We start from the raw sequence: 288358 nt of genomic DNA, 5'->3' as shown, positions 1-288358 counted from the left end.
CTATGCGATTTGAGATTTTGAATATTTTTGGTTTGTAAACCTCATGTTGATTGGTGCTAGCAGTCAACTTCTTTTCTAACTTGCCCAATTAGACACCATCTCTCAGGTGAGCTGAGCACGTGACAAAGTTCGTCAAAAGGTTAAGCCATGGAAACTCTTCTTCCTTTCCATTTCTCTGTGCTGCTGGCAACACACTCCCTTCTGGGGTGCAACAGAATCCGCCTGGGCCTTTAATTCTGTGTCGATGAGGAGACAAAGAATCCATCATGGCTTCTGCCAGAGCCTCACTCCAACACACATGAACACTTTTCTCCTCCCACAGGACCATCTAACTTTTCATCTCTGTCTATACACAATAACATCAAACAGAAATGTGACCGTGTTCTATGACAAAGACATACAGGCAGGCAGATACATAAAAGACCAGGCCATCAAACCAGATATTGTTATATGGAACAAGCCTGAAAGAACTGCACTCATTGTCGATGTCACAGTCCCAAATGATTTCGGCCTTAACAGAGCTGAATGGGAAAAGATAACAAAATATCAGGACCTAAAAAATGATCTAAAAACGACATGGTCTCTGAAAGAAATAAACATTATACCGATTGTAATAGGAGCAACTGGCTTAATAAAAAAGAATCTTCATAAATATTTAGATGGGTGGATGGATGGGTTATTTAATCAGCATATCAACCTTTGTGGGTCATTTAATGCTGTTTTTTTTTTGGGGGGGGGGGTTATCAACCCCTTCTGGTCCATTCAATGCTGAATCTAGTCATTTTGGGTATAGTATTTGATGTTGTATCCAGTTATTTTATAGGAGACTTTTATTCTTGAAGCTCTTTGTATTTTCAATCGTTAGCATTTGGTTTGGTTGTTTTATAGTGGATTTTATCATTTTTGTTCTGTCTTGCAGGATGCTTTTGCAGAATATAAGGGTTTTGCGGGTTATATTTTTTGGAAGAGTCCCATTTCTTTAATGGGAGATAAGATTTTTCTGGTGTTGTTCTCTTTGAAGATTATTTGAAGATCTATTTCTTTATAGTGTTTTTTCCTAATTTGTGAAAGATCTGTGCATTCAGTTAGTAAATGTTTTACAGTAAGTGGTACTTGACAGGGAATGCATTGGGGTTGAGTTTCTCCTTTTAGGAGGTAGGAATGGGTTAAATGTGTGTGACCTATTCTAAGTCTTGTTAAAATGACATTTTGTTTTCTGTTTGTTTTTTGATAATCCTGCCTCCTCTCTCTAAGTGTGGGTTTTATATTGTATAATTTGTTATTTGTATTTTTATTCCATTGACTTTGCTATTTCCCAAGTATATGGCTGTTGATCAGGGGTCTAATATCCGTGTATGGGATCCTGTACCCATCAAGGTTCAACTTCATTGCCTCCTTAGCCATAGCATCGGCTCTTTCATTGCCCCTGATTCCCATGTGGCTAGGGATCCAGGTGAATATTATTTTCTTTTGGTCGGGAATGAGATTTATTTTGTTGAGGAGTTTGATAATTGTGGGGTTCTCTTGTTTTCTATTTTTTATAGCTGTTAAAACGAATAAGGAGTCAGAGAATATAATGAATTTTTCTGAGTTTCCTTCAGCAATGATATCCAGTGCTAAATCTATGGTTCTGGTTTCAGCACTAAATATAGAGGTTTCATTCGGAAGTCGTTTGCTAATTTTTGTATTGTTGTAGGTAGCTGCACACCCAACTCTATCGTTATCCTTCGAGCCATCTGTGTATATGTATGTATAGTCAGAGTAGCATAGCTTGATATTTTCAAGTTCTTCTTGAAATATGGCAGGATTTGTTTTTGATTTTTTATTTTCATTTAAGTTCAGCATTACATCTGGTTGTCTCATAGTCCATGGTGGGTTTTCGGATATTACAGAATGGTGGATATTTGTTATTGGAATTTGAGATTCTTCTATACTGGTTTCCATTCGAAGTCCGAAGGTTTTTATGGCTTTTTCTTTTCTGTTAAATAGGTTTCTATATTTGGGGTCAAAGGTACATTGATAAGCGGGGTTTGTTGGGCAAGACTTTAGTTTCAGGTAGTATTGTAAGCCAAGTTTTTCCTGTCTGAGCTTTAGGGGTGCTTCGTGGGCTTCTGCATATAGGCTTTCTTTGGGGGATGTTCTATATGCTCCCAAGATTAGTCTTAGTCCTTCATGGTGAATGGGGTCAAGGATATTTATGTAGGAAGGCCTTGCTGACCCATAAATGAAACAGCCATAGTCCAGTTTCAAACGAATTAGAGTCCTGTATAGTTTTAGGAGCGTTTGTTGGCCTGCTCCCCAGTCTGTGTTAGCGACAACTCTTAATAATTGTAGTGCGTTGTGGCATTTCTGCTTTAAATATCTCAGATGGGGAATAAAATTCAATTTTTTGTCAAAAATGATCCCTAGGTATTTATATTGATCAGTAATATCAATTTTTTTGCCATCGAGTTTGAGGGTTGGATCGTTGTGCATTTTTTTAATATTACAGAAGTGCATGCACTTCGTTTTAGACTCGGAAAATTTAAGAACATTTTCTGTGGCCCACCAGTTTATTTTGTTTAGGTTCAGCTGCAACTGTCGCTCTATTGTTTGGACATTTTTTGATCTATAACAGATCAAAAAGTCATCGACATATAGGGAGCAGTCGGTTCCAGGACTTAGGCATTTGGTAATATTGTTAATCTTTATATTAAATAAAGTGACTGATAGTATGCTTCCTTGTGGGACCCCTTCCTCCTGGTTTTCGAGGTCAGAAAGGGTGGATCCCACACGAACCCTAAAGTCCCTGTCAGATAAAAATCTTCTATTTGGGTAGTCTTTCCTTTAGACCTAGATTGTGCAGGTCTTTCATAATGCCATATCTCCATGTTGTCTCGTACGCTTTTTCCAAATCAAAGAAGATGGTCGTTATGTGTTCTTTTTTTATGTACCCCTCTCTAATGAAAGTTTCCAGGCGTACCAGGTTGTCAATGGTGCTTCTTTTATTTCTAAATCCACTTTGGAGGTCTGTTATCAGGCCATTTGCTTCGAGGTACCAAGTTAATCTTTTGTTTAGCATTCTTTCGAATGTTTTGCATATGCAACTTGTCAATGCTATGGGTCGGTAGCTTGTGGGATCAGACTTAACTTTATCAGGTTTGGGATGGGGATCACTGTTGCTTGTTTCCATATGTCAGGGAGTTTACCCCTGATCCAAATGTCATTGAAGATGTTTTGGAGGTAGATTAAGGATTTTTTAGGTAGTTATTTCAAGAACTCGTAGTGGATTTCATCTGGCCCTGTTACAGTGTTGTGTGAACTGTTTTTGGCAATCTTCATTAAACCAAGGTCTTTTATATTTTTTTGGAGCCTTTGGGTATACATTCCCCAGCTATTGACATAAACGTATCAGTGAAGTGTTCCATAGAGTTCTCCGGTTCATCTTTGTCTATTAGTTTTGCATCGCATTGGGTTTTATATTCCTCCCAATTAGCTTTGTTTAGCTTCCATATGGGGAGGTTATCTTCAATCGGGATTGAGTTTTCAAATATGATGGGAAAGTGATCGCTACCACATGAGTTATCATACACTTGCCAGCTGTAGTCCATTAATGTGGCTGGGTCGCATAGCGACAAATCAATGGCTGAGTATGTACCTGAGACAGGGTAGAGATATGTATTGGAGATTTGGTTCATGAGGGACAGATTGTTATTGTTGATAATATTTTCTAGTTTTTTACCTTTTATGTCTGTTTTATTGCTTCCCCATATGATGTTGTGGCTGTTGAAGTCTCCTAGTAGGATGTATGGTCTAGGAAGTTCTATTATTTTGTTGACTTCGGCTTCATTTATGGGGTCATGTGGTGGGATATACATGGAGCAAATGTTGATAGTTTTATGTAAAGTGGTTTTCACAGCAATTGCTTGTAATGTGGTGTCTAGAGTTATTTCACTCTGAGGGATATCGTTTCTAACTAGAATCGATACACCTCCGGAGGCCCTCTGTCCAGTATTGTGTATAAAGTTGTATTGGGTGTAGTTTTTTATAGTGATGTTATCGTGTGTCTTTAGGAATGTTTCCTGGAGGCAGATGATAGCAGGTCGTAGTTTAGATATTAACAGTAACAAGTCGTTTATGTTTGCCTTAAGTCCTCGGCAGTTCCATTGAATGATAGTTTGAGTTTTTTTTTTATTGTGGTCTGTCATTTTATTTGTCTGGGGGTGTTTTGTCTTCTACTTCCATCTCCTCCAGTGTTTCTATTTTGTTTCCTCCTCTTGAGGTTGATTGGGATCTAGATCTTGGTTTGTTTGTTTTTTTCTTTAGTTTTTGTTTTATTGGGTGATGGTGTTGTTTCATTTGATTTGTTTATAAGGGTTGTTTTCATTTGGTGAGTTTTTTCTTTGTTTGATTTAATTTGAGTTTTTTGATTTGTTGGTTCTGTTTTTTTTTTTGTTGTACTCTCTTTTGTAGACTGATTATTTCCAGAGTTCAGGATTAGTGTTTTAATTTCTTTCATTAGGTCTTTCATCTCTTTTATCAATTGAGATAGTTCTTCAGTTTTTATTTCTGGAGGATTTTTTTGTATAACTTTGAGAACTTTGATTTGTATTTTAGCATTCTTGGTTACTTCTGAGTATCTTGTGTTCATAATTTTCCTGGCTTCCGGGAAGGTTATATTTTTTATGTACTTTATTGTTGTTATTTCTTTTAGCCATGTTTTGCATCCTTTGAAGTCAGCTGAATGGTTTTCCTTATAGTTTGAGCATTTGGGGTCTTTTTTGCAGTCACTATGTTTTGAGTTTTCACCACATCTTATACATATTGGTGATTTGGTGCATTTGGATTGGTGATGTCCAAATTGTTGACAATTGTAGCACCTTAGAGGGTTTGGGATGTATTTTTCAACGTTCACTTTTAGGTATCCGATTTTAATCTCACTTAGGGGGTTTGTGGAGTCAAAGGAGAGTATATATGTATTTGTCAATATAGTTTCTCCATTTCGTTTTATTCTTATTCTTTTTACATCTGTAACACTTTGGGATGATAGATTAGATAAAATTTCCTCAGTCGAGCAATTTGATAGTTCGCTGCATCTAATGACTCCTTTTGAGGAGTTTAGGTATGGATGGGGATAAGTTTTAATTTTGATATTGTTAAAGGTTTGCCATTTGAGAATTTCTTTAGCTTGTGTTTTTTGTTTCAATTCGATAAGTATGGTGTTATTTTGCAGTCTTTTTATCATTTTGGGTTTTATTTTTGGAGAGAAAATTTTTTCCATTGTAAAAGGTGAAATTTTATTTATTTCATTTTTTTCAAGTGTTTCCATTGCTAAAAATATCGTGTTTTCATTGATTAAGCAATTCTGTTTGTCCTCTGAACTTGAGATGTCGGAAACATCAGAGAAGTTTCTTTTTTGGGGAATAATAAAAGCCATAATCAAAAAGGTTGTTTTTTTTCATCATCTTTGCTCCCCACCCACCTCGGAGCCCTATATGGGAAGTGCCTGGGGGGAAACCCATTCGCCCAGGCTCAACAAGGATACAAAGATGATATACTCGATTTATGTGATATCATTTATGAGCAACTGTTTTCCTTTGATGTTACTTTGGGATACAAAGTAATTTAAAGGGTTTGCAGCCATGTCATAGATATTTCACTTCGTCGATTGACCCTCAGCCACCGCTTTCCACCATTAGGGAGTAGATGTTATTTGTGAGGAAAGGATAGGTATATTGTGTTGATAATAGGTTTATGGGGTGGGCGATATATGGTGGGGCTTGACGTGACCAGCCGATTGGTACGATCGGGCCCCTCCGACCACCCGTCTAGCCCAGTAAGGGCCAAAGTTGTGTGTTGGGAAGTGGGGGTACTAAATCCTGACCTCCAAATCTCTCAACCACCAGGATCCCGTCCTAAGGGTATTACGGGTCGCTACCTACGGTCAACAGGTAGCCCCATTGAGGGACTTCTACTCTCTGCAGGGGGGTAGCCGGCATATTCTGATGCCCTGCCAACAGGTTGCAGTAGAATCTGATCAAATTTTGAAGAATAATTTTTTAATAGAATGTATTTATTATTATTTATTTATTTTTTTTATTTTTGGTTTGTTTTTTATTTATTTTGGGACCCTACCACTCCGGGTCAGAGTGAACCTGAGAGCAATGGCAATTAAAGGGTGGCTCCATGCTCCCCAAAGCCCGCAAACTGGGGCCTCACCATCAGATATAGTTTAAGGTCATATCTAGGACCGGGAAGTAGGGAAGGAAGGGAGAAGGGAGAGGGGCCGTTGATTTTGTTTTTATTTTTGTAGAACATAATTAAGTTTTACAAAAGAGAATAGAAAACAAAAACAGAAATTGATGTAGGTGCATTTCGTCTCAGAAAGCCAATAGGCAGCCTGATCTGGTAGCACCAGCATAAATACTTAGAAGCAATCCCTGGAAGACCAAGCTGTAATGAAATATAGATAGCAGCCATAAAGGGAACAGTATCTATTCTTAAAAGAGCCCTCGGATATAAATTTAAATCATAACGGAATCAAGTGTTAGCTCCAGGAGGGAGCCCCTTGATCTCTTAAAACTTACTGAAGTAAAATACAAAAAAAAGTCAATTCATTCCATTACTGCCCATCTTCTCCTTTTTAACATTCTTACTAACAAAGATAAAGTTATGTTAGGATAGACGTTCGTCGTCACTTATTTTATATGTCCTTGCGAACTGTGTGTTGGGTGAATTCCAAACTGAAACATGACAACCTCCTCCCCCAAGAAAAGAAAAATCTTTCAGAGATAAAAGGACACATATTTAAAAATTTTTAATTATTCAATTAATTCTAATCCTTTTAATTATCTCTACCTCAAGCTGTGATAAGTTCTTATAAAATAAGCAAGTGTTTAAAAATAAATTTATGCAATTCATAGGAATTTCAAGAATTTGAAATATGCTTGGTATTTTAAATCAGAAAGAAAAGTAAAAAAGACATCTCTTAAGTAAATAAAATAAATTTTTAAAAACACATTTTCATTCACCTTTCATTTAAGTTTGAAACATCTATGTTGAAAATGGGGTCGTTTCTGAACATTTCTTTAAAAACACTCATAAACGTCTTGGACGGCAATGTTGGCTTACGAGACTGAAACAAAAGAAAAAATCTATAAGATTATTCAACAAAAAGAATTACTATGCTTCATAATAATCAGAGATTGTAAGATGTAAAAAAAATCAAATTTTTCGAATAAACACAAGAATATTATAAGATCATAGAAGAAAACAAAAAATAAATTTTTTTTTTAATTTTCTTTTGCAATTATACAATATATGAAAGTGTTTGTTTTTTTTCATTAAAAATGTGTTTTTAATGAAGATTTTCTATTTTCAAAATGGCAAACAAAAAAAAAATCCTTGGCTTCAAATTTATTTAACTTGGTTAAGTTCATGCTATGAAAAACTAGAGCCATGATAAAAAGAGATAAAAATACTTGAAATAATGATTCATGAAAAAGTAATAGGCAAAACATTTAAGATGCTCTTTCTCATGGCCACCTGGAAAATGAAACGATAAACGTTCCTCAGAATGTATGATGCGACCAGCAGTGATTGACAAATATTGAAAACATACTGGATTCACACAATTGCTAATGCTTTGTAATTTAATTCCTATTTTATTACTTAAAATCAATGAATCAAGATTTTTTTTTCAATGAAAAAAAAAAAAGGAAATGAAGGTGGACAAAAGAAAACATTTGCGGATTGTTATCCTTATCGTCATAGTTGTTGCTTCACCACGTTTCAGCCAACTCATCCTTTGGCTTTCTTCAGTAGATAGAGCTGTTGAATCTCTACAGTTCCAGATGAGCATTGTCTGAAGATAGTGGTTTCAATCCTACTCAAAGCAGGCCAGAGGATTAGTTGGCCAAAACGTGGTGAGACAACTATGGGAGGCAGTAATTACTGAGGATACAATTAAGAGACTCAGCATTCCTATCCAGTCGTGGTTAATCACCTGAAGAAGGCCAGATGAATATTTAGCCGAAACATGATGAAACAAAAACTATGAAGATGAGGATAACATTTCGCAAATAAATAAATATACAAATTATTCATCTCAAAAGATTCCAATAATAAAAAAACATAAAAAGAAAACATAATTTAAATTTTCTCTCATTCACTACTAAACAAATTTTTAAGCATTGAAAAAAAAACATTTTAAAATCTAAATAAAATTTTAATTAAACTTTTAAAAAATAGAATATTAATTTGTTTAAAAAAATGCCATAGTTATTTCCAAGTACTGCCCTCCTCTCACATCTAATAAGATAAAAAGAAATGACATTTTTTAGGATTTCAATGATTTTTAATTGTGGATTGACTGCACAGTTCCATTATTTAAAAATTAAGCACACCTATTTCTCTTACATACATAACTTTCAATAATAAACTGTTATGACAAAACTAGAAATGTTGTATAAATTTATATTTCGTGCAAATTTTACTTTTTGTTTTAATTACTGATTGAAAAGTGTGCTTGCGTTTTTCAGCATTCCATTTTCTTTCTTCAGCTACAAAAACTTGTAACCTTTGTTGACAAAAATGCAATTAAAGTTGCATGATTGCACACAAGTGTACAACACATTCCATCAAAAATGAAAAAGAAACGTTTCACTTTTCAAACAAATTAATGAAGCATTAATTTGTTTTTTAAGTAACATTAAATATTCTAAAAAGTAGAAGCTAGAAAAGAAGCAGCAGCAGCCATCTCTACCTGACAGGTAGCTTAAAAAGGTTTGCTATTATAAATTGGTTAGTAACAAACTTTGAGAAACAGTAAAACTTACACTTGTCTATTATATAATCAAATGATTGCAGAAATTCCCCTCTGGACCAAAGTAGCGTAAGTTTTCAACACATGCCACATACAAATTCAATATATCTACCTTGATAGCCATTGTCTTATGTAGCTTACGACCATTTCTGTCACATTCACTCATGCTAATAAAATGTTACATTATATCCAAGATCGCCATGGGCATGGAATATGCCTACATTAAAGATGGCTTCCCATGTGGCAGGGATATCTCTAGAGAAGATCCTAATTTACCCTATATGTGCTTCTGGGTTGCACTTGCTAATACCACTGCATTTATATTTGCCCTCTATCGGCCCCACAACAGCGGAGTTACTATCTTTAAGAGCATATCTGAGAAAATAGGCCACATCCTGTCTGCACATCCTTCGGCTAACATCCACATCTGTGGTGACTTCAACGTCCATAACGTGGAATGGTTGACCCATTCAAATAAGACAGACAATGAGGGAAGGTTTTGTCATGATTTTGCCATTGCTTATGACCTCACTCAGATTGTTCGCGAACCCACCCGTGTGCCGGATACACCCGATCAATATGCAAGCCTCCTAGACCTTTTTCTCTCAACTTCCCCTGAGCTATGTTCATGTTCCATTCATTCTCCTCTAGGATCCTCCGACCACTCCGTCGTATCAGTTAAGATAAAAACGAAATGTAATAAGTCCCCAGACGTACCCCTCCACCGTACTGTATACCGATACTCTATGGCTGACTGGGATAGCTTCTGTACATTCATATCTGATTTACCTCTGCACTCCATGTTTAAAAAGGAAGTATCCTCTATAGTATCAGATCCGACCGAATGGTTAATTGTAGGCATAGACCAAGTCATACCATCTAAAAAATTCCAACAAAAACCTAACAGCCAGCCATGGTTCTCCCCAGAATGTGCTGCTGCTATCGCGCACAGAAATCACTTTTTCCATAGCTACCAATGTAATAGATGCACTGAGACTAAAGCTGCTTTCAGGACTGCCAGCAACCACTGTAAAAGAGTAATAAAAAATGCAAGAGAGCTATATGCCCAGTCTGTTAAATCCAAGGTAGCTGATCAGCGGCTTGGTTCCCACCAGTAACAGAAGTGTGCGTTCTATCCCAACCATTATCAACAGACCAGAGGTCATCTCGTCAGCATCAGACAAGGCCAAACTATTTGCAAAGAACTTTTCAGCTAATTCTACCCTATGTGACAAAGGCCATCAACTCCCCATATTTCCTCCTATAACACAGAACACGCTAGGTAACATACAAATATCCGTGCATGAGGTCGCCAAGCTAATCAAGAACCTTGATTCCAGTAAAGCAACTGGCCCTGATGGCATCCCAATTATAGTGTTAAAAAAGCTTCAACCAGAACTTGCTCCCATACTTACGAAACTGTTTAAGCGCTGCCTTAAGGAGAAGTGCTTTCCAACTCCCTGGAAGACCTCATCAGTTTGCCCTGTATTTAAGAACTCAGGTGATAAGTCATCTCCCTCTCAGTACAGACCAATAAGTCTCCTGTGTGTTATGAGTAAGTTGCTGGAATCCATATTAAATAGAGAAATAGTCAACCACCTCAGCAGAAACAACCTTCTTAGTGACACACAATATGGTTTCCGCTCTACAAGATCTACCGCAAATGTGCTGACGGTTATATCTTACAGGATTAGTGAATCTCTTGACAAAGGCATCCTTTCTAGGGCAATTGATCTTGACATATTGCAAAGGCCTTCGACAAGGTATGGCATAAGGGTCTACTTCACAAGATTTCTAGCTACGGTATTACTGGAAATGTTTTCTCAATCATTAAATCATTTCTCTCCGATAGGCTCATAAGTGTAGTGGTTGATGGACAAAAATCGGAGGCCTGCAGTATTAATGCTGGAGTCCCTCAGGGGTCAATCCTGGGCCCAACTCTCTTCCTGATCTACATCAACGACCTCCCTAAACACATACTTAAATCATTCATTGACATCTATGCTGATAACACGACCATCTACGGCAACACATCAAAGGCTGTTAATGACAAAGTTCTCTGATTCTCTCTCCTCTGATCTCGAGCGCGTGGTTCAGTGGGGGAAGACGTGACTGGTTACCTTTAATGCATCTAAGACCAAACTCCTATCCTTACATCATCAACACTCTGATCCTCATCTGGCATCAATTGGGATGGATGGCTCTCGTCTGGGAGAGGCCCCGTGTTTTGACAAGCTTCTGGTTTTGACCTTTACTCCTGATCTGAAATGGAACACGTACATCAAGTCTGTTGCCAAGGTCGCTGGAAAGATGGTGGGATCCTTCTACCGCTCCAGAAGATATCTCACTACTGATGCAATTCTCTATCTATATAAAAGCCAAGTACGTCCAAGGATGGAATACTGCTGCCATATCTGGGCAGGAGCTGCTAAAAACAGCCTATCCTGCCTTGACAGAGTACAAAATAGACTTCGTGGCTTAGTGGGGGATGCCCTTTTCTCTACCCTGCAACCTCTCTCCCACAGAAGAGACGTTGCGAGCATATCCTTGTCTTATAGTTATTTCCATGGCAAGTGCTCATCTGAACTCCAATCTCTGGTCCCCCCTCGCCAATCTTTCACGAAAAACACCCGTCTAGCTGAATCCACTGTGAAAAATTTCCCCCATTCTTTATCTGTGCCTAAATCAAAACGTGGATTCCATGAACAAAGTTTCTTTCTTAGAACTGCACGCCTGTGGAACTGTTCCGTCTGCCTGCTTCCCACCTGACCACAACTTGGATGTCTTCAAGTCCAACGTTAACAAATTCCTAATGAACCGCTCCCTTAAGTAAACATTTCATCAAATCTCCACACTAACGTAATGTACTTGCAATAACCCTTATCCCTGAGTGGCTTCCGGGCCTTGATAAGTGGTGACCACTGTGTAAAAAAAAAAAAATCCGTGGAGAAACACCATCACAATCGCCACATCTGCAAAGGAAGAAGTTCTTATTTTTCTCTCTCATTAGTTAGTGCTCTCACTGCTACCAGTTGACACCAGGAAAACTTCTACACTTTCTTACCCTACTGTGCTTGGACTGCCATTAATTGGTTATTACGTACATATAAATAACAATCTTTCCATTTTACACTACCTAATTAATGAATTCTCCCCAACATAATTTTGATTACTTCAATTGGCTGAGCACTGACTATTCCCATATCCTGGAATAACAATTCTCCCTTTTTATAAATGAACATTTAGTATAGCATTACTTACAAACATATTTTATGACCCTTCAGGACGTCCTTCACAGAAAATACAACTTCTGCTCGCCTGTGACACATTTTTTGGGGTTCGTTACCTTACATTAGGCAACTTTACCTACACATGTGTACATCACTATGACTGCGATGAAATAAACAAACCTAGCTTACTGGGATTAATACTTATTTGCCAGTCAATACAAAAAAAGGGCTTCTGTTCTTAGTCTATTTGCCAACAACAATGTTGCATGCAATTAGAACTTACTGCATTACTTTTTTTTGTTGTTTTTTTTTTTCTTTTTACACTCCTATCCAATACGTAAGTCTATTTACACATTTGTTCAGCTCTAAGACTGCCAGGCCGTGTTCTTCCTATTACACATAAACTTTGTTTCTCAGGAAGTCACATATTTAGCATCAATTATTGTCTTACAGTTCGATACTTTACGAACGAACTAAGTGGTTACAGTGCATTACGGAAGGGTTTCATGCCTCCATTATAAAAACACATTAATGATTATTGCTGTTCGATCCTAATAAAAGCATTAAAATACATTGCACTGCAAAACTAATCCTAGACGGTTACTTGTACGTTTTTGGGGATGCACTCCTTTTTTTATTAGAACATTCTCCAACTTATTTTTGTTGGCTTACTATACCAGCAAATATTACCTAAGTACTTGGTCGTTATTTTCATAGAAAGTGTTCGACTGAGCTTCAGTCTATGGTCCCCCCCTCGCCAAACTTTCACAAGAAACACTAATCTAGCTGAAAACACTATCAATAATTGCCCCACTCTTTAGCTGTGCCTAAACCTAAATGTAGATTCCATGAACAAAGCATCTTTCTTAGAACTGCATGCCTGTGGAATTGTCTTCTGTTTTTCTGCTTTCCAGCTGACTACAATATGGTTGTCTTCAAGTCCAACGTAAACAAGTTCTTGATGAGCCGTTCCACTTAAGTTAAGAAATTTACCGAATCTCCATTACTAACGATTACTATATAGTCCAATTGACTACTGTACACTCTTAACCCTTATACTTGAGTGGTCTCTGGGCCTTGATAAGTGGTTATGTCTTTGTAAAAAAAAAAACAATTTGCAACATGACAACTTCAACGCATAAATCAAACTTACACTTTAACACATGACTAAATTGAAAAGGTGCGTTGCATTCTGGAAGGGCACAAAAAATACAAATTGACTCAGTCTAGAAGAATTTCTCAACTGATCGAAGTCAGAGAAGGTGAAATGCTGTATCAGAACAGATACTACACTGTGATCTCGGCTTTCCCTACATATTTCTTTTCTTAGAATTCGTGGGGGTGGGGGCAAAAAACATATTACAAAATTTGGTAATTCAAAAATAAACAAATTTGTTACATTTCCATAGAGAACGGTTCCATGTTTCCATTAAAAAATACAATAATGGTTATTATTTTTCGAACATAAAAGCATTAGAATACATTGCGATGAAAAACTAATCCAGAAGGTAACTTGCTACTTTTAATGTTTTTTATCGATGCACTATTTCTTTTTTCACATAAAACATTTTTACACTTTTTTTTTTTTGCTTATTATACAAGTATTAAATTAGGATTTATCATCACAAAAAAGAAAAAAGAAAACAAAAAAAATATGTACAATTCACAAACTACGAAAGAGTATTATTTTTAATATTTTAATACAATGACTTCAAAACAATCAAACTTACACTTTAACACACGACTCAAATGAAAAGGTTAACTCCCGATTAGTTGCATTTTCTTATGCCAAAATAGAAATATATGCTTAATATATTAAACAATTAACAAAATGCAAAATTGTATTTTGTCATTATTTTATCATGCCACCACCTGCCACAACCACAGCAAAACATTACAAATTACAATTTGACATGTGACTAATATACAAATGTTAGCTCCCATTTAGTTGTGTTGTATGCTGGACAGGAACAAAAGCATAAATTGTCCCAGTCTAGGATTTCTCCTACACTGATCGAGGTCAGAAAAGGTCAGAACAGATACAACATTGTGATCTCGGCCTCCTCAACAGATCTCTTTTCTGAAAATTCTGGGGGTTTTTATGGACCAAAATCATGTTAACAAATACGCTATTACTTCGATATATAAATATGCATGAAATGCATCCATACATTTCCACGGTATATTCATTTTGGCCACGGGTGCCTGACATTATAATAGGCGGGCAGTGGATCCAACTAACAACAGTACTGGAGGAGGGGAGATTTCCATTGGGCAACGCTGGTACACAGGTTCTGCTAGAACAACAATATTAAAAGCGAATTAAATTAAAAATAGAAATCATTAATTCAATTTTCTGTAAAATGAAAAATCAGTTAAGTAATCAAGATATTAGGTTGGTGCAAAAATGTTTTTGATATGAAGTTGAACATCAAAAAAACATTATTTTTGCACCAAACTAATATTATTTCATTCTCTTTCCAACCAAGAAAATATCTTTAATTTTCTTTTCTTTTTTTTTTTTTTTTTACATAGGCGTCACCACTTATTAAGGCCAAGAGGCCACTCAAGGATAAGGGTTAAAGAGTGTACAGTAGAAATTGGACAATATAGTAATCATTAGTAATGGAGATTCGGTAAATTTGTTAACTTATATGGAATGGCTCATCAAAAACTTATTTACGTTAGACTTGAAGACAACCATATTGTAGTCAGCTGGAAAGCAGAAAAACGGAAGACAATTCTATAGGCGTGCAGTTCTAAGAAAGAAGCTTTGCTCATGGAATCTACGCTTAGGTTTAGGCACAGATAAAGAGTGGGAGAAACTAGTGACAGTGTTTTCTGCTAGACGGGTGTTTCTTGTGAATGTTTGGCGAGGGGGGGACCATAGAATGGAGCTCAGCCGAACACCTGCCATGAAAATAACGATAAAGCAGAGACAAACTCGCAACATCTCTTCTGTGAGAAAGAGGTTGCAGGGAAGAGAAAAGGACATCCCCCTATGAGGCTACGAAGTCTATTTTGAACTATCAAGGCAGGATAAGTCCTTTCTTGCAGTTCCTGCCCAGATGTGGCAACAGTACTCCATCCGTGGATGTACCTAGCTCATATATAGATAGAGAATTGCATCAGCAGTGAGATATCTACTGGATTGATAGAAGGATCCCACCATTTTTCCAGCGGCCTTGGCAACAGATTTAATGTATGTGTTCCAATTAAGATCAGGAGTAAAAAGTCAAGCCCAGAAGCTTGTCAAAACATGAGGCCTCCTCAAGACGAGAGCCAAATGAAACTTGCCAGATAGATTCGGCACATCTTTCACGAGAAAACCATTTACACAATTAATAAAACAATGAAATGAAAATAAAGATTAAAAACTGAAATAAATATAATATTAGCACTTGCATCTAGAAAAGAAATTACAAAATTCATAACTTAACTCCTATAGAAAAACGACCTTTGCAGCTGCAAATAGGAATTGATTTTCTTAAAAACGTTTTAACAAAGAAAATTTTGCTTTTAAAATGGATGGTTTACAACTGTTAACTGCAATATATATTCCTTAGTCATTTCAAAATTACATTTAAATTGCCAACTTTCAAAAGGGTAAATTAATTTAGTTCTAAAATAAAATGCTCTCTCTTTCCTCTCCCCAAACATACATAACTAAATTCAGATGGTGTTTGTTGGAAATAGGATGGTCTGCAGTGTGATAGACGATCCCGTCCCCATGTATATAATGGTGGATGTATTTAATGGTAGAGGAATTGAAAAGACAAAAGGCCGCATAATGAAGACGAAAAAATACCGTAATATATCAACGAAACAAATGCAATTTATTTGCATAAATATACAGGAAAGAGTGATAGAAAGAATAAGAGTTCATTGAAAGATGAGTAACGTTACTTGCGGTTGACTGGCTAGTCAGGATGCAGCGGTGGCTCATGGCCCCACCGGAGCGGTGTTTGTTACATCTTGACTGCTTGAAAGTCCAGCGCAAAAGAGGAAGAAATATGGGGAACAGGAAATGACGTAGCTAGGTCGCTCTTCTGAGTTAAAGGGCGACAATCGAGTTAGGCTGAGAGTTTTCAACTCCCACATGTTCCACATTAATTTATAAATTTTAACAAAGAATTTTTTTTTATTATGATTTGAGTTCACATTTCCAGTATTTTATCTCTCTTCTTCCTATTCCTTTGTTCTTTCCATCTTTTCATTTATTCTGTCCCTTCCTACCCCCTTTTCATAATACGTGCACATTATACCAACAAGTGGTTTGACTCTAATCCACAAAGTTTCACATATCAAGAAGATTAAGTTCCCTCAAACTATGATGGCCACATCTTTCACTCCACATCTATGAAAAGGGACCCAGACTCAATTCAGATGGCTCTATTGAGTTCATTGTTGTTGGCAAGTGCTGGGTGGTGATGTGACTGCCACACATGTGGCAATAAGAATCAACTCAGTGTTCTACCTTCACAAAAATCCAGAAGTGTCTGTCTGAGAACATCTAAAACTTTTCCAATCCCAACATCTGACCCCCACCAACTTGGCTAATTGCAACCTTAAACTATTTTTATGTGGGGCATAGTTTTTTTTTTATGAAAATCACTCCAGACAAGGCGTGAAATCACTTAATGTAACAAGAATGAAAGCTGATAATTGCAAAAACAGGTGATGACTATTGACCTTAATCTTGAAAGGACCAAGGTTAAAAGTAGGGGGAAAACAGTCAGCAGGGAAAGAGTTCCACAAACCTGTGATTCTTGGGAAAAAAACTACTGGAACAGGAAGCTGTATTAAACTGAGGTATAAAAACAGCAAATTGATAGAGACCACTAGATCAACGAGTCAAATAAGCCAGAACAAAAGAAGCGACGATTAGATCAGATAATTCTGAAGAACACATTCCATAATAGTATTTATAGAAACGAGATAAGCAACATCATGTCGGTTGCAGAGAAGAAAATCGGGTGAGATCGATTAAATTGCAGAGAAATTTTAACATATTATCAAGAAACCTTAAATGGGACAGAGATTAAGCAGTCAAAATATAACCACAATACTTAATACATGGTTTGATAGTTGATTTGTTGAGATAAAGAATATTTTCAGGTGTGAGAAAGTGTTTACAATGATATAGAGAAATTACTTTAACGAGAAACAGAAAAGCAATGGATCTAATATAGGTATTCCAAGAAAAATTTGATAACAAATGCCAAGAAGCTTCAGAGTCGATTTTTCCTCAAAAGCAAAGTCATCCATAAGAATCTCAGGAAGAAATGGAGCACGCTTACGATTCAAAGACAAGCTGAACCTTAACAAGATTAAATGAAATAAACCATTTGTACCTCAATCTACAATTAAAACCAAAATCAACTTTTAGATGCACTGTATATTTTAACTGATCTAATGTAGGTGGGTGAGAAACAACACGAGAATAGCGAGTGCTATCATCAGTGTAGGTATTAATTTTTTTAATAATATTCTCTGGAAAATCATTGATACTTCTATCTCTACTATTACATAAAACTACTGTTATATAAAAAGAACTTTCTGTGTGCGAGTTCGTTTCCTATGGACTCGAAAACGGCCAAGTAAATTTTTATGAAATTTCACACGAAGGTACTTTATGTGCCTGGTAGTATTTTTAGATAGGTTTTATATCAGAATGTCTTTAATAAGTATTGATAATCGAAATAACCCAATGAAAGAAAGAATGGACGCTTTTGACCAAAAATTAACACCTTACACAGCCTAACATCACAAGTGCATTTGAGAAGTTTTATTATCATACAAGTCGAAAGGCCAGACATATAAAATCAACAGTAGGTTCTTTGATATGGCAGGGGCATGTTCAAAATTAATTTTTCTGTATAGAGCACAACTGAAGCATGATACTTGACTTTTGCAGTTTTAACTTTAATTCAAGCCATTATATATAAAATAATTTTATACAATCAATAGTAGGTTCTCTACAGTGCAATGTAGACTACAATGTACTGTGAACTAAGTCACTGTGAGGACATACGTGAAGCTTCCTTCCAATCCACTTCCATGGGTCCTCAACTAGAGCATGCAATTTGATTGAAAAATGGATGACTTCATCAATTTTGATGACAATAAAATGTGAGTGAATTCTGAGGGATGTCGAGAATCCCTGCTAGTAGAGGATAAACAGAATAGAGCTCCGAGGAACGCTAGCATTCATAGGAAAAGAGAATGAAGAGTCACCATCCAGTTACTCGCAAACTATGATGAAAAAATCTAATAACGTCATGAACTTCACCACAAATATCATAACCTTGAAGTTTATATAGAAAACCAGAAGGTCACATTGAACGTCTTCGAAATATCAAGCTCAATGGCCCTACCTCTCCTAAATTATCCATAAACTGACTGATCTACTCAGTTACAATAATTAACAGATTATGTGTTGAACAAAATCCATGAAAACCATACTGAACATCACTAAAGACCATTAAATAGAGGAGAAATAGAAGACTTGCCACTATTATACCATAAAAATCATGTGAACCAAAATTTTGAAATGAGACAGTCATAAACTTGATGGGTGAAGTTGTAATGCATTATCAATACTGTTTGATATAAAATCAACAACTGAACAATCATTGTTAGAAGGTGAACGATACAAAATAAATAAATAGAAAGTAGAACGTAGCAAAGACAATCTAAGACTAGCATTACAAACGTATGCTGTATTTCCGTGGGCATCGGCAATATTACATACCTAATGTGCTTCAACAAGTCGTATCTTATTTGTGGGTCAATTTTTAAAACAATTACATTGATGGAAAGTCTAAACACTTGAAATTTTAGATGTAGGTAACTTGGACATTTTCTTTGTTTTCTAAACCATAAAATAAAATCTCATATATACTACAACTAACAGTCCATCCCGGCTTTGCTCGGGCCCTATGTGTTGTTCATAACTTGCCCTATGTGTAAATTTCAAATGTTTAGACCATAAATTGTCTGAGTAATTTTGTAGAGACCGCACAGGTAAAATTTTTTTAACTTTGACCCCAATTTTAACCCTTTAACATTTATTGTTTTGGTTTCAAATAAAAATAAAAAGTTTTACTCGTGTCCAAGTTACCTACATCTAAAATTTCAAGTGTTTAGACTCAAAATTGGCGGAGAAATTTGGTAGAATCTGCAAAGGTCAACTCTTTCAACTTTGATCTTTTGGCAGCCAAATTTTTTACCCAAAATTGATTAAAATGCTTGTCGCATGTCTGAATACCCGTTATGTATAAATTTTAAATGTTTAGACCCAAAATTGGCTGAGTAGTTTGCTAGACACCGCAAAGGTCAACTCTTTTGAACATTGACCCCTTGGCAGCTCAAATTTTTGACCCAAACTGATTAAAAAGCTTGCCCTATCTCTGAATACCCTTTATGTAAAATTTCAAATGTTTAGACCAGAAGTTGGCCGAGTTATTTGGTAGAAACTGCAGGAATCAATTTTTAAAAAACTTTGACCCCAATTTTAACCCTTTAACATTTCTTTTTTGGGGCTCAAATCAAGTTATAAAGTTTGATCCACGTCCAAGTAACCTACATTTAAAATTTCAAGTGTTCAGACCAAAAATTGATGAAGGAGTTTGGTAGGTTTCAAAAGGTCAAATCATTGAACTTTGACAGTCAAATTTCTGTTTGAAAACTGATCAAGAAAACTTTCCCAAATCTCAATACCCTTTATGTCAAATCTTGAGTCTCTAAACTGAAAATTGAGTTATTTGGTAGGGAAATTTACAGACACAGGCATTTTCACTTTTATAGATAAATAGATAATAATTAAAAGAACTAATAATAATCCCCCACTGCAGCTCCACTAGTAAATCCTATTGACACTAGTGTATTTTAATCATAACTAATCATCGTGTACTAATAAAAAAAAAATCCTTTAGAGTTATTCCAATCAGAAATTAATGTCATTAAAATTTCAATAAATTAAAAGAAATACTTTTCCATTGAATTGTTGCTCCTTTTACTAAAAAACATACCCTAACCATACTGTCTGCAACAACAAGGATGAGCTAGATTTCAAGATCAAATGGGTATTTAGGCATCTAAAAAGACACTGTAAAGGCTGTATGCTCCAGGTGTGCCACCATGTGACCCCACTGACAGATTGCTGATCCCAAAGTTGCGTGCCGTGGCTTTCTCCTTCATCTAGTTCTGACAGTGTCATCGCCAGTCTGAACAAGATAACCATCGATGGAGAGCTCACTGATCCACAAGTATAAAAATAAAATAAGAAATAGAAAAAAAAACACAGATGCCGATGCTTCACATAGGTCGGTTGTATGTCCTCATCAATCCTCTACATACTAAGGCCAACATCTACATCCTGTCAAGGCTGGGTGCATCTATTGCTGTCAGTTTATCTTCCTATTTCTCTCGGGAACCGCCAAGCGATCAACTGCCCTCGAAGTTCGGGCCTCAACTAAGCGTAAAACTGACCCCCTCCGTCAAGTATCGTTCTTTAGTCCATTTCTCAGTCCTTTTGCTAGCACTATTCGTCACACTAATTTAAAATTACCCTTATTTCTCTTTGTCTGCATTAAGAACAAATTCCTATTCTTTGTCTATTGATACGTCCTTTTATTACTTGCTAAACCTACTTCCTTTTCTTTCCTATCTGTTCTATCCTTTGTTCTTTTCCTACTCCCACCTTAACCCCTCCAGCACTCAACAACCTCAGTCGAACCTAGTGTCACAGGGGTCCTATCTGGAGGCTACGATGACAGTTCAGAGTTAGTTTGTGCTAAGAAAAACAAAAAATATTCTCTCCTGATACACTTTGAATTTTTATAATTATTATAATTATTGCAAAAGAAATTTTTTTTTTATTATTCAAAAATGCTGAGAATTTTTGCTGTTTGTTAAAACTATTGTATAAATGAACTAATTGGAATAAATAAAAATAATTCTTAATAAATACATTTGGGAGCAGCTTATGTTATCCTCAATCCAAAAAGGCGTCCTTCCCCCCCCCCCCCATCATCATAACTATTATTTATTCATTTAAATGTATTTGTGGTTTGCAATAGGTTCCTAAGAGGTAGGTATCGCAAAGATTGGATTTATATTTATTTATATTTAACATATTAAGTCCTTTTTTTTATAAGCAAAAAGAAAATCTTTTAGGACTTAATATGGTTTCCATTTGATTCTTTCTCCACTTAAGTCCTCCTCCCTTTTTTTCTTTTTAAATCATAATTATACCTCAATTTAGCTCTGTTGAACAAGGTACAAAACTGGTCAGATGGCTCTTTTACTTTTTATTTTTCTTAAATTCATTGTTAAAATTTGGTCTATAATTAGCTATTAGAAAACTCTGTATCCCATAAAAAATATTCAAATACATTTTCAGATTTGGACACAAAAAAGATAATAACTTGAGTTCCCATTGTTAGCATCATAGCCAAAGTTCGGTAAGGAGGAAAGTCATTTTTTTTTTTCAACTTTTGTTCTTATATTATGAGAACATGAGAATTCTTGCAAACTGCAGCCTATGTTAACTTTGATTACAGTTGTAATTTAAAATATTTGTTAAAATTAAAAATTATTTTTTACTTTATTATGTACAAATTACTTACATCCATTTCTATCTTTGCTTTTTGTTTTCCAAGTTGATGTAAAACCCGTTCAGAGAATTTCACCGTTTCTTCATTTGCAAAATTTTCCAACATACATAAAAAGGTTAAATCTGAAAAGGGATGAGAAAAAAAAGTTGATTTAATACCAAAAATGTTGATATTTGCAATTTGAGATTTGGATTCCTTTTATTAAATGCTGAAATAAAAGATTGTAAAAGATTCATTGGATACAATTAATTGAACACAAGTCATTTTAGATTCTTTACCTCTCATGTTAATTTAAAATCTCATCGATTCTCTGCAGAAAAATGGCTCTTCAATTTAAAGATTTTGCATATTTTAGGAGGAAAACAAATTTTTGCAAGAGAAAAACTCACAATCTTATGTACAAGACGATGTGAAAATCTTGTTCACCCAAGAAAAAAGAAACAACAAGAGTAGAATAACAAGTAATGAATCCAATTTATTCACTTTCATCGATACTCCTGCACATTAAGAAGGTCTGCATGAACAGCAACATTTTCATGGCACAAAATGATCCAATATCATAATCTGCATGAAGTTGTCCTTTATTGATTACAAGGCTTTATGTTGTGAGTGAAACAGTCACATTTGCAGGTGATTTTTCCAAGTGGCAACTAAAATAAAATACTTATCTTTTGGCGATTGTGTTTTTTTTTTTTCACTGACAATCTTCCAAAGCACATTACTGTATTTTCAATCTTTACTTTTTTCTTAACAAAGTCAAATTATGTAGATAATAAAAGGTTTAATAGAACAATATACCCTTTTTTAACACAACGCCTGTAGCTGGCTAGTAAATGAAAACTAGTACTTCTTATATCTCCAACCTATACCAGAGTGTCATCAGAGAAATATAAATTTCTTACTTGCATTAGCTTCATTTGATTTATAAAATATATGCGGCATCACTCTAATATGGCTGAAATTCTGCTATCTACAGAAAAATTACAAAAGTAGGTCTCCACTACAAAAAGCAGACAAGTAACATCAGTAAAAAAGCAGACAAGTAACATCAGTAAAACTTTACTAATCTTAAAACGCAGCTCATCAGTGAAATTACTTTTAATGAGAATGAGGTGCCAAATCACTGCTTGTTAGATTTTTGATTTTGTTGTTTTATGGCATTAAATAACCCTTTTCGGGTTATTTAATGCCAAATCAAGTCATTTTGAAAAAAAGTTTTTATGCTTCAAGTTATTTTTAGCCTCAAATATTTATTTATGGTGTTTGGTTTGATTATTTTGTAAAGCAAAATAATTCTTTTTGTTTTTGACTTTGCAAAACATGATTGATTTTTACAAAAGAAAAGGAAAGAAACAATAACATCAATGCTTGGTGCATTTTAGATCCGGAAGCCAACATATTTTGACAGCTTGATAACATGGGGCTGATCAAGTAGGACTTTTCATATTTTCATGTAAGTATATTTAACAGTGGCAATGAACTTTAAAAATCAATATGTTTTTAAACCTAAAAAGCTGATTTTAGACAAGTTATGTACAAGATTTGTATGAAAGATCAAATTGGAAGAATAAATGGTGACACTAAACTAAAAAATATGGCCATCTTCTGCAACTTAAAATAATCTGCAAAAGGTTATATTTTTGTATTTAATAAAACAAATTTCTTTTAAAAAACAAAATTTCATAATCATTTTAAACTAGCAGGACCCATTAACTGGCGTTACCTGGTGGAAACCCCTCTTCCCGCCCCTCGCAAAAAAGTAAACTACAGTTGTTGATAACCTACAGGTACTGTTTGAATCTAATAAAAGCAAATAAGGGAATGCGTAAATCCGTATGCAATAATAAAATTAGGAAAAATGGTTCATTAAAATAATCAAAAGTATAAACAGATTTTTAGAATTTAGGGATTCTCACTGTATCTGAACTGTTTAGATTGATAAGAAACTCCCTATGTTAAGAATGACTTTCGGAATAGACACCAGCAACCTCCCCTTGGAATAGACATCCCCAACATCTGCATGTAAAGAACATATATCAGAGCAGCCACCCCTTTTTAGTAAGGGTGGTACATAAATCCCCCAAATTTATCCGTATAAATCATAGGCAGCATACCCATTGCAATTGATATGGTTGGTGACAGTGTCGATAGGAGAGAAGTGGTTTTTGTATTGCACACGAGTACAAATCTGGCAGGCATTGACTTACAGTGTAGAATACATGTGTTTATATCTCTATAAGTACTTGTTTGCACGAAATTTGAATGAGATTTTTGTAATCAGTATAGACAAAAACATATAAAAGTGGTCATTGTAACAAAATATGTGGAGGTGGACGTAATGTAAAAATTTACCCCCCCCCCAAAAAAAAAGAAAATGTTAACGTGTGCACGTGTAAAGAAATGAGAAATGCAATCGTTAATCTTACTAGTAAATGGCAAAAGAAAAAATAAGCAAAAGTGAACACGTTTTGATTGATTGTGCATCTTTGCCACCTCGTTATTTTTAAATAGTTTATTCAGGTTAAGTTCAAACTTCATGATATTAAATTGTTAGGTGGAAGCACAAAAAATAGTTACTAAACAGCCTCCTCTCCCCATGTTAAGAATGGCTTTCAAAATAATAACATTATTTCAGTACATGGGCAGAAGAGCACAAGTACCCATGTATTTATTTCATGGCAGGTTTTTATTTGACGGAGTGGGGGTGATACTGGTAAATGTCAATCTCCAAATACCTGGACAAATCACTATGAAAAAATTGTATGTGTCCATCATCGAATTGGAAACTTGAAAACAAAATGAAACAAACTTTACTTTCATTATTACTATTAGATGGGTGACTACTTGGGATTACCAAATGCTTTATGTATATTACCAAAATTAAGCAACATTGTTTTGGTCATTATCAGATTGGTGACTACTTGGGAATACCAAATGCTTTATGTAGATCACCAAAGTTATTATTGGTCATTATTTGATGGGACTACTTGGAAATACGAAATGCTATATGTAGATCAAAGTTAAGCAACATTTAGCTTGGTATTGAATTACATTGGAGATATATACTAGCAGAATACCCAGTGTAACCCTGGATTGAATAGGATAGGTTAGAAAATATACCAGCAAAGTACCCGGTGTCGCCCGGGATTGAATGAGTGAGGTGGAAATATATACTAGCAGAATACTCAACATTGCCCAGGATTGATGAATATATATACTAGCAGAATACCCAGCGTAGCCTGGGATTTAATGAGATTGATGGAAATATATACTAGCAGAATACCCGGCATTCTCCGGGATTGAAAGACATGGGTGAGAAAATATACTAGCAGAATATCCTGCATCGCCCAGGATTAAACGAGATAGGTGGAAATATATACTAGCAGAGTACCCGGCATCAGCTGGGATTGAAGGAGGTGCAATTATACACTAGCAGGATACTCGGCACCACCTGAGATTGAACGAGATATGTTCAAATATATACTAGCAGAGTCACCCGCGATTGAATGAGAGACATGCAAATGTATGCTCGCAGAATATATGATATTGCCTGCGTTCAAATGAGATAGATGCAAATATATACTCGATAAAAGGTAACAATTTTTCATATATATGGTATAAATTACTTATCCTAGGTAAGGTACAATTATTTGATATGTGTAATACCCGTCCTAAGGTAGGAAAAATATTCTTTTGTTCAAAAAAGCAAATGACACATAGACATTAAAAATTCCTCTATCTGTAGAATAACAAATATATTCAAAATCTACTTTAATTTTCTCATTGTTTATATGGTCCCAAGCAACGCCGGATAGGCACGTTAGTTCTATCACAAAGTTACAAGTTTACTTCACATAAAGAATTGATCTCATTCGATTATGCTGATGCATCATATAAAAATCAAAAACATTAGCTAAACATTTCTTATTGTCGACCAATAGAATTTTGCTTCAATAAAAAAAAAAAAAAAAATTGAAGACAAAAGCAATGTCCTTTTTCTCTAATAACGAGGATAAAAAACTGGCAAACCTTCTAATGCTAATTTCAAATCTCCAAGATGTTCAGCTGATTTGGCTCTTCTGCTCAAAGCTTTTGCATATTTCGGATTTAAATCCAGAGCTCGAGTACAATCCGACAATACTTGCTTATGGTGACTCTGGAAAATAAAAAGAGAAAATTTAGTTAAAAATTTAAGGGTTTTTTTTTTGTTTTTTGTTTTTTTTTTGGGGGGGGGGCTTTCAATATTTCATCTCCATTATTGTTTAAGCCTTTTTTCTTTTTTTTTTTTCACTGACATGTAACACTGCTGCATAGAAAATATTTGTTATAAATATAATATTAATATCCAGATGGAGTGTTTGGTTAGGAAGAACAGTGGAAGAAATTGAAGGATAAACTGCTGAAGATAACAAACAAGACTTGTAGGCATGCTTGGAAATGCCATTAGAAGAAATTGCTATTAACAAGTTTACATGGAATCAAGAAAATCTAGAAGTTGCAGAAACAGTATCTGGTCCAGCTATAAGAATTGAAAAAGAAATTGCATGTAAATCTGTAAGCAAGATGTAGAAAGGCAAGACTAAAAGACCCTCAGTGAAACAGGTTTTGAGAGATAATCATAGATTTGATTGAATCAGATCATACAAGAAAGGGTTAGTCTGGAAGACAAATCTTAGTACAACTGGGAATTGTCACAAGAGTAAAGAGGAAGCACGAGACAGAAGTAATCAGAAATTGAGGAGTTAGATTCTGGAAATGATTAAAGAGAATAATTTAGCAACAAACAAATAAGTATAGATGTGAATCTGGTAAAAGTTTTAGAGTGTCAAGAGATGTTGTTTGGTTGGCTTTGAGTAAACTAGAGATAAACAAATGGTTAGTGAAGATTGTTCGATGTGGTGATTCCATTCCAAATTTTTATTTTAACACTATTTCATCTTCATTTAAAAACCAAAAGAAATGAGCAAGATCAGAACCATTAAACTACCAGTGCTCTATTTTCTAGGCCAATAAAAATTAGACCAAAACTCATTTCTGGAGACAGATGACATCCAAAATCAGACTACAGTAGTTTATAAAAATTTGTTTTAATTGTTTAATTGATTGGATAATTATTCACATCTTGGGTGTTATTGGCACAATGAACAATCAAAATGATACAAACATTCATACCTCATTTCAAAAATTCAGAACATCTCAAATTGCTTCGAAAACTTCATGAAAATTATTTTTAGTATAAAAACTCTAAAAATTAAAAAGGTTAAAGAAAGAAAATATAATTAGGCTAAAAAGGAAAGAAATAGCAAAGATGTTTTTTTGCAAGATTGAGAAGTTTTACAGAATTAATTTAAAAAAAAAAAAAAAAAAACAATTGTGATAGTCTGAAGAAATACTTTTATTTTCAGAATATGAGTAAACCATTAAAGCATCTAAAAATGATCTTGGAAAATTTGGCATATCTAAAAAATTTTCAATAAAAAAAAAGAATATTTTTAGTGAAAATCTGAAAAGGTTGCATGTCAAATCAACACAGTTTATGCACAAAAAGTTTTATGTATTTTTCTTCTACCTTGAGAATATCAAGTCATTGCACTTAATGTTTTTTTGTTTCTGTATTAGTAGTTTACCTCAAAAAAAGCACAGAGCCACTTAGTCATGAGGGGCTACTATTTGGGGCCTTGGGACCAGATTTGCAGAGATACTATTTAGGGAGTTGGGCAGTGAGGTGTCTGTTTACATTACACTTGAATATCTGTATGTCAAGGCAGTCAGGGAATCAGAAGCCCAAGAGAGAATTCCAAAGTGCAGCAGTCTGAGGAAAAAAGCTATTCGCATAGAAGACTTTACAGCATCTAGGGATTTTTACAGTGTCGGGGTGGGATTTTGCTGCTTGTTGAGTTTGTTGAGGATATTTTCATCGAGGGGATACTAGTGCTTTGAATTCCTCAGAGCACTTGTCATTGTAATACTTGTAAAACAGGTACAAGGATGTTACATTTCGGCGATGGGACAGAGGTTGGAGTTTAGTTGATAGTTCAGAATTGTTAGGTTGGTGACTCTTTTGAACCCTGTCAAGGAGTGAGAGACTAGTGGCAGATGCACCAGCCGAGATGTGGCAACAATACTCCATGCATGGGTGAACTTTTAGAGATACAGGATACTTTCAGATGAGAGTAGCCTTTTAGAACGGTAGAGAGAGCCCACCTGCCTTACAACAGTCTTGGCAATTACCTTAATTTATTTGTTCCAATTCATGTTGTCTGAATAGGAGATTGAGGGAAGTACATTCAGGCAGTTTATTATTAGCCATGGCAATCAGTGATTAAGAAGGTCTTTTGTAATTATTAAAGGAAATAAGCTTAGTCTTGGCAGCATTGAACGTAACCAACAAGTTATGGCCCCATTTCAACAGACTGAAAATTTTATCAGAGGTCATTTATGAATATTAGGAATGAGAAAGGTCCAAGGATTTACCCTGTTGCACACCTGAATTTATATCATATTGTTTCGATGTATAACCATCAAGGATAACCTGGATTTTTTTCTTATCTAAGAAGGATTTGATAATGTTAAGTCCAGCAATACTATAGGATTTGATTTTCATGAGAAAACTATCATGCCAAACCCTGTCAAATGCCTTAGATATGTCTAGAGCTACTGACCTAGCTTCGCCTGCTTTATCCAATCCTTGGTATATGCGTTCAAAGATTACAGTTAGGATATCTGTAGTAGAATGAGCTTGTCTAAATCTATACTGTCAGTCAGATAAAAGTTTGTGAGGTGGCGGACTAGTGCTTGGTTGATTAAGGACTCAAAGATTTTGGCAAAGGTTTAATTTATTTGAAACAAAATTGGAAGCCGCAGTTATCAACCAAAAAATCTATTTTTCTTGCTTTTCATGTCAAATTCTTCATATTGTTGGACAATAAAAAATGAATTTTCTTTTCATTTTTAGGTGAACACTTAATTCTCCCTTTGATGAGTAACCCACAAAGTTTATCACATATTTTAGATGTGGTCCACAATTCTGGAATTATAAGACACAAGTTGTCATAAATATTGGCTTCTTAAACTACACATTTTCTCACAAAAAAGGTGAATTATAACTCAGATGCACCTTTGCAGTTTCAAACTTGAAAATGTAAATGATTTTCCAAAAATTCTTATAATTTGAATCTTTGATTTTCACTCTTATCTCAAGAATTAACTTTTTAATTTTTTTCAAAAGGATAATTTCATGGTTAAAATTTCAGAAGAGTTACTCTGCATTTTTTTAAATATGGTGCCATATGGTAACAGTCTTCATTTTGTGAGTTACTGAGGATTAAGGGTAGATTGTAACACCCTTTTAGAAATTGTAAAGGTCTATCCATGTCAATGAAACTATGGTACGTCTCTGGAATATATAGCCTACAGTTTTTAAATAAATAGTCACTGTCAACATAGAAATATCTGGTAACCCTTCAGATTTGAGAACTGATGAGGTCAAGAAATGTCATGACTAAAGTTAAGTACTAATCACAACCTTTACCTCAGACGGATTCACAACATATGGAAACAAAGCTTCTTTCTTAGAAGCTTTGTTCATGGAATCCGCGTTTTGATTTAGGCACAGATATAGAGTGGGGGAAATTTTTCATAGTGGATTCAGCTAGACGGGTGTTTTTCGTGAAAGATTGGCGAGGGGGGACCAGAGATTGGAGTTCGATCAGTGTATATGTGTTTCTCCCTGACATAACAAAATAATTAAAAACTACTACTCGCCAGGATTCGGTAATACACACACACACCAGTTTTGTTTGTTGTTTACTTGCAAAAAACACAAAAAAGTTTGTTTCGTCTTTTCTAAACTATAAAAAAAAATACTTTAACAAGAAAGTTGCTGGTTAATTTTTATGACTTGCCCCAGCGTATTATAAACACCCTAACCTCTCCATGTTAAAAACGGCTTTCAGATTAAACACCTCCCCCCAACATCGAAAGCCATTTTTAAACATGGGCAGGTGGGGGGGGGGGGTATTCCGAAAGCTGTTTTTAACATGGGGAGGTTGGGGGGTGTTTATAATACACTGGGGCAAGTCGTGAAAATTAACGAAGTTGCTATAATTTATTGCAAAAATTGCTTAAAATTTATTCGACAAAAAGACATTTTCTACAAACATTTAATAAAAAATACAAATCAACAGTAGGTTTTTTTCTGTTGATGTTTCTACATTTACAATTTTGCTTTAATTTTTCTTTCACACAGCGTTGTTATTTCATCGGCAACGCTCAGCTTTATCCAGCTATTGACGTCATGTGCCGGCGAAAGCAGAGCCAAATGCTGAGAAAATAATTACACGACACTTAAAATTTAATTCATTGTGGATTTATTCAAACAGTCCTTTGGAAAATAAATATTTAAAATAAAGTGGCACTTATGCACTTATGTTACCGTGCTATTTTTAAATTTATTTTCACGTTAAATTCAAGTTTTACAATATCTTTTTGTTTATTAAATTGTACAGATAACCCGCTTCCGAAAAAAAAAAAAAAAAGGGTACTCTGGATAGTAACAAAAATAAAAATTGCCTCAGTCTCAAAGGATTTCTCCTCCACTGATCAAGGAACAAAACAGTGAAGTGTAGTTCACCCTGTTTCTCTCTCCCTCTTAATATCTCTCCATCCATCTCTCCCTATCTTTCTCTCTATATCACCCTCTCCATCTCTCTTATGACCCTTTCTCTCTCTAACTCCCTCTATCTCTCTCCCCTTCTCTCCTTTCCTCTGTGTCGCCCCTGTTTCTAACTCTCCCCCTTCTCTGTCTATCTGTCTCTTCTCTATCCCTCTCTATCTCCTCTTTCTCTATTTTCCTCTCACTTTCTCTTTTCTATCCATATATCTTCCTCTCTATCCATCCATCTCTAATCCCTCATCCTATTTTAGTCTCCTAAATTAATTACAGTGAATAAGGCATTGTCAAAACATGGATAAATCCTATTTTAGTCTCCTAATTTACTTACTGTGAGAATAGAAGTTATTTGGAAATTACTGCTACCTTGAACAGCACCAGGAGTAACTGGTAAAATCTTTCTAATTAAATTGATTTTGGCCACCAGTCGATAACAAAATGACATAGCCTTAGCTGCATGTAGAATACCTGTGACCTTGCTACCAAGTAGAACTACTTATTCTACTTTGAAACTACTATTAAACATTCAATTTTTCAAAAATCTCAAGTTCGATATCTCCAAAACATCCAGTATGGGGAAAAATTGTTTGGGATGAATGCACAATGGTACGCAAAAAATTACTTGAGGTTCTTAGTCAATCCTTGCAAGATTTGCATGGCAATGTCAGACAATTTAGGAATGCAGTAATATTGCTTGCAGGAGATTTCAGACAAATGTTACCTGTAATTCCTCAATCAACACCGGCAGATGAAATAAATGCTTGCCTTAAATACTCTACCGTTTGGTGCCATTAAACTTAACTCAAAACATGTGTGTCCAGTTGCAGACTGCTCGATCCGCACAGAAATTTTTGCATCACTTGTGGGAAATTGGGTACAGAAAAGTGCCGGCTGATCCGAGTTAAGGGGGAAATTCTTTGACTCTTGACTTCTGTAATTTTATTACATCAAAAGAAGAATTGGTTAAAAAGGTTTTTCCAGATATTCAAATTAATTATACAAATTTCACTTGACCAAGTGAATGAGCTATTCTTGCAGCTCAATACAAAGACGTCCATGAACTTAATGCTATTATTCAACGTAAAATTCCAAGTGAGGTAGTCAAATATAAATCCATCGACACTTGTGGAAGCAGATAAAGTGGTTAATTATCCAACAGCTAGATTTGCCAGGGGTGCCACCGCATGTACTGCAACTGAAAATTGGCATACTAATTATGTTGTGAAATATAAACCAATCCAAGCTTTGCAGTGGCACATGGCTTGCAGTAAAAAACTTAAACAATATAAAAACAACACTCTTAACAGGACCTTTCACAGGTGAATATATCTTCATTCTACGCATTCCTGTGATTCCACCAGATACACCATTACACTTTAGGAAATTGCACTTTCCAATTTTATTGTTGTTTGCAATAAACAATCTTTACAATTACAGCTACACATTGACTGTTTTTTCACATGGACAATTTATGTTACATGTTCAAGAGTCACCAAACCAGAAAATCTCTATATCAGCTAAGAAAATGGAACAACAAAAACTGTACCCATACAAAATGGGAAATTAAACCTATAAGAAACATGCATTTTCTCATTTTTGAACTTTTCCATTGCACCAATTTGAGCCACAGCAACACTAGTATATATATATATATATATATATATATATATATATATATATATATATATATATATATATATAAAATTGACAATAAAGATGGTATGAGTTCCAAATCTCAGCAATTATTGATCAGAATTTAACAAATGAAGGTTCGTTGGAAAGGTAATGACCTGAATTGTGTAGTGAGCTAAGCAACATTAGCCCTAAAGGTCACACATCCAGGGGATCATCTACAGCCTATTTTTGACACTTTTTTACAGTCATAAAATGTTCAAAGTGTAGTATCTGTTCTTCAGATGCTGCACTTCTATTTCTTGTTCTCTTTCGGTGGAGGAGAAATCTTTCACGACTGAGACAATTTTTATTTTTGTACCTTTTCTACACGTTAAAAAAACGACCCTGGTGTCTAACTGTCCCGTGGGGAGGCATAGTAAATAGGTACAGCCATAAAATGTTTCAGCAAAGGTGTAGTACCTTTCCACCCTCAAAAAATCCTATTATAGGTTTTCAAGGGTGTTGAAAACAGAAATAACATTTAAAATTCCAGGAGCAAGTAGTTTTCAAGAGAAAAAAGTGTGGGATCACTTTTCTATATAAATGTTATGCAGAATGAGCACCCACTTTATGGCCACCTTTGTGTGGTGGTCTTATTTTTCTTTTTTAGAATTGGTGTTTATACCAAAATTTGTATGTATTTTTTGGGGTATTAAGCAAAAATATGCGCGCTTGCACATACAACACTGGCACAACTTATAAAGAATTACATTGTCTATTACCCCAAAAAATATTTTTTTGTGGAAAATTTAAATGCAATATTCATTTTCAGCACACCAAAAACCTATAGAAAACAAGTTTTATAAGGTAGGTTTTATGTTAGTCTACCAGGCCACAATTACTAAATAAAAACCATCCCTAAAAAAAAAAAAAAAAAAAAAAAAAATGCCCCCCCCCTTCAAAAGGTGGATACAAACTGGGTGTTCATTTTACGTTAAATGAAAATAAAAAAGTGATCCCCCACTTTTTGAAACTATAATTTCTTCATATCTAGGAAACTACTTATTTCCTGGAATGAAAACGTTATTTTCATTTTCAGCACCCTACTGGCAATTTTAAAGGATTTTTTGAGGGTGGAAAGATACACCTTTACAATCATAGTCATTTGTTTTCTATGGTGCAGTATCTTTCTGGCGAAAAGATACTTCACCGTTTCAATCAGTCATTTGTTTTCTACAGTGCAGTATCTTTCTGGTGAAAAGATACTGCACTGTTTCAATCATAGTCATTTGTTTTCCTAGTTTTGCATATCAATTACAAAATATCATATATTTCCCCAAAACCTCTGGCCTTGATGGAGGGGAGACTAAAACTTGCTGCTATGGTTTCAAATGATCTGAAATAACAGCAACTTGATTCCAAATATTTCATATGTTATATCTGCCCTCTTTTGGAAATAGGGTTAGGGTTATGAATATCTCCAGTATTAAATAATCCTTATACACTGTGAAATTTACTTTATGTATGAAAACCAAAGCAAACACACAAGCACATATTGTAATAATATGCAGTAATAAATAGTGATATTTATTTTATATCCAGAAACAAAAACCGGTTTAAGTCTTCTAAAATTTGTACTAGAATTCTCCGGAAGTACTTATGGCACAGTGGATAGAATACTTCTAAAATTCAGCTGTAAAATGATCAATTCTCAGTGCAAATGACCTAAAAATACCACTGCGAATTACTTAGGACTACTATGATGAAATGAGAGCATGCTACCCACGTGGATTAAATAAAAGTTTTCTATTCAAAATTCCATGCAATCGATGACAAGGTCTCTTTTCCCAAATTATATAATCGCACAATAAAAAAAAGCACTAGATTATTATTATTTTTAATAAAAAGACCCAGAATATGATTCTAAAAACTTGTTGACCCAGACTCATGCCAAAACTGCCGACTCCCAACTTTCACCTACCTCTGAAATGAGGAGTCGGCTCTGTAAAAAAAGTAAAAAATAAAAACTAATGTCTGAAAATGTCCGTTTTAAAAAATGAGTTCATTCCAACCATACCTACTCCTTTGACTTTAACAGATAAAGATGGAATTAGAACCCAACACGTACGTCTTTCCAGTCAAAAGTTAGAATATCTCAAAGTTGACACATTGCAGTACAAAGATAAGTAAAGATAGAAACTGTGTTCAAACGTTATTTGATAGTAAATATATTCATTTCGTTTGTCTTAAAATTTGAAAGGACTTGAATAAAATCTTTGTAAGTATGGATAGATAAAAGTAGTGACAACCGCATCAACATGAGAATTTCTGTGTGTCGTGACACGCACAAGAAAATCTGTAAACAAATCATTTGTCAACTTACGAAAATAAAGTATTTATTTTATTTTTGTTATTTAGAAAACACAAATTTTTAAAGATACTACTACAGTTTATCACCAAAAATGGAGACCTCATTTTTTTCGGGCACCTGTCGTCAAAATCAGAGGGAGAAATCAGTATTTTAAACTATGACTGAAGCATGAAATAAATAACAAAATAATGAAACTAGATAATGATTTTTTCCGGAAAGAACTAATTACTACATGCCCCAGCATAGTTTAAACACCCCTAACCTCTCCATGTTAAGAACAGCTTTTGAGGTGGGGGAGGAGTGTTTATTCGGAAAGCCGTTCTTAACATGGGGAGGTTGGAAGTATTTATACTGGGGCACACCGTAATTAGCTTATTTTTTTTTGTTATGTATTTCATGCCACGGTCATAGTTTAAAATACTGATTGCTCCCTCTTATTTTGATGACAGGTGCTCGAAAAAAAAAAAAAAAAAAAAAAATGGCATCTCAATTTTAGGCGATAAACTGTAGTAGTACCATTTTTACCTATGGACAGGAAAAGAATATTTTTTTGAAAAAAAGAATAACTGACAATGAACATTTTTTTTTGTTCTTGGCTTTTAAGTCGCAAAGAAAACATCTCAATGTTAGTGCTTTGTAATACAAAGATAAGTAAAGATAGAAACTGTGTTCAAACGCTATTTAATAGCAAATATATTAATTTATTTTGTCCTAAAATTTGAAAAGAATTGGATAAAAACTTTATGCACGAGTTGATAAACGTAACAACCACATGTAAACATGAGAAGTTTTGTATGCCAAGACATGCACAGAAAATCTGTAAACAAATTGTCAACTAACTTAATGACAAAGTATTCATTTGAAAAAGAATGACTAACAATTATCATGCTTTTAAAGGAGTTAAAATGCATAAATCACTTATCCAGTTAAGTAAAAGAATAACTTTTATTGGGTTTGTTTTACAATCCACAGAGGTATGAAAAAGTGGTCAAAAAGCAAATATATAACAAATAAATATTACCAAAGGAAAATTACTCTTTTATCTACCTCGATAAATTTTTGGTGTTGTAAATGTTTATTCTGTGTAGAGCGTTACATTAGAACACGAAAAAATGGCCGCAATGTCTCTTGAAGTCTTGACAATGACTTAAAAATAAAAGAATTATACAAAATAGTGGTAGAAATTCACCCAATAATTGTCATGGTAACTTGAAGCCATTAAAAAGAAATTTAATTATACTAATTAGTTTAATTTACTTGAAAACAGTTGTAATCTGTACAAAATTTCCTTTCATTTCATATGCTACAAGCCATATTTTGTTAATAATTTCTTTGAATCGTGTCATGGTAGCCATCTTGGATTTCCTAGTTGCCATCTTGAATTTTTCACAGTGTAATGATGCTAAATGATAATATCCATCAGAATAACATTTCGCATGATAAAACCTTACCTCCCATTTTGTGAACGGTTTTTATGATGTTTCTACTAAAAACCATTAAGATGAAACTTAATTATGCTAATTAGTATGCTAATTAGTCAAACATTTTTTAAAACAATTATGATCTGTACAAAATTTCCTTTAATTTGATATGCAACAAGCCATATTTTGCTAATAATTTCTTGAATTGCATCATGGTGGCCATTTTGGATTTCCCAGTCGCCATCTTAGATTTTTCATGATGTTATAATGGCAAATGATAATGTCCATCAGAATAATACTTCCTATGATGATAAAGCCTTACCATTTTTCTTAGCTGTTTTTATTATGTTTCTACTTAAAGCTGCTAAAATGAAACGGAAATATGCTAATTATTCCATAAGAAACAAAGTAAGATGGTCATAAATAACGCCAACTGAACCATCATGGTATTATGATAATATGTTCAAAATTTCATCATAATATCTTAAAAAGATCTGAAAATACAACTTTTTAAAAATGGGTTAGTCTGTAAATTGTGCAAATTTCCTACCATTTTAAGTCACAAGCTTATATGCATTTGAATAGGACTGACTTAAGGCAAAATGTCCAGTGAACCACACATTTTTTAATACTTTGAATGGTCATAACTCCAGTTCTAATGGTTCAATTTTAAAACCTAAAAATGTTATGTTTTTGTTTGTTATGCTCTTTTCAATTATGTTTGATTTGAGTTTATTCAATCTAAAGATAAAAATGGTGTGGTATTGCTACATGTGCTTGCACTAGTTTGAAATATTGTGAAAGATTTCAAAAAATCTCTTATGGTAAACTTGAGCAGAGAAAGCTGCCCATTGGCAGATCTCATCTGTGTTTCAGAGATGTTTACAAAAGAAATCTATGACTTTAGCAAATGGGAAACTTTAACCTCAGTCCATCCTGCTTAGAAGTAGGCTGTGGAAGTCAGAGAAGGAAAACACAAATCCAGGGAAAATAAGAATTCAAACATGTCATCTTTTTCTTGAGAGAAGTTTGCTGTTGCAATTTTCGTGCTTAAACAAATTTTTCATATCTATTTTTGAATAGTATTTATGAGTAAAACCAAAATATAGGTAGGAAATAAATATTTTGTACATACCAATTGGTCATGAGCTGCTGCTCTGTTTTGGTAAAACGTAGCCAATTCATCCGGTCTATCGAGTGGGCAGAGAGCAATGGCCCCTGTGTAGCAATCAATAGCTTCTGCATATTTTCCAGCTTTAAACAAAGTATTCCCATGCTTTTTCGCTTCTATCGCTTGATCAACAAGTGGTGGCTAGAAGAAAAAAATGGAGTAGAAGAGAAATTTTTATACTAAAAGTGAATAAATATGAAAATAAAGAAATTTGTGTGAAAACGAAAAAGTAAAAAACAATTTTGACATTAAAAATATTTTAATCGATAATTGTACTGATTTTCCCTCAGCTTACATAACTGTAATGTTGCCAATAAACATGTGATAAATCAAAGGGCGATAAGCAGTAATAACTCATCAGCCTAGAGTTACTTCCCCTTGAACTGCAGTGCTAAACATATTATAGCGTGAATATAGTGATTAAACCAGTTTGTGTTCCTATTTACTTACCTTCTCACAAAGGCAAAGTTAAACATAAGGTCGGTTTTTAATATGGGGAAAATTCAGATCACAAAAATTTGATTTGGATTATTTTGACTACGGGTCTCATCTTGAGTGTCATTTTCATAATAGAATATTGAATAGTACCTTTTCTTTTATGGAGGTAGCTTCATCTTGTCCGGGTAGAAGTCTAAGTGATTTGCAATCTTATTCTGTGTATCATACATGCTGACAATTGAACCTTTATGCTTCAGAAGAGTGTCACTAACAATTGAATTTTACAAAGTACCTTCGTCACAATTCCTTACAAACAATTTTAGTATGAATTTTCTCCTTCATTAACTAAGGACAGAATAAACTAAATGTAGCATTAGAACAGATACTATAGTTCCTAGCCAAAAAGACCAATGAATTGTGTTTGTGTTATTCTCAATCTGATCAAGTACTAATCATTTCACGATTTAATTTATATTTATTTAATATAAAAATATAAATAAATAATAGTTTTCTTTGTATATGTAAACAAGAAGCTGATGACAAATAAATTTGGAAAAAAAATCAGTTAAGTACAAAAATTTTAGCTAAGAAAATTTTTAATCAAAATTTGTGGAAAAAAACGTAAAAATTATTTTTTTTTTAAATCAGTATTTCACTATAAAATTAAATTACCAACTAAAATTCCTATGTTTTATTGGAGTTGAACTTTTCAAAAAAATTCAACTTCAATGAAAAAAAAAATTGTAAAACTCCATACAGTTTCATGGCTAATTAAGAATAAATAGTAAAGTGGTTGGACTGTTTTTTTTTTATGGCATATCAACCCTTTTGTGGTTATTTAATGCCAAATTCAGTTATTTTGGAGACATTTTTTTTGCTTCAAGTACTTTATACCTTCAAATATTTATTCATGGCGTTTGGTTTAGTTCCAAACATTTTTTTTTTCAAAGTTTGGATTGCATCTTGTTTTAAAAGTTCCTCTCGCGCAGACTCATGCTTCAAAGTCCTCTGGTCGTCTACGTGGTTCCTTGCTGTTACTCCACACATGCTTTTACGCTGCTTTTCTTTCCCTTATCTTCATCCACTGTGACGTCAGCTCGCACGCCGGCAAGGTCATTTGCATATACATCATACAGCTGCTGCTGATGATAAATATGCGTCATCGGATCTGTTACACAGCCAGAAGAAACTATAACAATTATAAAAAAAACTAATACATAGAGAAAGCAAAATTTCAATGTAAAATTAGATAAATCTAATATTAAACTAATGACGAGTTAATAAATGTTTGTTTACATAATGTTTTCAGAGAGATATTTTAATAAAATAAACCCCAAAATATTAATTATATTTTTTCAGAGAGATATTTTAATAAAATAAACCCCAAAATATTAATTATATTAAACAGCACAATTTTATAAATTATGAGTACTAATTTATCTCATAGAATTAGTAAAAATTGCATTTTGGGGGGTTGGTATATAAATAAAATGTTAGAATGCTGTGTGCTTCAGACTGAGGCTTTGTGTTTATTGCACAATGAACCACAAAAGAATAAAATGACCGCTTTGTGTAGCAATAAAGCGATATGCATTATGGTAGAATTCATTTTCATTGAGCTTCTAAAAGGCTAATTTTTTATCCATGATCTAGGACATATTCAACATTCGAACTTTGTAAAAAATAAAAAAAAAAAAGGAAAGAAAGGTAGAATCACTTCAAAACAAACCATACTTGAAAGAGACCTCATCACCATCCAATCTCCTGGACTTCAATAAGGCTGAATAAAAAGCTTTTCAAAAGTCCAATATGGAGAGAATAGGTTACTAGGCTGCCAAAAAATCTACCCATAAACTGGTTATGTGGTTGACCTCATTTTATCGTGACATCATCACTCTTCAATAAAGGCAAAGATGGCTTTGTTGAAAAGACATTTGCCCGACATTTTAAGAATCTCAAAGTCAAGAGTGAACAGAAACTATGCAATATAGGAGGATAGGATCAGTACCTGGTAATATCTATATTCTCACATATGTTGAAATAGAGTAGGTGTCTTTTTTATTAAAATAATAAATTATTATTTTATTATTATTAAAATAATAAATTAGCATATATACAACAATAATGGTAGTTAAAAGAACTAATAACAATCCCCCACTGCAGTTTCACTAATAAATTCTATCAACATTAGTATATTTTTATCTAAACTGATCAATCTGTACTTAAAAAAAAATCCTTTAGAGTTGTTCCAATCAGAAAGACAGGATCAATGATATCAATTTCATATGCTGTTAAAATTCAAATAAATTAAAGACAAACACAAATTTTCCATTATAGAAAAAAAAAAGAAAAAAAAAAGCCCTTTGGAAATGTGTGCGTGTGTGGGTTTTTTTTTTTTTTTCACATATTATTCTTTTACATATACATAAATATATGGGAAAATAAATGAAATGTGTGCGTGTATGGGTTTTTTTTTTTTTTTTTTCACATTATTCTTTTACATATACATAAATATATGGGAAAATAAATGAATGCTGAATGCATCTCAGTTTTTTTCCAACCTGAAAGGAAATTTTTTTATATAAAGGCCTTTTCAAGAGCGATTAAAGTTTTGTACATTTTAAAGATTCTATATATCAAAGTTGAGGTTGGGCGAAACAATTACATAAAAATATAAACTTTTTATGAGCACTGATGAACGCCTTCAAGAAAGATTAAAGTTTTGTATATTTTAAAGATTCTATATATCATGAAGATATATCATTGAGGAATTGCATGGAAATTTCTCCTCCTCCCCTTTTCTCTCATCTTTCTAGATGGACGACCCCTATTGCCACCAAATCTTGTCATCACTCATTCACTGACAACATTTATTAGAGAGGAAACTGCCAGAATGTTGAGAGAAGACATAATAGAGCCCTCTATATCTCCTTGGTGAGCGCAAGTTTTAGTGACCTCTAAAAAATTAAAAAAGTGAAATGAAAAATAAAATTAAATGAAAAATAAAATTAAATGAAAAATAAAAAGTGAAATGAAAAATAAAAAGTGAAATGAAAAATAAAAAGTGAAATGAAAAATAAAAAGTGAAATGAAAAATAAAAAGTGAAATGAAAAATAAAAAGTGAAATGAAAAATAAAATGTGAAATAAAAATAAAATGTGAAATAAAAATAAAATGTGAAATAAAAAATAAAATGTGAAATAAAAAATAAAATGTGAAATAAAAAATAAAATGTGAAATAAAAAATAAAATGTGAAATAAAAAATAAAATGTGAAATAAAAAATAAAATGAAAAGCTTGTTAAAGAATGAAGGCTGAAAGAAAAAGTTAATTAAAAAGAAGAAATTACAATTATTTTTGGACAGAAAATACTGAATGAGGAAGTATTGACTGCAATAACTGCATACTGTTTAGAAATGTAATCCACAATTCAGAGAATGAAAAACCTTGTGAAATGCTTATTTTCACATACGTTTTTATAACATGAAAGTAAAAAAAAAAAAAAAAAAAATTATAAGAAGTGACCTGATGTGAAACATGTTTTTTTATGCAATATATTCATATTATTCCGACGTTTCAAAATGTATTATATTAAAGACAAATTTGGTTTTTGTTAATGAATTTGTATTTTTGTTTCTTTAATTAGAAAAACATTAATCAATGGAGGACAAGAGTTTTAGGTAAAGAAAGGGAAACTATTGACAGTGATTGTAGTTAGATGAGTTTTCGTTGTGAATGTTTTACATGGAAGAGGAAATAGAATGAAGCCAGGTTAAGCTCCTGGCATGAAAATAATGACAGAGTAGAGAAAGACTAGCAGAATCTCTTTTGTGAGAAAGACGTAGTAGGGAGGAGAAAAGGGCATCACTCACTAGATTTCAAAGTTGGTTTTGTATTTAATCTTTCAAGGTAGGAAAAGATGCTTTGTTGAGTAACGCCTCCCCAAATATTCTATCTTAAGTTTACAATTGCACAAAAATTTCACTCTCTAAAAACAACTTTTTATTATCTAATTTCTCAAGTGCATGATCATATCAATAGCTGTTTCACTAAACTTACAACATTTCTACAGCAGCAGGAATGTGACGATATCTAAGTTCTTAACGACATTGACTGACAACTTGGGTGTGTCAAGTTCACATTGAGTTTTTTTCCACAAAAACACTTTCACTTAAGAATGTTGGCAACCGTCACGTAGTCCCTCACCTGATGTTTTCCTAGAAAGATATCAGGGAAACAAATGCCAAGAATAATCATCTAATTCATATGAAATGAAAATGCTCAACAAAAATCTGCAGCATTATCCATACATCTTCCCATACTTTTTCAGATTTCTTATGTCGACTTCAGATACTGTTTTTATTTCAATATTTTTTTCGATCAGATTGTTCCGTATTCGTGCCACTGTCATTTCAAACATTCTCCAACAATATCCATATTTGTCTTCTGTTTATTCCAACTCTTGCTTCACAAGTACATGTGCAGCTACCCTTATAGAAAATATCCACCGACTCTAAAACCAGAACAGAGGCAATAACGATAAAAAGCCATCCCAAATATTTTGTTCTTCTAGTCATCCCTTTATATCTGGAAATGTAGTTTGTTCAGCCTTCAGGTTTTGTGTATTATTGTTCTTTTTTCTTGTCACCAGATATGTACGTAATATGCTTATTCACCAAAGCTTTTCTTCAATCAAACAATCCTTTTTAATTTTTCTTTCAGACATTTCTCCACTACTTCATTCCATCACAATCTTGGCCAACATGTCTTAGATGCCCTTTTATCCACCCACGAGTCTGATCAACTTTCAACAGTTTATCCTCCAACTTCTTCCACACTTCTTGAAATAACAAACACTCAGTCACTTCTAAACCATTCTTCATTCAACCTCATGGCAAGAAAATTTTGGTTTAAAAAGTGAAACAAAAAAGTCAAATCTTCTTAGAGTAGGTATAGCAGCACATCATGAAACACTTTCAGTTCATCGCATCATGAAATATCACTAAAGAGATTTTATTTGAGAGTTCAGTTTTTCATTCTTAGTGATACCAGTTAATATTTTTTTTTATTGTTGGCACACCACCATAGTTAAGCAACATTAAGTCTAGTAAATAGTTTGATGAGTAACTATTTGGGAATAGTAGTTGTCATAAGTAAACACTCCATACAAGTGAATAAATAACTTGCGACAGACGAGTGTCCGGTCATAGAAATTGTTTATCACATTCATCAGATGTTACTGCTTCAATAAAACTTGTTCCATAAGATAAGTAAAAATTAGGAAAAAGGCAGTTGGAAAGAAGGTGGAAAGGGGTTCACTTAAACCACCAGAATATGCAGAGCGCTGATCACATTTTTAAAATACTAGTTAAAAAAACAAACAATTATCATATAGTAATCACAATGTTGAAAATTAGAAATACAATCAAAAATATAACATCAACCTACCATGAGTTTTATAATTTTTTGAAATAACATTTTTTTTTCTAAGAAAAGTTTTTGAAAATATTGTTTTTTGTTTGTTGCAAGTTTTTTAAAAAGAATTTTTGATGACTTTTTTTTTTTTTTTTTTGTGGAGTGTCTTTTTTTTTTACTTCTTTTTTTGTTTTAGGTTTGAGGTATCTTTCCTAAAGAATATTTTCAGTTGACTGAAGGGAAACCGCTGACAGCAAAGAGGGATATCCTCTCCATATGACTGGTCGTAGCCTTTTTTTCTAGGATCTACGAAATTAAGACTACTTCACCATTCGGTGTTGGAACCCTTCTGATCCCAATTTGCTTTAAGCTTTTCAATAGTCAAATACAACCAGGGTGCCTGGCAGCACAATGTATTTATGTTATTATGGGAAGAGTTATGATTTTGGCATTAGAGTTTGATACTGTCACCTTCTTAGTGGGGTCATATTCTCAGAGTGGTTAAAGGAGTTTCCCAACATTGCATTTCCTCAAGTTGAATAGGGATTTGACTGTAAAATATTAGCTCACTAGATTTATGGTGACGTCTACAATGTTTTTAATAATTTAAATTTTTTTTTTTTTTTTTTTTTTTTTACACATAAATTAATCTTCTCTTCCGATTTATTAACTGTCATCTGCTGAGATTTTCATTGGCTAAACACGGTACATTTGTAATGTTATATGATCAATAGATTGAGTGTTTATTTAGAGTTACACTTATTAAAAAGTACAAACAAAATGCAGAAAAATCTTTATGGTGTACGTACTCGTGATGTAACGAAGACATCATATTCCAAAAATCACGTAAACTGATCAAGTTTGTTTTTTAACTAAAATAATAAAATTTTTATGACAAAGATTTTTGGTCGGCCATGTTGAATAAATAAGAGGGAGGGAGACAACTCAATTCGAACTATCAAAATCAGACTTATAAAGGATACATAAAAACCGTAATTTTTTATTTTCATAGTAAAAAAAATACTTGATCAATTTACATGATTATTCTTTGTTCCATGACGATATCAAAGATTATTTTTGATAAGTGTTTTTCTTTTTTTTTACATAGGCATCACCACTTAAGGCCAAGAGGCCACTCGAGGATAAGGGTTAAAGAGTGTACAGTAGAAATTGGACAATATAGTAATCGTTAGTCATGGAAATTCGGTAAATGTGTTAATTTAAGTGGAACAGCTCATCAAAAACTTGTTTACATTAGACTTGAAGACAACCATTTGTAGTCAGCTAGAAAGCAGGAAAACATAAGACAATTCTATAGGCATGCAGTTCTAAGAAGCTTTGTTCATGGAATCTATGTTTAGGTTTAGGCACAGATAAAGAGTGGGGAAATTATTGATAGTGTTTTCTGCTAGACGAGTGCTCCTTGTGAAAGTTTGACGAGGGGGGGGGGAGACCACAGATTGGAGCTTAGTCAAGCAATTGCCATGAAAATAACGATAAAGCAGAGACAAACTCGCAACATTTCTTCTGTGAGAAAGAGGTTGCAAGGAAGAGAAAAGGACATTCCCCTATGACGCTACGAAGTCTATTTTGAACTATCAAGGCAGGATAAGTCCTTTCTAGCAGCTCCCGCCCAGATGTGGCAACAGTACTCCATCCTTGGATGTACCTGGCTCTTATATAGATAGAGAATTGCATCAGCAGTGAGATATCTACTGGATCAATAGAAGGACCCCACCATTTTTCCAGTGGCCTTGGCAACAGATTTAATGTATGTGTTCCATTTAAGATCAGGAGTAAAGGTCAAGCCCAGAAGCTTGTCAAAACATGAGGCCTCCCCAAGACGAGGGCCATTCATTTCAATTGATGCCAGCTGGGGATCAGAACGTTGATGTAAAGATAAAAGCTTGGTTTTAGATGCATTAAAAGTAACCAGCCACTGCTTTCCCCATTGTACCACGTGCTCAAGATCAAAGGAAAGAGAATCAGAGGGAACTTGGTCATTTACGGTCTTAGATGTGCAACCATAGATAGTAGTGTTATCAGCATGAATGATGTAAGGATGTGATTTGAAAGATCAGTAATGTAGATCAGGAAAAGAGTTGGGCCCAGGATGGACCCCTGAGGGACACCAGCATTTATACTGTGAGCTTCTGATTTTTGCCTCTCAACTACTACTCTTATGAACCTATCAGAGAGAAATGATTTAATAATTGAGAAGACATTTCCAGCTATACCATAGCTAGAGATCTTGTGAAGTAAACCTTTATGCCACACCCTATCAAAGGCCTTTGATATGTCAAGAGCAATTGCCCTAGAAATGTAGTCTCCGTCAAGAAATTCGCTAATCCTATGAGATATAACTGTAAGCACATCTGCTGTAGATCTAGCAGAACAGAAACCATATTGCACGTCACTAAGAAGGTTATTTTTGCTGAGATGGTTGATTACTTCTTGATTTAACAGATTCCAGCAACTTACTCATGACGCACAGGACACTTATTGGCCTGTACCGAAAGGGAGATGACCAATCACCAGAATTCTTAAATACAGGGCATACTGATGAGATTTTCCAGAGTGAGGGGAAGCAATTCACCTTAAGACAATGTTTAAACAGTTTAATAAGTATGGGAGCTGGTTCTGGTTGAAGTTTTCTGAGTACTATGATTGGAATATCATTAGGGCCGGTTGCTTTACTGGAATCAAGGTTTTTGATTAGCTTGGCAACATCACATACAGATATTTGTATATTACATAGCGTGTTTTCTGATACAGGAGGAAATATTGGGGGTTGGTGGCCTTGGGCACAAAGGGTAAAATTAGTTACAAAGTTCTTGGGAAAGAGTTTGGCTTTGTCTGATGCTGACAAGATAATCTCAGGTCCATTGATGATAGCTGGGATAGAGCACATGCTTCTGTTCAGGATTCTGTTTGTTATTTGCCAAAACTGGTTGGAACCAAGCCGCTGCTCAGCTACTTTGGATTTGACAGACTGAGCATAGAGCTCTCTTGTGTTCTTTATTACTTTTTTACAGTAGTTGCTGGCAGTCCTGAAAGCGGCTTTAGTCTCAGTACATCTATTATGTTGGAAGCAATAGAAAAAGTGATTTCTGTGCGCAATGGCAGCAGCACATTCCGGAGAGAACCACGGCTGGCTGTTAGGTTTTGCTGGAACTTTTTCAAGGGTATGAAACGACCTATACCTACAATTAACCATTTCGTCAGGTCTGATACTATAGAGGATACATTCTTTTTAAACATGGAACACAGAGGTAGATCTGATATAAATGTACGGAAGCTATCCCAGTCAGCCATAGAGTATCGATATACTGTACAATGGAGAGGTACATCTGAGGACTTATTACATTTCATTTTTATCTTAACTGATACAACAGAGTGGTCGGAAGATCCAAGTGGAGACAGAATGGAAGCTGAACATAGTTCAGGGCAAGTTGTGAGAAAAAGGTCTAGCAGACTTGCATACTGGCCGTCAGTATCGGGCACACAGGTGGGTTCGTGAACAATTTAAGTGAGGTCATAAGCAATGGAGAAATCATGACAGAACCTCCCCTCATCATCGGTCTTCTTTGAGTGAGTTAACCATTCCACATTGTAAACATTGAAGTCTCCACAGACATGAATATTAGCTGAAGAATAAGCAGATAGAATATGATCAATTTTCTCAGATATGCTTTTAAAGATAGTAACTCCACTTGTGTGGGGGTGATAGAGAGTAAATATAAATGCAGTAGTTTGAGATAGTGCAACCTGGAAGCACATATAAGGTAAGTTAGGATCTTCTCTGGAGATGTACCTACCACATGAAAAGCCATCTTTAATATAGCCACATATTCCATGCCTATGGCGATCTTGGGGGTCAGATTTGGATGTTAAATTAGAGTTTCCTTTAATTACGAACTCCTCTAGGGAAATAGTTGGTCCAATGCCAGTTTGGCTTAGAAATAATAGGTCTGGTTTAGTCTCCTGTAATTGGGTTTCAACCTCTGGAAGGTTAGAACATAGACCCATGATGTTCAAGAAGGAGACATGGTAGTGCGGATCTACGTTAGAAGTTGGAGATCCGGATTTAATTGTATTTTTTCTTGAAACTTTTCATGGAGTTTTGGGATTTGTGGGCAAAGTCAACAGACTTGCATGGAGGAAGGGCAGAGAGGGAAAGTAAGAGAGAAATAGAAATGAAGAAATATTTTTTTTTTTGTAGCACATGAAAAGGCAAAGCTATAACAATTACCCACTAATATGGCATCAAGAGGCCCCAGTAGAAGCTACTGCATGGTTCAGAATCCATTCACCAAATTGGAATACAGCAGCCCCAGTACTTTGCACCTGCTGATAGGACAGCCTCCTTAGTGGTTAATCCAAGGTTCAGGTCCCTGACTATCAGGCGGATAACGTCATCCCAGAGAAAACGTTTACCTCCAACACCCTTACTAGTGACATGGCTACAAGGATAGACATAGAAACAGAAAATTTCCGATATCTCTGGCAGCAGTTCACGCAAAATACTACCAACCTAGAATACAGCTTTTTCTTCTCCCTTTGTCAGAAAAATCACTCATTAAAAAATGAGGAATGAGTGATAAATAAAAAGAAGCGAGAGTAACGGGAGCTGCCGATAACACATCCACAATGCATTGTCTTACACTGCAATTTCAAATAAGCACCATGAAATGTAACAATGCATTGTCTTACACTGCAATTTTAAATAAGCATCATGAAATGTAACAATACATTGTCTTACACTGCAATTTCAAATAAGCATCATGAAATGTAACAATGCATTGTCTTACACTGCAATTTCAAATAAGCATCATGAAATGTAACAATGCATTGTCTTACACTGCAATTTCAAATAAGCACCATGAAATGTAACAATGCATTGTCTTACACTGCAATTTCAAATAAGCACCATGAAATGTAACAATGCATTGTCTTACACTGCAATTTCAAATAAGCACCATGAAATGTAACAATACATTGTCTTACACTGCAATTTTAAATAAGCATCATGAAATGTAACAATACATTGTCTTACACTGCAATTTCAAATAAGCATCATGAAATGTAACAATACATTGTCTTACACTGCAATTTCAAATAAGCATCATGAAATGTAACAATGCATTGTCTTACACTGCAATTTCAAATAAGCACCATGAAATGTAACAATGCATTGTCTTACACTGCAATTTTAAATAAGCACCATGAAATGTAACAATGCATTGTCTTACACTGCAATTTCAAATAAGCACCATGAAATGTAACAATGCATTGTCTTACACTGCAATTTCAAATAAGCACCATGAAATGTAACAATGCATTGTCTTACACTGCAATTTCAAATAAGCATCATGAAATGTAACAATGCATTGTCTTACACTGCAATTTCAAATAAGCACCATGAAATGTAACAATGCATTGTCTTACACTGCAATTTCAAATAAGCATCATGAAATGTAACAATGCATTGTCTTACACTGCAATTTTAAATAAGCATCATGAAATGTAACAATGCATTGTCTTACACTGCAATTTCAAATAAGCATCATGAAATGTAACAATGCATTGTCTTACACTGCAATTTTAAATAAGCATCATGAAATGTAACAATACATTGTCTTACACTGCAATTTCAAATAAGCATCATGAAATGTAACAATGCATTGTCTTACACTGCAATTTCAAATAAGCATCATGAAATGTAACAATGCATTGTCTTACACTGCAATTTCAAATAAGCACAATGAAATGTAACAATACATTGTCTTACACTGCAATTTCAAATAAGCACCATGAAATGTAACAATGCATTGTCTTACACTGCAATTTCAAATAAGCATCATGAAATGTAACAATGCATTGTCTTACACTGCAATTTTAAATAAGCATCATGAAATGTAACAATACATTGTCTTACACTGCAATTTCAAATAAGCACCATGAAATGTAACAATGCATTGTCTTACACTGCAATTTTAAATAAGCATCATGAAATGTAACAATGCATTGTCTTACACTGCAATTTCAAATAAGCATCATGAAATGTAACAATGCATTGTCTTACACTGCAATTTCAAATAAGCACCATGAAATGTAACAATGCATTGTCTTACACTGCAATTTCAAATAAGCATCATGAAATGTAACAATGCATTGTCTTACACTGCAATTTCAAATAAGCACCATGAAATGTAACAATGCATTGTCTTACACTGCAATTTCAAATAAGCATCATGAAATGTAACAATGCATTGTCTTACACTGCAATTTTAAATAAGCACCATGAAATGTAACAATGCATTGTCTTACACTGCAATTTCAAATAAGCATCATGAAATGTAACAATGCATTGTCTTACACTGCAATTTCAAATAAGCACCATGAAATGTAACAATGCATTGTCTTACACTGCAATTTCAAATAAGCATCATGAAATGTAACAATGCATTGTCTTACACTGCAATTTCAAATAAGCACCATGAAATGTAACAATGCATTGTCTTACACTGCAATTTCAAATAAGCATCATGAAATGTAACAATGCATTGTCTTACACTGCAATTTCAAATAAGCATCATGAAATGTAACAATGCATTGTCTTACACTGCAATTTTAAATAAGCACCATGAAATGTAACAATGCATTGTCTTACACTGCAATTTCAAATAAGCACCATGAAATGTAACAATGCATTGTCTTACACTGCAATTTCAAATAAGCACCATGAAATGTAACAATGCATTGTCTTACACTGCAATTTCAAATAAGCACCATGAAATGTAACAATGCATTGTCTTACACTGCAATTTCAAATAAGCATCATGAAATGTAACAATGCATTGTCTTACACTGCAATTTCAAATAAGCATCATGAAATGTAACAATGCATTGTCTTACACTGCAATTTCAAATAAGCATCATGAAATGTAACAATGCATTGTCTTACACTGCAATTTCAAATAAGCATCATGAAATGTAACAATGCATTGTCTTACACTGCAATTTTAAATAAGCATCATGAAATGTAACAATGCATTGTCTTACACTGCAATTTTAAATAAGCATCATGAAATGTAACAATGCATTGTCTTACACTGCAATTTTAAATAAGCACCATGAAATGTAACAATGCATTGTCTTACACTGCAATTTCAAATAAGCACCATGAAATGTAACAACGCATTGTCTTACACTGCAATTTTAAATAAGCACCATGAAATGTAACAATGCATTGTCTTACACTGCAATTTCAAATAAGCACCATGAAATGTAACAATGCATTGTCTTACACTGCAATTTTAAATAAGCACCATGAAATGTAACAATGCATTGTCTTACACTGCAATTTTAAATTAATCTTTGTTATAATTTTGTTAGGTTTTAAGATTTACACAGTTTAATGATTAATAATATTATAAACATTTGTATATTAAATATGAAATACGGTTTTACTGAATGTGTTAAATAGAGAAGTAATCAACCATCTCAGCAAAAATAACCTTCTTAGTGACACACAGTATATTAAATATGAAATATGGTTTTACTGAATGTTCATTTGGTTACCTACGGGGTTCTATATTTTTTCGGTAAAAAGAGACAAACAAAATATGAGGGAGGGGGGGCTACAAAATGCTTAATATTTTTGCAATAATATTTTCAAATTGGTTTTAATCTGGTGATAAAATAGCTGACAAGAGTCATGTTTATATTAAAACTTAATATTTAAAAAAAATTTAAACACAATTGATTAAAAATCTATGTTGTAACGGAACATTTTGAAATAATGGAATTTCAATCGTTTTAATCTTTTAAAAATTAATTAATGTTTACGAAATTTCTTTTTCTTGGCAATTCAACTGATTATAGTATATATTAATTCGAAAAAACGCTATTAAAAAAAAAAACAATATTAAGTTTATATCAATTTTTTAATTGCAACTTCAAGGTAAATTTTTATTCAATGTGTACTTTTAAAAAATAAATATTTTTTACTTATTTGACTTATGTTTCATAATAAATAGAAATTTCGATAGATTTAAATATATTTTGTTTGAATTTAACACGCACTAAAAAACAAAAAAAAAAAAAAATATTTCCCCTCGTATATTTTACGAAAACTGCATTTTATATTGTGAGAAAATCCATAACCAATGCCATTTTGTTAGCCCGCTTAACATGATTTGCTAGACGGTCTTTGATTGGATCAATTTGAATGCGCCACTTTGGTGCCATTTTGTATTACATGTGCATTATTTTTCAGTCTGACAAATGAACACGGAACAGTAAAGGACTCACACAGCGGTGCTCCGTTATAGAGTGCCAGGATTTTACCTTCATTGGACACCATGCAGTGGGTAGACGAAGGACATTTCTCTAAAAACAGAGACAACATAATTGCTGAAATTATTTTACCCAATGAGGATATTCTACAGTGTTCAGCTTGATATATTTGATTATAGGAAATTGTTCCTATTTCTTCCAGATACCACAAGGTCTTAAAATATTCCATATTGGACGACAACATTCACGTCGTGTTCAACCATGTACAACATGGATCCTTCTAAAATGAAACCTGAACTAACATTCCCACAGAGGAATCATAACTATCGGCTCCATTGTAATGGATATCAAATTAAGCAACTGTTTTTGCAAGGGATTTACCGTGACCAAAGAACTTTCATTTCTGATACATCTTGAATAAAATTTGAGTTACAGGTATGGCTTTGTTTGTAGAGTTTCATTTGCTATTTGCAGGGAGGAAATTGGGTGTGTAGGGAAGAAATTTCTTACATCCCATTTTTTTTGCAAAAACAAGCTAGGTTAAATTCTCGTTTTTTTTTTTTTTTGCAAAAACAAGCTAGGTTAGATTCTCGTTTTTATTGCAAATATCTAGAATCATTTTAAGCGCTAGTAAAATAAATAAATAAATTTATTTATAAATTCTTGATTTAAGACAAGCAGAAATTTTTTTTTCCTCTTAATTGGAAGACATTAATGAGAAATATTTTTCCGTTTCGTTAAATCAAATGTAATTATTTTGTTGAAGTAACTTATGTCTCAAAATCTATAAGACAGTGAAATTTGTTGCAGTAACTTAAAAATTGAATAAGTAAAAAATTTTGAAATTCTTCTCACGTTTTAAGTAACGTTTGATAATTTAATTCGACCTTATATTTGGTCGTAGATTGCTAGCATATCTTAATTGCATTTTTTTTCCGAATTTAAGATCCCACGAGGATTGTATACGTCTTATAAAAAAAAACAAAAAATAAAACTTTGGTTCAAATTCTGTAGACATCAAAAAAATAACTCACAGTATTTAGCCGTTAATGATTCTTTTGCAATTTAAATGTTGTGTTATATTGACTGATTAAATTAATTAATTTGAAATTGAGATTGCTAATATTTGATTTGTATTTTTGATGCCATGTTTTAATGTATTAATGGTGTGTACATTGTTGTCATTTTTCAAATGAATGTGAATTGGAAATTTATGAAAAAAAACCTTAAGGGAAGGTAAGGGATTATCCCCCCCCCCTATATGTTAGGCATCATTTAGTGGATCGAGAATTTCGAATTTGGTTATAATTATATAACCCAACTATTTGTAGAGCTTAGCCCAAAGTGGGCTTTTTAATCACTGGCGGCCATGCTCGTCAGCATGTTATTTATGATTAAATAATTCCGTTTGGAATATTGGCGATCTTGCCAGTGGCTTTAGAATATTATCTGTTATTTTGATAATAAATTTAACGGGAGTAAAGGGCATTGTCCCCCCCCCTCCCCGTTTTATACATAATTCTGTTCGGAATAATATTGGCACTTTCACCACATTAATTTTGCAGATAATTACATCTGTTATTTTATTAATTTTGCTTGAGACATAAAAGATGGTCCAAAAGGAGCTAATGTCTAAGTGTGAGGCCAGAAGGTTTCGCACTAATAGTGCAGTAAAGTGGTTGGAAAGTAACGACCTTTCTCTAGACTTTTTCAAATTCCGAGAAGTGGTAATTAGAGGATGGTTGAGTGACCTCGATGTATTAATTGACCAAAACCCCCGAAGAGAAACTTCAGAAAGATTTTCTTCAGAAATAGAAGAAAAATTGCTTTCACGCCTCAAGTTATGTATGCTTCGAGGGCTATGCCAGTCAAGACGGAATTGGATTGCTCGAAATTTGTCGGCATGTCCACAGATGATAAATTTTCGTTCAGAACATTTCTGAACAAATTCGAATTTTGCACGGAAAGTTTAAATAAAACAGACAAATTACTAGTGTTGAAATCAAAACTAGAGGGTGATGCGTTTGACGTAATCAAAACTAGAGGGTGATGCGTTTGACGTAATCTCCAGTCTAGATATAACCGCAGATAATTATGATATAGCCCTAAAATTGTTAAGGGAAAAATATTTGAACCCTGATTTGATTAAAAATCAGATATTTGAGGAAATTATTCCTGCTCTGTCTGTTATAACGGATTTTAAAATTTTGAAGTTGTTTCTCGAAAAAGTTAAGAGAAATTTGACTGAGCTCGACAAGTCCGATGGCACTGATTTTTTTACTGAGAGTAGCACCTCAGGAGCAGTGTTAGCTCACATAATATTTGCTAAGTGTCCTAATGCCATTAGAAGAGAGTTCAAGAATAGAAGTGGAGAAAGATACCCTTCACTAAATAATATTATGTCGCATGTATTTGAAGTAATGGAATACCTATTAGCTGCCCGGCTTGATGTTCGGCGGAAAATTTGCGCGCTAAAAATGGTGCCTTTATCACCCAAGATGAAAGCCAAGATGGCGTTTTCTTCCCTACGTGAAGGAGGGGCAACTTTATCTTGTAAACTGTGCCAAGCTACAGATCATTCAATCAAGAACTGTAGTAAGTTTTGCACCTTCGAAGCAAAGTGTCGAAGGGCTAAACAGTTAAATTTATGTACTTACTGTTTGGGTGAGCACGCAGAGGCATCTTGTCATGGTAGTAAGGGTTTTCCTTACCCGTGTGCAATATGTGGGTTGAGGACCCATTTTACCGTCATGTGTCCCAAAGGAAATAAATCCTTTATGGGCCAAACAATATATTCTGAATCACTGAATAGTATTTTTCCCGTCATCAGAGTATCTATGAAAGCACACGGATGACCGGTATATTTCTTCTGTTTAATAGATACTGGGTCACAACATTTGTTTTTCGCCCAGGAAATTATCAGTAAATTGTGTTCTGAAAAACCCATAAACCACAAGAAGGTTAATATGGGGGTGAACACGCTTATCGGGAGTGACTTCTTAAGATTAAAGGACTGCTACAATCAAATTAGGGAATCAAAATCCCTTTAAATTTGCGGCTTTATTTGCCCAAAAATTAAATTTAAAATTCAAAGTAGATAACTTCAATAAAGTTGTCCATAACTTATTTCAGGAAGGTTTTCGGCTATATCCTGGATATAAGAATTTGAATGCAACCCACCTTATGGGGATTATTGGATTGAATGTTCTGAGCAAGTTAAATGATCTCAAGCTAGTTGAACGTTTTAATGGAAATGCATGGCGACATGGAAAATTCATAATTCCGTTTGGCGAGAGCCGACATTTTTAAAAAAAAAGATTTGAATGAGGTAGAATCGCCTCCCTTTAATCAAAGTAAAATCACTTCCTCAATCCAACAGTTATTTGATCGATTTGGTGCTAAATCCGACATTCTCTTATGAGGACGGTTTAAAACCTTTCTTTTCCGAGTTCGCGGTTGAGCATGGGGTTGAGAGACTGCTCAGTCTCGATTCATTAGGTATTGAAGAAGATGCTAAGTTATCGGCTGTGGACAAGAAAAAATAGAAGAGTTCAAAAACTTTATTGTATGGGAGGGGGAAAAATATCACGTAGACTTACCATGGTATCATGACAGGATCACACTGGTAAACAGTAACTTTGTGACTTCCTTGAAGGTAATGGACAGAGTGGCAGAGTCCTTAGAAAGAAAGGGAATGTATAATGAGTTCCTCCAAGTGTTTGAGGATTATGAGGAATGTGGAATAGTGGAGCAGTTTTTCGTCCTGCCTGGGAATTATGAAGATTATATTTGGGTTCCACATAGACCTGTTATTAAGGAGAGAACTGGAGTGACGACAAAAATTTGTCCCGTATTCAACGGCTCTCTGAAGCGTCGAGAGGGGATGTCAATTAATGACACTGACTACATGGGCGTGAACTTATCTGCTAATTTATTGGATCTATTGCTGGGATTCAGGAAAAATAAATATGTGCTTCTTGGTGATATAAGAAAGGCCTTTTTACAAATTCACCTTAAGTCGGAAGAGGATAAAAACAGATTTTGTTTTTTCCTTAAAAAAGGTGACAAATTATGTACTTACAGGTACAAAACAATTATATTTGGGTTCAATGCTAGCCCCTTCATTCTGAACTTCATTTTGAAATTCCATGCAGAAAAATACACAAAGGATGCAGCATTGCATGTTATTTCCAACAATTTTTATGTGGATAATCTTGTCACCACCAGTTGTGACAGAGAGTCCCTACTTGCTATTTATAATAATGTTCGTAGCAGACTGGCAGAGGCAGGCTTCGATTTACGATCCTGCAATTCCAACTGTTCTGAGATACAAGAAAAAATGTTGGAGGATGAAACTATTTCTTCTCGCTTCCCAGCCTTTGAGAAGGTATTGGGTTACTTATATTATCCTGTTCGGGACACGTTCAAACTTTCTCCCACTTCAGTGACCCCGAGGTCAATACCAAACGTGGAATTCTTTCACAAATATCAGGAGTGTATGACCCTTTGTCTATGCTACTCCCTGTCACGATACAGGGGAAGATCATTGTCAGTTCGATCTGGAAAAGCAAGTTATCGTGGGATGAGCGAATACCCAAAGAACTCATTAAGCTGTAGCAAACCCATGCCAAGGACTTAAACGACTTGGGGAAGTTTGAATTTCCTAGGCGTGTATTGTCAGAAAATCAGTCTATCAAATTCATCTGTTTCTGTGACACGTCGAAAAACACGTACGGATTCACCTTGTATGCGAAACAGGGAGCGAATTGTTCTCTGTTGTTTGCAAAGGCCAGAGTAGCCCCAATTAAGGGGAAGTCACTTCCCACATTGGAACTATTGGCCAAGTATTTGGCTCTTAAGGTAGCCCCTCAGGTTATGGGTGCTCTGAGGCCCCATTAATATTCATAATTTTTTTCCTGATATCTGATTCCCAAGTTGCCCTCTCGTGGATCCTCAACGGTAAAGGATCCAAGAAAAATATATTCATCAAAAACAGGATCGCAGAGATCAAAAACTTTTCAGAAGATATTAATATTAAATTTGGGGTTTCTACCAAAATTAAAATATGTTTCTTTGTCGGAAAATCCGCAGATCTTCTAACTAGAGGTATCAATACTTCTAAATTTTCCCAGTTATTAAATTTCTGGATGTATGGCCCGGAATGGCTAAATAGAGATGGCATTGATTGGCCAATCTCACCCTTACCTTGTCTAAACGAAACTAATAAAAAAATTGTATCATGTTTGTACTCTCAGGAGACACGTCTTTCTGAAAATACCTTCTCGAATATTACAAGGTATTCCAGCTTATCTAAGGCAATCAGTGTCTTGGAAAAAGTGTTGAAATTTTATGATTTTTGCATCACCGTAGTGCTGACAATTTTAATAGGGCCAAATTATTGCTATTTGCTAATATGCAAATAGAGGCTTTCCCTCTGGAATTAGGTTACTTGAAAGAACCATCCGGGAAAGTGCCTCCCCCTAGGGTTACTGACTTAGGGTTATTCTTTGATAAAGATGGGTTAATTAAAACCAGAGGTAGGATACAGAATTCTGATATTCTGACCTTTGAGGTCAAGTTTCCCCTTTTGTTGGGAAAATATCAGTATTTATAAAAACTGGCAATTAAGGAAGCTCATCTTAACTGTTGCCACATGGGGGTTAATTCAACCCTCAGTAAGTTAAGGCTGTCTGGAGTTTGGATCCCTCAGGGGAGACAAGCTGTAAAAGCCTTTGTGCGTACTTGCACCGTATGTAAAAAAATAAATGCTCTGCCTTGTAAGGCACCTGCAGGGTCGATATTACCTGCTCATAGGGTGAACTTTGTTCGCCCATTCAAACAAATCGGTGTGGATTTCACCAGTCAATTTTCTATTAAGGTTGGAGGGTAGAAGTTAAAATGTACATAATACTCATTACATGCATGAGCTTACATGCAATTCACTTAGAATTATTGCCAGATATGAGCACCCGCTTGTTTATGCTGGCTTTTGTAAGGTTTACCAACTTATCCCTACGCATGTATATTCCAATAACATAAAATCTTTTGTTGCATCTGGAATATTGCTATCGAACGTGCTCAAATCGGATGAGTTGAAGGAACAATTTAAATCCATACACATTGTCCATCGAACAATTCCCCTTTACACTGCCTAGCAGGGGGGAGCCTAGGAGAGACTAATTAAAACTGTCAAACAATGTTTGAGGAAATGGTTGGACAGAAGAAAGTTGGATTATTTTGAATTTCTGACTGCACTTTCCGATATGCAAAAGGCAATAAATGACAGACCCCCTCACTTATATTGTTTCTGCCAACAAAGACTTTAGTATTTTAACTCCGAATCATTTTCTTCAAACGGGATATCAACCTCGTTTGCTTGTTAGTAATTGTGATGCTGAATTATGTTCTGACCCCCCCCCCCAAATAGGACTGCCTTATTACATTCCCTCGAAATGAGGAATAAATTTGTTGAAAAATTCAATCGTATCTGGCATAATGATTACCTCTTGTCATTAAGAGGAGTTGATGCCAAAATCGGGAGCAATTGTGCCCCCAAGTTATCTGTTGGAGAGATAGTACTTATTAAGACTCAACAAAACCAGACAATTCTGGAGTCTTGGTAAAATAATCAAATTAATTACTGGAAACGACAATAATGTTCGTTCCGCGGTTGTTCTTAAGGATGGGTGCGAACAGGTGCATTCCTTAAAAAACCTTGTACCCTTGGAAATTAAGGGTAATGATAATATTGCATCAACTGAGTTCATAGAAGGAGGTCCCTTTTTCTGTCCAACCTGTTCTGTTTCAAATGATGGAACATCACCAATGGTATGCTGCGATCCTTGTGACAGCTGGTACCATTTTAGCTGTGTAGGAGTTGATCATCAAGATACCTTAGGGGAGTGGTTTTGTTCTAATTGTAAGGATGAGGATGCTCAGGTCGGTCCATATAATGGAAATTAGCTAAGGTCTAGATGCATGAAAAGTTGGAAGTTTATACTGAAGATTGACAACAGACTATGGCACACATATTAATATTGAAAAATTTATTGAATTAAAGTTATAATTAACTTGTATTGTGAAAAAGTAATGATTATCCATTACTTTTTTCTCTCCTCCTTGGCAGCGTGTGAGAAATTCCATAACCAACGCCATTTTGTTTGCCCGCTTAATATGATTTGTTAGACGGTCTTTGATTGGTTCAATTTAAATGTGCCACACTAACGTAATGTACTTGCAATAACCCTTATCCCTAAGTGGCTTCTGAGCCTTGATAAGTGGTGATCACTGTGTGTAAAAAAAAAAAAAAAAAAAAACATTCCCACAGAGGACTCTTTACTAACAGTCCCATTGCAATGGATAGCAAATTCAGTCACTGTTTTTGCAAGGGACTTACCGTGAACAGAACTGTCATTTACTGATACATCTTGAATAAAATTTGAGTTAACTTCACATGAAAAAGGCTTTTCACTTTTCTTAAACTTTTTCTTCTAGGGGATGGGACATCCAACCAGATGTCTGACATTTACCCCTATTTTAGTGAGTCCAACCAAGAGATCTTTTCAGGATTCTAGCCGTCCCTTTCAGTGCAATCGTTTGTATTTCACTTGCACTTGGTTCACCGGGTATGCTTGCTATGTACTTTTTAAAGTTTTTTTTCATAAGCCCAGTTGCTCCTATGATGACTGGTATAATTGAAAGAAATTTCTTACAATATGTAATTTCATTCTAAAATGGATAAGTATCGAAAATTTCACGAAAATCTGACCATTAGTTGATTTTTGCTACATTTATTAAATACGGGTATGTTTTCACGTTCAGAATGTCTACTACATGGGAACGTTATTTTAAACCGCTAATTATGTAAACACGATTTTCGTCTCGCTATTTCATTATTTTCGTTCGATGAAAAAAATTTTTTTTAATTATTACTGGTTTATTTTGCCCTTCTTTTAAATGGTACAAAAGTTATACTGATAATATTAATTTATAATAAAGTTACATCGTGTTACATATAGGGTGGGGGTAAGTAGTCTGTGGTGAATTTTGGCAGTTCCTATCGTTCTTATTCTGAAGAAGCACCAGTTTTCGTTTAATTTTATACTAACCCATTTGGTTAATTTTTACGACGTATCCCAGCGTATTATAAACACCCCAAACCACCTCATGTTTAGAACGGCTTTCGGAATAAACACCTCCCCATGTTAAGAACGGCTTTCGAGGTTGGGGGATGTTTATAATACGTTGGGACATGTCGTAAAAATTAATCATACATTTTTATTTTAATAAATATATAATAGAACTTCTGTACTTTACGAACCATGGAATTTTTTTTTAGGTAGGATTTTAAAGTTAAATTTTACGGTATTTTTGTTTTTTAAATTGTTAGGTAAATTACAGAATAATTATATTAAAAGTGATAATAAAATAATGTCTACATTAATAAGATCAAAGTGTAGTATCTGTTCTTCAGATGCGGCACTTCCATTTCTTGTTTTCTTTCAGTAGAGGAGAAATCCTTCACGACTGAGACAATTTGTTTTTGTACCTTTTCTCCACGCTAAAACACGACCCTGGTGTCTAACTCTGTCCCGTGGGGAGGCATTGTAAATAGATACATTAATAATGTTATTTCAGTACGGTCTGTAAACTGCAGACGTATTAAAAAAAAATATGTAAGTCATAATAGTGAGGAAGTAGGAACATACACACCTACAAAAATACGAGAAATGGTCACATTATTTTATCCATATAATAATAACTTATATAATAATGAAAAATATTTTGGTAAAAGAAAAATCGGCGCCGAAAAATCACAATTGTAAAACGTCATTTTATAATTGTGATATATATATATACGTTTTGTTTATGTTTAATGAATGAATGAAATTGTCATAATTTACGATGTGTTAGGAAAGAAAAGTCTTGTTATTAAATAAATATATTTTAATTGCTTTGATACTACAGTCTCAGTCTTATATGTTTGTTGCTTTTTCATTATTATAATTTACTTAAATTTAAGAACTACGACTCTATTTTATCAAAATTAACTTTCTTTAAATTCTCAAACGTTTCACTGTTTCTATAAATAAGAATAACTATGGATGCTCAAAAGGGAAATAATATTTTTCATTTAACTTAAGAGTTATTGCTTTGGCAATTTAAAACATAGCAAAACTTCAACATATAATTTCACCCTTAATAAGATTTTAAATTCAAATGCAATTCAAACAAAATTTGAGTTTTTACATAAATGTAATTAGGACCAATTTATCAAAATTATATCAAAAATAGCCATCCATATTTTTACATCTTAGGTGACTGTACATTGTTTTGTTTGTTTATGTATGATTTAAAATGGGAAATACTCTAAATCACAAATTAGCAAGATCTTAATAAACGAGACCTTTAAAACAATTGTAATGCAGAGGAGACCGAAATAAAATTTAAAAGGAACAAGGAAATACTCGGACCTCGGGAATCTTCTCTCGTGCACTTGCTGCTGTATTGTCCTTCCTGTGTTTCCGGCTCTTGTAATAAATGAATCCAACAACCCCAATGGTGACCGGAGTACCGAACAGTAATGCCAACTGCCATCTAGAAAATCCTCCTAACTGTCCCTTGACCATTTCACGAAGTCGCTGGACTTGGAGGGTTAACTTGTCCATCGTCATGTTCACTAGAGACACGTGCACGACTCGTAATCTCGTTTAACCCAATGAACCTACACGAGATTCTCGTGCCAATGAAAATGCCCTCCCCGTCTCCTCAATTTAAGTAGTGGAGGAAAAAAATCCCCTAAAGTAATTTTAATTTGTATTATTTATTTTACAATGTGATAAATTAGACACAAGTTCGTCAAAAGTATGGGGAGTTGGGGGAGTCGTTAGTCCTCTTTCGTCAAAAGTGATAAAAAAAATGTTTAATCTAATTGACATCATCTCAATCACCACACTACCACATTTACTCTAGGAGGCCATCCTACTTTAGTACAACTAATTAACATATTACTAGTATAATTATCATATTACTAGTATAATTAACATATTTTAATGTTCTAGACGCTAATTATTTTTTATTATTATTATTTTTAGGGTTGGATAGAGGCTAAATTTAAATTAGTTCGAGGGCATAAGTAAATAAAAGCGTTAGAAATAAAATAAATAAAACTCCCTCAGTCACATTATTTTTGAACACACATTTTTCTTTAACTACCCCCCCCTCTCTTGTGCTGTTTCTTATTTTATTTTTCTAAGACACACACACATTAAAATTTATAAATTCATTTGCAGGAATTACAACATTCATCCACACCAAACCTCTTGAGTCAAAAAGCAGGATGCTTGAGAAATGGCCGACGTAGTTGAAACCACATTTTTTCGTCAAAAATATGAATTTTTGACCAATCAGAGCTTGATTTAAAAAACTTATTTTTTGTAAGCCTCTGGGAGCCTCTAAAGAAATATTCTTTAATGACATTGCTTGACTCTCTCTTTCTCTCACTTTGCCACAACACATAGTCAGACTCTGTCTCTCATGCTCTCAAGTCTTCACTTTCTTCCCCACTTCCTTCTTTCATACAGACTGCCACTTTTGCGCACACAAGAAATTACTTTTTTGTGTGCGCAAAAGTAATTTCTTTTCTTTTAATGAAAATAAGCAAAATTTTATTTTACATTATTTGGTAGTCTATTTCTTTGTATTTATTTGTTTCAGGGGATTTATGCAACTCCCCAACACTCTCTCTCCCTTTCTATCTCCTTATGCTCGAACTTTTGCAACTGCTTTAATATAATAGAAAGAAAGCAAAATTAATTAAAATCTGATTGTTGACCACGTTTTCTTGTAATATTTGTTTATTGGTTGTTATAACTGACAAAGTGGATACAAATATTAGCTTGAGAGGAATATTATATTTTCTTAGTTTTTACATACTTTTAGGATTCTGTGTCTGCTCTTCGCAGGACACGTTTGACAACGTAGAAGCCTGGAGACTGACTGTCCAATCTTTTTTAGGTCAATCATCAGTCCGAGAGAGAGAGAGAGAGGGGGGGTGAGCGAGCAGCAACAGCAGAAGAGAAAAGGGAATAGATTTTTGGGTATCTTGGTTAGTTGAGCTCTTTTAGAGAAAGAGAGGATTAAAGAAACAATGTCTTTTCTTCATGGTAGTAGTATGTGGGCTGAGGTCACTTAAGTTCACTCCTACAATACTCTCCTACCAGATAACGGAGTGTTTTGGTTTTTGGTTTTTTTTAATAATAAAAATATTCATTATCTTTTTTCCATTTGACTCTCCTACCAGAGTTTGTTGTTTTTTTTATGTTCTTGTACTTTTTCAGGCGGTAAAATATCGGGCTCTTTATTTTTGTTGGTAGTTGTATTTTGTGTACATTTTTGCTTGTTTTCAATGTAAGGTTTTAAACGATCTATTGAAACTTGTGTATGCGTGTTTGGGTTAGTTTCTATAAGGAAATATTTAGGTGTTCATTTGAGTACAGTGTAAGGATCTGAATAGGGGGCTTCTAGCGGTTTTCGAATGCCGTCAATCCTTATCCAAACTTTTTTACAGGTTTGCAGTTGATTTGGTATGTAAGATTTTTGTGTTGATTTTTCTCTGTTTGAAAAGTCAGTCAAGTCAAATTTTGCCATGGTTTTATGTAGTTCTTTAGTAAAATTTTGTGTGAGTGTTTCTGGATTTTCCGAATCTATCATTAGGTGTGGCAATAACATTTTTACACCTGTGACTGCATAGAAAGGGGAAAAATTAGAGCAGTTGGGCATACTTCGAATTCCCAAAAGAACAATTGGTAGGGCTGAAATCCAAGATTCTTTTCGGGCCATTATAGCTGCTTTGATAGTTCTGTGAGCTCTTTCTATAAGTCCGTTGCATTGTGGGTTATAGGATGTTGTTCTTAGCCTATAGAATCCGATAATTTTTGATAATTCCATGAATAATTCACTTTCAAATTGTGTGCCTCTGTTATGACATGAAGTGGGACACCAAAGCGAGTAATCCACGTATTTACAAAAGCTTCTGCAACAGTTTGTGTTGTAATATCTGCTATGGATTGCGCTTCTATCCATCGACTGATTCGATCTATGCATGTTAAAATATATCGACATGGATTGATGTAAGGATTGTTTGAACATTTTGCTGGTGGTAGAGGTCCAATTATGTCAATGTGTACAGTGTGGAATCTTGACGATGGTATTTCCAACGTTTGTATTGGCGATTTTGTGTGTCTATATATTTTCGCCTGTTGGCAAGCTGTGTATGATGCACATAATTCTTTGATGGTTTTATCCATGTTAGGCCAGTAAAACCTAGCCTTAATCATTTTTATAGACGATTTTATACCTGGGTGGGACACTGAATGCAAACTATCGAAGATGGATTTCCGTAGTGTGAATGGTACAAAAGGTCTAGGGTATGACGTTGATATATCACACAACACGAATTGATCTTTTCCTGATATTGTATATTTTTTTAATTCTGGCAATGACTGTATTTCAGTATCTGCTGTTTGGGCGTCTGCAAGTGCTGGGAGGTCGTACATGTCGATCTGTACAGCAAGCGTTGGGCATGATAGACAATCTGCTGCAACATTTTGATCACCCTTCACATGGGCAATATCTGAGATTAATTCTGTGATTATTGCTAGTTGCCTTTGTTGCCTATCCGATTTTGCTGGTTTTAAACTGTGAAATGTGCCGCATATTGGCTTGTGGTCTGTTAGAAGTAGTACTTCGCGACTTTCAATGAGGTGGCGAAAATGTAATACAGCCAAATAAGCTGCTAAAAGTTCACAGTCGAAAGTAGAATATGTTGAAAATCGATTTGGAGAGTGATATTTTGAGATTGTTTTCTTGAAGGATTTGGAAAACTCTGTCAATATCTTTTTATGGGATTGTTCGTCATTGCTGAAAATGAGTATATCATCGATATATAACGAAGACGCAGTCGATATCTCGAAAGATTCTGTCCATGTATCAGCGAGTTTAGTAGTAAAGGAATTAATATTAAGATTCTGTCCATATATTTCTTTAATACAAACGGCATAAATTCATATTGATATCGTACCATTGACGAAATAACTGCAGTTTTTGGAATATCATCTGGGTGCATTTTAATTTGATGATAGGCTGAAATTAAATCAATTTTTGAAAATCGTATCAGCGAGTTTAGTAGTAAAGGAATTAATATTAGGGATGGGGTATATATCACTTTTAGTGATACTTTTTAAGGCACGGTAGTCTCCACAGCAGCGATATCCTCCACTCTGTTTAGGTACTAGATGTAGTGGGCTTGACCATTCGCTATCTGAAGGGGTTATTACTCCTTCATTTATTAGTCTTAAATTCTTCTTTTGTAGCAGTCAGCTTTTCAGCAGACAGTTGTCTGGATTTAGCAAAAACTGGTGAGTGACTACCTGTGTCGATTCTGTGATAAATACCGCAGTAGTTATTGTTTTTGTTGGTGTGAGGAGAGATAATTTCTGGGTATTTATCTAAGCTTGTTTTAATAAATGTGTGTATATTTGCTTCGTTTATGACCACATTTACAGGAGCAGTAGTGTTTAATAACGACTTCTTTTTAGTGGCTGTTGTTGGGTCATAAATTGTCCTGTTTTTGCAGTCGATAGTGAGGCCAAAGTTATTTAGAAAGTCAATTCCGAGGAGGGGATTGGTGATATCAGCGACCACGAATGTCCATGAAAAGATCCTTCTTAAGCTTGGTATTGCAATCTCCAGGTTAACTTGGCCATGGCATTTTATTTTCTCTCTGTTGGCGGTGGAGAGTGATACTGGTGTTGGATATAACGTCACGCCTTTTAACGCGGACGTCGGTATTATTGAGTGTCTACTATAAATTGTAAAATTGTTGTCCCTAATCTTGCTTTGATTTGTAGTAGCAGCGAACTCAAAGGGACTGACACGGTTCGCGCTACTAGTTTTCCGAGGCTGTTGGTGGTGGTGTGGGTGGACGCGAGCTTGATAACATTTTGATGTTCTGTTTCTTTGGCCATTTACACCACGGTTTGCAGGTTCTTGCCTGCTCAGCAAAGTAGAGGTACGCTCTGCATATTTTAGTTTTTTGTTAGTGGAAATAGGGTTTATTCCTATCGGTATACGGACGTTTTTATTCCTTTCTGTGTGCTGCTGCTGAGTGGTGAATGCTGTTGCTGTTCCGCACATGTTATTTAATAAGGGCATTAATTTGTCCGCTAATTTTCCAAGTTGGGATGAATTTAGTTCTTTTTGAGAGGCAATGACGGGGGAAATTGTTGCAGGTAAGGCCTGAAGAAATTTATGAAGAACAATTTCTTCGCCGACGCCTATCCTTTTTGCTATAGAGAGCATCTCCTGTAAATATGCTGATGGACGGCCTGTTATTGTGTTTGTAGACATTAACTTGTCTAGCAACTCAGGCTTCGTTCTTTCATTCACTTCAATTAAGGAGCATTTCAGTTCCTCATAGTCCTTTTCGTTTAAAATATGAAGCGGTATTTTTGTTACCACTTCTGTAGGCAGAGCTGATATGACCGTATAAAATTTTGTTGTCGAATTTATAATGTTCCGCAGATGGAATTGCACTTCCAGAATGGAAAACCAGCGATTCACTGCTGTTTCCATGAATTCCGGCAGTTTTATTGTAATTTGTTGTAAGGAGGCTTCTTCCATTTTAAATTTTTTTTTTTTTGTGTATGTAAAAATATATTCTAGTATTTTTCTTTTAACCGAAGAAAGGTGGAAAAAAAACATATAGTTTGTTTTACTTACGTTGAAGGTTCTCTTTGAAAACGTTTGTGATGTGAAATAACAGTTACTTGTAATTTTCCTGAAAACTCCAACAAGTGTTTCTTTCCTTTCAGTCCTGGGTAAAATTAGTTTGTTTTTTGAGGTTGTAATGTCCTTTTTGCCGGGTCACCATTGTAATATTTGTTTATTGGTTGTTATAACTGACAAAGTGGATACAAATATTAGCTTGAGAGGAATATTTTATTTTCTTAGTTTTTACATACTTTTAAGATTCTGTGTCTGCTCTTCGCGCAGGACACGTGTGACAACGTAGAAGCCTGGAGACTGACTGTCAATCCATTTTAGGTCAATCATCGGTCAAAGAGATAGATAGAGAGAGAGAGAGAGAGAGAGAGAGAGAGAGAGAGAGAGAGAGAGAGAAAGAAAGAGAGAGTGTGTGTGTGTGTGTGTGTGTGTGTGGGAATAGATTTTTGGGTATCTTGGTTAGTTGAGTTCTTTTAGAGAAAGAGAGGATTAAAGAAACAATGTCTTTTCTTCATGGTAGTAGTATGTGGGCTGAGGTCACTTAAGTTCACTCCTACACACTGTTGTTTTTTGCACAAACTATCAATCAAAATGAAAGAAAGAAAATTTTTTTCTTCCACTGCGCTGATTTGGTCCCTGGTAATCCACAGTCAATGCTTTTTTTGTTTTTTTTTGTGTTTGTTTTTGTTTTGTTTTTTTTACCGTTGTGCTGTTTCTTATTTTATATTTCCAAATCACACACACACATTAAAATCTATTCACACATGGGTGTTTCTAAAAATTAATTTGTGTGGGCATTATCGTATTCACCCACACCAAATCTCTTGGGGTCAAAAAGCAGGACTCTTGAAAAATGGCCGACGTTGTAGAAAACACTCGCCTTGCTAAAATTATGAATTTGTGACCAATCAGGGCTCAAGAAAAAAGCTTATTTCTGCTAGTTTCTAGAGCCTCTTAAAAATATAAAAAGACCAAAAAGAACTTCTTGAGGCAGACAGAGAGAGAGAGAGAGAGAGAGAGGACACGGATAGCACGCATGCAGAGCAAATACAGTAGCACACACAATAGGCATCAAGGAACATTGCTTGACTCTCTCTTTCTCTTATCTCGCCTGCAACACGTCGTCTATTTCTTTTTCTCTCACATTCTCAATTCGTTACTTTCTTCCTTTTTGTACAAACTGCCACATTTATACACGAAAAAAATGTAATTTCTTTTCTTTCAACAAAAAATAAACAAAAGTTTATTTTACATCATTTCGTAGTGTATTTCTTTTTCATTTATTGTTTGAGGGAATTATGCAAAACCCCCAACACTGTAGAGTCATCCCTGATCTAGTCCCGGGGGTCATTCAAGGATAAGGGTTAATACGTTAGTGATGGAGGAAATTGTATGTTAATTTATTTTAGATGACAGCTTATCAAGAACGCGTTTAAATTGGACTTGAAAACGACGATGTTATAGTCAGCTGAGAAGCTGTTCCACAGAGAAGCAGTTGTAGGAAAAAACTGTGCATGTAATTTCCATTTACTTTAACGCACAGATATAAAGAGTAAAAGAAATTGCCGATAGTTTTGTAGTTAATTGGGTGTTTGTTGCAAATGACTTACGAACACCTGCCATTAAAATAACGGTAGAACAGAGAGAGGCTTGCAATATCTCTCCTATGAGCAAGAAGTAGCAGAGAAGAGAAAAGGTCATCGCCCACCAAATTTCAAAGTCGTTTTTGTGTCAAGACAAAAAAGAGTGCTCTGAGCAGTTCCTCCCCAAAAATGTCAACAATATTCAATTTTAGGGCGTACTTGCTTCTTATTCAGGTAGAGAATTGCATCAAGATTGAGGTACCTACTGGAGCGGTAGAATGATCCAACCATTTTTCTAGTGACCTTGGCAACGGATTTGATGTATGCGTTCCATTTCAGATCAGGAGTGAAGGGCAACCACAGAAGCTTCTCAACACAAACATGTTAGTTTAAACAGAGGTTAGAGGGGGGAGATAACTCAGTACCAATATCTTATGTACAACATGAAAAGAAACTGGAATCTTAGAAAGATCTCCATCATTCCTGTAATCATAGGAGTAATTAGGTTAATGAAAAAAAATTCCCAAATCTACATGGTGAATCTACATGGTGAATCTACATGGTGAATCTACATGGTGAAGGTACATGATGAATATACATGGTGAATCTACATGGTGAATCTACATGGTGAATCTAAATGGTGAATATACATGGTGAATCTACATGGTGAATCTAAATGGTGAATATACATGGTGAATCTACATGGTGAATATACATGGTGAATATACATGGTGAATATACATGGTGAATCTACAGGGTGAATATACATGGTGAATATACATGGTGAATATACATGGTGAATATACATGGTGAATCTACATGGTGAATATACAGGGTGAATCTACATGGTGAATATACATGGTGAATATACATGGTGAATCTACATGGTGAATCTACATGGTGAATCTACATAGTGAATATACATGGTGAATATACATGGTGAATCTACATGGTGAATATACATGGTGAATCTACAGGGTGAATATAAATGGTGAATATAAATGGTGAATATACATGGTAAATTGCATCAAGATTGAGGTACCTACTGGTGCGGTAGAATGATCCAACCATTTTTCTAGTGACCTTGGAAAGAGATTTGATGTATGTGTTCCATTTCAGATCAGGAGTGAAGGGCAACAACAGAAGCTTCTCAACACAAACATGTTAGTTTAAACAGAGGTCAGAGACGGGAGATAACTCAGTACCAATATCTTATGTACAACATGAAAAGAAACTGGAATCTTAGAAAGATCTCCATCATTCCTGTAATCATAGGAGTAATTAGGTTAATGAAAAAAAATTCCCAAATCTACATGGTGAATCTACATGGTGAATCTACATGGTGAATCTACATGGTGAATCTACATGGTGAATCTAAATGGTGAATATACATGGTGAATCTACATGGTGAATCTACATGGTGAATATACATGGTGAATATACATGGTGAATCTACATGGTGAATATACATGGTGAATATACAGGGTGAATATAGATGGTGAATATACATGGTGAATATACATGGTGAATCTACAGGGTGAATATACATGGTGAATCTACATGGTGAATATACATGGTGAATCTACATGGTGAATCTAAATGGTGAATATACATGGTGAATCTACATGGTGAATATACATGGTGAATATACAGGGTGAATATACATGGTGAATATACATGGTGAATCTACATGGTGAATATAAATGGTGAATATACATGATGAATATACATGGTGAATATACATGGTGAATATACAGGGTGAATATACATGGTGAATCTACATGGTGAATCTAAATGGTGAATATACATGGTGAATCTACATGGTGAATATACATGGTGAATATACATGGTGAATCTACAGGGTGAATATACATGGTGAATATACATGGTGAATATACATGGTGAATATACATGGTGAATATACAGGGTGAATCTACATGGTGAATCTACATGGTGAATATAAATGGTGAATCTACATGGTGAATCTACATGGTGAATCTACATAGTGAATATACATGGTGAATATACATGGTGAATCTACATGGTGAATATACATGGTGAATCTACAGGGTGAATATAAATGGTGAATATAAATGGTGAATATACATGGTGAATTGCATCAAGATTGAGGTACCTGCTGGTGCGGTAGAATGATCCAACCATTTTTCTAGTGACCTTGGCAAGAGATTTGATGTATGTGTTCCATTTCAGATCAGGAGTGAAGGGCAACCACAGAAGCTTCTCAACACAAACATGTTAGTTTAAACAGAGGTGAGAGACGGGAGATAACTCAGTACCAATATCTTATGTACAACATGAAAAGAAACTGGAATCTTAGAAAGATCTCCATCATTCCTGTAATCATAGGAGTAATTCGGTTAATGAAAAAGAATTCCCAAATCTACATGGTGAATCTACATGGTGAATCTACAGGGTGAATATAAATGGTGAATATACAGGGTGAATATACATGGTGAATATAAATAGTGAACATACATGGTGAATCTACAGGGTGAATATAAATGATGAATATACATGGTGAATCTACAGGGTGAATATACATGGTGCATATAAATGGTGAATATAAATGGTGAATATAAATGGTGAATATACATGGTGAATATAAATGGTGAATATACATGGTGAATATAAATGGTGGATATAAATGATGAATATACATGGTGAATATAAATGGTGACTATACATGGTGAATATAAATGGTGAATATACATGGTGAATATAAATGGTGAATATACATGGTGAATCTACATGGTGAATATACATGGTGAATCTACATGGTGAATATAAATGGTGAATATACATGGTGAATATAAATGGTGAATATACATGGTGAATATACATGGTGAATATACATGGTGAATCTACATAGTGAATATACATGGTGAATATACATGGTGAATCTACATGGTGAATATACATGGTGAATCTACAGGGTGAATATAAATGGTGAATATAAATGGTGAATATACATGGTAAATTGCATCAAGATTGAGGTACCTACTGGTGCGGTAGAATGATCCAACCATTTTTCTAGTGACCTTGGCAAGAGATTTGATGTATGTGTTCCATTTCAGATCAGGAGTGAAGGGCAACTACAGAAGCTTCTCAACACAAACATGTTAGTTTAAACAGAGGTCAGAGACGGGAGATAACTCAGTACCAATATCTTATGTACAACATGAAAAGAAACTGGAATCTTAGAAAGATCTCCATCATTCCTGTAATCATAGGAGTAATTAGGTTAATGAAAAAAAATTCCCAAATCTACATGATGAATCTACATGGTGAATCTACATGGTGAATCTACATGGTGAATGTACATGATGAAAATACATGGTGAATCTACATGGTGAATCTACATGGTGAATCTAAATGGTGAATCTACATGGTGAATATACATGGTGAATATACATGGTGAATCTACATGGTGAATATACATGGTGAATATACAGGGCGAATATAGATGGTGAATATACATGGTGAATATACATGGTGAATCTACAGGGTGAATATACATGGTGAATCTACATGGTGAATATACATGGTGAATCTACATGGTGAATCTAAATGGTGAATATACATGGTGAATCTACATGGTGAATATACATGGTGAATATACAGGGTGAATATACATGGTGAATATACATGGTGAATCTACATGGTGAATATAAATGGTGAATATACATTGTGAATATACATGGTGAATATACATGGTGAATATACAGGGTGAATATACATGGTGAATCTACATGGTGAATCTAAATGGTGAATATACATGGTGAATCTACATGGTGAATATACATGGTGAATCTACATGGTGAATATACATGGTGAATCTACAGGGTGAATATACATGGTGAATATACATGGTGAATATACATGGTGAATATACAGGGTGAATCTACATGGTGAATATACATGGTGAATATACATGGTGAATCTACATGGTGAATCTACATGGTGAATCTACATAGTGAATATACATGGTGAATATACATGGTGAATCTACATGGTGAATATACATGGTGAATCTACAGGGTGAATATAAATGGTGAATATAAATGGTGAATATACATGGTGAATTGCATCAAGATTGAGGTACCTACTGGTGCGGTAGAATGATCCAACCATTTTCCTAGTGACCTTGGCAAGAGATTTGATGTATGTGTTCCATTTCAGATCAGGAGTGAAGGGCAACCACAGAAGCTTCTCAACACAAACATGTTAGTTTAAACAGAGGTGAGAGACGGGAGATAACTCAGTACCAATATCTTATGTACAACATGAAAAGAAACTGGAATCTTAGAAAGATCTCCATCATTCCTGTAATCATAGGAGTAATTCGGTTAATGAAAAAGAATTCCCAAATCTACATGGTGAATCTACATGGTGAATCTACAGGGTGAATATAAATGGTGAATATACAGGGTGAATATACATGGTGAATATAAATGGTGAACATACATGGTGAATCTACAGGGTGAATATAAATGATGAATATACATGGTGAATATACATGGTGAATCTACAGGGTGAATATACATGGTGCATATAAATGGTGAATATAAATGGTTAATATAAATGGTGAATATACATGGTGAATATAAATGGTGAATATACATGGTGGATATAAATGGTGGATATAAATGATGAATATACATGGTGAATATAAATGGTGACTATACATGGTGAATATAAATGGTGAATATACATGGTGAATATAAATGGTGAATATACATGGTGAATCTACATGGTGAATATACATGGTGAATCTACATGGTGAATATAAATGGTGAATATACATGGTGAATATAAATGGTGAATATACATGATGAATATAAATGGTGAATATAGATGATGAATATAAATGGTGAATATAAATGGTGAATATACATGGTGAATATAAATCGTGAATATACATGATGAATATAAATGGTGAATATAAATGCTGAATATACATGATGAATATACATGGTGAATATACATGGTGAATATACATGGTGAATCTTCATGGTGAATATACATGGTGAATATACATGGTGAATATATATGGTGAATCTTCATGGTGAATATAAATGGTGAATATACATGGTGAATATAAATGGTGAATATACATGGTGAATCTACATGGTGAATATACATGATGAATATACATGGTGAATATACATGGTGAATCTACATGGTGAATAAAAATAGTGAATATACATGATGAATATACATGGTGAATATACATGGTGAATCTACATGGTGAATATACATGGTGAATATACATGGTGAATATAAATGGTGAATATACATGGTGAATCTACATGGTGAATATACATGATGAATATACATGGTGAATATACATGGTGAATCTACAGGGTGAATATACATGGTGCATATAAATGGTGAATATACATGGTGAATATAAATGGTGAATATACATGATGAATATAAATGGTGAATATACATGATGAATATACATGATGAATATACATGGTGAATATACATGATGAATATACATGGTTAATTTAAATGGTGAATATACATGGTGAATCTACATGGTTAATTTAAATGGTGAATATACATGATGAATATACATGGTTAATTTAAATGGTGAATATACATGGTGAATATAAATGGTGAATATACATGGTGAATCTACATGGTGAATATACATGATGAATATACATGGTGAATATACATGGTGAATCTACAGGGTGAATATACATGGTGAATATAAATGGTGAATATACATGGTGAATATAAATGGTGAATATAGATGATGAATATAAATGGTGAATATAAATGGTGAATATACATGGTGAATATAAATCGTGAATATACATGATGAATATAAATGGTGAATATAAATGCTGAATATACATGATGAATATACATGGTGAATATACATGGTGAATATACATGGTGAATCTTCATGGTGAATATACATGGTGAATATACATGGTGAATATATATGGTCAATCTTCATGGTGAATATAAATGGTGAATATACATGGTGAATATAAATGGTGAATATACATGGTGAATCTACATGGTGAATATACATGATGAATATACATGGTGAATATACATGGTGAATCTACATGGTGAATAAAAATAGTGAATATACATGATGAATATACATGGTGAATATACATGGTGAATCTACATGGTGAATATACATGGTGAATATACATGGTGAATATAAATGGTGAATATACATGGTGAATCTACATGGTGAATGTACATGATTAATATACATGGTGAATATACATGGTGAATCTACAGGGTGAATATACATGGTGCATATAAATGGTGAATATACATGGTGAATATAAATGGTGAATATACATGATGAATATAAATGGTGAATATACATGATGAATATACATGATGAATATACATGGTGAATATACATGATGAATATACATGGTTAATTTAAATGGTGAATATACATGGTGAATCTACATGGTTAATTTAAATGGTGAATATACATGATGAATATACATGGTTAATTTAAATGGTGAATATACATGGTGAATATAAATGGTGAATATACATGGTGAATCTACATGGTGAATATACATGATGAATATACATGGTGAATATACATGGTGAATCTACAGGGTGAATATACATGGTGAATATAAATGGTGAATATACATGGTGAATATACATGATGAATATAAATGGTGAATATACATGGTGAATATAAATGGTGAATATAAATGGTGAATATACATGGTGAATCTACATGGTGAATATACATGATGAATATACATGGTGAATATAAATGATGAATATACATGGTGAATATAAATGGTGAATATACATGATGAATATACATGGTGAATATACATGTTGAATATACATGGTGAATATACATGGTGAATATAAATGGTGAATATACATGGTGAATCTACATGGTGAATATACATGATGAATATACATGGTGAATATACATTGTGAATCTACAGGGTGAATATACATGGTGAATATAAATGGTGAATATACATGGTGAATCTACATGGTGAATATACATGATGAATATACATGGTGAATATACATGGTGAATCTACAGGGTGAATATACAGGGTGAATATAAATGGTGAATATACATGGTGAATATAAATGGTGAATATACATGGTGAATATAAATGGTGAATACACATGGTGAATATACATGGTGAATCTACAGGGTGAATATAAATGGTGAATATACATGGTGAATATAAATGGTGAATATACATGGTGAATATAAATGGTGAATATAAATGGTGAATATACATGGTGAATATAAATGGTGAATATAAATGGTGAATATACATGGTGAATATACATGGTGAATCTACATGGTGAATATACATGGTGAATATAAATGGTGAATATACATGGTGAATCTACATGGTGAATATACATGGTGAATCTACAGGGTGAATCTACATGGTGAATATACATGGTGAATCTACATGGTGAATCTACATGGTGAATATACATGGTGAATCTACATGGTGAATATACATGGTGAATATACATGGTGAATATAAATGGTGAATATACATGGTGAATATAAATGGTGAATATACATGGTGAATCTACATGGTGAATATACATGATGAATACACATGGTGAATATACATGGTGAATCTACAGGGTGAATATACATGGTGAATATACATGGTGAATATAAATGGTGAATATACATGGTGAATATAAATCGTGAATATACATGGTGAATATAAATGGTGAATATACATGGTGAATCTACATGGTGAATATACATGGTGAATCTACATGGTGAATATACATGGTGAATATACATGGTGAATATAAATGGTGAATATACATGGTGAATATAAATGGTGAATATACATGGTGAATCTACATGGTGAATATACATGATGAATACACATGGTGAATATACATGGTGAATCTACAGGGTGAATATACATGGTGAATATAAATGGTGAATATACATGGTGAATATAAATCGTGAATATACATGGTGAATATAAATGGTGAATATAAATGGTGAATATACATGGTGAATCTACATGGTGAATATACATGATGGATATACATGGTGAATATACATGGTGAATCTACAGGGTGAATATAAATGGTTAATATAAATGGTGAATATACATGGTGAATATAAATGGTGAATATACATGGTGAATATAAATGGTGAATATACATGGTGAATATAAATGGTGAATATAAATGGTGAATATAAATGGTGAATATAAATAGTGAATATAAATGGTGATTATAAATGGATAATATACATGGTGAATATAAATGGTGAATCTACATGGTGAATATACATGAGGGATATACATGGTGAATATACATGGTGAATCTACATGGTGAATATACATGGTGAATATAAATGGTGAATATAAATTGTGAATATACATGGTGAATATAAATAGTGAATACACATGATGAATATACATGGTGAATATACATGATGAATATAAATGGTGAATCTACATGGTGAATATACATGGTGAATATAAATGGTGAATATAAATGGTGAATCTACATGGTGAATATATATGGTGAATCTACAGGGTGAATATACATGGTGAATATACATGGTGAATCTACATGGTGAATCTACATGGTGAATATAAATGGTGAATATAAATGGTGAATATAAATGGTGAATATACATGGTGAATATAAATGGTGAATATACATGGTGAATATACATGGTGAATCTACATGGTGAATATACATAATGAATATACATGGTGAATATACATAGTGAATCTACATGGTGAATATACATGGTGAATATAAATGGTGAATATACATGGTGAATATACATGGTGAATATAAATGGTGAATATACATGGTGAATATACATGGTGAATATAAATGGTGAATATAAATGGTGAATATAAATGGTGAATATACATGGTGAATATAAATGGTGAATACACATGATGAATATACATGGTGAATATACGTGATGAATATAAATGGTGAATCTACATGGTGAATATACATGATGAATCTACATGGTGAATATACATGGTGAATATACATGGTGAATATAAATGGTGAATATTCATGGTGAATATAAATGGTGAATCTACATGGTGAATATACATGATGAATCTACATGGTGAATCTACATGGTGAATATACATGGTGAATATAAATGGTGAATATAAATGGTGAATATAAATGGTGAATCTACATGGTGAATATACATGGAGAATATACATGGTGAATATTCATGGTGAATATAAATGGTGAATCTACATGGTGAATATACATGATGAATCTACATGGTGAATATACATGGTAAATCTACCGGGTTAATATACATGATTAATCTACATGGTGAATATACATTATGAATCTACATTGTGAATATACATGGTGAATCTACAGGGTGAATATAAATGGTGAATCTACATGGTGAATCTACATGGTGAATCTACATGGTGAATATAAATGGTGAATATGCAGGCTGAATATACAGGGTGAATCTACATGGTGAATATACATGGTGAATCTACATGGTGAATATACATGGTGAATATACAGGGGGAATCTACATGATGAATGTACATGGTGAATCTACATGGTGAATATACATGGTGAATCTACATGGTGAATCTACATGGTGAATATACATGGTGAATCTACAGGGTTAATATACATGATTAATCTACATGGTGAATATACATGGTTTAATCTACATGGTGAATATAAATGGTGAATCTGCAGGGTGAATATACAGGGTGAATCTACATGGTGAATCTACATGGTGAATCTACATGGTGAATATAAATGGTGAATCTGCAGGGTGAATAAACATGGTGAATATACATGGTGAATCTACATGGTGAATATACATGGTGAATCTACAGGGTGAATTTACATGGTCAATATACATGGTGAATCTACATGGTGAATCTACATGGTGAATATACATGGTGACTCTACAAGGTGAAGATACATGGTGAATCTACATGGTGAATATACATGGTGAATCTACATGGTGAATATACCGGGTGAATCTACAGGGTGAATATAAATGGTGAATCTACATGGTGAATATAAATGGTGAATCTACAGGGTGAATATACAGGGTGAATATACAGGGTGAATCTACAGGGTGAATATAAATGGTGAATCTACATGGTGAATATACATTGTGAATCTACATGGTGAATATACAGAGTCAATCTACATGGTGAATATACATGGTGAATCTACATGGTGAATATACAGGGTGAATCTACATGCTGAATATAAATGGTGAATCTACAGGGTGAATATAAATGGTGAATATAAATGGTGAATATACAGGGTGAATCTACATGGTGAATATACAGGGTGAATCTACATGGTGAATATAAATGGTGAATATAAATGGTGAATATAAATGGTGAATATACATGGTGAATATAAATGGTGAATATACATGGTGAATATACATGGTGAATCTACAGGGTGAATATAAATGGTGAATATACATGGTGAATATACAGGGTGAATCTACATGGTGAATATACAGGGTGAATCTACATGGTGAATATAAATGGTGAATATAAATGGTGAATATACATGGTGAATATACATGGTGAATCTACATGGTGAATATACAGGGTGAATCTACATGGTGAATATAAATGGTGAATATACATGGTGAATATAAATGGTGAATATAAATGGTGAATATAAATGGTGAATATACATGGTGAATATAAATGGTGAATATACATGGTGAATATACATGGTGAATCTACAGGGTGAATATAAATGGTGAATATACATGGTGAATATAAATGGTGAATATACATGGTGAATATAAATGGTGAATATACATGGTGAATATAAATAGTGAATATACATGATGAATATACATGGTGAATATACATGGTGAATCTACATGGTGAATATACATGGTGAATATAAATGGTGAATATACATGGTGAATATATATGGTAAATATAAATGGTGAATATACATGGTGAATCTACATGGTGAATATACATGATGAATATACATGGTGAATATAAATGATGAATATACATGGGGAATATAAATGGTGAATATACATGATGAATATACATGGTGAATATACATGGTGAATCTACATGGTGAATATACATGGTGAATATAAATGGTGAATATACATGGTGAATATAAATGGTGAATATACATGGTGAATATAAATAGTGAATATACATGGTGACTCTACATGGTGAATATACATGATGAATATACATGGTGATTATACATGGTGAATCTACAGGGTCAATATACATGGTGAATATAAATGGTGAATATACATGGTGAATCTACATGGTGAATATACATGATGAATATACATGGTGAATATACATGGTGAATATAAATGGTGAATATACATGGTGAATATAAAAGGTGAATATACATGGTGAATATAAATGGTGAATATACATGGTGAATATACATGGTGAATCTACAGGGTGAATATAAATGGTGAATATACATGGTGAATATAAATAGTGAATATACATGGTGAATATAAATCGTGAATATACATGGTGAATCTACAGGGTGAATATAAATGGTGAATATAAATGGTGAATATAAATGGTGAATATACATGGTGAATCTACAGGGTGAATATAAATGGTGAATATACATGGTGAATATAAATGGTGAATATACATGGTGAATATAAATGGTGAATATAAATGATGAATATACATGGTGAATATAAATGGTGAATGGACATGATGAATATACATGGTGAATATACATGGTGAATCTACATGGTGAATATACATGGTGAATATAAATGGTGAATATACATGGTGAATATAAATGGTGAATATACATGGTGAATAGAAATGGTTAATATACATTGTGAATCTACATGGTGAATATAAATGGTGAATCTACAGGGTGAATATACATGGTGAATATAAATGGTGAATATAAATGGTGAATATACATGGTGAAAATACATCGTGAATATACATGATGAATATACATGGTGAATATAAATGGTGAATATACATGATGAATCTACATGGTGAATATACATGGTGAATATACATGGTGAATCTTCATGGTGAATATAAATGGTGAATATACATGGTGAATATACATGGTGAATATACATGGTGAATATAAATGGTGAATATAAATGGTGAATATACATGGTGAATATACATGGTGAATATAAATGGTGAATCTACATGGTGAATATAAATGGTGAATCTACATGGTGAATATAAATGGTGAATATAAATGGTGAATCTTCATGGTGAATATACATGGTGAATATAAATGGTGAATCTACATGGTGAATATAAATGGTGAATATAAATGGTGAATCTTCATGGTGAATATAAATGGTGAATCTACATGGTGAATATACATGGTGAATATACATGGTGAATCTTCATGGTGAATATAAATGGTGAATCTACATGGTGAATCTACATGGTGAATTTTCATGGTGAATATACATGGTGAATATAAATGGTGAATATAAATGGTGAATCTACATGGTGAATATAAATGGTGAATATAAATGGTGAATCTTCATGGTGAATATAAATGGTGAATCTACATGGTGAATATACATGGTGAATATACATGGTGAATCTTCATGGTGAATATAAATGGTGAATATACATGGTGAATCTACATGGTGAATTTTCATGGTGAATATACATGGTGAATATAAATGGTGAATCTACATGGTTAATATACATGGTGAATATAAATGGTGAATCTTCATGGTGAATATGCATGGTGAATATACATGGTGAATATAAATGGTGAATCTTCATGGTGAATATACATGGTGAATCTACATGGTGAATATACATGGTGAATATAAATGGTGAATCTACATGGTGAATATACACGGTGAATATACATGGTGAATATACATGGTGAATCTACATGGTGAATCTTCATGGTGAATATACATGGTGAATATAAATGGTGAATCTACATGGTAAATATAAATGGTGAATATACATGGTGAATCTACATGGTGAATCTTCATGGTGAATATACATGGTGAATATAAATGGTGAATCTTCATGGTGAATATACATGGTGAATCTACATGGTGAATCTACAGGGTGAATATACATGGTGAATATATATGGTGAATCTACATGGTGAATATAAATGGTTAATCTACATGGTGAATCTACATGGTGAATCTACAGGGTTAATATACATGGTGAATATATATGGTGAATATACATGGTGAATATAAATGGTGAAAATAAATGGTGAATCTACATGGTGAATAAACATGGTGAATCTGTAGGGTGAATATACATGGTGAATCTACATGGTAAATATACATGGTGAATATAAATGGTGAATCTACATGGTGAATATACATGGTGAATATAAATGGTGAATATATATGTTTAATCTACAGGGTGAATCTACATGGTGAATATACATGGTGAATCTACATGGTGAATATACATGGTGAATATAAATGGTGAATCTACATGGTGAATATACATGGTGAATATAAATGGTGAATATACATGGTGAATATAAATGGTGAATATACATGGTGAATATACATTGTTAATCTACATGGTGAATATATATGGTGAATATACTTGGTGAATATACCTGGTGAACCAAGTGCAAGAGAAAGACAAACAACTGTGTTTAAAGAAATGGTTAGAATACTAAAATGATCTCTCGACTGGAGTCTCTAAAATAATGAGGGTATGTTTGGTATCCAGTAGAATGTCCTACCCCAGAAAAAAAAGTTTTATATAATAGTTTTATATATGTTTTATATATGTTTTATAATAGTTTTATATATGTTTTATATATGTTTTATACGAGGTGCCTTCAATAAGTTTCCACTTTTTTCCTATGAGCACTTCTATTGATATTACACACATGAAACTCTAATCCCCTTCGAAGTAATCTCCCCTGGCTGCAATGCACTTTTTGTACTGTCACAGCTACTAGAAGGCCCCGTGGAAGTCCTTTTTGTGAGTATATCAATGACCCTGCTCACAGCCTCTTTCATCTCCTCAATTGTCTCATAACGACATGTGAGAATCCGTCTTGATTCTCATCTTGGTCAAATAGTCTGATCTTCTCTGAGCACCCTTGGGACAAACTTTTCACAAATCTTCCACATCTTCAGTTCCTCATGTGTAATTGGGGTACAGTTCCCACACTGACATCAAACTGTACACTTATTGTCTCTACAGACACACAACGGTCCTTATCTATGAAATTATTTATTTGTCCAATCAGCTCTGCTGTTCTGATTTCCTTACTCCTTCCACACCTCTCATCATCCCTCATAAACTCCCTGCCTTTCATGAATCTCTTATACCACTCAAAAACTGATGCTTGATTCATGCAAGATGGTCCAAAAGCAGTCTGAATCGTTCCATACATTTCTGTGGCATTTTTTCCAAGTTTAAAACAGAATTATATTGCATATCGTTTGTTAGTTTTCATCAAAGTTGGTTTTCCAATTCTCTTCGATTTATAATCGACAAATTTTTATTCAATATTTTTACTACTTTTAGCAATTCTTAGAAAGCTTTTTTCAATTTTATTTTTTGCTCTACAATGTGGTCAGACTTATAACACTTTTTTTAATTTCATATGGATGATCTTTTTACCAGTGCAATTGTCCACAATTAAAACACAGTTTCAGAGGTAAATTATTTTTCTTTCGTTTATCAAATTTAGTTGCCTAATATGTTTTTGTTTTCGTTAATGGATTTTTTGAATGTATAACCACTCCAATTTCTTCAATGTTTTTTTAATCTTGGCCAATGCTAATAAAAATATTGGCAGTCTTTTGCAATATGCTGGAGTGTTGAACCAGGTTAATTCTGTAGTTTATTAAGAACCCTTCTCCTGATTTGTATCTATATATTAATACGATAGCGTGAGTGTTATTTTCTGTGTCACGCTTACATCCAGGTCGTTTAATTGTTATGTATTTCTATTTCTTGTAATAAATAATTTTACCAAGAATTCTTCATAAGTTTTGGTTTCGGTTTCGATTATAGCTGATGGCACTCAAGTCATTTAATTTTTTTATAAATAATTTTACTAAGAATTCTTCATAATTTTGGTTTCGGTTTCGATTATACCTGATGGCACTTAAGTCATCTATTTTTTTTTTAATAAATAATTTTACCAAGAATTCCTCATAAGTTTTGGTTTCGGTTTCAATTATAGCTAATGGCACTCCAATAATCTATTTTTTAAAAATAATTTTATCAAGAATTCTTCATAAGTTTTGATTTCGGTTTCGATTATAGCTGAAGGAACTAAAGTTATATATATATATATATATATGATTGTTGAGCTGGATTAAATCCGACGATATGAAATAAAGTCAATGACCATCCCTCTTGAAGAAGTCCGCATAAATCGGGCGAAACGTTGAGTATCCAGGTCCTTCCACCTCCATTTTATTTCATATATATATATATATATATATATATATATATATATATATATATATATATACACAAGGGGCATGCGATAAGTAATGCCCCTGACCCATTTCCAGTTGTCTGATCTAGCTGAAATTTTGCATGTTCAATGATTTATATCTCTATGGGTTATGTGGCAAATTACAGCTCTGAACTAATTGTTTCTGTTTTACAGGTGTTTGAACTGAGTCAGGTGTGAAATGGAGCCTGTTGAATGTCGAGCAGTGATCTGGTTTTTGTATTTGAAAGGACGCACACCACAGGAGACTTTTGATGAAATGAAAGAAACTTATGGTAATAATGCCCCATCATATGACCTTGTAAAACGCTGGCATCGTGAATTCAAACATAGCCGGAAGTCTGTGGAAACAGCTCCCAGACCTTTTTGCCATTGATGAGGCATCTGTCCATCAAGTTGAGGCTGCCATTTTGGAAGATTGGCGTATTACTATTCGCCAAATAGCCCAAGATGTCAAGATTAGTACAGAGTCTGTGGAAACTATCATTCATGACCATTTGCATATGCATAAGGTGTCTGCCAGATGGATTCCCAGGTTGCTCACACCATTCCAGAAGCGAGAATGCATCAAGTGCTCGAGGATGAATTTGGAGATGTGCCAAGAAGATGAGTCAAAGTTTTTCAAAAGACTGATTGCACAGGATGAAACCTGGGTCCATCACTATGATCCAGACACCAAAGCCCAGTCAATGAAGTGGAAGCACTTGGACTCACCATCTCCAAAGAAGGAAAGGATGCAGCCCTCCACTGGCAAAGTCATGCTCACAGTCTTCTGGGACCAGGACGGAGTAGTGATGACAGATTTCCTGGCAAATGGTACCACAATTACAGGAACCTATTATGCTTCACTTTTGAGGAAATTAAGGGAAGGTATCAAAATCAAGAGGCGGGGCAAGATCAGCAAATGTACCCTCCTCCTGCAGGACAACGCTCCGATCCACAACTCACATGTCGCCAGATCAGAAGCACGGACGTGTGGTTATGAAATCCTCCTGACCTTGCACCCTCTGACTTTCACCTCTTCCCAGCCATGAAGTTGTTTTTGAAAAGAAAGCGTTTTCCAGATAATGTAGCCTTGATTTCTGAAGTCACATTGTGGTTGGAGGATCAACCTGGGGTGTTCTACAAAAACGGTCTCTAGACCTGCATCAAACGATGGGAGAAATGCATAACTCTGGGTGGTTCCTATGCAGAGAAAGACTAATAACTGTGCCAAGTTTCGTTGCTCTACTGCTATGGGAAGTGGGTCAGGGGCATTACTTATTGCACACCCCTCGTGTGTATATATATATATATATATATATATATATATATATATATATATATATAAGTTTGGGATTCGGGTTCGATTCAAGCTGATGAACCCAAGTCTTTTTATTTTTGAAATCGCAACTTTATAATATATAAAAATGGATAAAACATTAACTCTATAATAATATATACGAAATCTGCAAGAATTAAAATATCATATTTAAGCATACTTTATGACATGGCTACGCCGGGCATCCTTTCTAGCTTAGATAAATACTTTTGCAATTTTAACAAAAGAGCTACAATAATATCATTTACGCCGAACATCTACAGAATGTCAACATCAATATATTACATATGAATGAGTTCCCTGCGGAATTTCCACAGGTCCTGCTAGTTTAATATTAATCCTTGTAAAAAGATAAGGCATTTAAATTTGTTAGCACTCAACGTCAACAACTTGAAATCATTGCAGCATTTGTTAACTATGTTAGCAAAAGTCATGTAGTCTTTTTCGGGGTCTTTTTTTTATGAAATTCATAAATTTTCACCTTTTCTGAAAAAGAGACATTTTAGAGCTCAACAATTCATTCAATAATTGTATCGCTTCGACAAATCTAAGGTTGCTGATTTTTTGTGGCAAAAAATAATTGATGGATTTGGTATGTTCACTCATACCTAATTTTCTTAACAGCAAACGAACCTATTAAAAATAGGTTCAATTTAAGTCTGTATTATAAATGCCCTCATTTAAAATACATAGCAAAGATGATCTCATTTCAGAATCATATTTATAATGTCTGAAACGGTATCCATAAAAATAATTTTTCATTTGTTCCAACTTTTCTTTTTCCACTTGTATTCTGATATTCCACTTGTATTCTGATATTCCACTTGTATTCTGATATTCCACTTGTATTCTGATATTCCTATGCCTGTTTTGCAAGTACTTTATACTAAGTGTTTGGATGAACTCAAAGCACTAGTACCTCTTCCACATAGATACCTCTGACAAACCCGACAAGCAGCAAAATCTCACCCCTACCTGTAGAGATCCCTAGATGACATAGAGCCTTCTACTCCTCAATACCTTCTTTCCTCAAACAGCTACACTTTGGAATTCCCTTCCAGGCCCTTGCTTCCCTGACTGTACGAACATGCAGAAGTTCAAGTGTAATATGAACAAACATCTTGCTGCCCAACTCCCTACATAGTATCCCTGCAAATCTGCTCCCAAATTATAGCCCCTTGCAACTTGGTCGTATGTGCGTTGTTTGGGTGAAAAAAAGTTTTTAAAAAATAAATAATAAATAAATAAACTTCTCGTACTATTGTTACAATTATCCATTATCCAGAGCATAAAATTAAAGTCATATTTTGAAAATCCAACATTTCAGTTGTAGCAATGGTTATAAACATTTCAGTTTTATTTGCTAGTATTGTGTGCAACATAACTCCTGGCTACTTTTGTGTTTAAATAAGTATGAGTCTCTCATTGTCAGCGTTGTGACTTTAAAGGGCTGATAATAATTAAGACAACATAAAGAAGCACCCTACTTTGATAAGCTCATGGGGCTAACCTTCAACTCTGACCTGAAGTGGAAGGCTTACATCAAATGTGTTGCCAAAGTCGCTAGAAAAATGATTGGATCATTCTACTCCTCCAGATGATATCTCACTCCCAACGTAATCCTCTACTTGTATAAAAACCAAATATGTCCTAAAATGGAGTGCTGTTGCTGCATCTGGGAAGGAGCTGCTCAGAGTTCCCTATCCAACCTTGTCAAAGTTCAAAAGCGGCTTCAAAACTAAGTAAATGATGTCCTTTTCTTCTCCCTGCAACCTCTTTCCCACAGAATGAGATGTTGTGATGCTCTACCATCATTTTCATGACAAATGCTATGGTCCTCCCCACCAAACTTTCACAAAACACTCATCTAGCTACAACCACTAACAACAATTTCCCTTACTCTCTTTCTATGCCTAAATCTAAATGTAAATTCCATGAACAAAGCTTCTTTCCAAGAACTGTCAGTCACTGGAATTCTGTTCCACTGATCTCCTTTCCAGCTGACTACAACATGGTCATCTACAAGTTCAATGTAAACAAGTTTTTGCTGTCCCATTCCCTTAAATAATCAAATTCCACCCAATTTCCACCAAAAACGATCACTAAACTGTTTTGTCAGTGATCACCTTGCACTCATTAACCCTTATACTTAAATGGCCTTCAGGCCTTGATAAGTGGTTGCTCCCTTGTATAAAGAAAAAGAAAAGATGTCGAACAGCTAAGTAGCAAGTCCAGTTCACAGGTGAAGTTCAAGGAAAACACCAGAGGAAGTGATAAAAATGGACTTTAGAAAAAGAGGGATCAGTAAAGATCTTGCCAGAGATAGGTTAGTTTGTAAGTTAGTTTCTTAAATCCATCCAATGCATGTAAAATAGACATTACACGGAATATGATGGTGATGATAATGATGATGATGATTGCTATTATTGTAAAATATTGCTGATTACATCAAGTAGTAAACATTATGTTGAATTATGTTTTAGATTCAAACAAACAGGGTGTCTCATAGACAAAGGAGGACAACAGAGTTCAGACAATTAATACTCTGAAGCAATCAGCTAGTATGAGAATTAAAGGAAATGACATCAGATGTAATCAATCTGGATGAATCAAACAGAGCAACCAGGTATGTTTGTCCTCCTCTTTGCACAAAAAACGAACTTGGGTTAATGTCTGGCTTGATTTTAGTGTGAAATGATAAACTGTCTTTTGTTTAAGTGATGAACTGTAATTGTGAGAGGTCAGCAATGAAAGTATAGGAGTCCACTTGGCTATTTGAATACATAACAATGTTATTTTATGGTCAATACATAACAATGTTATTTTATAGTCAATACATAACAATGTTATTTTATAGTCAATACATAACAATGTTATTTTATAGTCAACTAGCAAACATATCAATTGTAGGGCTCATAATAAACAAAGATAGCCTTGGGGACTTTAATAGGATCAAATAAGTTTGACAACAAAGCAATCATACAGCTAAAACAAGGTAAAAATAGTTTAGTTATGAGCTAAGAAAGTGTTAAGTCAGTCATTAAGTATTCTTAACCCTTCATCAACAAGGATGACTTAATCATTTCCAGAATGAAACAAACTTGTTCAAAAACAGCCACAAATGAGTTTCTACGTGTCAATCTTTCATGTCTCTTTGCTGTGTTTCTATCACCTCAAGCGTTGCTTTTTGATACAATCATTCGTTGTTGGTTTTCTTCTAAATCGTTGTCTACAACTCCTCGCTCACAAACGTGATGTTGCTAGTATCACTCTTTTCTATAAGTATCATTATGACATGTGTTCTTCTTTTGCGTCTTTTGTTTTGGCTCATTGGTCCGATGTTTTGATACGGCATTGTAATAGTTTCCTATTCCAGTAGCTTCTTTCTAATAACTGCAGAATTGTGGAACTTTCTTCCTGCTGACTGTTTTCCTCCTACCAATAATCTTGGTCTTTTCAAGACTAAATGCCAATAAGCATCTCCCGTTTTTGCAATAATCATCTTTCATTCTTCATAGCTGCTTACGTAAAGTGGCTTTACACCTTGTCTGGAGTAATTCCCATTAAAAAATAAATAAAAATAAAAGAAATCACATGGGACAGATTAAAGTGGTTAAAATTACAATAAAATTCTGTACATTTTGATTTGATTGTAATTTCAAATTACAAGTAAATTTTTAAGTTGAGGGTTTATGATGTCCTGTGGACCTCATATCCCAAAAGGCTATCTCAATGTAGATTCCTTAACTCTGAAACGATCTCTAAACACCATGTTGCATGTTTCGCGATGGTACATGATGAAGAGTAATTGCTCAAAACGACAAAGTATTATAAGAAGGCTGACTGGGAAGCCATCAAAGATGCCCCATGGGGTAATATCTTTTCTCTTCCTACTGAACAGTGCGCAAATGAGACCACTGAATGGTTCAAAATGGCAACTGAAACACGTTCCCGCGTGGAAATTCTATAGCAAACCCCACTCTCCCCAATGGTTTTCCATTTGCACAGCTGCCATTGCTCAAAGGCAGCATGCATACTGCAGATTTAACTGACATAATTCCAGTACAAATAGATAAAAGTTTAAAGAAGCTAGAAGTAATTGTAAGAAAGAAATAGCGACAGCTAAGAGAGAATACACCGAAACCACCAGAAAACGCATTGAAGCACAGAAACTAAGAACTTGTGATTTCTGCAAAATCTACAACAGTCTGATAAATAATGGGCAATCAACAATTTCCCTACTAACAATCAAGAGGCTGTTTGCACGGCAACCAAGAAGGCCAACATGCTTGCCAGTCGGTTTGCCTCTAACTCCACATTGGATCCAGCAAACCACTTCCTCCCTGACTTTCCTTTGTGGACAGATGCCACACTAGATGATCTGAAAATTATCCCTTCTCAGGTGCATGATATCATAAAAAACCTAGACACCTCAAAAGTATGTGGATCTGATCTCATCCCGGCTGTGCTATTAAAAAAATGCTCTGCCGAGGTTGCTCCAGTTCTCTCCAAACTTTACAACAAATGCCTTAACGAATCTTGCTTTCTTGACTGCTGGTAAACTAATTCTGTGGTATCAGTTTACAAGAATTCTGGCAAAAGAACTGACCGATTAAATTATTATCCTCCTCTCGCCAAAATATTTGAATCATTTCTCTCTGATAGGTTCATAACAGTAGTAGTTGATGGGCAAAAATCAGAAGCTCACAGAATAAATGCTGGAGTCCCTCAGGGGTCGATCCTGGGCCCAACTCTTTTCCTGATCTACATTAATGATCTTCCAAATCACATCCTTACATCATTCGTAGACATTTTTGCTGACGACACTACCATCTATGGTAGCACATCTAAGACAGTAAACGACCAAGTTCTCTCCGATTCTCTCTCCTCTGATCTTGAGCACGTTGTACAATGGGGAAAGGAGTGGCTGGTTACTTTTAATGCATCTAAAACCAAGCTTCTATCTTTACATCATCAACGTTCTGATCCCCATCTGGCATCAATTAAAATGAATGGCTCTCGTCTTGGGGAGGCCCCAAGTTTTGACAGGCTTCTGGGCTTGACCTTTACTCCTGATCTTAAATGAAATATGTACATCAAATCTGTTGCCAAGGCCGCTGGAAAAATGGCCGGATCCAGTAGATATCTCACTGCTGATGCAATTCTCTATCTATATAAGAGCCAGATACGTCCAAGGATGGAATACTGTTGCCACATATGGGCAGGAGCTGCTAGAAAAGACTTGTCCTGCCTTGATAGGGTTCAAAATAGACTTCATGGCCTGGTGGGAGATGTCCTTTTCTCTTCGCTGCAACCTCTATCTCACAGAAGAGATGTTGCGAGTTTGTCTCTGCTTTATCGTTATTTTCATGGAAAGTGTTCGACTGAGCTTCAATCTATGGTTCCCTCCTCGCCAAACTTTCACAAGAAACACTAAACTAGCTGAAAACATTATCAATAATTTCCCCCACTCTTTATCTGTGCCTAAACCTAAACATAGATTCCATGATCAAAGCTTCTTTCTTAGAACTGCACGCCTGTGGAATTGTCTTCCGTTTTCCTGCTTTCCAGCTGTCTATAATATGATTGTCTTCAGGTCCAACGTGAAGAAGTTTCTGATGAGCCGTTCCACTTAAGTTAACAAATTTACCAAACTTCCATTACTATTGATTACTATATTGTCCCTTTGACTACTCTACACTCTTTAACCCTTATCCTTGAGTGGCTGATCGGCCTTGATAAGTGGTGACGCTTATGTAAAAAAAAAAAAAAAAAAAAAAAAAGTCCATAATTAACCAAGCTCTAATCCATCAATTTACAGTTGCTAAACTTCTGACCAACCAACAATATAGATTTAGGCAAGCCCGTTCTACAGCAGATATCCTAACAGTAATTTCTGAACGTATATATCATACACTGGATAAAACAGGAGACAGTAACCCTAGATATATCTAAGGCTTTTGACAGGGTCTGGCACGATGGTCTTCTCACGAAAATCAGATCATACGGTATCACTGGATGAATACTTAACATAATTAAATCCTTCTGAAATAAGAGAAGAATCCAGGTTGTCCTCGACGATCGTACATCCAAACAATATGATATAAATGCGGGTGTACTTCAGGGGTCTACCCTTAGACCTTTATTATTCCTAATATTCATAAATTACTTCCTTCATTAAGGCATTTGTTGAAAAATTTAGAGAGAACTGGAGCATTCTCAGCAGAGCATTTTTTTTTTAATAGCACAGCTGGGATGAGATCAGGTCCACATGCAAAATTGCCTCTGAGATAGGTATATTTGCTGATGACACCATGTTGCATAACAGACACGACAGGAAAACAAATGAACACATATCTAAGGAAATGGCAGAAACACTAGAGAAAGACCTCCAATCTGTGGTGGAATGGGGACAAAAATGGATAGTCACATTCAATACTGCCAAGACTAAGCTTGTTTCCTTCAATAATTACAAGAAACCTTCACAACCACCAATAGCAAATGCTAAAGATATATTACCTAAAAGTACTTCTTTCAAACTTCTCGGTTTCAGGTTCACAGGGAACATGAGTTGGAACAGATACATTGAGAGCATTGCCAGGGTCGCTGCGAGGAAGGTGGGCTCTCTCTTCCATGCTAGAAATTGACTTATGTCTGCAAGTATGCTGTACCTCTACAAAGCCACCATTCGCCCATGTATGGAGTATTGTTGTCAGATCTGGGCTGGTTCATATGCTAATAGTCTCTCGCTCCTGGATAGGGTTCAAAAGAGAGTTGCCAACTTGATAGGTCCTGAACTGTCATCTAGCTGCAGCCTCTGTCCCATCGACAAAATTTGCAGATCCCTCTGTCTGTCCTACAAGTATTTTAATGGTGGATGATCTGATGAACTACAAGCCCTTGTACCCCTTCGATGTAAATGCCCCTGACAAGAAGCAAAATCTTACCCCTACACAGTAGAGATCCCTAGATGTAAGAAAGCTTTCTGCTTTAATAGTTTCTTCCCCAGAACTGCTAGACTTTGGCACTCTCTTCCTGGTTCCTGCTTTCCCAACTGTAGTGGCATGCAGAAGTTCAAATGTAATATGAACAGGCATATGGCTACTCAATTCCCTTCATAGTATCCCTACAACTTATGTCCCCGATAGTAGGCCCTAAACCAAAGTGGCACAGTGCCCTGTTTGGGGTGAAAATGGAAAAAAAAAGAAAAATAAATAACTAAAAAAAGCAGTGGTTGATTTTCAAGTGAACTTGCTGTGTGCTCCATCCAGAATGATAGTGAGATATATATATATATATATATATATATATATATATTTGTAGTGAAACAAAGAGAAAGAGATTTGGTATTTTAGCCTAGCTTGCAAGCAGACTGTAGACTGCTTCTTATAAAGCACTTCTGTTGGTCTCATAAAAGAGTCTGGATTTTAAGTTTGAGCTGAAAAATGAGTTGTTCTTTTGTGAGTTTGATTTCAAGTCTGTTGTTTGGTATCATTTTAATTGCTCAAAATAAAACATTGTTACTTGTTTTAAACTAAACGTCTGATTTTATGTGGAAAGAAAATACTTTTGTTACAGCACTAACCAAAACCACATAACACTCCAACTAGTGCCAAAACTGCAGTGTGCAAATTTGAACAAGACAACAATCAGATGATTACAACCTTTTAGCTCATGTACAAGTTCAAATCTCTTTTGCTGTTTATATTGAGACTGATAACGTCAAATCTAACTACAACCATTGTAAATAATTTTTGTTCCTCAGTATACCTGGAACTAAACAAACTTTCCATGAACATAATCCCTTTCGAAAACTACCTATATATGGAATACAATAGTACATGGCTGCTTTTACAATATGGTTGTTTTCAAGTTCAATGTTAATAAATTCTTGTTGAGCCGTCCTCTTAAATGGTTCTGACCAGTTTTAATTGTCTTCAATCAAGATGTTTGCCTTAGCATCCACTTGATAAACTCATTAATCTTATTTATTAGTGGCTTTTAGACCTTGATAAGCAGTGATTAATTATTTAGAAAATGTAAAGAGGTTTAATTAATTCTCTAGTCTCATCATGAGTTTTAATCTAAATCTTATTAATCTTTTGCAATTCAGTAATTCTGTTGGGAAAAATTGTTTCAACACCTTTCAGCATCCAACCTTTTCACTCCAACTATAATCTGTATCTCTTATTTACACTCAGCAAGAGTAGATTGCGCCCTTGTCCTTTTTTTGACTCCGTCTTCTCAGGCAGAAATAAAATACCATTGTGTTCATGCCCTGAGACTTTTTTATTGTTCTGGATGAATAACCTCAGCATTAATTAATGTGGCATCTCCATACCTTTTGGCTGTTCTTGGGGACATCAAGTTAATAAAGAAGAGGCTATAAAGGTTGGGTTGAAAAGTTTTTGTCTCTCATATAGTATTGACTGCTGTGATGTGTTTTTGTCTAATCAAGAAACATGTACGAATATTGCCTAGTGGAAGACAGGCACATGAAGAAAAATAAGTCTAAAAAATTAAGAAACACAACAATGCTAGTGATTTCTGTCTAAGATAATTATATGTATTCTCCTTTAAACTGGTGTCTTTTCATTGATACAGGAGTGTACTGTCTTTCTGTTTTTGGGAGTTTAGTAAATTTGCAACTTTTCTCTCTTCAGAAAAAAGAAGGCACAGTGAGTTTGCAACTCAACACTAATCTCTGACTAAAAACTTATAAACATGATAACATGTCTCATGTTTAACAGATTTAAATTAACATGTAAATAAAAGTAAAAGGAAATTTTAAAATTAAGAATCAAATTGTTTTGGAAAAGCTTCAATTTGAAATGTGCAACTCTAACCAGGCACGGTTATTAACATTTGTTTTCCCCCCTTTAAGATGACTAATGCAAATAATGATTTCTCATCTGAAACAAAAACAACAAAAACTTGCAATAAATTTGGGTTAGTCAAAAATCAAAATCAAAAAGACAGTGAATTCAGAAAATGGCAGTTGCAGTGTCACCACGCATAAAAGCAACTAAACATTTTAAACCTTTATTCAGCTCATCAAAGAATCTGACAATAATCTCATTCAGACAACAAATAAAAGAAACTATAAATAAATCATCCGGCTTTGACCGTAGTTCCAATTTGAAAAAAATCCATTACATTATATATTTCATGCATACAAATATAATAAACATTTGGGAATTGTTAATGTATTCAGTGGATGGTGGTGGTGGTGGTGGTAGAAATCAATTTAGTCAATCACAATCTAAAGGTTCCCATCTGTAAGGTTTCTACTCATAGGAAGGGAAAGGTGCCATTCCTTTCACATAATAGAAAATAAATAGCAGGGTTGGGGAGAAGAGTTCAAATAAGAACCATGTAAATAATGGGAAATACATTTTTAATTCTACGATAACAACATTGCATCACTTTGTACCAACCGGCCCATTTAGATAAAGGTTTATTTTAGAACATTAAATAAGTGAACAGAGTTAGCTCTACCTTTTCAATGCTAATTACATTTTACATTTTTTTTTTTCATCTGATATAAATTTTTATAAAATTTTTCTAATCTGAAAATAAGTTGTTTTGGAAAAGCTTCATATGTTGTCTCAGCTGCATCAGCCAGACATTATTTTATATTTGTAACACCCATAATTATTTTTTTTTTTTCTAATTTATATTTGTAGATGCTTTACCTGCCTCTTCCACATGTGACAAATCAGATAATAAAAAAATTAATTTATAGCAATTAATGGATCAGTGAAATCAGTTAATTAATGGGTCAGTGAAAAATTAATAATATATTTTTGCATTCTTAAATAAAAAATTTTAAAAAATCAATCAATGTAAAGGGAAGATTTGGGAAACACAAACACTTCTAAAATTAGAAATGTTAACAAACAAAAGAGCAAATTGGGTCGTCATTGTAAATCAACCTTTTAAAAGTTAAGATTTAGAAAGAACAAAAAAATTTTCAGAGTAGACTTTTTGCATTTTCTAAAAAACAAAAAAAAAACATTTTGATTTCACTTATATCAAAATTATACAATATTTTGTACAAAAAGATTTTTTTTTTTAGTTTTATCTGCAAGATCATATAAAAAAAAATATATCAAATGATTCCAGTTAGTTTATGTTTTTTATGCTTTTATTATCTAGAAAAAAAATCTTTTAAAAATATTAAAAATTTTTAGACTTATACCAGAGATTATAAGCAATGTCATGGAGGTATTTCTGTAATGTCAGAATACGTTGCACTAAAATTGAAAGAAAAATGGGTGCCAAATTAAAATAATTATAAAAAAAATTACATTCTCCTTCTGTGTGTTTTCACACCTGTGTTATCAACCATTTATGAAAATGAAGTTATAAAGCACAAGTTCTTTGTTCCTCAAAGGGAGATGTGATCTAAATAAGAGTAACATAATAAACTTGCATAGAAAAAGACGTAACTCTGGATTATGCAAATATTAAAGCTGAACACATGTGAAGAGATTTGTAATTTGGATGCAAGAAGAGCTTTTTAAGGGTATAAAAAAATAAAATGGAGAAGTGATTTCTTGAGCTCTACTTTTTTTATCTGTAGATGTACACGTGAAAAACTTAAAATGATTTTGTATAAATGATACTTTACTGCAATAAATGGAATAAATACTTAAGCCATGCAAATGTTAATGTACATTTTTTTCATCAAATTGGTTGACTAGAGTTAGTTTTTCTGGGTATATCAAATGTATGCTTCTGTGAACACGTTACAATAAATTTGGGTTAGTGACCAATATGCACTTTTTGTATTTGTGAAGGTTAGAATATTCAAACACAAGTTCCGATATGTGTAAATTTATACATCGATTAGGATAACAAAATGCATATAGAAACATAAGAAAAAAAGACAATGAAAAATAACAGTAAAATGAGTTTAAAGCAAGATATCTATAAAAGGCCTGGCAAGCATGTAACTAGCATAAACAACTGGGCATGGTTATCATATCATATGATAGTGAAATAAGTATTTTTTATGAAAGACAAAAATGTAGGTACAGTCGATAAAAATTATACTAAAATCTACAAATATTACCTAAATTTTTATTATTTTCCTGAGATTTAGTTTTTTTTTTTCCCTGAAAGTATTATTCAACCATTTTGTAAAATGTTGAACTTGTTTTGTATTACATGAGGCAGGAGGCTAAATATGTGATTCATGGCCGCATACTGATCTTTGCAAGCACACTTACAGCTCACATAAGATATTCTAATTGAATCATTTAACAGACAAAATTGTGGTTAAACTGGATTAACTGAAAAATAACATTATTTTCTTTATTCAGAACTGTTTTTTTTTTCCCTTCATATTTAAAAATAACATTTTATCAATTTCAAAACTAGAAAAGACATTAATTCATCTGTGAGAGTTGATGTGACCAACATTTCACACTTGTTAATATCAAAATTTCAGAAAACTTCATAAATTTAAATGAAATTGAGTTTTATTTTTAGTCTATGATCGGCGAAATTATTGAAAAGAGTCATTTGTATAGATTGTGTTTCTAAATAATAAAAATATTCTGCGATAATTTTATTAAACAACTTCAATTAGTCTGCTCTCATAACCACACAAATTTATTTTCATGGCCATCAGGAGATCCAGAATTGATTATGTCTCTTTTATAAATACTATATTGTGCTTTCTGTGCTTTTCATTTATATAAAGAAATTAATTCAATATTTTTTTAAATATTCTATAAAAATGTTTCTGAATTTGTTGTCAATTAGGAGTTTCTTACCATTGAATCATTTCACAGAAGAGGACATAATTATTTTATTTTTTTATACTTGCATTCACGGTCATAAGTGAACAATTGTCATCCCTCTAAGGTGTTTCTTAATAATATGTTTAATTATGTTAATTAATGAATTGATTGCTATTACTTACAAGTTACTTGCTAAAAATATTCTTAGTAATTGTAATCCTTACATGGTTCCTCGAATCGTGGGTTTTACTAGCATGGTTGCCAGGCCTGTTATAGATTGCTTTTTTTGTTTTGTTTTTTAGTTTAACACAATTTTCAAGGAGAGAAACAAAGCATTAAAACTTAAAAAAAAAAAAGAAAGACACAAACTTATTACATATAATTATCTCAGTCAACAAAATATGATTAAAACAACAAATACTGCCTACACAGTATATATGCAAAATAATCGCAAACAAAAGTATATTTAGGAAGCAAACTTGTTTAATTTTATAATACTGATAAGAAACTCTTTGATTTTTTGTCATTAGTTTTTCATGTTTTCATAAGTACTTTGTTTTTTTTTTCTTGACAAATATTCCTCGACTATTTCATACAATAAAACATGTCTAGAACCAAAACTTATCAAGTTACAAGACAGATTTATGATTGTGTCTCTTTCATGTAATTTAGAATAATTAAACTTTAAATCATTTTTTATTTATTCTTAATTGAATAGTTATTTTAAATAAAAAAATGCAGTAGTGTAAAATAAAACAAAATGTAAAATATTCGATTAAAAAATTCTTTTGTAAAAAAAAAAAAATCCACTATAATCCATTTTTGTTTATCTTTTTTATCTATACTTATGACATGGAGACAAATGGCTTGTGTGGTCTTCTCGCAATTACGTAACGTCAATAATTACACACTGAATTATTATTTCTCTTATTTTGGCCGAGATGATTTTGTTGAATGAGAGATAAATTTTAATAACAATACAATAACATGGGGTTCAGTACTGAGTTGAGAAAGGAGTACACAAAAGCTCCTTATTTATTCCTGGGTAATTCCAGGTATCACTGCTGGTAACATATAAATAAATAAATAAACTTATAAAAAGAGAATGAATAAAATAGGAGAAATGAGAAGTAAAGAAAAAGGAAATGAGAAATAGAGCAAAGAGAAGTAGAAATACAAATGTATATTCTATAGATGTTGTTTGATTCTTTTGTCATTGAAAATCAAAAATTTAAAAATGAAGAGGAAAAATGAAATCAGATTCACTACTGACCATCAGTAAAAGGTTAACTTTATATATAGAAATATAATAAATATAGAAAGGAAGAAAATTAAATTGATGGTGTGGGGCAACTATTTCCCTAAGTGGCAGATAGGAGAACAGCCTTCAGATATGGAGGTCAGCTGCGAATACCATCTGGTAGTTTATTCAGTAGATGGTGTACATGGAATATGCCCTGGCTACGTATATCTCCATGAAACACATGCAGATGCCCGGCATAAAGTTTAAACTTGGCAGGTGTGTCAGCTGCCATAAAAGGTAAATGACTGATTGCATTGGACAAAGAAGAGCACCCTTCATAACAGTTTTGCTTCAAATGCACCTGCATGGATATTTTCATGTATGTAGCTAGCCAGCTATGTGGACGGGGGGCCCACTCGTGTGGATTAAGGAGAGAAAAACAGTAAAAAGTTTATTTAATGCATACATGTGGGTGTGCATATAGATGCATATATTATTCAGAGTCAGATTTTAATGATTTAAGCTCAATGAATGTTAAGGTTTTAAACTGAGAGGATGTATAACTAAATGTACATTTCTAGACAAAAAAAAATTATTATTACTTCAACTGCTGATGAAATGGTGGTCTCCAAGCACTTATTGTCCTAGAAACCGTTTGTATGGATGGCTAGTCAACATTTTGTATAATAATCTTAAAAGAGATAGACAATTCATGAGTCCAATTTTTAACTCAACTTTTACAAGAATCTATTTTTCTCAGTTATTTTAGGTCCAAGGATACCTGAAACATTCAAAATTTTAAATTGCATTGATTCTTGTCCAAATCCTTGGATCATCTACATCACCAACAGAGGAAAAATATACTAAGAACCATTTCATTATTTAAAATTTTTTATTTTATTTAATTTGATGCAGGTCACAGTGACATTTACTGCAGTATAGCTATAAAAATAACACTACCGGACAATATGAGTTTCCGATTTGAAACACATCATTTGATGAAGAGATTTTACTTTGAAATATATCATGGAACATAATCACCTACATTAGATTACTGAGAAATTGTGACTAAGCAAGTAAATGACATTTCCATTTCTTGCATTGTGACAACCTTCAAATGATCTGCTATAAAAGAGATCTTGCAAATGGACTTGTACAAGTTTTCCTTTTATGATGATTTAAGTTTAAATATGAATTAAGAATTGACAGAAATAGTTTGATCTCTGGAAAAGTTGACACAAAATGCAATCGATATGATTTGTTGATTTCATTTAACACTGCTGTTTCAATTAATATTTACTGCATATATATATATATATATATATATATATATATATATATATATATATATATATATATATGCAGAAAAATGAAAATGAACTTTTCAAAATCAGACGCAGGCCAAATCAAGAGAGCAGATCATAAACCAAAGAGTCAAATAACAATAATAAATGTTTATCTTAACAAATTACTACAATTTCACATACTATCTAATCACTATCTAATCACTATCTAATCACTATCTAATCACTATCTGATCACTATCTAATCATTTATCTAATCACTATCTAATCATTTATTAACACATTTGAATACAAATTAAGTTGAAATTTTTAGTATGAAAGTGTTCCAATGATTGGATGATCTATGAAACTGCAGTAGAGTGTTAAGATAAGCCGCATTTATTATTGAATATATAAGTTAAAATTTTTAAAGAAAAGAGGGACATATAGGTTAAAAGAATAAGAGAGAGGAAGTAAAATAGAGTGAGGAGGGAAGTAGAAAGTAGGAATTTATATTTTAAAGACAATATGATTCTCGATAAGCCTGAGATATTTCTTTTGTTGTTCAAAATGAAGGTTTCTGCCAATAAACGTGCAAGAATCCACAATAAATTACATTGTCATAAAGGTGAACAAACAATAATTCAGACAAGCTTAGACTTGGTGAAATGCTGATGGCATTCGTAAAAACATAAAAAAAAAAAAAAAAAATAGATATTCAAATAAACATTGATGTTTCTTTATCATCACCCAGCTATGAAAAAAGACTTGCATTACGTTTTTTTAAGATGGTTCATGGAGTGAACATTTCAATAATCATAACATTTTAGCATTTTGAGCATTTCAATAAACTACAATTTTTTTTTTTAACATACAAATGACACAAACATTATTTGCAACCAAAAATCCAACAATCATGTCTAACAGTGTTTGATTATTAGACGATTCACTGACCATTAAAAAAAAAAATGACTTTTTTCATTCCAGTATGACTCTAAAGAACCAGATAAAAATCAATAATACAAAGTTTTTCATCTTAACTCATTTAACAGACTTTAACACATCATATTGTTAGTCAACACACACGCTAGCATGCAAATAGATGTTCATATAAATGGGATGAGAATTGAGCAGTGTGAGGAAAGGGATGATGGGAGAGAGAGGAAGGGAGTGAGGAAGTCAGAAATGAGTTACATTTTCATTTCAAATCAACGAAAGTTAAAGTTAGTCCATGTCCGTGCAAGAGTGATGGTATTTCCAGAGAGTGTAACAGGGACAGTTGCGGCCTGAGTATTAATTGTTTGTTGTGATGGACTCAGTGATTGGGAGGGTTCTGGGTTAGCGGTTGCAACTATTGCTTCTCCTTGGGATTGGACTGCAGCAAACTGAGCATGGACAAGGTTCTGACCGAGATGACTAAGTTCAATTGTAGTGGTGTGTTGCCCAGGCACTGCAGCTAAAGGCGTGGCCTGAATCTGGACCATAGTTGGCTGCCCATTAGGAGTTGGGGTGTTTGTGACCCGAGTGACAGTATAGTCACCAGTTGGACGGTATTCCAGTGACTGAGTCAGTTCTGACATAGCCTGTGTGAGCAGATCTGCTTGTTGATAAGAATCAGCTACAGCCTGGGGTTGGTCATCGTAGTCCTCATCACCAACACCACCCTGGGAATCATCAGAAATACCCACAGCTAGTCTCTCTTCTTTCACTCTTCGTGCTATTGAGGGTATCGACAACATTTCTGAATGCTTTTTGCGCTGGTGCTGCATAAGTTTTGCTTTGCTAGCATACTGTTTATGACAGAAGCCACACGAGTGCGGCATAGTTGTAATGCTGCCAACCATTTGTGAGTAAGTTGGGTTGGGAATTCCAGGCATCTCTTGAACATTTGATCGCCGTCGACTACTCATGGGGAGTGCAGATCCAGGATGATTTTTCAAAATATGAGCCTTTCGCTTAGAACTTGATTTGTACACCTTTTCACAGTATTGACAATAATAATCCCGTTGGGTTTTCAAGATTGGAAGATTAAGTTCTGGTACAGTTTCTGGCTTAATATCTGGATGTCTTTTGGCCAGATGGTTGACAAGCATGCCTCGTCTTTTAAAACCAAGAAGGCATGTGTGACACTTATAAATAAACCGATGATAATCATTAGGGGACACTTTAGGCAGACTTTTATAATTAACTGGTTTCTCATCTTTGGAAGCCAATCGGGCTTCACGTTCAGCTGAGTGCATCCGCTTTATGTGTTCCTTTAGCTTGTCTTTCCGTTTGAACTGGCGGCCACAGTTTTCGCACATAAATTCACGGTGTGAGGAATGACGTAACATGTGTAGCTTCAGTTTGTCCGGACGAGGAAATATCTTCTCACACTGTGAGCAGGGGTATTTTTTATCAGAGTGGAAAGCGCGCATATGCTTCCGAATTGTTGCAAAGTCCTCAAATTCTCGTTTACAGATTGGACACCGGTATTTCCCATCAGGCTGCTCATGCTGGGTGACATGACTCTTTAGCAATGTGACCTGATCAAAATCACTGCGGCACAGAGGACACTCATAATACTTTCTGTCACTGTGCGTCTTCATGTGACATGAGAGGGCAGAGTTGTTCATGAAACGCTTGCAACAAACCTGACACTGTAGCGGTTTTGTATTCTCATCCCCATGACACAAAAGATGCTTCTGAAGCCGTTCGTGGCTGCCGAATGCTTTCCAGCACTTTTCACATTTGTGTGGCCGGTCAGGGTTGAGGACGAGTTTCCGCCTTGTCTTGCCATGTACACTAGCATGTTCAATCAAATCATGTTGGTTTGGGAATGATTCACAGCAGACAGGACATGCCAAAAGGTTGTCGTTGTCTAAAGTAAGAATTGTACCCACGTCCTCTAGTTTCATGATTCCATTAGCATCTAAACTGACCATCTTTTGCAGTTGGAGAGCTGAGGTCACTGTGAGTTTATTTTCATTCGGATCACATGCCAACCGTTTCACTTCATCCAGTCCAACATCTTCAGCAGCATGGGTAAGCGTGTGCAGGTTTAGCAGATTTGAGTTATCAAACGTCAGATCACAGTGGGTGCACACCCATTCATTGCCTCCAGTTTCTTTGCCTTTTTTACGATACAAGGATTTTAGCGTTCTTCGACGAAGGGCTTCATGGTCATGCCTGCGATGGTACTTCTTGAGGGTTCTGAAACACATAACAATTACAAGTAAACACAAAAACAAAAAAAAGCAAACAGATTGTCAAAATTGTAAAAAAAACAGGGAGAGGTTATGCTATCAATGCTGAACTTTACTGTATGCAACTGAAGTGGGTCTACGGAAAGTTGAAGCAATAGTACCTGGCTCTGATCAACCGAAAGTGCACTTTGATGCAGCAGTACAAAGCCAAGTCACACGCTGCTAGGAAGACCAAAGACAAGTTTGAAGAGCTGGACTGCGTTGAGGTTCTGCCATATCCAGCCTACGGTCCTGACTATGCTCCATCAGATTACGGCCTTTTCTGCTTAATGCAACACTTTCTGAAGGGCTGCTGATTCAATTGATTTAATGAAGTTGAGGAAACGTGTCAAGAATTCTTTGATTTAAGGCTAGCTGAATGGTACTTTGATCAGATCCAAAAGCTTGCAGATCGATGGCAAAAAGTCTTGGAAAATGAAGGTCTTTACTTTGAAGATTCATTTTTTTTTTTGTTATTATTGTTTATATTGTTTACAAGAGCATTATGCCTGAGTTTTTAAGAATAGTTTTTGTTATTTAAAGATTAACAGATTTTATATGTCAAGTTTCTGCTTTAGAAATAAGAATGATTAGATCAAAATGAAGGATTCAAACGACTAAATAAGGTAATTGTCTGCTTTCTTGATGTTTTTGAGTCATATCAAAATATGGTGATAAAGCAAATCTCAAACTATATAAAATGCTCAGTATAAAATTTATATACGTATATAAATAATACATATAATATAATAGCAAAAATATATACATAATGATACTATAATAAATATAAAAATATTACAAAGTAAATAATATAAATACATAAAAATATAAATAATCAAAGAGGGGTGATAAGTAATATAGCAGATTCATCCAAACACTTTAAAAATAAAGTAGCTTTGTAAAGAACAATCACTTTTCTTGAACAATGGCAAACAACGCGTTAAAAGAACATTTTTAATAAGTTTAGGTTACAAAAAATTAGAGCTGATATCTGGAATGTTTTTGGTTGGTTTGTTTAACAAACATATCGACCTTCTTTGGATCATTTAGTGTGTATATAAGGTTGTTTTTTAGTTATTGATTTTTGTTGTATTTTAAGTTGATTGCTTTCAAATTTCATTTGTTTTCTATATTTGCTGTTTTCAAATGTTTGGTTGTATTTACAGTTGTCACTAAGAATATTTGAGTGATGTTTCAATGTTATTAGTTGTTTGCTTACTATTTTGTAGTAAAGAGTCACTCTTTTTAAGATATTTTGGGATATTATCAGGGTTTTCTTTTCAAAAGAGGTCTTTTAGATTTTTGGCCTTGTAAATGTGTTTATGAATGTATGAGAGGTCATAAGAGTCTAGTGTAAAATTGCTTATGAATGTATGTGAGGTCATAACCAGTAAGAAATGTTTCATTGTATATGGCTTGTGACATGTTGTACACCCAGAGAACTTTTTCATTTTTAATATGTAGGAGTGACTTATGTGTGCCTTATCTGAATATGTGATAGGACTACTTCTTTTCGTGATTTTTTTGGGTCCAATGATTGATTTTATATATATATATATATATATATATTCCATTCCCCATTTTCCCCTGTGTATGCTCATACTTCCACTACACCCATGAAGACTGAAGGATCAGTCAAAAATTATGTATCTGTAAAAAAGTTTTTAAATTTTTCATAATATCATTTTGTATTCCTGCACGTCACCAATTGAAAACGAATAAAGAAAAGTTATAAGCTTTTATATTTTTCGTATTCCTTTTTATACATTTCCGAGAGACAGCATGATTAAAAAAGAAAAAAAGAGACGGATGAGCTGCTTTACATACTAAATATACCAAAATTCTTAAATTCTTCACTTACATTTTTTATATATATATATATATATATATATATATATATATATATATATATAAAATAATAAAATGTAAACAAAATTATATATATATATATATATATATATATATATATATATATATATATATATATATATATATATATTATTTCATATAATTTTTTTTTTTTTTTAAAATTGGGAGGAGGGAGAATCACAGTGACACACTTTAAGTTTTCAGTCTTATAATTTCCCAACAAAACAATTCAGATATTTGTTAAGTTGACTTTTAAAAGAATGCCTATGGATGTGATATACATATTTGGAGCTTGAAGTGGTTCTATTCCCATAAGTCACTTAAAGGTGGGAACACATAAGATATTCATCGTAATGAGATTTATGCAGATTCATGAGTACTTACATTGTTTTCACGAGAGAATTTTATACATATGATAAATTTCATTTTATTTTCTTTGGAAATTTTACATGATACACTCTTAGATTTTATGAAGATTCTCTTTCTTTTTATAGGGAACACACACATACACACAGATATTGAGTTTATATATATGTGTGTGTTTGTGTGCATATTTGTGCAAATTTTAAAAACATGGTTATAAACATTTAAAACCTTTCTCTATTTTGCTTTACAAGATCAGGAAGAAAAACACACAAAGCAACTCTTTCTAATGAATTAGAGAATTGTTTCCTAAAAACAATTGAAACAAAGTGTTCAATTGTTCAAGTCTCACTCTGCAGATAATTCAAAATAAATCTCTTTAATGCATAATATTGTATTAGAAGAGGCTCTTCGCATCAGACTCAAGTTTGAAATTGCATTTTCATTATCAAAGAGTGCGGATTAAAAAAAATCTTTCCAGAAAAAGTAAAGCTAAGTAGATTTTGTGTACATTTAAATTGCCCCTATGAAAAAATATAAAGAAAATAAAATAAAAATCTGTATAATGTATATAGTCATGATGGAATGAAAATATTGTACACAAAAAATTATATAAATTGATCAAGTAGTTTTAATTTTAAACAAGAAAATCAAATTTTATGGCTAAGCTATGAGTGACGATCTCTGATGCCATCTTAAAAACATGTTGAAGGAACTCTAAATAATTCAAACTTGTGAGATTTTAAAAAGCCATTCTTAATATGAGGAGAGGAAAAGCATTAGAAAAATTTAAATTCGCTTAAAATTGGTTTTCTTTATAAAAATAAAACTACTTAATTTATGTGATTTTTGGTGTATAATATTTTCTTTCCATAACGGATATGTACATCATACAGATTTTTCTTCATTGTTGTTTTTTTTTATAGGAGAATAATTATGGACAAATGGCGTAGATTTTTAGAGGAGCGAGTGTCAGGAGATCAGATAAAGTTATTTGGGTCATTTTTCATCATTTAAAGAAAATTTTTTTCATAAAAAAAATGAAAAAACTTTAATCTATAGAGCTTTGAAAACTACTCCAATCATTTGAAAAATGAAAATAGCATAAATAATATATTCTCTAATACAAGTCATGACTAGTGGAAGAAGATTTCTATGGTGAAAGCCGGACCTTTTAAAATCTCTGCAGTCAAATCCATTAGATGAGTTTGAAATTACATTTTCATTGCAATGTACATAGACTGAAAAAAAGAATGGATCCATTCTTGTTTGCTAAAAAGATCACAAAAGTCTAATCTATATGATTTTGCAATGAAGGATTTTAGTCAGACATTACTTACTTGTTTAAATAAAAAGTTGAAGACTTTTTTTTCCACTGATAGCCAGATATCTCCCCATTAGCCTGAAAAGATAAAAATAAACTGAAGTGTAATATGTTTCTTCATTTTTACATACATCATCCTCTTCCATACTCATAAAAAAAAAAAATCTAAGATGAAATTAAAATAAATAATTGCAGATTATCTGGTATAGTTGAATATTAAAAATTTAAAATTGTTCAAAAATCAAATAAGAACTCCAAAATTGATATAATTCTTGTAAAAAATTATTTAATTGAAAAACACTTTTTAGTAAAAAATGTTATTTAAAAAAAATTAAATTCTTACAATAAATAAAAGTTTTAGTTTTATTTATCTATATAACTAAAACAGCAGATGTATGTATGTGTGTGTGAAAATATTTAACTGATAATCTCTTAAAGTACTGGTCACAGAACACTGAAATTAACAGGATATAATAATCATACACCAAGAATGGTTTAAAAAAAGTAAAATCTTTGTTTGGATGATTCATAACACCTATAGAAATATGTCGGCAAGTTTAAATGTAGAATGTTCATTTCAACTTACTGACATATTTCTATTAGTTTTGCACATGTGCAAATTCATTCATAACTTGAAGTAATTTAATTTTAAATCTTTCTCATCTATCCAGCGATAGCTCAAACAGTGGGGAACGCAGCTGGAGTGCTAAATGTTTTGGTTTCAATTCTAGTTGATGGCACCTAAGAATTATTTTTCAAGCTTGAAATCACTACTATATCTTAGGTACAATATAATATTCAATAGAGAATCGATTCTGTAATTATATGAAATTTGCAAGTTAAATTATATTTAAGCATATTTTACAACTAGACAAGCCGGGACTTCATGCTAGTTTTAAAAAATGCTTGACAAGTATTTTTTAAGGTAAGAAAAAGAAAGTATGTAAAGAATATTGGAATTTCAATGGGATCGTGCTAGTTAATCCATATTAATCTAGTGCAGAAAATATTAAGTAAGGATCAATATTGCTTTTTGTTAGTTTTTTTTTGTGCCTAGATGGCATAAACTTTATTTATAAAACTTGTTTTTGCAAATGTTAAAGTTATCAACTTAAATACGAAATATCTGCATTTAGACATAATACAGGACTCTATGGATCTATCTTTAGTTGACCTTGGGCAAGTAAATATTTTCATTAACTAGTCAAATAGAAAAATTACTAGCCAAACCCACATGATTTTTAGAATATGACATCATCATTCCATGACAAGTACATCATAAAGATGTTTCTGCATTTTTTTTTAATAGGTGTAATTCTAAATGTACACCTAATTTTATGTTAAGATTTGAAAAGTATAAACCTCCAAATTTCTTCAGAGGACTTTAAACAGCTTTCATTAAAAAAAAAAAAAAAGAAGAGTATATTGTTCTATTGAACCCTTTATTATTTAAATAATTTGACTTTGATCGTTTTGTTAAAATAAAAATAAAGGCTGAAAAGATATTTCAGTAATGAGCTTTTGAAGATTGTCAGTAAATAAACACAATCACCAATAAGTGTTTTATCATTTCCTTGGAAAAATCACTTGTAAATGCAACTGTTTCACTCGCAACGTAAATTCCTTATAATTATTATCATTCGTTATATAATGAATTGTGATTATTCTGGCCAAGATACAGAATTAAAATGAAGAAAAAGTTACATACTTTACAAGTTTATTAAATCATCAAGTGTTTAAAGAAAGAATATAATAAAATCAAATATGATTTCTGCAGATTAACGGTCATTTTCTTATATTCGTTGTTCATTTATAAATTGTATTCACGTTTTCTTCATTCCAATATTTCTTATAATAATGCTCTACCCTCAGTATCAAGCATCTCTTTATATGATAAGCTTTAATATAAATTAAAGAAATTAAATCAAATCACATTTTATTGTTCCTAATAACAGGCTCTAATGATCTGTAAGAAAAACCGAGAAACCAGAATATTAAATATTGATTTTGTAGGAAAAAGAAGCTGTTGACCATGGAAGCCTCTATTCAGTCTTGAAAGATGATAAAAACTTCTTATAAGGTTAATTGCATGTGTAAATTTTGAGGCAAGGGTTGCGCAATCCCCAGTCCGGGATTTTTCACCACTGGTAAATAAATATATATAGTAAGTTTATTAAATTAGGTGACCTTTCTTTCGACGATACCCTTAAAATGGAGGTTAAGCTCCAGAAAGCGTAATTTTATTTCAAACGAGGTATACCGCAGAATTAGACCAGTGGGATCACAAAAACCATGCATGTACAGATTACCGAAAATTCATAAGGTAGACGCCCCCCTTCATCCTATTTTGTTGATGGTCGGTTCGGCGCAGCATGAATTAGCCAAATGGCTTGTAGAGATCTTACAGCCAGTTTCAAAACATTATTCGAGCCATTGTGTTTTGGATTCTTTTGAATTTTCTTCCCGTATCCGAGACATTGAACTGAATAGTTCTAATAATTATCTTGTGTCTTTTGATATTTGTAGTTTGTTCACAAATGTCCCCTTGGACGAAACTATTGACATTTGTTGTGACTACCTATATCGTGGCCCTAAATCGTGCCCCCCCCTTCCCAGAACCGGTGTTTGTTGAGCTGATGGAATTAACCACGAAGGCGGTTTCCTTTAGCTTTGACAACCTGATTTACCGACAAGTAGATGGCATTTCGATGGGTAGCCCCTTAGGTCCCATTTTGGCTAACATTTTCGTAGGTTTTTGGGAAGATCGTCTTTTTACTAAGATCTCCCCGCCGTCTTTTTACACGTGTTACATCGATGATACTTTTGCCTGTTTCTCTTCACATGACGACTTTGTAATATTTTTTTATGTCTTAAATAGCTTACATCCAGCTCTCCAATTCACTATGGAATGCGAAGTCGATCATTCCTTACCCTTTTTAGATGTCATGGTATCCAAAGATTATACGAAGTGTTGCTTTGAGAATTATATCTACAGAAAACCCACCTTTACAGGCCTTTACATTAAGTGGAACTCTTTTACTCCACTTAAGAGAAAGATCAATCTCATTAAAGCCCTTACCCACCGTGCACTTATGATTTGCTCGACTTCTAAGTTAGATGCCGAATTAGAAAAACTACTTAATGTCTTTTTTGATAATGGCTACCCCCGACATATTGTTAGTAAGATAATTTCTAACAAGGTCGGAGACTTTAATACTAATAGATTCATAGGCCCTTCCTGGTGTCCGATTTACCTAAAGTTGCCATGGTTTGGTTCAGCAGGTAATAACATCATCAAAAAGATTGTTCACCAGACCCATAATTGTTTCCCCGCCACTTTAGTCTGCCCTGTTTTTACCACTTGGAAATTCTTTTCTTCCTTTCAGAAAGATGTTTTGCCCACCATTCAAAGTAGTCTTGTCGTCTATAAATTTAAGTGTCAGTGTGGAGCTGACTACGTGGGCAGAACGTCACAGATTGGAGGTCAGAATTTCCCAACATGTCCCTTTATATATACGACAGGGTAGGTTAGACTCCTCTGCACGATCACGTGTTTCTGCTACCGCGATCGGTGATCACCTGACCAGTTCAAATAAATGTGTGAGTGAGTACACACCGGAGTGGTTCTCTATTTTGCACAGGGCTAGGTCTGTTCAACATCTCAGATTCTTGGAGGCCCTTACAATAAACTGTTGTAGACCTGTCCTTTGCAAACAGATGGACCACATACGTTCGTTGAACGTTTTTAAACAGGTGCGACCAGGTTAATTTCTACGCAGTGTTTTTTTTTTTTTCCCCTCATAGAAATTACTTCATGCCAACATTACTTCATTCCGACATTTACTTCTGAAGACAGTCGGCGAAAAGTACTTCAAGTTTCTTCACCGTTCCCCCTTTTCTTTTCTCTTTCTCCCCCTTTTAGTCGATCTTCTTCCTTTTCAATTTATTTTTCTTACTTTTAGTCGATCCTGTTTCTTTTTACATTGCAGTCGATCTTTTTTTTATAAGGTTTAAAAAAAAAAAAAATGCCCCACTTCGCTTTTAAATATATATATATATATATATATATATATATATATATATATATATATATATATATATTTTCAATCATTTGTTCAGTACAATAGGAAGTAAACCATGCTTCATAACCTTACTATTCTTATTTAAGAACATTATGTTTTATAATGGTACAAGTAATTATATTCACACGAGAAATTGTTGACTAAACAGAAAAAAATTATTTTCAAAACAACTTATACATAAGTAAACATTAAAACATGACTAAGTTATCTTGTAATAATTTTAAAGTCAGACCCAAATAACATTTAAGATAATTTTCATGTGCTATTGTTGTATTATTAACAATATAATAATGTACTTAGCTACAATGTATTTTTAAAAATTAGTCTGGCACAGTCTGCTAATATGAAACAACTTTAAATAATTACCTTAAAATAGTGAATCAGTAAGGGGAGATAACTAATTTAAAATTTAAGAATATAATAGAATTTATCTACTTGAAGTTTTCAAAAGTGCAAACAAAAAACTAAAATTACTTCATTGCATCCTGGGTAACACCAGGTAAGTACAAATTGTATACCAATAAAACTACCCCCCCATCTAACATTTGATATCAGACACCCAAACAATAAGAACAAGTGATAAGAATTCGTCAACTTTAACAGAAAAATATAAATGTTCCACTTCATTTTGACAGAAATTTAGATTGTATCTTTTTCCCTTCTACTTACATTGACAATTTTGTGTCTCTTTGTTTTTCTTATGGGCGATGAACCAGGTTGTGAAGAGAGAGTCGTTCTCTTGTTTCGTCGATTACTCAACTCATCGTGAGTATCAAAACCATCCTCTTGTTGCGAGTTTTCCTCGTGCACAAGCAAATGCTTCTGAAGAGCAGCCGACGTCTTGAAACGTTTGTTGCATTCATAACATGGCCAGTCACATTCTTGTTCGTTCAATACTGACAAAAGAAAAAAAAAAAGAAAGAAATTATCGATATTTCAACTTTAAAAATAAGTTATAAAAAATAATTTACATGCACACATATTAAATGAGTAGGAAAATCACAGATGAACAGTTTTACTAATAAAACGTTTCTTTTTCATTTCATTTATACACTGAAAATTGTACTAAAATAAAAAATTGAAATGGTCATATCGAAGGAAACGTACTGAAAACAAGGGAAGCATGCATGGTCCCCTGTGAGTGCACAGTGAATGAGGCATAAAAAAATTATTAAGTTCAATGTTTGCCTCCCCCTTTAGCACCAAAATTCTCCAGGGGATGCCAAACCCTGGTGAAAATGAACAAACGGTGCAGTTTTAGGTCTTAACATATGTAAATTTAAGTTTTGCACCATGCAAAAAAGAAATGACTAAGTTCATCATATGCTCCTCACCATTTAGCTCCCAAAATCCCCCAAGGCCTTAACATATTTAAATTTAAGTTCAGCACCATGCAAAACTGCTAAATAGATATACACAGAAAATTTTGGACAAATATGGTGAAATAGTCCCAAAAATGGAGTGTTTTTATTAGTCCTAAAAGAGCCCATTGGGCACACCCAAGAGTTATCGCAAAGTATAGACAAACAAAATTATATAGAAATCAGTTAGTTACAACATTTCAGAAATTTTTATAAAAATTCAAGGCACCAATTTTAGCCATTTTAATCTGAAAGCCACCCCTAGAGGGGCAACCGGAGTTTCCCAGAAAATCCATTCTGTTACTTTTTTACTCATATCATGTTTAATGATTGTGCAAAATTTTAAAAAATTCCAAGGCGTAGTTATTGAGAAAAGTGCGCACAGATGATCGGACAAGGGTGAATCTACAGGTCAACCCTCCTTTTGTCAGGGGACCAGAAAAAAATTATCCACATTTTGATAAAATCAAATGGTACTTGTACAGTTTGATCAAAAATGAAAATATCAAAAAAAAAAAAGGTTATATTGTACATATCCGTTATGGAACAAAGTCCTCCGGAAAAAAAAAATGTTTTCTTTTATAATATTTTTCTACCTTAGTGTTTTCATAATTTTGGATATATTTATTACTGTAACATCACAATTAAGTAGAGACCATTTGTTTGCCTTAAAATTCAATACTAAAAATCTGGAATTTCATTATTATAGCGTAGTTGTACTCAAAAATATATAATGGGTTTGACAAATTACACTGAAATTTTTTAAAAATAAAAAATTATTCCTTGTATTGTCTCATGTGATTGGGTTCCTTTATCGATCAGTGGATGAAGGGCTGAAAGATTTTCTAAAATTTCAGAAACATCGAAAGTGATTGCAAATGTTTGGTAATAAGCATGGAGGATTAAACTACAAAATCTTAACCATCACCAAGAAATACTATCAACAAATTGAAAAGATTTACCAGAAACTATGTTGTAAGACATTGGTCAACAGAAAAGATGCAATCTTTGCGTGTGACAATGCTCCACATAACACATATCAGTTTACAGAAGCTTAAAAATAAAATTAAATTCTACTTGAACCAGACTTCCTATCCAGCAACTATCATCTCGATACTTCTTTGCTGAAGAAAATGTTCAGAAAAATATGAGCTAATTTTGAGCATTTAATAAGATCTAGACATGAGAACTTTATGCAACCGGAATGCATAAAGAAAGTTTCTGTAAAAATAGCAATGATAGTATGACTAAAGTTATGAATTGAAACATTAGAATCAGATTAATTTTTTTTGTATTTAAAACATTTTTATTTTTAAGTAATAATTCTAAGTTTTACCTTCAATGTCTTCATCTGTAATATCCAGAACTTGTGCACCAATGCGCTCAGCATAATTGCATGCATACCACACCTGTAATTGAAAACAGCTTTAGAAATAAAAAAATAAAAAACAAAAGGAATGGTTTCTTATTTATATTAAAAACTTAACACTTGATATTTATTAATCCTCAAAAAAAAAAAAAAAAAGAAAAAAAACCATGTTATCTTTCCCTCTATCTCTACTCACATAAAGTTAGGTATATAAAAAAATAAAAAAAAAAAAATAAAAAACATGTTATCTTTCCCTCTATCTCTACTCACATAAAGTTATATGAATATGTTTATACAATTGTATGTACAGGATTTAATAATTTGCTAATTAACCAATCTTTAAGAATTTTGGAATATGGTTGCTAGGTTTAAGGCTGTGAGCTATAATTTAGTTTTATGTCAAAGAAGAGTTGGAAGTTTTTTGTGAAATTTTATTAGGTGTAAGTTTTCAATTAATAAATATTCCTCAAGTGTTAGTTTCTTTAAGTATTTTACAGGGTTTTATGGAGCTTAATATAGACACAATAAAATTAAAGTTTTTCAAATTTGCATTAAATTTGATCGATAGTCATTATATATATATATATATATATATATATATATATATATATATAAAAGACAAAAACATACAATCATGTTGACGCACCGGTTTTAATTAGATCACTAAAGTGAAGTGATGTTAAGTTTGGATGATCATTTAAGAATACCAGGCACTATGTTGGATATTGGCAGGTGACTCCAGTTGGATGGGTTGCACACATGCAGATGGATTCCATGTGAGGAATGCGGGACTTTCACTATTGTCTATTAGAATGCATAATTTGACCCAGAAACATGATAGGGTATCCAAAGGATTGAAACAATAGATGAAAGAAATATTAAACATTCTGACAGGAAAAGAATGCTTATGTAAATGAATTGTCACAAAGAAAAGAGGGGCAGTCGGTTAAAGAAAAGCGAAGCTATCACATTTCTTCACCGTCAACATCCGACCCAATCATGCACCCACCTCACATGCCTTCAGAAATGTCGAAACATCAGTAATAACTTCTCAAAAGCTGATTTGTTGGGTGTGTGAAATAAAAATAATATATATTTTTTATAGATCAACTGTGTTGTGTTTTATTCACAGGTGCGGCCATCCATATACACATACAGCTATTAATAAAAAAAAAACATAATAAAATCATACCAATACCTTTGGAGTTTGGAATTTGCCAACACTCCATCCACACCTACTGGTATAGACTTAAATAATTAAACATCAATGAAGTAGGATTCCTTAAATTTCAATTTCTTCTAGAGACCCCTTAAGCCTTAAATTTTAGACATTTCTAGAATCAAAATCATATAATGGATTTTGATCAAAATTAGAACAAGCATTTTAAACATAAGGTTTAATATCATTATATCTTTATTTTGATCTTTGTAAAGAGACAAAAGAGTGTTTGAAGAATTAAAGTAAAGGGACAAAAGGTTGTTTGAAGAATTAATTTTACAAGCATATATATATATATATATATATATATATATATATATATATATATATATATATATATATATATACTAGCATTTCAGCCCGACGTTGCCTTGGTATTTGGCGGTGTATGCTGAGCAAAAAAAAAAAAAAAAAAAAAAAGCGTTCAATTTTTTTTAACTTTGACCCCTATTATGAATGATCCCTTAAAATTTATTTTTTGGGGCTCAAATCAAGTTATTAAGGTAGATCCATGTCCAAGGAACCTATATCTAAAATTTCAAGTGTGCAGACCCAAAATTGTCGGAGGAGTTTGGTAGAGTTCTCAAAAGTCAAATCGTTGAACTTTAACCCCTTAATTGCCAAATTTCTGTCCGAAAACTGATCACATCGATTTCCCAAATCTCAGTACCCAGTATATCAAATTTCGAGTCTGTAGACTAAAAATTGACAGAGTTATTACGTAGGGAAATGTACACAGACAGACATTTGACTTTTATATATATATATATATATATATATATATATATATATATATATATATATATATATATAAAAGAACAAGTAGTTAATAAAACATGTTAAAAAACACTTTAAAAAAACTTTTAAAAGGAAGCACGGATAGTCCTAAATCCGCAGAGTTTCAAAGAAATACTTTCCTTCTCATCAGAGTGTAGGAATTAGCAAAATGCGGGACGGATTTTGCTTGCAAAAGTATTTAATGAAACTACAAGTAAGTCATAGATCTTACTTGATAACAAAAAGTGAATCAGAGGGAATAGGGTGAAGAAAAAGGTAATTTCACTTTTTTGTTTTATCTTACTTCAGTCAAAGTTCTCAGAAGTCAATGGGCCTACAACCTGGGGCTAACACTTGAAATCTATACGAGATACATAGATATTCGAATGTTCCATTAAAGTTCTTTATCTCTCAAACACTGAGTTAGTAAAGAAATTGAGAACATAATTTTTCTCTCCCCAATTAACCATTTCCATACGTTGTAGTATATCTTTTATTTTGGTCTCTTGGTCTTACTGGATTCCAGGACAAGAATTTATCTAGTCTGGTGGAGTATCCAACTTCGTGCTATTACTTGAGGTAACATCACTTGGAGAAAGTGCACCATTCCTCGGAAAAGCTAATGTGGGTTATGTGAGAAGATCTTATTTGGGCAGCAAATACTATTTGATTTTGAATATTTGGTCAGGGTTTACCTCTAAGGAAAAAGTATCCTCATGCCAGGTTGTTCTGACAAACCCCTGTACGTGAATGGATAGTCTGGTGAAGGGTAAAATATCCAATAACGGTAAAAATCCAAAAAAGTTGGTTAAATTTCCATTTCCACAAGTAAAATCCAAGGGAATCGCGTAATTGGAAGATGGTCCAAAGTAATCCAAAAGGCAGAAATCCGCGGCATAATTCACAAATGGGTACAAGGAATGAGTTCAAATAATATTATTAAAAAAAAGATAAGAAATTAAAAATGACTGTCAAGGCTGGGCTATTTTAGAAGAATGAGTGAAGAAGAAAAAAAATTGAATCGTGATTAAGTTAATTTTTTTTTATTTTTTTTATTTTTCTTCCTTTGAAGATTGTAATGCCGGGTATGGGGCAGCCAAACCAGCTGCCAACATTGCCCCGCTTTTTTATTGAAACCAACCGAGAGCTCTTTTTAGTATCCTCGCTGTTCCCTTAAGTGCAATTGTCTGAATCTCTTTTGCACTTGGTTCACCAGGAATATTAGTTAGGTAGGACTTCAGGTTCTTCTTCATAAGTCCTGTGGCACCTATGATAACTGGTATAATCGATATCCCCTTTAGGTTCCAGTTTTTTTTTTTAGAATAGAAAAGCCAATGTCTAGGTTCCAGTTTTTTTTTTTTAGAATAGAAAAGCCAATGTCAAAATAACTCAGACAAGATGACGTTAAAAAGGCGCCAATATATATATATATATATATATATATATATATATATATATACAGGGTGCGTCTGGTGTTTGAGAACATTACTTATTTTATCAATTCTTTCAAGTATATTAACTTTTCCTTTTTTTTTTTTGTACAGACAATCATTCATGGGAGATAATAAATGAACACAGGAAATGAAAAGACATGATGTAATAGTTGCAACAATAGCATAACACAGCAATTTGCAAATTGCACAATTTCTTAAAGTAACATGATCCTTTGTTTTTAAAGTTGTGCAAAGAGTTAGAAGATAATGATGGACAAATTTCTCCTGTTGCTAAACGTAAAAAGCACCAGCAACACTCTGGCAGCATTAGAATACACAAGTTTATTTAACAAGTTCAGAGTATTATTGATGAGAATCCCAGAAGTCAATGAAGGCCAATTGCAAAATATCTTGGTATCTCCAAAGCCACAATTCGAAGGACTGTCCATGAGAATCTTTAATACAAGTCCTATGTGATGAAGAAAGACCAGTTCATGTCAAAAACCAAAGAAAATTGTTTAGTGAGATCCAAGAAACTTTTAAATAACTGAAACATCCTGCTGATCAAGACATGCTTTGTTTTTTTTTTTCAGACGAAAAAAACTTTTACCAACTTGTCGCCTCAAAGCTCCCCAAACCTTAATCCATTGGATTATTATGTGTGAATCATTGTTAAAGAGATGTTAACAGACATCCTCACAATACCAAAGACTCCCTAAAAGCATCTACAGTTAGAGCAAAAGACAACATCGATGTAGACCATCTTATACATGCCTGCCAACGGTTTAGGTCTCTAATAGAAGCTGTCGTTGAAGTAGAGGGAGAATTCATTGAATAAAATTATTAAATAAGAGTGTCACTTATGTACCAATGTCATTTTATTTAATTACAAATGTCTCATTGTTTGTATTTTTATCATCCTTAAAAATGTAATAAATATTTTCAAACACCGGACGCAGCCTGTATATATATGCATATAAAAAATACACATAAAATGAAAAGTTGGGGAGACAATAACAATTTAACACAGGAAGAAATTTTTAAAAAAATGAACGCAAGATTTGACTGGTTTTGTTTAGATTAACAAACATTTTCTGACAAAGTGAAGATTTTAGATTTATTGAGAAAACATAGCAAAACATAGGAAAGGTGCAGAAAGAGGTATTTTTGCATGTCCGTAATTATTTTAAAATATGCAGTATATGTGACAAAAAGTGACATTAATTGGAAAAGGGGTAGAAAAGTGGTGTATACGGCACAATCACGCTGACACACTGGTTCTCGCCAGATCACCGAAGTTAAACAATGTTGAGCCTAGCCAGTACCAGATGGGTGACCATTTGGGAAGGCTGGGCGCTGTATGTACCTTCTGGGAAGGTTGGGCGTGAGGCCAGCACCCTCACCCTGTAAAAAGAACTCCTTACTACAAAAGCATCTACAAAAAGTTGTAGATGGCCTATGCCCCTCCAGGGGCTTAAGGCTATGGATGGAGAAAAGTGGTGGAGAAAAAAGTGGGAACATGACTAAATAGCAATAAAAAGATGAGTAGGACTCAACTAGTGCCAAGGTATATCATATTGAGTGCGATTTTTTCAAATGTTTGATTAAGGAGTAAAAGCTAAGGTTTATATTGGATGGAAATGAGAGAAGGATGAGTGCTTTTAACATAGAGAAAGGATTTAGTCTTGAGGCAAGTGTAGTTTGTAAGCTTAAAATTGTGGGTAAAAATGTTCCAGTGGATGACTAGTGTATATAAATAATACATACACACTGTTCCAAAAATTAGAGGAATACTTTTTAATCAGAGTATAGCAAATTATCAAACTTGAGATATTGATCTGATCAGTTAAGTAACAGATGGGGTTGGTAATCATTTTTAGCTTGTTGTTAATGAAATCAATAATATGTGCTTCAGAAGGTAATAAAAAAAACAAGGAATGGTTGAGGCCACTGATATTTATCTTCCCGTCTCATTTCTTTTGGCTAATTTTTTTAACTGATTGACTTTCTACTGCTATAATTTTTTATTTAGCTTGGATCAACATCTGTTAACAGCATGGTATGATACTTGGACACTGCAGAAGTTGCACAAATAGTGCAACTCCCCAGGATGGCACATCAATACGTGCCATGACAGAAGGTTTGCTGTGTCTCCTATTACAGTCTCAAGAGCTTGGCGGAGATTCCAAGAGACAATTACTTTAGGAAAACAAGACAAACTCGTAGAAGATCCTTAAACCTGCAACAGAATCAGGCATATTCCTGGACGAACGCACAGACCTCAACAGATTAGATGATGGACAGTATGTTTAAGTCTGTTCGGTACCGTCATGTTGTCCCTCAAACTATCCAGGAGCTCAGTGAATCCCTGGCCCAGATCTGAGAGGAGATCCTCCAAAACACTCTTCGTCGTCTCATTAGGAGCATGCCCTAAATGTTGTCAGGCATGCATGTAAACACAACTACTGAGAATCATTTTGAGTCTCTACAATGACATTTTGGAAGTGTTCCTCTAATTTTTTGAAGTAGTGTGTGTGTGTGTGTGCATATATATATATATATATATATATATATATATATATATATATATATATATTAGTAATTTATAAAATATAAATTACTAACTAGCTCTACCTACGTATTGAGCACTTTTGAAGTAAATACTTAAAGTTTACGCATAAATCTATACTTTCGTATATTAATTTTATGTAAGTAAATGAAGTAGTTATATATATATATATATATATATATATATATATTAGGAAATTTTAAAAGTTATCGGGCAATTGGGAAAACATTTGCACACTAATAATAAGTTTTTGTTTTGTTTTTTAAAGATGAGCACACATAGATAAAAAGATATTCTTGGTTTTTAAATAATTTTTGTTTCCAAGTCTCAAATAACTAAACTGAACAGTATTTGTAATACAAAAGAATATAAATAATTTGAGGGTAAAACTTGCATGCCATCCTGTTGCTAGAGAAAGGTGGGATATCAAGTTTTAAAAAAAATAATCTAAATAAAAAATGCCAGCATTCCTTTTCACTGATGCCATAATTTGTACCACCTCTTTATTTTTAGGTGTTCTCTCCACTGCAAAACACTTGACTTATTGTCCTCCACACTTTGAACTTCTTAACTTTTTTTTTTTTTTTTTTTTTTTTTTTACTTAGGAGTCACTGTTTATCAAGGCCCGAAGGCCACTCGAGGATAAGAATTAATGAATGTAAGGTGGTAATGTAGTAATTGCTAATGGTGTAACTTGGGTAGAACATCTCTCATGCAAATTAATGCTTTTGCATTTTTCAGCCACAAAAACAAAACTAGTTTTGGTTTGAATATAAAAAGACCATAAAAAGATTATAAAAAGATTATAAAAAGAATATACTAAGAATAACCTTATTGAACATCACACTTTTTCCTTTTCTTAAAAAATGTGGCTATGTTTTAAAACAAAATATACTGTAAACTATGACTGACCTTGAGTTCTTGTTTTGGTTCAATGTTTTTGGAAACTGTAAAGAAAATATCTTGTCCGTGTTGATAGGCAACCAAATTCTGCTCAGCAAACTTCTCAGCAGGACGAACAAACATCATCCAATTACATTTGTTCTCATCGGAAGTTTTAAAATAGTAACGCTCATTATTTTCTCTCTCCATCTGAAAACAAGCAGAAAAAAATGAACACTTTTGTCAACAATGAAATAATTTGAAAGATTAGTCTTCATTTATTTGCATTAAACTAGTTTGCCTTTTGCACCATCAATTCGATTCTTCCATTGCTGAGATTCAAGTAAAGATAGTTTCATCAATAATTTATGGAAGGCTGTAGTTCAGGTAGCTGTCAGGAATAGGCAAAGGAAAACATGAGAGGAAGTGATGAGGATAGACTTGAAAGAAAGAGGGATAAATAAAATAAAAACCTGGTCAAAGCTAAGTTAGTTTGGAAGTCAATTTTTCAAAGCTGTCCAATACATGCCAGCATATAAAATAAGTATTAAACTAATGACGACAATTATTATTACTAGTAGTATTATATTGCTAAAATATTGCAGTTGTAAGAAGGAAAATTAAATAACAAGGTGATCTTACTTGCTTTCAAATTATTTTAAAAAAAGCATTATTCAGTTTTCTTTTTTACAAGCCAATAAATTTCAACATTTTTATAGTGTTCTACGAATTATCAATTCAGGATGTGAGTTGTCAACAACAAAACAATCTGAACTCAGGATGAATTTCCCAATCTAGCTGAAAGTATCAACTGATATGTTTAAAAGGACTGTAAGAGTTGTTAATTCTAAACTTTTTTTCACAACTTTTCTTTTTACAGCACCCAAACTAATGGACAGGGTGTCCAAATAGTCACTGAAGGATTTTGAACTTAAATAGATTCTTTATTTTTGAGGATAACTTTCTGTAATTTTAACACAATCTAACTAAGACAATTGGAAATTTAAAAAAAAAAAAAAATGCCAAATTCAAATAATCTTAAATAATTTATGAAAAATAATGTCTTTTAAATATGGCCCATTTTCAGCATATTTGTGCTCTTTCCAAAACATTATTCATGAGATTTTAGAATCTCTGGATAGCGATTTAACTCCCTTATTTCCTTACTGATGTTTTTCTTCAATTCTTGCAGGGTTTGGGGTTTGTTAACCTACTCTTTATTTAAGATATCCCACCAAGAAAAAGTTGAGGCTAGGCAAGTCTGGGGAATGTGGTGGCCATTTGACATTGTCATAGTGAGAGATAATGTTGTCGCCAGAGCATTGCCTGAGGTGCTCCATGGTGTCTCTCACCGTATGTGCTGTTACCCCATCTTGTTGGAACCACAATCTGGGCCTATTTTGAATTTGTGGGTGCAGGAAGTCTGTAATCATAGTCCGGTATCTCTCCAGTAACTTTGACTGCATTTTTGTCTTGATTTTCAAAAAAATAAGGTCCAATAATATTCTTCTCCGTTACTACACACCATACAGTGCACTTTCTGGGAAGCAACTACTTTTGATGAATTGCCCTTGAATTTTCAGAACCCCAAAATCTGTAATTTTGTTTGTTAATGAATCCATTCAAATGAAAATGGGCTTTATTGGGGTCATTTCAGACAAGTTCTTGCATTTGAACGGCATATTTGACCTACCAAACTGATCATGCTGAATGATGTTGCAGACAGCATAACACTTTCCATGGTATCTCCAGACCCTTTCACGTCTGTCGTATATGCTCAGATTGAGCTTTTTTGAAAATCTTCAGGCTTCAAGTGTTGAACAAGCTGCTCTTTATAAGGAAAGAGTTTTAAACTGTGCAGAATATTGTGTAGTGAGCTTTGACAAATCCCAAATTGTGTGGAACGTTGTCGAATCGATGTTTCAGGATGCTGCTCCACACTCTCTCGCACTCTTTCTCTATTTTCATTTGTGATGACGTTTCGAAGTCTGCCAACTCTCCTTGGTCCTTGGTCTTCAAATTGGTGCATAATTTTTCGAATTGTGTTGCGACTTGGGCTATCTCTTACATGAAAATGCCATCGATAAGCTCTTTGAGTCAAAACAATTGATGCCTGATTTTGATAAAACAATTTTACAACTTGCATACGTTGTTCAATGCTATACCTTATCCATAATTAATTTCTAAAAAAAAAATTATCTGTAAAATATCCGAAATAGAGAAAAAAATAATCATTAATGGTAAAATGACAAAGACTTTCAACCCTTCAGTGACTTTTCGGATATCCTGTAGTAGCAAGTCAATATCAATGTACATTCATGTGACTTAGGTTTTAATGTTAAAATCATCACGCCTCAGAACTAAACACTGTACTCCGAATTCACAACTCCACATATCACACCACTTCTCTGAAAACATGCTTTTAATCCAAGCCAACACCATTTTCTTTGCATAGGAGTAATGAGATTTCACATTGCTCTGCTAGAATATAATTAGGCGCAGTCACTAGTTTGGTTTTCTTTTTTGCCTGTAACCGCTACACAAACTTATCCAGAAATTTGAAATAAGTCCCTTCCATACTCTTATTACATACTATGAGTGACAACTTGTCTATCTCATTTGCATAAAATATTTTAAAAGCTTGTTTGAATAAGTGTTATTTTATTGTCTCATATATATGATATTCAAATCTAAAATAATATATCAAAATATTGTGAGTAAAAGGGATTCAGTTCAGTTCAATGCAAATCATAAAAATTTCATTGACTATTTTTTAAATATTACCTTTATATAAATGAAAAAAAAAAAACCCTTAAAATATTGTTTAATTTAAGTGAAGATGGGCCAAATAAAAAAAAAACGTTTTTTAAAACAAAATGGTTGGCTATAAAAATAAAAATAAAACAGAAATAGTAAAAAAAGTGAACAAACCATTAGAATGAATTTGCTGTCAGCCAATAAACTCTGACTGGCTACTGGCTCTCCAATTAAAGGTCCAAACTGAGTTGATTTGGGAATGTATCGCTTGGCAAATACTCCAAGTTCTACAAATAAACAAGAACATATCTCACGAATGGATAACTGTAGGCATTACAATTACAAATGTAGAATTAGTTAACAATGATTCACTTTCATCTTTTAAAGGATATCAGAAGAGCAAGATAAACACCAAAAAATCTTAATTTTAAAATAGATGATAATCTAATATATATAATTTAATAAATGTTACAAATTTGTTTAAAAATGAACATCTTTATACAATTGTTTCTGCCATTTACAAAACACTGTTTTGAGGATGAATTCAGATATTTTAAAAAAAGAAGATATCTTCAGTGAACTCTTTCTTCCATTAATCTATTTCTCTTGAAGAAAGAAACAGAACCATCATCAACCATCAATTTCAACTTGCAATATCTTGTTTATTTTGTCGCAACATGCGTTATTAATTTACAAATATTGCAGCATTCAAACATGTCTTTTGCAGAAGCATGGGCATTAAGACACGTCCTCTAACACCTGAAAGACATATGATGAAAATGATTGGCAACAATGATATAAATTTTACAATGGTTTCAAATCACCAATGCACTTTGGCGTGGTATGTCCTTTTTCTCACACTGGACCAAAACAATTCACTTTAATGATTGACCAAGATTTACATATATACGGTCAACCAACATCCCAGATACTTTGGACTGAAACAAATTCAGTCATTAATTATAATTAATTATGACCTAATCATGTCGGCTGTAGTAACTTTTTGTCGCAATAAATAAACCAAAGCCCGATCAGAAAAAGGAACTCAGCTGGGAGCATAAGGAGCCCCCCCCCTCTCCAACTTCATAGGCAGTCAACAAGCTCCCAGAGGAGGAGAAGACACCACCATCAAATCAAACTACCCTTTGAAAAACAACATGCAAACTATTTTATGCAATTCAATGTTTCACACCTGGCTGTCTGCTCCATCCATTTGACTTCAACTTTCCTATCCAGTTCTGACTGCTGCAGTTCAAGCTCCTGCAACTCCAACAGCTCAAGCAATTTCTGGCTATTCCGACTCCAGCGCCTTATTCTCCAACAATTTTAGGCGCTCCTTTCAGCAATCCCTGCTCCAACCCCTTCCAGCTGTTCCAGTTTCAGCTTCTTCCAGCAGCACCTGCAATTTCTGCCTGTAGCCTCCGGCTTTCTGTTCCAGTGTCTGTTGACGCCTGAATCTCTGATCAGTACCCATCAACGTTCAACACCCTGATCCAGTGTCCGTCAATGTCAGATTCTCTGTTCTAGTGACCATTGCTGTTTGACTCCAGCTTCCTTTCCAGCAACTCTGTTCCTGTCGATCCAACCCATGACCATATTTACACACACTGGATCTACCTAAAACATCTCATTACACCTCAGGGATGTCTACATCAATTTCCATGTGACATCACTTCATGTTGTCCAAGATCCAGTTTCCACATCTACAGTTTCCTGTCTATCCAATCTTCGCTACTACTAAGTTCTTCCAGTTCTTCAACCTTCCAGAATTGATTTTCTCCAATGTTTCTAAATTTTCCTTATATATTTATGATGAAGTAAATACACATCTCTTTTATAACTCTTCATTTACGCTTGTCCGCTCTTCTTTGCCATTTATTGATTTTTACCCGTTGTATGGTCGAGTGGCAATCATCTCTCTCATTCTCTGAAGAAATTCTCAGAAAATGGAGACGAAATGTTGAAAATTTCCTAAAAGTGTTTTTTCCATAACGTCATAATATCATACCTATTTTTATCAATTCTTTGTCTTATGTCTCATCAACAGTTTTTCCAAGCTCCTTTTTTTTGTTGAGGAGTGATATTGATGTTTATCAAATTTGATCTTCACAATATTGTGTATCATGTATATAAAGATAATTCCATCTTTAAAAAAAAAAAATTAATCAATACAATAAATTTAATATAAGGTTTTAAGTTGTCTTTCACAAACCAAAAAAATCCAAGTTGAAAATTTTAGTGAATAAAACTTGTAGCCTGTTATTAAATTGTTTCCATCTGTTTTTTTTTTTAGTTTTTTTTATTGATTCACATTTAAAAGAAAAATCTTGCTTCATCTCTAATATGCTATGAATAATTATGATTCAATTTGTTAGCTGTTGAAAAAGGAATCTAATATGAACAGTCGAATTAGCATTTCCATTTTGCAGGTTCTTTTCAAGGTGTAATTGGATTTTATGTTTAGGCTGGTTTGATCCAATAATTATTGCTTCCATTATTAATCAATTTTTTTATCACAAGCTGATATTACGTTTGCAAATATTTTTAAGATAATAATTCAATGGCTTATTGAGTTACAAAAATAAATTTGCTACCATTGTTTATTCATATTATTCATATTACTGTTCTCATCTTGAGTATTATTTTCATGTTTCGGCCAATGTAACCTTCTACCTTCTTTGGGTGTATCCTGTCAAATTTGGGAATCTGCACAGAATTTCAACGAAACCCTTTATTTAATCCATGCATGCTCTCGTTTCATCATCACAACTGGTTAGAAGTCCTAAATAATTCGCAATTGTATTTGGAGTAGTGCCTGCACTGAGGATTGAACCTTCAACCTCCAGCAGAGTGTCACTTATAATGGAATTTTACTTTATCCGTTACACTATGGCAAACAATCTCATTTGCATAGAGATCATAGCTAAGATATTTAATCAAGCTCTGTGTTCAATGATTCAAATGCCATTTCAAACTTATACATGACAGATATTTTCAACTGAAACATTACAGATCAACGTATTGACTCAAAGTCCACGCATCCAAATATTATTATTTTGATTAAAATTGGAAATTTCCTTAATTTTATCAAGTTGTATTATGTGTAACTTTCCAGTATTTCCTTTAGCCCTCTGGCTAGGAGCAAAGTGTAGTATCTATTCAGATACTATAGTTTATCTTTTTTGTACCTCTATTGTAACGTGATCGACCTGAGAGAGCAAATTACCCCTCATTGGGGAGCCGGGTGTGTTAAGATAGCCTTAATAGATCCCGAGCAATGGAAGATATCCCAAAGACTTAAAGTAAGGGATATAGACATATATTTTATTTCATTGTCAGAAGAATATATATATTGCTTATTATTTGGAGGTCAGAGATATATTTTGTTATTCGAAATTGATGACAGGAAATATTAGACGAGTCAGTGCCAGGTGTTCTGACTGACGAGTTTTGACCCTTGAGGTCATGGGAATTAAATGTTGATTTTGATCTCAGATTGCAAACTAGCGACGTGACCGAGTTGCACACCCGCAATCTGGGGTTTTCCGCAAATGCGTGGCGTGATCTTATTGGCTTAGGAAATCATCCCCCCCCCCACGCCTGACCTTACTATATAGTGCTGATGCCGCGCAAAATTAGTCAGTTACCGCTCCCTGAGACATGACCACCACACCCCTCCTCCGACCTGTCTGAGGCTATCTCCAAAGAGAAGACAGATTTGAGACTTTTAAAAACTTACTAAGAACTGAACCATATATTTGTAAAAAAAGTCTGTAATATATTTTGTGAAATTAGAATAGAATTCAAACGTCTGTTGTCCTTCTTGCCTACATGAGTTTTGTTATTCATTTTCAGCATATCAGGATTCAATGTGACGCCTCTCGAAGTACCAGATGATATGAGCCGAGTTTTCCGAAGTTTTCGAAGATTAGGGGTCCTTACACAACTTCATAAGAGAGGGTGTTACACTGTCAGTGAAGGATAAATCCTTCTAAACTGAGGCAATTAAAAAAATGTTTGCTCCAATCAAGAGTACCCCCTCCCTCCTCGCTATTTTTTGGAAGGATTTTCCCAACATTAAAAACTGCCCTTGTGAGAAGGCAAGTAAAAAAGAACTCACCAGTGCTTTCTCCAAGACGAAATATTTGCAAGATGGAAGGTAAACTGGACCAAGCTCGAGACAGAACAATTTTATCTGGAACAATTTGGAGACGATGTTCAGGACACTCACCCGTATAAGTTGTCATGCATTCTTCACACCCTGTAGTAAAAGAATTAAAAAAAAAAAACTATTTGCAGTTGTGTTTTATGAATTTACTAGTCAGAAGTCTTGGTGTTGCTTAGGATTGAATAAGAATAACCTTTTGCACTCAACTAATAATGCGATATTACTTTATTCTATTCTTAAATACTATTTAAGTTGATTTTATTTAATTGGACTTCATTATTGAGATGAGTATTATTTATCGATTTATCAATTTCACGACATTTTGGCCAACTATTCCTCTGGCCTTCATCAAGTGGTAACCGCAATGGAATAGGAACTCCTAATATCTTAACTGCATTCTCAGCAATTAATGCCATCCGTAGTTGTTGTCTCACTATGTTTTGGACAAATAAGCCTCTGGCCGGCTTTGAGTAGGATTGAAACCGCTATCTTTAGACAATTTTCACCTGGAACAGTGAAACTGTCTGAAGATAGCGGTTTCAATCCTACTCAAAGTTGGTCAGAGGTTTACTTGGCTAAAACATGGTGAGACGACAACAACTATGGATGGCAGTAATTGCTGAGAATGCAGTTAGGAGATTAGGAGTTCCTACTCTGTTACAGTTAGCACCTGACGAAGGCCAAAGGAATATTTGATCGAAATATTGTGAAACAGCAACTAAGACAGATGAGGATAATAATCCACAATAAATAAATTAATAAAGTTCATTTTAGTTTTCCTAATATCTTTATGCTTTGAATTAGATACTGAGAGAAATCAACTTAACCATCATGTATCCATTTGTAACGAAAATACATTGGCACCAGAAATAATACGTTAAAACGAATTAAATAAAATAGTGATGAAAAAGAAGGAAACGTAATCATAATATTAACAAACGTCAATAATAAATGGACATAAAATTTAAAAGTTACAATAACTGAATATTTTGGTAGAGATTATTTTATCGTTAATCTGTGAATTTGTTCTTCCGTCTATAATTTTTACTTTGTCCCATAAGGGTAAATGATTTCCTTTTTCTCACCATATATGGTCAGTTATATCCGTTTCAATATTTCCACATAGCTTTCTGGTGTTTTTCTAACTTTACTTTTAGTCGATGACATAATGCATAATTTTCCATATTTACAGCATTATGCTATGAGAGTGTTATTAAACCCCACCGCAGTTTAGAACAGTAAAATTTACTTGGCTTGAAATTTAAAACAAATTAGAGCATGGTAGAAAGGTTGGCTTAGCCTAAAACAAAAAAACAAAAAAAACATTCTTACTCATAGTTGTATCTAAGAATTTTATGTTAGACAATGGATAGGAATATTAAGGATCTTTTTTTTAAGCAATGGCAGATCAAACTAAACATACACAATTCATTTGGATTGTATTCTTTGCGTTGGTAATGCCGTTTGTGACGATTTGACCAGATAGATTCAATTTCAAGGTTGGCAATTCGATTTGACTTTCGAAGCTGGAAAAAAAGAAAAAATGAAATCAAATAGCATTTTATTTCAATGCAAATCAATCAAAGTGTTTGCATTTTTTGACAAGATTTTTGTAATGAGATATTGTTGTTTGAGAAGTGGTATTAGAATAAGACATGGTTAACATGTATACAGAAAACAGAAGTCACTAATCTCCTGTTGACTGATATTAATATAACAAAGAAACATGAAGAACTAAAAGAATAAGCACTCATGCAAGGCTACAATGACCTAAGGCTAAAAAAATAATCATTATGAAGCTAGACATGAGGGTAGGTAATATGGGCTTCATTTAGTTCAAATTAGGTTTATTCAAAAGGAACAACAGATGGAAGACTTTTTGTGAAAATTAAAATATCGCCAACTCCTGTGAAATTATAATAGGTATTAGATATTAATCTATATCTATATATATAAAAGCGAAAATGTGTGTATGTATGTATGTGTGTTTGTATGTCTCGCAAAATCTTTCGACATGGGTCAAGGATTTTCATGAGATTGGTATTATTTTAAAGTTTGATCCTTCGCCCGACAAATATCGAAAAATTGGCCAAAAACATTAATCTCTTCACCCTAAAATCAGTAGTTTTCTACAGGGAGGGGTCATCAAAAACCGTCCTCTCATGACAAGTTCACTTCTACGCATGCGCAAATGACGTCGGAACATGATTTAGTTTAAATATTAAAAAAAAAACAACCTAATTTTGTCAACATTAGCTCGTTCCTTCATTTTCTCTCCTCTTGCTACAGTGACAATGATGTCATGTTTGACCTAGAAAACATTTGCGTTAGTTTCAACCACCTGCAAGTGTTTTTAAAGGTTTAATTTTATCCGTTATTAAGTGTATGTCTCTTTGGCGTTGGGGTAACGTGTTGGGCATTTTTTTTCCGCCTTAGCCTCAATGTTTCGGGTTCGAGCCTATCTTTCTACCTAAACTTTTTTTCTCTTTTACACCTTTTTTTTTTTTCCTTTTTTTTAACGTTTGTTCGCTGTTTTACTTTGTATTGGTTTTTATATTAAAACAGGGTCACCCTCTCCTACATACCCCCCCCTCCAAACACCCGGACAACGCCGGGTACCCCCGCTAATTAATAAATATTTCCCAAATTTCAGTTCCTTTGAAGTATTTTAAATTGTTTTTAAGGGTCATGAGATGGGCACAATCTCTCACTTGAAAATTTCAAATTTTCATTAAATTTTAACCATAGTCATTCGACATCAAATGAAAGATTTCCTGAATTTCAATTTCTTAAAATCCCTTGAAACTTGCTGTGGAAAAAATATTTAATCAAGAGAAGATGGACCACCCAAAAAGTGTGGAAATACATCTGGTTTTGAGATTTGACTACTCAGAATTTCTTTTCTCTATTTAAAAAAGATAGTGTCTCTTTAAACAGAGGTTCATATTTAGAGTAAAGCAACTGAAAAAAGTAATGACCACCCAGTACAAGACCCCCTTGGCAATAGTTTTTTATGCCAATAGACTGGTAGTAAATCAGCCTTTTCAAGTAACAACAAGTAAGTATGGTTTAATAGTATTATTATGGTCTGACAGGGGTCATAAGTCATGGATCATGCCACCAATGACCTGAGAGGGTCATGTGACCAATTATGACCTGATAGGGTCATAATTGGTCACATACTAATGGGTCACATCTTGGTTGCGGTATCAAATATGACCTTACAGAAGTCACTCTCTCAAGTTCTGCCTCAGCCAGTCGCAAAGTCTATCAGATATAGAACCCGAGCTTAGGTACGCATTGTAACTGCAATGACCTCTTGGGATCACCGGTCACTGAGTTTAAGAAAATAAAAAGTTCTCTCAACCAGACAACTACAGTTGTCCATCATTTCTATGGCCAAAATGATCATCACCTACATTGATTTATGCTGCGTCTCTATTGTTGTAAAAAGGATCACAGTTTGTGTTGCGTCTCTGTTGTATTTAAGATCGCTGTAAAAGACATTTGCCAAACGAACATTCCAAAACAAAAGGAAAGCAAAAGAAAAAAAAGTCCTTTGTTCCGAAAGTTAACAATGAATCTTTGTACAAGGTTTTTCTTTTGTCTGTTCACGAACAGAGAAAAATAATTAAAAACAAAAAATATTGTGGCTGTTTCTTTCTCTCTTTTTCCTTCACTTTAGTATTTTTAGATATTTTCTTTCTTTTTGCTTAATCAATCACACACAGCTAATACACAGCAGCCATTGTATATGCTTTTAGTGAGAAGGGAGAGTTTCATCTCCATAGCATCCTTAGTCTCATTTCAAGCAATATTGATACAAAGTGCAAATTTTGGGCTATTGTATTGATCCTTTTATAAGAATAAATTATCTGGTCGATTTATCATCTTAATAATTTTCTTCAGCTATTTTTCTGTTTCTTGCAGATTTTAGTTATGGCTATGGTGAAATATCTGGTCGGCCAGACTGCCTGCAGCTTTGTTCTGATTCTTTTCAGCTCATCTCAAAACCTTGCTGGACTCTCAAAATTGCTTTTTAAATCGAGGGTAAGTGGATGGGACAGTGGCCCCAATCCTCTTCGATAACTAATCGAAGCTAACCCCTCAATTTCTCCACTAAAAGTGATTGATGAAATGCCAATTATCTAATTCTTTTTTCAGATTTTAGTCCCAGCAATTTATTTTGATTCCTACGGTTAATGCTTATATCAGGGTCACTAAATGTTAACCTGTTTTGTAGCCAAACCGGATGACATGATGTCAACAATACAATTTTTATATACAATCATCATCTGCATAGGTGCTCAACTGAAGACAAAACAATTATCTTAATATCCCATGGGAACCAACTGACCACAATTATTCAATTCATAAAAAGTAAAGAAAAATAAAGAAAAAGTGATAACCCGTTGACTAAAGATAAGCTTTTTACATCTACTTCATGACCGAATAAGGTTAAAATTGCGCTAAATTCTATTTTATCTACAATACCTCCTAGTGAAATAGTAACACGATTATGTTTATGTTTTGTTATTGACGGAGTAGTATTTTCTACTGGTATGCCATGACTTTAACAGCTGTCCTATTTTTAAATCTCTGAAACAGCTACATATTAAACGACTGCTGATCCTCATTTTCTATTTAACAATTTAAGTTTAAGCTTCATGTTTTTTTCCGCCACTGTTATATAGTTAAATTCCTTTTTGTAATTGTGAATTTTCTAGAAGTCAGCTTATGTAAGTTCTGAGTCTGCGATATGTTCAACTTAGTATCCTTAGGAATTTAAACAGCATCTTATTTAATTTTTTATTTTTACATAAAATACTAAGTTTCTTTAGCCATATATATATATATATATATATATATATTACAATAGAAAAATGCGAGCATGAAAAGTAATATGGTTAAGCTTAAACATGGAAAAATAAAGGACTAGTTGTTAAAACTGGAAAAGAAAAGGACAAGATATTCTAGTAAAAAATATAATAAATTTATAACTTAACATATTACAGCATTAAGAATTGATTATATAATGCAATAAATTGAATTAAAAAAAATCTTAATGTTGCAATATTTTAAGTTATAAATTTATTATATTTTTTACTTGAATATCTTGACCTTTTCTTTTCCAGTTTTAATAACTAGTCCTTTATTTTCCATGTTTAAGCTTAACCAAATTACTTTTCAACCTCGCATTTTTCCATAGTAATCCATGATTTTTCCAGGCTTCCAATAAATTCACTTGTTCTTTGTTTAATTTCAGTCTTATTTTTTTGCCCCCATAAACATAACCTACACATATATAATAATAATGTACGGCACTCGTTTGCTTTCAATAAAATCCCCCAATTATCTCCCTTTCATTCTTTCATTCTCTCTGTTTCACTTGTTCTTTTTGCGAGAGCGGTGAATTGGTAGGAACAGTAGTCGTTAAAGCGACATGGTTGCCATAGAAACCAGTTATAAAAAACACTGCTAACGTTCTTATGTTTTTTTACGATTTTGAACACCAGTAAATTCATCACAATTTTTGTTGTAATTAACAAAAACTGCAACTTTTTTTTCACAATATAGCTGAGAAGCTGATCTATAAACCGTAATAATTGTTTGAAAAATGAGTGAGCAATAAAGCATTAAGGCAGTTCTAAATGTCTAAAACTGCCACTTAACCATATATTCAAACACTACCATGTTTGAATGAGATATATACGTATTAGGGTAGGTCAATTTTGGAATGGTATAAAATGGCATTTGAAGAAAGTTGCAAAATAATGTCAAAACTTACAAGAAATATTTTTCTTTAAAATTTCATATTTTGTTGAGCATTTAAACTTAAATACCAAATAAATTTGGATTTTTATCACGGTATCAGTATCACTCCGGGAATATATCGCTTAAGTAAAATCAAAGTGTTAACAAATAAAAACAATACGATACATTATAATAATAAATATTTTAAAGTTTATTATTCCGTATTTTTAGAGATTAAATGAAAATATCAAAAATAAAAAGGAATTAAAACGTTATATTTTATTTAATATAGAAATATCTCTATATATGGAAGTTTTATTTGTTGAGCAATTATACGAAATCACCGGTTGAAGTTACGACCGCATGCGTGTTTATGTTTACTGTTTAATTTTTTAATAAACTCTTGAATTATCTCTGCACCTTACTTTCTCTTTAAATATTGCTCAAATTTTTCATTAAAATAGACTTAAATATAAAAAATATGTGTATAATTATTCTGAATTGGTTCTATCTTAAAAAGATTGTGTTTATTCATTAAAAAAAAAAACTTTACTGTATGCGTATCCGTGTTTGCATTTTTAATAAACTGTTGAATTATCTTGACACCTGATTTTCTCTTTAAATATCACTCAATTTTTCTAGACTTAAACTAGACTTAAATATAAAATATTAAATATAAAAAATACAACATAAATAACTTATTCTGATTTGTTTCTGTTTTAAAAAAAATAGTGTTTATTCATAAAAAAAAACTTTATGAGCCAAACTCATTTTTCTCTTTAAGTAAACAGCACTTCAATTTATTTTATTTATTTCAAATTTTATCAAATTTATTAAAAATTTTTGGTACTTATGCACTTATGTTACCGTGCTGAAATAATAACATTATTATTTAGAAAACTATTTTAATATCGAATTTAACTTGAAAATAAGATTTTTAAAAATAGCACAGTAACATAAGTGCATAGGCACCAAATTTTTAAATCAAATTTATTTAAAAATTATTTGTACAATTTAATTCCTGGGTGTAATTTTTTTCAGATATTTTAATCAAAATGTACCGAAAATCTATAATTACAACTCGCAGTAAAAATGTAAGGAAATTTTCCGGTTTGCCAACACCATTAAATAAAACGGAGCCTCCAATTTACCAACAAATTATTCAGTATAGTTACTATTTAGTAAATACTTATTCTCACCTTTCGAATTCTGTTTCCAAATTAATAACAAAGGAAGTCATGTGTATTTGGAAAGCGGTTAATCCATGTTTACCTCTTTTAAGTGAAATGACTATTTAAAAAAAGGTGGCTATACTATGTTTCAAGAAGGCCAAACAAATGAATAGAAAATCCCTCCCCACTTCCCAAAAGAAATTCTAGCTAGAAAAACTGAATTCACTATTTGATATTTCGTCCTGTTCTTGCAATCGGCCAGTTTTAAGTTGTGACAACCTTCATGTAAAATGCAATAAAGAAAATTGCCAGATTGAGCACATTATTTGCACCTGTCCTCTTCAACAAAAGGTAAGTTATTTTCTATTTTTTCCAATGTCTTTGTGAGATAACCTTATATCCAAACCAATTTTCATATTTTAATGTAAACTAATTCTTATATTAATCTGTTTAGATGTATTTTAATATGAGTAAAATCTGATTTTTCAAGTTCCAGTTGAGGACCGTAAATACCTAAAGGATCAGTGGAGCAAAATAGGGCTGAAAGGTACTTTTCAGTTTTGTCCAATTGATATAGGTGCTATAAAAAATGTAAAAAAGGAATGGGGGTTAATAAAAACTGTATATTCATCACCAACACCTTCAACTCTCCAGAGTAATATTTCCTCCCTATCTTACTCATCTTCTCAAAGTGAAGAACTGAAGAACCAGAAGAATATTTGTCATCTAAAAGGGCCTTATAGCCTTATTAAATTTCCCAGATATGCTCCTGAGTTAGTCGGGGAGGAGGGCATATCTTCTAATATTGGAATCAGCTTGCCAATGCCTTGCTCTTGGATTTGCAGGATATGGGCCTTCTTATACCGAATATTAATATAAGCAATATTCTTATTAATAAATGTAAAGTGGACATGGCAAAAGCTAAAGTGAAAACAACTACCCAAAAAACCATAATGAAAGTGTGGACAATCTGATATGCATTGGAGTTGATGGGAGAATAGATAAGGATACATTGTTTTATAAAGAAATTGTGGAGGAAAATGGACAAAAAACTATGAAAAAAAACTAAGGGACCAGAACACCATTTAACTTTTACAATAGAGACACCATATGAAAGTAAATATCTGACACACAGAGTTCTTCCTAACAGTGGTGCAACAGGTGTTGTTCATGCAGAGCATGTGATGAATGTTTTGCATGAATTCAACAGTGAAAACACTATCAAGGCTATCCTTGTTGACAACACTAATGCCAACACAGGTTGTGAAGGTGGAATGGTGGCAATTTTAGAAAAAAAAATTTTTTTTTAAATCTTCATACAATTGGTTGCTCTTTGCACCATAACAAACTATCTTTCAAGGCTCTTTTTTTAAAAAACATGGATGGTCGCACAAAAGGCCTTACAACATTCAGCGGGCCCCTGGGGGAAATTATGCTCAAATGATTATCATGATTTACCCCAAATATCATTTTCCACTATTAGCAGTCTTCTGGATTCAATTTTGAAAATTGATGAAATAAATGACCTCAGTTGTGACCAAAGATTACTGTATGAATACACAGTAGGTATTTCTAGAGATAAGGTTGACTCTATATATGCTTTGTGGAAAATTAGTCCTTTAAACCAGGCAAGATGGCTAACTTTAGCCATCAGACTCATGTGTTTATGGGCTCGTGGTGCATACCCACAAAGGCTCACAACAAAACTCCAGTAAATTATTGTAAATGTGTATGCCATTTGTTGGTTTGAAATTAAAAAAATAATAGATAATAACAATCAGCAATTGCATATTTTTAATATGATCCAGGGGATTAAGGAGCAGCCTCATGAAATCCAGCAGATCACATTAAAAAAATATACAAGGTAATGCATTTTTTTACTGCCTGAAAACCCTCTATATTCAATGGTCAAATCTGAGGAAGTTGAAGAGAAGAAGATTTAAAAAGAATTTTGGCCATTAGGTAAGTAAACATTTATTCATATATCAATGACTCAATTATTTATTCCAATTTATACAAACATTTTTAAGATTTTATCTAATTTCACCATAATTATTAAAGCAGTACACATTGAATTTTTTTTAATATTCAATTAATTTTTATATTCTTACAGGAGCAAGGAGTCAACTAAGAAACGATTAAAAAAAATACCAAATATTAATTTCTATGCGACTCATTGGAGACAATAGATTTGACATTATGTGGTATTTTTGAACCACCAATGACGGAAGATTTTTCCAATTCTGAACTTCGAGAATCATTATTTAATGGGAACAAGCTTGACTTGCCAGATTTGCCATCACATTCTCAGGGCGTGGAATGGGCAGTCAAGTTAACAACGGAAGTATCACAAACTGTATATGATTTGGAATCAAGACATCGATACATCACAGCCAAAGTTTTGAGTCAGAAATTGAGACCGTCATTTTTGTCTAAGGACTATTATATGGAGCAATTTGACTCTATATATTAAGCTCTATCAAAATAATGTTTTGTCTTTTCCTTATTTGTTTGTTTGTTATATTTTCACTTATAACAGAAAAAAAATCAATTTTAAAATATTGAAATATTACTGCTTAATTCATAACATGAAAAGAGAGTTTGCTAATGCAACTCTGTGATAAATGGAGAACTTGTCAATCATCTCAACAAAAATAACTGTTTCAGTGACATGCAATATGGTTTCCGCTCTGTGAGATCAACATCAAGTTGATGTGCTAATTGTGATATCACACAGAATCAGTGAATTTATTGACAAAGGTTTCATTTTTAGAGTGGTAGCTCTTAACATATCTAAGGCATTTGATAGGGTCTGACACAAAGGTTCATTTCATAAAATCTCTAGCTATGGAATAGCTGGAAACGTCCTCTCAAGCATAAAATCCTTTCACTCTCATAGGTCTATTAAAGTGGTCGTTAATGGGCAGAAATATGTAGGCCACAGTATTAATTGGGCCCAACTGTCTCCCTTATCTTTGTCAAGGACCTTACAAACCATATTCTTCAATCATTTGTCGACAAATATGCAGACATTACTACCATCTATAGCAACACTACAAAAGCCAACAAAGATCAGAAGTTTTCTGATTCTCTCTCCTGACCTTAAATGTGTGCTGCAATGGGATAAGGAATGGTTGGTCAGCTTTAATACATCCAAAACCAAACTGCTATCTGTTCACCACTAACGCTTATATCCTCAGTTTACCCCAATTGAAATGAACATCTCTTGCCTTAGTGAACCACCCTGTTTTGACAAACACTTTTACCCTGAATCTGAATGAAATACCTACATCAGATCCCTAACAGGAAGTATCTCACTCTTGCCGCGATCCTCTACCTGTACAAAAAACAAGTATGTTCTAAGAGGGAGTACTGATGCCACATCTGGGTTGGAGCTCCAAAGAATACCTTTTCCTGTCTTGACAGAATGCAGAACATCTATTTAATAGTTAACCCTTATCCTAGATTTGCCACAGAGCCTTGATAAGTAAAATTTAAAAAAAAAATGAAAAGGGGGTGGTGGTGGTGCAGATTTTCAATTTGAAGATTATTTATGATTTGTTATATTAATATTATTTTTATAAAATAAAAAGATATCACCTGATTTGAAATACTGAAATATTTTGGCATTCACACGAATATTCAAGATAAATCTTATAAAAACGAAGAATTTCCAGAATATTTTTGTCTATGACTTTGAGACAGAATGCTCAAAAAAACGCTCAAGCATTTGATCTAATTTTTTGCATGAGTACTTAATAAGTCCAGATGCAACTTTCAGTAAGTGCCGTTATTCTGAGAAAAGTGAAAAATTGACCTACCCTAATATAATATATATATATATATATATATATACAGGGGAGGCCATCTCGAAAATATGCTGTAGAACGGAGAAAAAAAGGCCAAAGACCCTAGTGTTTTGAATATAATAAACCAGCTATGAACAAAGTTTCATTTCATTCTGACAAAATGCTAAGAAATGGGGCCTAATTAGAGTTGGGGCCCGTTTTTTTGGGTCACCCTATATATATATATATATATATATATATATATAGTAATTTATAAAATATATATGGCAATTAAGCTACACTGAATATTCCGCGTTTCATCCACTCTTTTTTTTCAAATTTTGTGGTTGTCTGTCGTTTTTATATACACACCTTCTATTGAGATTTTAGTTAGTTAATCAGCTTTCTAGTATCCACAAAATTTGCGCATAAGCCTGAAGAATCCTAGAGTGGATGAAACATGGAATATTCAGTGTAGCTTAATCGCCATATCTATATTTTTATAAAGTAATAGGGTTCGTGTGTTTCTGTCTGTGTGTACAGCTCTCCATCATCAACGAAATATAAAGGAGGTAAGAGGGTAGATCTCTCCTGGTAGAGAAACATTAGAACCCATTTTAGGATGTTTCTGTTATAGGAGACATAAGAATCTATGCCTAATTTCTTTATATACTAGTCTACAAACCACCCCCATATCGAATGACTTATGCTCATTTGCATATCACATTATATTAAATCTCTTTAACTAATTACCTCGACCTTATTACATATTGGAAATATTCTAATCATTTCAACTGTACTATTTACAAAATCTATTTAACATTTAATTATTTAATATATTTTCATTTAATTTTATATTCGATTTATTTCACTTTACGTATATTATCAAAACAATTCATTGGCGAGCAAAGCTTTATGTTTTGGGATTGTATTGAAAATGTAATGGAAATTTCAATTTCGTTCCGTTTTAATCTTTTATATTTTACTTGCCAATATTATTGAAAGAATACAATTCAACTATCGTAATTTTATATAAATAAACAAAAACAAATATTTTAAAATAAAACTTTATTAAAAAAGAAATAATTTTATTTTTAAATGAAAAAAATCAATTTAGTAAAATAATTGTATTAAACACCCCCAGCCTTGTCAGCAAACCTGTAAACCTATAAAAGTTAACATTTCGAATGTAAACAGTGATTTTTCGATTTTCTTAGCGCTTGCCGCAATTAAAGACAATTAAAACGGAACTAACTTTATTTCCATTCTATTTTTTAAACAACCCCCAAAACATAACGCTCGCTTCCAGTTATAGCCAATTTTTTTTTAATTAAATAAAACAGGTCAAAATAAACAGATAAGCGCATTTTCTTTTACATTTTTCTTACAACCAACGTTGTCATTTTAACCAACTGCAGGATACCGTTACTTTTGTGGGGTTGTTTTGAAAATGGCACGGAGATTATAATTTCGTTCCAATTTAATCTTTCTGGTCGAGCCTATTTCGAAAGCCTGTCTTATCATAGCTTTGAACTACAAATAATTTATTACATTTTGATTATTACTATCTTAAGACTTAAAGCTTATATTTATTTCATTTTTCTATTTATATATTGAATTAGTTATTTCCAGTCTTATTTAAACTTAGTGCTTTCTTTAAACCGGATGAACCTTTTATAAAAATATGAGTTTAACGTAAAGAACACGAACAAGGTTTTATTCAACTGAATTTCTTCCAGTTTACTAACAAAATATATAAATTTAAAAGAGATATAAATAATAAAATAAAAAGGTTATGTAATTTAAAAGAAATACACGTACTCACAAAAGCAGAACTTTTTTTTACACATTTTTTTCTTTAAAACCATAACAATGAGACTAACAATTACCTAGATCTTAGTAATTATTTGTTTTAATAGAACTGTTTTAATTGTACTGTTTACTTAGTTAACCTAAGTTGGTATTACATTTATTTTACATTTACTTTTTTTTTTTAATTATTACTTTTAGACTGTGACGTTTACACCCGGAAGTAATGAGTCACACGTAGGTCGCTTTTATTCATTCCTTTTGGTCAAGATCAAAGTGTAGTATCTGTTCTTCAGATGCTGCACTTCATTTTCTTGTTCTCTTTCGGTGGAGGAGAAATCCTTCACGACTGAGACAATTTTTATTTTTGTACCTTTTCTCCACGTTAAAAAACGACCCTGGTGTCTAACTCTGTCCCGTGGGGAGGCATAGTAAATAGGTACAATATAATTGTTTATAATTGTACTATTCAGAAATATTATTTATAGTTCGCCCATTTCAGTTAGTATACATTTCCTTTACGCTTAATTAATTTACAATCATTAATATCGTTAAACAATTCCGTTTAAAACCGAAATTATGCCACCCAAACGAAGTAGAAACGAAAGTGAGGAAGAAAGAATGGAAAGATTGGAAGCTAATAGACTAAGAGTTGCTGCAGTTCGCTCCAATGAAAACAATTCAGATAGAGAAAGACGTCTAGAACTTAACAGGATACGTCAAAGAGAAAGGAGAGCAAGACTGTCAGATTTGGAAAGAGAAACCCAACGTGAAGCTGACAGAACTAGACATGCTGTAAGGCGGTTAAATTCATCACAAGATGAAATTCAAGAAAGGCAAAGATATGCACTGGAAAGAGAAGCAATATTACGATCGAATGAATTATATGAGGTAAGTAGACGTACACAAGGTCAGTTGAGAGTGGCTCAACGACATCAGAATGAATCGGAAACCCAACGAAGCTTTCGCCTATACCAAGGGCAACAACGAGAGGCTGCATGGAGAGAGAGTATGACTTTGCCCCAGCAATTGACAGAAAACGAGGCAGCTAGACAACGAATGACTGCTTTGAGACACCATGAAATAGAACACTGCAATAGAAAAGGATTGCTCTACAACAAAAATGACTCTCTCACTACAGCTGATATAGGAAAAATGGACAAAGTATGTCAACATTGCTCAGCTGTAAAATTTAAAGGAGAAACCCCTGGTTGTTGTTGTTCTTCTGGCAAAGTTGTGCTTGATAGCTTTCCACCACTGCCTCAGTTGCTTCAAGATTTGCTCTCCGGCAATGGTCCCATCTCTAAAGATTTTCTGCAAAATCTACGCTGTTATAACAATTGTTTTGCAATGACATCATTTGGTCACAAAATTGTGGCAGTACATGGGTGGAATCCTTCTTTTAGAATTCGAGGCCAGGTTTGCCACCAGATTGGGAGTCTTTTACCACCTGAAGATGAAACAGCAAAGTTTATTCAAGTCTACTTCTTGGATAGTCTGGAAGAGGAACTACATAATCGGGGACGTGACAGTAGACTCAATAGAGACATTCTCCAAAGTCTGACTGAATTTTTACATGAGAACAACAGCTTCATTTGTCAGCTGAAAACAACAAAGGAGAGGATTGAAGAAGAACACTTGGTAGAACATAAAGTTGTCATAAGGGAAGACCGAAGGCCGCAAGAAGAGCATCCACGGCGATTCAATGCTTCAACAACAACGTATGAGATTGGAATATTAATGGAGAATGAACCAACAGCTAAACGGGATATTGTCTTGCGTTTTAGAAATGATACATTAAAATGGATCTCCGAACTACATCCCCTCTACGATACTTTAATGTACCCGTTAATGTACCCCTATGGTTCTCCATCTTACAACATCTACATGAAGGCATCCAATGGGCGAAAAGTTACCCAACAGCAATTTTATTCGTACCATTTAATGACTCGGCCTGGAAACTATTTTCTCTGGTACCGAAGGCTATTTCAACAATGGCTGGTGGATGTGTACTGCAAGATTGAAACAGAACGTTTACAGTTCCTGAGGCGTGAGCAACAGACCCTGAGAGCTGACAATTATAGCAACTTGAGAGATTCAATTCTTAGGGAGGATGGGAATCCAGAACAGTTTGGTCAACGAGTTGTTCTTCCGGCAACTTATACAGGAGGCCCTCGATACATGTTTGAGCGTCAAAGTGATGCCATGGCATATGTTCGGCGAATGGGCCGAGCCGACCTCTTCATCACGTTCACAACAAATCCAAAGTGGACAGAAATTACAGAAAATTGTCTTCAAGGGCAAGACCCTCAGGATCGTCCAGATATTGTTGCCAGGGTTTTCAGGCAGAAGCTAAAAAAGTTACTTGAATTTATTAAAAAGGGAGGATTTGGCAGGTTGAGGGCTTTCCTGTACAGTATTGAATATCAAAAAAGAGGACTGCCGCATGCACACATCCTCACCTGGCAGGCCCCAGAGGACAAACTTCTACCAGAAAAAATGGATCTCTGCATATCTGCAGAGATCCCTGACAAAGAGGAAGATCCTGATCTTCATGCTAAAGTGATGGCACATATGGTGCATGGACCTTGTGGACCATTTAATCCAAATTGTCCATGTACGATTGACAACAAATGTTCCAAAAAATACCCAAAAGAATTTCTTCAGTGTACCGAGCAAGGCCAAGACTCTTACCCCAAGTACAGGCGAAGAAAACCAGAAGATGGAAGCCAGACTGGTACAATAAGGATGAAGAGAAATGGTCGGTATGTTAATCAAGAAATAACAAACCAGTGGATTGTTCCGTACAACAAGGTCCTCCTTCAGCAGTTCAACGCTCACATTAACGTAGAAATTTGCAGCTCGATCCAAAGCATCAAATATGTCCTCAAATACGTGAATAAAGGATGTGATCAAGCAGTGTTTGAACTACAAAGAACTGATGGAGCAGCTAACCAACAAGGCCAAGTACAAAGTCACATTGTGGATGAGATCCAGCAGTTCCAGAATGCAAGGTATGTCGGCAGTTCAGAGGCGGCCTGGAGGATATTGGAACATCCCATCCATGAACATTTCCCCCCAATTGTACAACTTTCTGTTGATCTTGAAAATGGGCAGAATGTCATGTTCTCAGCTGATACTGCCCTGGAACGAGCCCAAGGTCCACCGCCTGCCACAACTTTGACACCATTTTTTCAACTCTGCCATGAGGATGATTTTGCAAGGGGTCTCAAATACGTAGAAGTCCCTGAGTTTTACACTTGTTACAAATCGACAAAGAAATGGATGAGAAGAATGCGTGGGGTACAAGTTGAAGGTGCTGAAAATGATGATGTATGGAAGGCACCATGCATTGGGAGAATCTACACGATTAGTCCAAAAGCAGGGGAGTGTTATTTCTTACGCCTGTTGCTCAATGAGGTTGCTGGTCCAACTTCATTTCAAAATTTGCGAGCATACAATGGTCAGGTGTTTGAAACATACAGAGCAGCGTGCCTTGCTCGAGGCCTTCTAGAAAATGACCATCACTTGCATCAAGCAGTAGGAGAGGCAAGTGCCACTCAATCACCTTCAAATTTGCGAAGCCTATTTGTGATAATTTTAACAGCCTGTGAGCCAAGAAATCCTCTTGAGATCTGGATGGCTTTTCGTGATGTAATATCTGAAGACATTCTTCACAGATACAGGCAAGAAGTTAACAATCCAGAAGCAGATTTTAATGAGGACATCTACAATAAAACTCTTTGTCTAATTGAAGAAAAAGTTCTCCTTATGTGCGGTCAACCATTGGCAAGCTATGGATTACCTGCACCAACGCAAGGGAGAGATGAAAGACTCGCGAGAGAGTATCAACGTGAAGTTACTTATAATCTTGAAGAACTTTCCCTACAAGCAAAAAATATGCAAGAAAAACTGACCGATTCTCAAAGAGAAGTTTACAATTCATTCATGGCAATGTTGGAAGCACAAGGTGAAATGAACAAAAACATGATGTTTCTTGATGCTCCAGGTGGTACGGGCAAGACTTTTGTAATCAATTTGATCCTTGCAAAGATTAGATCCATGAGAAAGATTGTGCTTGCAACAGCATCCAGTGGCATTGCTGCTACTCTACTACAAGGTGGCCGCACTCTTCACAGCACTTTTAAAGTACCCTTGGATACTCATCGAATGGATCAGCCAGTTTGCAAAATTACTGGTAACTCAGCCTTGGCAAATGTAATTAGAGACACCTCTGCAATCATTGTAGACGAAGCTCCAATGACGCACAAGAGTGCTTATGAAGCAATTGACCGAACACTGCAAGACATCACAGGAAACAAGAATCCCATGGGTGGCATTCCAACCTTATTTTGCGGTGATTTCCGTCAAATCCTCCCAGTGGTTAAAAATCGCACAAGGGCTAACATTGTCAATGCAAGTTTGAAACAATCCTATCTCTGGAGGCACGTTATAGTGAAGAGACTGACTACTAATATGAGAGCCTATATCTCTGATAACACAGCTACAGCAGACTTCTCAAAATTGCTTCTCCAAATCGGTAATGGTCAGTTTCCTATCACTTCTTCACCTGACACAATTAAGATTCCAACTGCGCTTGGTAAATGTGTCGGTAATCAGAAGCAACTGAAAGACAAAGTGTACCCAGACCTGCAAAACAATGGAAAATCACCGGATTGGCTTGCTGAGAGGGCTATTATTTCGCCATTAAGCAGCAATGTGAATCATTTGAACAATTCAATAATGAATGAATTTCCAGGAGACACAAAGCAATACAAGTCAGTTGATTCGGCTACTAATGAATATGAAGCTGTTCACTACCCTGTGGAGTTTTTAAACTCTTTGGAGATATCTGGAATGCCTCCACACATTTTAAATCTCAAAATTGGATCGCCAATCATGATTCTTCGATCCTTGGAACCGCCAAAAACAACAAACGGAACCAGATGTGTTATCACCAGATTGCACACCAATGTACTTGAGGCCACCATTTCCTGTGGTCCCTACAAAGGCGAAACTGTTCTACTGCCAAGGATCCCCTTAGTTCCATCGGACTCAGAACTTCCATTTAAATTCCGGAGACTCCAATTTCCTGTGAAGGTGTGTTTTGCAATGAGCATAAACAAAAGTCAAGGTCAGACATTTAACACCATTGGCGTAGACTTGACATCAGACTGCTTCAGTCACGGTATGTTCTACGTCTCCATCAGCCGGACAGGAAGTTCAGAAAAACTCTACATTCTGGCTCCAAATCAAAGCAGCAGAAATGTAGTTTACCCTGAGGCTCTTCAGTGAAAAGTTCGAGAAATGGATATGAGGAAAAACTGACATGATCTGATTGTGGTAAGTTTTTAGTATTGAATGTGCAAGATAAAATTTAAGCAAGAGTTGAAAATTACTTCAATGAAAAATTTACTATGTAACATCAAGTAACCTTCCTTTTTGATGAAAATGTTTTGTGAAGTTCCTGATTGAATTTCAGTCACTACAAGAGGTAGTTAAAATGTTAATCACCTTATGCAATCGTTGCTCTTACAACATCAACTTACTGGAAAGGTGCCCACAGATTTTGGTACCCGAGTGCGCAACAAAGCTCCGTGCGAAGCACGGGTATCTTTGCTAGTATATTTTATAAATTACTAACTAGCTCTACCTACGAATTGAGCACTTTTGAAGTAAATACTTAGTTTTGTATATTAATTTTATGTGAGTAAATTAAGTAGTTATATATATATATATATATATATATATATATATATATACACACACACACACACACATATATATGCTACACTAATATTAGTCATTGTTAACACTGATTCATGTTATACAATAATATTTTTATAATGTAATTTCCAAATTTACAGAAAGTTACCAACCAAAAACATAAAACATACAAAGAAAATCAATGATTGAAATGTTGTGAAAATTAGAGTAACTAAGACGAAACACATAACAACAAAAGAAAAAAAAATTTTTTTTTCTTTTGTTGTTATGTGTTGTTATGGTTATTATGCTTGTTTTGAGTTAAAACATTTGGCAGAGAAATGAAGATATTTAAATATTGCCATACCTGTCGATTTGACTGCGGCATATTTTCTTTCTCTGCATCCATACTATTAGCACTGTTACTACTGCTGCCAGGACTTGTACAGGAACTGGATCCAGCTTCGAGATCTAATCCATTGACTAGTACGACACGAGGATCATCTGCATCAAAAACAAAACAATTTGTCTAATCTCTTATGTTCACTTATGTAATAATATGCCGAAAGGAAAGGCATGAAACCACCCTTTTATCAGCATAATAGTTAAATTTCATCTAGAATTTTTTTTTTTTTTCATATAAATTGTCTACAGAGACAACTGGACCAACATAATTACATAGTATTATTATTCTTTTTTCATCTGTGCCTTTTTTTTGTTTTGTCAGTCATAGTTAACTTATTAATACTTAGCAGAACCTGCGCATCAACATCGCCCAAGAATATTGAATAACCCAAGAAATTTCTGCTCCCACTATGCACACCATATAAAAACTGTAAATAAAAGAACTAAGAAAAGCAACCTTCTAGCAATGTACATTAGTGATGAGCATTTTTGTGCTTTTAATTGGAAGAGTGATAATTCTGCATATACACAAACACTGAAAGGATTGTATGTATTTATGAATAAAATTTCACAAGTTATTATTTTCAAAAAGATCAAGGTTTCATTAGACTAGTAAGAGAATATTTTTTGCAAAAATAAGTTCTAGACATAAATTAAACTGAAATGAAAATTAAATAGTAATTCAATTCATAAAGATAAATATTTCATTATTTGTATTGTTATAACTAGAAATGAACATCTTCATATTAATTTATGTACATATAGGCGATGAGTATACTTTGTGTGTAGATAATAATAATGTCGATATACAAACATTCGAATGAAAGTGCTAGTGTATACTTTTATTTATTTATTTTTTTATTACATTTTCACCCCAAACAAGGCACATTGCCACTTTGATGTAGGAAGCTACTATCAGGGGCAACAACTACTGGGGTACTATGTAGGGATTTGGGCAGCAAGATGTCGGTTCACGTTGCACTTGAACTTCTGCACGTCAGTACAGTTGAGGAAGCAGGGACCGGGAATGGAATTCCAAAATCTAGTGGTTCTAGGGAAGAAACTACTGGAGTAGAAAGATCTTTTACATCTAGGGATCTCTACAGTGTGGGGGTGTGATTTAGCAGCCTGTCGGGTTTGTTGAGGGTGTTCACATCGTGGGGGCACAAGTGCTTGCAGTTCGTCAGAGCATTCACCATTAAAATACTTATAGAACAGGCAGAGGGATGCAAAGTTTCGGCGATGGGAGAGAGGCTGAAGCTTAGATGCCAGTTTAGGGCCTATGAGATTTGCGACTCTCTTTTGAACCTTGTCTAGAAGCGAGAGACTAGTAGCACACACACCAGCCCAAATATGACAGCAATACTCCATACATGGGCAAATGGTGGCCTTATAGAGGTACAGGATACTTTCAGGTGTTAGTAGTTTTCTAGCACAGTAGAGAGAGCCCACCTTCCTTGCAGCGGCCCTGGCAATGCCTTCAATGTAATTGTTCCAACTCATGTTTCCTGTGAACGTTAGGCCAAGGAGTTTGAAAGATCTACTTTCAGATAAAGAGTCATTGGCCATTGTTATAGGTGGTAAAGAAGGTTTCTTGTAATTATTGAATGAAACTAGTTTAGTCTTGGCGGCATTGAGCATGACCATCCATTTTTGTCCCCATTCCACTACAGATTGGAGGTCATCCTCTAGTGTTTCTGCCATTTCTTTAGATATAAGATTAAATGTATTTGAAAATAAAGTCATTTTTTTAATCATTACTTTTAAGATCAGTGTTTAAATCAAAATATTGTCTGCACAAAGATAGTCATCCCAACTATGATAAGAGATCTGTTCAATTTGCTACTTTTTTGTGTGGAACAGCAACTAAGATCAACCCAGACTATGTCCATATACTTGTTTTTAATGCAGAGCAGTGAACACAAATACAATGAATTTAAGCTTATCTTCTTTTCTCCACAACTGAACTGTTTTGGAGATAATGTAAGATATTTAAAAGATATTTTAATCACAGTTTCCGTATAAATTGATATATTTTTTTATTTGGTGGGGTGAAGTAACCACCACCCATGCCAAATTCAAATATCTTTGATTTGTATGAAATTTACGCTTTTAACATTAGACACTGATTAAAAAATAAATCCCAAAATTGCAATCAATATATAATATCTATATAGTATAATCAGATCTATAATAATAAAATTTTCTATTACAATATATCATCAGTCTGCAACAATTCATGTTTAAGCATAGCTTTTTTAAAGCATATTATAATTTTAAAGAAGTTCATTCAGTTAAAATTAACTAAATGATACTATAATACAATTAAACTTAATAAAGAATAAACATTGTCAAAATAAAATGATCCTCTTAGAGTTAATATTTCTCTGAAAACTTATTCACCAGTGTTAGCGTTTTTTTCTAAAACTTTTTAGGGACAGTTTCCTGTTAGTTTACTGAAATTTCTGAAAGAATGTTTGTAAATGAAATTATTTTGATTAACATTAAAATCAAGAGAATTACTCACATTTTATGTTAAACTTATATATTAAAAAAATATAAACTACTTTGCTAAACATTGAAATTTTTTTTTCATTTTCATAATCTGAAAAATGTTCAATAATATTAATTAGAAAAAAATGTTCTTCTAAATTGAATAACAAGAATTTTAGGCTGTCATATAAATCAAAAAAAAAAAAGAAAAATCTGTAGAATTTACATACCCGTGACAAAACAAAATATATTCAAAAAATCATAAATTGATCAAGTAATTTTTAAATAATAAAATAATTTTTAGTGATAAATGGGAATTTGTAGGCATTACAATATGAATGTTACAAGTTTGAATCCTTTTTAAGTTATTTCCTCTTGTCTTTTTAAGATTTTTTTTTTCAAAATGATTAGCAAGACATTTGTTTCTTGGTTATTCATAAAATTTGATTTTCTTACTTGAAAATAAAACTACTTGATAGATGTACATGATTTTTTTAAAAATATTTTTGTTTTTGCCACAAGTATGTAGTTTTGTTTTTTAATACATGGGAAATTCTGGACAAGAACCAAAATACTTTTCTTGTAATATCTTCCAAAAACTCTGCATGAGGTTGCAGTCAAAGAATTTGTGGCCCACTAACAGGAAAAAAAGGCAATGAAAAATCTAGAGACAATAAAGCTTCATAGACACTATCAGACTGAAAACAAAAGTCTCAATTGTTTTTAAGGCTAAATAATGAAAATATAATTAAATGATTAAGTAAGTCATTTTTTGATCTTTGATTTCTTTCCATATGGCAATAAGCTTTTGAATGCCACCTTCATAAAATTCCTTACGTTTTGAACCGAAAATGGAAACTCATTTTTACATTCTTCTCTAGAAGTAAGTCTTATCATGATAAAAGTTTTTTCTAAATTCTAAAGACGGTCTAGTAAAATTTGCACCACCCACCATATTTTCTGAATCTAAAACCAATACATTACCATATCTTCAGAAGTTTTCAAAATCATCAATTCAATTAAAACTTACTTTCAAAAAAAGAAATGAAACATTAAATAAGTCAATCTAAAAACACAAATTTTATAATTTGATGCTTAATCGATAATCATTAAAATATTTTTTTCATTTCTTTATAAAACAAAATTAAATATTTTAAAGGGAGGAGGAGACGTCTTATATGTTTGCTAAAAAGATATGAACTCACTTTGTATTTCATGGTCCATTGCTCCTGAACTGTCAACCACACTAATTGATTCTAATGATGGTTGCTGCTGCTGCTGCTGTTGTTGTTGTTGTTGTTCCTGCGTAAGCGTAGAATCCATCCTAAAAGTTTGGGAGGACCCAATGGTGTGGAGAATGGGCTCAGTAGCACTAACTGCAACATCATTGGCCATAACACTATCGACAGTCGATGAGGAAAGCTGTGCAGCACGGTTCATGGATGGACCAGGTGTAACATGCAAAAGCACATCTTGTGTGGTGGTGCTGATCCCATTACTAGAAGAGGAACTGCAACTGGCCATTGTTGAATGCAAACCATTGGCATCCGTTGTGCCTCCAATGTCACCATCAGAGCTGAATGTCACACCAGAACTGACTAAAAGATAAAACAAAAAGTATCATCTATACATAAGAGGAATTTATTTGTATATTAATCCATCTAAAACAAGAACATGTTTTTTTTATTTTTGGCCATCGAAGATAACGGATGAAATACATCTCTCCCAATATAAACACCATATCAAACTTTTAGCCCCTAAAATTTTATAAAAATTAACAAATATACATTAACTTACAATGATGCACACTGTATCAGTATTTTGGTAATCTTCCAAGAACTACAGATCTGAATATTCTCACGCCAAGTCCGCAGATGTATCTATAACAACACTGGATTTATGGATTTCACCAATTTTCAACCAACTTCATTGATCAGATTTTGTTATTTTTTTACTTACACCTTCATGCATGGATATCCTTTTTTGCATTCTTATACTTTTTTTTTTAACATTTTGAACTTAACAGTTTTCAATATTTTGGGATAACCATTAAATTTGTAATAAATGTTTTTGTTCTAAAGAAAAAAGCTAAATTTTTGAACCTATGGAATGAGGAAATAATTCATTCTATTTTGGTTTTGAACAATAAATTTGTAATTGTTAATTTGCAAAATTTAATTACCCTTATATTATTTCAAATAAACTATATAGTAATTTGATAGTATATTGATATCTGCGGTTCCACAGAAATACTGGAAATTTAAGCATGTTGGGCTCAAGTATATCAAGCATGACAGCTCTCCAGCCGATAGTTTGAAAATGGTTACTTAACAAATTTTGTAACTCTCTACTCCACTTACTGCTTCTGTTGTTCTGCAGATTGTGTAACTTATCTGGACAGTAATCTTTGTTTGAGGTGAACCAAAGCATCCCAGCTCAACTGGGTGTTTAACCTTATTGGGGAATTTCTTGGCTTTTCTAAGAAGGTTATCTTCAGGCTCACCAGGAAGTTGTACGAGAAATGGTGAAGATCCTCATTCAGTGTTTTTATCATAGTCATCATTCATCTCTTTTTATCATATCATATCATCATTCAGTGTTTTTATCATATCATAGTCATCATTCAGTGTTTTTATCATATCATAGTCATCATTCATCTCTTTTGCAAAGATCCGTATTGTATGAATCTTGCCACACCTTTTTTTAGCAACAAATTTTATTGTGCAGACTGAGAGCTTTTGTTACGGTTCTTGCTGCAAGCCACTGTGTTCATATCTATCAAAATTATTCAGTTCACATCTTCCAAGCTAAGATTTTCAAACTCTTGAATTTAATGTGAATCATGATGCATGTCACTCTCTTCTAATATTCTGGTGCTTTCCAGTTGTCCATGGCCTCCAGATCTCAAACCAATAGAACACAGAAACACCTATCCACTGCACTTTACAGTTAATAAATACTTTAAATAGTTCTGAAATTAAAGGCTTAAAAACTTATAAAATTTATCCCAAATACTCCATACATGTATATATCTGTATCTATACAAGTTAGAAAACCATTTCTTACAAGGTATGAAAATGCTTAAATAAAATGGGGTTTTTTTTATAAACTTTTTAAAAATATTTAAGATTTAATTTGAAATTTATCAATTTTCAAAGTGCACTTTTATAAACTTTACGAAGTAAGGTATAAAAATTGAATCTAAATAAATCTAAAAATTACCTTGGATTTACTTTATGTTTGTTGCCCATAAAAAAATAAATGTATCTATAATTTACTAATTAATGATAGATATATAATTTACAACTAATTTTTTTAGAGAACTTTTATATGTACATTTTGATTTTGTGGGAGTCGGTATGCATGCTTGACATTCATAAGTAATATGGTCTACTTTATAACTTAAAAATTATAGAAATGAAAAAGAAAAACATGATAATAAAATGTTAATGACTTGGAGCAGATGTGCATGGGTGACTTCATTAATTCCTAGGAAATATCGGATATGCCTCAAGGGGGTTAATAACTATAATTTATAAAAATTTATTTAAATTACTATCACTTAACTTCTACTCAATAATAAAAACCATCAGTTAAAAATTAGTTTTTTTATATAAAAAGGAATGTCCAAAGTGTGTGTGTGTGTGTGTGTGTGTGTGTGTGTGTGTGTGTGTGTGTGTGTGTGTGTGTGTGTGTGTGTGTGTGTGTAATAAAAGTTTAAAACATACATATGTTTGGTCTTAAGAAAAACAGAACATGGCTGTTAGCAAAAAGAAGACCTCAAGATTGGAGAGAAGGAACAGGCAGTAATTTTTTTTTGATGAATCAAAAATCTTCTACCTTTCTCCATCCTCCCCATCATAAATTGTTTGAAGACAAAAAATCAGGTGTAAATGAAAACTGTATATTCTTTTTTACTTTTACTGAATAAAAAATAGAATTCTGCCTTTTCTAAATTACATATAAGTGAAATTCTACTAAAAAGCTCAGTCTGGCATCAGACCAGATACTACACTTTGCTCCCAATCAAAAGGCTCAAAATTTCTTCCATCTTTTATGGCAAGTCACAACTAATCAATGCACATAGCTTCCTTTTATTAAAACAAAATGCTGGTACCGTTACAGAAGTTTTGTTATTTTATATTACAGAAGCCACGAGTCACTAACTTCCATTGGGAAATCATTCACTATAAATAATAAAAGCAATAAGATTTGTAATAAAAATGTTTTAGCACAATAATTCAAACAATATTAATGTTACAGATAAAGCATTTTTGTCTTCTTTTTTTTTTTGCAAAATATACAAAGAATTTTATTACTTTATTTTACATTGTCACCTATTTATTTTGCATTTTATTTGTTTTACAAGTTTTATCACACCTGTGGGTTTTATCTAAAAATGAATTGCCATAGACAACAGCTGTGTTAGTTACAACATCATAATGATACATAGCAAAATTTATATTGATTATTATGCAATTGTTTTACTCTTTATTGATGACTAATTTGAGAGAAAAAAAGGTTATTAAATGTAAAATGTATGTTTTTTATTTGATAAAGTGTTTGTTTTGCTTTTAATGCTTTCAAAATCATTTAAATAATAAATAAATCATTTTGGTAACATGTTATGCTCAAAGTTATCTCTAAATATTTATTCCCATTCTCTGCAATTTGTTCCATATTGGTATTTTATCAGCTTTGATAATATTTGCAGATTTTTTTTTTAATCACATTTGTCAGATTATTAGATTTTCCCATATAAGTGCACATATTTTTGGGGGAAAAATTATTATCCACTATCTACATTACTTTTGTCAAAAATAATTCTTCCATACTGCTTGTGCTTGCTTTTTTTTTTTTTTAATCTTTTACAATGTTAGTTCCAGAATTATCTGAATTATTTCCCTTGAACACAACAAACCAGAGTGATCTCCTTTGAGTAATTCTAGCTAACGTTACAGAAATACGCTCTCCTATCCAGGAGTTAAGAAAATGTGTTCCACAGGGTTTTACTAAAAATGTACTAATAAAAGCATGCCCAATCAATGTACAACTGACTGCTCATGCTGCTTGTCATACAGAAATAACATGTAAAGTTGCTTGAATCAACAGGAGCCAATCTGACAAATTAGTCATTCATAAAGAGCTTTACTAAAAATGTAAGACTAAATTATGCTCCTGCTGCTGATTTACTATTAAAGGAACTTTGACATGGACGAACTACTGGGTTTGTCAGCGCAAAATATCATAAAAATCTCTTGTGGTATTATTAAAATAAACAAAATGAATTAACTTACAAAAGAGGTTATTTTGGACAAATATCTTTTAGATTGATATAAAAAGTATTTACAAAAAATAATTGTTTTTTAAAATATTCTCCCTTAAGGCAGAAAGTAAATAGATACATAAATATTTACATAATGAAATCCTTAAAGACTGAGACAATTATTTTTTCCAATTCTGTGTGCCACTTTTTCTTTTGTTAAAAATTGTTATGCGCAAGATAATGTCTAAGGGTAGACACACAACATATATTGACAAAAAACTAAAAGAAGGAGTTTAAGAGAAAAAAGAATATTAATTGAACAGAAACAATGAAACCAATTATTTAAAAAAAAAAAAAAGGTGTAAGGGAGTTAAGCCAAGGTTTTGCTAAACTGTTTTTTTTTTCTGCAGCGTCTTAACAGAGTTTGATAAAATATAAAATAAGAAAATCAATATTTACCAAGAGTCCGGTTCTTGAGAGGGTGTTTGTGATAGGCTTAGGACTTTATCCCAGGAAATTTGTCAGAGTCATAAATAGTTGAAAGGTGCATCAACTTAGTATTCCTTCTCAGAGCTGATTTAATAACTGAAGTTATCACGCTTGAAAGCTTCTGGAACTTCCAAAATGAAACACTTCGAATTTGGAACCTTCTAGAGCTCTTGAAAAAAAAGGATTTCTTCTACTTTTTCCAAAGATTTTCTAGGATTACGGTGTTCTTATGTTACAAAATTCAAATTTTAAGGAAAAAGGTCACTTATAAAGTTTAATTTGCTAAAAAAAAAAAAAAATAAATAAAAAAAAAAAAAAAAATTAAAAAAAAAAAAAAAAGAAAACAAAAACAAAATTTTTGTCTGAAAGTTGTAACTGTGACTAAATTCGTTTGTTTTTTTTATTTCAATAATACAACAAGAAATAAACTTATTATTTTATTTTTACAAAGATTAAAAAGAAGTGGCACACTGGATTGGAAAAAAAATTCCATCTTTAAGGATTTGCCAAAAATAACCTCTTGAACTTCTGAGTAAATTTGTTTTATTGTTAATTTTAATAATACTGCAAGATTTTGTACCGATATTTTACACTGAAGGAATCAGTCGATCACCTGTTGCTTTAATCATCAGCAGCAATTAGTTGTACAATGATTGTGCCTAATTTTTAGTCATAAAGGTTTTAGTAAAACCAGTGTTCCACACATACATATGCAAAAGACTATTTCTTTTTTGGCTGGGCTTTCAAAGCTGTGAAACACGTTCTGACAAGCTGTCCATTTTTGCATGACATTCACAAACCTAGTCTGTGTCTGTCAGGTGTTTTTACTGATAGCAGTCCTACAAACGCTGAGAAGAACCCAAATCAAATTATTTAATATTTACATAAGACAAAATAAATCTGACTGTTTGAGAAAAAAACATCAAAAAGGGAAGATCTGAACCTCAAGAATGCATCTCAACATTTCGCTGAGCTGTTATGAGAGTTTTGTCAAGAGTGAAGTTAAAAACAGAACAAAAAAAACGACCCTGAAAACACACGAGTCATTATATTTTGACAATAATGTATTCTTTGTTTAGAACTAATATTTGTTGTTTCCCCTTTGTAGATAATATTATTAAGTAGCTTATGTTTTGTGTCCTCTTTATGTTTATCTTTGATGTCCATGTGAGAATAAATGTGTATGTAAATCTGTCTGTCCTTTCTGCTTTCATCTGATCTTCATGTGTGTTACCAGAAGACAACAGATATTCCTAAACTGTGTTAATAAAAACATAAGTAGGAGATAAAATATTTGTTAACAATAGCATGTCAACACTTTGTTTTTGCCAATATGCCTTTATAACTTCAAAATCTTAATATCTTTTAAGTATTCATGATGCAAATTTATGAGCATAGATGGGAACCTTAATGACAACAAAATGATAACTACAGGAGTGTATAGTTATCATTTTGTTGTCATTAAGATCACAAAATGTCATAGCCGGAACAGTTTCTTGATGTTTCGGAATTTTTTAGATGAGGATAATTTGTATTATTTGAACTATTATGCTATTATCAGATTGGCAACTCTCTTTTTAACCCTGTCCAGGAGTGAGAGACAAGCAGCAGATGCACTAGCCCAAATGTGACAGCAATACTCCATACATGGGCGAATGGTGGCCTTATGGTGGTACAGAATACTTTCAGGCGTAAGTAATTTTCTGGCATGGTAGAGAGAGCCCACCTTCTTTGCAGAAGCCTTGGCAATGCTCTCAATGTATACATTCCAGTTCATGTTCCATGTAAACGTTAGGCCGAGGAGTTTAAAGGAAGTACTTTCAGGCAGTGTGTTCTTGGCCATTGCTATTGGTGGTAGAGAAGGTTTCTTGTAGTTATTGAAGGAAACAAGCTTAGTCTTGGCAGCATTGAATGTGACCATCCATTTTTGTCCCCATTCCACTGCAGATTGGAGGTCATCCTCTAGTGTTTCTGCCATTTCCTTAGGTATGTGTTCATTTGTTTTCCCCCTCATGCCTGTTATAGAGTGTGGTGTCATCAGCAAATATACCCATCTCCGAAACAATTTTATCAGGGAGGTCATTTATGAATATCAGGAATAATAAAGGTCCAAGGATAGACCCCTGGGGTACTCCCGCATTTATATCATATTGTTTGGATGTACGACTGTCGAGGACAACTTTATTATTACTACAGATTATAGATATTTTTTAATGGTGACTTTATCTTTTATTTAAAATTAATAGTTCCTATAGTGTATTAAATTTTATAGTAGGTTGACAGAAAGATTTGCAGATTTTGATAAGATACACTTGAAGAAAGTTGGACATCAGTCGAAGTGTGAGAATAATATTCAAGATGAGAGCAGTATTCTAAATACTCCAAACTTTCTTTGTTGTTTTATTTTTAATGTCAATAAATAATTGTTGCAATATTTTTGATTCATAATGGGGTATGATCCCACACAGTCGGGCGATTCTATTTATAAACGATGCTGCTAGGAACTGACAAATCAAATTAATTCACGTTCTGCTACCAACCAATCAGAAACCAGAATTGCTCCATAAATATTAAACCTTTTCTGGAGCAATTTCACATGTTCTTTTCCCGGGTTTCGACACGGTAAGAATCTTTTGCTCTGTGGAACTGTCTACTGCAAACCAGTCACCTCTCAAGACTTGTTTAGAACAACGAATCATTTGAAACTAAACATGGCTTACACTTCTAGATTAATCCAATTCATCATGCATGTTTTCTAAATTTCATTTTGCATCTTCAGTCTGAGCTCAAATAAGAATAGCCCTGTGCCATTTTTTACTATTGCATCAACGTAAGAAAATTAAATTTGTAAGTAGTGGGATCAGTGGAAATTGTGTGGTTAATTAAAAATAAGTTTTAATTCGATTAATTATTTTGAATTAAATATGACAATAATTTCTAGCAATCGCTTCACTCCTTTTGTATTCATTCATATCGCTGTGCATGTTTAACTCCACTTTATACCTCTTCTCTCTGCTTTGTATGCAGGCAGCTGGTTACTGCTGCTGGATACTGAGCATAACAATCTTGTTGATATAAGTACAAAGATAAGTATTAATAAGATTAATTCATCAAAACTATGCAGAGAGCATGAGATCAGCTTCAAGAAATCTGGACCAACACCAAAGGACACCACCTGAAAACTCACCAGTTTATGTGCAAGGCTGGTCAAAAAACTTTAAAGAATATGTAATCCATCTGACATTCAGGAGCAACTCAACTCTCCAAAAGCATCTTGTGCGAGTAAAGCTTCCTACGGAAAAAAAATCATGACTAAAAACTATGTATATGTAAATGTGGAAAAATATGCAAAGGTGAGACATGTCATCCACTAAAAATAAGATTAGAACATCAGAAACCTTAATACTGGGAGATATTGAAAAATCGGACATGGCTGATCACATATAGAGGGAAAAAGGAAACCATCTGCCCTTATGAAAAAAAGCAAAAATTATCGACAGAAAAGAATGGTAGAGAATAAGATGATACAAAGAAGCAGTGCATATGCTGGATAAAGCTCCATTACTAAGCAGAACTAGTATAAAATTTAATACAATATGGGAACCAACCATTACATAAAAAAGTTACAATTTAGAAAAAAAAATATATATATATATATAATCTGTAGTAATAAGTAGGATATTATACTGATAACTAATCTAAAAAGCAATAGATTTAAGGCTTCCAAAATTCATACTAGAATTGTCTGTGGATAACGTACTTGATAAAATTTAGTTGTAAGTGACACTCTTCTAAAGGTTGAAGGTTCAATCCTTCCTGTAGATGATACTGAAAAGAAAATTGTGAATTACTTAGGACTTCTACTCCGTTGTGGCTGACAGAACATGCTACCTCTGCGAATAAAGATCTTCGTTCAAAATTACATGCAGATTTCCAAGTTCAACAAAATACAATGAACAAAGGTCGGAGGTTACATTGACCAAAAATGTTGAAAATCACATTAAAGATGAGAACATTAGTGCGAATGATCGAAATAATACAAAAGACTAATTCACTATAGGTGTTATAAATGTCCCAGTGGGCAACACCAGGCATTGTCTCATGTCTGCTTTCCATGCAGTCAGATCCAACATTATTATTAAGAAAAAGAAAAAGGAAAACAAACCTTGCACAATATTAAAATCTTGACTGTCCTCCTGTGTTGTATCGGGTTCTCCGCTTGCACTCATTACCTCAATCCGTTGCTGCTGCTGATGATGAGGATGGGACTGTCAAAAGAAACAACATTAGGAATAAAAGTAACAAATCTAGTTTTATTTCTGGTAAAAGCTGTGTTCATTAGATAGTCATGTTCTGAAGATATTGAAAATTGTTCTTTATTTTCACATTCAAGATAAGTTTTTTAGTGTCGGAACTTTGCTTGATTTATTTTGTAAAACTAGAATAATATAATCAATTGAACGTAATTGAGTTTGGTATAATTTTACAAATTTATTTTTTTTTTTTTAATGTTGCAGTTAAAAAAAAAATTATAATCTTTGCTTTCCCACAAAGTTATGTTTAAGATATGACACTAAACGTAAACAATAGTCAAAGTAGACTCTATTTAATTAAAATGAATAAAGCAAATGAATTCCTTCGTTTAAATATTAAACAGGTATTAATTTTTTTCTCCAAAAAATACATAGATTTATTATCTGAAAAGTTGCTGTTTAATTGGTAGTATACCAAAAGAATTTTTTTTTTTAATCATTAATACAAAATTATATTCTCCAAAAAATGTATTAGTGAAGCTAAATTAAAAACTAAATATGTACACACAGCAGTGATGATGGCTGCTTCATGGTGAGGATCTTGGTCATGATGATGACTCAGTGTCGATTGGCTGACTGTACAATCAACAGGGGACATAACTCGTTGGACTGTCAACAACTGATCCTCCAACATGACATGATGAACTTGAATTCCTTGCTGTAGAAAAATAAATCCAAAAATTCAATCAATATAAAAATGTTACAAATTCATAGAAAAAAATTGCAACAAGAAAAATATTACAAAATGTCAATCAATCATAAAAACAAGTCACCTTAACCAAAACAGGAGGAGGAAACTGAATGGATTATGCAAAATTCAAAAGTTATTTTACAATAATTTTTACAATAATCTCTTAGGATACTTTCTCTACATGTTTTAGGAGTATGTTGTCGTAACCTTCATAATATACACCCCGTGCCAGAATTATATGCAAATCGATATTTTTTGTTCTAACTCCAATAGTTTTCAATGAAAATTCGTGAAACTTCGCATGTTATACGGCAACACTAACGCATATGCAGATATAAAATTTTTAGCTGATCTGCGCAATAGCGAGCAAACGGCAGCTATTTTGGTGACTTCCAGTTTTTCAGCGTATTAACTTTATATGCAAGATGGGACGTAAAGGTGCTTGAAGTCAAGCTGAGAAGTCTAAAATTGTTCAAAAGCTCTATAATAAGATTTCCACCTTAGAAATTGCCAACGAATTACACCGTGATCATCGTACAATCAAAAAATATTGTACTAACCCTCAACTTTTCAATGGACGTTCTGATAAAGGGAAAATTCATAAATCATATCTGTCATGTTGAACAATGAGCAAGATCAAGAGAGAAGTTCGCCGTAACCCACTTTAAACTAGCAAACAAGTTTTTGAAAAAGCTGGTGTTCCTGATGTGCCCAAATCAACTCGTTGCCGAATCCTGAGGACGATTGTAAAATTTGGAAAGCCAGAGGTCTGCCCTTAATTGAAGGATATCCACAAATAAAAGAGGATGAAGTGGGCAAGAGATCACATGAAGGTGAATTTTCAAACTGTATTGTTCATCGATGAGTATCGAGCGATCCTTGATGGACCTGATGGGTGGAGGGGAGGATGGTACCATAATGAAGGTCTACGTCCCCAAAGGATCAGGCGTCAACAAGGAGGTGGTGGTGTGATGTTCTGGCCTCCAATCATTGGCAATGGGCTGGTAGGACCATTCAGAGTCGCAGATGGAGTGAAAATTGTCACCAAACTCTACATTGACTTCATTAAGGAACACTTGGAACCCTGGCAGAAGAAGAAGAATTTGGTATTTCGGAAAAAGATGGTATTCATGCATGATAATGCACCGTCTCATTCTGCAAGGATAGCCACCGAATATTTGGAGAGAGTTTTTGCCAGACATGGAAAAATAATGCGATGGCAAGCCTGTTCTCCAGATTTAAATCCCATCAAATCTGTGGAGCATCTTGAAACAAAATATTTACTCTGGAGGAAGAAAGTACAACTCCAAGGATGACCTCTGGAATGATATTCTGACATTGAAAGTTTGACATCTTCAATGGACCAAAGGCTTTTTGATCTTGACAATAAAAATGTCAATTATATAAGATATTGATTGTACTATGAAACCATATTGAAGTTGTTTGTTCTTTATTATTGTTGTTGTTCTCAATTTACAAATTCTTAGAATAATCAATGTTTTGATGACCTTTTAGCACTTCACCATATTTTAGCATTGGTTTGCATATAAAGTTGGCATGCTAAAAAAAAATGCAAATCACCAAAATGGCTGCAAATTGTTTATTACTGTGCAGATTAGCTTAAAATTTTAGATATGGACTTGTGTTAGTGTTGCCATATAACATGCTAAATTTCACAAATTTTCATTGAAAACTATTGGAGTTAGAACAAAAATGTTGATTTGCATATAATTATGGCACGGGGTGTATATCATTAAAGCTTTTGAGTTGAAAAAAAAAATCCATGTCAATTTTACATTGCAGTGCAAATACCACTGATGTTGCCATGAAAAGAAAAAAATGCGCATCAAGATATACAAAAATGAAAAAAACATGAAAAAAAGGAACATATGTGTTTGTTAAAAATGTGTAAATTTTGTTAATGAAAAAAAAAGGAAAGAATAGAAAATAATTTATAAATATAAAATGTATTTAGTGCAAAAAAAGGACAAAATGACTCTTATTGTTGAACTGTAAAGACTTCTTTTGTATTTTAAAAAATAAATAAAAAACATGCTTGGATGCCAGAATTATTGTTAAAAAAATATATATGTCATTTTTTTGGTGTGATTAGGGAGGAGTGTTAGAGAGAGCAAGGTGAGCCTGGGACCACCAGGCTACAATAATGTCATAATCCCCGGGAAAAGCTGACCAACATTATGGAAGGGTGATCATAATGTCTGGGTCAGTCAGAATACTACCAGAGAAATGCGTCATAATGACATAATGACGTCAATGGCTTGGAAAAAACTCTGAAATTATGGAAAAGTTGGTCAGAACAAAACCAGCCTACTTTAAAGAATAAACAAAGGCTGGGCAAAAAAAAAGGTTATGAGGTCATTTGAAAATATAAAAGGACAAGCAACATAGTTGAAAAGAGAGAGACTTGTGGCAGACGAGAGATTTCTGCAAATCACCCTCCTCCACCTGACCCTCACTGTGTTCTGATGTGTTGATTGTCATTTGTATGTTGATGAATGAAAAATAAACAAGCCATATTTGTAATTATAAAAAGTGTCATTTGTATTCATTGAAAACGAAAATAATTTTTCGTTTGACACGGCTAAAAATTGATAACGCACCTGACATATAATTTTGATAAACACAAACTCATTTATATATATATATATATATATATATATATATATATATATATATAATAACAGTTGGTTAGGAAAAAAAAAACCCAAAACAAAACATTAATCTACACTCACCGGATGCAACGTTGTACTATCCACCGTTGGAGCAGCAATAAGTTGGGTCCCATCAGCAGTGCGTAAGGCAGAGTACGTAGCTATTGCTTCATTACCAGACACAACTTCTACCGGACGGAAGTCATCAGCAGATGAGATTCGCTCATAATTTGATTGGGCCGGCTGGTAAAGTTCTGCTTGAGGGATGTTAATATGATAGGTTGTAAACTGGGGGTGTCTAAAATCGACATACTGTGCTGAGAAAGTAGCCGAACCAGAAGCTGATGCCACAGGCTGTGATGTAGTTAAGATAGGTAGAGCCTGCTGCTGGGTAGTGGTCACTGTGAAGTTACCACTGCTGGACGGGGTAGCAGCCACAAATTGAGCTGGCTGGACTTGCTGCTGCTGCTGTTGTTGTGATGGTTGTACTTGGATCTGTTGTGGTTGTTGCCCTTGACTGACAGTAGCCCACACTGTCGCCGGATTTGAACTGCTATCACTCTCCATTGTAAGATCACCATCAATGTTTCCAACTGTGTTAGACAAGCTTCATAACTTAGCAAACATCTGAAAAATAAATTACTGGAATTAAATCTTATAATTCTCTAAAATAACATGAAAATTACTCAACAAAAATACATAAAATTTTCTGTATATGTAGAAGGAGGTGAGGAGGAGGGCGCCAAAATATCTTAGGAAAAAAATCATCTTCGATCCCTAATAAGTATCTTAAGAATATTAGTAAAGATTGGTGGTTTTACTGAAAAAACATTTTTTCTGGTTTGACTTGAACATTGAAAACAACATTGAATGTTTGTTTTATTAAAACCGTTTGATGTAATGTTATTACTACAAAAACAGCTATATCCAACAAAACATTTTTAAAAATTATTTCACATTTCAATAACAAAGTTTTTACCAACAGCTTTAATATTAGCATGTGAAAGTATTTGCATCTATACAAAAAATGAATGGAATGTACAATCAGAATGTGCAAAAGAATTTTATGAAAATGTTCATTATTTAAATTTAAAATATAATATATAGACAATAGTATGAAAAAAAAAGCATAAAAAGCTTTAAATTCTAAATCTATAATAACTAATAAAATAGGAAGAAAAAAATCAACTTTACTTTATTATATAGATACCTAACACAATTAAGTAATCGCTTATCTCCACTCACTTGAAGGATCTTAAATTTTCTGTGATGTATATTTTATTCACCTCCTCTGTGAATAGTTAGACACAAAGTCAGGTAAAGTTTTGTTGGATATTTGGGCCATGTGTGTGTGTTCAGAAATCATTTTTGACAAAAGCATGCACCTGTATTATCAAAGGTACCAAAAAGATATTTGAATAAAACTTATAAATCTGACAAGCACCTGAATGAAGAAGCAACAAACTTGAAATTGTTAGAAAGAATTAATGATAGTTTATATATTACTAGCATTTCAACCCGGCGTTGCCCGGGTGTTTGGAGGTGTATGTTGAGGAAAAAAAAAATGGTAGTAGGAAGGAAGGCAAGCTCAAACCCGTACCACGAAGGAGGAAAAGAACGGGGAAAAAACCTGAAGTCTTTGCTGTTACTAGCAATACACATGAAAAAATTGAAATAGCTTGAAATATTTCAATATTGGTATGCATAGAAAGAGCTGGATGAGCTAAGAAAGAATCTTTTTAAATTTTTAAAATCTTATTAAAATTAAGGAAGTTATGGCTATTTTTGTGCCTCACACGTTTGGATATTTTCCCCTCTTTAAGACCATATGCGTTTCGTCACATTTTTTACACTACTTTTTCAGTAAAAATGTCATATCTTTGTTAAAACACAAGACTAAAAAATGAAATTTACTGTATAAGTGTATTTTTGTACAAGGAATCAGAATATGCAACTGAAAATCTCCCAAAGTTTATGGTTTCCAAATAATCTGCAGTAAATGTGCATAAATATGCAGCAATTCCTTAAAAATGCCATGTATCCATAAACAGAAAAGAAGTTGGAGAACTCAAAGTTGAATTGTAATGTGCTTTATGTACAAAAAACTTAAATCTAAACATAAGACCATTTAAAAATGAATATATTGCAATATTTCTTTGGTATTATTGTAGATTAACACCTGTTTAACCCCACTCAACTCCTGACCACCTCTCCAAAATGTGATTCTACCTTTTTAGGAAATTATGTATAAAATGCCATGAAAAACTTTAATGAAAGATAAATTATTTTAGAATTGAATGTAAAATAATTTCCTAATATAGATCATTTTAGCATTTTAGGGCAGTTAACTGTTTTTTTTTCTATGGGAAAATATGCATGCTTTTTTTTTTAAGATGATTATGTGTAGTTTTAAGAGGGTTTCTATGCAATGAGAATATGGGGAGGGTTGCCATTCGGACTTTGAATTAATTGTAGGAGCTAAGGAAAATTATGTGTGAACATACTGAAAACTTGACAGAGACAAAGCTAACAAAAACAATATTAGAGGGGGGAGCGGTTAGTTTCACAAAAATTTAATGTAAAATAATTCACCATTTCCTGGCCATTCTAGCATTTTAGGACAGTTAACCAATTTATGTGTATTTTTCTTTAAGGAAGGATCTATTTTTTGTTTGTTTGTTTTAGATGCTTGTATGTGGCTTACAGAGGTATTTTGTTGGGGGGGGGGGCTTGCCACTCGAACTTAGTGTTATTGTTAGGGTTAAAGAGTGTTTTAGGAATACGAACCGTTACTTCATTTTTGTTTTGTTGTCCTAACTGCAAAATGCCGTTTCCATTTCAAATAAATATTTTACAGAAAGATATATATATATATATATATATATATATATATATATATATATATATATATATATGTGTGTGTGTGTGTGTGTGTATTCGACAGGTAAATAAGTCAGCAAATATTATATTTAGTTTTAATTTAATAAGAAACTGCGTTGTGAAATTTCAAAGAAAATTCCATAAATTTGTTGATTTCTATTTTCAAGGTTGAAGGTGCTAATTCCATAGGCCGTTTATACTACGCTGGAGCAGGTTGTAAAAATATCTTTCGCTTAATTAGTAGAAAAAAAAAAAACGAAATAAAAAGCTTCCTAATTGTAGTTTGATGTGTTTTCTTTTAAAATTTCAAGAATATTGATATAGATTTTGAAGGTTTGTATTACTATACACATAGATTCGAAAAAGTTGTCAAAAAAAACAAATATATAACAAATAAATGTTATCAAAAGCAAGTTACTTTTCTACCTAACTGGATAATTTTTTAGTGTTTTTATTTAATGTAACATGTTTATTCAGCTTGAAAACAGTGTTTACCGATGTTTTGGAAAATTTAAAATGGCGCCCGACTCTTGAAACGGTAAGTTTGGGGAAAAGAGTTAAAAATAAAAAAGTAGACAAAATACTGCTAGAAACTCGCTCAATATATGTTACCATGACATAGGCTGACATATATTCGATAAGACAGGGGCGTGTTCAAATTGAATGTTTCGGTTTAGAGCAAAATGGAACCAGGATACTTGACGTTTTCATTTTAAACTTTAAATGAAATTTACAGATCTTATAAAACCAACAATAGATTCTGTACAGTGCAATGTAGACTACAATGTATTGTGGACTAAGACACAGAAGGGAGGCATATGAAGCTTCCTTCTGATACACTGTGGAGAGGAGTACCAAAATAGTTTTCATGATCTGAAGAAATTTTTTTTCGCAAAGTGAGTGATCACTTTTCCATGTAAATTTAACTTAAAATGAGCACCCACTTCCTGGCCATCTGAGGAAGGGGCATTTATTTTCGTGTTTATTGGCTTAAAGGTTTTTTGACAAGGCAGTTTGGTACGCGAGTGCATATTTAACAGTTTTCGTTTATGCTCACGCGTAGCATAAACAAAGGCTACGTCTGTGAAATGGAAAATAGTCCCAGAGTTCAAGGGATATTACCATGTAAAAGAAATCAAACAAAAAACTTTTTAACCAAGAAACACATAGAAAAAAAATTTAAAAAAACATAGCATCCATTTTTTTTCTATCGAATTCATTTGCTGTTTTTATTGAAAACTATTTTCCCTCGGATTTTTGATATAATTTTCCATTAAGCATAATTTTTCCGTCCTTTTTGATGGCGAATGTAAACTTGTCAAAAAATGAAAAGGTTTTTATATATAGGAATAAACAAGAAAAAGCCTCATTATGTAACAAAAGTGGGTAAAATTGAAAGTGAAAAAATGTAATCGAGACATTGTTTTTAATGGGTGAGAGGAAGCATCCACTTTCTTTAATTAGAAAACAAGCTATTTGACAGAAAGGCAACAACAAAACTCAAAGATGGTGATAATAGCAAAAAAGACAAAATCTATGATTCCTGATAGTGGTGAATTTTTCTTCAGAATACCATTTTATCAGACACAAAAATTAAAATTAGTTGTTTCTTTGGATCAGATATATTAACATTGTTTCCATTGTATTTTTCTCTTGTAAGTTCTTGCTTTTTTTTTTTCATCAGTCACATGAATATATTTTTTTAATTAGCAATTGAAAAAATATAGTTTTTTTAATTAGCAATTGAAAAAATATAGTTTTTAATTAGCAATTGAAAAAATATATTGTTTTTAATTAGCAATTGAAAAATTATATTGTTTTTAATTAGCAATTGAAAAAAAATATTTTTTAATTAGCAATTAAAAATATTTTTTTAATTAGCAATTGAAAAAATATATTTTTTTTAATTAGCAATTGAAAAAAAATATTTTTTAATTAGCAATTAAAAATATTTTTTTTTAATTAGCAATTGAAAAAATAGGCGATATTGAATTTTCTTCTCACACTTCACAATTCAGAGCTGTAGGCTGTCGTCAATAAACTGCTTCTCATGCATCAAACAGTCATAATAAAAAGTCACATAAAGACTTTACCATATTTAGTAGTACCTCTTCTGTATTTTTTTTTTTTGTCTTTTTTCATTATTTTTCAACAGACTGGTCACTAATCTACCAGATTATCAGAAAAAAAAAAATACAAAAAAATATTCAATATTTAACAATTTTTAAGGGGTGCTCTGTTTTTAATACAACATTCTCGTAAATCGATCTCTCATTTTAGAAGCATAAACTTTTTTGGCTAAATGTTGTGAATTTAGTTATGTTTTTTATAGCTTTTTTGACATTTACAATTTCTTTTCTCATTTCTTTAATTATCAGCATTCTTTAAGTAAAGAACAGAAAATTTAATAACTGTATATAAAAATCACATCATGTAAATATTTATGGTTGTCTATTCAGTTTTGTCACCTGGTATTTACATTTTTTTTCATTTCTTGAAGTAAACAAACAGAAAATGTGATAACTGCAGTTTCAAATAAATTAACAGGAAAACTCTTTAGTATACTTACATGTATGCACAATTTCTAATACAATACATCGATCCTCCATATTGAAACCACTCAACAAGAATACAAACATGAATTATTTTTATTCAAAACTAATTTTCAAAATAAAATTTTTAAAAATATTTTTTTGTTGGGAAATAATACAAAAAATTGTTTCAATTGTTCCAAACACGTTTTTCCTCAAAACTTATTGGGAATTTTTAATTGTCATATTTTTCATGAACATGTTCTAAAAATGTTTCAAAATTATTCAGTGTTTTTTTTTGCTTTTCATGTCACATGCTTCTCTATACATGGCCTCATTGACATGAGACCATTTTATTTCTTCCACTGATTCCATTATGTATTTCAGTCTTCTTTTGATGCGAGACCAGTAGCTTTCAATGCTGTTGGTACAAACACCAGTAACAAGATGAACAAGATTTTGTGAATGGTTGTCTGTCCAGTGAGTATATCCTTGGTTTTTAAAATTGCTATAGCTCCTCCACTAGTCTGTATAAATAATTGAACCAGGAGCAATGCATTCCAGATTAACACGTTCCAGTGTTGTGGCTGAGCAGTCTGGTATTTGTTGCAAAGAAACCTACTTTTTCAGTTTGCTTGTAGAATCCTATGATCGATATTTGTCTGACGACTATCAATATGGTTATTTCTTTTAAATAGCAGACTTTCATCTATCTGTATGATATGTTCTGGGCCACATAGCATCTCTCTGTCTTTAACTATTTTAGTAATACATATTCTGACGCCTCCGTTCTGTCTCAAAAAACAAAGGATACCCCCTGTAAGGGCTGCTGCACATGTAATTATATGGAAAGGGTTGTGCAATTCCCAACCCCACCTCTCTTGAATCGACAATGCTTGAGTCCAGTAGCAAAGAGAAGTCCAGGATGACTGGAAATAATGCCGAGATAAACAGAGAGCCCCAAAATGGTCACCCATCTGGTACTGGCCAGGCTCATTGTTGTTTAACTTCAGTGATCTGACGGGAACCGGTGTGTCAAACGTGATTATGCCGTATGGTAATACATATATCTCTGCAATAATCGTACCATTGAATGTTTGACGTGTAATTCCATACAAATTTGTTGAACATGTCATACATTAAAAAACAAACATTAGTTGTAATAGTACAGATAAGCTTTGAATTTTCCAAAAAGGTTCAACTCTTTATAGAAAGAATTTTCTTTTTTACATTTACAGCATCTGCAGTAAAGTTAATCAATTTTTGCTTTCGAAAATTTCTGAATGGACATGGCATGCCCACAAGCACAACTTGTTCTGTGCAATTAATCTTTTGGATTGAGCATATTGTAAAGCTGTATCCTTAAAAAAAAAAAATTGAATAAATCAAATCTCGGGGTTTCTGAAGAAATAGCCATTCTAAGAACTTCAATTCTAACCTTTCCAACATACACATGAGGCAAATTTGAAGCCAAATTTGAAAACAGAATTTTTTGAAGGCCAAACTGTTAAAATAAAAAGGCTAAATTTGCGAAATTTGTATGAAAAAAGTTGAAGCTTCAAAATGGGAGGGGGGGGGGTTGATTTACTAGAACGTTGTATCAGAAAGGGAGCACCCCTTAAAAAATGTTAAACATTGAATTTTTTTTATAATCTGGTAGATTAGTGACCATTTGATAATAATCTGCTGAAAAAAAATGAAAAAAATACGAAAATAAAAAAAATTATAGAGTGGGTGGAGGGGGGGTTCCACTTTCATATGTGCACCATTTATTTCAAGGAAAATATAATTAAAATGGAATTTTACTTGGTTACTGAAAACAAATGATTCGAATAATAAAAAAATGATTTTTTTTAAATTTAAGTGTGCAATCATTTATATAGATTACACTTAAAACATTGTTTATGAACGTTTGGTACAAGTCAAACAGTCCACTGATAGTGGCCTATTGCCAGGAATTCAGAATAAGAGTATGTGAGCAAGAAAATTCAGTAGTGCCAAAATAAAAAAAAAAAAAACACAAGAAAACAATTAAAAAAAAAAAAATGAAAAGAATTACACAAAAAATTAGGTGAAATAGAAATGAGTGATGGCTGCCAATCGGAAATTGACAAAATTATCAAAAAAATAGTTCCCCATTAAATTTTTAGGTAGGATGATTTCTGGTGGGCGACAAAATTTTGTTTTCAACAATTTCTTTGAATTATTAACACATGAAATTAAATTTTTTTTTTACATTTAAATATAATTGGAAATTTATGAACATTATAGATTAACGTCAAATAACATAATGCAATATAATACTGTATAGTCATAGACAACAAAAAATTTTGAGTCTATCATTATACATGTAACTGGAAGAGTCATTTAAAATGTCTAAACATGCAAGAATTATGCAGTTAAACCAACAAATGACTCTTAAACTTCCCTTCCTCATCAACTCTTTCTTGGAGTCAATATATTTTTGATTCTCATAAAATCGGTTCTCTCTATCGCTCTAAATACTTTCTCGCACTTGAAGATATTCTCTATCTCTACAAATCAATTATCAGACCATGTATGGAGTACTGTTTTCATATTTAGACTGGTGAATTGGTGTTCCATTTGAAGGTCCTTGATAAATTGCAGAAACATATTTGTAATTTGTAAGTATCTTTCTTCACTGCGACCTCTCTCTTTCTCTCCCTCACAGATGTGATGTAGCTAGTCTCAGTCTTTTCTACAAATACTATTATGGCATGTGTTTCACACAATTGTCTGATCTATTCCCTGCTTCCTTTGTTCCAGCTCATTAATCTAGACACCTCATTGTAATCCTATCCCAGTAGCTTCTTTCCAAGAACTGCAAGATTATGGAAATCTCTTCCTGCTCACTGTTTTCCTTCCATCTTGGTCTTTTCATAAATAAAGTCAACAGGTATCTCCTGTCTTTGCAATAATCAGCTTTCGTTCTTGTTAGTTCCTTACATCTAGTGGCTTCATGCCTTGTTTCGAGTCATTTCCATATAAAAAAAAAAAATGGAGTTAAAAAATCAAATATACCATCTGTAAATATAAAAGCGAAAATGTATGTTTGTATGTGTGTTCGCTTTTTCTGTATGTCAACAAAAGGCTTTTTTCAGAGAAGCAGTTGGTCGGTTCACAACTTTTTATATCACATATAAATCGTAATATCTCACAGTTAACAACGAAGCTCGGCTGTCTGTTTAATTTGCTCGATTTCGGGAAGATAAATATTCAACATTTGTCGCTCGCCGCATGTGGGTTAGTCTTTTTCCTATAACATCTTGGGAAAATAAAAATCCCGCAGTCAAACTTGACCTCATTAACTCATTAAAACGGGCACCTGCCAAATCCAAGTAATTAAATAAATTCAAACGTGTTTCCGTTAGCATCTCGTGGTGGGGCAATCGTTAATGTCATACTTTTTTTTTTTTTTCACACATTAATTTACAACTTTGCCTCAACGGTTCGAGTTCGATCCTCATACTTACTTTTTTTTTTAAACCCCCCACCCCCAACCCCGGAGTTTCCACACACACCTATATATATATATATATATATATATATATATATATAAGCGAAAATGTGTGTATGTATGTTCGCTTTTTGTGTATGTCCAAGAAAGGCTTTTTTCCGAGAAGCGGTCGGTCGGCTCACAACTTCTTAAAACTTTTTATATCACATATAAATCATAATATCTATGAGTTAACAACGGAGGTCGCCTGTCTATTTAATTTGCTCGAATTTGAAAAGATAAATATTCAACATTTTTCGCTCGCCGCATGTGGATTAGGCTTTTTCGTATAATAAAAGCAAAACTAATTCTGGCAGTATTTTTCCGGTTGCGATCGCCGGAAATGTCTGAAAGCAATCAGATTTGATCAATGTGGAAATATTTTCCTTATATCAGACAATTGCTATTCAATTTGGACAATCCCCTTTTTATGGGAAGCTGGTCACCCCCCCCTCCCAACATCTTGGGAAAATAAAAAAAAAGTGTTCCCGCAGTAAATGAAATACTACCCCGCAGTCAAAGTTGACCTCATTAAGTCATTAAAATGTGCACCTGCCAATTCTAAATAGTTAAATAAATTCAAACGTATTTCCGTTAGTATTTTGCGGTGGCCCAATGGTTAACGTCGCACATTTGTTTTTCACACTTTAATTTCCAACTTTGCCTCAAGGGTTCTGGTTCGATCCTCATACTTACCTACCAAAATTATTTTACCCCCCCCACCGAGTTTTGATTTACTCAAAACCACACACACCTCCAAACACCTGGGCAACGCCGGGTACCTCTAGTCTATATATATATAAAAGCGAAAATGTGTGTATGTATGTATGTTCGCTTTTTGTGTATGTCTGTAAAAGGCTTTTTTCGTTGGACTTTTCGGTCGGCTCGCTTCTTAAAACTTTTTATATCACGTCTAAATGATAATATCTAAGAGTTAACAACGATGGTCGCCTGTCTATTTAACTTGCTTGACTTTGAAAAGATAAATATTCAACATTTTTCAATCGTCGCAATGTGCATTAAGCTTTTTCCTATAATAAAAGCAAAACTAATTCTGGCGGCATTTTTCCAGAAACGTCTGAAAGCAATCAGCTTTGATCAATGTGGAGTTTCTCCTTATATCAAACAATTACTATTCAATTTGGACAATCCCTTTTTTATAGGGAGCTGATTTTCCCCATAACATCTTGGGGAAACAAAAAAAATAAAATCCTACCCCGCAGTAAATAAAATAGTGTCTCGCAGTCAAAGTTGACCTCATTAAAAACAGACACCTGCCAACTTTTAATATTTAAATAAATTCAAACATGCTTCCGTTAATATTTCATGGTGGCCCAGTGGTTAACGTTGCAGTTTTTTCACACTTTAATTTTTAATTTCGACTCAAGGATTCGGGTTCGATCCTCTGTGCGAAGGGACGTTGTGTCTAGATTTATTTTGATCGACTTTTATAAAATTTGCGCTATTCCGTTCTGTCACATGTTTGTTCGGCTTTTTAGTATAAGTGCAAGTGCAACTGATGAAGCAAAAGCAATTCCTCGGCTTCCCCACCGTCAGACAATTGCTATTCATTTGGACACTCCCCTTTTTATGGGGAGCTGGTTTTCCCCCAACACCTTAGGGAAACTAAACAAAACCAAAAAAACTGCCTCGCAGCCAAAGTTAAGTGCGGGATTTCATTCCCCTATGGCGTGATGTTTGACCTCATTAAATTTACGTACCTGTCAAACTTTTTAATCGTTTAATTTCAACCATTATCACATTTCTGCCTTCTTATTGTCATGGTAAGTTGTCAGTTTTTATTTCGCTCAAGGATTTGGGTTCAAACCTACCTGCCTACTAAAATTTTTTTTTTTTTTCTTTTACAGCTACAAACACCCGGGCAACCCAGCTAGTCTATAATCTAAATCTCACTTGTCTGTTTAAATGTATGTTTGTATGTCTGCCTAAAACATTCGACAGAGGCGACAGATTTTCACAAGATTGGCATCGTTTGGAATATCGACCCTTTGGATGACAAATATAAAACAAATTGGCTAAAAACATTAATCTCTTCAATCTAAACTGGGCACTTTTCTAGAAAGAGCAGTCACTTTTTTGCCAAAATTTTTTAAAGTTATCTCTTCTTTTCAATTGACTAGCCTTAATTTAAACATTCACCACTTCCGGTTTGGCGATGGACGCAACAGCAAAGATGTCACATTTTTTTATGTTCTTTTCCTCCTTTGCGGTACGGGTTCGAGCCTGCCTGCCTACTACCACATTTTTTTTTTTTTTTTGCTCAATACACACCTCCAAACACCCAAGCAATGCCGGCACCCAGGCTAGTCTATAATATAAATCTCACCTGTCTGTTTAAATGTATGTATATTTGTATGTCTGCCTAAAACTTTCCAGAGGCAATGAATTTTCATTAGATCTGTATTGTTTTGAAGCTCGACCCTTCATATGAAAAATATAAAAAAATTGGCCAAAAACATTAATTCCTTCACTCACAACTGGCCACTTTTCTACAGTGAAGGGTCACTTTTTTCGCCGATATTTTCAAAAGTTATCCCCTCTTTTCAATTGACTAACCTTAATTTAAAACTACATCACTTCCGATTTGGCGATGGGTGCAACAGCAAACATATCACATTCTTTTTCTCCTTCACGGTACGCCTGTGTATCTGCCTGCCTACAACCACGTTTTTTTTTTTTATTCTGCGCTCCACACACACCTCCAAACACACGGCCAACGAGGCTAGTCTATACGTTAAATTTGAACACTTTAGACTTCCGGTTGCATTATGGAGTAGCGGTAAGACGTCAGATTTTTTTTCACTTTCTTTTCCGCCTTCACATCACAGGTTAGAACCTGTCTCAACTGGGCAGTTTTATACAAGGGGGCTCGGTTTTAGCTTCGTCATTTTTTGCAGATCATCTCTTCTTTCCAATTGACTTTGCTTAATTTTGACGTTCTCAACTTCCAGTCGGACCATGGACACAACGGCAAAGACATCAGGTCTTTTTTTTTTCCTCATTCACGTTATAGGTTTGAGCTTGCCTGCCTACTACCACTTTTTTTTTTTTTTTAAATTATTTGACACACCCAGGCATTGCCGGATTGTTTTTTCTATTTTCTTTTTTTGATGTAATTTTTTTCCGTTCGCTTCTTCTTTCTCCCCTCAATATCCTTACTACACCATCTCTACACACCCAGGCAACACCACTAGTTATTAATAAAAGTTACTTTTGTACCTACCTTGTTAATTTTTTGTGTTTTAAATGCTTTCTTTTCATCGCAAATATTCACGTTTAAAAGGTGTTAGCCAACAAAGATGGCTGCACCATTTTATTGGTTTTGGCGACTATCTTTGTTGGTTAACATCTCATAAAAATACGGGAAAAGTATTGCTACATCTAAAACAAGTAGATACCACCTAGAAGGTAATGGACAAGTTGAAAAACTTAATGGCACTTTATGGAAGGTCATTCAAATAACTTTACATTCTAGCAACATGAAACTGCCCTGTTGGGAAGACATGCTACCTGATGCGTTCCATTCAATTAGGTCATTACTCTGCACTGCCACTAACGTGACTCCTACGTACAGCCATAAATTCATCTCCAGGACTTTAATTCCTTTTGGGGCAAAACTGGGGCCTATATGTGTCAGAAATCACACTAAAACTAGTAAGCTCGATGCTCTTGTAACTCCACCTACTCTGTTGAACATCAACCTTTGATATGCTCATGTGCGTCTACCTTCCAGTGCTGAAACTACTGTCAATCTGCTGGACCTAACTCCTTGAATGAAGAAGAACAATAGAAACTACTCTGTAAGCCCCAAGACCTCTAAAGAACTACCCACTGAGGAAGGAGTGGCCGATGAGGTGTAAAAGAAGCCTTTGTTCACCTTTGAAGATATCAACACCACACAAGAATTAAATACTAAGGACTTAAATTCCCCCGAATCGGTACGAAGATCATCCAGAGTACGAAAAATCCCTAGTAAATATAAGGATTTCATAACTTGATAATGGACAGACAACCCTCAATTATCTTCTTTATAACCCCTTTTCATAATAATTCTTGAAGGGGAAAATGTTATGGTTTTAAATTATTCTCATTTCCCCCCTGCCCTTCTAGTATTATCACTTCCAGTGACCCCTAGTGGTAATAAAATTCCGCAGATTACAGTGATACCATAAATAGATTTACAGAACTTTGGCGGAGAGATGTGATTCTGCCATTACAACTCTCGTTAAGAACACATGTATTCTTTTAGTTAATAAAACCTATATTAACGGTATACCAGACTATCCTCCTTTTTGAAATACTCTTCCACTCAAAAGTCAAGTCACGTAAATTATTTAGAGTGAAATAGGTTCTGGCATTAGTTCCAAGAAACTTACTTTAGTTATATTTTTTTACTTAAAAATCATGTTATAGTAAAAGAAAATAATATTAAATAAAAAATAAAAACTGAATATCTTTTCCTCACAAATAGTATTAAGTAGAATTTATTTCTAGTTTTAGAGGAGGCACAAAAACTATGATCACTGTTTGACTGACTGTGAGAGATCTTTTTTCAACATGGTCGCGTCTTGTTTAAAGGGTTACTATTCAGATATGCCAACGGCCAAAAACTCTATGTTAACTATGATATGATCACCCTTAATGCAAAATGCAACTTAAATAAAAAGGATTAATGAGTTTGTGAGGAGGACAGTGAGACGACACTTTGAGGATTGTTAATTGTTGAAATTGCACAAAATTTGATTTAATAAAACTGCTCATGAAGAATTTGTGAACACTGAACATGAAAATAACAATGGTGTAGTAAGATGTAAAGCAGCCCTATGGTATTGTGTTCCGCAGACAAGTTCTTGGAAAGAAATTTTGTTTATGGAAGTTTTGATTGGTTTTACGCAGACAAAGGAAGAAAGGAAAATTATTTACAGTGGTTGTAGCTAAACGAGCTGTTGTTGTGAATGTTTTGCAGAGGGAAGCCATAAATTAGAGTTCAGTCAAGCAGTTACGCTAAAAATAATGATAAAGTAAAGAAAGACTAGCATGCTGTCTTTTGTGAGGAAGAGAAGAGGACATCCCCCTCATTAGATTTTGAAGATTTTGTACTCTGTCAAGGCAGAAAATGGTGCTCTAAGCGGCACCTCTCTAACTATGACAACAGTACTCTATCTTAAGACATACTGGATTCTTATACAGGTAGATTGTGTCTGGAGTGAGATACTTTATAGAGTGGTAGAATGATACATTTTTTTTTTTTCAATCACCTTAGCAACAGATTTGTTTTCCATTTTAAGTATGGATTAAAGGTCAGTTGCAGATGTTTATTAAAGCATGAGCTTTCTCATGGAGAGAGTCATTTATTTCAATTGAGGCCAAGTGAAAATCCAAGCATGATAATGAAAACAGAGAAACTTGGTTTTAGACATTAAAAGTAATCAGCCACCTTTTTCCACATTGCACTACATGCTCCAGGTCGGAAGAGAGATAAACATCTGAAGTATTGCCATGGTTGTGTCATCTGCATAAATGTCAATGAATGATCTTTGAATGTGATTTGTGTCCAGAATAGACTCTTGAGGCATGCCAGTGTTGATACTATGTGCTTCAGACATTCTGCCTATCAACGACTGCCATTTATAAACCTATTAGAGAGAAAGTATTTGATGATTTAGAAGACATTTTCAGATATTCCATAATAAGCAAGCTTATGAAGTTTATGAACCATTGTGCCAAATCCTATAAAGGCCTTTTATATGTCAAGAGCTATGGCTCTAGAAACAAAGTCTGATTGATTCACTAATTCTGTGTAATATTACAGTCAGTACATCAGCTGTTGATCCTGCAGAACGAAATCCATATTGCTTGTCACTGAGTAGATTGGTTTTGCTGAGGTTGTTGACAACTTCTGGATTTATCAGAAAAGCGTCACTGACAACTACATTTTACTTAGTAATTTAACCTTAGTGCTGGCAATATCAAAATACAATTGCAAATTACTTATAACTTGTGCCAAGTCATAGTTGATGAAACAAGAGCATGCTACCCCCATAGATTAAATAAAAGTAGATTCCTACAAGTTCAACAAAAGACATCTGAAGAACATTGGAAATTCCATCGTTCAAAACGTTGTTCGAATAACACTCAAGATGAAAACAATAGTCTGAATAATCCAATACAAAATATTAATCCTTATCTCAAAAACTCAAAAAAAACTTTTGAATAAAATTGATTGTAAGTCCAAAAATAAAGTCATAGTTCATTTTTAAGATCCATTTTACTTAATTTCCCCACAAAAATTAAAATCTATTCAATCATAATGCAACAGTAACCATGTCAACCAAATGTCATCTTCAAAATAGTCTTTTAAAATATAGTAATGTTTTTGTTTATTAAAGTATATATAGTACAGATATTTTTGTCAAAAAATACAAAATAATAAGTTTTATACAATGATGTTCTTTGAAATAGTGCTGCTGAATAGTCTTTAAAATCCTTAAAATAAATAAACAGATTTATTGTTAAAATGCGAGTGCAAATAAAAATTTAAAAAAAAAAAAAACATGAGACAAATTTTCTTTTGAACTTATGCAAATTAGAACATTTGAACTTATGCAAATTAGAAATTAAAATATTCCAATTCTTTGTCAATCAAAACAAAATAAAAAAAAATGCCTGATTTCACAAAGAGGCAGTCAAATACTCTACTATGTCCTTCCCAATTCATTCTTAATGCAGCTAGTCTCCTCATATGCAAATTAATGGCTTTATATTTTTAATCATAAAAAAAATATCAAGTTTTCTAAGGTTGCAGGTATAGAAAAGTAAAGGGTTTGTAAGAATGCATGTATAAAATAAAATTCTTTCTCAAGAAATTAATTTCACGATAGCTGCAGTTTCTTCAGTTAGATTGGCAAAGGTACTGTGACAATGTTACCCACTCGGAAGTTGCTTTGAGTTATCCAAAAACATGATGGCTTGAATCCGCAGGTGTTGCTGAATATCGAAACAGATACATTCAGATTTTGATACTAGTTGCCAATGTTTGCCAACATCATTGCTACCAAATTCCATGCGGATTTTTGAATGGTTATTTTACCAAACACTCACATTCCATACCTTTTGTCCAGATTTAGTAAAACTAGAATACATTGGAGGTGGGAGATTGTTAAGTTGCACATTAGAACCATTTTGCAGATTAGTGCAACCTAAAATGCTTGGGTCAACAATAATGAACCTAGATTAACTGCTTTGTGAAAAATACACAACTTTCCATAGTCTAAGCAAACCATGAATTGAGCCTTAACATTTATAAACTTCACAGAGTAAATTGCAATTGTAGCAGAGGAAATTTAATTATTTTAAACCTGGTACGCATTATCATCGAACCTTATCAAATTCATGGGAGGCAGCTCAAGCCACACTGGCCAATAACTGAAAATACATAGAAGTAAAAAAAATTTATTGTTTTTTCTTTTCTCTCTCGATTTATTTGATGTAAACATGACTCATGTGAATACATATATATATATATATATATATATATATATATATACTCAGTTTAAATTAGTTTGAATAATAGTCATACCCACAATATTTGAATTTACACCTTTTACTGTAATCAGCTCAATTTTCAGTAAGGCAAACTGCTATAATAATAATTGATGTTTAAAAAAAAAAAAAAATTAAAAACACCAGTTTTAACCATAGACAAGTTTCTAAACTTATTATTTCAATTATGTTTGCTTTCATTTCCTTTCAGTTATTTCTGAAGACAAGATAAAAATGTAAAAAACTTAAAAATCCCTAAGTCAGATTGTCAACTGCTTTCAAAACTGGGCAAATCTCTTTTAAGGCTGGTTATAAAAAATGTATTTGAGCTAATCCAGCAGGGCTCAATACGATTATATAGATAAAATTTGGGGGTTAACAAGGATTAAAGGTCAAAGAAATTTGCTCAAAGCAGTTCACTAGTAAATTTAACTTACAAACAGATTGGATCCTGCTGGATTAGCTGAAATACATTTTTATAACCAGTCTAAAGAAAAGATTTGCCCAGTGTTGAAACCAATCAACAATTTAACTTTAGAATTATGAATTTTTTTACATTGTCATGCTGTCTTCTAACATAACTGGAATATTAAGATTTTTGAAACATTTGCATAAATGAAATAATAAAATAACATGTTTTGGAACTTGCTTTTGGTTAAAATTGTTTTTTTCTGAAACAGCATATATATACTTATATGTAAAAGAGACTTTGTATTTGTGAGTTCATTCACTATCAACTCCAAAATAGCTAGGCCGATTTTTATGAATTTTGACACATGCACTTTATGTGTCTAGGAGTGTTCTTAGATAGCTTTTGCATCGGAATACCTCTCAAATCGATAATAAAAAAAAAAATCCGATTAAAAAAGGAACAAACCTATTTTGACCAAAACATCACAAGTGCTTTCTAGAAGCTTTATCACAGCACCACAAGATCAAGGCCAACCGAACACAATTATTCCTGTATTTCATTTGCATACTTTCTTCATTAATCTGATGAAAACCACTATATAGACATACATATAAAGTTTTTGAGAAATATGTAAAAAGAGTCACAAAAAGGGTTGTTTTTAGCCTTAAAAGTTCCCGGGGGATGCAAAGCAGAATTTTTCCAGGGTCAATGATACTGAATTTATATGAAAAACAATTGCCTTCATATTTTCACCAAGTTTCTGAAAAATCTAATGGATGGGGCAAAAGTTATGAGGTAAAGTGTCATTTTTTTTTTGTAATTTTGTGGCATTTGTGACCGCTTTTAACCTCCTAGGAATGCCGAATCCCAGTGAAAATGGACAAACGGTGCAGTTTCAGGCCTTAACATATGTGTATTTGAGTTGACCACTGTGAAAAACCACTAGTCAGACCTATCAAGTTTTTGTTAAGAAATATGAAAAAAGAGCCACAAAAAGGGGCATTTTTAGCACTAAAAGTTCCCGGTGACACAAACCAGAATTTTGCCAGGGTCACTCATACTGGATTTATATTAAAACCAATGGGCTCCACATTTTGTCCAAGTTTCAGAAAAATCTAATAGATGGAGCAAAAGTTATGGGGCAAAATGTGTCATTTTTAGGTATTTTTTATCTCTTTTGAACCCTTGAGGACGCAACGGGAATTTTTGCAAAAAAAAAAATGTTTTTACAGTGCACATCTATTTAATGAAATACAATTTGTGGCAAAATTTCAGGAAAAAACTGATGGATGTTTATCTGGCAATCGTCCAGACTAATGGATGCACGGATGGCACCGAAAATATAGGTCCCACTCCGATAAATCGGGGGGACAAAAAAAAACAAAAAAACAAAAGAAACGGGAGGTGTAAAGTATAAAACAAAAAAATTTATTCATATTACATATATATATATATATATATATATATATATATATATATATATATATATATATATATATAGATAGATAGATATAGATAGATAGAGAGAGAGAGAGAGATATCATAAATAAAGTAGGTAAGTGTTGGAAATAAGGATCTTTGGTACTTGTGCATTTTAATATCAGAATTTAAATTTAGAAAGCCATTCTTAACATGAGAGAGGGATTTGTTAACTATTCTCTTGCTGTGGTCAGAATTCTCCTAAATTTAAAAAAAAAAAAAAAGTTTAAATGCACAAATGTTTTAACAAGCTTCATATTATAAATTAAACATGATTTCTATTTCAGTCACATCAATTATTTCAAGTAAAATGGGTTTCGGAATTATTCTCAAACAGCATTATTTTTTTATTTTTTTTACTTAATCCATATTTTAGTCAAAAACAATTGAATTAAATTCATTAAGCTATAGAGAATCAATTGTATACATCAACGTTGAAATGAAAACTTGCCATAAAAAATTACAAGAATATATTTTTAGATGTCTTTTAAAGACATGGGAAGTGAAATTTCATTAAAAATATTTTTTGAATGTTTACATTTTTATAAAGTTTATTTAAAAAATTGTGTAAGAAGTAATATGCCTATGTGATAACTGGGAATTGTTGAATTTACCGAGAATGGGTCACAGGAGGATAAGTAAAAAAACTCTTTTAACTATGGCCAACGCTGGACTATTTTTCTGTTATCTGAAGCCGGGTATTTCGGTTTGAAGCATCATGTAGACACTGTAGTTTCGCTGAACGGGAAGTTGGGTGTATAAAATATGCTGTATTCGGTCTCTCCTAAGTCGTTTTCAGTTTTTAGACAGAAAACGTGTGTGTTAAATCGGTTTACATTACTAGATTGTTAATTTTACAAAGAAAGATTGTTTGCGTCACCGCAATTTTGTTGCAAGCCTTAAATGTCTTTTCTCCCACTCTCCTTACTCATCAGCAAGATAATTCTGACACATTGCAACGAAAATGTACTCACTCTGGAATTAACCCAAAAGTGGAGGATTCTCTTTCACTTAAAGACCTCAATCCAAAGCATACCATCAAAGGAATATCCAGGCTATCCTAGAAAAGGAAGAGAAGGGTTCTGCAAAAGCTTTCTTTATTCCAGTAATAAATAGAAATTAGAAGAACTTGAGCGGACATACATGAGTGAGGTCCCCCCATTGCCAAATAGGCACCAGCTACAATGTTGAACACAGTGCGTTGCAGGGACCAGTCATTAAACAAAAAATGCGTGTGTGCACGGTCCCATTTTACTTACGTTTTTTATCTAAGGTTGAGTCAAACATCTTTCCACTTTAGGTATGAAGTACGGCAATGTTCAAGTCTTCCGCAGCAAGATCCCAGCAGCTGCCCCATAGATGTCAACCCCATTCTAAGTTGCAAGAAACCGGTTACTAAAGACAATAGCAAACCACTTCAAATCAAGTCTATTGCTCATTTTCAGTAGAACCTTTCAAAATAAAGTTGAAGGGACCGCACTTTAATGAGAAAGACTTTGAAACCAATAAATGGAACTTCGACTTTTTAACTAAATTTGAAAATCATGCAACATCAATGACATCAGACAGAGAAAAGTCATATTGATGTTCCTTCAGCTTATAGATCATCTTTCCTCCCTCTCAAGATAGTTGCCCAATGGCCCTGAAGTATTTGAAGGACCAATATTTTGACAAGAAGGAAATTAGAGATGAAATTATTCAAGAAATATTAGATTTTCAGTTAGACAATCCCCAAATCCTACAGGGATAAAAGAATTTCCTTATAAAAACACAGGAAGTTATATTGGAATTCAAGGTTTCATATAATTGTGACTTATATGTGACTAAGTCAGCGAGTGCATAATCATATCACAAATGTTGTTAGCAAAATTCCTTTCAGAAATAAAGGGAGACTAGATTTATATTTCTGTAACTACCCAACATTATCAACGCTGTCAAAGGAAATCCCAAAATTGTTGAAATGAATTCTGGTTGGGAGAAAACCAACCAAGATATTGACTGCCAAACTTAGGCTCCAACCAAAGCTTAAACCAGAGTCTATGGAGTGAATCCTCATCTCTTAAAACCTTCAACACAGAGTTAATATCGGAGGTAAAGAAATGATTTTTGCTTAAAAAAGAAAAAGAAAAAAAGCGGGACATTTGTCTGATAACTGTGACAACAATATTTCCTATGAAGTTAGAATGATAAGGTGTAGAGAACTGCACCTCTGCTTTCGGGCGTCTTAAAAAGTCTCATATAAGGAATACATGCTCATTGAAGATATCAAGAAAAATTTGTTGTCATAGTTGCAACTCCAAAGGACACATAATCTAAGTCCAACTGTCGCAAGTAGTATGTAGATTGATACCTGTTTGCATATGAAAAATGATGATTATGCTTTCTTGTCTACCATGATTGGAATAATAGGGGAAAGAGACGATGAGAAAGTACTTGTTGACACTGGTAATCAAATGATTTATTTGGATACTTTAAAATATTTATTTGCACAAAACATAAAAAAATACATAATGAAAAAATTAGACATGAGGCTATTCAAAAGTATGGGGATAATGGGTCTCATTGGTCATCCTTGGTCTCAAATACTTAAAATTTTCTATCCTACTTTTAACTAGAAATATCTGTCACTACAATACCACATTCACTCCAGGAGCTGTCCTACTTAAGATAAACCCAAATGTTAAAAAAGTTTTATTTAATTATTTACAGTAATAACATTTCATCGGCGAGGGAATAAATGACAAACAATAAAAATTGGTTAGTAAAGTCCTCCCAACCTTTTCTAAATAATAGACCACCCACTAGTGCACATGAGGGATAAAGGCCATAAATGAAAAGAAAGTGGAGAGTGGGAATCTTGGAGGGTTTCTATTACCAGGGAGGGGGGGGGAGCTCATTCACTCTACTAGCTTTGAGTCTAGAAGCTTAAAAACTTACCTAAAGAGCTGGAGTCTGACAGGATCTTGAACCATGTGTGCCATGCTTAGGCAGGGAACATGTACTCGTACTTGACTCCTCTTCACACACACAAGCTTGCCACTCTTATCCAGCGTCTTTCAAACTCTGAAAAATGTAATCTTTTTCTATCACATCTGATCTTGACTTTCAATTGGTGCTTGAAGAATGCAATCAAAAAGAAAAAGATTTCAATTCCTTGTTCCAGTTCCAAGCACAATGTCCATGCCACCATCCATGCTATAGCCAAGATTGTGAGAAACACCATCTGTCTTTCTCTGTCCCATGGCGCACCGACGTTGTTAATAATGTAAGAAACGTTTAGCGGGTGAGGATGCTCAAGATCAGTATAAGCCGTCATCTCGCTGACATCCTACCAGTACCGTCAGAGTTTGGGGCATTAAAGAAAGCGTGCTCAGTCGTTTCATCTTCAAATGAAACGCAGCAGAGATAATTGGGTGTCCTCACTATTCTGGCACTCTGTTCCATGGCATCAAGGAGCAATGCATTCTGGGCAAGTCACCAAGTCAGCGAGAACTCAAAGTTGTTTAGATGACTTGCACCTGGTACCCAACTCCATTTGGAGCGGATCTTCTTTGACCATCTCAGACGCCCACAAAGCGGGTCATCAGCAGCCCCACTGACTAGTTCCCTGTGTAGTTCCTTTTTCAGCGTGGCTCAGCAATCTCTGAGGAACTGAGTGTTGCCTTTTGGCCTATGTCTACCCTCAACCAAGTGGTCAGAGATGAGGTCGGGAAAGGCACCACTGACTGCAGGGTTCCATGCAGTTTCCTGTCAAGGTTTGACTCAAGAATATGAGTCTCTTGTCACCTCGGTGGCATACTAAGTCGGGTATTCTCAAGCCTCCCTCACATGAATGTTGAATACAGATTTGTCTGTGAACACAATGCCTCTTCCTGTCCTATAGAAGCGAGGACAGGAGCCTATCGAGAGCCTTAAGGTTTTTCACAGACAGGGGAAGTACAGACAACCGGTAGAGAATGAGAGGAAAGATGCAAATGATGCATGCCACTGCCCTACCCTTTAAGGAGAGTTTCCTTTAAACGTAAGAGTTAATCGACACTTTGACCTTTGACTGTACCTCCAACCAATTCCTCTCAAGCTGGAGACCCGGTTTGAACCACACACCAAGGATTCGAACCAGGCCATCCATCCAGCAGAAAGGAATCGGAAGGGTGATGACACTGTTCCAGGTAACCAACCGCAGACCGACTGACTTGCTTTATTTGAAAACTTTGATTCTTAAATATTTGAATTATCTCTCCTTAGCAAAGGATAAAATGATGGAAGTAAAAACCATTTTAGGTACAAGTCCCAAAACCTTTATAATTTATTAACTTGCAAAACCCATAATATTGTGATTCTTGTGATCAAGTCGAACTTATACACATGTGAGAAACTTCCTCAAATTCTAAAAAATTAGAAGAAACACAGACTGGCTGCAAAATTTGATGCTAGGAAAGACTTAATCACTATAGATGAGTTGCTTGGAATAGACATAATCTAGTACTTGGAACCTTGCACATATGGAGTGGCATTTGTGACACAAAAGGGATTAATCCCCTTTGGAAACAATTGTTATTTTCTATACAAAGACCAGAAAAAAATGGAAAAGGTCACAAATTATGCTGCTGTGTTAGCTAGAACTCCATGACTGCCATCTTTCAGAATCAATTAGGTGGTTCACCTAAAGGAATGTTACTCATACCCGTGAAAAATTGATTAGCAATGGTTGGAGAACCTGTTCAACCTTGGATACATTGGATTGCCTACTACCAAAGAATTCTCCACCTTGAATGAAGAGAAGGTAAAGCAGTTCGGAGATTCAGTCATCAAGGATGGTCATTATTATGTGAAACTTCAATGGTATGAAGATACATTAAAATTAGCAACCTCTAACCACAATGCTGTTCTCAAGATACTAGAGACTAAAGAGATAAAAGCCAAGTACGTCCAAGGATGGAATACTGCTGCCATATCTGGGCAGGAGCTGCTAAAAACAGCCTATCCTGCCTTGACAGAGTACAAAATAGACTTCGTGGCTTAGTGGGGGATTCCCTTTTCTCTACCTCGGAACCTCTCTCCCACAGAAGAGACGCTGCGAGCATATCCTTGTTTTATCGTTATTTCCATGGCAGGTACTCGTCTGAACTCCAATCTCTGGTCTCCCCTCGCCAATCTTTCACGAAAAACACCCGTTTAGCCGAATCCACTGTGAAAAATTTCCCCCACTCTTTATCTGTGCCTAAATCAAAACGTGGATTCCATAAACAAAGCTTCTTTCTTAGAACTGCACGCCTGTGGAACTCTGTTCCATCTGCGTGCTTCCCACCTGACTACAACTTGGATGTGTTCAAGTCCAACGTTAACAAATTCCTAATGAACCGCCCCCTTAAGTAAACACTTCATCAAATCTCCACACTAACGTGATGTACTTTTTTTTTTTTTTTTTTTTTACAAAGGCATCACCACATTATCAAGGCCCAGAGGCCACTCAAGGATAAGGGTTAAAGAGTGTACAGTAGAAGTTGGTCAATATAGTAATCATTAGTAATGAAAATTTGGTAAATTTAATAACTTATATCGAACGGCTCATCAAGAACTTATTTACCTTAGACTTGAACACAACCATATTGTAGTCAGCCGGAAAGCAGGAAAACGGAAGACAATTCCACAGGCGTGCAGTTCTAAGAAAGAAGCTTTGTTCATGGAATCTATGTTTAGGTTTAGGCACAGATAAAGAGTGGGGGAAATTATTGATAGTGTTTACAGCTAGACGAGTGTTTCTTGTGAAAGTTTGGCGAGGGGGGACCATAGATTGAAGCTCAGTTGAACACTTTCCATGAAAATAACGATACATCAGAGACAAACTCGCAACATCTCTTCTGTGAGATAGAGGTTGTAAGGAGGAGAAAAGGACATCTCCTACGAGGCTACGAAGTCTATTTTGAACTCTATCAAGGCAGGACAAGTCCTTTCTAGCAGCTCCTGCCCAGATGTGGCAACAATATTCCATCCTTGGACGTACCTGGCTCTTATATAGATAGAGAATAGCATCAGCAGTGAGATATCTACTGGATCGATAGAAAGATCCCACCATTTTTCCAGCGGCCTTGGCAACAGATTTGATATACGTGTTCCATTTAAGATCAGGAGTAATGGTCAAGCCCAGAAGCTTGTCAAAACTTGAGGCCTCCTGAAGACGAGAGCCATTCATTTCAATTGATGACAAATGTGAATTAGAATGTTGATGATGTAAAGAGAGAAGCTTGGTTTTAGATGCATTAAAAGTAACCAGCCACTCCTTTCCCCATTGTACTATGTGCTCAAGATCAGAGGAGAGAGAATTGGAGAGAACTTGGTCGTTTACTGTCTTAGATGTGGTACCATAAATGGTAGTGTCGTCAGCATAAATGTCTACAAATGATGTAAGGATATGATTTGGAAGATCATTAATGTAGATCAGGAAAAGAGTTGGGCCCAGGATGGATCCCTGAGGGACACCGGCATTAATACTGTGAGCTTCTGATTTTTGCCCCTCAACTACTACTCTTATGAACCTATCAGAAAGAAATGATTTAATAATTGAGAAGACTTTTCCAGCTATACCATAGCTAGCGATCTTATGAAGTAAACCTTTATGCCATACCCTATCAAAGGCTTTAGATATGTCAAGAGCAATTGCCCTAGAAAGATTGCCACCGTCGAGAGATTTGCTAATCCTATGCGATATAACTGTAAGGACATCTGCTGTAGATCTAGCAGAACGGAAACCATATTGAGTGTCACTAAGAAGGTTATTTTTGTTGAGATGTTTGATTACTTCTGTATTTAACACAGATTCTAGCAACTTACTCATGACGCACAGAAGACTTATTGGCCTGTACTGAGAGGGGGATGAGCGATCACCTGAATTCTTAAATACAGGGCATACTGATGAGATTTTCCAGGGAGATGGGAAACTATTCTCCTTAAGACAACGTTTAAATATGTACTTGCAATAACCCTTATCCCTGAGTGGCTTCCAGGCCTTGATAAGTGGTGACCACTGTGTAAAAAAAAAAAAAAAAAAGAAAAACTTGTATGATCACTATCTCCAAGTTTTTGAACAACAATAAGACGAGGGTATTATCAAAGAAATTATTGTACCCTCCGAATAATTTGGAGACTACATATGGATTTCTCACAGACGAGTATTAAAGCTCACAGACTACTACTAAGATGAGACCTGTGTTTAATTATTCATGGAAACAAAAACTTTGTCTTATTAAATGAAGCAGCATATCTCAGAGAAAATCTTATAGTGGACATGTCAGAACTGATGATCTGAATCAGAACAAACCAATGTTGGTCGACATCAAAAAGGCATTTCTGATGATTTGCCGAGTGTCTAAAAAGGATAGCAATCTGTTTTTTTTTTTCTGTAGAAAGTTGAAAACTTAATGGCATCTCTGGAAGGGAAAAATCGCTACCAATGTTGGAACTCCTGTCAGTGTTTCTAGCCATGAAGTGTTTCCTATTTTTAAAAGGATACCTAAATGACATTCCAGTAAAGAATGTTTTGTCCTGGATTCTGGCTGAGTTCGTTCACATGGAAAACATATTTGAGCGAACAGATTACAAGATATCACCCAAATGACTAAGAACATCAAATTGAAGTTTAGCACAAAAGTGAACTTTCGATATGTTTTAACTGCTGACAATCCAGCTGATTACATCACCAGAGGGCTGATCATCAAAAAAATTTAGAGAAAAGTTTTCTCATTGGTATGAGGGGCCTGAATGGATATAGGAGGAGGAGTGCTCTTGGTGCCATCACAAGCTGAGTTGCCTTTCCAGGGTTCAGAGAAAGCGGGTTCACTCTTCGGAGAATTATGCAGCTGAAAGTAAGGTCATAGCTATTGCAGAAGTTAAATTAGAAAAATTTTCAGTCTAATAGGTTGATCAGTGTGACTTCATTGGTTTTTAAGTTTATCAACAGACTAAGAGAGAGATGGATCTTAAGTTGCATGCAAATAGTTACATGCTCAAGACAAGGCAATGGTTTTCAGTGAAGTAAGACTTTTTTTTAGGCCTTGGATGAAATAGCATACATAAACTGGTAAGAAACTTGAACTTTTTTTTTTTGATCCCCAAAGCATCATACATTTATAGTATCTGACCTGACTGAATGATTGTCGATAGAGACCACTTGAGATATCTGTTCATATTATGCTTTAACTTCTGCATGTCAGTACAGTCAGGGAAGCAGGGACTCGGGAGGGAATTCCAAAGTCTAGCAGTTCGAGGGAAGAAGCCATTTGAATAGAAGGCTTTACAGCATCTAAGAATATCTATAGTGTAGAGGTGGGATTTTGCTGCTGGATGGGTTTGTTGGGGGATCTATGTTGACGGGATACAACTGCTTTGAGTTTGTCGGAACACATTCCATTAAAATACTTGTAAAACAGGTACAGAGATGCCACATTTTGGCGATCAAAGGTTGGTTGATAGTGCAGGACTTATTGGGTTGGTGACTCTTGTTTAGCTCTAGAAGCGAGAGTCTAGTGGCAGATGCACCAGCAAAGATGTGGCAACAATACTCTATGCATGGGCGAATAGTAGCTTTGTAGAGGTCAAGAATACTCTCAGGTGTGAGCCCACCTTCTTCACAGCAGCCTTGGCAATTACTTCAATGGATTTGTTCCAATTCATGTTGCCTGTGAATGTGTTTCAGATCATCAAATGTGATTTCTACCTATACAGGAAAATTTGGAAGGAGGTGGTTTGTGGGTCTAAAGTGGAGTTGGAGGCATACATTGGGCAAACAGGTTGGCCTTTTCAGTTGCCATACAAACAACCTCAAAGTTGTTGGATAGTGAGGGAATTGTTGACTGTCCATTATTTGCTGCACTGTTTAAATTTTCCAGAAATTGCAAGTTCCTAATTTCTGCATCTAAATGTTTTTTGGATGCGGCTATTTCACTCTAATAATTATTTCTAGCTTCTATACATTATTTGTCTGTTTGTATTAGGCTTATTTCAGATAACAAGTGCCTTAAAGAATCATGCTTTCCTGACTGCTGGAAAACTGCTTCTGTGGTATCAGTTCACAAGAATTCTGGCAAAAGAATTGATCTATTAAATTATCGATCCATTAGCCTCCTTCCTCTTTTCACCAAAATATTTGAGTCCATGATTAATCATGCTCTAGTCCACCACCTTACAGATGATAAACTTCTGTCTGACCATCAATATGGATTTAGGCAACCCTGTTCTACTGCCGATATTGTAACTAATCTCTGAACATATATACCATGCACTGGATAAAGCAGGGGAGGGGAGGGCAGTAGCCCTAGATATATCTAAGGCTTTTGTCAAGGTATGGTACGATGATCTTCTCATGAAAATCAAATCCTGTGGTATTTCTGGACGAATACGTAACAATTAAATCCCTACCAAATAAGAGAAGAATCCAGGTTGACCTCAATGCTTGTATGTCTAAACAATATGATATAAATGTGGGTGTACCTTAAGGGGTCGATCCTTGGACCTTTATTATTCCTGATATTCATAAATGATCGCCCTGATAAAATTTTCTCTGAGATGGGTATATTTGCTAACGACACCATGCTCTATAACAGGCACGAGGGGAAAACGAATGAACCTTCAGTCTGTAGTTAAATGGGGTCAAAAATGAATGGTAGCATTCAATGCTGCCAAGACTAAGCTCGTTTTCTTTAAAAATTACAAGAAACCTTCTCAACCACCGATAGCTATGGCTAAAGATACATTACCTGAATGTACTTCTTTCAAACTCCTCGGCTTAACGTTCACAGGGAACATGAGTTGGAACAGATACATCGAGGGTATTGCCATGGCTGCTGCAAGGAAGGTAGGTGCTCTCTACCGTGCTAGAAAGTTACTTATACCTGAAAGTATCCTGTACCTTTACACGGCCACTATGCGTTGATGTATGGAGTATTGTTGTCACATTTGGGTTGGTGCATGTGCTACTAGTCTCTCACTACCTGGACAGATTTCAAAAGAGAGTCATCAACTTGATAGGTCCTGAACTGTCATCTAAGCTTCAACCTCTGTCCCATCGATGAAATGTTGCATCCCTCTGCCTGTTTTACAAGTATTTTGATGGTGGATCCTCTGGCGAACTACAAGCCCTTGTGCCCCCTCAACGTAAATAGCCCCGACAAACCTGACAAGCAACAAAGTCCCACCCCTACACAGCAGAGATCCCTAGATGTAAGAAAGCCTTCTGCTTTAATAGTTTCTTCCCCAGAACTGCTAGACTTTGGAATTCTCTTCTGGGTTCCTGCTTCCCAAACTGTACTGACATGGAGAAGTTCAAATGTAATGTGAACAGACATCTTACTACTCAACTCCCTTCATAGTATCCCTGCAACTTATGTCCCCGATAGTAGCCCCCTACATCAAAGTGGCACTGTGTCTTTTTTTGTGGTGAAAATGTAATACAAAAATTTTTTTTTTAAATGTATGCTGCCTTTGAGTGATGACAGCTGCACAAGAGTGAACCATTGGGGAAAGTGGGGTTCGCTAAAGAACTTCTGTGTGGGAACATGTGCTTTAATTGTTGCTTTTGAACCATTCAATAACTTCATTCACTCAAAATGCCTCAAGAAGAGAAAAGATACTACTCTATGGAGCATCTCTGATGGCATCCAGTTAGCTATTTTATGACCAGGGAAGCTCCCCCTCCTCACTACTATTCAATAATTTTAAATAGATTGAAAAGTAATCTTAAAATCAGTCATTATAGTCAAGATTGTTCTTTCTTTTTTAGTTCTGATTTCTGTGGAGAAGACGACTCGCCGGTAAATACCATAAAAAGTTAATTTCTGCTTAATGTAATGTTTTCCATTTTTTTAAATAAGTTTTTTTTAAATTTATTTTTTGTTTAAGAAATAGTCAAACAAATTTGATTGTTTTTTTAGAATAGTTTTATTTGGAATAAAATATGTTATCCATACATCTATAAAAGTGAAATTGTGTGTGTGTGTGTGTGTGTGTGTGTAAATTTCCCTATCAAATTACTGTCAATTTTCAGTTTATAGACTCAAGATTTGACATAACGGGTATTGAGATTTGGAAAATCATTTTAATCGGTTTTCAGCCAAAAATTTGGCTGTCAAGAAGTCAAAGTTCAATGATCTGACCTTTGAAAACTCTACCAAACTCCTCTGCCAATTTTGGGTCTAAACACTTGAAATTTTAGATGTACGTTACTTGGACATGGATCAAACTTTTTAATTTAATTTGAGGGGTGTTAAGGGGTCAAAATTGAGGTCAAATTTTTTTTAATTTTGACCTCTCAGCCAATTTTTATCCTAAAGATTTGAGATTTTATATAAAGTGTATCAGACATAAGGCAAATTTGTTTTTGGCTGAAAATTTGCCTGCCAAAAGGCTAAAGTTCAAAAGATTTGACATTTGTGTTCTTTAGCAAACTATTTCAGCTAATTATCGGTCTAAACATTTTAAATTTTACATAAAGGGTATTCAGACATGTAGCAAGCTTTTTAATCAGTTTTTTCGGTGAAAATTTGGCTGCCAAGAGGTCAAATTTGAAAGAGTTGACCTTTGCAGACTACCAAACTCCTTCACCAATTTTGGGTCTAAATATTTGAAATTTTAGATGTAGGTTACCTGGACAGAAGTCAAATTAATATATATATATATATATATATATATATATATATATATATGATGCTTGCAACGTCTTGTCAGACGAGTGCCACTCCCTCAGACACTTAAAGTCCATGAGCCCAAAAATGACTTCCATCGCCACAGGACCATTTTTATAGACAAATCCCTGAGGGAGTATCTATACACAGATGATGTTACAGAGTCTTAGCTTTGTCCGACAGCTAAGTCTCTCTCTCGGTTCAAAATGTTGAGATCCAGCAACAAGCAAGAGCAAGATAGCCAGCAACAAGTTAAACTGCAGACCAGCTTAATGCAGGTACTGGTCTCCCGCGTTATGGTTTTTTAAATCAGAGATTTGCTTCTCCTAAAACGGTTGCTTTCACCACGCCTTACAGGAGCTCTCTCCACCCCAACACACACATATATACACACGGTGCTAGTTGGCCGTTGACCCCAAAAAAGGGTTCATTCACCCTTTGGAAGGTCTTGTTTTTAATTCTTCAGGGAGACTAGCCACCCTCCTCACCAAACAAGTTTAGTGGGGGAACAAGTTTAATCACCGGTGACCCAACCATGAGGCAGGTAGTACTGGCTTACATGGTGCCAGTAGCATATGACATGACCTGACATATATATATCCATACACATACGATATGATATATATATATATATATGCAAATAAAGTTATGAACAGTATATAGAGCCCAAGCAAAGCTGGACTGATCTGCTAGTATAATAAAATTATATTTTAAAAGTAGTTTACGCAAATAGATCTAATTTTTAATTTGAAATGCTTTTTTGTTTTCAAGCACTCAAATGAGTAATAATCAACTCAATATTAATTTCATTTTAATTATATTTTTGTGGATACCTTTTTTAAGCAATTAGAAAGATCAGCAACCAGAAGATTAACCAACTAAATAAGCTGCAGCTCAGATTTAATTCTTAATTTAAACTTCATCCAACGAGAATTCAATTTGCCAAATTTATTTATTAAATTATTTGTTGTTAATATTATAAGCTTTGTTACAGTAAGAAAAAAAAAACAAAAAAAACGAATCTCTTAGTAAACGAGAGTTGTCTCCCTTTGCACAATGACACATTGTAAAACAACACTGATTTTGTATGGCTGATGTCGCTATTTTTTGGTTTAAATGAAAAAAAAAAAAAAAAAAAAAAGTAATCAAACATTGATTTTAACACCGAAATGTTTTTAGTGTTATAATATTTAAATATATTTATTATTGTCGGTCAGAAACTGACCTTACGAATGCGTGAAAAAATATTGAATAATTCGACCCCCTGTCTTTCCAAGCTTATAACTACTCGAAAAATGTAATTCACACACTATTTTTTTTTTCAATTAAAGGAGCAAGGACCAAGGTTTGATTTAAAAAAAAAAAAAAAAAAAAAAAAAAAAGAAAAAAAAAGTTGTTTAAAAAAAAAAACAAAAGGTTTTAAACTTCGGACTTTACAGGTAAATTTCTAAAAACACTTTTTTTGTTTTAAATTTGAATATATTATTTATTGATCTTTTATCTTCAATTTGTGATATATAAAACTTTGGTGAGTAAATTAGTTATTTACTTTTTAATAGACATTTCAAAATGAGGGGGGGATTTAAAAGAAAAAGTTTGTCTAAAATATTATATTCAGTTTATTGGAAAGAGCATAAAATTTCACATTGACCCTGAAAATATCGTAAAATTTGAATCAATAGAAAAATTTTGATAGATTTTTTAAGTTTAAAAATTGAAAAATACTGAACTCGTAAAATTCAATTGATTTCATTAGTTTTTTAAAAAATAAAAAATAATATTTCTATTACTTTTTATACAACTTTAATAGCTGATTTTGGACGTATAATACATAAAGAAAATAAATAACCCACCTTTAAAAGAGAAATTACGAGTTTTTTTAATATTTTAGTCGCAGTTTCGTGTTAGGGGTGTCAAAAATTCCCAAAAATTCTGATACACCTATCGATACACATTATTTAATTTTTGAGGAAACTGTTTATCGCCGATCTTCACGTTCACGACTATCAGAAATTTAATGTTTCTCTCCCCTACATTCGACGCAAACTGTGTCAGAAGACAAACTTTGTAAGATGAGTATAAAGAAAAGCAATAGTTAGGAGTATATTCATGAAATAGTAGAAGGAAGACATGTAGCCGAAAGAGAAGATTGTTTCTTTTCTGAAATTGGGTACAAGTCAGAAATTTGTTTTAACATATTTTCGAAAGGTTGCTCTTGTCCAAATTGTTGTCTCCACATAAATTCTTGCAAATATGTGAAGAGCAAGTTTCGACTTGTACCGCATTCTTTTTTGTTTCTTTTTTTCGCTTCCTTCCACATTGTTTGGACATGGTTGATTGTCGCTTCAGTCTCGGGGTCCACGGAACGCTGTCGCTGTGCATCATGGTTGAGCGTCAGATGAGTGAAACCTTCTTCTTTTAAGTTAGCATACGCCTTCCCGCAGCCCGAAACAATTGTGGTCCCTGGAAGAATATATTTTTTTATTATGGGAATTAGAGTTTCTGCTTTTCGGTTAGGCACTGCAACCAGAAACCCTAACTTGTCTGCTGGATCATACCCCCCAAAAAGCCAGAGCGGCACGTCTTTTGTGCCTACATCGTCTTTTCTTTTATTCATGATCGTTTCGTCTATCTCGACCGTGTGTCCCGGGCCGCCAATCACACGGGGATTTAGCTCGAAATAATGGCAGCAAACGTCCCTAAAAAAATTCTTCCAGTCAGTGTAGGCCTCTCGTGAATTAATTCGACACTCGCGTCGTATATCCTTATAGCTGGCAATTTCATAGGACCAAAAATACAAAAAAGTTAGTATTTGCTCCAATTTCAACTTTGATCGTTGGAAAAAGGTGTCGGTACGTATGGAAAAATATTTTTTGCACACTGGGCATCTCCAAACAAAACCGTCAATGCCCCGTGATCTCGTCTGCCATTTACACAAAACATTTCCTGGGCAATTCGTACAAATTAAAGAATTCCGTAGAAGACCTTTTTCTTTACAAAAAGTTATGCAACCTTCTACTGAATGCGTAAATGTTGAATATAAAACTGACAAGTTCATCTTCAATTTATGAAATGTTGAAAAAAAAATGTGGCAAAAAATATTCAAGCAAAACGATCGAAAAAAATTTACACGCAACAAAACAATATCGTTCTATTAAAGTCGTCTGATATCCACAATTCATGGACTGAACAGTGATAAGTCGGAAACTGAGCACTTCGTTTCATTAAGTTATTAACAAATATCGCATAGTTTTGGTAGCATTCGAAATGTTGGAACTCGATTCGTCTTTTGCCGTTCGTAGTCAGAACTGCTTACATCATGTTTGGATACGTTATCCGAAACTGTACCGAATAAGCAAAAAACCTTACGGAGCCACAACCGGTGACAACTGAAAAAGTCACCTGATAATTTTTGTAAATAATTTTTTTTTTTTTTTTAAATACAAATATATGGGGTTTGTATTACTGTACACATAGATTCGAAAAAGTTGTCAAAAAACAAATATATAACAAATAAATGTTATCAAAGGCAAGATAAGTTACTTTTCTACCTAACTGGATATATTTTTCGTGTTTTTATTCAATGTAACATGTTTATTCAGCTCGAAATGCATACAGTGTTTACCGATGTATTCGAAAATTCAAAATGGCGCCCGACACTCTCTTAAACACAGTAAGTTCAGGAAAAGATGTTATAAATAATAAACTAGACAAAATACTGTTAGAAATTCGCTCATTATATGTTACCGTGACATAAGTTGACATATATTCGGTGTTTTTTAATAGTATTTTGTCTAGTTTATTATTTATAACACCTTTTCCCAAACTTACCATGTTAAAGAGAGTGTCGGGCGCCATTTTGAATTTTCCAATACATCGGTAAACACTGCATGTTTTTCGAGCTGAATAAACATGTTACATTGAATAAAAACAAAAAAAAATGTATCCAGTTAGGTAGAAAAGTAACTTATCTTGCCTTTGATAACATTTATTTGTTATATATTTGTTTTTTGACAACTTTTTCGAATCTACGTGTACAGTAATACAAACCCGAAAAACATTTTTAACACTAGACGGAGGCATTTTTTGTTGTTAACACGTCCCTTGCACGGACGGAACACTTAAAAATAATTTGTTTGGGAGAAGGGACTGTTAAAATGCAAAAAATGCCAATAAATTTTTTATTTTTCAATAATTTCTTTGACTAAAGAAAAGGAATTAAATGATTTTATTTTTTTGGTGCTAATGCACAATGCAGAGAGTGATCCGCGCTATTTTTTAAATCGTATTTCCAAGTTTAATTAAAGTTTTCTGATATGTTTTTTTTTTAAACACCCTCCCCCCTTGTTAAGAATGGCTTTTTAAATAATCACGTTACTATTTCAGCACGGATCACTCTCTACATGCATGAGTACTCCTTTTTTTCCAAATAGAAAATATAAAACGTCTTTTGGAGGAGGGGGGGCGGTAATTTATAAACTTGTTTAACCAAGAAGTGATTTTACAATAATATCACTTATTTGGGTACTACTGGTGCTGTGGTGCAGGTGCACTTTTGTCATTCAGGTTAAATTCAAGCTTCACGATATCTTTTATCATTATTATAAAATTGTTAGGTGGAAGCACAGAATAGTTACAAAGCATCCTCCCCTCCGATGTTATGCCTTCCAAAATAATAACTTTATTATTTCAACACGGTGACAAAAGTGCACAAGTACCCTTATTTGTATTTTATAAAGAATATTGAAAATCTGAAACACACGCTAAATACACGCTTGTAGCAATCATGATACTGACGTAAACTTAATAATCGGGAATACTTTGGTTTACTGCTGAGAAACTAAGTCGACTATTCTTTTGGTTCGCCAAAAATATCTATTTAAAAAAATTATTTGCCGGAAACAAAAATGAAAGTAAAAGATTTCCGAGCAATGTTGTGTAGCTACAGTTAGCCATTAATATTTTTTTGTTTTTGTTTTTAACGTAAACAAAACTTGATTGTTTTTACCAGGTTTCACATTAGGAACTTTGTCGTAAGAAACGGAAGAAAGAGTATTAAGGCATTTTTTTTTTTGTTTGTTTTGTTTCCTTCAGGAGAATGGAGGGGTGTAAAAAGCAAAACAAGGGTTAATTTAGAGAGGGTGAGGAAGAGATAATAAAGTCATGGAAGGAGGGGAGGAAGAGCCAAAAAAAAAAAAAAAAAAAAAAAAGTGAAGGTTTGTTAGGAAGGTTCCAAAATGTTAAGTTATCACCAGGGTTGGGGGACACACATCACAATCCGAGAAAGCCACATCAATCTTTTAGGCTGACATTCGACCTTACCAGAGCTGCTGATAGTAGTAGAGCCCATTTTCGTCTTCGGCCATCCCACTGCCAATTTCCAGGTACAATTTTAGGGCGAAATAGTCAAAGTAGATTTGCAAGCAATCTATATGAAAAGTTGAGTATGAAGCTGGTCACACCTCTATTCGGTAATGGCCAAATCACGTCAACTCTCGTATCAAATCTCGTTTATCATGCCAACTAATAACGAGATCAGCAAAGAGTTCCGTTCTCTTTCCTCTATCCTTATGTAACTATTTTCTTTATTTAGTAATGAATCATCTAAAAAAAAAAAAAAAAAAAAAAAATTTTTTTTATTTTCCCCAATAATTATCATAAATGAATTGTTTGTTTTTCTCTTTTGAAAAATTATTTTGATTACTAAGAGCTTAAATTCTATTTCAGTCACCCAAATTACTTCGCATACTACACTACAAATTTTAAAGCAAACTCGTTTATTTACTTATTCAAGTGTGACCAACGTAAATAGAAGACCATTCCATTAAAGTCACGTAATTTGCTGACGTCACAAAAAGTACAATGGTTACGGTTAGGCAATAAATTACGAAAATTATTTTAAAACCAGTGCATTTTTAAAATTAATAATTTATGCACTGTTAAAAAAATAAAACTTTACTACAATATTTTCTCGACAAAAAACACTCCCTTTTAAATTGCACGTGTCCAAATATAAAGTAATATTCTGCCTTTTGGAAAAGAACACGGTACTTAGTCAAGACATTAAAAAACGAAAATATTGAAAAAAAGGTTATATTTCACGTAACCGTTATGAAACGAAGTTCTCCGAAAAAAAAAAATTCACTTAATTTCATCAAGTAGTTTTTTTTTGTTTTTTACAGCGAAAAAAAAAAACAATTTGTTATGATACCGAGCAAAAGGTTCGATTTGTAGGAAGAAAAGCTAGAATTAACGATGAGAAGGGAGTGTCGGCACTTTACATTGAGTTATCTCCCCGTGGCATGTTGTTCAGCTTCAGAAGATTTCACAAGGGCTGACTTCAAATAAGAACGTGTTTTTCCGCTGTAAAAAAAAAAAAAAAAAAAAAAAAAAAAAAATACTCGATCAAATTAAATGAAAAAATTTTTTCGGAGATCTTCAGTCCAAAACGGACACGTACAATATAACCTTTTTTGTTTTCGATATTTTCATTTTTTTAATGTCTTGACTAAACTGTACAAGTGCCAAGAAAACACTAGGCACTACCAAAAGTCACCACAGAATTACCCCCCCCGCGCCTATATGTAAAACGATATAACTTTATTATAAATTAAATATTATCAATATAACTTTTGTGCCATTTAAAAGAAGGGCTAAATAATCTAGTAATAATTGAAAAAAGAATTTTCATCGTACGAAAATAATGAAACTGCGAGACGAAAATCGTGTTTACGGTATTTATTTGCTTTCCCACCAAAGCAAATTAGGTACAAGGCCGTTTTTTAATGTGAGGGCAAACCAGCTCCCTTAAAAGTAGGGTAAAAAGGGGGCACTCTAGTTGTGACCAAAAATAATAAGTGTCCCACTGTCCCAGTATAGAGGGGTTTCCCTCCATTGACTGGTACAAATTATCTCTGCGGAACAGATGGTATTTATTTGCTCTCCCACCGAGCAAATTAGGCACAAGGCCGATTTTTATTGTGAGGAGTCAAGGGAGGGGGAAAGGAAAAAGGGGACCAGCTCCCGAGAGGAGGGAAATGGGAGCTGGTTAAAGGTCAAGCATGTGGGGTTGCCCCCACATCTGGTCTTTGCTAGTCATAGCTAGTCATAGCTTGCAGTATCTGCCGGAACAGATGGTATTTATTTGCTCCCCCACCGAGCAAATTAGGCACAAGGCCAATTTTTAATGTGAGGAGTGAAGGGAGGGGGAAGGGAAAAAGGGGACCAGCTCCCGAGAGGTGGGAAATGGGAGCTGGTTAAAGGTCAGGCATGTGGGGTCGCCCCCACATCTGGTCTTTGCTAGTCATAGCTTGCAGTATCTGCCGGAACAGATACTACACTTTGATCTCGGCCCGAATCGTGTTTACGTAATTGGCGCTTTAAAATAACGTTCCCATGTAATAGACATTCCGAACGTGAAAACATACCCGTGTTTAATAAATCTAGCAAAAATCAACTAATGGTCAGATTTTCGTGAAATTTTCGATACTTATCCATTTTCGCATGAAATTACATATAAAATGCAGTTTCTGTAAAAATATACAAGAGAAAATATTTTTTTAGTGCGTGTTCTCCCCCCCCCCATATTTAATTTTTCCAAATTTGAACAAAATATATTTAAATCTATCGACATTTCTATTTATTATGAAACATAAGAGTTCAAATAAGTAAAACATATTTATTTTTTTTAATTTAAATAAACATATTGAACAAAAAATTACCTTGAAGTTGCAATTAAAAAATGATATAAATTTAATATTATTGTTTTTTTTTTAAATAGCGTTTTTTCGAATTAATATATATATAATCAGTTGAATTGCCAGGAAAAAGAAACTTCCTAAAAATTAATTAATTTTTAAAAGATTAAAACGATTAAAATTCCATTATTTCAAAATGTTCCGTTACAATATAGAGTTTTAATTAATTGTGTTAAAATGTTTTTTTAAATATTAAGTTTTAATATAAACATGACTCTTGTAAGATATTTTATCGCCAGAATAAAACCAATTTGAAAATATTAATGCACAAATATCAAACATTTTGTAGCTCCCCCCTTATATTTTGTATGTCTCTTTTTACCAAACAAAATATGGAAGCCCGTAGGTAACCAAATGAACATTTAGTAAAACCGCATTTCATATTTAATATACAAATGTTTATAATATTATTAATCATTAAACTGTGTAAATCTTAAAACCTAACAAAATTATAACAAAGATTAATTATTAATTGCAGTTTGAAGAAGATAAACAAAGGTTTTAAAAAATCATTAAGTCGCTTCTGCTTTTCCATAGTTTGTATAGTTAACACAAATCTGACGTCATGGAAACATGCGGTCCATTTTTCACAATCGTTTGGCAGACCCTAGAAAACACAGTCATTTTTGGACTAGTTTTATGAATCCTTCGGCAATTTCTTGGAGAATTGAAACAAAAAAAATAACTATCTTTGTTATAGTCGTTTATCGTGGCCACTGTACTTTATTCTGCGACGTCAACAAGGCTCTTCTATTTACGTTGGCCACAGATGAGATAATATGCGTGTTCGTACATGTGAAACGCTGAAATGAAATTAGACCGAAATATATATGTATATATATAAAGATAACCCGAGTTTATGGATTTTAGTTAGTTAAAGGACTGGGGCAAAATCACTAAATAAATCACAGCACGAGTTTCTTGCGAGAACAAAAGGCATTCATTTTTTTTTTTTTTTTTTGTTAAATACTAGCATGGGTGCTCTGCGTTGCCCAGGTATTTGGAAGTGTGTGTTGAGCAAAAAAAAAAAAAAATGTGGTAGTAGGAAGGCAGGCTCGAACTCGAACCATGAAGGAGGAAAAGAAAAGGAAAAAAAACGTGACATCTTTGTTGTTACGACCACTGGCAAACTGGAAGTGACAGGTTTAAATTAAGGCTAGACAATCGAAAAGAGGGGATGACTTTCGAAAAAAGCGACCCCTTCCTGTTGAAAAGTGCCCAGTTGAGGGTGAAGAAATCAATGTTTTTAACGAATTTTTTGGTATTTGTCGTCTGAAGGGTCGAGCTTCAAAACAATACTGATCTTGTGAAAATCTGTCGCCTCTGTTGAAAGTTTTAGGCAGACATGCAAACATAAATACATACATTTATATATTGGTAGCTCAAATTTTCGACCTAGACCAATTAAAAAGCTTGCCCTATTTCTGAATACCCTTTATGTAAAATTTCAAATGTTTAGACCAGAAATTGTCTTTAGTAATTTGGTAGAGACCGCAGAAGTCAAATTATTTTTAACTTTGACCCCTATTATGACCCTCTTAACATTTATTGGTTTGAGATCAAATCAAGTTATTAAGTTAGATCCATATCCAGGGAACCTATATCTAAAATTTCAAGTATTTAGACCCAAAATTGGCAGAGGAGTTTGGTAGAGTTCTCAAAGGTTAAATCGTTGAACTTTGACCCCTTAACAGCCAAATTTCTGGCCGAAAACCGCTTACAAAGATTTTCCCAAATCTCCATACCCTGTATATCAAATTTCGAGTCTGTAGACTGAAAATTGACAGAGTTATTGCGTAGGGAAATGTACACACACACACACACACACACACACAGATAAACACTCTCACTTTTATAGATATATAGATACAGATTATTATATGATGAATATTTTCAAAATAAAATCTATTGAGAAATACTCACTTTAAATATTAGATAAATGGCCGTCCATTTGAGCTATGAAGTGCCTTAAATAAGTTTCCAGTCTTTTCTAGTACAGTCATTGAAAATTGTCATAGTTTCTTGAAAATTCAGTAAGCTATTGCTATACATCTTATGAGATGACTGACCAATTTTTATGATTTTAGGTTCAAATGAACAGCTACAGCAGGAATTGGAATACACCCTACTAAAGCCTGATTTTCACAGCTGGTGAATTTCAAAAATGTAATCTGGGCGTGAGGACACTTTAAAAGAACGATATGCAATCAAATTCTGTTTTAAACTTTGAAAAAATGAGACAGAAATGTATGAAATGCTTCAGACTGCTTTTGGACCATTTTGCATGAATCAAGCATTAGCTTTTGAGGGGCATAAGGGATTCAAGGAAGGAAAGGAGTCTGTAAAAGATCATGAGAGGTGTGGGAGGAGTAAGGAAGTCAGAACACCAGAGTTGATTGACCAAATAAAGAATTTCATGAATAAGGACCGTCGTGTGTGTGACAAACGGCACCCGAGCAACACTGGAGAAAAAAGGAAGAAACGATAAAGCAGTATCTAATATGCATCCACATACATTGGTAGGCACATTTGCATATATATGCATACACACACACACACACACACACACACACATGCATATAAAAAAAAATATAAAAATCAATTTCTTAAAACTAGTTGTTCAGACATCAATTCCAAAACCAAATCAAAACAGTAAACCTCTGTACATATAAAATGATCAATATCTTTTAAGATAGTGCTATTATAGAAATATTAAATAATTTGTCTCATCTGAACTTTTGGTGCTTATTTTATTTCGGACCTATTTCGAAAACAAAAAAATACAAAAATCTTTTAAAAAATCCTTTGATGTGCATGCTCGTTACAGAATGAAGATGTTATATTCCAAAAATCGCATAAAATTGTGTACATTGATCAAGTAGTTTTCTTTTTTTTAAATAAGAAAATCAAATTATATGACAAAACAAGACACTGTTTTGATCTGTCATGTTTTATAAGTAAGAGGGAGAGAACTCAATTCGAACTACTGAGCACGTGTGATGTGTCAAAAAAGCCGAGCAAGCTGAAACGAAAACGATAGCAGTGGAGGGGGACATGAGGCTAAAGGATGTCCCCGCCAAACTGGAGAACTCCCTGATTCTCAATAACTTGGAGGAAAAGTTGGCTCATTTGCTGAAACAGCCCTGCAAGGAACTGAGTGCCCCTATCAAAGAATACCCTATATTATTTTCCAATGTACCCTAGAAAACAGGTTTGGCAGAGAATGAGATGTGGAATTGGAGGCCATATAAGGTCTGTAAAGAAAAGACGGCTAACAGTGAACAGGTAGAGGTTTGCAGACTCGCCATCATTTTCTTTCCTTGAAGGGGAATAGTGTAATAAATGGTGCCCGAACAACACCGGAGGAAAAAGGAAGAAGCGATAAAGCAGCACCCTGATTCAACTGGGCAGCCATTAGTATCACCATTAAGTCAGACTTAGTGTTCATGTAGGTGACAGGAAATCCATGAGACATCGTACATTCTAATTTTAGTTATGATGCACAATTGAATTTAGGGGGCAGATGACAATCATGCATGTGCCAAAGGGGGCAGAAAAACAAAAAAGGAAAGAAAGATCTGGGCTCTCTTGCTCAGTTGACGTCAGCGTGAAAAGATGCGTTTTCTTTGTGTGTGAAAAAAAAAAATTGGGTTCAATTGCGATAATCGCACATGGAGCAATGATGGAAGACAATTTCCTGGCCCAAGATTATCTCTGTAAATTGGAATCTTATACAATGAATCTGATACATCCTCCTGGAGTAGCAAGGCGATAAGAAATGATGCCGAAAAGAAACAAGTCAGTGATATGTTCTTTTGCTAGCCTTTGTTCGCAGATTTATGGCAAGTTCTTACCCCCTCCCCCCCCCATGTCTAATGTGAAAAGAAAAAGAAAACTTTGTTATATGCTTTAAAGGCACGTGGATGCGACCGAGACCCGGTGAGTTATCCATTGAGTATTGAGCCGAGAAAATTCTCTGTACTTAAATCCTCATCTTTCCTACATTTCCAAGGACCTGCTGAGTCGTCCCATTAGAACATTCAGTTGAGAAAACTTCTCTGAGCTTAAATTCCCATCTTTCCTACATTTACAGGGACCCGTTGGGTCGTCCTATTGGACATTTAGTCGAGAAGACTTCTCTATGCTTAAACTCTACAGACTTTCTAATTACCGGGGGAAACTGAAAGACATGCCATTATCTTGGCTAATTAATTAATTAATTTAAAAATGTTTTTACCCCTTGTACATTATAGTAAATTGATTTTTACTACAATGAATTTAGCATGTTGTGGGACCGCATGTCAGTGGCAATCGACCATACAACTAAAAGACAACACAGGCAAGAAAAAGATGAAAAACGACAATGGCAAAAAAGAGATGATAAACGCAGTAGGTATCGTCGTGAACGAATATAAATCCATTCAGGTTTATTTTCTGAAAACAAACTGAATGTTTGTAGGAGGTCTCAGGCCGAGGGCTGAAGTCCAACTTGTGTTTGAACTGGCACAGCTATGAGGTCGTCACCAGTGGCTAGAGGGAATGTGCTGCCTTGAGATGCTGGGCTGCTGGGCTGCTGGAAATCGAGTGAATCAATGACAAGTGGTCACGGCTGCTGCAAGTGGTTTCGGTTGTTGCCAGGGAGGTAGTCTAAACAGTTCTGTGTGGACATAACTACTGCTGTTGCTGAGTTGGATTGGGCCGCTGAGGAACCCAACCTCGCCGTGCGGCGATCTAGCCACGACTGACTGCTTGTTGAAAAAAAAAACGCTGTATTTATACTCTGCTTGTTGAAAAAAACGCTGCACTTATAGTCTACACTTAAATTTATCTACTCAAAGAAATTGTAAGTAGAATTTCTTTTTTTCATGCTTGCTAAAAAAGAAAGAAAAAAAAGCAATCTTATTTTAATTTGCCGTAGAACAGGTCAACGCAATTGTTTATGCAAATTACATATGGACTTTACGTTGGAAATTTTTTTTCTTTTCTTACTGTAATTTCGGGAAATGAATTCTTGTTTTATGACAAAGTGGTTATTGTTGACCAACTAGTTGTTTATTTGAACTATACTAAGAGGAAAAGAGACAGTGTGGTAAAAAGGCAGATATTCTTTTTACGTGCTGGGAAGCCATTTTTTGATGACTTAAAAAAAAAAAAAGTTTTTCTTTCTTCTTCCAACCCATTTTTTTGCAACAGTACGCACGCACACTGAAAGGAAATGATACCTTCTATTTTTTTTCTTTTCTTTCACTTGTCAATTTTTTAAAGCACTTTTAAAAAGAAAGACTCATTTTACATTCAGAAACTGTATACAAATATTTTTGTTTGTTTTAAATTTGAAAATTAGATTTTGTTCAAAGCTCTATTTATTCGTCATCTTCCTGGTGGAAGATGATGTCTGTAAAAAGAAAATAGTAAACAAAAAAAATTTCCTCTACCACTAAATCTGGATGGCAAGATCCCTTGGCCTTAGAGTTAATGATAGAATAAGTCATTATTTTTACTATCTTTTGAACTTGAAATGATCTGAAGTTAAGTGACCCCCCCCCCAAAAAAAAGTCAACCTCATCTTTGTTTTTCTTCATGTTTTTATTGTCAATTTCTTGGGAACAAATTAAGTGATAATAAATATTACAATCAATTTCAAAAGTATAGAGGTTGGTAGAAAATGAAAAGTATTTGTTGTAATTTTTCTCACGTTCTCGGTTGTTACCTTCATGGCAAGATTATCAATGTTTTTCTTTGCTTTTTGTATTTAGAATTTTTTTTTAGAAAGAAAATTGTTGCATTACCTTTTGATTAGAAAATAAAATAGTTGAAAAGTTGTAAGTGTAACATTTCTCCCTTCCTCCCTCTTTCTTATTCTCATGCACAAACTTTTGCAAGTGTTAAAATATAATAGAAAGAAAAGTCGACTGTTTAACCTAGTTTCAGTATTGTTTTTCTGACACCATTACAAATGAATCTTTTTATCTGCACTTTATAATTTACAATATAAATAAAATGACATTGGAAATTAGGCATAAAGGATATGGGAGGGAGTCGATAGTCATAATGGCAAAATACAGGGAACTAGCTCAACATCACAATAAACTACTACACTTATACAGTCTTCTATGTCCAAAACTCAAATCACTTTATTGAAATAATCAAGGATGCTCCCATTCAAAGCAGATGGTGAGTCTGGATGTAGTAAGTCTGTCCACCAAAGTACCCACTGATGAAACACTAACAGTTGTAAGGAGGAAGCTGTCCTCAGATACATCACTGAGATAATGAACCCGCATCCTAATTGACAACCTAATGAAAATGTTGTCCTTCTGTATAGAGACTACACATTTCACATTGAGAACCAACATATATCAACAAGAAGAAGGTTTAGCAATGGGTTCACCACTGTCCTCAGTACTAGCCAATATGTAAATGGAACATTTTAAGGAGTTGGCAATAAGCTCAACACCACTTAAACCAACTATATGGCTATGATATGTGGGTGATACATTCATACTTTGGCCCCATCAGGAGGACACCCAAAACTTACTAAATCATGTGACCTCCATTCGTCCATCTATCCAGTTCACTATCGAAAAGGAATACAACAACAATAAACTAGCATTCCTGGATGTATTAATAACCTGTACAGATCAGAATTTTGTATCTTCCATATATCAAAAACCAACCTTCACGGGACAGTACCTGAATTTCAACTAACACCACCTATTTAATTTAAAAATGACAAATCTCCCCCCCCCCAAAAAAAATAGAACCCCATCCTCCAACGTAGACCCCTACTATCAGGTCTCCTTCTCCAACAACAGGGGTCTACGTTCCAACCTTCCAGAGGTTGAAACACAATTACAGGAGACGATACTGGACATATTCTTTCTAAGTGAAACTGGCATAGGGCCAACCATTTCCCTAGACGAATTCATAATTAAAGGGTACTTTAACTTAACATCTAAATCTGACCCCCAAGATCGCCATGGGCATCGAATATGTGCCCACATTAAAGACGGCTTTCCATGTGGTAGGGATATCTCCAGAGAAGACCCTAATTTACCTAATATGTGCTTCCAGGTTACACTAGCTTACACCACTGCATTTATATTTTCCCTCTATCGCCCCTACAACAGTGGGGTTACTATCTTTAAGACCATATATGAGAAAATTGACTACATCCTGTCTGCTCATCCTTTGGCTAACATTCATATTTGCGGTGACTTCAATGTCCATAATGTGGAATGGCTGACCCACTCAAATAAAACCGATGACAATGGGAGGTTCTGTCATGATTTTGCCACTGCCTATGACCTCACTTAGATTGTTCACGAACCCACCCATGTGCCCGATACTACCGGTCAGGATGCAAGCCTTCTAGATCTTTTCCTCACAACTTCTCCTGAGCTATGTTCATGTTCCGTTCTATCTCCTCTGGGATCCTCCGACCACTCCGTTGTAGCAGTTAAGATAAAAATGAAATGTAATAAGTCTTCAGACGTACCTCTCCACCGTACTGTACATCGATACTCTATGGCTGACTGGGATAGCTTCCGTACATTCATATCTGACCTACCTCTGCATTCCATGTTTACAAAGGATGCGTCCTCTATAGTATCAGACCTGACCGAATGGTTAATTGTAGGTATAGACAGATTCATACCATCTAAAAAATTCCAACAAAAACCTAACAGCCAGCCATGGTTCTCCCCAGAATGTGCTGCTACCATTGCGCACAGAAATCACTTTTTCCATAGCTACCAACGTAATAGATATACTGAGACTAAAGCTGCTTTAAGGACTGCCAGCAACCACTGTAAAAGAGTAATAAAAAGTGCAAGAGAGCTATATGCTCAGTCCGTTAAATCCAAAGTAGCTGAGCAGTGGCTTGGTTCCCACCAGTTTTGGCAAATAGCAAACGGGATCCTGAACAGAAGTGTGTGTTCTATCCCAACCATCATCAATAGACCTGAGGTCATCTCGTCAGCATCAGACAAGGCCAGACTCTTTGCCAAGAACTTTGCAGCTAATTCTACTCTATGCGCCGAAGGCCATTAACTACCCGTATTTCCTCCTATAACAGACAACACGCTATGCAACATACAAATATCTGTGTGTGAGATCACCAAGCTAATCAAGAACCTTGATTCCAGTAAAGCAACTGGCCCTGATGGCATTCCAGTTATAGTGCTGAAAAAGCTCCAACCAGAACTTTCCCCCATACTTACGAAACTGTTTAAGCATTGCCTTAAGGAGAAGTGCTTTCCAAAACCCTGATAAACCTGATTAGTATGCCTTGTATTTAAGAATTCAGGTGAAAAGTCATCTCCCTCTCAGTACAGACTAATAAGTCTCTTGTGTGTCATGAGTAAGTTGTTGGAATCCATATTAAATAAAGAAGTAATCAACCACCTCAGCAGAAACAACCTTCTTAGTGACATGCAATATGGTTTCTGCTCCACAAGATCTACAGCAGATGTGCTAACGGTTATATCTCATAGGATTAGTGAATCTCTTGATAAAGGCTTCCTTTCCAGGGCAATTGCTCTTGACATATCGAAGGCCTTCGATAAGGTATGGCATAAGGGCCTACTTCACAAGATTTCCAACTACGGTATCGCTGGAAATGTTTTCTCAATCATTAAATCATTTCTCTCCGATAGGTTCATAAGAGTAATGGTTGATGGGCAAAAATCAGAGATCCACAGTATTAATGCTGGAGTCCCGCAGGGGTCCATCCTGGACCCAACTCTCTTCCTGGTCTACATCAATGATTTCCCAAAACACATACTTAAATCATTCGTTGACATCTATGCTGATGACACGACCATCTATGGCAACACATCAAAGGCCGTAAATGACAAAGTTCTCTCTGATTCTCTCTCCTCTGATCTTGAGTGCGTGGTACAGTGAGAGAAGAGGTGGCTGGTCACTTTTAATGCATCCAAAACCAAGCTTCTATCTTTACATCATCAACGCTCTGATCCCCATCTGGCATCAACTGAAATGGATGGCTCTCGTCTTGGGGAGACTCCATGTTTTGACAAACTTCTGGGTTTAACCTTTACTCCTGATCTGAAATGGAACACGTACATCAGGTCTGTTGCGGAGGACGCTGGGAAAATGGTGGGATTCTTCTACCGCTCCAGAAGATATCTCACTACTGATGCAATTCTCTATCTATATAAAAGCCAAGTACGTTCAAGGATGGAGTACTGCTGCCACATCTGGGCAGGAGCTGCTAAAAACAGCCTATCTTGCCTTGACAGAGTACAAAATAGACTTCGTGGTTTAGTGGGGGATGCTCTTTTCTCTTCCCTGCAACCTCTCCCTCACAGAAGAGACGTTGCGAACCTGTCTTTGTTTTATCGTTATTTCCATGACAAGTGCTCGTCTGAACTCCAATCTCTGCCCCCCCCTTGCCAATCTTTCACGAGAAACACCCATCTGGCTGAAACTACTGTCAATAATTTACCCCACTCTTTATCTGTGCCTAAATCCAAACGTAGATTCCATGAACAAAGCTTCTTTCTCAGAAGTGCACAACTGTGGAGCTGACTACAACATGGATGTCTTCAAGTCCAACATAAACAAATTCCTGATGAACCGCCCCCTTAAGTAAGACACTCTATCAAATCTCCAATACTAATGATTACTACAATACTATCTAATTGATTACTGTATATGCAATAACCCTTATCTCTGAGTGGCCTCCGGGCCTTGATAAGTGGTGACCTTTATGTAAAAAAAAAAAAAAAAAAAAAAAGGATCATCCGGGGCTTATAACGCTGTACCAGAACAAAATGGAGCAAGGACAACGTATATGAGGAGAAGTTGGACAACCTAAGAATAATCTTCCACCAAAATGACTACCCTGAGAATGTTACATCGACTGTGGAAAACCTAAAGTAACACCATAGGACAATACTCGAAAACTTGCCACACTGTGCAAACCATACATAAAAGACCTGTCCGAAAAAAATTGAGAATATATGTGGTCCATATGACATCAGAACAATATACAAGAGTGATTCGGCTCTCAAAAAACACGTAGTACGAGTCAAGCCTCTGACTGAAAGTCTCATGACAAAAAACTGTACATGAGATTTTATGCAAATGCAGAAAACCATACAAAGGTGAGACCGATCACCCCCTAAACGTAAGGCTAGAAGAACACTGTAAAGCCAGCCGTGACACAGGGAGAAGTCAAAAAGTCATGGCTAGCTGATCAGATATGGAAAGAAAAAGGAACACACTTCACTTTGTAGAATGAGATCAAAATAATTGACAGCGATGCAAGATGGAGAGTCAGGTGACTTAAAGAGGCAGCACTTATGCTAATAAAAGAAAAATTACTAAGCAGACAAAACCTAGATTTTAGTAACATTTGGGAGCCTCTAATTGTAGAAAAAACAAACATTGCACACCCATAAATTTTGGTGATAAAAGGGAAATTATCCCCTGTCGATCTTTATTAGAATTGCCACCCCTTTGTCAACAAATTTTTTCACAAATTCGAAAATATAACCATAAAATAGAGACTAGCTCACAGAATATGAACATATCTATGGAGCCAGTAACTTTTCTCTTTACTTTTCCAAACCACAACCAACATTCTTGAAGACGGTGGAAGGACAATCCGACTGAAATGTTGCACAAATAACACTCAAGATGAGAACAATAATCCGATCAATACAAGAAATATAAGCAATTAGCCCTCATCTAAAAAATGCAGAACTTTAAATCCTACGGCATTTCTGGACAAATGCTCAACATAATCAGATTCTTCCTAAACAAGAGAAAAATCCATATCATCTTCAATGGTTGTACATCTAAATGATATGATGTTAATGCAAGTGTGGCACAGGGGTCGATCCTTGAACCTTTATTATTCTTCATATTCATAAATGACCTCCCTGATAAAATTGTCTGAGATTTACTGACACCACATTCTATAAAAGACATAAAGGAAAAACAAATATACTCATATCCAAGGAAATGGCAAAAACCGTAAAAATATGACCTTGAATCGGCAGTGGAATGGGCCCATAAATAGTTTGTAAAATTAAATGCTGCTAATGCTAAGCTTTTTTACTTTAACAATTATAAATGACTAGCATGGGTGCCCGGCGTTTCGCGGGTGTTTGGAGGTGTATGTTGAGCAAAAAAAAAAAGTGGTAGTAGGAAGGCAGGCTCGAACCTGTACCACAAAGGAGGAAAAGAATGAGAAAAAAAAATGTGACGTCTTTGCTGTTACGACCACTGCCAAACCAGAAATGATGTAAGTTTAAATTAAAGCTAGACAATCGAAAGGAGAGGATGACTTTTGAAAATATCGGCGAAAAAAGCGACCCCACCCCCTGTAGTAAAAATGCCCAGTTGAAGGTGAAAAAATTAATGTTTTTAGCGAATTTTTCGATATTTGTGGTCTGAAAGGTCGAACTTCAAAACGATACTGATCTTGATAAATCCATCTCCTCTGTCGAAAGTTTTCGGCATACATGCAAACATACATACATATATTTATATATTGGTAACTCAAATTTTCGACCCAAACCGATTAAAAAGCTTGCCTTATCTCTGAATACCCTTTATGTAAAATTTCAAATGTTTACATCAGAAATTGTCTGAGTAATTTGGTAGAGACCAAAGCGGTCAAATGCTTTTAACTTTGACCCCTATTATGACCCCTTAACATTTATTGTTTTGGGTGCAAATCAAGTTATTAAGTTAGATCCCTGTCCAATCTATATCTAAAATTTCAAGTGTCTAAACCCAAAATTGGCAGAGGAGTTTGGTAGAGTTCTCAAAGGTCAAATCGTTGAACTTTGTCCCCTTAACAACCAAATTTCTGGCCGAAAACTGAATACAAAGATTTTCCCAAATCTCCATACCCTGTATATCAAATTTTGAGTCTGTAGACTGAAAATTGAAAGAGTTATTGTCTAGGGAAATGTACACAGACAGATACAAAGACAGACAGACACTTTCACTTTTATAGATTACCATGACAAATAACATCCTATCTGAGAGCCGAACTTTCAAATTCCTCGGTCTAACATTCACATGCAACATGAATCGGAAAACCTTAAAAATATGACCTTGTGGAGCTGTAAATATTAGGTAACATTTAAAGCCACTAAGACTAAGCTTCTTTCTTTAAAAATTACAAGAGCGCAGGTGCAGGGATATCTATAAGTTGAAAGTGGTAGAGTATCGCTGGGACTGCTAAAGTTAAATTTAACAAAATCGATTTGCAGAAATGTTTGTAGGGGACTAGGATATATAAATACCCCAATCCCGTTACAAAATAATAATGAAACGAATAGGAATTGAAGGAAACAAAGACTCAAGTAATGGACAAGACAAACGTCGTTTATTTGCTGTTGAAAGAAATGAACATTTTAGTTATAACATGTCCGCGCGTATGTAACCAATGTCCGTTGCAGGACTGGTGTTGTAGCAAGAAAAGGAAATGTGCTTTCATCTCAAGTTTGGGTCACTATTGTTTGTTCGCGCGTGGGAATTGAAGTGAGTGTTGTAGTGGAAATGAGAATCCAGCGTGTAGGCAAGGAAGAGGATATTAGAGTTGTCATCAGTTAGTAGTCAGCTACGCGAAGGTGTTCTTAGTGGCCAGTAGTAGATGGAAAGAGAAAGAGGGAGAATGTATGCATACAGTCATTAGCTCATGCCCCATACATAGTAGGAAGTGGGCGTGAGGTGCGCGTGCGCGCGCCGAAACGGCGGCGGCTTGTTCGCCCAACCTCTCTAGTTGAGAGTTGGTCCTAAAAAGAGCATTAGAAACAACTTGTCTCCATGTTTTATACTCGCTTCTGGAGTGTCTTTTGCGCATGTGTATTTCCTTAGAAAGCGGAAGTGACGTCGTCCATGTGTGTGTTCGTGTTCGCGTGTGTGAGTCATGTGTATACATAAGCGTGTGTGTATATATACGTGAATGTGAGTCTATGTACGCGAACGTGAATATGTGTACATGTGTGGACGTGGGCGCGTATGTTTGTGTGCGCGTATGTATATGACAGCTTGAAATATGAATGTGTGTTTTGTGTGAGACTTGAAAAAGGCTCGTACAAATACTCCCCTTCCTAGGAAAAAAAAACATGCAATGTATATATATTTATGTATATATATATATATCATTTTTTTTGTGAGTAATGTTTTCGGCAGTTGATTCTTTTGTCCTGTTTTTTTTTTTTTTTTGTTGGTGTTGTTGTTTGAAAAACAACGTCAAAAAGAACGGAATGTCAAAAACGGAGTGTGTTCGTAAAAAAAAGTATTTACTTACGCGTGGAAAATGCGTTTACTCTTTTTTTTGGCTGACATTTGTTGGTTTGGTTTCTGTTGTGTGTTGACATGTGCAAAGAGTTGCTTGGACAGAGAAGTGAATTGTTCCGTTTGGAAGGAAAATTTTTGTTTCGTGTTGACGGTGTCGTGTGTGTGCCCAGTTGACGGTATCTTCGCATGTGATTCTGCGGTAATGTGTGCATCGTTTGGACTGGCGCTTGTCGCGCGTTCGTTCTTGTTGAACGGAGTTTGGTTGCCGTTGTCTTTGCATGTGCGTCTGCGGTAGTGTGTGTACATTGTCTGTACGGGCGTTTGTTGTGTATTCGTTCGTGGTTGCCGGCTGTCAACGAAACTTCCAAGTTTTGAGTTTATCCGCGTGCGTCGTGCATCTCAACTCGTATTGTTGATTCAACTTCTTCCTATGTGTTGATAGGGATGTCCTGTTTCTTTGTTGTTGCGTCTACTTGTGCGGGAGGGAATTGCATAGGCCTATGTGATTTTGCTCCTCGCGTTTGTTGCAGGGTAATGTCAGGAAACCGTGAAAATGTTTGTCAAGCTCGAATTTGTTTTTAAATTCGATATGAAAGTCGACAGCTCCGTATTCGTTTTTTTTTTTTTTTTTTTTTTTTTTTTTGCCGAGTCTGACGAGGGTTCGTCATTGTGGTTGGTAGTAGTTATTCCTGTAGGTAGTGGTTCGCTTGGTTTTCTTTGTTGAGAAGTTCGTTTTTTTCTTTATCAAATAAAACGCGCGTCTCGCTCAAAACAATTAATCTCAAAACGGTAGGGTCGCCATGCCTGCTCGTTCCACGTCAGTAGGGCGCCAGTTTGTTGTAGACTTGTGGCATAGAAGGAAATGCGTGCTCCTCTCGCGTTCCGAGGGAAAATGAATTGTCTCGAGGAAGAAACGAACGACATGTTAAATTGAATTAAACGAACAGGAATGTCTTTGGTGAAAGAAACAAGTAAAAGAAAAGGGTACCACACATGGTTGATTTTGCGTGCGTCTTTCGCTGTTAGCTGGTGAGAAAGAAAGTTTATACCTTGGCGTGCGTCTCTCGTTAAGTGGTGAAGAGGGAAAGTTTATCTTTGTAGAGAAAGAGTCTGTGTGTGTATGAGTGCTTCGTTCAACCTCATCCATTTCATTTAAATAAAGGGGTAACCAAATTTGTAGGGGACTAGGATATATAAATACCCTAATCCCGTTACAAAATAATAATGAAACGAATGGGAATTGAAGGAAACAAAGACTCAAGTAATGGACAAGACAAACGTCGTTTATTTGCTGTTGAAAGAAATGAACATTTTAGTTATAACATGTCCGCGCGTATGTAACCAATGTCCGTTGCAGGACTGGTGTTGTAGCAAGAAAAGGAAATGTGCTTTCATCTCAAGTTTGGGTCACTATTGTTTGTTCGCGCGTGGGAATTGAAGTGAGTGTTGTAGTGGAAATGAGAATCCAGCGTGTAGGCAAGGAAGAGGATATTAGAGTTGTCATCAGTTAGTAGTCAGCTACGCGAAGGTGTTCTTAGTGGCCAGTAGTAGATGGAAAGAGAAAGAGGGAGAATGTATGCATACAGTCATTAGCTCATGCCCCATACATAGTAGGAAGTGGGCGTGAGGTGCGCGTGCGCGCGCCGAAACGGCGGCGGCTTGTTCGCCCAACCTCTCTAGTTGAGAGTTGGTCCTAAAAAGAGCATTAGAAACAACTTGTCTCCATGTTTTATACTCGCTTCTGGAGTGTCTTTTGCGCATGTGTATTTCCTTAGAAAGCGGAAGTGACGTCGTCCATGTGTGTGTTCGTGTTCGCGTGTGTGAGTCATGTGTATACGTAAGCGTGTGTGTATATATACGTGAATGTGAGTGTATGTACGCGAACGTGAATATGTGTACATGTGTGGACGTGGGCGCGTATGTTTGTGTGCGCGTATGTATATGACAGCTTGAAATATGAATGTGTGTTTTGTGTGAGACTTGAAAAAGGCTCGTACATGTTCTACTGAGTCACATCCACATTCATATAAATTAAGAAGGTGTGAATAACTTCGGAAAAATAATGATATTTGCAAAAGATTCGAGATCGGTATACTGGGATGAAATAACAAAATTTAAGAAACAATAATTTAAATCATTCTAACATTAAGGCATTTTGCCACAAATGTTCATTAGACAGTCTTTGCTAATAAGTGTCCTGCAGAAAAGGTAAAAAGTTTATGACACATTTTCAAGAAAAAGAGATACACATGGTTATTTTCAGGAGAGAAAAGAAAATCATTAATTGCTTAAGTGATGTGTGCGTCTGTGTGTGCGTGTGTGTGCGTGTTCATTGCATATGAAAATAGCAGTTCGAAATAACTTGTCGAAAAGAATTAATTTTCGTTTGATATGGTAACTTTCCATGCTGAGAATTTAGGTGCATGACACACACAAAGTCATGTCGGTGACTTAACGTCCCACAAGAGCGAGTCAGGCAGCGATGATGTTTACTTGTAGAACTGCATCCTGAACTGATTTTATTTTCATGGGCAAAAGCTTGTGTACTAGTATTCTAGAACATTCCAAGCTATTTGCTGTATCACTGTGTGCAAGCGTAATGTGGTTCCTTTATTGCATGTTATTAAGCTTGCGTGTACTTCATACATGTGTGTGTTGAAAGCGGTAATTACTATGAGAATGTCTCTGCCGAAGATTTGTTCCAGCTGTATATAGCAGTCGCTACAAGTTTTGACAACTGTGTGTGAGAGAGAGAACAGACATTGAGAATTACAGATTAAGTTAAGAGGAGTTGGAATGAATTGCGGTGTTGGTGAGAAGGAGTTCAAACAAATTCTTTTTTGTACAAAGAGTAAAAAAAATTCATCCAAGTACTGTTCCTTTTATAATTTATCTATCACTTAGTAATTAGGCACAAGGTCATCAAAAAATGTGAGAAAAGTGGGATCAGTCATCCTCTGTCTATTCTGCTTTGTCTATCTTAATCTTGGCTAGAATCATGGCAATCACCAAAATACCACATTTACTCTGAAGTCCACCCTACTTAAAATATGCACAATGTGTGGAAAATTTAATTCAATTTATAAAATTTAATTTTATTTATAAATATATACAAATTTGTAGGAAATAGGGAGCCAGAAAAAAAAAAAAAAAAAAAAAATCAAAAGCAAAAGCCAGTTAATAAAATCCTCCCAGCCCTTTTTAAAAAACTAGACCTCCCACCACTTTCCGTTTTTTGGGGTGTGTGTAGTGATTCACTCACACACACACACACACACACACACACACACACACATGCTCACGCGCAAGTAAACGAACGGTTATTCATGTCAATTTCCCGACGCATTTTTCACAAAAATAAGTTCTTCTAACAACGGCACGATTTCAAATACGCCCACACACTTTTTCTCACAACAACAAAAGTAAAATGAACATATTTCTGGCGGACGTAGTTGGCGACAGTATCACGTGACACAAGCGACCAATGAGAAAATGTAGAAGATTGTCTTTTTAACGCTTTTCCAAAAACAAAAAAATATCAGCAGTAGCAATCTTGTTGTAGAGCCGGTCCAAAATGTATAAAAACGCGCCAAACATGCTTTTTTCCATTCTTCTTTTTCCGTACGAGAACACGCCTCTCGTTTTGGTAACATTGTCACTGTCAAAGCCATCAACACCATGATTACACACGCCATGCGGACACTCAGAAATCACACTTATGCACATACGCACCCAATCCGCACATTTTCTAATTAATAACAATTTTCACACAAGACTTTTACCTTCTAATCTCATTAATTCCATGAAGAACTTTCATCTAACATTCTAATCATAATGACTTCGAAAGAACTTTCACCGATCAAACCTTCTTGGTATGTTCACCTTGTTTTTGTTGAAAAATAAATGCGGCGCATTTTAAATCAGGAGTCATTTTGCTTTATTCTTTTTTTATTATTATTTTGTTTGGGGAAAAGAGATTTAATTTTACTTAAACTTCTTTTCCCCTACAGGGGTTCGAATACAAGCAAGTTAATCTTTAAGTGGGAGTGGGCTCAAATGGGAGAAAATAAAGTAGGGGTGAAGTTTGAGAGAGGATGGTGTCCTTCTAAGATTAATTTACTTGAGGAAGCCCAGATCAAAATAGAGAAGTAGGTCTCTTGGTGGAGCTTTATTAATAAAATAAAAAAATAAAAAAAACTTGACTTGCTTAACAAAAGCAGGTTAACGCTTTTTGCCGAAAAATATTTCGTGGTTATCTCCCCTTTTTAATTCATTTATTTTACCGGCGGATTTTAACGGAAGAATTTCTCTTTTTATTATTTGCGTTCGTAAGTTATGATTATTTTATTTTAAAACCGCGATAAGTTTCTGCTTTTCTATTATTTCCAGTTATTGCAAAAATCAAACACAAACACAATATTACAGGTTACACAATCTCACGTCGTAGAACTGGGTGGGGAAAATCCATGTTTTGACGAGACGAAAGTAACTAGCTTTCTGTATATATTTGAAAAAAAAAAAAAAAAAATTACGTGAATTTCGTATTGTAACTATCAAAACAAAACAAAAGGAGTGTGTGAAAAAACAAATATGCAACAAAGAAATGTTACCAAAAGCAAGATAAATTACTCTTCTACCTAGCTGAATAAGTTTATTTCTGTTTTAATTTATTTTAAAGCGTTTTTTGGTGCTTGTCCAGATTCCCCTAAACATTAGCAAAAACAAAGAAAATCTATATTATATATGTACTTGTGACGGAGAGAAAATATTTTATTCCAGTAAGCACGTAAATTGATATCTAGTTTTATTTTGGAATTTTTTTACTTCAACCTCCTTCCTCATGTTAAGAATGGCGAAAACCACAAACTTGTAGGACTCGAGGAGTCACTACTCACTAATTGGCGCTGTTTTACAATTTGTCACTGTGCAGAGGGAGACAACTCTCGTTTACTAAAAGATTCGTTCATTTCCCCCCCCCCTCTCAATATTTTTTATTAAATCAAAACGTGTTTGTATTACTGTACACATAGATTCGAAAAAGTTGTCAAAAAAACAAATATATAACAAAAATGTTCTCAAAAGCAAGATAAGTTACTTTTCTACCAAACTGGATATATTTTTCGTGTTTTTATTCAATGTAACATGTTTATTCAGCTCGAAAAACATACATTGTTTACCGATTGGAAAATTCAAAATGGCGCCCGACTCTTTCTTTAACACAGTAAGTTTGAGAAAAGGTGTTATAAATAATAAACTAGACAAAATACTATTAAAAACCCACCGAATATATTTCAACCTATGTCACGGTAATATATATTGAGCGAGTTTCTAACAGTATTTTGTCTAGTTTTATATTTATAGCACCTTTTCTCAAACTTACCGTGTTAAAGAGAGTCAGGGTCAGGCGCCATTTATAATTTTCCAATAAATCGATAAACACAGTATGTTTTTCGAGCTGAATAAACCTGTTACATTAAATAAAAACACTGAAAACATATCCAGTTAGGTAGAAAAGTAACTTATCTTGCCTTTGATAACATCTGACAACGAATCTGATAGTCAAACTTGGGGCAAATTTACCGTTTGCATACTATTAAACTTCGGACTTTACAGGTAAATTTCTAAAAAACGGATTTTTTTTTGTTTTAAATTTGAATATTATTATTTATTGACCTTTTCTCTTCAATTTGTGATATATAAAACTATTCAACATAAATTATTTACTTTTTAAGAGAAACTTGAAAATGGGGGGGGGGCGTGAATTAAAAAAAAAAAAAACGTTTGTCTAAAATATTATATTCGGTTTATTGGAAAGAACATAAAATTTCACATTGACCCTGGAAATATCGTAAAAATAGAATCAATAGAAACATTTTGATAGATTTTTAAAGTTTAAAAATTGAAAAATGTTGAGTTCGGAAAATTCATTACTGTTTTTAAAAAAAAAAAAAATATTTCTATTACTTTTAAAACAACTGTAATAGTTTATTTTGGAAGTATAATCCATAAAGAAAATAAATAACCCACCTTTAACAGAGAAATTACGAGATTTTTATATTTTATTCGCAGTTTCGTGTTAGGGGTGTCAAAAATTCCTACAAAAATTCTGATACACCTCAGTCAGTACCTCACCTAGCAAACTGCCTTCTCACATGGCGTACCAATAAAAAAATTACGCACTGACATTTTTTTAATGACTTACAGTTAAAGAAAAGTACAACAAATTGGGACTTTTTTTTTTTGTCTCACGTAGTTATTAATGTGGTTTACAAAAACATAAGCACCAAACATCTTTATGTTTTTAATTCTTTTTTTTTTTTTTTTTTTGTGGGAGGGGGATTCAATTATAGAACTTATGTGGCTTAATAGGTGCTTTTGCAGTTTAGTTAAACGTTTTTCCGTAAGTAACGCACCTACATTTACGCGCGTGCCCCAACATCACATCCGCCCCCCATGTAAACAGTAAAATCTTCGGAAAATGTTAAATGGTGTTCTAATTGGTAAATGTCGGTGCGTTACTTTTTGAAAATTCTATGTTCCAGGTAAAAAAAAAAAAAAGATAAATTACCCCCCCCCACTCCAACTTGGAGTGCTTTCCTTTTCTTGTTTTATTTCTTTTTCAGCTAATTTTAAATTTGCCACCCAAAAAGTGCTATAATGTATTTTTGAAAATTAGAAAATTCTATGTCCTGGAAAAAAAAAAATAATACCCTCCTCCAACGGAGTTTGCTTGGTGAAGCCGTCGCTTATGCTACAGAGCGTGCATGCGCGTAAACTGGAGTTGTAAAATGGTGGAAAGTTGTTCGGGGGTAAACGGTAAATTTGCCCCAAGTTTGACTATCAGATTCGTTGTCAGCGATCTCAATTACCTATAAAAAAAAACAAATTAGAGTGGTCGGTGTTCTGTAGTAGCGGATCTGGATATTTACCCCACGTTTAATTAGTTTTATGTTTTTTTTTGTTTTTTTTGGTAAATGTTTACTTTAACTACAACAGAACACTGACCAATAAAATTTTTTTTTTTTTTTTTAACAAGTTTTCGGGGTCGCTGACAACGAATCTGATATTCAAACCTGTCGCAAATTTACCGTTTGCGCGTTATTAACCCCTGAACCCTCGCACTATTTTGTGCCAACTTTAATTTTTCACAAAAATTCTATTTACATTGGGGGATAGAGCGGTTGAGGGGCAGGGGCATGGGGGACGGGTGGTGTGGTGGTGCCCTCCATCACCCTACCCCCCAATGTAAATAGAATTTTGTGAAAAATTAAACAGTTCTTCTGCTCGGCGCGTTCGCGTTACTTACGGAAAAAACGGTAAATTAAACTGCAGAAACACCTGTTAAATGTTGTACAAGTTCTATAATTGAATACCCCCCCCTCCAAAAAAATAAAAATGCTTTTGTAAATCGCTCGTGAAAACTTAATTTTTTTAGATCAATTAAAAAAGCATAAACTACGCAACAAAAAAAAAAAATGAACCACATTTTTTTTTTTCTTGAAAACTTATTTCAAATGTCTGGTAAAAAATTCTTTCGCGATGTGACAAGTCACCTTACTACGCGCGTGCATGCTGCTGCATTGCATCATGTAAGAATAGCATAAACGATGGCGGTGAGTTTTGGCACAAAATAATGCGAAGGTTCAGGGGTTAATACCATGCAAACGGTAAATTTGCGACGGGTTTGAATAACAGATTCGTTGTCAGCGACTCCGAAAACCTATAAAACCAAATTTTATTGGTCGATGTTTTGATGTAGTTAAAGTAAACATTTACCGTTTTTTTTTTTTTTTTTTTTTTTTTTAAATTCAATTTAAGGTTAAAGTACAGAATAGGTACAAAAACAACCTCCCCTCCCCATGTTAAGAATGGCTTTTTAAATAATAACGTTATTATTTCAGCACGGCACTTCTGCACTGCATGAGCACCAATCACCATAAAATTTTGTGTACTTATGTATTGTTTGGTATTGTGCTGAAATATTATTTTGAAAGCCATTAACGAGGAGGGTGTTTTGTAACTATACTATTCTGTGCGTCCACCTTACCATTAAGAAAAAAAAATCTTGAATTTAACCTGAAAAAAAAAAAACTATTTAAAAATAGCGTGGTACCAAAAATGCATAAGCACCAAATTTTGGTTTAATGTTACAGATATTCTTCTCGAATACATACGATGGGAGGTTTTTATAGTTTTTTTTTTTTCACTTTAAATTCAAGTTTCACTATCTTTTTTTTTTTTTTTTTTAATTGTAAAGTAGAACATTAAGAATGGTTTTCAAAGTAACGTTATTTTCAGCACGGCACAAAAAATACATAAGTACCCAAATTTTATTTTTATTGGTCAATGTTTTTAATTTTAAATTATAAAATAAAATACGTTTAATCATTTTAAAACTTTATCTTACGTGGTTAATTTAAATTAAATTTTAATAACATTGATCACATTTTCAATAATTGTGATTATATTTTATCCATTTAAAGTTTGTAAAACATGTAAACAAACTTTTGATCGATACCGGTGTCGACCTGGTTTGAGGATATTTGACCAACTAAACGGCAAATCTGAAGAAGAAAAAAAAAAAAAAAAAAAAAAGCTTACATGATGCGTTAGGTATGTCAGAATTTTGGGGAAATTTGACACCCTTAACAGAAAACTGGGAATAAAAATTATTTTTTCTCTCGTAATTTTTGTTTTTTTAAGTAGGTTGTTTAATTTCTTTATGGAATATACTTCCAAAATAAACTATTAAAGCTTCTGGTACTGATTGTGGACCCTACTCATACGTTTGCTTTCCACGGACCGCTCCCTTAAGACATGCGCAGGTTTTCAGTGGTCTATTATTTAGCCATTGAATTACGTCAAGTACAAATCGGAATCAACAGCTAATTTATCCAACCTTTTTTCGTGCGGTATTTTATTTCATTTCACAACTACATTTCTTTCACTTTTTTTTTTTTTTTTTTTTAGCGAGCGTGTTTTCTGTTTTGAGTAAATTTCATTTTTATTTTGTGCTTGTTTTTACATACGAATAAATTTGGTCTTTAAAGTATTGTTCTGCTTCTAAAAGTCTGCAATTTAAACTTTATTTTTTGAAAAAATTTAAAATTATAATCAAATACTCGTCAGTCATAAAATTAGCGACGAGTACTAAATTAGTTAATATTTAGGTTTTAAATACAGAATTGCATTTAAATTGATCCGAAGTTCTTTTTCAAAAACACGATTTTAATTGTCTGGTCACTGGTCAGGTTTCGAGTGTTGTAAATCGTTATCGAATTTTAGAGAATACCGACAGAAAAATAAAAATTAAAACATGGCCGTCAAAATCAATTTGGCATTTTCTTTGGCTTTTTTGCCTGAAAAAGTTTTTCATGGCTAAATAGACCACTGAAAAAACCTTCTGCGCATGTCTTAAGGGAGCGGTCCGGTCCGTGGAAAACAAACGTTTTCCTAGGGTCCACATTCCTCATCAAGTACCAAGTTTTTTGGGTTTTTCTTTTAAATAATAGAAATATTTTTTATTAAAAAAAAAAAAAAAAAAGTATTTACAAAGTGCATGCGCGCGCTCATGCAGCCATTTTTTTTTCTACGTCATAAAATGAATTGAATTTGAAGAGTTAGATTTTTAAATTGAAAAAGTTTATCAAAATTTTTCTATTGGTTCAATTTTTAAGATATTTTCAGGTTTAATGTGAAATTTTATACTCTTTCCAATAAACCGAATATAATATTCTATACAAACGATTTTTTTTTAAATTCACCCCCCCCATTTTGCAATGTCTAGTAAAAAGAAAATAATTAATTTTCTCATGTATGTATGTATCACAAATGAAAGATAAAAGATCAATAAATAAAATAATCAAATTTAAAACAAAAACAAGAATAGTTATTTGCAAATTTGCCTGTAAAGTCAAAAGTTTTAAACCTTTTTTTTTAAAAAAAACATGTTGATTTTTTTATTCAGTTAAACCTCACATTTTGAAAATATTATCCTGTAAAAATTGGACACCTACATCAATTTTTTCTATTTTATTCAATGTTTTTTTTATTTTATTTATTTATTTTTTTTAGATTTTTGCAAAAAATTCATTGCATAAAAAAGAAATAAAATATTGTAATTCAAAAACTCATATATTTCTTTAAGAGAAAAAAAAAATGGAAAATTTGTCGGCGGGTTTTTTAAAAAGTAAACTTTGAGTGAAATGTGATCATTTTTCAAATACGGTAACCCATAGTTGATAATTTGATTGTTAACAGTAACCACATGTCAGAAATTCAATGGGGAGATAAGACACATATCAGCACTTCAAATGTTTGTTTCTTTATCATTCAACCACGGTAGTGGTTGAATATATGCTTAAGTCCGAAATTGAATGAATCGAGACACATTCAAACCCCCACCACTAATTCCGTTCGCAACCAAATTTCAAACAGGTTATATAGTTGGATAGAACACCTCATTCGCTACATTTTTAAAAAAAATTTCGAAAATTGGTTCAATAGAAAAAAAGTTACAACAAAATATGCGGGTTCACAAACAGGAGAGTAAGTACATAAGTGACTAACGCTTTTGTTATTTTGCATAACTTTTTTTGTATATAAATATTTTTTACTCCGATTTTGCCAATATGACATGTTAGCGTAACGGTTAGAGTACCGGGGGTTGGTGGAAAGATTTTAGGTTCAATCCTGTGTATCGTTTTTTTTTTTATAATTAAAAAACCGAACTTTTTTGTAATAACTAATTTTTTTAACTCTCCTTATAGCAAAAAGTGATGAATTTATCGATTAAAAATATTAGTGAATTCTATGATATACATATTCTTTGAATGAACTCAGTTTTCATTATCACATTTGATGAAAAATGTAGTCCCATTTTGGCAATGCGCCTGACCAATGATGCTTTTGAACCCGCGACCAGCACTGCGATGTCATCAGCAGCAGCCTGGGCATAAATATTCCTATTTTTAAACTCCTTTAAAAGAGGATTCAGCATACAGTTCCATAGTAAAGGTGATAAAATCCCACTTTGGGGGTTTCATTTAACTACTTCCCTTTTAACAGTTGCCCTCAGTAGTTCTACTTGAACTGTTCTGTGCCTCACCATATACTCAATCCATCGGATGAGTACTGGTGGCACATTGAGTTCTCGTAGCGACTTGAACATACTACTGAAGGATATGTTGTCAAAAGCTCCAACGATATCTAAAACGACACCGAGTGCCATCTTCTTTTTTGTAAGTTTACGCTCTATACAGATCACGAATTCATAAACCGCAGTCTCGGTAGAGACCCTGGCTCGGAACTACTGTGATTGAATGATAAATATTGCATAAATGTGTGTTTGAGAGCTAATTTTTTTGACAATCATTAATAAATATAAATGCATATATTAATACAATAGTAATGCCTGGAAAAATCATGGATTATATGGAAAAATGCGCGCATAAAAAGTAATATTCTTAAGATTTTATTAAACCTGGAAAAGTAAAGGACAAGATATTCTAGTAAAGTAAAATATAAGAATTTTTTAGACTTAAAATATTGCAGCTAAAAATAAAATTTGAATATTGATAAATATTTTATTTATTATTTGCATATGTTGTTGTTTATTGTTGAGTTAGAAAGGGTGTCAGTCGCTGGATTGAACTTATTTCCCCCCTATTATTTGCATATATTTATATTTATATATTAATACAAAAGCAATGCCTGGAAAAATCATGGATTATATGGAAAAATGCGCGCATGAAAAGTAATATTCTTAAGATTTTATTAAACCTGGAAAAGTAAAGGACAAGAAATTCAACCTGGAAAAGTAAAGAACAAGATATTTTAGTAAAGTAAAAAATAAGAATTTTTTAGACTTAAAATATTGCAGCTAAAAATAAAATTTGAATATTGATAAATATTTTATTTATTATTTGCATATGTTGTTGTTTATTGTTGAGTTAGAAAGAATTAAATGATCCTAATTATGATATAATAAAATTATTAATTTTTATGTAAATTATAAAATTATTAATTTCATCTACTAACTAACTAACTAATGTATTAATTTTATTCAAACAATTTTCACTACATAAATATATGCAAATAATAGGGGGGAAATAAGTTCAATCCAGCGACTGACACCCTTTCTAACTCAACAATAAACAACAACATATGCAAATAATAAATAAAATATTTATCAATATTCAAATTTTATTTTTAGCTGCAATATTTTAAGTCTAAAAAATTCTTATATTTTACTTTACTAGAATATCTTGTCCTTTACTTTTCCAGGTTTAATAAAATCTTAAGAATATTACTTTTTATGCGCGCATTTTTCCATATAATATAGTTATTACCGGGAAATATATTTAGTCTAATGTGTTGTTTTTACGTTTTTGAAATAATTATTTATGGTGTTTTTTTATTTGTCAACTGGAAGAAAGGGAGGCAACTCTGCTGTGACCACTTGTTATTAGATTTTAAAATCGCGGTCTTTTCGGATGCTTACTTCAAAAATTCTTTTATTTAAAAAGTACATGGAATATAAAATATAAATATGGACAAATTTTTAACAATGAAGAATGGAAGCACCCATTGATTATTTTTTCTAGGTAAGTGATTTTTTGGGGGAATTTATATATATTTTTATATTCAAAGTAAGTTGATTTTCTTAATCATTTTTTTAAAAGAAAACTGATTAAAAAAAATGCATATTTTACTATTAAACCTTTTATTATTTTAAAATTTGGTCTTTGCTCCTTTTATTGAAAAAGATATTAGGGTTTAAATTACATTTTTCAAGTAGTTATAAGCTTCGAAAGACAATGAGCCAATTATTAAAATTTGGTACTCATGCAGAGAGTATTCTGTGCTGAAATAATGTTATTTAAAAAGCCATTCTTAACATGGGGAGGGTGTTTTGTACCTATTCTGTATTTTAACCTTACAAATGTATAAAAAAACAAAACTTTAATTAAACGTGGAAATACGATTTAAAAAATAGTGTGAATCACTCTCTGCATTAGCACCTAAAATTTTTATCACTCATTTTTAATGGCGACATCTGATCGTTTGTGTGCGCACACATGTAGTGAAGTGTCTTATCACATTACGAAGGATTCTTTTTAGCGGACATTTGAAATAAGTTTAAAAAAAAAATGTAATTCATTTTTTTTTTTTTTTTTAACATAGTTTTTAATACTTTTTAATTGATCTAAAAAAAGTTTTCACGAGTTGTGAGATTTCTCTCACAAGGTTTTTGCCCCTGGCCAAATGGAAGAAAACCATACAGAAATTACAACAAGCTCACCTTAAAACTTCAACGTAAATTTTATTAAAGTAAAAAAGGGTCCATAGTTGCAAAATATGCGTCATCTTCCACTATCTGCCATTTTGGGCTGGTAACATTCCTGAAGGGAAAAATAGTTTGTCTTCGATAAAGGCTGGGTAGAATAGTAGACTTTAATTTTGTCTTGACAGACATTAAATTGAAGCACAAAATTCACCCTACTTAAGGGCATTAGTAATTGCAATAATAAAGTTCCGCTCCACATTTGGGCGTTTAAAACATCTCGAAGCAACAAGTAATTTCCTTGCCTCAATATGAGTGAGAAATCTAGTCTGTTCTACCCTGCGTCTTCTTGGATTTGAGTCAGAAATCCACGTGTGTCCAACTCGACGTCTTCCTGGAATCTAGTGAGAATTCCATATGTGACCAACTTGACATCTTTCTGGATTCCAGTGAGAATTCCATGTGTGTTCAACTCTACATCTCTGGATTCTGATCTAAAAAGGGAATTTAGCGCCAAAGAACATTCTTGGCAACCAGTAATAACATGCAATCTGATTGGTTAAACAAATCCGTGGGCGGAGAAACCTTCCAATAAAAGGCTTGCTTATTTCTGCAGAATTTCTTACAAAGTTTACAAAAACATATTTTTATGCTTTCAGTTCTTCTTTTTATTTTTTATTTTTATTTTCTTTTTAGAAGGAGAGAGTATTCAAGGGGGGGGGCGGTTGTGCACCAGCTGCCACTACCTCAACCGCCCCCCCCTCCTCAATGTAAACAGAATTTTTGTGAAATGTTAAACGGTATTCTACTCAGTAAATGTCGGCGCCTTACTTACGGAAAAACGGTTAATTAAACTGCAGAAGCACCTATTAAACTACACAAGTTCTTTAGAATACCCACCTCTAAAAAAAAAAACGAAAAATATAATGTTTCTGTAAATTGCTTTTCTTAGATCAATTAAAAAGCATTAAAAACTACGTAACACACACACACACACACACACAAAGATGAACCTAATTTTTTTTTTTTTTTTTTTAATGAAAATTTTTGTCATTTAAAATGTCCGCCATGTATTCATGCGCCTTGTGAAATGTACGTGCATCAGTGCGCGAACATATATTTCAGTAAGAAATGAAGGCAGTGAAATGGGGCAAAGTATTCCCAGGTTCCAAGGGTTCATACCATGCAAACAATAAATTTGTGACAGGTCTGATCATCAGATTCGTTGTTAGCACCCTTGAATACCCCTAAAACATCTAAATTAGAGTGGCCGGTGTTCTGCTGTAGCGTAAGGTAATATTTACCTAAGTTTTTTTTACTGAGAGTTTGGTGAATCATAAAGCAACACCGACTCTACTACGGTTCTATAAAAAAGATTTTCTTGACCTCCATACACAGAGAGACATAACTAGCCCGTCATAAACTGCCAGATATAACAAGTTAGCAACGGCCAATAGACTGAGAAAAACCAAGTAGCTATTTTTTCAAACCAATTAAAATCTATTAAAATCCATTATTTCTGAACAACTTTTGTTTTTCCAGAAGAACAAAACCTTAAATTCTATCATATTAAAAGCAGATTAACATAATACTTTTTTATTTTCAATAGAATTTTAAATTTTTCCAAAAAGCATACATTGTATATTTTGCTGAAGACATAAATAAAATTAAAAGATTTAAAAAACATTTTTTTTATCAAACTAATTTTTTATGTCTAAATAAGATTTAGGATAATTTGCTATAAGAATATGCAAAAATATTGGAATATAAGTACCTGAATTTCAAATAATTCTATTTTTTATTACGAGTAGAAAATTTCGTAAACACACGGATGATGGAAGCATAGACGTGTTTAAATATTTATTTAAGCATTTCCATGAATTTTAAAATTTTACTCTAACCAAACAGGCAAATAACATTTTTTTAAATTAAAAAAAAAAAAATAATTGAATTAAATTATAATTCCAAACGTCAATATTTTGTTATTTTTAACTTTATATTTTTTTGTCTGTAGCTCTTATCGGCCACCATACATGTGTCATGTAAATGACAAATTACAGAAACAATTATTGTTATTTCTTAACTTCTACAGTGGTATATAATTTTTTCCTTTTTTGATGTTGATTCTCCAAAGCATTCTCTATTTAATGATATATTCACAAAATTGGGTTTTTTAAAAGAAAATTTTTAATTTATTTTAAAGATTTAAAAGTAGTTTTTTTGGTAAAAATAATGAAAAAAATTTTTTATTGTAAATCTGAAAGATAATCTATATATAATTTGTAATCCTGTCTGATTGTTTGTTCATAATTTGATTAATATATACAAAAGATCCGTTACTTTACTCTTTCATTTATTTCTATATATAGAACTAGCCTGGGTGCCTGGCACTGCTCGTGTGTTTAGAAGTGTTTGGTAAAAACAAGTGGTAGTAAGCAGGCAGGCTCAAACCCGTACCGCGAGGGAGGAAAAGAATAGGAAAAAAAGAATGTGACATCTTTGCCATTGCGTCCATTGCCAAACTGAAAGTGGCGAAGGTTTAAATTTAAGGCTAGTCAATCGAAAAGAGGGGATGACTTTCGAAAATATTGGCGAAAAAAGCGACCCCTTCTTGTAGAAAAGTGCCCAGTTGAGGGTGAAGGAATTAATGTTTTTAGCCAATTTTTCCATATCTGTTGTCCGAAGGGTTGAGCTTCAAAACGATTTTGATCTTCTGAAAATCTGTCGCCTCTGTCGAAAGTTTTAGGCAGACATACAAACAGACAGACAGGTGAGATTTATATAACAAACTTTCCTGGGTGTTTGTAGGTGTGTGTTGAGCAAAAAAAAAAATTGTTGTAGGCAGGCAGGCTCGAACCATGATGCGAAGGCGGAAAAGAAAGTGGAGGTGTGTGTAAGGGTGTTGGTTAAACCAAAAAAAAAAAGGGAAAATTGTGAGCAAAAAAAAAAAAGGGAAAATTGTGAGCAAAAAAAAAAAAAAAGTGGTAGTAGGCAGGCAGGTAGGTTCGAACCCATACCGCGAAGAAGGAAAAGAAAGTGAAAAAAAATAATAAAGTGACACATTAGTAGTCGCACCTATTGCCAAACCGAAAGTGACTTAGATTTAAATTATGGATCGACAATCAAAAAGAAGCGATGGCTTTCAAAAATATCGGCAAAAAAAGCGACTCCCCTCCTTGTAGAAAAGTTCCCAGTTGAGGGTGAAAGAATTAATGTTTTTAGTCAATTTCTCTATATTTGTCATCCGAAGGGTTGAGCTTCAAATTGATTTCAATCGCATGAAAATCTTTCACCTCTGTTGAAAATTTTAGGCATACATACATACATTTAAACAGACAGGTTAGATTTATATTATAGACTAGCGAGGGATACCCGGCATTGCCCGGGTGTTTTTCGGTGTGTGTGGTCAGCAGGGGTGTTAATGAAAACCTAAGAATAAGCGAAGTAAAAAAAAAACAGAAAAACGAACGTTAAAAAACCCTGCTTAGCGGGGTACCCGGCGTTACCTGAGTGTTTGGAGGGGGTGTGGGTGTTAATGAAAACCTTAGAATAAGCGAAGTAAAAAAAGAAAACAGAAAAATGAACATTAAAACTTAAGAGGGGGGTAACCGGGGGGGGGGGATAATCAAAACATTGAAAAAAAAAACACAAAAAAATCTAACGTAAGGCAAACGAACGATGTTGAATGTAAAAATCGAAAAAACAGAAAAACGAACGTTAAAACTAAAAACCAAAAAAAAAACATGTGAAAAATGGCTTAAATAAGCCTGATTCAATATCAAAATTAAAAAAATCGGTGGGTACCCGTGTTTTTGGGTGTGTGTAATCAGTCAGGGGATGTTAATGAAAACCTAAGAATAAGCGAAGTAAAAAAAAAAAAAACAGAAAAACGAACGTTATGTGAAAAATGGCTTAAATAACACTGGTTCAATATTTAAATTTAAAAAAAAATTAAAAAAACCTCTCGCACCACGATTCGAACCCAAAACGTTTAGATAATGAACCAACACGCTAACCAACTGAGTTAACACGACGTACATGAAATTTAGTCAGTTCTTCAATTATTTAAACTAAATCAGTTCATGACGTCATCTGATGCATACGTAGAACCGATCTCGTCATGAGAGGATGGTTTTTGTTGATCCCCCCCCCCTGTAGAAAATTGTTGATTTCAGGGTGAAAAAATTAACGTTTTTGGCCAATTTTTCGATATTTTTCGGGCGAAGGATGGAGCTTCAATATGATACCAAGTTTGTCAATTTTTGTTCTGTCTGTTGAAAGTTTTTAGCAGACACACAAACACACATATATACATACAAACATATATATATATATATATACACACACATTTTCGCTTTTATATATATAGATGATTCTTGCAAAATATACAGTTAAAAGGTCACCTCATTTGCATATTACATTAAGGAAAATTTATTTTACTGAAATGCAATATGTTAGTTAATGTTTCTGACAAGAGAATTTTTTTTAAGTGTTTTATTTAGTAACTTTAAATAAGTTATATTGATATGTTTAATTGAATTTATTTGGAATTAGTATTTCCGACATCGACATTTTTACAAACTGGCTTAGAGTTATTTCCTCCTGGAAACATCGAAGCCCTTCATAACATGATTTCAACTCTCAAAAAATCTGACCCTCTTATTGTAATTAACAATTCTCTAAAACATGACGACACCAATTCTCAAAAATCCAACTCTTTTTCTCTTGTTGAATATTCACCATGGTCTTAAGTAATCGCATCAACTTTACATAAGTGTCGCTCTAAAGAAAATTACATTACAGCTTTATTTTAAAACTTTTATTGAAAAAAATCAATTCCGGTCACTTGATTATGTAATAGAACTGACATCTATTCAGCCACCTTCAGCCTCAATCATCGCCTCAACACGGGTCTGAAATTGTAAGCGTGCCTTTTCCACAAGCGCCGGCAGGAGCTCTGTGAATACTGAGTGGATGGCGGTGATCAGATTGGCTTTGATGTTGTGGGAGGTTATGTTGGTGATGTTCTCGACATATGACCAAACAGGTTCAGGTCAGGGGAGGATGAGGAAGAGGAGGAGGGGCCAGTGAGAGAAGGGTACAAAATCGTAGCACTCCTTTTGAAGCCAAGTCTGGGTCTCTTTGGACCTGTGGGCCAGCGTTGAGTCCTGCTGCCACACCCAGGGTCTGCCAGCGGCCACCTGATTGCACCAGGGAATCACCACATATCCAGATACACTTTGGTGTTGACTTTCAAGCCGACTTCAAAGATATGAGGTGGCATGATATGACCCTCACTTGAAACCACACCAAAGACCATAACTTTGGTATGTCCCTGTTATTCATGACAATCCAGCGATGCATTTTGATGGTACTGGCAATGGTTTTGTTGTCATAATTTGGATCGGTAGAGAGTATGAGTTGTACAGTGGTGCATCTCCGATCTCGCTCATTGAACATTGTGTCACTTTCAGACATGATAGAAGGTTCCAATTAATCTTGAGATTTGTACACGACTGGCTAACCAGTAGATAGTCTGCAACAAAAAAGGAAATTGGTTTTCATTAAACAGAAATGGAATCCTGTCGGTTTTTTCTCTTTTTCTTTTTTTTTTTTTTCTTTTTCTTTAGAGCGACAATTTTATCGTTCCACCATATACGTTCTCACCAAAATAGCTTGTAATCTAAATAAAAGTTGGCAGCACTCCATTTCAGTGACACCATAATTTGCACTAACTTTTAACTTTGACATGTTCTCTTAACTACTAAACACTCATTGCATTGTTCTTCTCAATTTCTTCTTAATGCAGTTAATCCCTTCATAAGTAAAATAATGCCTTTATATTTTTAAACCACATTAAGATATATTTGATATTTTAAGGGGGTTATGTCTGTAGCCACTGATGTTTACAAAATGAAAATGCTTAAACTCATTTCTGTGCATATACTCACCTGAATTAATAAAAACAAATAAAACATTCTAAGCCAATCAGATGCATTCCTCAGAATTTATAACAAAAATATCGCTTTCAATCTATCCTAAATGCTATTAAAAGTCAAACTTTCTTCAATAACTAGTTTATCTAAGTTCACGGACCGGCACCTACTCAGCACTCCTCTGTTGAGTATGAGTCTGCTGCCACGTCTCAACTCACAAGATTTGCACACGAATGTTAACAAACACACAGACGCACAATATTTAACCCTTTTATTATCGTCTGCCAATTACTCATTAAAATATTCCCAACCGTTTTCACTAAACTTTCTAATATGAAAACAAATGAACATTGATTCTTATTAATAACTTTCAATGAAATATAATCTGTATTATTGAACGGAGAAGTTTTGATTACAATTTTCAGACTCGTGTAATGCACTGCCCTAAACTATCGATTCTGTCTTCTTTGATTTACAAGCTAATGAATTCCCCTTGTTTTACAATGACTCTAAAAATGTTCACGAACATTCTATATTTTTCCTATTAATGTAATTTTCCATTTTAAACACGTATAAAATATTTCTTTTGTTAAGTTATGCTCCTGAACTCATTTTGTTTGTTTTATCATATGACATGTCTCTTATCTTCACACATTTAATTATAAAGCTAAAAACCATTTTCACTAAAAATACAGTAGAACCCTGGGATACGGTGGCTCTAGGATATGGTTTTTTCAAGTTACAATGTGGAATGCAATGTTTTTCTGACCCCTGGTTACGCTATTTGCTTCGTCTTACAGTGTTATTTATAATGTTATTTGATTGTATACATGTGTATTATGTACTGTACTGTATTTTGTTACTAATTTTTAATACTGTATCCCGTGGTTTTATTGTATTTTCCTAAAATCGGCTCATCCCAAAATATTTTGCCCAAATCTAAATCATTAAAGAAACCCTCAAAAACTGGTGACTCCTCTAGAATGCTCAAAAAATGATGAGTTCCCTAAAATAAGGTCACTCCAAAATGTCCTTGTAGGTCGGTTAGAAATTCAGGAACACTTCTTCTGTTGTTTCTGGTAAATTTTACAATAGAATTCACTGATAGGTTTTACTAGCGGGAGTACCCAACATTGCCTGAGTGTTTGGAGGTCGGGTCAAGTAGAACAAAATGAAAACTTTACCCTGTTTAAATATAAAAAAAAGAACGATGTTAAACTTCTTAAAAAAAAATAAAACAAAAAAACAGCAATTTTAAAAATGGAAAAAAAAATCTTTTGTAGGTATAAAAGAAAAAAAAAAGGGGGGGGCAGGTAGTCTCGAACCCGGAGCCTTGAGGACAACATACACCTGCGCTACGGCGACGGAAGCAATGTAATGCGTTAAATTTAGTGATTAAAAAGTGAATGAGTTCAAATTCGCTATTTCACAGTTAACTATTTCTGTGAGACAGTTTTTTTTTGGGGGGGGGGGTTCTCTCCTCAACTTGTTGGGGGGAGCCCAAAATAGCAATTGTCTGATATGATGGTTTTCACCAACATTGGTCAAAGCGCTCATTGCCGCAAGAGTGCCACTAAGGTTTTATTTTTTTTCAGTTTCGTTTTTTATACCAAAAAGCCAAAGACACATGCGTTGGCCAATAAATATGGTGAAAATCGCGCAAATTAAAGATACACTCTGAGTCGTTTGTTAAATCTTAGATATTATCATCTCGGTAACCTCTAAAAAATTATAAGAATGAGCAAGCAAGCCGAGAAGCAGCCGGAAAAAAAAGCCTTTGCCGGACATACAGAAAAAATGCACACACACACACACTTTTGCTTTTATATATATAAAAGATGTAAATTCTCTAACCTTTTTTGTATAGGAAATGCAGATATCACTCCCCTACATACATACAGACATTGAGTTTTTTGGATTGATTCAAATATATTTTGTTCAAATTTTATAAAATGAAATAGAGGCGAGACGTAATCACATAAAAAAAAATATTTGCGCAAATATATTTTTAGAATACCACATAAAAACATTGTTTTAAAGGTATTAATGATCTAAACACAACTTTAGTTTCTTATTTTCATTATTTTTGTATGCTGAAAAGAAAACAGTTTATTTTATGTTTCTTTTTTGTGAATAGTACGGAAGTTATGATTATGATATCGTGTATTTACTCCAAATGAGTTCTGATTTTGAAAGTCCTTGGAAGTATAAACCATATTAGTTTATATGAAGATCCTGTCGGAACTAGGTCAAAAATCAAATATTTAAAAAAATATAATAATATCTGTAAACTGATTTGTTTATTTACAGATTCATTTTTACAGAAGTAATGAATATTGAATGGAAAATATTTTTTAAATATAATAAAGTAAAATCAATTAACTTGAATGTATATTTTAATATATGAAAATAAATGAATGTTAACATAGTTTAAAAAAATTTTTTTCACATATAATAAATAAAATAAAATAAGCATAATTAAACGACATAATAAACATGAATCCAGTAGGTGATATTGCCAAAAAATGTTTAGATCAACGGTGCTCAAAAATTTGTGGAGATGGTTGTTGAAAATTTGCTGGGCTTGTATCTCTCATACTTCTAACTTTTACTTTGCTTACTCCAGGATTCTTCAATAGTGTTGGTGTGGATTGGAGGATCATCCGGATCAACAAAATTGTGTTTGTAGTTCACTACAAAGTAGTTAGGCTGCTCGCCAAGCCATCAGTGATGTTCTTGATCCAACATATCACTGAATGATGGGTACTTGAGTTTCTCTGTGTCTTTTTTTTTTTTTTTACTGGGACCATCACATTTGTTTCTTGCTTTAATTAAGCATCTGCCACAAAATTCATGAATTAAATTAAACCAGTCTGTGAGACTTCTTGAACAAACCTATCTTTTTTATGATACATACTTTATGGCAGGCTCTTTTAAGGATCATAGATAAATCACCTCAATCAGTTGCTTTAACATTAAATGGTTATGTTCAACGAAGGAGCTCCCACACGCGTACACTTTTATTTTATTTTTTTTTTTCATTTTAGACAAATCCAACAATATCCATTTACAATAATTCTTTCTTTGAAATAGCATTTTACATGGATAGGAACATTTATTGTATAATGTATTACTAGCAATTAGCTCATGTCTATTTTCATTTCTAACAGTATCTTTCAAACAGTAACCCAGAAAACACATGCTAGTTATAAGTAAAACGTCCTCAACAATTTTATCCATGCTGTGAACGTAATATAGCAGGAAGGATCGTATTAGATTATGTAAAGGACATTTAATATTAGTAAGGTTTTCAGATTTGAATGTAAAAATTTTTTTCAAATATAATAAAGTAAAATAAATTGAATAGAAAATGAATAAATGCTAACATAGTTTTAAAAAAAATGAATATTGAATGTAAAGTATATTTTGAATATGATAAAGTCAAATATATCCTTTCAATAAATGGAAAAGAAAATGGATGGAAGTTAACCTAGTTCCAAAAAATATGAATTTTTCACATATATTAAATTAAATAAACATAAACTGCATGATGGCTACGAATCCAGTAGATGATATTGCCGAAAATCGTAATAAGCTAAAGGATCCATAATATCAGCAGGGTTTTCAGATTGAGTAAAGGAATGTAATTCGACTGTCATCATTTTTTACCGTTTTTTTTCATTTTTAATTTGGAGCATAAAAACATTGAACGCATAAAAGAAAAATAAATTAACATCATTGGAATGCTTATTCTATTCTCTTTCCATCAATGTAATTGTTTTAAAAACTGACCAACAAATAAAAAAGACATGACTTGTTGAAGCATATTAGGTATGTAATATTGCCCTGACTATGTACATACAGCATGCGTTTGTAATGCTACTTACATGAGGTGGGGGATAAATTTTGTGGCTTACTTTTGAGGTCCCTATGTTTTTTTTTACTCACAACTGTTTTTTTTTTTTTTTTTTTTTTTTTTTTTTTTTTTTTACAAAGGCATCACCACATTATCAAGGCCCAGAGGCCACTCAAGGATAAGGGTTAAAGAGTGTACAGTAGAAGTTGGTCAATATAGTAATCATTAGTAATGAAAATTTGGTAAATTTAATAACTTATATGGAACGGCTCATCAAGAACTTATTTACCTTAGACTTGAACACAACCATATTGTAGTCAGCCGGAAAGCAGGAAAACGGAAGACAATTCCACAGGCGTGCAATTCTAAGAAAGAAGCTTTGTTCATGGAATCTATGTTTAGGTTTAGGCACAGATAAAGAGTGGGGGAAATTATTGATAGTGTTTACAGCTAGACGAGTGTTTCTTGTGAAAGTTTGGCGAGGGGGGACCATAGATTGAAGCTCAGTTGAACACTTTCCATGAAAATAATGATACATCAGAGACAAACTCGCAACATCTCTTCTGTGAGATAGAGGTTGTAAGGAGGAGAAAAGGACATCTCCTACGAGGCTACGAAGTCTATTTTGAACTCTATCAAGGCAGGACAAGTCCTTTCTAGCAGCTCCTGCCCAGATGTGGCAACAGTATTCCATCCTTGGACGTACCTGGCTCTTATATAGATAGAGAATAGCATCAGCAGTGAGATATCTACTGGATCGATAGAAAGATCCCACCATTTTTCCAGCGGCCTTGGCAACAGATTTGATATACGTGTTCCATTTAAGATCAGGAGTAATGGTCAAGCCCAGAAGCTTGTCAAAACTTGAGGCCTCCTGAAGACGAGAGCCATTCATTTCAATTGATGACAAATGTGAAATGAAGCAAGTTCTATAATGTATTTTAGGCCTAATTTTGACTTGATTGATTTCAAAAATATTTTTTACATTATTTAAGCGTGAATTATTTATTTTTTTTTTAACTTTAGTTTTTCAAAATACACAAGACCAAAATTTTGTGTTTTTTTTTCATAATGTAAAATTGAATATAAATTTTATTTTAAATCAATTTCAAAATTAGATTTTAGCTAAACAAAAGCGTTTGCACCGATATTGTTACACATTGATGCTCATGTTGAAATTTACTGTATTTAAATTTCATTTTTTAATTCAGACATATTCATAAAAATAAAAAACTTGAACTTCCTTAACCCTACCACTAAACTTAAGTCTGAGTGACAATCCAAAAATTCTATCACTGCCTGTCTGCCATATATTTTTATTATATGTCACTCAGTTAATTTCGTGAAGGTATTTTTTGTCAAAAACTGCAAATAAAATGTAACCTAGCATTTTTTAGAGGGCAGCAATTTGGTGCCACAATTTTACCAGCATACCAGAAATTTTTGACATAATTCGTTTCTATAGGGAGACTGATGATACACAACATGAATTACTCACAGCATCCAGTGTCTGGAAGTGGGATGATAGTTTTCCTAAAAGAAATCAGCATGATCATAGGAAAACTTGGTTGTAAACAAATAGATCAGTTGAATAATTTGTGTTGATGACTATGCAGATAAGTCATTTTTAGAGCCAATCACATGAATTTGAATGGGCAAAATTACTCGTTTGTCAGTCTCCTGCTTTTTGTTCTGTGTTGATGTCCGGGCGATTCTCTTCTGTGACATCCTGTACATGATTCTATTTATGCTGAACTTGGAAATCTATATAATTAAAAAATTCTGTATAGATTGTTGAGTTTGACTAGAAGGTTTCCAAGTTAGAAAAGATGCACCTGAAGAAGATCAGAGGTTACATCGTCCAAAACGTTGTGAAGATAACAAACAAGACAAAAATAGTACTTAGTCCGAATGATCCAAATAACCCATATCTCGGATGGAGCTCTATTTTTGTGTGTAAAATTTTACAATTCATTTGAGTAAAAAGAGGACTTGCTCCATCAGTAATGTTGAAAAAAAGAAAAAAACTGTCATGAAACTTGTGTAAAAAAAGGTCTGATTCGATAAGTTGTGAATCAACTGATGAATAAAAACTGAATATTTATTTATCTATAACATGCAATCGTGTGACATCTTTTAGAAATTGACTTCCAAATGAACTTATCTCTGGCCAGATCTTTATTTATCCCTCTTTCTCTTAAATACATCCTTATCACTTCCTTCCACATTTTTCTAAGCTTTTCCTTGACAGTTAACCTATTATCTCAACTACCAACTCATTCAATGTGGACAAACTAATAAAGTCTCCTGTTCTGTACGCATCTCCCTGTACAGTCCAAATTTGATTTTCTTCTCAGGTTATCAGATCTAGGCCTATCATTAAGACTTGCATTACAAATCCATCATATCATTCATATATCTGCATGTCTATAACCCACACTGCATGTCTATAACCCACACTGGCCAAGTTTCACTTTCGTCATCACATTCTACACACATGCCTGATATACTCTTCCCTTAGTTTACAGCAGTAATTTTCAAAATTTGGTTTTATGATGGCACAAATCTCTGAACTTAGCCATTCCACTCCTAACCCTGTTTTCATGCTAAGAGTCACTCCTCTCTATTCCTTAATGATATCACCGAGGTAACATTTCTGGACGACTCACCATCCAAATATATTTTCTCTAGGAATGGGACGTTTTGGCATGGCCATTTCGGTAGAGGGACAATTCGGTATCTATCACACCAGTCAGCATTTCTATAAAGATTTTATAACTTTTTTTTGATTGAAAAAAAAAAAAAAAAAAAAATGAAAATATATCACTTTAACTATTTTTTTTTTTAATTAAAAAAAAAAAAAATGAAAATATATCACTTTAACTATTTTTTTTTTTTAATAAAAAAAAAAATGAAAATATATCACTTTAACTATTTTTTTTTTTTTTTAAATCATTTTTTTGCAAAACTCTTTTTGGTTATAATTATTTTCTAATTTTTTAAGGATTAAAAACTTAAATATTTTTAAGTTAAAAATAAAATAATTTTAATTTTGGTTGGAACTGAACTAATCAATCGTTGTTCTGATGCTGCATGTTTAGTAAAATGACATTTATTTCAAGGCTCTCTTGTTCAGACATTTTTATTCCAAATGGAAGGAGATATTTCATCAAAACGTGGAAGAAGCAAATGGATGCCTTTTTATTTTTGACACAGAAAAAAAATCACTTTTTTAAAATAAAATTATCAGTAATTAAAATATTTTTAGAAAATATATTTCACAAGTCCTTTTTTACTTTAAACAGTTTAGCTCGAGTTTAAATTTTAAAACATTTTGAAAATTACTGTATTTAAATTTCATTTTTCAATTCAGCGATTTTTTTTTTTTTTTTTTTTTTTTTTTTTAAATTTTTATTTCAATTTATTCAAAGAAAAAAATGTCTTCATTTACTGAATTAATTTCAAAACTATAAATAAAACTTTGACTATACTGATGAAGCGCTAATTTAACACCGAATCGCCCCCTCCCCCACTCCCCTTGTTGAAATGTACTAAACCCATTTTCTCTACATCTAAATTTTCATTCTTCTTCACAAACTGATTATCATCTGACAATTTATAATTTTACCGCATTTTCTGTGTGTCCAAGTTATATGGGCTATTTCTATTTATAACATTGATTTTCGTCAATAAATGTATGTAGGAGTACGGGTTAGTGTTTAGGAGAGAAAATAGACATGAGGGAAAACGACCTTCAATCTGTAGTGGAATCAGTCCATAAACGATTAGTAACATTTGATGCTACTAAGACTAAGGTTCTTTCCTTTAACTACAAAAACTTTCTCAACCAATGATTGCCAGGATAAATAGCACCCTACCTGAGAGCCCATCTTTCAAACTTTTCAACCTAACATTCACAGGCAACATGAATTGGAACAAATCGGTTGAAGACATTGCCAACGCTGCTGCAAAGAATGTGGGTGTCTTGTACTGTGCTAGAAAATTACTCTCCCCAGAGAGCATCCTATATCTTTACAAAGTCACAATTCACCCATGAATGGAGTATTGTTGCCACATCTGATCTGGAGCATCTACCAATAGACTCTCACTCTTAGACAGAGTCCAAAAAAGAGTCTCAAATCTAATAGGGCTAAACTGTCAGCCAAGTTCCAACCTCTGACCCATCACATCTCTGTGCCTATTTTATAAGTATTTAAATGGAATGTGTTCTTATGAACTCATAGCATTTGTGCCCCCTTAACGTACATACCCCCAACTAATCCGACAAGCTGCAAAATTTCACTCCTTCACTTCTACCCTAATAGTTTCTTCAAATGAACTGCTAAGCCTATTCTATCTCTATTTTCTGCTTCTTTGGCTTACAAAAGTTTAAATGTAATGCAACTCCTTACATTCCAATTGGTTATATGCCTTGTTTAGAGGGGGGGGGTGAAAAAAGTAATATATATTAGTTATTGTTGTTATTCTCTTCCTTTCTTTTACAGATTTCTTTCCTTGTCAATCATGGACAGCCAGATTATGATGGACGGACGGCTGATTGATTTAATAGATGAGCGCTGGCGAGAAGACAAGCTGCCAATGGAAGATGTTGCTGTGCCTCAGATGGAACTGCCTGAACTTGAACCGGACAATGGTCCAACGATTGAAACTTTGCGCGAACAAGAGCAAAAATGGGCAGACCTTAACTTACATGCATTTAACCCTCTGCCGTCACCATCAGGAGATAAATAAACTTTTTCATTCTTTTTATATATCTCATTGTTTTAAATTAGTTGCAATGAACATTACCTAAAATGAAGACGAAAATTTTCTTTTTTTATTGGCTTTTATTGAGTATTCTTTGATTTCTTTTTTTTTTAATTTTTTTTTCTTTGATTTTTTTTATCTTGAAAAATTTAATTCGCCCCAAACACACATTGCCACCGTTGATAGACATAAGGGACTACTTTGAATTAAGAGCTAGATTTATATGCTCAGGGATATTTACATTGGAAGGGTCACAAGTATAGCAAGTTTGTTGGAGCATATTCGTGAAAGTACCTGTAAAACAATTGTTTTTTTGTTTTTTTTTGCCATAAGCTTTTTGTTATTCCTTTGACCAGATAAATTCAACATTCTTTTTCCCTAGATTTGCCTGTTCTACAAGTAATTTAAGTATTTAATGGCACTTAAATATCCCTAAAAACCTGACAAACAGCTAAATCCCACCCCTACACCTCTATCCCTAGGTGTAAGAAAGCCTTCTACTTCTATTAGGTATCCCAAACCAAAATTTTATTGCTATTATATCTAAAAAAAAAAAAAAATTAATGTGGTCATATAGATTTTTGTAAGCCATAAACAAAAGTACCAAATTTATTTTGGTAGCTCAATTAGCCATCAAGTTATGATCGTTCAAAGTTTGTGAGAAAGTTGAAAATTTGCTATCATGGTCCAGAAGCTACATTTCATAGTATATAACAAAAAATGTAAGCTACTAACAAGTGAAAAATCCTTATAAATGTAATTTCATCTTGTGGTAAATGAAAATTAATACTAATGAAAGCAATAATTATTAGATGAAACCAACCTAAACACTAGGCAAAGTCCCACTACCAACGGGGAAAAAAGTGCAAATATGACATGGAAGTGAAACTTTGTTCATATCAATTTCATTTCAATAGCTAATGTATTGAATCTTCTTAGTATTATTCATAACACATTAGAGATCAAAATAATTTTTTCTTTTAATTATAAATTGATAAAACCACTCAATTGTGGACCATGTAAAAGCAGTCGAACAGACAATTTGGTAAAAAGAGCAAAAAAGGGTTAAAAAAAAATGAGTTAAAAGTATACGCTACTGAAATTGCTGTAAAAATGTAACGATTGGAGATAGAAGCTTAAAACTTTGCAACTTTATTAATTTTTGGGTGAGGAAATAAAAAAACATGTTTGCCTTTTTTCTAATAACAAAACTTTTTGCCACAGAAATATTTTTACTTTGGGAATTTAAATTCGCCAAAAAAGGATGAGAGCAATAAGATTTAGAAATTTGTTATACAAAAAGTCACGAGTCATTTTTTTTTTTTTTTGTTTTCAAGCATTGAAAAACTTTCAACTTAAAAGACAAGTAAACAAGTAAGATATTTTATAGGCAGAGGTCTTACTACAATTCCTTTCCTTATTGATTTTCTCTCAGAATTCTTTCATAAGCTTCTGCTATGGTAGATATATCAAGAACACTCCAAATCCTACCATCACTTGAAACTGGCATTACCTCAAAACCTCATCTGTAAACAAATGTTGATTCTACCTGTGCAATGTTATTTGACAAAGGCCATTGAAAAAAATCTTTTGGTTTGCGATAAAATTTTTTTATAGCGCTGGATGCAGATATAATCTCAATGACTTGACCAATGTAGAAGTTGGTGTCATAGTAGACAGCAACCCATTGTCCTTGATGCTCATAACTGAAGATATCCTGAGATGGTTCTTCATCACAACTGCAGGAGTTATCTGAATGTTCAGCAGACTCACTAAGGGACATTTTGTTGCTTTGGAGGTGGAAATGAATTAACTGGATTTCTTCTCAGGTAGTTAGAGAGAGCAGCTTCCAGTTGAACTTTATTTCCACTGGTGTTATTTTGACACCTAATACAACCTTGAGATATCTCGGTTCAAGTTTATCAAAAACACCTGATAGAACATATAGGTCTCGGGATGTACTTCTACAGTTTATCGGTGAAACTGGAGACGCCATTTTAACAAATTTTTTTTTTGTGCACCTGTTGTTAAAATTCGAGGGAGAAATCAGTGTTTTAAACTATGACCGAAGCATGAAATAAATAACAAAATTAAACTAGATAATGATTTTTCGATTTCATCTAAATTAATTTGTTGTTGACCCTTTAAAGTTGCTTTAATTCAAAAAATGTTTCATTAAAATTGTTTATTTGTTCGGAGAAAAAAAAACATATTTTATAAAAAGCTACTGTTGCTTTCATTACAAAATTGTTTTATTAAAATTATATTTTCTTATGCAAACTTTTCAATAAATGTTTTTACAATTATATTTTCATAAATTTTTATACAGTAAATGTTTTGGTTTTCAAATGGCGCTCGCCCAGTTTAGACAATTATGAATATGTCATTTTCATTTTCTGTTTTTAATAATAAAAATATATATACATTTCATGAAAAACGTTCCTGTTTTCATTAATTAATTAATTACGGATATATGTTCGCTTTCACTTTCTTTATTTACTTTTTTTCATAGTTCTTTCCGGAAGTAATTAATATCTAGTTTAATTTTTTTGCTATTTATTTCTAACTTCAGTCATAGTTTTAAATACTAATTTCTCCTTCAGATTTTAACGACAGGTGTGCAAAAAAAAAATAGTGTCTCCATTTTTATCGATAAACTGTAGAAGTACCGCCTCGGAAATTATTAAATAAGCAAAAAAAAAAAAAAAAAAGATTTTTACAATGAAATTAATTTTTTCATGTATGCGTCACGTGCACATAACTTAATTATATTTTCAGTTCTTATTTTTTAAGTAATGTACAGTGTAATTAAAAAATAATTTAACAAAATTTTCAAATTTATCAAAAACGCCTGATAAAACATAAACAAAAAAAAATGCACATTTTTACGTGAAATTAATTTTTTATTTACACATGACTTGTTGAACGTAACTTAAAACAGCTATATTTTAGTTTTTTTTTTTAAAGTAATGTAACTGTACAGTCTAATAAAAAAGTAATTTAACAAAATGTTAGATATATCAAAAACGCCCGACAGAACATAAGAGAAATAAGTAAACAAAAAAATGAGGCACATTTTTTAAAATGAAAAAAACAATTTCCGTCAGTTACATGCAACTAACAATGTTTTTGGTTTAAAATATACCCAGTTTAATTTTTAAAAGACAATTTAACAAAGCTGAAGTTTATCAAACCAAAAGAAGATAAAGCAAAGAACTTGTGAAAGTTTGAAAGATATAGAAAATAAACAACTGACATTATTTTTTAAATTGTAAATTTTCATTTCTTTTATTGACGCGCTTGTTGCACTAAAAATATTATTTTAAACAATAACTTTCTATAACTTTTAAATAAACAAAAACAAACTCACTTAAGAACTTTGATTGAAAACTGTGAAACAAGTTTACGTTTTCGTTGGGTCATGCAGCTCGTTTGTGCTGACAGTTGATTTTTATGATGATACTTCATAACATACTTTGGTCACTTGGGATTAAGTTGTAAATATCAATGTGTAGGTACAGCCACTTTTATTAGTGGCGCTCTTTGATTCATGAGCGTAGTAATATGCCAACAGATTATTAAAGAGGAGATATTTCTCTACAAAATGGTGCGATTTTCGGAATTTTTTCAATTGAATTTCTTTCATATTTCTTTCACTGAAGTTTTCAAGTTGGATTTTTTTGTAAAAAACAACTTAAAACCCTTTTTTTAAGCTCACCATATTGATGTGACCTTTTTTTCTTTAAAATGGTACTATTTTTTTATACCTAGAGACTCACAATATCGCGCGCACCAAATTTGAAAAACGCCAACATTTTTTTTGTGTAAAAAATAAAGCCACATTCACCAAAATTAGTGACATAACTTGAAGTAACCTGGAAAAAAAACTATTAAAGACACAAGAAAAAGAATTATATATCTATAAAGCAAAGAGATTACATTTTATTTAAATCAAAACTTTATCAAAATAACCCAAAAAATAAACGAGCTATCGCAAGTTGAAGTTAAGGGAAATGTAACTTTATTTACCAGTTTTCGCGTCCTAAACTAGGCTAGTTTGGGATACCTACTTCTATAGTTTCTTCCCCAGAACTGCTGGACTTTGGAACTCACTTCCAGGATTCTGCTTTTCCAACTGTACTGACATGCAGAAGTTCAAGTTTAAAGTGAACAGACATCTTGCTGCTCATCTCCCTTTATAATACCCCTACAATTAATGTCCCCAATAGTAACCCCCTACTTCAAAGTGGCCTAGTACGTTGTTTGGGGTGAAAATTGAATAATAAAAAAAAAACATTTTTTTTTAAGTTTAGGCAGGTCTATATATGTTGGTAAATATCACTTGTAATGGCAATGATTTGATCAGCTTTGTAAGAATAGAAGCTAGTCCTGGTTGCAGCTTCTTAAGTATTGATTGGAATGTTGTCCGACCAGTTGTATTGCTGACATTGAGGTTCTTGATAGTTTACAGTCATATGGAGGAAATTTAGAAGGCAGGCAGACTTGAACATAAAGGGTAGAATTTGATGCCAAATTTTTTTGTGAAAAGTGTAGTGTTATCAAATGCTGAGTAGATCATCTGTGGTTGAAATATAGGTCTTACATGTGTTCTGGAACATGTTTTTTATTCGCAAAAACTCATGCAAACCAAGCCTCTGCTTGGCCATTCTAGATTTAACAGGTTGGGCAAAGGATTCTTCTGCATTTCTTACAGTGATTGTGGACAGTTGTAAAAGCGGTTTTGGTTTTGGAGCATCTATTTCTTTGAAAGCAACTGAAATAGTGATTTCTGTGAGCAATGACAACAGCACATACATGGCTGATTATTAATGGAAAATAAATAAATACAAATCAATAAATATGGACACTGTTTGAAATAACCAAGATGGTGGACATCTTTAATATCTCTTTTTCATAAAGAAAGAAACCAAAAGAATGCTACAATCTAAGGGTCCTCACCTGGCAAGGGATTGTAATGAACCGCTATGATAATTTGTTACAGATGTAGTGAACCAAGGCATTCATGAGATACTGCCCACAAGGAAACCGATGCATCTGTGATTACCTCTTTACATCAGCAATAGTGCAAAATAGATAACTACCAACATTAGAAGTGTTAATGACATAAAAGTGAGAAACCTCATCAATACTAGCTAAACTACCATTTTCAATTTGATCGGGTCTTTTAAGTGTAGGGGTACAATTACTATAAGAGCAGTGGATCGACAGAAGGAATTAACACAGGAACATTGGAAATATGTGGATGACTGTTAAATAAAGAGACAATTGTGATGGGGGAAAATGATCGATGCTATTAATATCGTAGTGGAAATGGATATTATCTGCAAACTTGGAGCGATTATTATTGATAAAAATGGTAATGTGGAAATCAGGAGGAGATTGACATCTAAACTTAGCAAATAACAAAGAAATTGATGTTAAATGGTGGACAAGGACTTCAGCATGAAATTTGATGGAATGAGGTGAATTATTAAATGGAAGTGGACTTCAGAACCCCCAATATTAAAGAACAACATTAATCGTTATTATACAAAACTAACTGAAGAACAAAAGGTGGACTTCAGTAATGAAGTTAAATGGTGGCTTTCAGAAGGAGTCCTAGTACTTTGAGATCTAGGTGTAAAAATGGGAGTGCTTTACATTAATGGTGCTGATACAACTCATAAAGTCAGAGCAGTTTTTGATTATCGAGAACTCTTCTGGGCTTGACCATTACTCCTGATCTTAAATGGAACACGTATATCAAATCTGTTGCCAAGGTCGCTGGAAAAATGGTGGGATCTTTCTATCGATCCAGTAGATATCTCACTGCTGATGCTATTCTCTACCTATATAAGAGCCAGGTACGTCCAAGGATGGAATACTGTTGCCACATCTGGGCAGGAGCTGCTAGAAAGGACTTGTCCTGCCTTGATAGAGTTCAAAATAGACTTCGTAGCCTCGTAGGAGATGTCCTTTTCTCCTCCTTGCAACCTCTATCTCACAGAAGAGATGTTGCGAGTTTGTCTCTGATGTATCGTTATTTTCATGGAAAGTGTTCAACTGAGCTTCAATCTATGGTCCCCCCTCGCCAAACTTTCACAAGAAACACTCGTCTAGCTGTAAACACTATCAATAATTTTCCCCACTCTTTATCTGTGCCTAAACCTAAACGTAGATTCCATGAACAAAGCTTCTTTCTTAGAACTGCACGCCTGTGGAATTGTCTTCCGTTTTCCTGCTTTCCGGCTGACTACAATATGGTTGTGTTCAAGTCTAAAGTAAATAAGTTCTTGATGAGCCGTTCCATATAAGTTATTAAATTTACCAAATTTTCATTACTAATGATTACTATATTGACCAATTTCTACTGTACACTCTTTAACCCTTATCCTTGAGTGGCCTCTGGGCCTTGATAATGTGGTGATGCCTTTGTAAAAAAAAAAGAAAAAAAAAAAAAGCATGTGTCACTCTGGTAGAGACACAATGTCTGTGGAGAAAATATAAGGAAGTGGAGGCAGATAACAATGGCAACAAAGATTGTGAATTTGAAATCTGCATATTTACAAATTCATGTTGCCGTAATATCATCTGGAGAAGTTCGAGTTGATCCAGTATGAAGGAAAGACCTATTGTCTCATTAGATTGGGGTTTGAGTTAAATGTTACTCCAAAAATCATGGCAAAAATTTTGAAAATTATGCTCAATAGAAATAACAGATTCGTATATTGATGACATTTTTTGAGCACGGACCAGCTGAAAAAGTGCTGATTGACAATGAAGTGGCATTCTGTTTGGAGATATTTGGAGGATGTTGGATAAGTGGATTACTAGGCAGTATTATAAAGCAATGTATGGCATAATCATGTTAACACACTGGTTTTTGTTAGATCACTAGAGTGAAGCAATGTTGAGCCTGATCAATACCAGATGGGTGACCAAGGCGCTGTAAGTAGGAGGATGTCGACATCTCCCTGCAAGAGTTTAAAAAAATTAATGTCATCATCTCACCTAATGTAGATATAAATGCAACTGGAGACAGCTTGTGAATTTCATACTTTCATGGAACTTCCTCCTTTGGAGGAAGCCGGTTAAACCATGCATAGGGTTAGTGCCATTTCCATTATAGAGTAGCTTATCAGCCAAGTAGAAATGGTATTGTTGAATGGAACCACAGAACTAGAAAAGCTATTGCTGAGAGAAATAGAATATTATCTGAAGAAGCAGTGTTTTGTTCAATATAACACTTAAATCTGGGCAGCTTGATGAAACAGTACCACATAAGACAATCTTTAACTACCAATAGCAACACTCTACAGTTAGTGTTTGCAGAAAAATCTGGTGAGCAAGAATCTATACAAGTTGAAGATGAAGTGCGGATTAAACTACCTGGAGCCTGCTACACAATACAATGGACAAATGGTACAGTTACTAGGACACAGTCACATAACAATATTGGGGTGGACGGTGTACCAAGACATTTTCTTGACATCAGGTTGATTCAGGAAATCGAGAGAACGGTAGAGATGATGGGCTACAGAAATCCCAACAAGAAACACTGCGAAAAATCCAAAGAGAGTGGTGTCCGCCGAGATGGTTGGATGATTACTTAATGTGAGAGATAGGGGAGGGGAAGCATGTAAAAGAGAGAAAAAGAAAAGAGAGCCAGACTTTCCAACAATGAAACGAGAAAGAAATATGATGACAGGTAGAGCATCAAAATATACATGACGGCTGTGGAAGAGATCATATGAGATAAACAAATGTGGCAAAATAGAAAGTGTATAAAAAAATGAATATTGGACGCCAGGGATAGTGTCAAAGAGGCGTGACTAATGACCATCCATGTGGACTTTAATGCAGAAGTCAAGAATAGGTGTGTGTAGGTGGGATTTCTATGCCGATGACTGAAAGAATTTTTTTTATATTGAGACAGAACACCACAGAATGTTATTTTCGGACGTTCTTTTATTTAAACAGTTGTTTTTTGTTAATAAAAAAGAACTAATTGATACAAATAATGTTTTTACAAGTTTCAATATACATTATTTGAAAATATTTCGCAATAAATGAACGTTTTATTTATATATAAAACAAATGGTGTCAAGTGCACGGAAAAGCAGTGGAATATGCTAATATATTTTTCACTATTGGTTATGTTGTTTGAAATAGCAGCAGCAATGAATGTTGTTTTAGGTATCTAATTTTGATTAGGCAAAAGCTCAAATCAACAGTTTCTTTTAATCAATTAACACATTGCTTAATTCCTGGGCCTAACTAATAAAACCAATTTTTAAGCAAAATTCAACTTTATTTATCAACTTAATCTCTTTTTAGAGAGATTTACTGATTAAAACGTTTCTCTAACAATTTAATGCCTAAAAAAAAAAATCGATTTGTCTTTGACTTCAGAATACACCTCAGTTTCTGATAGCTTTTTCATTGGAGCGGAGTCTCTTTCCTCGAAGCATTCTTTTGAGGTCTGTAAACAGTCAGTAGTCACTGTGAGCCTGATCTGAAAAATAATGTGCATGGAAGCAATTCAAATTGTAATTCATGTAGTTTCAACTTGTGACACAGTGCATTGTCTTAGTGAAAGAGCACGTTTTCATTTTTGGTGATTTCTTCTTTCAAATGTATCAATAATACCATATAATATTCTGATGTATACCTAGGGGATATACTTAGTATAAAATAATGAGATTCAACACACAGTAAGTTATAACAAGTTTATTGTACAGCAGAACAATGTAACTAATAGATATTGACACTCAAACGTATCTTGAATGCTGTAGTATAAAGACAAACTTACTCCCCATCTTATCACCGCTTTCTAGTGCGTTTTATAGGCAGGGAGTGTCAGGATCTTCCACTATATCACCTTCCCTAAAACTAAATTTTTCACTGAATTTTGCTTTCAATATTTCTGTCTTTTGGGATTAAGATGTAGGTGTTTAGTTCTTTTCCTTTTTCTACTCCTACTTCTCCCCTCAGTTCATGTACTTTCACATATAGAAAAATCGGCAGTTTCTTGTTTTGTTTTTCCTCTATAGGCATTCCAATGTTAATGGGTAGTTTTATTTGAAAAGAGTTGTACCATACCTTCATTAGTTTGGACGGTTTCTATGTATTGGATTCTCAATTGATTAATATGTTTCTTATAGACAAACTTTGCTCCTTGAATTATGCAGATAACTCTCCCGATTCTTCTAGTTACAATACCGTCCTCCCAAAACCATTTTCCAGCCTGATAATTTCTAAAGAAAAATTTATCCCCTTCTTTATACGATTTATATTTATTTTTGTATAATTTTTCTTTCTATTTGGCAACAATCTGTTGAATATTGAATGTATTTTCCTTGCATACATAATCTCGACAGGCGATAAATTTCCTTTTATTGTCTTATTTGGCATTATTCTGTAAACTATCAAAAAAGTTTGAATATTTTTCTCTTGTGTTGAACCCTTTTACTTTTTTTAATGCTTGTTTAAATATATCGATAGACCTCTCTGCCTGACTGGTATATGTTGTTGTTGTTGTGTTTGATCACTAACAAATCACAATAAACTTTAAATTTACTTATGGTGAAAATCGTACCATTGTCATTTATGTTATTTGGCACTTTGTTTAGTGCTCTTATCGTTTTTGCAGCTGTTGGGTGTTTATATTTGAAAATCTCTGGCTCTTTTGAGTAGCTGTCTACAATCACTAAATAATAATATCCATTTAATGATCCTGCATAGTCCATATGAATGCATGACCAAACGATATCCATCTTTGGCCAGGGCTGAGTTCTTATTGGTGATGATTTGGCTGCTAATTAGCACCCCTTTACAATGTCTCACCAAATCCTCAATGTCCTGCTCCATTTTCTGCCAATACATAAAACTTTTCATTAGTGATTTCATTCTGGATATACTCAGATGACCCAAATGAAATTCTTTCAAAACTTTCTTTCGTAGAATGTGTGGTATTACTACTCTTTGTACATACATTGATGCCTCGTCACAAATTGAAAGTAGTGATACTTTTAGTTTTTTATTCTTCTAGCTCCCGTTTACTTGTTTAATCATTTTAGCTGTTTTTTTTTTGTTGTTGCTGTTGTTTTTTTACAGTGTTAAGCAATACTTCTGTTAGTTTTTATTCTTGTTTCAGTGTTGCAATCATGGTTTCTTCCAACAGTTCAGTATGATACAGGATTAGTCTTCAAAGATCATCTGCTTGAGCGATAATCTTGGATGGCATATATTGTGTTTTGAAGTTGTAATTTAATAAAATCACACTCCATCTTTGTAACCTATTTGCGCAATGAGTAGTAACACCTTTTTTTTCAATCCAAAAATCGTCAATAGTTTATGATCGGTTTGTAGAATGAATTTTCCATGAATAAATCAATGAAATTTTTTACAGCATATATTATTGCAAGTCCCTCATTCTCAATTTGACTAGTTTTTCTCCACAGATAGTAAAACTTTTGTTAAGACAACATAGTTTTACTTTTGACTAAAAAACTACTTCTTATCTTTTTTTTTTTTTTTTTTTTTACTTTGCGCTTGTTTGAATTTCTTTTTAGCAATTACAATCATTGTTATATTTCCGGATCTGTTGAAATCTTAAGTGAATCCAGTTTTTTTCACACGTCCTGTCACTGACTACATTAGGATGATATATTTCAAAATTAATTTTTTGAATTTCTCTGTGGTCCACCTAATACAGTGACAAAAAAGCACTACATTGTTCATCCAAGTTTGGCAAATGGATATGTGCTGAAATCTGTTGTATAGATGTGTTGCATGCTTACAATTGAATTCTCAGTCGCTAATCTTTTATAGGTTGGGTGCAGGTTCGTAGTTGAATCCTCTTCTATTATTCTGTTGTAGATTTGTACTTGAATCCTTTGTTGTCTATCTGATATAGATTGTGTGTAAGTTCTTTCTTAAATTTTTCATCACAAATCTGATATATCCCTGGGGATATAATAAGTATAAAATAATGAGACTCAACACATAGAGTAAGTTATAACAAGTTTATTGTACAGTGGTACAATCTAACAAATAGATATTAACACTCAAACGTATTTTGAATGCTGTATTATCAAGACAAACTTAATCTCCATCTAGTTACTGCTTTCTAGCATGTTTTAGAATCCATTCCTAGGGGATGTCAGGATCTTCCACTATATCATATTCATCATTCCCTTTTAAAGCTAATTGATTGTGTGCCCAAAAATCAACCATAAGTAGGAGTAGAAAAAGGAAAAGAACTAAACACCTACATCTTCAACTTGTTAAGCCACACAACCACGTCACCTTCTCCAGTAAATGGCCTCAGGATATCGCTGCTCAATCTTACTCGGTCACCCATTTTTGTCACTGTGCCGAAATAGCTTGACGTTAAATTTGAACTCAACCTCAGATCAAAAGTCTCAAACTCAAATCCAACTGTTCTCTTCTCTCTGCACTTTCCACACTGACGCCCAAAATAAAGAAGACGGCTCTTTTATAGAGAGACCCAACCACATCTCATTTGCATACCCCCTCCCTCCTCTTGTCACATCACGTTATCATCAGTCCATAAATACCAAGGGGCGGCCATTTTTATTTTCTCTTTTTTTTTCTTTCCTAACACGAGCCGCACGATGCATGAGGTAAGGTTCTTTACTTTTAACCACAGATAGCAAATTAATTTTATTCAACAACTTGTTCAAACAATGAAATATTGAGAATTGATGTTGGTTTGGACTATCAGCACCTTTGTTTGGTTAGTGAAAGAATGTATGCACCTCGTATGAAGTTGTGTGTTTGTGTGTTCGCTGTGTATATGCTTTGCTGGACCCAGTGTTTAGAGTTTGAAAGTCTTTCATTCATCTGTTGATGCTTTTTGCCAGGGACTAGAACCAGAATGTGTCCAGTAGAGATGAAAGATACTGGAACAAAGAGAATTTGGTCAGCAGTTTGAATATTACTGACACCCTTTTGAGCCTCAAAGGTGTCCCAGCTGGATTGTAACATTTAGATGTATATTCTCTTTGGGAGGAAAACAAAAAAGATGAAAAACAAATTTCTCTACACACTGAATTTCTCTGATTAACTGAAAGAAACAATATGTTTTCGTTAATAGTTACTATCAAATAGATGTACTTATAAAATAATTTAAAAAATACTAAAATTAAAAAGGTCAGCACAATATTTCAAGTACAACTGCTTCAAAAATAATTCTAACTTCTTTAATAATTATTATGAAATATACATTTATGTAAAATAATCGAAAAACTCAAATGAAAAAGGCTAATACAATGTTTGAAATTGAAACTATTTCAAAAATGATTTAATTATAACGTTTTCTTTAATACTATGTAAAGCTATGCAAAGATCCATTACATGGAATAACATTTGGAATATGTCACTGCTAAAGTTGAGTTTCATAATATGCTCAACTTACGATGTGGTTCCGTCAATGACTAACCTTGCCAAATGGAAGAAAGGGGATGATTCAACCTGTCCTTTATGCAAAGAAAACCCACAGACTATGGAAGATGTTCTTAGTTCCTGCACAGTGGCCCTTGCTAATGGCCGATATAAGTGGTGGCACAATAGGGTACTGGAGTAACTGACCACAACAATAAGTAACCACATGAAGCCCAAAGCAGCTAACATAAACCATATGTTTATTGCTGAGCGAGGAAAAATGTGGATTGGATCAAAATGTATAACTTGACCATTACTAGTACATAGTCTAAATATTCTTAGAATCGATAATGATTGGATAGTCGCCGCAGATCTACCTGACTGGCAAAGTAATTACCCAAAAATTATAAGAGAAAAGGGGCAATGGCCAGACCTTGTTCTCTCATCAAGAGCAAGGGAAAGACTCATCTTGATTGAATTGACAGTATCTTATGAGAGCTGGATAGAAAAACAACATCAATATAAGATGAAGCTGTAAGAGATTGGAGCAAGAGGTTTCCTTGCAGGCTCCCCATATCAACTTTTAAGCCAGCTTGGAATTAAAGGCTGAAAAAGAATCGCAGCCAGTAAACGCCTCATAGAGATAACTGAACAATGTGCAATGTGGCTCTAGGCAAAAAGGTATACCACATGATATGGTAGCAAGTGTCCACAGTGCAGTTATTTCTGTGATTAGATTCATCTATTTAATAATTTTATTAATTTAAGTATATTTCATTTTAATTTTTACTTGTTTTATTCTATTTATTTATTTATTTTTATTATATTATTTTTCTTTTTTTATTCTTTTTGATATGAGCGTGTCTTAACGAATGTTAAATGCAGTTTTTGAACATTTAAACGTCACATGCAAAACCATTGCTCATAACAGGAAATGCTAAATTATTAAACATTTTTATTGTATTGAGCAGGTCATTCAATGCAACTCAGATAATAGGACCTCGCACCAGTGAGGCTCTCTATATCTACTTTAAGCCAACTTGAAATTAAAGACCAAAAACGAATTGCAGCCAGTAAATGGCTCATAGAGATAACTGAACAATACAATATGTAGCTCTCGGCAAAATGCAATATTGCATAATATGGTAGCAAGTGTCTACAGTGTAGATATCTGTGAGTAGACTTATTTATTTAATGATTTTAGTAATTTATTTATGTATTTTTTCGGGAATTTTATATATATTATTTATTTTATTTATATATATATTTTTTAAACTTTATTATTTTTCTTAGATATGAGCGTGTCTTAACGAATATGTTAAATGCAGTCTTTGAACATTTAAACGATATGTGCAAAACTGTGTCTCGTAACAGGAACCACTTAATTATCAAACGTCATTTAAAAAGATTTTTTTTAATTGTATTGAGCAATTTATTCAAATGCAATTCAGATAATCAGGCTTTGCATCAGTAAGAAGGACCAATGTGCGAACAAACTGTAGAGAGGAAGGCCCTGAAACAGTGTGTATTCTCTCCTAACAACCCAATATTATCTGGAGGACGCTATGAAATACCCCCTCCCCAAAAAAAAAACACAAAAAAACATGATTATATATAAGTCTATGAGTGAATAAACTAAGAAATGAAATGAAATAACCCAAGAAAACAAAACAAAACAAAAAAAAAAAACGATAAATCCGATTCTATACAAGTGTAGAGGACTAGGATATATTAATCCTAATCCCGTTACAAAACAAAATAATGAAACGAATGGAATGAAGGAAACAAAGACTCAATTGATGGATAAGATAAACGTGTCGTTTATTTACTGTTGAAAGAATGAATGTTTTAGATATAATACGTGTTCATGTCCGCGCGGGTGTAACCATCGTTTGTTGCGGGACTGGTGGTGTAGAAAGAAAAGGAAATGTGTTTTCATCTCACATTCGGGTCATTATCGTTTGTTCGCGCATGGGAAAAGAAGTGAGTAATATAGTAGAAATGAGAATGATAGTCCAGCGTGTAGACAAAGACAAAGGATAGAGGGTTGACATCAGTTAAACTGTGCGCCATGTTAGCCGTCAGCTACGCGGTGGTGTTCTCTGGCACAAGTAGTAGATAGAGAGAGAAAGAGTGAGAATGTCAATCCAGTTCATGGAGAGAGAAAGCATATAAAGTGTACGTATGGTCTGTTAGCTTGTGCCCCCCACATAGTAACAGGGGATGTGATGCGCGTGGGCGCCCGAAAGGGGGGGCGAATGGTCCGACGACCGCTCAGTTCGAGAGCTAAGTCGAAAAAAGGCTGGAAACAGCTTGTCTTTTGCTTTTATACTTGTTTCTGGTGGTCTTTTGCGCATGTGTGGATTTCCTTTGAAAAGGGAAGTGACGTCGTCCATCTGTGTGTACATGTGCGTACGTTTGTGTGTGTGTGTGTGTGTACACACGTGAATGTGAGTGAATGTACGCGAACGTGAATAGATGTACGTGTGTGGACGTGGGCGCGTATGTATATGACAAGTAATATGGCTTGAAATGTGAACGCCTGTTTTTGTGTGAGACTAGAAAAGGCTAGCGCACAAGTCTACAAAGAACTAAGAAGAGGAAGGGCCTGAAACCGCCGTTTTCTTTCTTAATAACCGACATTAACTGTAAGCCATAAGCCATTAACTGTAAAATGGATCACTTCACAATTGAAAACAGCTGAAAAACATCATTATATACAAGCCTGCAAGTTAAACTGTTTCTTTCAAACACAATATCTTCTGTTGTTCGCTTGCTTCATGGCGAGTTTCTGCTACTGGTAGTAATATTTATCATCTCAAGTGAGCAGAAAAAGCTAGATACACAAAAGTGGCCAAACTGCTTTTAAAAATGGCCAAATACTCAAAATTTGGCCTTAAAAAGGCCAACCAGCTACCTCGGAAAGGGAGTTAAATCTCGCGTCTCTTACGAGAATCTCGTGTGATTGAAAAATTAGACGCGAGAACTATTGGCACGTGGTCAGACGTCTTAATTTCGCTTGAGAAAATGCATCTCCGACTAAATACCTTGCGTGATATGGTACGAGGACAATTCGAAGGACTGTCCAAATGGCAGTTGGCAGCAGTCATCGGTACGCCAATGACTCTGGGAATTGCTGGATTTATATATTACAAAAAACATAAGAAAAAACCCGATAGTGAAAAGGAGGACGCTGCTGCTGTGCCAGCGACAACGACCGGCACGAAAAACGAAGTCCAAGAAACTCAGGTTTGTTTATTTTTTCAAGAAATTGTTTTTGTCTATAATTTCAGTCATTAAATTTCGTTTTTATTGATGAAAATAACTCGCACTTTGCTATTTATGAAGGTCCCATTAGTTGATGTTGTAACGATCGTATAAATATACGCGAAACATGTCTGGTTTGACCCGTCAAAACAACACGAACAATGTGCAATGTGGCTTATTCTTATAGCATTATTATTGAATAAATTTGTGGCTTGATATCGCTCAAAGTAAACCCTGTTTAAATTATAATTATCTTCTCTTTCTGACTGCTGCGCCTTCCATTGGCCCGTTGTTGTTATTTTTATTGTTATTATTAACTTCCCGGTTTTGTCGATGCATGTCGACTAATCTAGACAATCGACATGCCGAAAGGTACACTACAAACATTGTCTCGAAGAAAAAACAAAACAAACATAAACTGATTTATTTACGCTTACCTAAAAAGGTAAACGTTACTATTGACGACATTAATTATTTTTGGTACTTATGCACTTTTGTTACCGTGCTGAAATAATGTTATTATTTAGAAAGCCATTCTATGGGGAGGGGAGGGTGCTTTCAAACTATTCTCTTAATTCTTAACAATCTAATATAAAAGATATCGTAAAACTTGAATTCAACCTGAAAATTTTAAAGAAAATAGAGTTAAGTAATTAGTTTAAAACTATTTTGTGAAATTAAACAATTTAAATCATAATTTATATTTGATCTTTTTTTTTTTTTAAGTTAAATATTTAAAAGAAAGAAATGTGTGAAGTTACCGCAAATATTTGGTTGTGAGTAAAATAAAACCGGGCAAATGATGAGATCGTATGCTTAAACAGAATGCGATAAAAATTGAGACCTTATTTAGAATTCAACCTAAATTAATAAACAAAACTGCAGAAAATATTTACTAAGTTTTCCTATTGCTAACTGGACGCAGAATTAGGGTAAAGAAAAGGCATTTTTTTTTAATTATTTATAATTATTTTTGTTTGTAATCACTTAACATTGACATTTTTTTAGTAATGTGAAAATTTGATATGAAATCTTCTGACGTCACGCAACTTTTCTGACGTCACACAAGGACGCGCAGAAAAAATATTGTAGACTTAATATTTTTCATATTAAAATTTTATAAAAAGTTATGACGTGACATAGGATGGCAGCCATTAAAACACATTTCATTTATATTTTGAATTTATTCAATGTTGAGTTTTGACTATCGATGTGTTCAGAAGTCCTTCTAGACTGAGGCAATTTTTACTTTTGTTACTATCCAGAGTGCCGCTTTTCCGAGACAATTAAAAATTATTATAAAAAAAGGTAACTACTAACCCTAAGTTCGGGTGGCAATAGGCAAAAGCACAACAAAATTTCCCCAGACACAGTTGATTTTCAAGAAATTAAAAAAAATGAATTTAAATACAAAAGAATTGTTACATTTTCTTTTAATACACACTATGGTAGGGAAGTGGGTGATCATTTTACATTAACTTTATATGGGAACCTGATCTTGCATACTATAAAAGATGTATGTTATACTACACGTCTACATTTTATTGGCTGTTTACATATAATCGAGAAAAAAAAATCTGAACAGTTGATACTATTCGATCCCAGGAATCCATTCTCCAAGGCATTATATTTTCATAATGCGAAGAGGAGGGTTATTCCCAGTCGCCTGGCCGGAGAATGTCGATTATTCGAGATTTGGCACCCACATTCAGCGTGTCAGTGACACGCTGAATGTGGGTGTCACTCTTTTTAGGGAGCCATATTTCCCATGTTGAACAAACTTCCTGTCACCTTCAATCCGTGGGAAGAAAAAAAAATCTATCGGCTAGTTTAACGACTTTAAAATCACTTTAAAAATGTTGAAGTTGTCAAGTGACTATATCTAATTTTATTTTCATTGTTTACCAAAAACGTACGCCATGGCGATATTTCTTTAAACTTTTACTTTTTTTTTTTTTTTTTTTTTTTTTGTCAAGAATCAAACTGTATAGACAAAAGTCAAGTATTATGGTTTGATTGTGTTTCTGCGCCTCCGGTAAGCAAAATAGTATTTTTCAAATACTACTCCTTTTTTAGGAAACATAATTAAATAAATGATCTGTACTTTGTCCCAGTAAAGACATAACACCACTATCTAATTAAAATGATTTTCTCTTAATCTCCGACCTTTGGACTATGAAAACAATGTAGTATCTGTTCGATGGAACAGGTCCTCTCGTTTAAGATCTCCTTTCAGATGAGTATGAGCTAATATTGCCTGTCGCATGGGGTGCCCGTGAACAAGTGCCACAGGTTATTTTTATTCCGGGTATTTACTTCTTGGGTGTGGGGGTGTGTGGGGGGGGGGAGAGCTTTATTTTTCTTCTCATTAAAAACTGACCTTGTGTCCTCGTGGGAAGGAGCAGATGGTTAAATGTTTATTTTTTAAAATTTTTGTTCTCAATTTATAAATCTTATCGAGGCAAAACCGATTCAACTAATTCAAGGCTCTAGCATTTCGAAGAAAATTTTTAATTTTGAAACTAAAATTTACACCTCCTCCCCTTATGTGTTATGATATTTACTTCATTATCGGCATTTATTCTTAAAAGAAAATATGCAGATTCATCGTAGAAATAAAATCTGGAGAATTATTGACAATTAAAACGAAATGTAAACAATCGAATGCTTTTGTAACCTCTATCACAAGGTCACTTTTCATTGTTTTTTGTTTTTTTTTACCTGTCTCTTTTCTTTTCGCTTTACTTTTCCTCTCTTCTCTGTCACTTAAAACCTCTTTCATTCCCTCTCTCTCCCGACCGTTGCCCCTCTCTCTCTCCCCGTTGTCTCTCTTTCTCTCTCTCTCCCCGGTTGCCTCTCTCTCTTTCTCCCCCCCCCGGTTGCCTCTCTCTCTTTCTTTCTCTCTTCCCTCCCTCCGGTTGTCTCTTTCTTTCTCTCTCTCTTTTTTTTTTTTTTTTTTTTTTTTACATGGGTCATCACTTATCAAGGCCCGGAGGACACTCAGGGATAAGGGTTATTGCGTGTACAGTAATCAATTAGATAGTATTGTAGTAATCATTAGTATTGGAGATTTGATAGTGTCTTATTTAAGGGGGCGGTTTGTCAGGAATTTGTTTATGTTGGATTTGAAGACATCGTAGTAAGGTGGGAAACAGGCGAACGGAAGAGAGTTCCACAATCGTGCACTTCTGAGAAAGAAGCTCTGCTTATGGAATCTACATTTGGATTTAGGCACAGATAAAGAGTAGGGAAAATTATTGACAGTAGTTTCAGCCAGACTGGTGTTTCTCATGAAAGATTGGCGAGGGGGGGGACGAGAGATTGGAGCTCAGACGAGCACTTGCCATGGAAATAACGATAAACAAAGACAGGCTCGCAACGTCTCTTCTGTGGGAGAGAGGCTGCAGGGAGGAGAAAAAGGCACCCCCCACGAAACCACGAAGTCTATTTTGTACTCTGTCAAGGCAGGATAGGCTATTTTAGCAGCTCCTGCCCAGATGTGGCAGCAGTACTCCATCCTTAAACGTACTTGGCTTTTATACAGATAGAGAATTGCATCAGTAGTGAGATATCATCTGGAGCGGTAGAAGAATCCCACCATTTTCCCAGCGTCCCTGGCAACAGATTTGATGTACGTGTTCCATTTCAGATCAGGAGTAAAGGTCAAACCCAGAAGCTTGTCAAAACATGGAGCCTCCCCAAGACGAGAGCCATCCATTTCAATTGATGCCAGATGGGGATCAGAGCATTGATGATGTAAAGATAGAAGCTTGGGTTTGGATGCATTAAAAGTGACCAGTCACCTCTACCCTCATTGTACCACGCGCTCAAGATCAGAGGAGAGAGAATTAGAGAGAACTTTGTCATTTACAGCCTTTGATGTGTTGCCATAGATGGTCGTGTCATCAGCATAGATGTCAACGAATGATGTAAGTATGTGTTTTGGGAGATAATTGATGTAGATCAGGAAGAGAGTTGGGCCCAGGATGGACCCCTGCGGGACTCCAGCATTAATACTGTGGGCCTCTGATTTCTGCCCATCAACCATTACTCTTATGAACCTATCAGAGAGAAATGATTTAATGATTGAGAAAACATTTCCAGTAATACCGTAGCGGGAAATCTTGTGAAGTAGGCCCTTATGCCATACCTTATCGAAGGCCTTCGATATGTCAAGAGCAATTGCCCTGGAAAGGAAACCTTTGACAAGAGATTCACTAATCCTATGTGATATAACCGTTAGCATATCTGTTGTAGATCTTGCAGAGCGGAAACCATATTGCATGTCACTAAAAAGGTTGTTTCTGTTGAGGTGGTTGACTACTACTTTATTTAATATGGATTCCAACAACTTACTCATGACACACAGGAGACTTATTGGTCTGTACTGAGAGGGAGATGACTTTTCACCTGCATTCTTAAATACAGGGCATACTGATGAGGTTTTCCAGGGTGTTGGAAACCACTTCTCCTTAAGGCAATGCTTAAACAGTTTTGTAAGTATGGGGGCAAGTTCTGGTTGGAGCTTTTTCAGCACTATAACTGGAATGCCATCAGGGCCAGTTGCTTTACTGGAATCAAGGTTCTTGATTAGCTTGGTGACCTCACGCACAGATATTTGTATGTTGCATAGCGTGTTGTCTGTTATAAGAGGAAATACAGGGAGTTGATGGCCATTGTCGCATAGGGTAGAATTAGCTGCAAAGTTCTTGGCAAATAGTCTGGCCTTGTCTGATGCTGACGAGATGACCTCAGGTCCATTGATGATAGTTGGGATAGAACACACTTCTGTTCAAGATCCTCTTTGCTATTTGCCAGAACTGGTGGGGAGCAAGCCGCTGCTCAGCTACTTTGGATTTAACAGACTGAGCATATAGCTCTCTTGCATTTTTTATTACTCTTTTACAGTGGTTGCTGGCAGTTCTGAAAGCAGCTTTAGTCTCAGTACATCTATTACGTTGGTAGCTATGGAAAAAGATATTTCTGTGCGCGATGGCAGCAGCATATTCAGGGGAGAACCATGGCTGACTGTTTGGTTTTTGTTGGAATTTTTTGGATGGTATGAATCGGTCTATGTCTACAATTAACCATTCGGTCAGGTCTGATACTATAGAGGACACATCCTTTTTAAACATGGAATACAGCAAAAACCTAACAGCCAGCCATGGTTCTCTCCAGAATGTGCTGCTGCCATTGCGCACAGAAATAACTTTTTCCACTGTTTCCAACGTAATAGATGTATGGAAACTAAAGCCGCTTTCAGGACTGCCAGCAACCATTGTAAGAAAGTAATAAAGAACGCAAGAGAGTTGTATGCTCAACCTGTTAAGTCCAAAGTAGCTGAGCAGCGGCTTGGTTCCCACCAGTTTTGGCAAATAGCAAACAGAATCCTGAACAGAAGCGTGTGCTCCATCCCAACTATTATCAATGGACCTGAGGTAATCTCGTCAGCATCAGACAAAGCCAAACTCTTTGTCAAGAACTTTGCAGCTATACTCTTTGCGATTAAGGCTGCCAACCCCCAATATTTCCTCCTGTATCAGAAAACACGCTATGTGATATACGTATATTTGTACGTGATGTTGCCAAGCTAATCAAAAACCTTGATTCCAGTAAAGCAACTGGCCCTGACGGTATTCCAATTATAGTACTCAAAAAACTTCAACCTGAACTAGCGCCCATACTTACAAAACTGTTTAAACGCTGTCTTAAGGAGAATAGTTTCCCATCTCCCTGGAAAATTTCATCAGTATGCCCTGTATTTAAGAATTCAGGTGATCACTCATCCCCCTCTCAGTACAGGCCAATAAGTCTCCTGTGCGTCATGAGTAAGTTGCTGGAATCTGTGTTAAATACAGAAGTAATCAACCATCTCAACAAAAATAACCTTCTTAGTGACACTCAATATGGTTTCCGTTCTGCTAGATCTACAGCAGATGTGCTTTCTAAGGCCTTTGATAGGGTATGGCATAAAGGTTTACTTCATAAGATCTCTAGCTATGGTATAGCTGGAAATGTCTTCTCAATTATTAAATCATTTCTTTCTGATAGGTTCATAAGAGTAGTAGTTGAGGGGCAAAAATCAGAAGCTCACAGTATTAATGCCGGTGTCCCTCAGGGGTCCATCCTGAGCCCAACTCTTTTCCTGATCTACATTAATGATCTTCCAAATCACATCCTTACATCATTTTTAGACATTTATACTGATGACACTACCATTTATGGTAGCACATCTAAGACAGTAAACGACCAAGTTCTCTCCAATTCTCTCTCCTCTGATCTTGAGCACGTAGTACAATGGGGTAAGGAGTGGCTGGTTACTTTTAATGCATCTAAAACCAAGCTTCTCTCTTTACATCATCAACATTCTGATCCACATCTGGCATCAATTGAAATGAATTGCTTTCGTCTTCAAGAGGCCTCAAGTTTTGACAAGCTTCTGGGCTTGACCATTACTCCTGATCTTAAATGGAACACGTACATCAAATCTGTTGCCAAGGCCGCACGAAAAATGGTGGGATCTTTCTATCAATCCAGTAGATATCTCGCTGCTGATGCTATTCTTTATCTATATAAGAGCCAGATACGTCCAAGGATGGAATACTGTTGCCACATCTGGGCAGGAGCTGCTAGAAAGGACTTGTCCTGCCTTGATAGAGTTCAAAATAGACTTCGTAGCCTCGTAGGAGATGTCATTTTCTCTTCCTTGCAACCTCTATCTCACAGAAGAGATGTTGCGAGTTTGTCTCTGATGTATCGTTATTTTCATGGAAAATGTTCGACTGAGCTTCAATCTATGGTCCCTCCTCGCCAAACTTTCACAAGAAACACTCGTCTAGCTGTAAACACTATCAGTAATTCCCCCACTCTTTATCTGTGCCTAAACCTAAACGTAGATTCCATGAACAAAGCTTTTTTATTAGAACTGCACACCTGTGGAATTGTCTTCCGTTTTCCTGCTTTCCGGCTGACTACAATATGGTTGTCTTCAAGTCTAACGTAAATAAGTTCTTGATGAGCCGTTCCATATAAGTTATCAAATTTACCAAATTTTCATTACTAATGATTACTAAATTGTCCAATTTCTACTGTATACTCTTTAACCCTTATCCTTGAGTGGCCTCTTGGCCTTGATAATGTGGTGATGCCTATGTAAAAAAAAAAAAAAAAAAAAAAAAGATAGGTCAGATATGAATGTACGGAAGCTATCCCAGTCAGCCATATAGAGTATCGATATACAGTACGGTGGAGAGGTACGTCTGAAAACTTATTACATTTCATTTTTATCTTAACTGCTACAACAGAGTGGTCAGAGGATCCCAGAGGAGATAGAACGGAACCTGACCATAGCTCAGGGGAAGTTGTGAGGAAAAGGTCTCGAAGGCTTGAATATTGACCGGTAGTATCGGGCACACAGGTGGGTTTGTGAACAATCTGAGTGAGGTCATAGGCAATGGCAAAATCATGACAAAACCTCCCCCGCATCATCGTTTTTATTTGAGTGGGTCTCTTCCCCACCCCGGGTTGCCTTTCTGTCTCCCCCCCCCCCGTTGTCTCTCACTTTCTCTCCCCCACTCGGTTACCCCCCCCTTTACCCCCTCCCCTCCAATGCTCCCCCCCCTGTTGACTCTCTTTCTCTCCCCTCTACCCCCCCGGTTTCCTTTCTCTCTTCCCTACCTCCGGTTTTCTCTCTCTCTCTCTCACTTCCCTCCCTCTGGTTGTCTCTCTCTCTTTCTATCTTCCCCAGCCCGGTTTCCTCTCTCTCCCTCCCCGTTGTCTTTCTCTCTCTCCCTCCCCGTTGTCTTTCTCTCTCTCCCTCCCCGTTGTCTTTCTCTCTCTCCCTCCCCGTTGTCTTTCTCTCTCTCCCTCCCCGTTGTCTTTCTCTCTCTCCCTCCCCGTTGTCTTTCTCTCTCTCCCTCCCCGTTGTCTTTCTCTCTCTCCCTCCCCGTTGTCTTTCTCTCTCTCCCTCCCCGTTGTCTTTCTCTCTCTCCCTCCCCGTTGTCTTTCTCTCTCTCCCTCCTTGTTGTCTTTCTCTCTCTCCCTCCCCGTTGTCTTTCTCTCTCTCCCTCCCCGTTGTCTTTCTCTCTCTCCCTCCCCGTTGTCTTTCTCTCTCTCCCTCCCCGTTGTCTTTCTCTCTCTCTCTCTCTCTCTCCCCGTTGCCTTTCTCTCTCTCTCTCTCCCCGTTGCCTTTCTCTCTCTCCCCGTTGCCTTTCTCTCTCTCCCCGTTGCCTTTCTCTCTCTCCCTGTTGTCTTTCTCTCTCTCTCTCTCTCCCCGTTGCCTTTCTCTCTCTCTCTCTCTCCCCGTTGCCTTTCTCTCTCTCTCTCTCTCTCTCTCTCTCTCCCCGTTGCCTTTCTCTCTCTCTCTCTCTCTCTCTCTCTCTCTCTCTCTCCCCGTTGCCTTTCTCTCTCTCTCTCTCCCCGTTGCCTTTCTCTCTCTCTCTCTTCCCGTTGCCTTTCTCTTTCTCTCTCTCTCTCTCCCCGTTGCCTGTCTCTCTCTCTCCCCGTTGCCTCTCTCTCTCTCTCCCGTTCTCTCCCCCCCGTTGCCTTTCTCTTTCTCCCCCCCCCCGTTGCCTTTCTCTTTCTCCCCCCCCCCGTTGCCTTTCTCTTTCTCCCCCCCCCCGTTGCCTTTCTCTTTCTCTCCCCCCCGTTGCCTTTCTCTTTCTCTCCCCCCCGTTGCCTTTCTCTTTCTCTCCCCCCCCGTTGCCTTTCTCTTTCTCTCCCCCCCGTTGCCTTTCTCTTTCTCTCCCCCCCGTTGCCTTTCTCTTTCTCTCCCCCCCGTTGCCTTTCTCTTTCTCTCCCCCCCGTTGCCTTTCTCTCTCTCTCTCCCCGTTGCCTTTCTCTCTCTCTCTCTCTCTCTCCCCGTTGCCTTTCTCTCTCTCTCTCTCTCTCCCCGTTGCCTTTCTCTCTCTCTCTCTCTCTCCCCGTTGCCTTTCTTTCTCTCTCTCTCCCTCTCTCTCTTGCTCCCCCCTCTCTCTCTTCCTTTTGCTCACTCCTCTCTTCCTCTTGCTCACCCCTCTCTCTCTTTCTCTTTACCTTTTGCTTCTCATTTTCTCTTTCTCTCGTCTCTTCTATTTCATTTTTTAGGAGTAAAAGAGGAATCTTTTCTTTCTTTCATTTTCTTTTCTATCTCTCTATTGCTTTTTATTATAAATAAAATATTTTAAATGTTTTATTTTATCCAACAATTATAATATTGTTTGCACGACAATCGAGGAGGCTAACATGTTTGTCAGTCAGTTTGCTTCAAACTCCACATTGGACCCAGCAAACCACTCTCTCCCTTTTCTTTGTGGACAGACGTCACACTAGATGATCTGAAAATCACCCCTTCTCAGGTGCATGATATCATAAAAAACCTAGATACCTCAAAAGCATGTGGACCCGATCTCATCCTGCCTGTGCTATTAAAAAAATGCTCCGCTGAGGTTGCTCTCTAAGCTTTATAACAAATGCTTTAACGAATCTTGTTTTCCTGACTGCTGAAAAACCGCTTCTGTTTACAAGAGTTCTGGTGAAAGAACTGACCAATTAAATTATCGTCCCTCATTAGCCTCCTCACGTTTTTGGCCAAAATATTTGAGTCCATAATTAACCAAGGACTAGTCCATCACCTTACTAAACTTCTGACCGAATAGCAATATGGATTTCTACAGCAGATATCCTAACTGTAATCTCTGAACATATTTACCATACACTTGATAAAGCAGGGGAGGGTAGAGTGGTAGCCTTAGATATATTTAGGTCTTTTGACAGGGTTTGGCACGATGGTCTTCTCAGGAAAATCAAATCATATGGTATCACTGGACGAATACTTAACATAATTAAATCCTTCTTAAATAAGAGAGGAATCCAGGTTGTCCCTGACGGTTTTACATCTAAACAATATGATATAAATGCAGGTGTACCTCAGGGGTCTATCCTTGGACCTTTATTATTCTTAATATTCACAAATGACCTCCCTGATAAAATTGTCTCTGAGATGGGTATATTTGCTGATGACACCATGCTCTATAACAGGCACGAGAACAAGACAAATGAACACATCTAAAGAAATGGCAGAAACACTAGAGGAAGACCTCCAATCTGTGGTGGAATGGGGACAAAAATGGATGGTCACATTCAATGCTGCCAAGACTAAGCTTGTTTCCTTTAATAATTACAAGAAACCTTCAAAAGCTATGGCTAAATATACATTACCTGAAAGTACTTCTTTCAAACTCCTTGGCTCAACGTTCACAAGGAACATGAGTTGGAACAGATACATTGAGAGCATTGTCAGGGCTGCTGCGAGAAAGGTGGGCTGTCTCTTCCATGCTAGAAAGTCACTTACGCCTGCAAGTATCCTGTACTTCTACAAGGCCATCATTCGCCCATGTATGGAGTATTGTTGTCACATTTTGGCTGGCGCATCCACTACTAGTCTCGCTCCTGGACAGAGTTCAAAAGAGAGTTGCCAATCTGATAGGTCCTGAACTCTTATCTAGGCTTCAGCCTCTGTCCCATCAACGAAATTTTGCATCCCTCTGCCTGTTTTACAAGTATTTTAATGGTGGATGCTCCAATGAAGTACAAGTCCTTGTACCCTCTTGACATAAATACCCCCGACAAACCTGACAAGCAGCAAAATCCCACCCTACACAGAGATCCCTAGATGTAAGAAAGCCTTCTACTCTAATAGTTTCTTCTTCTTCAGAACTGCTGTACTTTGGAATAGCCTTCTGGGTTCCTGCTTTCTCAACTGTACTGACATACAGAAGTTCAAGTGTAATGTGAACAAACATCTTGCTGCCAAACTCCCTACATAGCATCCTTGCAACTTATGTCCCTGATAGTAGCCCGTACATCAAAGCGGCACTGTCCCTTGTTTGGGGTAAAAATGGATTTAAAAAAAAAAAAAAAAATGAAGAAAAAATATTGTTTTTTAAACTGCCATGTGCATGTATACATACATATATATTATCTGTATCTATCTGGCAATTTTTTTTTAAATACAAATATAATCTATTTGAGTTTAAAAACTATTTTGTGTTTAATTTTTCAAACATTATTTTCAATTATTTTAATTTATTTATTTTTTTTTTTTGCAGTCACTCAGTCCACTCGACTTTGCTCTTGAAGCCAAAAAACAAGGCAACAGTTTGTTTAAAGCTGGCAAATATGCAGATGCAATAGAATATTACACAAAAGCAATTTCCCTTTGCCCGACTGATAAAGCAGATCAAATTGCCACTTTTTATCAAAATCGCGCTGCAGCCTATGACCAGTTGGTAAGATAGCACCCCCCCTTTTTTTTCTTTTGTTCTTTCTTTCTGACTTCTGAGAAATTACTTCCTGTGTTGTCTTTTTTAGTATTCATCAACTTAATAATTTATTTGCCAGTAAATGATTTTCTTAAGTTTGTTTCATCTTTAAAAAAAAAAAAATTATCGGGGGCTAGATTAATAGATTAAAAATGATTTTCTTTATAAAAATAAAATTACTGGATCAATTCATGTGATTTTTGGAATATAATATTTTGGAGTCATCATGGGTATATACATCATACATACTTTTCTTTATTTTTGTTTTTCAATATTGGGGGAATTCGAGACAAGAACCAAAGAATATAATATTTTTATCAAATTTTTGTAAATACGCTTTTGCTCAATGTCATGTTTTTAAAATATGTCAAATTTGAGTAGTGATGATGGACAGTGCACCCTTGAGTTTGTGTGTCATTTTTTTATGTACACCCTTGAGAATGTGTCATTTTTTTATGTACACCCTTGAGAATGTGTCATTTTTTTATGTACACTCTTGAGAATGTGTCATTTTTTTATGTACACTCTTGAGAATGTGTCATTTTTTTATGTACACCCTTGAGAATGTGTCATTTTTATGTACACCCTTGAGAATGTGTGTCATTTTTTTATGTACACCCTTGAGAATGTGTGTCATTTTTTTATGTACACCCTTGAGAATGTGTGTCATTTTTTTATGTACACCCTTGAGAATGTGTGTCATTTTTTATGTACACCCTTGAGAATGTGTCATTTTTTATGTACACCCTTGAGAATGTGTCATTTTTTATGTACACCCTTGAGAATGTGTCATTTTTTATGTACACCCTTGAGAATGTGTCATTTTTTTATGTACACCCTTGAGAATGTGTGTCATTTTTAGTGTGCGTCCTTGAGTTTGCGTGTCATTTTTGGTGTGCGTCCTTGAGTTTGTGTGTCATTTTTAGTGTACGTCCTTGAGTTTGTGTGTCATTTTTAGTGGGTGGTCTTGTGTTTGTGCACTATTTTTGAAATCCTGCGTTCCATGTGTCTTTTTCAGAACAACCATAAACAAGTTATTGCTGATTGCTCCGAAGCTCTTAATCTAAATCCCAAATATGCAAAAGCTTTAAATCGAAGAGCGAAATCTGCAGAGAATCAAGGCGAATTTAAATTGGCATTAGAAGGTAAATGACCTAAAACAATTTGTGTTCAATTAATAATTCTAACCCAAGCATTTACAACAGATTTTTTCATTTTGATATTCAATCACCTCAAAAGGGTTGATGTGCTGTTAAGCAGAAAACAAGATATTATTATGATGCATCTATTTTTCATTTAAAAAAAATTGTTTTTGCTGGGGATGGGGGATCCCATTTGATAACCAATATTCACCCACTATCTCAGATCTTTATAAGATTTTGTCCCTTTTCAATTGTTTGTATCTCTCACTTGGTTCACCAGCTATATTTCCCTATTAGTTTTTTTAATCTGTTGTTTTTAAAATGCTGCTTCAAATGTAAACAAATGATCTTTGTATTATCTCGTCCTTTAATAGAGGTTGGGAGTGATGCTACTCTCCTGATGTTGTTTGCTTGGATTGTAGCTGGAACAATATTCATACATAGGAAGGAAACCGCAATCATTTTAACTAAAATAGATAATTAACTTAGTATCTACTCAGGATGCAATGAAGTGACTTTGATTTTTAATTTTTGTTATATTTTTTGAACAAAAGATTTATTTGTAAATGAGACAATTCTTCACTTTATATATGAGTTCATCCCCCACCCCCTGAATGATTAGTTCAAAATCTTTCAAATTACATATTGCCTGTATTGGACTGATTAATTAAAAAGAATAAATTGCAGCTTAATATGTAATTATCAATAATACAATATGATAATAAGTTCATTAGTCAGAATTAAGTTTGATTTGTCAGCTTAAAAACTATTTCGATATAACTTTTAAAATCCAACCTAATCTTAAGATAGATGCAGCTCTTTTCATTATTTATGGCTTGCTTCTATCTTCAGAGGAGTTGCAATGAGTTCTAAACGCCTGATCTGGATGGTCGATCCTCAGTCACAGAACCAAGTTTGGTCCGAATGCTGGTTAACTGGCTCCACTTGTGAAGCTATCCCCCGTTGTAGGTCACCCAAATATGACCCGTGCTCATCCTTCACAGGGAATCCTTCATTAGATATCTCAGCGTAGTACAACCCGTTGATCGATTTGGTCGGAGTCAATTTCATCTCCGGGTTGATATGCTGCTGCATCGTCAATCTGTCACGCTGGAATTGAATAAATTTTGTGCACACGAAAGACAAACTCGGTTTATTCTACTGGTTAATTCAAGATAGATATGCACAATATATACTTATATACAATTGTCTGTATTTTACCAGACTCCACTGAGCCAAAGAAACAACAATAGATTGATTCCTCTCTCTCTCTCTCTCTCGGGGTGGCAGTGGAAGGATGCTGGGAAGAGAGGTGGGGTGACGACCCTTCAATTGTATTAGATTCTTCTATAAAATCTTATTTCGACTGCTGATTTCGGAGCAGGGGGGACTCGTTTATGTAGTGAAGTGACAGGGTGGGTCGAGGCCACTTCCTGGACCAATCGCCACTAATTATGTCACCTCAGGAGAAGCCCATCTTCGTCGGTTTGCACCAGCGATTATATGCCCGTTTCTCATGATCGAAAGGTTAACCCTGAGACCTCGCTGGTCTGGCAACTGCACTCAAACAACCCTGAGCCATCACCTGTTGGCATCGGAAACAAAATTATGTTTCGTTATATCTCTCAAGTGACATCAAAATTGTCGTTTTCACCAAAACAATAAAATTTATAACTCGAACTTTCTTTAAGCAAGGTTTGGTTGTTGTTGCCCAGGCACACAACAATGCTTAATGAATAAAACAATCATATCTGCCTGACATTATCCAATGTTTTGGGAGTCTCAGCCTCTCCCAATGGGGAGCCCAATCACTCCCTAGGATGGTCACATTCCACATAATGATCTTTCATTTCTAATTTTTAATATGCAACTATCTATATTGTTTCAAATCCTTCTACATTAAGTTACATGGCCAAACCTACCTAATGAGATATATATCCTAGTAATTTGGGACAGGGAAAGTTAAATCATACCTGAGTAACTTTTTTTCATTTTGCAATCATTTAACCATTAATTTTAAAATCATTATTCCTAACTAATACTCAACAATTTTAGTTTATCATATCAATTGAACCATTCACAATATTCTTTTAACATCAAATAACCTGGAAACTGTTGACATTTCATAAAAAAATATAGTATAAATCACATACACACACATATATATATATATATATATATATATACACTAATTTATTGTATTAATACTAAATTAACATTTTTTTATATATTTCATACTAGATGAACTATTTTATATTTTTCATACTAAATGAACTGGTTTTTTTTTTTTTTTTTTTTTTTTTTTTTTCAGATTTAACTTTTTTATGTATGTTGGAAAATTTTGCAAATGAAGAAACAGTGAAATTCTCTGAGCGGGTTTTGCATAATCTTGGAAAACAGCAAGCAAAGTTAGAATTGGCTGTAAGTAATTTGTATGTAATAAAATATAACCCCCCCCCCTGTCTTTTATTTGTTTTCATTTATCTTCAACATTTTAGAATGTGTATTTCAAAGCAGATAATGACTGTAGTATTATGGTTGTCAATGTCGACCATGGACTTTGGTGCCACATTGGAATTTTCTTGGGACTATCGTATCACATTGACTAATACCCTAGAAAGAGGATGAATCCATTTATTCTCCCTCCACCTATAGCCATAGTTGGGTTCTAGTTGCAATAACTGCTTGAACATCATAATGCATAAGCCAAGAAGAATTAGAGCGTTAAGCTTTTTGTAAAGCAACTAATCTAGAAAGAAGGAAACTCTTTGGAATTGCAGTAAATGCTGTAGTTCTGTATTGATTTCACAAATCATATCGATTTCCTTTGTAAACAACTTTCATGAAAACCAACATGGTTATGAACCTTCAATTATGAAGAAGATCTGAATTGTTTTATTAACATCTGAAACATTTTCTGAGAAATGCTAGAGACTCTGTGCTTGGTCAAGTGTAAGGAGGATATTTCTTGTTTGACATTTTGAAAATAAAAATGTTTAAGTGGTAAGTATTACATTTTTAATGAAAAACAATCTTTTATAAATTGCATAATTGTAAAAGAATATTTAAAAAACTAATTTTATTTTTGGTCATCTATTGCTTGATAAGTTTATCCTTGTAATCATTACAAAGAATGATCTTTCTTTTTATGAGTTATCTTAGAAAGGTTTTTTTCTTTTTCAGTCTCGTAAGCCAACATTGCCATCCAAGACGTTTATGAGTGTTTTTAGAGAAATGTTCAGAAACGACCCCATTTTTAACATAGACATTTCAAACTTAAATGAAAGGTAAATGAATTTTTATTCGATTTATTTTTTTAGGTGATCTTCTATAATTTACTAATGTAATAAAATAAAGTATTATGATAAATATATTCTCACCCATGAATTTTTTGTTGCTTGTTTTAATTTCTGAATCTTCTTTTTCAGTTCCCCATTCACTGAAGCCTGTAAACAATTTCTGGGTGGTAAATGTGAAAATGTAATTGATCTTTGCAATGAAGAATTATTGTTGCCAGAATCTGAATTTTTGCCAGAAGCCTTGCTTTTACGAGGAACGGCACATTTTTATATGAGCGCCTTTGAAGATGCCATTACAGACTTAGATAGAGTATATAATATGCCAGATGTAAATACAAATGTAAGTTAAATTCTTTGAATTTAAAAAAAAATAGATCTGTTGCAACTGAATGAAATCATGTATAGTTTTTCAATAAATAGCAAGTAATTTTCACATCAAATTCATAACAATCATTTTCAGAAATTACAATGTCTCCTGTTGAAAGCATTGAGCTTAGATTTGAATTTTGAATTTCTCGGTAGAGAAAGCCACAAACAATGGAATATTTTGAATTTCTTGGTAGAGATAGCCATAAACAATGGAATATTTAAAATGTGTTTTTTTTTTTTTTATTTTGAAACTAAATTTTTTGGCGAATATAATTCTCAACTGTAAAGACATTTCTAATTTTAAAAAAATTATCTTTGAAAATTGGAGATTCATCTGTCATGGAGGTAGGTAGGAGTTCTGGTCAAAAGAAAGTGTGTGGCTGCATGTAGTTTATATAATTAGAAATGTCTCTTGTTCAAGCATTTAATTTGAATGACACTTGTAGAAAGCTATAAACAATGCAAGATTTTTTTTTTTATTTTGAAAATAAAAACGGCATTGTTTTTTTTTTTTTTTTTATAACTGTCATTTAATCGTTTTCAGGTTTATACCAATTTTCAGATCAGAATTTTCTCATGAAATGTTCAAGATTATTTATGGTTTGATTGGTAATTGAATATAAAAGTGGTGTTAAACAGAAAATCAATTCTTAAATTGTGATTAATCACTTTATAAAAGCTGAATAAATTGAACAGATTTTATGAAAAGACTATTAGGGTTATCTGGAATTCTGTATAAGAAAATAGAAGAATTGAAAAAAAAAAAAAATAAGTGTGCAATATTTAAAATTTTCTTGTCACAATACATTTCGAATGCACCTCTCCCAACTGCCCATCCTTTATTTCTCATTTATGTGCAAAATTTTGCAACAGTTTCAATATAAGAAAAGAAAAAAAGAAAATTTCATCAATTAATTGTTTGACCTAGTTTCAGTGTTGTTATTTGAACAATTAACAGTAAGAATGAAAGTATTTTGTTTTTATACCCTTCTTAATGAACTTGATGATTTGAAGTTAAATGAATCTATATATTTCTCTTAGTCAGTTTATTCCACTTTTTATTGGAAACTACTAGGCTGATCTGACTGAAATTTTGTATGGGCCTTTATAAGATTCAAAGAACCAAGTATTATGATATATGCATTCGATGGACAGTTAAGGATTGTATTTGATAAATGAGCACAAATTTAATCATATTCAGCCATCAATTTGGCATAAAACACTCATTATAATTTAACACACTATAACTTTTGTCTGTTTTTAACAGGCAAAGAAGTTTAGTATTTAAGTATTTTTTTATCATTAACTGGTCAGGGTTGGACTGAATCAAAATATATAATTATATCTTGTGTAGTTTCTCAGTATTAGCTAGATGGACAAATCTATTCTATAATATCTTTCCTTTTTTTTTTAATTCCTGACTATCATAATGCTCATTTGTTTCTATAAAGTCAGAAAAAATTGAGGCTAAAATTTGATGATCAACAAGAATTTATCTAATAACTTAAGAGCAATCAACCTGAAGTTTTTTGTTTTTTATATAAAGGCTGTGTGGATGTGCATTTGTATGTCCAGCTAAGAATAAAAAAAACCCTGTAAAATAAAGAACTACAGGATTTGTATATTCTTGAGCAGCATTTCCTTGGAAGAATAATATTTAAAATTAAAAATTATTCATTATCTAAGGGTTAACTGGGCCAAATTTGGTCAAGAGGTGTGGTCAGTTTTTCAATAATTTTATTTACTAATTTGAAAAAAAAAATGCTGAATCATTCCCTAAAGAATCTATTGTATAAATGAGTTGTATGTGTGTATGTATCCAGAGAGGAATGGCTTGGTGGAGAAGACAGAGGGGGAGGGAGAAAACGAGAGAAAAGGGAATGATAGAGAGAAATATGTTAGACTTTTATCCCAGGCAATACCGGGTAGCTCTACTAGTATAAAATAAAGGAAATAAAAAAAATTCTTTTATTATAAAAAAAGTTTTCTTTTATTAAATTTATATTAGAATGATTTACTTTGAGAATAGAAAAATTAGAATTAGCTTATTTTTTAAATATTTTTGACATTTTGTTACTAATTTTATTTCAGATCAAAGTGAATGCACTTGTAAAGAAAGCTAATTGTTACAGTCAGCAAGGTTTGTCAATGGAAGCAATGGATACTTATTGTCAGGCTGTGAATGTTGATCCAGAAAATGTAGACATTTATTTCCACAGAGGACAGGTAAGTCTGATCTCCACCCTTGCAAAATAGTTTGGTCAGAAGAGAGGAAGGTTTTCAAGATTTGAGAGATACAATTAAAAAAAAATGTTATTTCTCAAACAAAATGAAAATCTTTTTAACCTTTTTGAAATTAACGGATACTATAGTTAAAAGACTAAAGGGATCTTCTTTAGTAATTTATTTGTAACACTACTGTTGAAAATATATGAAGAATCTTTCAGAAATAATACCTTGCAGTGAAATTCGATGAATCTGGACAGTATAGGGAAATGTGTGCAGAACAGTAGACTCTGATAGTATGGCCATGTTGAAAGAATGAATGAGACTACTGGAATGTAGAACAATTGAGGTAACAAGGAAAACTTGTGAGGAAGTGATAAGATAAACTTGAAATAAATGAAGACCTGTCCAGAGATAGGTTAGTTTGGAAGTCAATTTCTAAAAGCTATCCAACACATGCCAACATGTGAAATGGATATTAAATTGATTATTATGATTAAGCGAATCTCAGAAAAATCATTGATATTTAATATTTTTAATATTAAAAAAATAATTATTACTCCATTTTAGCTTTTGGTTCCTTAAAGTGTTAAAGAATAAAATCTAATTTGTTTTTGTGCATGATAAAGCAATTTAATATTCAAATTGTTTTTTTCATTTTGCAGTTTTAGTAAAATAGATTTGGATTCTTAAGTTTTTTCACTCTCATCCTAAAATGTTGATTTGCCACAGTTGTACAAATTCTTGTAAAATTCTCAGATTTTATTTTTTTTTTGTTTTTCTTTAGCAACTGATGTTCCATGAACGATGCGAAGAGGGTGCTGAAGATTACAAAAAATGTATACAGCTCTGTCCAGATTTCCCACAAGCTCATGTCTACAAATGTCTTGCAGGTAGGCGTTAATGTTTTTTAACAAATTTAAAATTTTATTTTCTATTTCTTTTTTCAGTTTTTAACAATTTGATGCCATAAGGATATAAAAAAAAAAAAAAATTATCACAACATTTAGAATGTGTTGTAATCAGACCGAGTACTTTAAACTTTTAAGCAATGGTTATGGACGTTTTTGACAAAATATTTCATTATTGATCCCAGTAAATGTCAAAATATTTTACAAATACTGTTATTAGTGGAAACTGTTTCTAGAAAATATCAAGAATGGCTTGAAGATCTTTGCCATTAAGCTTTTGTTAGCATCTGATTATAAGTTTTTGTTGGTCAGTCCATGAATAATCTGAATAAACACAGTTAATTAATATCAGGTGAAACCTCCTCATGTAATAAGTTTGTAGGAATTGTCTGCAGAATGAAATAAATTCATCTTATTTGTTTCATGATCGGAAGTAATTTAGAATAGTTTTTCTTCTGATAGAAAGTTGATTATTATAAAATTAATATTTTAAGTGTTTTTTAAAAGAAATGTTTAACTTTTTCTTTTATTTTTTTTTTTCCAACAGAACATCGGGAAGCCTTACTAAGCAATTCGGCAGAAGGCTTAGAAAAAGTCGCAAATCATTTTCGTGAAGTTGTTAACAAGTTTCCAAATTGTATCGAAGCTCGAATCAAATTTGGCCAGGTGAGTCACATTTGATGAATATTAATTCCAAAAGTTTTTATTCATTCTTTTGAAATATTTTATAACCTTTAATCCTTTAATCTGTATATTTATAAGCACAAGTTCTGCCATCTCTGTTTATAATCCATCTTTGTTTCTATGTTTTCTGTACATGTAAACAAAATAGTCAAGTTTACTTGTTTTCTTTCTTTTTAAGACTCTTCTTGGTCAAGCAAAACCGGAAGACGCACGAGAACACTTTGAAAAAGTTTTACAGTTAGACAAAAACAATGCAATGGCTACAGTTTATATGGGGTAAGTTTTAATAATTAAATTTTTTTTAATTATTATGACTTTGAGTTTTTGTTTTAAGCAATCATTTTTTTTTTAATCAATTATTCACAAAGGTTTCCTCAGACAACTTTATTGCTTTTATAAAAATATCAGTTTTTGGAGAGAGGAACAAAAACTTTTCTCCTCAGTTTTGTTTTTAAATAACTATTTCTCTGGCTACCTTAAAGTCTTTATAGCAATCATTCCTATTTCAACTTTTAGTAAAAAAAAATTGTAACACATTTCTTATAGATTATATAATAAATAAAATGAATTTATCTTTGTTTCTTTTGCTGTAGAGTTCTTCTCTTGAATTATAAACCAGATTTTGATCAAATCCGTTCCTATATTGAAAAAGCAATTGAAATGGATGACCTTTATGAATATCCTTATGAACTTCTTGGTTCCATTGAAGTGCACAGGTAAGAAAATTGCAACTTTTTTTTTTTCTTGCACCATACTTGTACAGATTTAATGTCTGCTGGCAGCTTTTTAGCATTAGAAGAACTAGTAAAATATGTGCTGCTCACTTTCTTCTGCCTTTTTTAATACCTTTTTAAGTTTTATGAAATAGATGAAAATTAATAAATGTTCTTCAAATTTTACTTTCTTTGGAGTATTTTAAAATGTTTTTTGAGCTACAAGTACAACCTCCCCATTTGAAAATTCAGATATGCATTAAATTTGATTCATAGTTATTAGCCACCAATTAAGACCCCTGAATTTCTTAAGTTTTTAGACATTTTCTAGAATCCAAACTGTAATTAGAATAAAGATTTTGGACACAAGGTTTCAATATATTATATCTTGATTTTGATCTTTGTGAAGGGATATAAATGAATATAAAACTGTTCTATTCAAGAAATTCATTTAATCAGTCCTGAGTTGGCTATTAATAAATCTGTTGAATAATTAGTTAAAATAATCCAATTTATTTTTATTAATTCAATTTATTTCTTCTTTTTTATCTCTAATTATTTTATCTCTTCATAAACATTTGAATGACTGATGTGACCCCATATTTTATATATAAGCAAATTATTTTTGACTTTCATATTGAAATGATTTTTTTCTTTTTTTCCAGGGGTGAGATAAACTCTGCAATATCCAATTTCCAAAAAGCTATTAAACTGGCTCGGACAGAACATGAAATTGCTCATCTCTATACCATGATGGATGCTACACAAGCTCAGATTGAAGTGACGCGTCGTCTTGGTATTCAAATGTCTCCTACTACAACATCAGACACTGTTGTTCAATAGACAAACATTTTAGAAAAATCTATGATAATCAAAAAAAAACAAAACATTCTTACTTCCTCTATCTGCCATGTTGACTGTTGACACCAACATCTCCCTGGATCACAATATGCAAGAACCCGTTTTGAATTTGATTGAATGTGTCTCAAATGAAATGAAATTGATGGAATAAGTATGGCAGACAGATCAGATCTAATTCCCCCCCCCCCCAGTGTTTGATGATATTTTTGCATTCCACTCTGAGAAGTGAACAAAAATTTGTAAGATGATGGTCATGATTTGTGTGTATTTTAGTAATTTTTAGTTGATGTATATAGATCAGTAATATTTTAACAAATTAGCTCATAAAAGCAGGGTTCATTTTTGTAAATTGTCGTCTCAGATCATCTTTCAACTGACATTAGATCATCCTCTGCCAACTGATCACTTTTCACCAAGAGGTCATCTTTTCGATCTGAAAGTCCTTATTATATTCAATAATGCATTCTTCCTCATTAAGTTTGACCTCATGAGGTAAATAGTAGAACCTTAAAAGTTAATTGATATAAGGTAATAATTAAAAATTATATTTAATCAAATCCTTATAATGGAAAGAATTTGTTTATTCCTTAGATGATTTATGATTCAGAAAATAAATTCTTTCCATTTACAAAACATTGAAGTAAATCTTAACTGTACTCCTCTGATGATTGTTCATTGAAGACAATTTGCTAAAGTGAATTCTTAGTTAAATTAAAATGTTGTTTCATCAACATTTTAATTTTGTGCCTTTTTTTTTGTGTGTGAAAAGAGTTTATGATTCGTATTCAGATCATAAAAGTAAGACATTTCTTTATAATTCATTGTGATAAAATTGTTGTCGATGTATGTCCTTTAAAAACAAATTCTTCTAAACTCATTGTTTAGTTTTGCAATAGAAATGTCGTTAAAACAAAACTTAAACACTTAATGGAAAGATTAAATGTTTAATTGAAAAACTTTTTAAACTTAAATAAGTGATCATTGATTTTTTTTTTACTGATATTCTAAGTAAAATCTATTTTTATATTATTAATGTTTAGATTTTAGAATTATAATTTTTTTTTTTACCATTACTAGTATTACACCAACCCCCATCACACTCTTTCCTAAAGAGGATTGGAGCCAGATTGACTATAAGTTTGGTCAATTGTCATTATATACACAAAGCTTAGCGTTACAGGACACCAAAAAAAACATAAAATCCTTTGTTCTGGATTTGGAAGGTTTTTCTTTGTTTTATTAGTGTTGCTACATGGAAGTTTCAAGTTTTGTTTTTCGTTCATTGCTCCCCCCCCTCCACCTTTCTGTCATTTCTCTTAATTTTTTCTAAGTATTTACATTTTTAGAAAGATGAAAACATTTTATTTAAAGAAATAGATTTTGCAATAAAATCTAACAGACGTCTTTTGAAGTGCTAACATTTAAAGTTAACTAAATGTTGTTTAATTTTAATGCTTAATTTTTATAACATAAAAAGTAAATTTCGCTTAAAAATTTTTTTTTTTTTTTTTCCATAATGTAAAAAAAAAAAAAAAAATGAAAATATTTTAGTAAAAAGAAATTAATTAAAATAAGAGAAAAAGATGGAGGAATGAACAAAACAAAGATTTCTTGGAAATGTTCAATAGTGCAGGTAATACAATAATACAAAATTGATACAAAAGATGGTTGTTAAAGTTGATTATTAATGATTGCGAATCATGGTATAAAGTTTTATTGTTGTTAGCTCATTGTTTTAGAAATTGGATTGCCTCTTTAACCTGTGTAAATGCTGTTACCAACGAACGATGATAGTTGTGTGCTTGGTTGTGGTATGGCATTTCAGAATTTTATTTATAAAATCCTATCCATTGTTTATGACCTAACTTAATGAAACTTTCTCAACATAATAAAGTTTGATTGTTAGCTTGTCGTTTTAGTAGTTGGAATGCTACTTGAATCTGTGTGTGTGTGCTGTTCCCAGCGAACTACAGTAGTTGTGTGTTTGGCTGTGTTATTACACTTTGGGATTTTATTGTCCATTAACTTCGTAAAAATTAAGTTAATTGATTTTTTATTTTTTTTATTTTTCAGTTTGAAGTCTTCCTTTCTACATCAATAAACGTATGACTAAATATATCCATCATATAATTTTATCAATTTTTTTTTTTTTTTTTTTTCATGGAAATATTTTAAAAAAATCTAAACTCTGTTTCTTTTTTTTTTTCCCCCCCAGTAAAATTAAAACTTATTAAAACTATGTCCATGTAAATTTTTTTATATAACTTGGAATTATATAGATAAATAATAATATTGTTTTTTTGTTTTTTTTAACTATAGTTCTTCTAAAGAACTTCAAATTGATCCCATGTTATCATTTTAACTCTTTTCGAATCTATTAACTTTCATTGGGAAAGATCAGTATGAATGTCATCATTTGTGTCAAACAATGACATGTATTGTACAATCAACATGTACACCTTGGTGTAAAAATTTTTAAAATTTTGTATAAAAAATAAAGTTAAAATCAAAAATTATTTTTGATTTTTTTTCTTTTTATGCCCTTTATTCTTAAAGACCCCCCCCCCCCTGTTTAATATACTACTATTGTAATTTTTTTTCTTTTTACAAAGGAGTCACCACTGATCAAGGTCTGGAGGCTATTTGAGAATAAGGGTTAATTAGTGTACAGTAGTTGATGGGAAAATGTAGTAATTGTTAGTAGTGGGAATTATGTAAATTTGTTCACGTTGGACTTGAAGACAATCATATTGTAGTCAGTTGGAAAGCAGGAAAACAACTGTTCCACATGTGTGCAGTTCTAAGAAAGAAGCTTTGTTCATGGAATCTACGTTTAGGTTTCGGCACAGGTAAAGAGTGTGGCAACAGTACTCCATCCTTGGACGTACTTGGCTCTTTATACAGGTAAAGAATTGCATCAGCAGTGAGATATCTACTGGAACGGTAGAATGATCTCACCATTTTCCCAGCAGCCCTGGCAACGGATTTGATGTATGTATTCCATCTCAAATCAGGAGTAAAGGTCAAGCCTAGAAGTTTATCAAAACATGTAGCCTCCTCAAGATGAGAGCCATTCATTTCAATTGGTACCAGACAGGGATCAGAGCGTTGATGATGTAAAGATAAAAGCTTAGTTTTTAGATGCATTAAAATTAACCAGAAAACGGAAACCACATTACATATCACTGAGGAGGTTATTTTTGCTGAAGTGCTTGACTTTCTCTATTTAACACAAATTCCCACAACTTACTCATGACGCTGAAGAGACTGATTGGTCTCTATTGAGAGGGAGATGACCGATCACCTGAATTTGTAAATACAAGACATACTGATAAGGGTTTTTAGGGTGTTGGGAAGCAATTTTCCTTAAGACAATGCTTAAACAGCTTTGTAAGTATAGGAATTAGTTCTGGTTGAAGCTTTTCGACCACTATAATAGGAATTCTTTCAGGTCCAGTTGCTTTACTTGAATCGAAGTTTTTGATTAGCTTGGCAACATCATGCACAAATATTTGTGTGTTGCGTAGTGTGTTTTCAGACACAGGAGGAAATATGGGGAGTTGACGGCCCTGATCACAGTGTAGAATTAGCTGCAAAGTTTTTAACAAAGAGTTCGGTTTTGTTTGATGACAAAATTACCTCAGGTCCATTGTGATGGTTGGGCTAGAGCACACACTTTGTTTATTTGCCAAAATTTGTGAGAACCAAGCCGCTGCTCAGCTACTTTGTACTTAACAGACTAAGCATAAAACTTTCTTGCGTTCTTTATTACTCCTTTACAGTGGTTGCTGGCAGTCCTGAAGGCGGCTTTAGTCGCAGTACATCTATTACGTTGGAAGCAATGGAAATAGTGATTTCTGTGCGCAATGGCAGCAGCATATTCTGGAGAGAACCATGGTTGGCTGTTAGGTTTTTGCTGGAAATTTTGGAGGGTATGAAACACTGTCAGCTTTGATACTATCGAGAACACTTTTTTTTTAAAACATGGAACGCAGAGATAGATCTGATATAAATGTACAGAAGCTATCCCAGTCAGCCACAGAGTATCAATATACTCTCCGATGGAGAGGTATGTCGGAGGGTCTATCACATTTTGTTTTTATCTTAACTGAGACAACCGAGTGGTCGGAAGATCCAAGTGGAGACAGAACAGAAGATGAACATAGCTCAGGACAAGTTGTGAGCAAAAGGTCTAGGAGACTTGCATACTACCATCTATCGAGCACATGGGTGCGTTCTTGAACAATCTGAGTTAGGTCATAAGCAATGGAGAAATCATGACAGAACCTCCCCTCATCATCTGTCTTGTTTGAGTGGCCTAACCATTCCAGATTGTGAACATTGAAGTCTCCACAAACGTGAATGTTAGCTGAAGGATAAGCAGACAGGATGTGATCAATTTTCTCAGATATACTCTTAAAGATAGTAACTGCTATTATTGGAGGGAGAGACAATAAAGGGCAAATATAAATGCAGTGGTGTGAGCAAGTGCAATCTGAAAGCACATTAGGGCAATTTAGGGTCTTCTCTGAAGATGTCCCTACCACATGGAAAGTTGTCCTTATTATAAGCACATATTCCATGCCCATGGCGATCTGGGGGTGGGGGGGGATCGGATTTGGATGTTAAGTTAGAATATCTTTTCATTATAAACTCCTCTAAGGAAATAGTCCAATGCATGTTTCACTTAAGAAGAATAGGTCTGGTTTGGTCTCCTGTAATTGGATTTAAACCTCTGGAAGTTGGAACGTAGACCCCTGATGTTAGAGAAGTTGACATGGTAGTGGGGGAATGTTGACAGTTGGGGATCTGGGTTTAATTTTGTATTCTTTCTGGAGACTTTTCAGATCTAGCTAATTTGCATATTCTTTTAAACATTCATTTTAATTAATTCCCTATTAGTTTCTTCGGTTTTCTTATGGGATAATCATCTTTAGTAAACTATTACGTATAATTATATTAATGCAGATGTTCTACATGATTTATACTTGCATAATATTTGCGTAAAAAGTTTATAGTAAGCACAAAATTGTTTTCATATATATTTATGTATACGTATATATTTTGTTTAACAAATTTTGCCTACCAAACTCCTCCTAGAGTTTTTGGTCTACAGACATGAAACTTCATATATAAGGTATTTGAATCCATGCAAAACTTTATATTTGGGTTTTAACCCGGAAAAATCTGTGTGAAAATGAAAAAAAAATGAAATTTGCCAGGTGAAGGTCGAATGCCGCCATTACGAATGCATAACGTAGTAGCTATTTGTTCATATTTTAATTTTTAGCCTTGCAGTAAATATGTCTTCATGGCCTAGTCATTGGCAGCAGAGGAAAAAATAAGTCGTAAGCTAAAGATTTTGGTTTTGATTCTCGGTGGTGGCGCACAAGTCTTTATTATTTTTTTTTTTTTTAAACTTTTTTTTATTGCGTCCAATCTATCTATAAAACTGAAATTGTGTGTGTGTGTCTGTCTGTCTATGTACATTTCCCTACTAAATAACTGTTAATTTTCAGTCTACAGACTTGAGATTGGGCATAAGAGTTATGGAGATTTGGGAAAATCTTTTTAATTGGTTTTTGGCCAGAAATTTGGCTGTCAAGGGAGTCAAAGTTCAATGATTTGATTTTTAAAAACTCTACCAAACTCCTCTGCCAATTTTGGGTCTTAATACTTGAAAGTTTAGATGTAGATTATTTGGACATGAATCAAACTTTTTAATTAGATTTGAGCTCAAAACGATAAATGTTAAGGGGTCAAAATTGGGGTCTAAGTTTTAAAAAATTGACTCTTCAATCTCTACCCATTTTTAGTCTAAACATTTGAAATTTTACATAAAATGTATTCAGAGATAGGGCAAGCTTTTTAATCGGATTTTGGCCAAAAATTTGGCTGTCAAAGTTCAAAAGATTTTACCTTTACGGTTACTAGCAAATTATTCAACCAATTTTTGGTCGAAACATTTGAAATTTTACTTAAAGGGTATTCAGATATGCAGCAAGCTTTTTAATCAGTTTTGGGGCGAAAATTTGGCTGCCAAGAGGTCAGAGTTTACCTTTGCAGACTCTACCAAACTCCTTCGCTAATTTTGGGTCTAAAGACTTGAAATTTTAGATGTAGGTTACCTGAACACGAGTCAAACTTTTTAATATATATATATATATGCACATAAAGTTATGAACAGTACATAGGACTCGAGCAAAGCTGGGCTGAACTGCTAGTATATATATATATATATATATCTATATATAAAAATGAGTGTGTGTGTCTGTGTACATTTACCTACACAATAACTCTGCCAATTTTCAGTTTAGAGTCGAAATTTGATGTACAGGGTATGGAGATTTGGGAAAATCTTTGTAATCCGTTTTTGGACAGAAATTTGGCTGTTAAGGGGTCAAAGTTCAACGATTTGACTTTTGAGAACTCTACCAAACTCCTCTGCCATTTTTTGGTCTAAACACTGGAAATTTTAGATATAGTTCCTTGGATATGGATCTAACTTAATTTGAGCCCAAAACAATAAATGTTAAGGGATCATAATAGGGGACAAAGTTAAAAAAAAATTGACCTCTGCAGTCTCTACCAAATTACTCAGACAATTTCTGGTCTAAACATTTGAAATTTTACATAAAGGGTATTCAGAGATAGGGTAAGCTTTTTAATCGGTTTTAGGTCGAAAATTTGAGCTACCAATATATAAATGTATGTATGTATGTTTGCATGTCTGCCTAAAACTTTTGACAGAGGCACTAAATTTTCACAAGATCAGTATTGTTTTGAAGTTTGACCCTTCAGACGACAAATACCGAAAAATTGGCTAAAAACATTTTCTTCACCCTCAACTGGCCACTTTTTTACAGGGAGGGGTCGCTTTTTTCACCAATATTTTCGAAAGTCATCCCCTCTTTTCGATTGTCTAGCCTTAATTTAAACCTACGTTACTTCCGGTTTGGCGGTGGTTGTAACAGCAAAGACATCAGGGTTTTTTTCCCGTTCTTTTCCTCCTTCGCGGTACGGGTTTAAGCCTGCCTTCCTACTACCACTTTTTTTTTTTCTGAACACACACCTCCAAACACCCGGGCAACGTCGGGCACCCATGCTAGTATATATATATAATATATATATATATATATATATATATATATTATTTTTTTTATTTTTTTTGCAGACCATGATAAGATAAAGCCGTAACAATTACCCACTAATATGGCATCGAGAAGCTCCACCAGAAGCTACTGCATAGTCCAGAATTCATTCATGAAGTGGCAATACAGCAGCCTCATTTATTCTAATTGATATAAGTTCAATTGATCTGTTTAGGGGAAAAGTATAGCGATAGGTTCTCCTCTCACTAACTGAAATAAAGAAGGAATTTAGTTGACAAAGTTAATGCATGTAATTCTTGAGCAACTCTGTTAATTACCTCAATTGATTTAAATGGAAATTGTTTACCCCTTTTGCTAACGTTCGACGCTAGGCAACGCATTCATTAGTATGACTATTTGAAAAGTATACTAAAATGGAATGGTGGTAGTTTTTTCTTTTTAACAAAAAAATGTGGGCAGACATTGAATTCAAAATTGGTGAACGCATTTATTTTGAGAAAAAAATAGCAAGTGAATAACAAGCCGCAAATTGACAAATTTCAATAATAAATTTCAATAATAAATTTTAACAATAATATTGGGGGTGCAAGTGTAGAAAGAAAAACAATTGTGTAAAAAAATTAACACAACTGGAAAAAAAGCAGCCTTTAAAAAATAATATATAAATAATAAAATCAATTCAATAATTTGTGGAATATGAATTTTCATAGAAAATGTTATATTTGACTACATATATAGCAATGGTGAAAATTATGGATCACCAATGAAAAATCGAAATTATGATTCAAACTTATATATTTAAAGGTTTTTTTTATTTTTTTATGAACATTTATTTTATGCATTCTCACTCTTTTCCTAGATGAGACCACAAAGTTTCAATGGGTCTGATGATTGAGGGGGCCACTTCATCATTGTAATCCCTTTTTTCTCAAACCAATCCATTGAAACTTTTGACGTATGGCATGGGATATTGACTTGTTGGAAGATTATATCACTTGGAATGTTATTATAAAATATTTTAGTCAAAGAAGTTTGGTAAACCTGGTCCAGCATGTTAGTATAAATTGTGGAGTTCATTCTGCCCTCACACGTGTACAACAGTCCAGTGCCTGAAGAAGCCATGCAGCTGCAAACCATTTTGCTTTCTCCTTCAAATTTGACAGTTGGAACCACACAATCAGGATTAAATGCTTCTCCTTCCCTACGGCGAACATAAACTGCCTCGGGTGCCAAAAGTCTGATGAAAAAAATGAAAATTTGCTACAATTTTTAGATAGATGTTATGGATGTGTATTCACATAAAAATTTCAATTTTTCCTTTCAAAATTTAGGAAATAGAAGCTGTTAAATTACCTCAAAATTACTTTCGTCAGACCAAAGAATTTTTGCCCAATCATCAGGTGCCCAATTTTCATGTTTTTTTTTTTTTTTCAAATTTCAGTTGTTTTTTCTTGTTGGCCTGAGACAAATATGACTTCTTCCTTGCTTTTCATTCTTTTAATCCTACTTCTAATAACTTTTTCAATTAAATATGTAAACCTGCTCTGGGCAGCATTGTCGGATCCTGGCTCATGGAACCATAGATGCAACCCAGCAGGGCTAGGGCGGCCATACGGGCAAGAAAATGTGTACTAACCCTAAGTCTCGGGGGGAGGGGGTGCTATATTCTTAACTGTTTAGCGGTGGACCTCTCAAAATGTAACTAGACGCTTTTTGGAAACTATCACTCAGTTGCTCAGGGCATGCAAAATGCACATGACCCTAAGTCTGTGTGGCAACACTTTTATCTTCGGATGGCCGTTTTTCGTCAGATGCTGCGGTTCGGAGTTCCTTCTGCAGATGCTCTGGTAAATGGCTGGTCTATCTCCTCCTTTGGTGCACAGGCTGGTTGTGGCGTCGGTGCTGTAATAAATTATGTTTCAAATCAACAATCCAAAAATTACTCTGAGATCATTTCTTATGAACAAAAATAATTATTGCCTAAAATCATTTTGGATGCAGCTTGTACACAAAGAAACATTGCTTAGATTCGTGGATTCTTTCGAATGTAAGATAACAAAATGTTTCTGGATGCAAAATCTTTCAACTGAAATCAAACTCTTCAATTAATTTTCTTGGTCAGAGGAGGAGGAAAGTCATTCTTTTCACTTTACTCTTTCGACGGCTGCCAGCTTTGTGCTGAAATTTAAATGTAAATTCCATAAACAAAGGTTTTTTTTCTCTAGAGCTGTCCCCCCTCCTGTAGAACTCTATACTATGGGATACTTCCAAGCTGATTACAATATATCTTTCAAGTCTAATGTAAACAAGTTCTTGTTGAGCCATCTTCTGAAATAATATATTCTACCCAATTTACACCACTACTGATCATTACACTGTTGCCTCACCAAACACCTCATTAACCTTTATCCTCAAGTGGCCTTCAGGCCTTGATAAGTGGTGACTTTTTTCTAAAAAAAAAAAGCAACAATGCAAATTGTTTCCTATTGTCAGGAGAATTTTGCAAACTTAGATTTTTTGAACAGAAAAAGTTTTGTTGTATTAATCAAAATGAGCCATAATTGATTTAACATTAGAGGCACTCCCAATTTTTTTCATTTCACAATTTGATTGTTGTTTATTTGGAGCACAGATAAACCAAAATACTTGGCTTCAAAATCACTTATTTTCAACTGTTACAAAGAAATATAAATATCACATCATGCATTGCAGTCCAAGTCTTCTGTTGTCAAAAAGTTCCCATCCTTAACTGCCGATTTCCTACATTATTTTAACTTTATTGAAGACATGCATAGATGCAAGCTAATACTAATCTATTATTATCGAGTAGAAAAGCTTCTCAACTACTTAGTAGTCGTCCATGTGGAAAAGTCTTCAAGCCAAGAGCTGTGGACGCGAACTTGTCTGGTTGATGAACCAAAGCAAAAGGGAAGAAAGAGAATGTTGAATGGTGTTGTTGACTTTTATACCAGGGTCAGTGTTCTGACTGCGCATGTCTGGATTTCCTTTCAGGGGAAGTGACGTTCACCATGTGTGCATACATGTGCACGTATGTGTGTGTATGTTAGCATGTGTGTGTATGCACATGAATGTGAGTGTATATGCGTGAACGTGAATATATGTACGTGCCTGTGCGTATGTGCGTGCGTACATGTGGGTGTGTGTATGTGAGGAAAAAAACATGTTCGAACAAGTTCTTGAATAAGAAGTAAACAAAAGCGTCAAAAAATTCATTTGAAGGTTCCATTGTGTGTGTGTGTGTGTGTGTGTGTGTGTGTGAGTTTACCTCCTACGTGGTTGTATTCACTGGAGATAGAGAAATAAGCTTAAAGTAATTTCAGTGTAGCGCCATCCAGTCTTTTAGGATGGGAACTATTGATGTGGAGCGTTGAGGCAGGTGCGTCACATCGCAGGTGTCCCCAGAAGAACTCTGAATTTCTGTTCATTCGGCCACTGTTTTATATAGGCTTGTTGAATTTCACACAGGATTAGATTTGGAGTTTGAGACAATTTTTATTAGTTGGAAAATATTTGCAATTCACACATTTCAGTAAAAACCCACTTGTTTTTAAAGAGATGAAGAGAGTGTATCGAAAGAAAATAGAAAAAAGAAAGAGGGTAACTAATTCAAGCCATTTACGTTGTGTGTTTGTTGGAATGACTTCACCATTCTACTATACAAGTTCTCTATTTTTTATAGCTCTCACTGAAAACCCTGTTGTAATTTTTTACCAACAATTATGTAACCCCCATGTATATTTTTGGATTATATTTATTGTATTTTATAACTTTACTAGCAAAGATACCCGTGCTTCGCACGGAGCTTTGTTGCGCACTCGGGTACCAAAATCTGTGGGCACCTTTCCAGTAAGTTGATGTTGTAAGAGCAACGATTGCATAAGGTGATTAACATTTTAACTACCTCTTGTAGTGACTGAAATTCAATCAGGAACTTCACAAAGCATTTTCATCAAAAAGGAAGGTTACTTGATGTTACATAGTAAATTTTTCATTGAAGTAATTTTCAACTCTTGCTTAAATTTTATCTCGCACATTCAATACTAAAAACTTTCCACAATCAGATCATGTCAGTTTTTCCTCATATCCATTTCTCGAACTTTTCACTGAAGAGCCTCAGGGTAAACTACATTTCTGCTGCTTTGATTTGGAGCCAGAATGTAGAGTTTTTCTGAACTTCCTGTCCGGCTGATGGAGACGTAGAACATACCGTGACTGAAGCAGTCTGATGTCAAGTCTACGCCAATGGTGTTAAATGTCTGACCTTGACTTTTGTTTATGCTCATTGCAAAACACACCTTCACAGGAAATTGGAGTCTCCGGAATTTAAATGGAAGTTCTGAGTCCGATGGAACTAAGGGGATCCTTGGCAGTAGAACAGTTTCGCCTTTGTAGGGACCACAGGAAATGGTGGCCTCAAGTACATTGGTGTGCAATCTGGTGATAACACATCTGGTTCCGTTTGTTGTTTTTGGCGGTTCCAAGGATCGAAGAATCATGATTGGCGATCCAATTTTGAGATTTAAAATGTGTGGAGGCATTCCAGATATCTCCAAAGAGTTTAAAAACTCCACAGGGTAGTGAACAGCTTCATATTCATTAGTAGCCGAATCAACTGACTT

The 288358-nt window shown here is 33.9% G+C and overlaps 4 protein-coding genes across 12 annotated transcripts in view; 2 read left to right on the top strand and 2 right to left on the bottom strand.

Annotated features, from left to right (window-relative positions):
* LOC145248962 (mitochondrial import receptor subunit TOM70-like) overlaps positions 1 to 60825 on the bottom strand; it is a 172932-nt gene extending 112107 nt beyond the window's left edge. Inside the window, exons 1-5 of one of the 2 annotated variants that reach the window (XM_080110770.1) lie at positions 60529 to 60825; positions 36866 to 37042; positions 25683 to 25809; positions 21666 to 21775; positions 7011 to 7114 (exon numbers count right to left, since the gene is read on the bottom strand). In XM_080110770.1, the coding sequence (XP_079966896.1) occupies positions 7011 to 7114; positions 21666 to 21775; positions 25683 to 25809; positions 36866 to 37042; positions 60529 to 60729 (719 nt within the window). In that variant the 5' untranslated portion in view covers positions 60730 to 60825. The remainder of the gene's footprint in view (positions 1 to 7010; positions 7115 to 21665; positions 21776 to 25682; positions 25810 to 36865; positions 37043 to 60528) is intronic. The other variant, XM_080110769.1, reaches the window with a different exon arrangement.
* Positions 60826 to 93228: 32403 nt separating this feature from the next.
* On the bottom strand, positions 93229 to 196168 carry LOC145248959 (PR domain zinc finger protein 10-like). Its single transcript, XM_080110760.1, has 14 exons — positions 195861 to 196168; positions 160563 to 161108; positions 157627 to 157776; positions 156971 to 157073; positions 148256 to 148648; positions 144520 to 144656; positions 127347 to 127449; positions 125876 to 126016; positions 121930 to 122042; positions 119029 to 119208; positions 112086 to 112158; positions 110058 to 110284; positions 105323 to 105384; positions 93229 to 101718 (listed from the first exon to the last, which is right to left on the bottom strand). Exons 2-14 carry the CDS (start codon positions 161046 to 161048, stop codon positions 99735 to 99737), a joined length of 4152 nt encoding a protein of 1383 aa, XP_079966886.1. The 5' UTR covers positions 161049 to 161108; positions 195861 to 196168; the 3' UTR covers positions 93229 to 99734.
* Positions 195784 to 239499, top strand: LOC145248960 (anaphase-promoting complex subunit 13-like). 8 transcript variants are annotated; one of them, XM_080110764.1, is made up of 2 exons: positions 195784 to 195922; positions 239165 to 239499. In XM_080110764.1, exon 2 carries the CDS (start codon positions 239184 to 239186, stop codon positions 239409 to 239411), a length of 228 nt encoding a protein of 75 aa, XP_079966890.1. In that variant the 5' UTR covers positions 195784 to 195922; positions 239165 to 239183; the 3' UTR covers positions 239412 to 239499. The 8 variants fall into 8 exon arrangements, with proteins under 8 accessions (XP_079966890.1, XP_079966887.1, XP_079966893.1 ...); XM_080110761.1 differs by lacking the exon at positions 195784 to 195922 and adding an exon at positions 215761 to 215910 and having other exon boundaries at positions 239165 to 239429; XM_080110767.1 differs by lacking the exon at positions 195784 to 195922 and adding an exon at positions 217177 to 217195.
* Positions 239500 to 254472: 14973 nt separating this feature from the next.
* Positions 254473 to 276632, top strand: LOC145248958 (mitochondrial import receptor subunit TOM70-like). Its single transcript, XM_080110759.1, has 12 exons — positions 254473 to 255083; positions 266189 to 266368; positions 267420 to 267546; positions 269855 to 269964; positions 270727 to 270830; positions 270972 to 271182; positions 273303 to 273437; positions 274225 to 274330; positions 274896 to 275014; positions 275211 to 275308; positions 275626 to 275748; positions 276411 to 276632. Exons 1-12 carry the CDS (start codon positions 254862 to 254864, stop codon positions 276586 to 276588), a joined length of 1713 nt encoding a protein of 570 aa, XP_079966885.1. The 5' UTR covers positions 254473 to 254861; the 3' UTR covers positions 276589 to 276632.
* Positions 276633 to 288358: the final 11726 nt, after the last annotated feature.

The sequence above is a fragment of the Euprymna scolopes genome, chromosome 27 (genome assembly GCF_053919585.1).
Source record: "Euprymna scolopes isolate OS-2025 chromosome 27, ASM5391958v1, whole genome shotgun sequence".
Lineage (NCBI taxonomy): Eukaryota > Metazoa > Mollusca > Cephalopoda > Sepiida > Sepiolidae > Euprymna > Euprymna scolopes.
This window is presented reverse-complemented; position numbering and strand designations above follow the sequence as displayed.

Excerpts from the sequence above, each read along its gene's own strand:
- LOC145248959 (XM_080110760.1), bottom strand. The coding sequence starts at position 161,048 with ATGGAGAGTGATAGCAGTTCAAATCCGGCGACAGTGTGGGCTACTGTC. Across the intron at positions 157,777-160,562 it reads ATAGTACAACGTTGCATCCG|CAAGGAATTCAAGTTCATCA; the intron begins GTGAGTGTAGAT and ends ATTTTTCTACAG. Across the intron at positions 110,285-112,085 it reads TACAGATGAAGACATTGAAG|TATTGAACGAACAAGAATGT; the intron begins GTAAAACTTAGA and ends TTCTTTTGTCAG.
- LOC145248960 (XM_080110764.1), top strand. The coding sequence starts at position 239,184 with ATGGACAGCCAGATTATGATGGACGGACGGCTGATTGATTTAATAGAT.
- LOC145248958 (XM_080110759.1), top strand. The coding sequence starts at position 254,862 with ATGCATCTCCGACTAAATACCTTGCGTGATATGGTACGAGGACAATTC. Across the intron at positions 270,831-270,971 it reads ATTTCAAACTTAAATGAAAG|TTCCCCATTCACTGAAGCCT; the intron begins GTAAATGAATTT and ends CTTCTTTTTCAG. Across the intron at positions 275,015-275,210 it reads CTCGAATCAAATTTGGCCAG|ACTCTTCTTGGTCAAGCAAA; the intron begins GTGAGTCACATT and ends TTTCTTTTTAAG.